At 51.6% G+C, this 224422-nt stretch overlaps 9 protein-coding genes and 49 non-coding genes across 70 annotated transcripts; 30 read left to right on the top strand and 28 right to left on the bottom strand.

The window, feature by feature from the left end:
• The first annotated feature begins 4805 nt into the window (after positions 1-4805).
• PCBP3 (poly(rC) binding protein 3) lies at positions 4806-45367 on the top strand. 12 transcript variants are annotated; one of them, XM_035570275.1, is made up of 15 exons: positions 4806-4902; positions 8979-9067; positions 20703-20849; positions 20950-20973; positions 21728-21760; positions 22466-22582; positions 22931-23062; positions 23373-23501; positions 26128-26202; positions 28672-28713; positions 31350-31428; positions 32112-32171; positions 35032-35084; positions 37579-37748; positions 45290-45367. In XM_035570275.1, exons 3-15 carry the CDS (start codon positions 20781-20783, stop codon positions 45333-45335), a joined length of 1029 nt encoding a protein of 342 aa, XP_035426168.1. In that variant the 5' UTR covers positions 4806-4902; positions 8979-9067; positions 20703-20780; the 3' UTR covers positions 45336-45367. The 12 variants fall into 12 exon arrangements, with proteins under 12 accessions (XP_035426168.1, XP_035426184.1, XP_035426190.1 ...); XM_035570291.1 differs by having other exon boundaries at positions 31353-31428; XM_035570297.2 differs by lacking the exon at positions 45290-45367 and adding an exon at positions 39223-39367.
• A 6231-nt stretch (positions 45368-51598) lies between these two features.
• COL6A1 (collagen type VI alpha 1 chain) lies at positions 51599-74094 on the top strand. Its single transcript, XM_035570367.2, has 34 exons — positions 51599-51832; positions 52539-52668; positions 53581-53781; positions 54058-54217; positions 54415-54537; positions 54629-54649; positions 54805-54825; positions 54918-54962; positions 55223-55276; positions 56281-56325; positions 56423-56449; positions 56793-56819; positions 56923-56967; positions 57169-57222; positions 57822-57884; positions 58430-58492; positions 58608-58697; positions 58818-58880; positions 60086-60148; positions 63292-63354; positions 63887-63949; positions 64744-64794; positions 64879-64914; positions 65382-65444; positions 65946-66011; positions 66667-66702; positions 67330-67366; positions 67849-67857; positions 68721-68854; positions 69755-69864; positions 70147-70330; positions 70535-70709; positions 71231-71260; positions 72037-74094. Exons 1-34 carry the CDS (start codon positions 51727-51729, stop codon positions 72645-72647), a joined length of 3069 nt encoding a protein of 1022 aa, XP_035426260.1. The 5' UTR covers positions 51599-51726; the 3' UTR covers positions 72648-74094.
• A 21918-nt stretch (positions 74095-96012) lies between these two features.
• On the top strand, positions 96013-125381 carry COL6A2 (collagen type VI alpha 2 chain). Of its 2 annotated transcripts, none has more exons than XM_035570383.2 (28): positions 96013-96466; positions 101333-101455; positions 102378-102976; positions 103560-103580; positions 104282-104347; positions 104895-104948; positions 105059-105103; positions 105593-105619; positions 106158-106184; positions 106283-106327; positions 107303-107356; positions 107712-107774; positions 108045-108107; positions 108388-108477; positions 109209-109271; positions 109697-109759; positions 110025-110087; positions 110482-110544; positions 110967-111017; positions 111474-111509; positions 111865-111927; positions 112242-112304; positions 112569-112604; positions 112891-112936; positions 113361-113513; positions 113777-114229; positions 114505-114543; positions 123799-125381. In XM_035570383.2, the coding sequence occupies exons 2-28, from the start codon at positions 101362-101364 to the stop codon at positions 124404-124406; spliced, it is 3048 nt and encodes a 1015-aa protein (XP_035426276.1). In that variant the 5' UTR covers positions 96013-96466; positions 101333-101361; the 3' UTR covers positions 124407-125381. The 2 variants fall into 2 exon arrangements, with proteins under 2 accessions (XP_035426276.1, XP_035426283.1); XM_035570390.2 differs by lacking the exon at positions 123799-125381 and adding an exon at positions 118075-119946 and having other exon boundaries at positions 96238-96466.
• Positions 125382-130563: 5182 nt separating this feature from the next.
• FTCD (formimidoyltransferase cyclodeaminase) lies at positions 130564-137047 on the bottom strand. The gene is made up of 14 exons (XM_035570402.1): positions 136994-137047; positions 135852-136035; positions 135391-135519; positions 135143-135231; positions 134321-134500; positions 134101-134238; positions 133638-133769; positions 132891-132952; positions 132318-132447; positions 131994-132155; positions 131713-131756; positions 131445-131583; positions 130891-130986; positions 130564-130650 (listed from the first exon to the last, which is right to left on the bottom strand). The coding sequence occupies exons 1-14, from the start codon at positions 137045-137047 to the stop codon at positions 130564-130566; spliced, it is 1626 nt and encodes a 541-aa protein (XP_035426295.1).
• Positions 137048-137968: 921 nt separating this feature from the next.
• On the top strand, positions 137969-138040 carry TRNAP-UGG (transfer RNA proline (anticodon UGG)). The gene has a single exon. It is a non-coding gene; the product is annotated as a tRNA-Pro (tRNA).
• Positions 138041-138374: 334 nt separating this feature from the next.
• On the top strand, positions 138375-138446 carry TRNAA-UGC (transfer RNA alanine (anticodon UGC)). Its single transcript has one exon. It is a non-coding gene; the product is annotated as a tRNA-Ala (tRNA).
• A 217-nt stretch (positions 138447-138663) lies between these two features.
• On the top strand, positions 138664-138735 carry TRNAP-CGG (transfer RNA proline (anticodon CGG)). The gene has a single exon. It is a non-coding gene; the product is annotated as a tRNA-Pro (tRNA).
• Positions 138736-139003: 268 nt separating this feature from the next.
• Positions 139004-139075, top strand: TRNAA-CGC (transfer RNA alanine (anticodon CGC)). Its single transcript has one exon. It is a non-coding gene; the product is annotated as a tRNA-Ala (tRNA).
• Positions 139076-139507: 432 nt separating this feature from the next.
• On the bottom strand, positions 139508-139579 carry TRNAP-AGG (transfer RNA proline (anticodon AGG)). Its single transcript has one exon. It is a non-coding gene; the product is annotated as a tRNA-Pro (tRNA).
• Positions 139580-139855: 276 nt separating this feature from the next.
• On the top strand, positions 139856-139937 carry TRNAS-CGA (transfer RNA serine (anticodon CGA)). Its single transcript has one exon. It is a non-coding gene; the product is annotated as a tRNA-Ser (tRNA).
• A 404-nt stretch (positions 139938-140341) lies between these two features.
• On the bottom strand, positions 140342-140413 carry TRNAA-UGC (transfer RNA alanine (anticodon UGC)). Its single transcript has one exon. It is a non-coding gene; the product is annotated as a tRNA-Ala (tRNA).
• Positions 140414-141795: 1382 nt separating this feature from the next.
• Positions 141796-141867, top strand: TRNAP-UGG (transfer RNA proline (anticodon UGG)). The gene has a single exon. It is a non-coding gene; the product is annotated as a tRNA-Pro (tRNA).
• A 327-nt stretch (positions 141868-142194) lies between these two features.
• On the top strand, positions 142195-142266 carry TRNAA-UGC (transfer RNA alanine (anticodon UGC)). Its single transcript has one exon. It is a non-coding gene; the product is annotated as a tRNA-Ala (tRNA).
• Positions 142267-142833: 567 nt separating this feature from the next.
• TRNAA-CGC (transfer RNA alanine (anticodon CGC)) lies at positions 142834-142905 on the top strand. Its single transcript has one exon. It is a non-coding gene; the product is annotated as a tRNA-Ala (tRNA).
• A 432-nt stretch (positions 142906-143337) lies between these two features.
• Positions 143338-143409, bottom strand: TRNAP-AGG (transfer RNA proline (anticodon AGG)). The gene has a single exon. It is a non-coding gene; the product is annotated as a tRNA-Pro (tRNA).
• Positions 143410-143685: 276 nt separating this feature from the next.
• On the top strand, positions 143686-143767 carry TRNAS-CGA (transfer RNA serine (anticodon CGA)). The gene has a single exon. It is a non-coding gene; the product is annotated as a tRNA-Ser (tRNA).
• Positions 143768-144171: 404 nt separating this feature from the next.
• On the bottom strand, positions 144172-144243 carry TRNAA-UGC (transfer RNA alanine (anticodon UGC)). The gene has a single exon. It is a non-coding gene; the product is annotated as a tRNA-Ala (tRNA).
• Positions 144244-145625: 1382 nt separating this feature from the next.
• Positions 145626-145697, top strand: TRNAP-UGG (transfer RNA proline (anticodon UGG)). The gene has a single exon. It is a non-coding gene; the product is annotated as a tRNA-Pro (tRNA).
• Positions 145698-146024: 327 nt separating this feature from the next.
• On the top strand, positions 146025-146096 carry TRNAA-UGC (transfer RNA alanine (anticodon UGC)). Its single transcript has one exon. It is a non-coding gene; the product is annotated as a tRNA-Ala (tRNA).
• A 217-nt stretch (positions 146097-146313) lies between these two features.
• Positions 146314-146385, top strand: TRNAP-CGG (transfer RNA proline (anticodon CGG)). Its single transcript has one exon. It is a non-coding gene; the product is annotated as a tRNA-Pro (tRNA).
• Positions 146386-146653: 268 nt separating this feature from the next.
• Positions 146654-146725, top strand: TRNAA-CGC (transfer RNA alanine (anticodon CGC)). Its single transcript has one exon. It is a non-coding gene; the product is annotated as a tRNA-Ala (tRNA).
• Positions 146726-147157: 432 nt separating this feature from the next.
• TRNAP-AGG (transfer RNA proline (anticodon AGG)) lies at positions 147158-147229 on the bottom strand. The gene has a single exon. It is a non-coding gene; the product is annotated as a tRNA-Pro (tRNA).
• A 276-nt stretch (positions 147230-147505) lies between these two features.
• On the top strand, positions 147506-147587 carry TRNAS-CGA (transfer RNA serine (anticodon CGA)). Its single transcript has one exon. It is a non-coding gene; the product is annotated as a tRNA-Ser (tRNA).
• Positions 147588-147991: 404 nt separating this feature from the next.
• On the bottom strand, positions 147992-148063 carry TRNAA-UGC (transfer RNA alanine (anticodon UGC)). Its single transcript has one exon. It is a non-coding gene; the product is annotated as a tRNA-Ala (tRNA).
• Positions 148064-148735: 672 nt separating this feature from the next.
• On the bottom strand, positions 148736-148807 carry TRNAA-CGC (transfer RNA alanine (anticodon CGC)). Its single transcript has one exon. It is a non-coding gene; the product is annotated as a tRNA-Ala (tRNA).
• A 1528-nt stretch (positions 148808-150335) lies between these two features.
• TRNAA-UGC (transfer RNA alanine (anticodon UGC)) lies at positions 150336-150407 on the top strand. Its single transcript has one exon. It is a non-coding gene; the product is annotated as a tRNA-Ala (tRNA).
• A 404-nt stretch (positions 150408-150811) lies between these two features.
• Positions 150812-150893, bottom strand: TRNAS-CGA (transfer RNA serine (anticodon CGA)). The gene has a single exon. It is a non-coding gene; the product is annotated as a tRNA-Ser (tRNA).
• Positions 150894-151169: 276 nt separating this feature from the next.
• On the top strand, positions 151170-151241 carry TRNAP-AGG (transfer RNA proline (anticodon AGG)). The gene has a single exon. It is a non-coding gene; the product is annotated as a tRNA-Pro (tRNA).
• A 432-nt stretch (positions 151242-151673) lies between these two features.
• On the bottom strand, positions 151674-151745 carry TRNAA-CGC (transfer RNA alanine (anticodon CGC)). Its single transcript has one exon. It is a non-coding gene; the product is annotated as a tRNA-Ala (tRNA).
• Positions 151746-152013: 268 nt separating this feature from the next.
• On the bottom strand, positions 152014-152085 carry TRNAP-CGG (transfer RNA proline (anticodon CGG)). The gene has a single exon. It is a non-coding gene; the product is annotated as a tRNA-Pro (tRNA).
• Positions 152086-152307: 222 nt separating this feature from the next.
• TRNAA-UGC (transfer RNA alanine (anticodon UGC)) lies at positions 152308-152379 on the bottom strand. The gene has a single exon. It is a non-coding gene; the product is annotated as a tRNA-Ala (tRNA).
• A 328-nt stretch (positions 152380-152707) lies between these two features.
• Positions 152708-152779, bottom strand: TRNAP-UGG (transfer RNA proline (anticodon UGG)). The gene has a single exon. It is a non-coding gene; the product is annotated as a tRNA-Pro (tRNA).
• Positions 152780-157159: 4380 nt separating this feature from the next.
• On the bottom strand, positions 157160-157456 carry LOC118260271 (beta-keratin-related protein-like). The gene has a single exon (XM_035570413.1). The coding sequence runs from the start codon at positions 157454-157456 to the stop codon at positions 157160-157162; it is 297 nt and encodes a 98-aa protein (XP_035426306.1).
• A 5947-nt stretch (positions 157457-163403) lies between these two features.
• TRNAS-GCU (transfer RNA serine (anticodon GCU)) lies at positions 163404-163485 on the bottom strand. The gene has a single exon. It is a non-coding gene; the product is annotated as a tRNA-Ser (tRNA).
• Positions 163486-164131: 646 nt separating this feature from the next.
• Positions 164132-164205, bottom strand: TRNAT-AGU (transfer RNA threonine (anticodon AGU)). The gene has a single exon. It is a non-coding gene; the product is annotated as a tRNA-Thr (tRNA).
• Positions 164206-164746: 541 nt separating this feature from the next.
• On the top strand, positions 164747-164818 carry TRNAP-AGG (transfer RNA proline (anticodon AGG)). Its single transcript has one exon. It is a non-coding gene; the product is annotated as a tRNA-Pro (tRNA).
• Positions 164819-165245: 427 nt separating this feature from the next.
• TRNAA-CGC (transfer RNA alanine (anticodon CGC)) lies at positions 165246-165317 on the bottom strand. Its single transcript has one exon. It is a non-coding gene; the product is annotated as a tRNA-Ala (tRNA).
• A 269-nt stretch (positions 165318-165586) lies between these two features.
• Positions 165587-165658, bottom strand: TRNAP-CGG (transfer RNA proline (anticodon CGG)). The gene has a single exon. It is a non-coding gene; the product is annotated as a tRNA-Pro (tRNA).
• A 219-nt stretch (positions 165659-165877) lies between these two features.
• Positions 165878-165949, bottom strand: TRNAA-UGC (transfer RNA alanine (anticodon UGC)). Its single transcript has one exon. It is a non-coding gene; the product is annotated as a tRNA-Ala (tRNA).
• A 330-nt stretch (positions 165950-166279) lies between these two features.
• Positions 166280-166351, bottom strand: TRNAP-UGG (transfer RNA proline (anticodon UGG)). Its single transcript has one exon. It is a non-coding gene; the product is annotated as a tRNA-Pro (tRNA).
• A 681-nt stretch (positions 166352-167032) lies between these two features.
• TRNAP-UGG (transfer RNA proline (anticodon UGG)) lies at positions 167033-167104 on the top strand. Its single transcript has one exon. It is a non-coding gene; the product is annotated as a tRNA-Pro (tRNA).
• Positions 167105-167432: 328 nt separating this feature from the next.
• TRNAA-UGC (transfer RNA alanine (anticodon UGC)) lies at positions 167433-167504 on the top strand. Its single transcript has one exon. It is a non-coding gene; the product is annotated as a tRNA-Ala (tRNA).
• A 233-nt stretch (positions 167505-167737) lies between these two features.
• On the top strand, positions 167738-167809 carry TRNAP-CGG (transfer RNA proline (anticodon CGG)). The gene has a single exon. It is a non-coding gene; the product is annotated as a tRNA-Pro (tRNA).
• A 270-nt stretch (positions 167810-168079) lies between these two features.
• Positions 168080-168151, top strand: TRNAA-CGC (transfer RNA alanine (anticodon CGC)). The gene has a single exon. It is a non-coding gene; the product is annotated as a tRNA-Ala (tRNA).
• Positions 168152-168818: 667 nt separating this feature from the next.
• Positions 168819-168890, top strand: TRNAA-UGC (transfer RNA alanine (anticodon UGC)). Its single transcript has one exon. It is a non-coding gene; the product is annotated as a tRNA-Ala (tRNA).
• A 404-nt stretch (positions 168891-169294) lies between these two features.
• On the bottom strand, positions 169295-169376 carry TRNAS-CGA (transfer RNA serine (anticodon CGA)). Its single transcript has one exon. It is a non-coding gene; the product is annotated as a tRNA-Ser (tRNA).
• An 869-nt stretch (positions 169377-170245) lies between these two features.
• TRNAP-CGG (transfer RNA proline (anticodon CGG)) lies at positions 170246-170317 on the bottom strand. Its single transcript has one exon. It is a non-coding gene; the product is annotated as a tRNA-Pro (tRNA).
• Positions 170318-171094: 777 nt separating this feature from the next.
• On the bottom strand, positions 171095-171176 carry TRNAS-UGA (transfer RNA serine (anticodon UGA)). Its single transcript has one exon. It is a non-coding gene; the product is annotated as a tRNA-Ser (tRNA).
• Positions 171177-172203: 1027 nt separating this feature from the next.
• TRNAP-AGG (transfer RNA proline (anticodon AGG)) lies at positions 172204-172275 on the bottom strand. Its single transcript has one exon. It is a non-coding gene; the product is annotated as a tRNA-Pro (tRNA).
• A 437-nt stretch (positions 172276-172712) lies between these two features.
• Positions 172713-172786, top strand: TRNAT-AGU (transfer RNA threonine (anticodon AGU)). The gene has a single exon. It is a non-coding gene; the product is annotated as a tRNA-Thr (tRNA).
• A 419-nt stretch (positions 172787-173205) lies between these two features.
• On the bottom strand, positions 173206-173973 carry VMO1 (vitelline membrane outer layer 1 homolog). Its single transcript, XM_035568611.1, has 3 exons — positions 173848-173973; positions 173644-173759; positions 173206-173506 (listed from the first exon to the last, which is right to left on the bottom strand). The coding sequence occupies exons 1-3, from the start codon at positions 173971-173973 to the stop codon at positions 173206-173208; spliced, it is 543 nt and encodes a 180-aa protein (XP_035424504.1).
• A 934-nt stretch (positions 173974-174907) lies between these two features.
• TRNAS-GCU (transfer RNA serine (anticodon GCU)) lies at positions 174908-174989 on the bottom strand. Its single transcript has one exon. It is a non-coding gene; the product is annotated as a tRNA-Ser (tRNA).
• A 129-nt stretch (positions 174990-175118) lies between these two features.
• Positions 175119-175191, top strand: TRNAM-CAU (transfer RNA methionine (anticodon CAU)). Its single transcript has one exon. It is a non-coding gene; the product is annotated as a tRNA-Met (tRNA).
• Positions 175192-175365: 174 nt separating this feature from the next.
• Positions 175366-175438, bottom strand: TRNAM-CAU (transfer RNA methionine (anticodon CAU)). The gene has a single exon. It is a non-coding gene; the product is annotated as a tRNA-Met (tRNA).
• Positions 175439-175567: 129 nt separating this feature from the next.
• Positions 175568-175649, top strand: TRNAS-GCU (transfer RNA serine (anticodon GCU)). Its single transcript has one exon. It is a non-coding gene; the product is annotated as a tRNA-Ser (tRNA).
• A 137-nt stretch (positions 175650-175786) lies between these two features.
• On the bottom strand, positions 175787-202762 carry MCM3AP (minichromosome maintenance complex component 3 associated protein). The gene is made up of 27 exons (XM_035570426.1): positions 201611-202762; positions 200994-201072; positions 198962-199109; positions 198019-198215; positions 196744-196883; positions 196037-196234; positions 195580-195848; positions 194780-194942; positions 194069-194229; positions 192520-192764; positions 191511-191701; positions 190648-190748; positions 188360-188491; positions 187681-187794; positions 187039-187191; positions 186329-186526; positions 185969-186037; positions 185120-185251; positions 184572-184725; positions 183850-184108; positions 183370-183467; positions 181756-182146; positions 181341-181592; positions 180445-180574; positions 179280-179486; positions 178122-178272; positions 175787-177610 (listed from the first exon to the last, which is right to left on the bottom strand). Exons 1-27 carry the CDS (start codon positions 202760-202762, stop codon positions 177452-177454), a joined length of 5643 nt encoding a protein of 1880 aa, XP_035426319.1. The 3' UTR covers positions 175787-177451.
• An 86-nt stretch (positions 202763-202848) lies between these two features.
• YBEY (ybeY metalloendoribonuclease) lies at positions 202849-204249 on the top strand. The gene is made up of 3 exons (XM_050711426.1): positions 202849-203218; positions 203749-203817; positions 204100-204249. The coding sequence occupies exons 1-3, from the start codon at positions 202880-202882 to the stop codon at positions 204184-204186; spliced, it is 495 nt and encodes a 164-aa protein (XP_050567383.1). The 5' UTR covers positions 202849-202879; the 3' UTR covers positions 204187-204249.
• POFUT2 (protein O-fucosyltransferase 2) lies at positions 204100-214535 on the top strand. Its single transcript, XM_035570532.2, has 9 exons — positions 204100-204423; positions 205229-205479; positions 205735-205879; positions 206225-206335; positions 209051-209117; positions 210646-210771; positions 211299-211479; positions 212341-212464; positions 212654-214535. Exons 1-9 carry the CDS (start codon positions 204266-204268, stop codon positions 212805-212807), a joined length of 1317 nt encoding a protein of 438 aa, XP_035426425.1. The 5' UTR covers positions 204100-204265; the 3' UTR covers positions 212808-214535.
• The last annotated feature ends 9887 nt before the right edge of the window (positions 214536-224422 follow it).

Raw genomic sequence — 224422 nt, forward strand, 5'->3', positions numbered from 1 at the left:
GGCATAAGTCCCACCTGGAGGAGGGAGGCAGAGCTGAGGGTCCTCTCCCAGCTACCTGCAGAGACACCTTTTGCTCTGCTGCTTCCTTACCCCGCCAGGTAAAACAAGACTGATAATGGTGGCTGATGTCTGCGGGTGTCAGGGATGCAGCACGTCCCCGGGCAAGGTGCTGACAGCGACCGCAAGGCTTTGGGGACTGCACAGTGCAAATGTCCCAGCTGGGCATTGCCGGCACTGTTTTGGTTCGCCTTGCTCTGAAAACACCGCTGGCTTTGGCCTGAGGAGGGAGGGAAAGGCAAAAAGCTGAGCATCCCCCTCGCCAACCCATTTGTCCTCTAAAAGATTAGTCCCCTGCCCTGGCTTATGGGGATTTGCAGCCGCTCCATCTGCTCAGCCCGGCGGGGCCGCGGGTGCCGGGGAGGAGCCTGGTGGCTGTCCCCATGCTGGGGTTTGCTCCTGGGGTTTTGCAGCGCCACTGCCAACGCACGGGCTGCAAGCAGCAGCCCTACAAGTGGGGCGGGATGTGGGGCAAATGTCCGGGCGCCAGGTCACGCCAGGGACAGCAGGCTGCTGGGATGTGGCTGCCAGCCTGACCTCCGCACAGCCCTCTGCGATGGTTTCCTGCAGTTTGCGGGTGCCCCGCGGTTTTTTTTTGCTGGTTAGCAGAGAGCAATGAGAGGCAAAGCCTGGGAGTGAGCCCCCGGAGCTGTTCTGGTGTGGCTTGGCCAGTGAAAACTGGAGCGGCAGCAGGGATGGCTCTGTATTTTAAGCTTTTGTGAGCATGTAGAAGGCCATGGGGGTGCTCAAGGGGTGGGAGGCAGTTTCAGGGAGGTGGGTGCCCGTTAAAACCCCCTTTGCCAAGGAGGAAGCAGGTAGGTGGGGGGCAGGCTGCAGGGGAGAAAGCATCGTCTGCAGAGGGAGAGAAATGGGCTTTGCAGGCAGACCTGCAGTGCCTGACGGGGCTTTGGGGATAAACTGGGGGGGTTCTGGCTCACGAGTATCTTAGAGACGTGTTTTCTGGAGGTGAAGAGCGAGAGGAGCGACGACGGGCTCTCCTCTCTCCCGCTCCATCACTCCCATCTCGTCACCAGGCACCGTGGAAGGTGGCGGGTAGCAAAGAGGCTGGAGGTAAGCTAGAGGAGAGCTCGTGACAGGTGGGCTCGCTGGATTTATAGGGACTGACTGAACTGGGTTTGTGGAAGCGCCGGGGGGCTGGCGGGTGATGCTGGGGCTTCGCCAAGTGCTGTCCCGCACCCGTGCTGCTGCGGCACCGATGCAGTGTGGAGAGCACGGGGGGATGCAGGACACTGGAGCCTTTGCCCATGCCCAGACCCTGGCTGGGAGCAGGGTGGCACAGCACCGCCCTGGGCACCTCTTCTCCCCACACCAATGCATTTTCAGCAGGTGTGGGGCCGCATCCACCCCCCATGAAGATGCTCCTGGTTGGGCCGTGCTCAGAAAGTGCTTGTTTCTCTTTCCACTCAGTAACGAGGCAGAAAATTGCAAAGAGGGGAGCTCCGGGCAGGGGACGTGGTGATGAGATGCTGAGACAGCAGTGCCATCCCCATCCCACTTGCCGGGTGCTGGCCCCCACCTCCGCTCCCCTTCCACGGCCCTCTCACCAGCAGCACTGATGGAGACTGCGAGGTGTCAGCCGGGAAGTCTTTTACCTTCACCTCGCCTCCCCAAATGGACAATGTCTCCGCTCATTAGGCACCCACCCAGGGGGCAGATGTCAGCTCAGCTCATGTAGCTCACGGCTTTTCTCAGCTCATCGCTGCCGCAGCTCTTACGGCTTCAGAGCACTCAGCTCCCATCACGTCAGGTGGCGGCTGCATCCTGCATCCCGTGCCCGCCCTGCCTGCCCCTGGCGGCTCCTCCGCAGGAGGTGGTCACCTTCCTTCCCTCCCGAGGAACGTGGCTTCTGAGGATGCTTCATTAAAAGGCTGGGAAATAATGGGCACCGGTGGCACGCATGCGTGCGTGGCGCTCGCTTCGTTTTTCCTTGCTGGGCAGTGCCTGGGAGGAGAAGCCATCACTGCAGCCTGCCTGCTGAGGCTGATGCGTCCCGACAGCTTGTTCACTGGGACATTAAAATCATTGCCTCTGTCTGTGTAAAACACACAGCGAGCCGGGTGATGGGAACACAGGTCAGGGGAGGATTGTTCTCTCCCCTTCGCGCTCAGCAGTGCCACTGGGAGCCCAAGCAGCAGGACCAAGCAGGTCCTTGCTGTGTCCCTCCCGGACAGGAACATGGCACTAGTCCCCTCCGACACAAAGTGGGATGTTCCCTTTCTGGAGTGTGTTACAGCTCAGGTGCTAGGGAGAGCACCCCAACCCCACCAGTGCATCCCCCCAGTCTTTTACCCAGGGGCTTTGGTTTCCCTGGGGGGCTTCAGCACAGCAAGGGGAAGCCTGCAAGCCCCTCTCTGAGCCCATGCTCCCAAAGGCAGGCCAAGCAAGTGGCACTACAGGCGCAGAGTGCTCACAGGTGAGGACATCAGGCTTGGCTGGCTGATTTTATTCGAGACATCTGTGCAGACAGCTTGCACTAGTCATTAAATAGTGGTGCACTGCCTGCTCTTGGGGGTTTGCAGTCTGCAGAAGAGGCAGGCTGGGTGTTGGAGCAGGCATCGTGGTCACAGTCATAGCACAAAAATGTGCCCTGGGCTGGGCAAGGCAGGTGTCAGCACACACTAGTGCTTCCCCTCTGTCTTCTTTGCATGCCACAAGGTCAAACCATCTTTAGAGAACGTTTGGCCACGTCTCTGTGATTCCACCGTTCAAGCCCAAGTCTTGCAGAATTCTTGAGCACAGGAGTGTGATGGCCAAGGCCTTCAGCACAGACAGGTAGTGTCAAGCAAGGAAACAGTGCTGCCAAGCTGGTATTGATGATATCCTGAGGTACTTTTTTTTTTTTTTTTTTCTGGGAGCAATATGTGTGATTTTGCTGGGATCTGGACAGCTCTGCTGCTTACAAATATGCTTCAGCATCCTGGGTGACCCCCCTTGAGCACTGCTGACCTGTAGCTGGGCAGCAGAGGCCAAATTTGCTAATGGTACCTGGTCCATGAGAGCTGGTAGGTAAGAAAACATTTGGCATTGCAGGCTTGCTGGTGTCTTTCTCGTGGCACCACTGAGTGTTTCAGTGGAGAGGAACGATCAGGAAAAAAAATGATTCCTTTGCTTGTATTGCCAGACTTGGTACAAGGTGCAGGGGTTTTAGCTATGCTGGAGAGAGGCTTTGGGAGATGATGGCGAGGATGGTAGTCAGCAAGCAGAACAAAATGTCACTTGTCTGTAAGCTTGTGGTGCTGCCTCTTAATACAACCACTGACTTGCATTGGTCACATCCTGCCATGGTTAGGGGCTTGCGTTGCCTGGCAGTTTGTGAGTGTTTGGGCAGAAGGGCTGTGATGCACGTAACAAGAAGCAGAGCTGCTGGAAGATGGACTGATATTTGATTAAGAAAACTGCTGACAAGCTCCTTAATGAAGCGTTTCCTGGATGCTTAGACTTATCTTGGGCTAAACTGGAAACCGGGGCCTGCAAGACGAATAAACCATTCTTTCCTCATGAATTCTCAATAGCCTTTCTCCCCGAAATACCTGAAAGAGATTTCAAGCTTAGGCCGTAAACTCTCACTGGGGAAACACCCAACTAAAACCCAAGCAGCAATGTTTTTGGAAACAGGCCCCTTTCCATACACCTGAGCACATGGTGCTATGGCTGTGGTGTGGGGCTGATAAAAGGGTACGGACTTGTAACCTAGAGCGACTGTATGAGAGCTGGGGATTTGACCTACATGGCAATTCAACCTACAGCAGCAGCTGCGCTTCATTTTTTTCTTCCTTTTCTCAACAGAGGAGCTGGTGACCAGCAAAAAAAAAAAAAAAAAAATTGCTGAGGATTCCCCTTCTCGGGGTTGTTTTCCTTCCCCGTGTCGGTGGGGTGCCCTCAGGGGTGCGCGGGGTCCTGAGGTGTCGCGCTCTCTTCCAGGTGTTCCCCTGCTGCCCACGCTGCTGACCCCCAGCCCTCTGCCCCACGCCCCCCCCGCCAGCTGCTGCTGCTCCTCCAACGGTGAGTCGCACCCCGACACTGCTGCTGGGAGGGCTTTGCTGGTGGCTTCCATCCGCTGGGAACGGTCAGGCACTGGGGCAGTTTCCATCTGCAAAGCTGTCGGTGCCCTGGTGCGTTCAGAGCAGCCCCAAGCTCCAGAAACAAATCGGGGCTGCAGCTCGCCTGTCCCGCTGCTCAAAGAGCATTTTGGGCAGTGGAGAGGTTTTTCTGCCCTCTGGCATTCAGCTTATTAACTGCTCAGGCTGCTCGATTAATTGTATTGACGGGTAATGCATGCCCCAGTTAACTTATTGGGAGCAGCAGCGAAAATGAAGCAATAAAAATAACCCTGTGCCCTCATTGCTGAAACATGTGGGACTGCTTCCCTTGCCTTTGTGGTTTGATTTCTGGATGAAGCAGAGCCCCGACCCCCATGGGGGCACCTGTTGGGGTCCTGCTCCTCCACCCAGCTCTTCTGATGCCTTCAGGTTGGTGGCTGCTGGGGCAGGACCTGCCCAAGCGGGCTCTGAGTACATGTAGGCCGGGCTTTGCTGCCTGCCCCACAAACAACCTGAAGGTGGTGCTCCCAGTCTGGGTGGCGAGAGAAGCCTCCAGCTCACCCCATGGGGCCGGGTGCTGTGTTTTAGCCCGATCCCCATCCCCCTGCTCGTTGGGCTGGGGCTGCATACCCCCCTTGCACCATGCCTGACCTCTCCCATGCCTGGCCCTACAGGCTCCCGCCGCGGCCCCTGGCTCCTGCTCCACGCTCAGCATGCCCCTGTCTGGCGGACCCGGACCTGCTGAGGAATCGCTCTGGAGCTCGAGGTCAGCCTGCAGGGTAAGGTAAGGCACGCTTGGCCCCTTTCCAAGTCTTCACATCTGTACCGTCAGCACATGGAGCCCCTGACCGGTCCTGTGGCCACAGAGGTCTCCCATCCTGCTGCCTCTACCCCTGTTGCACTTGGCTGCTCACTTTCTGACATGTTGGTCATACAGCTAAAGGGCTAAGCTGGGAAGAGCAGAGATGGAGTCATGTTCATCAGCCACTCTGCTTTTGTTACTAAAATAGATCTGCTTTGGCCTGAGGCTGTCATGTTGTCCCAGGCATTGACTATTGCAAATGGATGGCAGGGCAACATTTTCCATTAGTAAAGAGGAGGTCGTGCATCTTTTGGTGAGAAGACAGCCCCATAAAGCAGAAATGCTGTAGCATCTGACGAACCCACCTCTCTCCTCTCCTTTTCCTGGTAAAAGTGCCCAGGTCACTAACAGGGATTAGCACACACGCTGTTTTCTGCACACAAAACCCCAGGAGACATCTGCCAGAGCAGTGCTTCGTACCTGCAAAAAGATGTCAAGTTTGGAATAAGTGGACAAAATGTTAGGAGGATTTCTCAGGGGAGCTGTAAGCGACCCACTAAGATGCAGCTGGGGCAGAATTTGCCCGAAAAGGGCTCTGTCTCTTCCCCACTTGGGGGCATCCCCCGAGCACAGGGAAGGGCTGCCCACAGCCAACTCCAAGGAAAAACAGGGCACGTCCTCGCTGGACTGTGTGTCCAGCCTGGGACCAAGCCCCCAGACTGTCCTCCCACAAGCTTTCCTGGCCCCAGTCTGTCTGGCATGTGCAGTTTATCCTCTGGCCTTAGTGAAGACATTTTTCTGCAATAAGTGTCTGTTAAGGCATCATTTGGATGAACATCATGGCATCCCGCAGCTCCCACCTCCTCCAGGAAGGTCTCCAGCCTTGCTTTTCTGCCTTCCCACCCTCCCTGCCAGAAATCCCATCCCCTCTGCTAGGACTGTGCCACAGCCCCAGCCTGGCATCCACGAGTGGGAGAGGAGCCTGGTGCAAGACAGAAACCGTGGCTTTTTTTTTTTTTAAAGAATGTAGCTGCTGAAAAGCAAGAAAAGGTGGAACAGTGTTTCATCCTTTAAATTTGGAGGTGCTACCTCTTTTTTGACAACACTGTAGGTACCGGGGAAACCTGAAAGAGGGCTCCTTCCTAGGGGGACCAGTTAGCACTGAGAATTGGCTGCTGTTCCACCTTGCATTTGGGCAGTGATGGTGCCAGGGCAGAGCTGCCCAGGGGATGGCAAGGTGCTCCCATAGAGGTGTCCGTGCTGGCAAAGGGAAGAGCTGGCCACGGTGTGGCATGAGGCTGGCTGATGGCAAACGATTTCCCAGTTTGACCCTTCTGCTTAATCTAAACTTGAAGGTGAACCAGCAGAGCTGATGGCATTGATCTGGGCTGCAGGCGACCAGTGCTGTGCCCCGCAGAGGGCTCGGCCGCCGTCGCATGGTCCCTCTCGCACTGCTTTTTCCCTGCCCTCCCCTTCACGCCTTTCCAAAGCCATCTGTCAGAGCTCAGCACCACGCCGCTGACCTTGCTGGGAGCCAGGAGCACGGTGTCCGCCAGCCGCTCCGGCCGTGGCAGGAAAGGCTTCAGTGGGGGCCATGCCCATGTCCTGCCTAGCTGCCGCGGATGCAGGAGCCGAGTGGCCACTCTGGGTGCCAGGGAGCAGGTTTCTTGTAGGTGGGGGAATTTTCTGTTGGGCTGGTGGCCGTGTGACACCTGAGGGTCTGGGTGTCGTAACAGGCAAGCAAGGAATTCGTGGTGTTTGGTTTGGTTGCGGAGCAAAACGTGGCTGGAAGCATCTTCACGCTGCTCTTGGAGGAGCCTTCAGATAAAATGCCATACAAACCAGAAAAGTGCGTGCGTTTGACATGCTGGGAAATAAAACGTGAGCATAGCTTGGAAACCTAGAGCTTGCCTTAGCTAATACATAGAAAGCGCTTTTCTGGGGGAAAGAAAGATGATGCATCTTCCTTCAGCATCTTCCTTGCTTTAGCCGTGGATTTCCTGCAGCTGAAAACAACAAACCATTTTAATCTAAGTATTGCTTGTTCTGATCTTTTAATCCAGCTTGCTTTCTATCAGCAGAGCAGCCTAAAATCATTTCTCTGCCTGCCTGCCTATTATATAATTATTCAGCAGATTACTCGGGGCCAGATGTGGCTGGGCACTGCTGAGGAGGGTGAGGGGGCCGTGAAGGAGCACTGCGGGGCTAGGTGGGAGGCAAGCTCGCTGCTTTGGGCCGAGTAGTCTGCATCTGAGTACACAATAGCAAGGAAGGTTATCCCTCGGCTCATGTTGGAGTAAGAGGTCCTGTTGTCTGGCTGGAGAAGTGTGACCCTCCGAGCCAGGCAGGATTTCAGTCAAAACCCTACTGAACTGATGCCTCTGTCCTCGTGCACAGCATCATTCTGGGGAACAGCCACGGCCAAGAACCAGTGGCTGGGTGGGACGTGGTGGTGACACCAGGATGGGTTGGAGGTGGTCAGAGCTGTGCTTCCTCACCAGAGTCTGATCTCAGATGGCTCCTCGAGGAGCCTTAGGTCTTATCTACAGACAATAAGGTCTCGAGCCCTTGGGCAAGAGGGTGGTTGGGGTCAGCTACTTCACAGAAGCAACATCGCTAAAATTCAAGTGTTGATGCCAGAGGTGGGTTCACTCGGGGCCTTCCATTTGCAGTGGTGGTGGACAGTTGTATCATTGGCATAAGACAGTATAGTTGAAGGATTTGTCAGGTGGGACTCAGATTGCCATCAAATGCAGCTTCTGACTGGCCCAAACTATGGGCTTGAGCCAATAGGAGAAACAACAGTATGTCTTGGGCTCCAGAAATTCCTTTTCTCCTCCTCAAAATGAGTGTCCTTACTCCAGTGGGCTGGTGCAGAAGAACAGCACCTAATTTACATGTGTGAACCCAAAAACCTAGAAGCAAAAGGAACTCAACATTTCATTTTCTCCAGTCAGGCAGAAGAAAGAAGCTCCAGTGCTGCTCAGTCAGCTCCCGGACCTCAGGGCATGCCCAGGGCTCACGTTCCCTTGGAGCCTGGCTGCATGAGGCCAGGGGGACCAGTGGTCACAGAGGGAAGGCCAGGAGATCCTTAGCCCGTGAACCACAGCTGTCTTGTCCAGGATGGCTCAGAGCTGCTTTCCCCAGGGAAGCACTTAGCTGGGGCAAGGCAGCGTGTCTTGTGTTGCTCTGTGGGGCCTCGGGGATCCCTCTGGGGTACCTGAGGATTGGGATGGTTTTCAGGTTCGGAGCCATTTGTGGGGGAGACTTTGAAGTGTTCTTTGAGCCTGGTATGGCCATGTGGTGGTGGGAGCAGATGGAGCCCCACCTGGAGTGTGCAGTACTCCATCTACCAGGCACTGAGCCTCTTGGTCCTTCTTCCAACGCAGCTGTCAGAGCTGACCCTCTGCCTCCAAGGCAGGAGGTGCGCTGGGTCTCGGCCTAGGAGGGGTCCGGAGCAGTGCAGGGGCACGAGGTGGTCTTTTTTTTGGCTATGAAACAGTTATCACACATCCCTTTCCTCGGAGGCTCAGGGAGTGGATGTGCCAGCTGAGATCCGGGGTCCGCAGTCAGGGTTTCAACCTGGTCTTTCCATCACTGCTGCCTGCCCCGAGCTGGCTGTTTTAATTGCCAGCCGCCAAACGTGTGCTGCTGAACATGCTCCTCCCTCCCACAGGCACCATCCCTGGCCCATACCCTGCCCAAATGGCTCCAAATTTCCCCATGTACACAGGCAGAGCCCCAGCACCCATCTCGTACCGGAGCTCCTTTCCCCTTCATGTTGAAAGCACTGTCTGGCTTGTTCTCATCGCCTCGAGGCAACCTGATTTGCTCAGTGGCCTTTAAAAAAATAAAAAAAAAAAAAAATCAAAGCCCACTGAAATGACAAAAGCATCGGTGGTGGGTGCATCCCCCCTCTCCAGCAATCCAAGGGATTTGGGAGAAAATAGGTCATGTGCTCCCCATCCCGTGCCACGTGGTTGCCATCCCAGGGCCAATGAGGTTTGGAGCCCTCTGCGCTGTACAGCAAAAGATCACTGGGATTTTTTTCCCCGTAGCATTTTTCATCCTTTCCAAACGTGAAAAGAGTGGCCATCTGTGCGGACCCGTCACGCAAAATCAGCGCTAAAGCGGCTCTTTGGAGAAGGTAAGAAGATTTAAGAGATTGTGTTGGTGGAAGTCCACTTGCCGTGTGCAACTTTTCCCACAGATGAAAATTAGTGAAGAATCATGAAATGAGTCAGGTACGGAGCTCCAGTATGGCTTAAAAGAGCCTTGAACCCTTAAGAAGGCTCTTAAGCGAATCTTGTAAACAAATCTCTTGAGTAGAGAAAATTAAACTCCGTGTTGGACGGAGGTGAGACCATGAGAGAAAGAGGTGTGCGAGCAAGGTAGTTAGCTTAAGTTAATGGCTGCTCCTCAAGTCTCCTATAAAATATTTGGTTTTGCAGAATTGTCATTCTTTGTAATAGAGTGCTCTTTATTTTTGTGAAATTCAATTTCACCTTCATCTTGCGGCTAATGCTAAATGATCGTATCGCAGGGTAGGGAAGAGCCTATCTCTGCATTAACTGGAATATCCAGCCATTCCTCATCTGTGTGATTAAGTGCGTGCTTTGGACAGCGTTGTTTATGTATGTGCGCGGGGTGGGAAAAGCAGAAATCAAATTGGCTTAAAGAAATTGATGCTAGAGTAACATAGATGTTGATCACGTCTTGGTTTGGCAATGTAATAACACCTCCAAATCTATTTGATTAAAATTTTATATTTTGGTTCTATTTCCATGATTTTTTTTCTCCTGAACTGAGGAAATGCACTGAAATTTGATTTGGGAATAGGAACGCCTTTTATCGAGAGGCTCGCTCTTTTCCTTTAAATTTTTGTCTTCAGATAACCATTTTACTTATGGTAGCTACATTTTTGATACCATTGCATTTTTCCTGTTACGTTTTATTTGGTTAAAACATTTCTTTATAAGTATTAAAGTGAGCTATTAGTTTCAAAGGTTATGGAGGACTTAAATGCTGTTGAAATCAATCCCAAAATATCATATCCTTATTATAAAGGGAAAATGTTCTCAAGATGTATTTGTCTTGTAATCTGAGTTTTCTGGGATAATGTGGTTTTAATGTGAACCATATTAGAAAATCTCATTTTATTACTCGGAAGTCACGTCCAGCTTAAAAATAAACCAGAAACAGTGGATGAAGGACATTGTGCTTAAGTTTCCATACAATGATTGACCTTTGTTTTGACAGATGCAAAGGCAGATGCTAGCCTGAATTTTGATACAGAAACCCAACCCTGGAAAACTGCAGTTTTACATAATATTTGGGGTTTCATTTTTAAGTCCAAAATAATTCAGTAACATTTTTGGAGCTCTTAATCTCAGACTTTTTCCCCTCTCTTATGGATTAATTTGTATAAACATTTTTATTATTCCCAGATATAAAGACAAATTTTAAGGTCTTCCTGAGTAACAAATCTCAGAGATGTTCCTTTAATCCAGCTGAATTAAAGGACATTTCTTTCTGAAGAAAACAGATCACTTTGGGGGAAAAAACTGCTGATCAAGAACAAGGGATTTTTTTTTAAGTTGATTTAAGATTATTTTAATGTCTGTATCTGCCTTCAATACGCCTTAAAGAGTCCATGGGATTTTGGTGAGGATGACCAGAAAATGTCAACACTGCCGCAATCAGCGGTGTGCTTTGTGTGGATCAGACCTAGCAGACCCTGTCTTCTGCTGCGTGCAGAGATTTGGGGTGGAAGCGGAGGGCTCCTGGGCGCCTGCACGGACAGACGGCGCTGACACCTTGCAGGAAGTTCCACCAGGTGGTCACCACTGACGCTTCATGTCCTGGTGGTCCTCATCTGTCCCGTGGTGGAGATGCGGGACCACTTTTTTGAGGCAATGAGATAATTACTTGTTTCCTCCCTGCCTGGCACCTGCTTGGGGAGCAGCGTTTGCTGCGTGGGAAGGGGAGCAGGCATGGTGCCCTTGGGGCTCATGGTGCACGGGTTTGAGCCCCAGCCCAGTCCCACCACTGGTGGGGCATTCGTATCCCCACTCCCCTGGTGGCTCAAACGCTTCCCCATGGGGCGAGAGCTGTCCCCATCCCCGCAGCATGCTTTTCTGCCTCTCGCTGAATGCACCCGTCCTAGTGCTTGTGATCATGCATGCGCTCACATCTGTCTTAATTTGTGTTATTCAGGCTTTGCTAAATGAGTAAATGGTAAGGCGCAGGGCACCAGACCGGCCATGCCAGGGCCAGGGAGGGACACTTTGGGGACAGGGTGGTCATGGCCCCCTCCCCAGCAGCCCTGCTCCCCAGCCCAGCCAATGTACTGGTTTCCTCAATGTTTGGACCCGAGGTTACAGAGGACCTAGCACGGGGAGAAGGAGAGAGGAAAACACGGCTCTCCTTGATCGTAATCGAGGCTGAGGTTTAGCTGAAGTGAAAACAGATCGGGAGTGACAGTTTTGGAGCCTGCTGTCAGGGTCTGAGCATGGCGCGGCAGCGATCCACCCCCGGCTGCCCAGGGCCACCTTCCTCCCTTTCCTCCTCCTCCTCCTCAATGGCGAGCGCAGGACGGAGCTGTGCAGCCGGGCTGCATCCACCGCAGGCACGGCATATCTCATGCCCGGGGCTGGTGGCACGGCTGCCGGCTTTGTCACATGCCAGAGCAGTGCTGGGTGGGCCACAGCTCTGTCATGCACTGAGCATGGCCACATTCTCCAGCCCCATGCAAATCGGTGCGGGAGAAGAAAGGATGGGTTCAGTGCTGCATCCCAACAGGTCGGCTCTGTCCTGGCTGAACGGTGCTGGGCTGCTTCACCAAGGACAGGGAGAGACTCTAAGGGCTCTTTCCTCTCTGCCCACTCCCAAAGAGCATCTCCTTCGGCCACACGTCCATTTCCTTGCCCAGAAGCCAGAGCATCTCTGGCCACAGTGGAGGACATGGGTTTGGGTTTGCTGAGAGCCAGCACCATGGAGGTATTGAAGCTCTGGATCCAGCCCTGAACCTGGTCAGTGTGGTCAACATAGCAAGCTCCCTGCCTGTGTTGACCTGCTGCCTCCTGCCACCCTGTGTGTTCCAGGTCAGTCTGACTGTCCGTCCGTCAGCGCCTGGACAGACAGACCCCTCCAGGGCAGCCCTCGCGGTGCAAGCCTTGTCCCTATTTCCAGGGATTAGAGAGAGAAATGGAGCTGGGATGAGATGAGGCAGTAGATTGCTGTGCTAGCAGGATGAAGAGATTTGTGGGCTGCCCCCAGATCAGTAGATTGAAAACGGAGAGAAATTATTGGGATGATGCTGCCTGTGGGATTAAAGCCAGCACGGCCAGCAGGCTCTGGCAGAGGGGAGTGAGGGGGGGCACGGATCAGGGGTGCAGGATGCCTGCTGCTCTGCATGCAGCTGGGAGCTGCGGGGAGATGCTGCATCATCATCTGTCTCAGAGGATGCACTGGAAGCAGATGCACCCCATCCCCAATTTTCTGGGATTTTCAGCCCAGCATGGTGGGCCGAGATGGAGAGGGGGACGGGGACGGGAGGTCACCTTCTTGGTGGCTAGATCCAGTGAAATGCATGATGGGCTTTACTGCGGCTCTGCAGCAGCAGTGTAGAAAAGGTTTTGTGCTGGTTGAGTCCGTTCATCCCTTCCAGCTTTGGACTCAGCTATCCCCTCAAGGCTACATGCAGTCCCTGGCACAGCAGTGGGATGAATGTGCCTCTTGCTTTCTGCCGGTGGCTCCGGAGGTGATCTCCTCTCAGCTGCCCCTCTGTTTTCCTGGCTGCTGGAGGACAAGCTGTGTGTCCTCGAGCTCTGCACAGCACCACGTGGCCTCTCCTCCTTTGCAATCACACATCATGGGCCTACGGCCATGAGTGTCCTCCTTTGAGTGTCCTTTGGCCTTCTCCTGAAAAAAAGGCATGTAAAAGATGGCACACAAGGGACTGCAATTTGATAACCTCACCATGCAGTCTCTGGACAGGTGTGTTTCCAATGTTGGCTGCTGTGGCATCCTTTGTTGAGGAAGGGGCCCTCCAGAGCTGGTGCACGTCCCCAGCAGAGCACCGCTGTGGTGCCTGCACTGGGCAGCTCTTTTGCATGGCAGGACTGCAGGAGGAGGAGTGTGCTGGACCAAAGCGAAGTGTGTGCAAAAGCATTGCCATGAATGCCTGCTTCCTAGCATTGCACTGAATATAACCATTAAAAAAAATGCTGTTCTGGGCTGATTTCTGCTTGACGGAGCATAGGCATGAGACAAGTCATTCTCCTTGATCATGAACGTTGACTATATCATCTGTGGGGCAGTGGGGCCTGGTGCCAGGCCCAAGGCATGCAAGGCCCCTGTGGGATGTGTGTGTTGGAGGGACCCTCCAGGATGGGTCAGGTGGATCAAATCGCATGGCTGCTCTCTGCAGACCACTACATAGCCTGGTCGTAGCATCTCCCAGCGTGAGGTGGCATCTCCTCGCTCCCTTTCCTTACCTGGGGCAAAAAAAAGGCTAAATAAGATGCATCCCTGCAGCATGACTGCCCTTGGGCACAGCACGTGGCTGTCCTGTCTGTAAGGAAGCTCTTTTCTAGCACTTGGCCTGAATCTCCCTGGCTGCACGTAATCCCCTCAGTCATGACCATTGCCCTGCCTCCCCCAACTTCTTCCCCTGTTTCCTGGCCCGAGGGGGCTGGAGTTGCTCTCTGTGGCTGGATCTCCCATGAAGGCCCACTTCATCATTCCTGGTTTTCTTCTGATGATCCTGAACTTGCCTCCAGCTGGGGCTTTGCCCCTCTGCACAGGCTCACCTCGGGGCTGCGTGTGGCAGATGCCTGCAGAGTTGCAGGTGACCACCCTGGCTCCTGCCATGCCATGTGAGTTTCTCCCTTCCCTGGTGGCTCCGGCCAGGCACCAGTGCAGACGGTCACCTTCCTTATCACAGGAGATGTTATTTTCTCAGCACGTGGGGTCTCAAGTCCACCCAGCACCCAGAAGTCTCATGGGACGCTCTTGGTCACTGGGCAGAAATAAAGCCAACTGGGTAGTGCAAAGAGCACTGGCTTATCTCCTCACGGGCTGAAATCTCTGGTGTACTTAACAGTTTAACCTTCACCAAAAGTACTTTTTTTTTCCTGGCAAATCATTCCAAAAGCAACTAACAGGGGGAATTAGAAGTGACAGAACTAAAGTGCGTTGTTCCCACCTACCCACTCCCCCCAGCCTGACAGAAGGCTTTCATTCGGTACAAATGAAACAAATTCATCAAAGACCCATTATCATACCATCTCTCAGCTTGTTGAGATGGTGGTTTCACAGGTTCAAGTCTATCATTTTGCTCAGGGCCCCACTATCAATGAGCTCTGAAACCAGCCAGAGGGCTGGGGGCTTCTGTGCTGCACAGGGACCTCTGATAGTCTGCTCCCACTACATTGAATTTCCCTCACTGGTGTGTGTCTAGCCTCTGCTTGCAACACAGGAGCAGCTCACATGAGTGAATGGAACTTCTTTATCTAACAGATGTCTCTGGATAGATGTAAGTGGCAGTACCTGAGATATTTCCCCTAAAACTGGTAATTTACTTAAACCTGTAAGTTTTATGTCTTCTGTGGTTGCATCCAGGCAAAAGACAGGTGCTGCAGTCCTTCTGGCCTGTTGCATGGGATGAAATTATTGTTGTCTCCTCATTTCATGCAAGATTTTCATCCTGGGGTGACCGGTAGGAAAAAGCTGATGCTTCCTTCGCTGTCCTTCACACCAAAGGTTACTGTAATGGCATAGGCGTTGCAATCAAACCAGTACTTCTCTTTGGATCAGGCTTGCATCAGAGACCATGGATATTAACTCTGACTAGTGTGAGGGGGTCCAATTCTGATTTTGTGTGTGACTTCACATCCATGCACCACCCGTGCCAGGGTTACACTTCTGTGGGAAGCTGCTGCTGGTGTGCGTTAACTGCTGAGGTTTGGTGGGGTAGGATGAAGCAGATGGTGCCCAGCAGATAAGCAAGGAGTCCTCCCGGATGTCCCTGCCCAGGTTTCCAGTGCCCACTGGCAGGAGCCAGGGTTCAGTGCTGCTCTTAGTGGTAGAGACTCACCAGCTTTCCTCACCTGGGACAAGTCTCTGCTGGGGGTATGTGATGCTTCATTTCTCTTCCTCTTGGTTTACCAATTAGGTCAGAAATCACTCTGAAATGCATGAAATTTAGAGTAAGAATCATTTCAAAAGAGAGGTGATGTGAAAATCACTAGGGAAGGTTTGCATGTTGTGCAGACCGTCTCTTCTATTTCCTTCTCAAAAAATGGAAGAGGTGGTGTTCAAGAGTCCAGCTCTGCCACGGGAGCTGGCTCAGCAACACCACCGAAAACATACAGTTTAACGTGGGTTCAGCAGAAGGGAACAGTCACGCAGGATAAACAGCCTTTGGGCTGGTCTGAGAGCAGGGAAGTGTATTTGGTTGGGATGCAGCTGAGCCCACAGCGTGATGGCGGGGCTGGGGCCATGGCCATCACCCAGGGGTGTCTGCACCAGATGGTCCTGGGCTTTGGCTAACACCAATGTCTAGAGGCAATATCTATCCCTGGAGGGTCACCCGGTTTGAACAGCCAGCCCCGCTCTCTGGAGGGTGAAGGATGTGGGGAGCAAGTTGTGCTGGCTTGAAGGGAGGTAAGAAGTGGTTAGGAAATGGAGAGGAGCTCCCCGGAGTTACAGCTAGCAAAGAATTTGGCGGCAGGAGCAGGAGTTAGAAAACAACCAGAGGCACTGAGGCTGCAGGAGAAGCTGTTTGCAGTGATGGCGCTGACACCGAATTCACGGGCAGAGGAGCCAGAAGAGGGGAGGGAGGGAGCAGTGGGTCCAGATGAAGCAACATTTGCATCCCTGCAGTAGCAATTGAGGTAACTGACGTAGAGGTGAGTAAGGCTGGAAGAACCCCATGATGCTCATGTGCAGGGAGGGGAAGGCAGGTTGTAATTGCTCATCAGCAGCCAACAAGTAACATCGTGGGCCACGAGCAGACACACATCGCCTGGAGCAGAGCAAGGGAATGGGAGCAGGTGACCAAGAATGCAGTGTCCAGAAATGCCTGTTGTGAGGGCAAGAGCAGGGAGATTCATCTCCTGAAATGCTTGGTAAGACCAAGGGCAGGTGAGAAGCTGGGAAACTATGGCTGATGTACCAAGCCACAGTGGCAGCATCTATTTTTTTTTTCTTTTTTTTTGGTTAGAGTTTTCTAACATATTTTCACTGGAGCTGGTGAGTGGAGGAAACATTAATCAAAATGACTCCTGTTTGTGGAAACTGTTAGCAGCTGTGAATGCAGCTTTATTCCAAAACAATGCCAGTAGCTGATGCATTTCCATTTGGAGCCTGGGTTCAACTGAGTACTAGACTTTGGTTTTCTCCCACATCAATTTTTATCCTTGCTCCTTCCATCCCCAGTCTGATCCGGCCAGACTGTATTGTCGTCATAATCCCAAATTCGCTGCATTGCGCTGCCCCCAGCTGCTAAAACGCAATGCTGAAAATCACCGGATTAGGTCTTAATGGGAGGATCAAGCTGCAGGGAGATGAGTGGGGAGAAAGCTCCTGCTTAAGCAAGTGGACGAAGTAGACAAGCAGATCTCGGGAAAGCAAGCTAGAAAGCATAAAAAAGTCAGAAAAAGAGTGTCTTTCTTGAGCTCCCTTCTGCCTGCTTTTCTCTACATGTAGGGCTTGGCTTTCAGTTCCCAAGTGTCAGAAAATGCTGGTCTGAGTTTTAGGAAACAGGTATTGAGAGGTCAGAGGTTTTTAAACATTTCCTCCCTCATGCTGGAAAATGTATTCAAGTTATGGACTTTCTGGCCAAGATGTTAATTCCCAACACGAAACTTGGCCCATGCATTAGAAATATGGGCCTTGATGTAGATTACTGTGGTGTGCTGAAGGGCCCTGGGTCTTTAATGCTTGGTGTCCTGCTGGTGGGACTCTTGAAGCACCAAGAGACCATGAAACACATTGTATGTTCTTCAGGTTGGCATTGCCTTTGAGCAACCACCAAGATGCTCCAGAGCAGGATCTCCATGTGGTCCCTGGGCAGGTGGCATCTCCTCCACCTTCAGATCAGTGCCATGGCCACCCTGTGCTTCGCCTGCATGCATCTGCAAAGGCTCTTGGTCAGTGGGGCTCCAAGGCTTTGGAGTTTGGGTGGCAGCCTGGACTGAACAAACCCGTCAGGAAGGGGTGGTTTTCTGGAAGCCATGCAATGGGTGACGGGGATGATAGAGATTTTTTGAGTTTTACTTGGCAGTGCCTGTGAACTTTCCATCTAGACCTTTCATGGAAGGGGTGGGTTGTGCCTGTGGGATGTTTTTGCACCGAATTGTCCTCTCTGTTTGTTTTCAGACAGCTTGAGCAAAACATTGCTGTCCCCCAGAATAAATACCTAGATAAAGCTGTGAAATTTGATCTCCATAACACTAATGATAATATTCCATGATGGAATCTGGAAAAGAAACTTTACCTTATGCATCTGACTTCTGGCAGGACCTAGTCCCAGAGGCACGAAAGTGACTTCAGTGCAGATTACTCAAGTGTATTTTCTGTTTGTTCTGTAGTTTTCTCGTCTAGCTTGGAAGATGGGTTTGAGAACAAACTTGAAAAAAAGGTGTCCGCTTAGGGCAAGGGTAGTTTTACTCACCTGTGGCCTTCATAGATCCCTGGAAGTAAACGAGAAACGCTGTACCATTGCAAAGAAGGAGCACGGGAAGGGAAACACCTGCAAACCCCCTGACGCAAAGAGAAGAAGAGTTAGTGCTGAGGAGTATGGGCCCTAGCCAGAGCAGGGACCCCTTGACCTGAAAGGCTGGGAGAAGAGCCTCCCACCCCAGCTCTGGCCCTGGGGTCTGCAGGCAGCAGCAGTGCCAGTGGCAGGCCTCTGCGATGGGCCCCGTTTGTGAGAGCCAAAGCCACCCTCTCCGACAGGCCGGCTGCTGCTCCTGCGCCTCGGGGACAGGGGGCTGCCAGGGGGAGCTGCCCCAGCGCCGGCAGCAGGGGCAAGCTCCCACTTGGAAGCAGGCTGGAGAATAAACCAGCCCAGGGCTCAGCCGCCCCCCGTCTTCTGCTTCACGTGCTGTGTCTGTCCTGCAAGGGGGCTGGGATGTGAAGCAACCATGAAAAAGGTCGTGGTCTTTAATTAATTCAATTAAAATAAATAATTACATTAATACACAGTGTTCAGACTTTTCATAATAATTAGATTTTACTCGATCTTGAAGAACATCTCAATATTTGTGAGGTGTATCAGCAAGCATAAAGGCAAGAGCACTAAATTAGGCAATTGATCTGACCTCCAAAAAAACTAGCACGGAGAGAAGTCAGATTGTGTCGGGGGGGGTGGGCAGGAGGCCTCCTGCTGCTCTAGGTTTCCATTTTACTCCTTTTCTTGCTTGGTCACTGGTGCATGAGCTGTTTTTGAGCCAATGAGAATTCCTGATAGGTTAAGAAAAATGCCTGGAATTTAATAGATTTATTTTAAAAACCAAAGGAGGGGGGAAGAACGAGGTTGTTCTGAGTGTTGATGATGCCTTCTCTAAGCACTCTTCCAAAACGCAGATGGATTTAAAAACCCTTATTTCATTCTGCAGTGGGGTCATCCTTCAGAAGAATGTTCAGGGACAGATCAGCGTTGGGTGTGTCTTCCATTTTGGGGCCAAACCCAGCTCTTCCGTCTCATGGTGCCACATCCTTGACCTCTGCAGGACTGCACCTACTCTGAGCAGGGCTGGGGCTGGGCTCTTTGTCTGCTTTATCCGTCAGACTGCACATAATGGTGTCCTCAGGGCTTTCGGGTGGAAGGACAAAGAAGCAATTTTGAAGATGCCATGAACTAGGCAGAGCTTGTTGGCCCTGTGAAGAGGAAGGATCCTAGGAGATGAGTCTCTTTGGGCTGAGAATACTCTGAAATGCTCAAAATGGCATTAGGGGGAGATTTTTTCTCAGCACTTTGTCCATGAAGAATGAACAATGTTGCAGGGGAGGGAAGGGGGGACACACGTACAGAATAAATGCCTCTGCTCTATTGTTCCCATCATTTCTACTGCGTTTATGAACTCACATATAAAAGACTTACCTTTCACTAGTATGATTAAGAAAAGGCCAATGTAGCTTTCCTGCTCACTGGAGCATGAAGCGTGTTTAATTTAATAATGCTGATAAATCTTAAAGCCAGGAGCATTTGGCTAACACATGACCCACTTTTTCAATCAATTGGAAACATTTACATAACAGCCAGCTTTCGGGGTCCCTCATGTGAGGGATGGGGAACAAGGTGTGGCAGACGCAGCAGTAGTAAGTGGCTACGCTACAGGGCATTTGGTGAAGGCAAAGCGGCAAATTTGGTGCGCCCTTGGTGGAAAGTTGTCACCCACCTTTCCTGGGACTGCCAGCCCCTGCGCTGAGCAGCAGGGCCAGCACGGCGGTTCTCCCGGTCCCAACGGGTTTGTAACAAACCCATTTCCAGCGAGCTGCTGTCTTGTGGGACAGCATTGTCTCCCTGATCACCACAATGTCTTTTTATCCATTTTGGGTTTTATAAGAACCTCTTAGAAGAGAGCACTTGCTGTCAAACCCATCTCCCGGCCATTTATGCACTGCTGCATATTTATACATCCCTACTGCCTCTTTGCATTAAAGTAATACTTGAGCACTGGTTTACCTCCCATTTTTTGGCCACATAAGTCCCCGTATGAGCAAAGGAAAATGCCAGATGCTTGTGACAGGGATGAAAAATCTCCCATCTGACATGTACTAAGGGATTAAATAACATGGAGGAGAATTGCTACAAATCTCGCAGCATTGCATGTAGGAGGATGCTGGCACTTTCCTCTGAGACAGAACCAGTCTCCCCATGCGGTAGGCTGTGGAGACATTTCATGTGCCTGGTCCTTGCACAGAGATGCCACTAAGGAGCTGTCAGGAAAGGAGAGGGAGGATTTGTTGCCATGCTCTGATTTATTGTCCCCTGCCTCCAAAATTCCAGTGGCATTTTTCCCTCTAGAGGGCAGAGAAGGAAAAGGAGAGAATGTAAAGGGAAAGGAACATGTCAGCGTCTGGAAAACTGGCAGAGGTTTTGTTAGATAAATGCAAGGCATGTATGGCTGGAAATGACACGTATTCCTCAAAAAACACAGTGCCACCTCACAGACCTGGATGTTAAAAAAGACGTTTGGTAATCAAGACACCATCTTGGTCCTTCCCTCTCCGTGCTCTTGGGATCTGATGGGTATTTCCCAGTAACTGAAGAGCTGGCTTTTACAAAACCCACTGGTCCAGATTTTCTGAGTGTCCATTCATGCTTGGAATGGTGAATTTTGTTTTGCTGGGTTGGTGTCCTGGGTCTTTTAAAGTCCCAATTCTGCAGTCGGTCTTTGGCCAGGCTACCCCATCATGGGCTGGGCTGTAGGAGCTCCCTGCTCTTGCATCCACAGGCTCAGCTGGGCACAGCTTTATTTTAGGCATCTGGCAATGCCACTTCAGGCACTTGAGTCTTTGATCCTGCCATGGCTTTTGTGTGAAGGCGGTGGCCGAGCTGAAGCAGAGCTGCAGGTTGGTGCAGTGAGCACCGAGCCCACCTGCAGCCGTGCCCCTGCCCATCAGGGCCTGTCCCATGCCACAGAAACATCGTGAGAAAACCTCTGCTGATGGTTTCACTGCAGTCTGGGTCGGTGGAGAACGGGGTGGCGAAGCTGTGAGGAAGGACAGGCCTGTCCGAGCCATACCCATCCTTCCCCCTCTGCCCCCAGGTGATACGGCTGTGCTGCTGCCTCCTCCTGTGCTGGGGCTCCCCTCCCGCTAACGCCGTCTCCTGTCCCCGGTAGGAAATGGAGTCAAAGGTCTCCGAAGGCGGCCTGAACGTCACCCTCACCATCCGGCTGCTGATGCATGGCAAGGTAACAGCTCCCAGGAGGGGTGGCATCCTGGCTTCCTCTCCTGCCCGGGTTATCTTCACATCTTGCAGCGTCATTTATGCTGTGTTTGTTTTTTTTGTAGGAAGTCGGAAGCATCATTGGAAAGGTAAGGACATGTTTTAAATGTGTATTTAGACACTGCCTGAATTGCCTGCAGCATTTACTGCCTCTGACGGGGTGTGTGCCAGTTACCTCATCCTCTAATGTCCCTTAAACGTTGGGTCATTATGAACTGCATTTGTGTGACAGCAGTGGCGAGATACCCACAGAGAGGTCAAAGACTGTTCCCCTAAAAAAGCAGCTTGTCTAGTACAACTTCTGGCTGCTTCACTGTGGTGATGAATAGGTGCTTGTCGTCATGTTGCTTGGAAATGTGAAATAGATTCATTAAGGAAAGTTAAGAAATGTGATGCAATATGGTTTATTTTTTTCCTCTGAGGCTTCAAGGCACAATTTAGCTTGTGCAGAAAGCTTCATGAGGTACTCTGCGTCGTGGTGCTTGACATGGTGGTTTGTAAAGTCCTGGCTATGTGGGATGGCTTTCTGGCCAGTTCCTGAGCTTTTCCACGCAGTTTTCCTACTAAAAGGAAATTCAGAAAGGAAGGTGGAAGTTGCAGTTGTGCTATTTTGTCTGATTCGTGCCTTACAGACATGGAAGCAGGGCTACGAAGGGGCGGATATGCCTGGAGCATCAGCTCTTCAGCCCACCCATCACATGGGGATGGAGGGCCCGGCACCATAGAGCTGCCCAAATATTTGGCTATGTGCTGCTGTGTATTATATGCATGTTTGAAAAGGTTGTTTTGAAGGTGAAAGTCTTGAGTTGCTAAGATGGCCTGTGTCTCTGCTTCTTGTTTCAGAAAGGAGAGACCGTGAAGAAGATGCGTGAGGAGGTGAGCAGCACAGATCCATAAAATAATTTGTAATAGAGGGGTGAGGAGTGGGAAGGGCACGCAGAACAATGGCCAGAGCTGTCCCGAAGGCTCGTTGCCCTGTGAGAGACGTGTGGCTGTGACACCACATTCAGCCTTCCTGCAAGAACACCCAAGTTAGCTGTCCCCTGAGCTCTTTTGTCCAGCTTTATCCTTCCTCAAACTCCCATCACATTTAATGGGAATTTTCCAGAGCCTAGAGCTTGCTGTCAATGAAACAGTGAAATATAGTCTCTTGTGAGATGCAGTTTGTCCAAGGTCTTTGTGCCTTTAGCTGCCAAAGAGTTACCAGATCTCTAAGCAGCACTCCTCTTTTTACAAGCAGCGATGCCACGAGCCAGGCTTGCCTTGATGGTATGGGTCTGCATTGCAGTAAAAGACCCAAGGTGGGCGCTCGGAAGCCCTTTCTGAGGGTCAGGGTGAGGCAGGGCTGGAAGCACTGTGGCAGGGCAGGGGGAGACTTCCTAAGGTTAGACGGGACGTCTTCAGGTGGTGACCAGGGACCAAGTGAGTAATGTGCTCCTGGGGATCTCTGAGTTTCTACAGTTGCCTGCTGAGCCTTCCCAGGGCAGGCAGGATACAACCCAAAGAAAGGGCTGTGCCTCTAGCGCATCCCCCCCCAGTTTCCTGGCTGTGGCTACTCCAGGGCTGCCCTTCTTTTTCCAGAGCGGGGCGAGAATCAACATCTCGGAGGGAAACTGCCCTGAGCGAATTGTGACCATCACTGGCCCCACCGACGCCATCTTCAAGGCTTTCGCCATGATCGCCTACAAATTTGAGGAGGTGAGAAATGTGAGCCCTTTGCCCCGGGAGGACAGAGTACAAGGTTCTGCATCCAGCTGTGGTGACCCACCGGGCAAGCAGAGCTCAGGCATGCCCACTGCTGGGGCCAGCAGTGCAGCTAGGTACCTCCAACACACGCATGCCTGGTTGGACTTGCTCAGCTGATGCACAGCCTGGTCCCAAAGCCCTTGGGCTGGTACAGGCATCTCTAAATGGGCAAGAACTGAGACCAGCCTGGGTCTGGAGGACGTGACCCCTCTTTACTGGCTCAGAGCATTTGGGTTGGGCTGGATGGCAGACATCTGGTTGGGGAACAAGGGCTGATGCGTTGTGCTCTTCCTTCCCAAGGACATAACCAACTCAATGAGCAACAGCACTGCTACCAGTAAACCTCCAGTGACACTGCGACTGGTCGTGCCAGCTAGTCAGTGCGGCTCGCTGATTGGCAAAGGAGGCTCCAAGATCAAGGAAATCAGGGAGGTAAATCAGACCTGCCTTAGTTACTGCATGTAACCGCAGCTCCTCGGCGCTGATCTGCAGCCAAGGGGGAATGGGAGCAGCCTTGGAAAGAGGGATCCTCATATGCTGGCATCATGTGCCAGGCACTTCCCAGGATGGTCCAGCTGACACAGGAGCAGCAGCATGGCTTTTGTCCCTCGGGACTTGCTGCATCCCCACTTGCACAGGGCAGCTGCAGCTCTCTGGGGGTGCATGGCATTGGAGCTGGAGCTGGCTGCAGGGAGAGGGGTTCAGCATCGGGATTGCTCCTTCTCTCTCTTTCTGTCTCCAGTCCACAGGTGCTCAGGTTCAAGTGGCGGGGGACATGCTGCCCAACTCCACGGAGCGGGCAGTGACAATCTCGGGGACACCCGACGCAATTATCCAGTGTGTCAAACAGATCTGTGTGGTGATGCTGGAGGTACAGTCTGTAACAAAGGGGGTAAAGTATATAGGATAAAACCCGACCAGCACCACAACAGCGCTGCGAGCTGTGGAGCGTGTCCTTGTCACTGTTCACCACGCACTAGCAGACCACTCTCATTTCCTGGTACCTTCGTTTGAAACCCACCCAGTGTGTTTTCCCCACTGTGTTCACATGTTATTTCTAGAGTGCCAAACTGGAAAACAGTTGGGTGCCCGAAGGAGATGGTTTGTGTCACAGCACCAGCTGGTTTCAGGAGAGAGGGCTGCTGGAGGATACCAGGCAGGCTGGGAGGAGGTGGCCAGTGCATCTCCCACATTGGGCAACTGAGAGGGTGCAGAGGGAAGGGAGCTGTGGGCATGCCTGCAAGCTTGAGCTCCAGCGAGGCAGAGGGGAGGAGGTAGTGAGGAAGGCTGGTGGAGAGCAGGGACCACAGAGCGTGTGGACATGTGGTCAGGGTGCAGTTTTCTGGGAGAAATTCTCCCCAGATACTTTCTGCTGTGGAGCTATGCTGCCGTACAGATGGCTTACTGGTGGGGCTGACTGCAGCCATGTGCCCCACATCCACGCCTGCAGCCTTGGAGAAGCTCCAGGAGGAGCCCACCGCAGCCACGGCACAGTGACAGCCCTGCTCCTGGTGCCTCCCAGCAGCAGACAGGCATGGGCCCTCAGCTTTTCTGGGCAGCTCACACACCACTGCCCTGTTGTGGCAAGGAGGAGCCTGCTTCACAGAATGACAGACTGGTTGAGATGAGGAGGGACCCCCGGGGCCCGCTCCAGCGGGGACACCCCGAGCAGGGTGCCCAGCCCCACGTCCCGGCGCCTCCTGAAGCTCCCCAAGGAGGAGACCCCACAGGCTCTGGGCAGCCTGTGCCAGGGCTGCGGCACCCGCCCAGCACAGAAGTGCTGCCTGGTGCTCAGAGGGAGCCTCCTGGGCTCCAGGCTGTGCCCAGGGCCTCTCGGCCTGGCGCTGGGTCGTGTTTGCTGCTGCAAGAGTTTCACACGAGGACACCAAGGTCTGGTGGAGACAAGGCAACGCCAAACACAGGCAACTTCAGTTCAAGAGCAGCAATGTCCATGAACACGTTACCAACCGCTGCTGGTACTGATGCTCTCATGGACACGCTGTGCTGTTAGGGGAGTGTGGATTTAGCCATGCAGTGGCTACAGGTTATTGTGGCAGAGATGGGCTTGAGGTGATGCTCGCAGTGTGTGTTGTATGGTCTTGGGTGGTTGCTGTTTCCACCAACGAAAACAAGGGTTGCAGCTCCTCTATCTGGCTCAGCAATGTGAAAGAGAAAAAAAGCATTATTTTTTCTTGCAGTCCTAAGTCTAGCAAGTCCCCCAGCTTTAACAGTTTGCAGATATGCTCCTTGTAATGTTTATGTCTTAAGTTATCTTACCACAAGAAATTCGTGCTCATCCCCTCCAAGATTTGTAATGCAGTAAAACAAGAAGCAGGTTTGTGATTATACACGCTGTGCTTTGATCATGCAGCTTTCCTGCAGACTAGGACTAAGCATGAAGATTTAAATATGACGCTTGGCTACAGATAGACATATAGAAGAACATAGAAGAAAATGATGAATTTTCTACAAGATAGTGTAATTTATATTGCCTATCCTTACATATTAGTAGCAACTGAGCCATTTCACATGTGGTAGAATCAGAAGGCTTTTATCTGAAATCTCTCATGATCCCCAGAAATCTCCCAAGATCTCCTCTGTGGACTGTTAGTTGTGTTTAAGAGTAAACCAACGTTGAGAGAGCCATGGTTAGGAGATTCCATGTGCCATGCCGAGGTCAGCGTGCAGGCTCCAGCTGCTGCCCATACCGATGGAGTACAGGAGGTCTCGATCGCAATGACAGCGCTTTGCAGCGCCTGCTGCGCGGCCAGCCCGGGCAGTGAGGAACTAAAGCAAGCCCCAGAGGTGCCACCGTGCCCACAGCAAGGAACACAAGAGGGGTCGGACAGCATCATCTGGGTGGGACGCTCGGTCCTGGCGTGTGCATGAGCCATGCTCACGATGCCATGCAGCAGCTCCAGGTGTTTGGTGGGGCTGGGACAGGCTGCTGATACACGAGTGGAGTTGGACTCAACGGCCCTTGTGGGTCCCTTCAACCTGAGATATTCTCACCTGTTCAGACTCAAAGAAAGCCCTTGCATGGAGGAGGCTCGTGGCATCCGGAGACAGAAAGCCCAGCGCTTGTGCGCCTGGCATTGCAGTGACACACCATGTCCCTCCCCATCTCCCTGCATCTTGAGGTGGGGGGATCTGAGGAGGATGTCACAGACTGGCGTCAACCTAGACCAGAAGGCATGGTCTGTGGAGAGCAGAGCAAAGGCGGGGGACGCAGCAGAGGTCCAGGAAGTGTTTGAGAGTACTGTGCATTGGCAGGGAACTCCCCAGGGTGTCCTCCTTCTCCCATTTAAATGCCCATTTCCCCCATGTCTTCCTGTACAGAAATGCTGTTTGCCTGGTGCGGGTGTTGCTGGCCACGGCCCCGGAGGCACGGGGTGGAGGCCCGTGCTCCGTCGGGTGCTTTCTAACTCTCTTTTTGCCGCTGTTTCGGGAAAAGCTGTTCTAATGTTCTCTCTCCCTCTCCTTGTCCCTTTTCCTAGTCCCCACCAAAAGGTGCCACCATTCCCTACCGCCCAAAGCCCGCCTCCACCCCTGTCATTTTTGCAGGTGGTCAGGTAAGAGCCGACCCGCTTGCAGCCTCCACTGCCAACCTCAGCCTTTTACTGCAGCACCAGCCGCTGCCCGTTAGTGCACTCAGGTTTCTTGCCTTCTGACTTGCATGGTGTCATCCCATCCGTGTCATGCCACGGCAGCTGGACCAAAAGCTTTTTGCAGAACTGCAGGCATGCTGGGGATGGGGATGGGCCAGTGTGTCCTGTTTTCTGGCCTCTCCAGTCAAATTAAAGTGACTTTGCACGTTGCAAATCGCTCCCAGGTGGGCTGGGCTCTTCCCAGCCTCTGCAGGGCAGCCTCCAGGGGAGGGTTGTCCCCATTGCTGCCACATGGCTGATCCGGTGCCACCAGCAGGGAACCCCCGCTGCAAGGACAGGGTTCATCTGTGTCCACTGGAGAGCCTGTATCACGTTGCCTTTGGAGATGTCATGCCACGGTAAACCTGGCTAAATCAAGGCTTGTGGTGAAGATATGATATTTCTAGCAACCCCTGGAGGTGACAGCAAGTTTCAGTTTGCTCAATAGCCATCAGCTCCCATGGCACATGCGTGCAATATGTGCCATAAGTCTACATGCAGCATGTGTTCCCGGTTGCTGATGCGTTTCTCAGTTAAGATAATGAGCATTTAATTTCCTTAAAATGTGTCAGAAATGAGCTTAAATCCTGAAGAGCACTCTCAGGCTAGTCCATTATCTGACCTGTGTCACCTGGTGCCAGCCATGGTCATCTCCTCCACCTGGACAGCCACCCTTAGTCCAGGAGAGGACTCAAGATGTGCTCGGTGCCCCCAGCCCGCACCCCCCAGCAAGAGAAGCGTGCAAACCGTGTGTGCGTGACACACGTCGGTTTCCCAGAGGAAGCAGCGCCAGCACGTTGTTCATTGATCTCCGTATCTCCTGGCACATCTGACTCCAGCTCTTTCTGCCTGGATTGGGACCCCCTAAATTTGCTCCCTCTCCCCCACGCCCAAGTGCTCTGAGTGCAGACATTGCAGCATTTTTCTCTGCGTGAGCTACAGCTCGTGTGTTCTGAGCAGTGCCGTGCAAGCTATTTCATGTCCTCCCAGTCTGTAATAAGTAGCAGAAGGGCAAGCCCAAAGCGCAGGCTATTTCAAGCAGCGTGCTGAATTAGCATCTCATAGTCAGTGGGACGAGTGTCTTGTGTGGCCTGAGCAGCCACCCTGGGAAAGAGCTTTGGGTCCAGCTGTCTGTGAGTGGTATCCTCTGAAAAGGGAGAGTAAGGGGGCAGCGCCTCTCCTACTGCTGGGGCTTGGTGTCTCACACAGAGGCAATGCCGCAGGAGGCGGCGAGTGCCTCGGGAAGCAGAGCTCTTCCCTGCCCACCCTGGGCGAGCCCCACGCATCCTCTGAGCCCTGGCAGCTCCTCACGGTTGGGGCTGGAGTGAGAGGCTTGAGATGCATCTACCCAAGATACCTCCCTGCCTTTTAATTCACTGCTTCTAATCAAGTTTTCTAATCAAAACGCAAAGGCCTAATCAAACTGCCAGGAAACGCTGAGCTTCCCAGAGCCCCTCTGCCCATCGCCATGGGAGCGCCGGTGCTGTCCCACTGGGGTGCTGGCTCTGCGCACAGGGCTCTGCCTCCCTCCTCCTGTGGGCTTTTGGGGCTGTTCCTGGCACTAAGCACTTCATTGTTTGCAAATGATGCAGAAAATTTTCATGAGGTGCAGGGATTTTTTTTTTTCTTTTTGACTTTTTCCTGGCTGTCTTTACTCTCCCTTTATAAAGTTCTGTCCATCCATTTCTTTCAGAATTATATGAATAATGGGTTGACTAGTGGGATGCGGCTTGCTAGCTGGTTAAGTCCCAAACATTGGGCACTCTCGTGGCTCTTACCCACAGCGGTGCTTACTTTCAGGTTACTTACAAAAGAGGAGGGATTGCTACAAGCAGTGGTAAAACCAGTAAGCTATCAGCCTAGCCAGCACCCACGTGGATCTGTGCATCACCTTCAGCAGAGTGCTGGAGGAGGTGTGGAGATGGAGAACCCACTAGGAGCAGTGCACCTTGAAATAGGGCGAGGCTCCCTTCACCGGCTTGCTTTTTAGGATGCCAAAGTCATGTTTAGTTGCAAAGGGCAGTGGTGATGCTATTGTGCACCCCTTGCACAGACAGCTCCGACTGATGAGCAGCTTTTGCACAGCGAAGCACGCCACAGCCTTGGCTTCCTCCTTGATGCAGACCTGGGACCTTTGAAGAGTTGTTTTCTTCTTTTGGAAGAGCCAGATCTCTTCCTCCGGGCTGGCCAGGGGCAGGGGGAACGCTCTTCCCTCCTCCCCTCCAGCCCCAGATCCAGCCTGCGTCGCTGGTGGCTGCTGACAGCAGCATGTGCTCTGCGTGCAGAGCGCTAGCAGCATTTGCCCCCCATCAGACAAGGAGCAAAGCCCAGGGCTGGCAGGGCTTCGCCACCACCTCCTTCCACCTCTAATAATGTCTTGTTTTTCTTTTGCAGGCCTACACAATTCAGGGACAATATGCTATTCCACACCCGGATGTGAGTTTTACCCTAATTTTTCTTACACCCTTTTATGTCACCTGCATGCTACTGTTAATTCACATAATATTAATATTAGACAATAATATTAATAGCATATTCTCAAAGTAACTGGCAGTGTGTAGTATCTGTAATACCTTCAGGAGCCTTTTAACCTGTTAGCGCTAAACTTTATTAATTCTGAGGACTTGGCCTGATGCTAAATTGTTTGCAATGTTCAGTGCTATCCCTTTGTTATGAGACAAAAACCACTCTATGCATTTTGTGCCTCAAAATGATCAAAACAAGGAAAGAAAGGAAAAAAAAAACATTAAGAGCTTCCCTTTCATTCCCTCCTTGTCCTTAAAACATTGGTCATGCAATGGCTTACGGAGGTGTCTCGGTGGGATGGGGAAAAAGTGAGAGCTCCGTCAGCGCACGGTGGGCAGGGACCTGTGCTTTTTGGGGGGGGTCTTCACTCGGGTGACTCAGTGCCAGGGTTGGGTTTCACTCATGCCGAAACCCCCTGCTTATGGCCTGCTCTGGTGCCCTGTGTTTGCTGGGGCACACGTAGGGAAGGGACGCTGGCACCTCCGCGCGTACAAGTAAAAGGTGTAGATCGGCTGGGCTGGGTCTGACGTGGCTCGGTGTTCCTCCGGCCGGCGGGCGAGTTGGGTCTCGAGTCGCTGCGTTACTTCTGGCACAGCTGAGCAGCAGGCGAGGCAGGCAGGCTCTGTGCACGCGCGCTCCCCTTGGTGTCAGGGGAGTGACTTGGCGCTGCTTTTGCTCTGCAGGCTGGGTTTTGTTCACAGGACCGAGGGCTGCACCTGCTTCTAGTGGAGGAGCGTGGATCTTGCCTGGTTTTGATGGAGGACAGTTTGGCTTTCCACGTGATGCCAGAATACGTATACTTTGAATAGCCCGCTGTAATTGTTGCTCAGAAATACTCTTAATTGTGTGCATTTCACTTTAGCTTCCCAACGCAGAAGATAAATACGGATGCATATTGCAAGGGTAGATCACTATATTCTTTGTCCCAGTTTTCCTTTGCAAACAGCAAGCATTTTCCTTGTTATTATACTCCTCTGTTTGGCAAGATTAGAACACGTATTAGTGCACATAGTGCTTTGAAAATATTTAGGCTTTAATCAGCACTGGAAAAACAGTGTCTGTGCCTTGCTGACTGTTCTCTGCCCTGCTCCCGGCGGATTTGCTGAGACTTGGAAAAAGTCATGCGTGCAAGGGCCGTGCTCTCCATCCTTCCTCTTGTAGCCCTCTCGTGAGGATCTGTCATTTTAAATACTTGCTCTGCAAGGAAACTCGTCTTGACCATGGTTCCAGGGCATTGCCTTTGCTCTCACAGGTCTCTGTGTTTAGTGGCCCCCTTTTGCAGACCCATGACAGCATTCCAAATGCCAAAGCTAAAATGTGAGCTCCTGCCTCAATCTTCTCCCTCTGGCAAAACCCACCTGGGTCAGTGGGAGTTTTGCCTCCTGAAGGGCTTCAGCACTGCCCGGGGTACTCACTTGCTAAGCACCACTATCAGCACTATTTCTTAGAAACGTGCTGCTTCAATGATAGGAAGGATTTGGGTGTCTCTGTCCCAGTAAGGGGAGACGTGACGGGCTCTCCCAGAGCTCCCCAGCACACTCCTCCTCGGGGAGCTGCAGGGCAGCAGTGCCCAGCCAGTTTCAGGAGGGTGGCAAAGATGCAGGAGGTTCCCTGTGGTGTCCTGTCAGTTGGACTCGTTGCAATGAGGAGCTCCATCTGGGTTTAATTTTGCAGAGAACATGATATTTCTTTAATTAAACAGCAACGAGTGTGGAAGTGAAACCAGCAAGCGGGAGGTGAAGAAGGCTGCTCCCCGCTAAAACTGACCTGTTCGCCTCCACCCCCTTAGTTTTATTTTGTTTTATGTTTGGAGCAGTGAAGCAGAGCACAAAATGTATTCCAGACAAAATCCTCTATGCAGCCGCTTCCTGATGGGGCTCAAAAAAGATACCCAGCACAACAAGGGATGCAAGGATCTGAAATACCTACTGGCCATGGCTGAAGCCCGCATTTCCCCGTGCTGCTAAGGGCTCGTGCTTGCAGTGCACGTCTCCAAGCCAGCATGGAGCCAGATGGTTCATCCGTCTCCCACAGATGTTCCCCATCAGTAGGGCAGCACCAGAGCAGTGGCTGCTGGGGAGGTGTTCACAGCGCGGCACTGCCAGCAGGGCTCCATGCCGCCGGCACACAGGCAGTGCCTCCAAGGTGCCTCCTCTGCTCCAAAACCACATAGCAGTGAGCAGCAGCTTGCAAAAGCCAGCACGGGAAGGTGGAGGCTGGAAATGCTGTGCACAAAAGCCCCGCTGCTGCTTTAGCAGCTCATCGTGTGGCAAAGGAACCAAAACGTCTGATGAGCTAAGAACGGGCTTCTTGCTGGTATTGTACTTCAGACCCTGACCAAGCACTTCTGCTAAAGATTTGGGCTCTATTGCATTTTACCCAGGCCAAGTCCTTCTGTTAGTGTTGTTTTTGCCATGTCTCAACATGGCTTCCTGGTTTCTTTTTTTTTTTTTTTTCCGTTATAATTTTGTTCTTGATTTTTGGTGTGACTTGTTGTACTCTATGACAATAACCTTTTTAGCTCTAATGTCCCTCCTACCCCTCAGCAGTTGACCAAGCTCCACCAGTTGGCTATGCAGCAAACCCCTTTTACTCCCCTTGGACAGACCACCCCCGCTTTCCCTGGTACGTACCCACACGCCCTTTCTAGATATCCTTCTCTTCTTACCTGTAGAGTTTCTCTCTCTTTCTGAACTCATTGTATCTAATGGAAACAAATAGGACCAGTAAAACTGAAGTTGCAATGTCCACAGGGATAGGTTAGCAGGGAGACTAGGTGGAAGTGCAGGGGTTGCGGTCCTCATGGGCACGCTCAGCGTGTAACTGTGCATGCCTGCTCTGCTTCCAGCCTTGCTGGCTTTCTGAGCAGCAGGATGAGTGCCAGCACCACCCTTCCCCACCCGGAGGAGGCAGCATCCCTCGCCGTGTGCCCATCCGGACCTCTGGGACATCCCCGCAGCGCCGGCGGGGGATGCTGCCCTCATGCCCGCGGGATGGAGCAGGGCAGGACGGCACTGGGGAGAGCAGTGGGAAGGTGACGCGGTGACAGGAGGACAGCCGGAGCTGGCGTGGCTCACCAGCCTGGCCTGCAAATCCTGCACTGTGTTTCATGGTCAGCTAGGAAGCAGATAGAGCGCAGGGGATGGCAATGCTGAAAGCACCTTTGTTTGCTCAGTGGTCAAGATGCCGAATGGAAATGCCTTTTCTGACAGTATATGTTCATCATATTTTGAGCTTCCTAGATGAAGTGACATTGCTTATCTCCTCGAAGGCAAAAGCATTAAATCTGTTTCTTCTTTGCTCTTCAGGAGAAAAGCTGCCCTTACATTCCTCCGAAGAAGCTCAAAATCTGATGGGCCAATCATCAGGTAAAACACAAAGCTACAGGGAAATCAGTAGGCGGCTGTTGAAAAATACTTCTGAAGTAGGACTGTGCCATTGTTGTGCTCCTGGATAAATCGTCTTGTTTGTGGAGAAGTGAGCATGTTTTCTGGCGGGCAGGTAGAGACCAGGCAGCACCATGCCTGCCATCTCCCTCTGCGCAGCATGTCCGAAGAAAAACACCTCTAGTTCATTACCTGGTTTTTGATGTTTGTCTGTAGCTGCCATCTCCGTAATGGAAAGACATCAGGGTCACCGCCCTTATTCTTCCACTTAATTTTGCATAAACCTCACCCGGAAACAGTAGAAAAAATGCTTGTGGGAATGGAAATAACATGCAATTTTAGCTGTCTCTCAGCCATTCAAGGAGAGCTGCATTTTTAGTGGAACAGGACCCCAAGGAGACGAAGCATGGCTGTAATCTTGGAAAAATTTCCATTTCAAATGTCCCTGGCAGCTGCACATTCATCCCTATGTGCTGAACATGCTTTTATACCCCGCTGGTGCTCAGGGGGATGATCCAGAGACCTGCAGGCTCGTGAGCGAGGGGAGCCAGACCTCCCGAACATGCCGGGGTGCGCTTCCTGCCTGCCTCGAAAGCATCTGGGGGCATCGCCCAACCGTGAAAGCAAGCATAGACCATGGAAATAGACCCCACCAGGTGGTAGCAAAAATAGATTTCTTGTTGTCTCTGCGCAGCCTTGTTCTCTGTGTGCCCTACTTTACCCCTTGCAATCACCCATGGCATTAATCCTGACCTGGCCGAACACAGTGATTCCCCGTGTTGCATCCAGAGGGATTACATGTGCATGTCAGAGGGGAGGACCCAGTATCCCAAAATGAGCAATCCCCCAGTAATGGAGAAGGATGTTATGGCTGTGGTGATGCAGGGGGTGATGCAATGCCCCAAAATGCAGCTGGGAGAGGCAATATGGGGCTGGGGTGGGAAATAGGTGTGGAGGTGACAGCACATGCGTGGAGGACACTGAACATCCGTGGAGGGCACCAGGGAGCAGGGGGAAGGAGTTTTTCCAGGCTGTAGATTGGGAACTGGTTCTGCAGGAGCACGTGGAAAGGCTTAGCCCTTTTTGCTCGCTCTGTGCATGAGCACTGCAGAGGGAGGATGAGGCACTGGTGAAATGCCCCTTCCTGTGCCCTGTGCTCTACAGCCAGCACTGAGCACTGCCTGCTGCACCAAATGCAGGCAGGAGCTATTTTGTGCCGGCTTTGGCACCAGTACAGCAGGTAGGGCTGGGCTTGTGTCCCCATCCCCTGCTTTTCCTTGTGCTCCCAACAAGAAATGGGTCCAAGAGACCTCCCGCAAGGGGTCCGGCATGCTGCCTGCATGGGGCGGCCGAGGCACAGTGCTCGGGAACGCGCAGGGACTGTGAGTTGGTGGCTCAGAGACCGGGCATCCTCCCTTCCAGGGGTGGTGCTGAGCGAGGATTTCAGCGTACAGCCTCCTTTTCTTGTTGGAGCTTGCCCACCTCAGCCAAGGCAGGGATGTGGACTGGGGGAACTCCTGACCGTGGGTTTTTTTTTAGGGCCCGTCCACCCCCCTCCTGCTCCCAGGGGGTCCGAGGGACGTGGCCGCGGCTGCCAGCAGACACCTTACTGGGGCAGTTCCAGTACCCAGACAGGAGTCTGTTCGCACCCGTTGGGTTTTAAACCCAAGGCTGTTTGCTCTCAGAACTGATTGGAGCCCCTCTTCCGTAGTGCAGAGGGAAGCACAGACCGCGAAACCCAGCACTGGCTTGCAGTAGGTGCTCGGTGCTCTCAAGGGATCACACATGGCCACGCAGCACAAGGATGCCCCTTGGGCTTTTGTGACCAGGGCCTCAGTGCTGCTGCTGTGTTGTTCCACAGCGGCACAGCAGTTCCAGTCTCCTGCTGCTTTTTTTTTTTTCCTGTGCACCCCCTTTATTCCTCTCTTTGCTCGGACACACACATTGCAGTCTTTTGGACTCTAGCGCACACTGCTCTTAAAAGTTTGTGTTATACAGATAAGGTTTTCCTTGGTAGTTTATGTTATACAGATAAGGTTTTTCTGCTGATGCTGCAAATTCCTTATAAGCTACCAGACAGTTTCTGTCCTACAGATTTGGAATAGGATGTCCCTACTCCAGCAATGAGGTGATTGAATATGGAAACCAGTGGGAAAAGCAGGCTTAAACCCGGCTAGGAGTGCTGTGCCAGGCTCTCACGTGGAGCTGTATGTGCGTGGTGGTCTGCTGGCTCCAGCCTTTCCCACCATGAAGGAGAGTGTCCTCCCTGTCCCGGGAGAAGCTGGGAAGAAACACACTGCTGCATTCACTCCTTGCTGCTGGCAGTGTGCTTCCACGTGGTTTTGTAGGGAAGCAGGCTCTCCACCGGCATGTTGTTTGCCTTGCCCTAAGAGGGACCATTGGTCCCAAGTCCAGCCAGCATGCGTGTCTTAGCAAGCTCTGGCTTAAGGTCAGCATTTCAGCTGCTGAGCTGCTTTCCTAAGGGCGACGTGCCCAGGGAGGGCTGGAGGGCGCGTGGAAACCCTGCCTCCAGGGTTTCTTCCTTCTCCCACCCCTGACAGCCCTCCGGGGGAGGCTGCAGCCTTGTGCTGCGCAAACCTTCCCAGAGCCAGTCTCACCTGGGGACCGAGGGTCGAGGGGCACAGTGGAAGGTGGCACCCCACTCCAGATGAGGCAGGTAGCAACCGTCTTCCTCCTCCTTGTACCAGAGTGTGTGATCCCCTTCCCCTCCCAGCCCCGGAGCAGGATGCAGCCTTTGCAATGTCGACTGCTGGGGGGAAGTGCCAGCAACCCGCTGCGCTGCTGCTGCAGGCTGTAACCATTTTCCCTTGCATATGCCCAGGTCTGGATGCCAGTCCCCCGGCCAGTACTCATGAACTCACCATTCCCAATGATGTAAGTACAGTGGCGATGCCTCTGCCTGTGTGTGTATGTGTATACACATATATATATGTATATATATGTACTCTGCAAATGTATGAGCTCGTTAAATACATTTAGAGATACCCCTTCACCGGGTTCACTCATGCCTTTTGTGCAGCTCCTCAGTCTGGTTGTCTGGGGTCATGAAGCACCTGCTGGTCTCTACCCTGTTGGTAGCTTGCCTAGGGAGAATCCTCCTCAGTGCTCCGTTTTCCTTCCCAAGTGAACTTAGTGCTCACGAAAGATGCCCACTTGACAGCGTTCAGCAGCGGAGGGAGCTCCCAAGCCAGCCCCAGTATAATTGCCTAATATACCACTGGCAGGTCTGAGATGTTTCAGATCTGTCCTTTTGAAAGGCAGTGCATCGCATTTTGGTACTGGTGGCAGTCACCAGTTGGGTCTTATAAGTGGAGGCATTGTGGTGAGGTGGATATTGGACTCAGACTTTTGTCAGAAGGAGGCTGGAATTGTCATGGTCACAGAGAGGGGCAAGGAGGCTGCTCGGGGTGCTTAGATAGGAGGAGGTGGGATGCAGAGCCCTGGCAGACAGCACCTGGACCCAAGGTCTCACTTCTGGAGTGGCCTTGTAGTTTCCGTGGGTTAATAACCAGCCCGTGCCCAAACCAGGAGCATGGCGAGTGCAGAAATGGCTCCCAGGCACCATCCCCACTACTGGCACCCTCAGCCCACCCTTCTCGGGGGGGATTGGGTCTGGTGCCTGTTTCCTCTTCTTCCTCCTGTTTACCCAGCTTTTGTTGGCCCAGTGAGGAAGCCCCCATGGGAGACCACCAGGAGTCCTACAGGTGCTTCTCAGCTTGCAATGGCCACGGCTGGCCAGCCTGGGGGACCGCGGCCCTGGCAGCAATGAGGGCGTCTTTGGGAGCGTTGGGGGACCCCTCGCAACGGGGTCTCGCCTGCCTTTTAGTGTGTTGAATGACCTGCCACAGGACACAGAAGTACTGGGAGCATTCACTCGCCAAAAGCCTGGCTCACATCAGACCTGCACTGTATTAAACGTCACTGCCTGTGTCTTTTTTCTGCCTGCTGAAAATACCTCCTGTTGTTTTGAAGGCTCTGAAATTCCCACTGTCACCTTCCCTGGAAAGAGAGCACAGACTTGGGTGTCTTAAAGCGAATCACCTACAGGAGGTTTTAGCAGTGCAGATCAGACCGTGGTTGCACTGCAGAGAAAGGAGAGTTCAAGGAAATCCGGTGATGAAATCCAGCTTGTCACTTCTGTGACTGTCAGGAGAAACTTGAATGCTGTGCAGAGATACTCAGAAGCCTCTGAATAGGTTTGGCTCCTCTTCTCCCCCGAGCAGGCTCCCAATGTACATTTGCTGAAGCACCTCCAGCCTCTTCGAGCTATTTCTGCTCTGCGAGAACCAGGACGGGTGGCTGTTGGGCTGAACGTCATGCTGTAGCCCCAGAGATAGTTGATACCTTTCCAGTGCTGCAGTGGATGCACATTCGGGTCCTTCAGCCTGCACTCCAGGCAGGTGAAGGATAAGGTGAAGAGATGGACATGGCTGGGACTGGCTCTGGCTTTGTGGAACTAAGAAACCTTCACCAGGGGCTGTCAGTGAAGCTTTCCTTAAGGCTTACAGAGGCACAGCATTGTGCACAACAGCACCGTTAGGACAGCAGCAGTCAGGACAACTGCAGGTCATTTCTCTGCTCTTCCTAACCCTCTGCTTTGTTGGGAGCTCTGGTGGCCTAGCAGAGAGAGTTGCAATGAAGAAGTCTACCCAGAAACACGTTGCCGTCTGACGTTAAGATCTAAGCACTACATGGGACAAACCACTAAGGCAGCTGTGATCTGACAGCAGGACCAGTGGACATTGGGAGCAGTCTCCACCTCTATGGGTAGCGGCAGAAGCCCAGCAGCTGATGAGAGGGATGAAGGCGCTCAAATGCTGATGGCCAAGCAGGACATGCAGAAAGACCTCGTACCTGTGCTGTAAATGTTGCTCACCTTCCTGTGCCTTACCCAGCTGTAGTGGTGCGTAAGGGAACTCTAGTCTGATGTACGAATGAGTGAGAGCAAAGATCAAGACTCCCTCAGGGACCACTGAGGAAATTCATGCCTCTATGTGCCTCTAAGGAAAACTAATTATTTTTTCAAGAGGGCAAAAGGCATTTTTCAATAAAATTCTCCTTTCCTGCCACAGCCTGGACCCTCCTCCCAGGGCAGTGAGGGAGACGCTGGGGGGCAGAAGGGCAGGATGGGGTGAGCAGTGTGAAGCTGTTAACGGCGAGTGTCTGCAGCTGCTGGGGGGCACCTGGGGCCAGGCTGACCCCGGGGAGCCCTGTGCCGTGTTCAGGCGGGATCTCCCGGTTTCGTGAGCACTGAGGTCACGGTCACTCCAGGGCAGGGTGAGGAAGGCTCCGGCCTCGCGGTCGTGCTCATGTCCCTGAGCCGCGCTTTACGCCGTCCCCCGTCCCCCCTCCCGCGCTTTCTTTCTAGCTAATAGGCTGCATAATCGGACGCCAAGGGACCAAAATCAATGAAATTCGGCAGATGTCTGGAGCACAGATCAAAATCGCCAACGCCACGGAAGGGTCATCAGAGCGCCAAATCACCATCACGGGAACCCCTGCCAACATCAGCCTCGCTCAGTACCTCATCAACGCCAGGTGAGACCTGGCGGCGGGGCCGCCTGCCGCCCTCACTTCAGGAGGGTTTTGCTTGTAGCCAGGCAAAATCGCTGTCTTCCCCCGCCGAGGAGGTTGCACTGGGGCAGGGCACGGAGATGGATCTGGTCTGGTGGCAGGAAGGCGTAATTTGGGACCTCGCTGCGAAACCGGCCCTCTCTCGCTGCCTCCTCAGAGCCTCTCCCACGCGCTTCCAGGCCTCCAAAAATCCTTCCCTCCACCGAATGAAGTCAATCAAGCAGTCCAATAAACAGCAGACATGGGAACGGCCTGATCGCGTCCTTTTCATCTCCTGGCAGCGCGACGCAGCAGGGCTCTGCCGGCACGTGCCGGGGTCGGGGACGCTGCAGGCTGGGCCACGCAGGGCCGGCGCCACCGGCAGCAGGGCCGGGGCCATCGGTGCGGGCGGGTGGGCAAGCGGGCAGACAGCCCAGGAGGAGGGGAGTCGTCTCACTGGCTTCACGCTGCAAGGCCGTCCGTCTGTCCATCCATCCGTCCGTCCGTCTGTCCATCCGTGCCGGCGCTGGCAAGAGGAAGGGGTGAGGGAGCAGCAGCAAGGTGTGCGCGGTCTCTCCTCCCCCCCTTGCACCCGACCCCCTTCTGCCCCAACCTGCAGCCGTCTCTGCCACCCTGCCCTCCCCACTGCCTGGCCCCGCGGCACCTCCCCACCACCTCCCGAGGAAGGAGAGAAAAGAAAACTGAGCGGCTCTGTTACCGGGAAGGGCTGGCCGAGCCACAGCTCATGCCGTAGCGAAGGCAGAGATGGAGGGCGGCCTGGCAGGGGGGTGGATGGGTCACGGCTCAGCCTCTCCCTTGCTTTGGAAAGGCAGAGCAAAACAGGGGAGCTGGGGCAGCTTGCAGGTGACAGGACAACGGGGCTGGTGGCAAGGATGCTGGGAATGCTGCTTGCCCCCCGTAGGAGGGATGCTGGTAGAGGTGAGGCCGTGTGCTGGGACATCTCCTGCCAGCACCCCTTGTGCGTGGCACCTCTGCCAGGAGCGGGCACTAGCTGGCATCAGCGAGGGTCTTCAGGTCCACACTTGAGCCCCCTGCACCCTCTATGGGGACCCCCAAGCCCCATGTGCTCAGGCCACCAGGCATCGGGCAGGTGACCCTCTGCCATAAGCTGTGACATTGCCCCCAGCCCTACCCGAACCTCCTGAGCACCCCTAGTGGGCGAAACACAGGTGCTGGAGGAACCCGGTGAGACATCGAGATCTGGAAAAAAATGAGCACATTCCCCCAGTTCAGGATAGGTCAGGATAGGGACAGGACACTGGGAGAGAGGGGATCCATCTGCACAATGCCAAGCCCACGGGTGCCTCGCCAGGCATCCCATGGGACGTAGGCATGAGGAGCAGTGCTGCCATGGAGGATCTGCGTTTTCTTTTCTACTCCATTTATTAAGCGCTTGTTTTTGTCTTCCCCACCCTCTCTCTGCCCCTGTCTATTCTAGGCTGACGTCTGAGGTCACTGGAATGGGCGCACTCTAATTTCCACCCACCATCCTCCACTCCGCACCACCCGACCCTCTCCAGCCAAGGGCACTCCACCCAGCCTGTACAACCTGTACATTTACCGTCTTCCCCTTACCTCCACAGATACTCTTTTCTTTACTAACAGATATATATATATATATAAATACACACACATATGCACCCACCAGAACGTTTCTTTATGACCTCCTTACTGTGCTCCTGAGACCGCTCCCGAACTCTTTGGTTATGGTCCTTGTTTTCAGCGTACGGTGTTATTACTTCTTCTGCTTTCGGGGGGGGGGGGGGGGGGAGGGGGGGACTTTCCACTTGTGAGACTCGAGAAGATGACGATGGGTCTCTAGTGTCAGCCTAGCGTAGCTACCTAAAGGTTTGCATTGAGCCTGGCGGCTCTCGCTGTAACCTATGGCATGGTAACGCCACCCAGAGCTGTGCTCACTTTCCTCCCCCCAGTCCCCCCGGTGCTCCCACTCTGCTCGCTTCGCCCCTCCTGGCTCCCCTCTGCCACCTCTTACCCCTGCCCTGAGGATAAGGCATAGTTCTTTACCCCTGTGTTATTTTGGAAGCAGAAAGTGCAGGAGCCAAGCCTACATGCATGCATGGGTTCACGCACAGACGTCTCTCTTTGCAGCATGGCAGGGTCCAGACAAGCCATTTTTAATACTCAAGGAAGGGAATCTCCCTCTCTCTCTCAAACACACACACACTTAAACACACAATGCCCCTTTTTTAACTATCAAGCAACTGGAAGCGGGAAGAATTCAGCTGTATGGGATTCACACCCCCAGGGGCCCATGAAAGCACTCTGACAATCCCCACGAGCAACCTTTGGACAATAGCTCAGGAAGCTCTGCGAGCCGGCTGTGTTCGTCAGTGTTTGTGTTCAATAAATGTCTGTGCAGCTCTGCTACCATTGGGCTCCGACTGTTCTTCTTCTGGTCCACCCCACTGTCTCCTCCACATCCTTCTCCATCCTAGCAGCTCGGAGGGAAGGTGGGGTGTGTGTACCAAACCTTTCCTTTATTATAATTTTATTTTAGGAAAGGTACCAGTTGGCGACAATGCACTTCCTGAGTGATTCTAAGCTTTCTTTTTTACCAGGGAGTGTACTTGGCTTGCACAATGTTTGGTTTTCCCAAAGATTAGTATACAACTTATGGTAGGACGACAAATAGCTCTCGCAATCCCCTTGTCTGGACAGATCTTCTATGTCTGTGCCCCAAGCCCTTCCCCTGCCTTCTGCTTCCAGGCTTTGCATCTCTCTCCTGCCTCTCAAGAGAGGAAACAAATATATTTTCCATCAGCTAATCTATACCGTACAAAATGTCTGGCACACATTTTCCCCGTACTGCAACCATTGCAAGACATTTCTGCACCATAAAACATGGGAAATATATTGCTTTTCCCAGCGAGCCCCAGGACTGGATGCCCTTTCCCTCTGTCCTTCCTGCAGAGCTTCCCCCAGCGCAGGGGCTCAGCGCTGGCAGGGGCGGTCGTGGCGGGGGGCTCTTGCTGGAGCCAGGCTCAAGTTCCTGCTGCTTGGCCCGGCGTCCAGGTGTGCTGTGGAGCACCCCGTATTCCCAGCCGGGGGTGCGCAGGTGCTTCAGGCAGGGCTCAGAGGGAGCCGTGTCTCCCCGCTGCCTCGGTGCTGCTGCCAGAGGTGCGGGCAGCGAGTCGAGCGTGGCACCTGAGCACCGAAGGGCCTCGCAGCGGGGTCTCCGTCGCCCTTTTTCCCAGCTGTAGGGGTGTGGGTGTGTGTCCCAGTCCCAGCGGCGGCCTTGGGGTAGAGGCAGAAGGAGATGTCCTTGGAGAGGGATGCTTTCCCCTGCCCAGACCTTCCCCGTCAGGAGCCCTGATCCACCAAACCGATCAGAAGTCTGCTTTTTGCTCTGCTACAGGCTGCTTTTTTGTTTTAGCTTTTGAGAGAGCACTTACAATGGAAAAAGCCACCTGAGCAACTCCAGCTGGGAAATGCCAGCCATCCTGCAAATGAAGCCAGGGGGGTGTTCTCAAGCCAGGCGTGCAGAAACTGATAAACCCAGGCTGGGTCTCTGCAAAGCAAAGGTTTGTCTGCCAGCCACTGCCAGGGACCCGTCTGCCGGAGAGGGGTGCAGCCACATCCACTGCCCCCTGCACACACAGGCAAGAGAGAGAGTGGGAAGGGGGCTGAGCCCTTCCAAGGTTAGTGTGCAAAGAAAAACAAACAAAAAAAATCAAAAAAAAAAAAAAACCAAAACCACCACCACAACAGCAAAAACATCAACAAAAAAATCAAACCAAAAATCCAGTGGTATGTGGGAATCTATCAACTTATCCATCACTGTCTGGGATTGAACGAGGCCTGGAGAGAGAGTTGATTAAGCAACCACTGCAGTACCTGCTGGGGACATGCTGATGACAGCAACGATAGCAACAAAATCACAAGGGATGTGTCAAATTCAGCTTTGAATTCCTTGGTACAACTCAGAAGGAGATGGCATGAAGAATGGCTGCTTTCTTTGGAAGAAGCCACAATGTTTTGTTTTTATTTGTGGTATGTCTTGGTTTTGCACTTAATGTGAGCTAAAAATGCTACAGCAATGCATCCACAGCCATGTCCGTGGGAGAAATATATGCACAACTTTAACACTGCGGAGAATATCCAAGACAACATGGATGTCACAGTTAATCAACAGAAGAGCTTTAATACATTGCTTTTCTCTATCAAAGCAATGCATTTTATCCAGACAGAGTGATTCAACATTTTTGGAAGTCGCTGACTGAGTTACTTAAACTCTTTGGGAATGGGTTATTTTGTGGGAAAATGGGATTTTGGCAGGAATTAATTGGTGCAAAGCCTCAGTCTGCCCCTGTTTGTGGAGTGTGGTGGGGCTGAGGACCACTCTTTGCCCCTTGGGCCTCCACTGAAGGTCTCCACTCCCCCTCATATCTGTCCCAGGTCACGCTCCCGAAAGTGCGAAAGTGAGTGTTGGGCTTATCGGTACGTGCATTTTTTCCTAGGCTGTATAGGCTGTATTTGGAAGGGGGAAAAAAAAAAAAAGATTGTTTCCCCTACGGGAAAGTGGCTTTCACCTGAGAGATTTTAAATTTAAATGCTCTCATTTAGTTGTAATTCAGGGTGGGTTTTTTTGTTGTTGCTGTTTTTGCTTTTTTTGTTTGTTTGTTTGTTTTAAATATATAATGTATTCATGCTAGTCGCTTTTAATTATGCTAATTTCAGGCTCACGGCCCATCAGAAAGGGTAATTCCCCGCTCGGTGCCGCAGAGGCAGGGTCCCCGGGGGCAGGGCGAGCCCCCGGCCCCCTGTCGCTCCCGCCGCGGTCACTAGATGTCCCCATCGCCCTGCGCACCCCGCTCCCGTCCCCAGCTCCCTCCAAACCCAGTGTCCCGTCCCGTCCCGCCCTGTGCTGGCCCCGTCCGTCCGTCCGTCCGTCCTTCCATCCGTGCATTCGATGGGCTGTGCTCTGGGAGTTTTGGGGTACCCTAAATCGGCAAGGAGAGGGTACCCCAAAACTCGAGGCACGGGCAATATTTGGGTGTTTCGAGGGGTAATGGTTTTAGACTAAAAAGGGTAGATTTGGGTTACAAATAAGGAAGAAATCATACATTATGTGGGCGGTGAGGCCCTGTCCCAGGCTGCCCCGAGGAGCTGCGGGTGCCCCATCCGTGGCAGTGCCCAAGGCCAGGCTGGTTGGGGCCTGCTCTGCCTGAGGGGACCCTGCCCACGGCAGGGGTGGCACTGGGTGGGCTTTGAGGTCCCTGTCAACCCAAACCTTCCTGTGATTCTGTGACTCCGTCTGCCCCGGTGCCAATCCATGCGGATGCCTAGCAGGAGCCCAACGCCACGTCCCACTGCGGGGTTGTCCCACCGGCATCAGGACCTTCTTGAAGACACCCTGGCCCATTTGGGCACTCGTGCATGGCCAGGCTGGCTACTAGCCCTCTGGACCCCTGCCCTCGGTCCCACCACACGCTCTGGTTATGCTGCTTGCACCCGGGGAGGAGGGCCCCAGCACAGCCGAGGCTCAGGCTACAGCTGGCCTGACCCAGCACATTTGATCTTGCTGGGCTGGTGTTTCGCAACAGGAGGATGTTTTCCAGGGAAATTCCCTGCGGCCCCAGACCTCTCCAGTGGCAGCTGGCACCGGTGCAGAGCTTGGGGTGGAAGGCTTTGCAGGAAGGTCAGGGTCTGGGTGCAATTCCCCTGCTCCCTTGTTCAACAGCAGAGCTCTGCTGAGAGGGTTATTTTTGCTTCCACTTCAAAAAAAAAAAAAAAAAAGGAAAGGAAAAAAAAAAAAGCAGCTGTGGATCTTAATTCACTGTGCTATGCATCAAGCCTGAGGCCTCCATCTGAAGGGTAACGTGGCAGTGACTTTTAGGAAGTACTGAATGTACCAGATGTGCAACTCCTCCAGATCCAGATGTGCGCCCTCCCCCCCACCTCAGCCCCGCGAAGAGGAACAAGCGGCACCGAATCACTCCGAAAGCATCCCGCAGACTAAACCTAGCCAAGTGCGAAACCCGGACGGCTCAGGATTCCCACACCAGTGTTTACGCAGCACAGCCACAGGGATGTCTCTTCCCAGAAAAAGCCCTGGCGTCGGCTCCCCATGCGGGGACCGGACCCAGCTGGGTGAAGCAGACGGGCCTGGTGCTGGCTCCATGGCTGCACCGAGAGCTGAGCCCCATGCCGAACCTCGGCCTGTTGCTGATTTAAAACCCACATGCTGTTTCTATAAGGAGCTGCTTTGATCCCGAAAGGGAAAGCCAGGCTGCGCACGAGGGCTGGAGCACTTGAAACTCTCCCCGCGTGCTGTGCTCTGTCTCCCTGCAGGCAGCGTCTCAGTGGCGTTGTTTGTTCCTGGAGGAAAGCCTGTGTCTGAGAGCATTTGTGTCTGCACCAACAAGCGAGCTAGCTGGGGCGGGGAGGGATTCGTGCCCCTCAGCTCTGAAGCCACTGTGGGTTTTGGCCATCCGGATGAGACCTGGGGTGCAGGATGCGCCAGGGGAGTGCAGACAAAGGAGCGGGCTGGAGGGCTGGAGCAGCCGTTCCTTGCAGGGGTGCCCAAATTCAGGGCTGCGCCAACTGCTGAGGGTCAAAGTGAGATGGAAATCCAACAGGATTTCCAGGGCGAAGGGGAGCAGGGCAGCTTTCATGAGGTGGTCACCCGAAATTTTTCATTCAGTGGGCTGTTGTTTTTTTTGGGGGTGTGGGGTGGGGGGGGTCCTTCTTGGAAGAGCTCGCAGCCAGATGCTGCTGTGCTCTTGGAGGCTGCCCTGAGCTGGCAGTGCCCTGACACAACCCAGGGCTGCTGCAGCAGGAGTTGCTGTGTCTGCCTGGGGGTATCTGTGTGTGCTACTCAGCACGCAGCCATGCTCCTGAGTCCCCCATGGGAGTGCTGCAGGGGAGCACTGCGCTGTCAAAAGCCAGTTAAAAATGCAAACCTTACACTGCTGAGAAACTGCAATCTCTGTTTAAAAAAAAGATTTAGTTGCATGCAAATGCTGCTACTTCTCTTGTCTTAAATAGCTTTATATTTCAGTCTGGAATGCTTTCAAGACACACAGGACAGCACAGAGCATCTTTAAATGCAGCAATGCACCAGGGCAGCTGGAGACCATGTGAACGTGGCTCCTTGCGGTGGGGCGTGCGACACTGAGCACAAAACTGATTCCCCTGTGCCCCTGCTCGAGCTCACCATTTGGCAACCCCAGCAACGAGCATCAAACGATGCAAAAGATGCAATTGCTGCCTCTTGGGCCGTGGAGAGAGGGGAGATGCTCTGCACGGCGCGTGGCCAGGGAGTGGGGATTTGTGGCAGCGGGGAGAGGTGCGTGTTGGTGGTGCAGCCCCTTGGTGCTGAGCACAGCCCTTGGGGTGTGGGTCTTTTGGTACGGAGCTGGAGCTGCTCAGGGCATTGTGTGGAGCTGTGTGTCCATGTAGTGTGGCTGGGGGGGTCCAGGGGGAGGAAATGCCAGCTTGGGACCTTAGCTGAGCTCTGACCATCTCCCTTGGTTGACCCCCAGCTCTCCAGACCCAGAGACCCACGGGAGGAGCACCTTCCCTGCATGACCGGACACAGCAGCTCGCAGCCAGCGCCTACGGCACCCCAGCTGTACCTGCTTCTGCAGACCAGCCTTCCTTCTCCACCCTTCAGGCACCCGCTGCTTTACAATGCATTTCGTGGCTTTTCTGTGTAAACGCAATAAAGCTCTTGCTGTCAGACCACAGCGAGCGGGTCCCTCCTGGCTGCCTGGCATGGCCGTGGCTTTGGCAGGGGGATGCCGTGGGGTGGCGGGGTGCTGCTGAGGACCTGTGACCCCCGGAAGGGTTAAGGTGGAAAGTCGTCCCACGCAGCCCGCCAGTCAGCCTCAGCCTGCTGGAAAAAGCGGCTCAGCGCCCTGGCTGCGCTCAGCATCAGGAAACAATCACGCGCAGGAGCCGGGCTGCCAGGAGGGGAAGGGGAGCGGGATGGGGGGAGTGCCGCGAAGAAAATCCAGAGCCCTCCCAAAAGGCAGCAAAGGCCTGGATTCATTACCCGCTGGGAGATGTGTTTATAGCAAATGTGAGTCACTGCCCGGGGACGGGTGATTCGGACGGGTGCGTGCTGCCCATCCGGCCCCGCACAATGGCAGCTCTCAAACCGGCTGCCCCGTGCCACGCGCCAGCCCCGGACCTTGGAGCAGACCCAGCGCTATTTCGGGGAATGCCTTTTCTCCAGGGCGTTTCATTTCTCGATGGAGGGGCGATGCCAGAGTGCTGCCGTTGGCTGCTGGCCCCAGTGGCCAACTGTGCCCCTTTGAGAAGAGGACACTGCCCATGGGGAGCAGAAATGGGGCTGCTGGCCCGGTCCCCCATGCATTACCCCAATGCAGTTGGGGTCTCAGCCCCAGCAGGTCCTTGAAACGTGGCCAGCAGAGCCAGCACTGGGGATGAGAAAATGAGGACAAAATGCCTATTTTGACCTTTTCTTGTGCTTGCGGATGGAAAGCATTCCCCCATTGTCTATGCCAGCCCAGGCTGCATTCACCCCTTTTGCTGGGGTCCAGCCCCACAGCACATCCCACCAGCCCCAGAGATTGCTGCCAGCCTGCAGGTCAGCACAGAGGTCTCAGTCACTTGTAGCCAGCACCATGGGGTGCCCGTTCCCAACCCTCCTGGCATCTGAACCCCACAGCATCCCCCTGCCCAGGCCACCCACCACCAGTGCGGCACCATGCACCTCCCCAGCCCCCCAGCCCAAAATGGGTGATCCAGCTGTGGCAAAGCTCCTGGCCCCTGGCCACCCTGGGAGGAAAGGCCACCCGTGCCAGCCTGCAGAAAACCAGGGAACTTCCGTGGTAAAGAGTCAGCTGGTGCCATCCTTAAAAACACATTTATCTGGCCCAAGGTGGGAATTTGCCTAGAAAAACATCACTCTGCACCTGCTCTCCTCCACAGCCCTCTTTATTTTGGATGAGGTGAGATGGGAAAGCCAACACTCGCCAGGGGCTGGTGATGCACGCCGCTTGCTGTGCCCAGGGCATCTCTGTGCTTCCTGCCTGCAAGCCAGGTTTTGGTGCTCCTGTGTATGTGTGTGTGTCGGGGGGGGGGGGGGGGGCCAGCAGGAGGGCAGCAGCTGAAGCAAGAGGCCCCCATAAGCACCCCCAGCCTCGTGCTGAGGGCTTGCCCCCTCCAGAGCAGGCTGACAGGAGGGTGAGTGTTTGGGGATTGGAAACAGCCTGCTTAACTTTTGCTGTTCCTCTTAATAATAAAAAAAAAAAAAGGCAGTGAAGATGCTTATCTTTATGACCCGCTGGGATTTCCCTGGCTGCAGTGTGTGCTGGTGGCCTCTGGTCTGCTGTCTGCTCTGTAACCCCCTCCGCTCTGGGCTGGAGCTGCTCAGCCTCCCCGCCTGCGTCCCAGCCCTGGGCAGCTGGGTGGCATTTTGGAGCCTGCCACAGCCATCCCCGTGCAGCAGGGCTGTGCTCAGCGATCCCCGTGTGGGGAGCGGATGCTCTTTTCCCCCAGGACTGAGGGCTGGTCCCTGGGCACGTGGCTGCTGCCCCATGCCGGAGGCTGCTGCCTTCTTGCCTCCCATTCAGCATTATTGCAACCACGGCTGAACAGGGAGCAGGGGAAACAGGTGTGAGGACAGCAAAATGGTTGGATGTTGTACATTCGCTCTTCGTTGTCCACATGAGAGCCAAGGACGACGCTTGGCACCTCTCTGGGAAGCATTCCCTGCCAGGAAGGGGAGCTGGCTTGTTTCGCACTTCTAGGAAAAGGCTGCAGGCTGGATCTGGCTCAGTGGTAAGGAAAGCTCAGCTGCAAACCCTGCTGCAAGTAAGGCTCGCTCCCAAAGGGCCCAGCCACCCAGTGGGCTGGGATGGCTGCTGGGGTGAATAAAAATAGTGAGTTTAAACGGTGCGTGCTGAAAAAAAAATGGGAGCAGGAACAGCCTGGGAATGGGCGTGCAGGGACCTCTGGAGTCGGACAAAGATCCCTGCAGCAGCACGGCACGGGTCAGGCCGGCTCCAAGCGGCGCTGCAATGCGAACCCGGCCCAGGGAGATCACCAGGGGGTCTGGGTGTGCAAGCAAGAGAGAGCTCCGTGCCTCTCAGGGCTGGCTGCCCACGCAGAGGGAAAATGAAACTGTGCTTGGGAGAGTGGGGGCACTCAGCAGCAGGCAGCAAGGAAAGCAGGCTTGAGCTTCTGGCTCCCTGGGAGAGGTGAGACGTCAGGCAGGGGGCTCACACAGCCTTGGTGAGGGCAGGCTCGGCAGCTCTGTGCCGCAGAAAATGGATCCAGCCCTGCAGAAGTGCCCTTCAGGCAAAGCAGTCCTTGGGATGGCCCCTGCGGGGACCGCGTGCGGCTGTGCCCGGGACACGTGGGTGGCTGAGGGGTCCGGAGGCGCGATCCCCTCTCCTCCAGCTCCCACGCCGCGTCCAACGCTTCCCCTCTTGCTCTTCTCTCTTAAGAAACCCAGCCAAGCTTTCCCGCAGGCTCAGACAGCTATGAGAGAAATATGATTACCAGATGGTTTGTTTTTCCATAGGACCAGAGGCCAGCGTGAGGTAACAGAGAAAAAATTAACCCGCCCCAAGCCAGCTCGGATGCGGGGCCGTGGCTTTGCTGATGGGGCCGTGCCGTGCCGGCACACGAGGGGTCTGCACAGCGTGGCGATGGGGGGCACTCACACCCCATGCTGAAAGTCCCCCCACTGCCAGCCCCCAGCCCCATGGGATGGCTTGGAAAGCCTGTGGTGGGGATGCTCGCCAACAGGCGTGGGCAGCTGAGGACCCCAGAGAACTCGGGGAAGGGGGAAGGATTCTCAGAGCTGTGCGCCCAAAAGTTGCTGTGCGTGCTGGGTGCCACTGTCCGTGCTGGAAGGGGAGGTCCCAGTCCCTGCCAGTGCTGGAGAGGAGGGCATGGTCCCCCAGGCTGGCTCCAGCCCATGCTTCCAGGAGCAAAGCCCAGCTGGCAAATGGCTCATGGAGGAGTTCGCCTAGGGTCAGGGGAGGCAGTGGCTCAGGCGGAGAGGGAGCGCTGTGCTCAGGCTGTCCTGTCCCGTGCAGCAAGAAGTTGTAAGGGATGCTCAAGAGATGCCACACGGCAAGGGCTGGCTCTTCCCCTGACCCTTTCTGCACGGCAGGTGAAGGAGTGAGAGACCCTTCCCGGTGTCTCCGCATGTCTCTGTGCCTGCCGGGAGATGTTGGCAGGGTGGCTTTGCCCTCTAAGGGCTCTGTCACTGCTGGAGCCACCATTGCCACCCTGCTCCCAGGGCTTCTCCTCCTGCAGAGATCCTCTGTGGGAAGTTAAATCACCACGTGTGGAAACACCACAGACCACACGCTTTTCGTCGGGGTTTGTGGTTGGCACCGTGCTCAGCTTGGACCGCAGCTGAGCATAGAGGTGGGAAGTCAAAACGGGCACAGCTGACCCCCAGGCACACTGGCTCCTGCAGTCGTGCACCTCCAGGGGCTGGGGTCTTCCAGCCACCCTGAGGAGCTGCAGCCTGCGACCACCCAGTGGTGACCAGAGCAGAGGAAAGCCTCTCCCAGCAAACACCATCACCCAAACCCTTAGCACGTCCTTTGGGTGTTTATGTCCCCAGGAGCCGGGGAAGGCGACGCAGCCAGCTGGGAGCTGGGTATCAGCGTGCTTCGTGTGGTTGCAGGGGGGGCAATTTCAGTTAATTCTGGCCTCTCCCAGGACTGTGCAAACGGGCAAAGCAACCCCAGCTGAGGGACATGGAGCTGGTACTCAGCTGTTCCCCACTTTCCAAATGAACCCTTTGGCTGAGAGTGCTGGCAGGTTTGCTGCTAGCTTTTCCCAGGGGAATTCAAGTCAGCTCATTTTCATATCTCCTTTGGGCATTTTCCCAAAAGGCCCTCCAAAGGGCATTTTCCATTTGTTAGTGGGCTTGATTAACGGGAAGAAAAGGTTGCATGAAAGAAGTAATAACAGAAAAAAATGGAGCAACCTGATTCTTTTCTCAAAAGAAAAAAAAAGTCCCAATTACATTCATTTTTTGCACCCTATTTTGGCCTGGAATTGGACCAAAAGTTTGACTTGCTCGCTGTGCTCTCACTGGGCTGTGGCAGCCCAAAACCCAGTCGGATGACTTGTTCTATGGACAGGAGCGCAGCTCCATGTTGAGGGGGCATTTTGGATGGGGGGCTGCACCACAGGGGTGAGTGAGAAGGGTCCCTTTCCTGGGTGGAGAGAGCTGGAGGGCACAGCTCCCTGGCCTCATCTGGAGTAGGGAGCAAAGAGAAACTGGATGTCTTTTGCTGGCACGTGTCTGTAGTTTTGGGACGTGACAGCATACTCTTAGGCTCAATGATTGCAACACGCCTTGGGTCAGCTTGCAAGCTGCTGCCCAGCCATCAGCTGGATTCCTGAAAAATTAGCCCGAAGTTTTCCAAGGAAACAGCCGCTTGATGCCCTGGGGACCCCCCTGGCCACTATCCCTGCTTTAGCACTGCGGACCTAGAAAAGGAAAGGGGTTAAAATGCTTCTGAAGTCGGATGCAGATCCAAGCCCATGGCCGAGTCAGGCAGCAGAGGGGATGCATTTGGGATGTTGGGCAGGGCCCCCCCATGTCCCCCAGCGGGGGCCAGGGTGTGATGGGCTGCAGCTGCACGGAGCCTTGCGCAGTCAGCCTGTGGGGGGAGAGGGAAGGGGCTGTGTGACGCTTGAGGAGGACGGATGAGGTGATGCTCAGGGGAAGGCCAGGGTCCCAGGGTGGATCTCCACGTGGTGGAGCAGAAGGAAGAGGGCCGTCCTGAACACACTGGCAGGAGATCCTGGGGAGTTACCTCCAGCACGCGCAGGAGCTCCTCTGGAAAGGCTGCACGGGGGGAGAAGCACAACCCAGACGTGTAAGCAGGAGCGCAAACAGTGCCTTCTGAAAGTCCTTTGTGCACAGATCAGTGGTGCAGGCTGGGTTTGTGCTGACGACCCTTTGGTGGAGCCTTCCTGTTCCTGAGCACTTCCACAAGGTGCTCTGGCCCAAATTATGCCCCTCTCTCTGGGTTTCTGTCCACCTTTCAAAGGCAAGGAGCCCCCTTAGCCTGGATAACCTCTTAATTTGCTATTTAATGACAGCCCTTGGTCCCCTGCCGTACCATGGAGGGGTGCAAGTGCCCTGTGGGAGCAGGTTACAGCCATAGCAAGATAAGCCCCACAGCGTTTCACCTGTCTCTCTCCCCTGTGGCAATTAACGCCTCTGTGATGAGGGTTTGGCAGCAGCAGCTCCTGCAGCAGTGGTGAGAGCACCGAGGCAGGGCTGGGCTGAGCAGCGTGGGGCTCAACCTCATGCCAGCCATGGAGAGAGGGTGGTCTGTGAGGGCCAGGGGTCCTACTGCTGCTGCGGGTCCCCAGGCCCCCGCACCAAGCACCCAAATCCGTCATCCAGGGGAGCAGTGTGCCCAGAGGATGCCCACCAACAGGCACCCCTAAGGGCTTCAGCCCACATCAGCAGAGTACGCCGGGGGGGGGGGGTCATTCCCAGTCCATGCACAGGGGTCTCATCTCGCCCCTTGGGGTCCTGACCGGGATGACCTGAAAGCCCTGACAGCCACAGAAGAAAGTGTTTTTCCAAAACCAAGCCTGGTGCCCCTGCTGTGCCCACCTCCCCAGGCATGCCCCACAGTGGGTTCCCTCATTAGCAGGGGGATGCTGGTGGGCACCGAGGACCCCTGGGTTTGGCAGCTGTGGAGCGCTCTGAGGTGCAGCAAGCCCAAAGAGGGGCAAGGAGAAATGTCTGCTCGCTTCTGAGTCACTGCTGGCAGCCGCTGGTCCCTCCTCCGACTGCCGGAGTCTCCTCCTCGCACTTGCCCTCCCTCCTGCTCTTCCTTCGCCGGGACCCAAGCGCTGAAACCACCTCTGGAGCCCGGCCTCTCCTGGCTGCTGTCGGCTCCTTCCCTTTCTTTGCCTCCCCCTCGCCCCAGCTCGATGGGAATCTGAACCCAGCAAGATGAGGCTGCACGACTTCGTCCTTGCGCTGCTGCTGCTGCATGCCTGCCTCCTCCGGGGGGGCTCCTGGGCTCAAGACATCTCCTCCCGGCTCCACAGGGCTCAAGGTAAGCGGGGGCCAAAGTCCCGGGTGCTCCCCCTGGGGCAGCGGAGATGTGTGGGGGCCACCAGCTTCCCCACGGCCGGCAGTTTTCGGGAAGAGTCACACTCACAGCGCAGGGCAGCATGTGCCAGGAGAGCATCCGCCAGGCGTGCCCGCTTGTAGCCTTCATTTTAGGCTGGTTCTCCTTGGCCAGGTGCTGTCGGGGAGGAGGGCTCGGGGCAGCCGGAGGCGGTTCAGCTTTGTGCAGGACGTGGGGCCGGGCACCAGCTGCTGAGGCTCGTTTTTAGCTTTGCTCTCCTCTGCAATGATATTTGTGCCGGGACATGTTGGAAAAGCATTAATTTCTCGTTGTGGTAGTTGCTGTGAGGTCTTGTTTGTTTGCTTGTTTGTTTGTTTATAAATACTTGTTGCAGCCGCTTGTTATTTTATAACTAATCCTGGTATCGCAAGTTTGAATGCAAATGGGGGAAAAGAATGCACAAACTGACGTTTTCCGGATACGTGCTCAGATGCAATCCAGCTCACCATTAATGCCAAAGCAGAAATGCTGAGAAAGAATGATCTTACCCATACATGCATGCTCATGTGTCTCGCATGGGGTTAGCACAGCTACGCTGTCCTCCCAGAGCATGTCCTGCGGGTGTGCCGGGGGGCAGCTGGGGCGCAGGGGGGGGGGCAATGCCAAGCCACACCGCTCTGCCTGCCCCCAGACTGCCCTGTGGACCTGTTCTTCGTCCTGGACACCTCTGAGAGCGTTGCCCTAAGGGTGAAGCCCTTCGGGGACCTCGTGGCACAAGTGAAAGACTTCACCAACCGGTTCATCGACAAGCTGACAGAGAGGTACCCGGCAGCTCCCGTCGCTGCTTCCGAGTGGGCTCTCAGGGCTGTGCCAAGCGGAGGGGGATGGGGATGCTGCAAGTGCTGCAGAGGGAGCAGGAAGAGAGCAGGGCTGCGGGAGGAAGGGGACACCCCAGGGCAGCGGGCTCGGCTCCAGCCCCAGCCCCACCATCAGGTTATTTTGCAGGGCCAGAGCAATGCTCAGAGCCAGGACAATGTGGGTGCTTGTGTGGTCATAGGGCACCCACCGTGCTAAACCTGGCACCCGCAGAGCAAGCCCCCTTGCAACCTCTTTGCATCCCCTAGGCGCTGAACACAGTTTTGGGCGCTCCCTGTGGGGTTCCCTATCTCCACCCCTCTGCCCAGCCCTTTCTCTGACTCCTCACCCACCAGGCTGCTCCCAGCCCACACCCTCGCAGCCACCAACCCTCAATCTAACCCTGGTTTCCCCAGGGTGAGGGCACCTGGGGGTGCACCAACCCCAGAGCAGCAGGGTGCCAGGATGGGCCACCCCATGTCAGCACCACGTGAACAGGAGCCTCATGCTTGTGGACATCCCGCCAGGCCCCCATCGATGCAGCCTGGCTCCTAAACAAGGAGCTTGGCTTTGTCCTGAACCCCCTTGTGAGCACACAGACTGATGGATGGGGCTTCCCACGACCCCCAGCATCTCTGTGCCCACCTCGCTGCTCCCCGCTCACTGCAGGGGCATCTCCCTGTGAGCCACCAACCTGCCCACGGTGCCACCAGGAATCCACCACCTGCATGGCGTGGTGGGCTTGGGGTGCGGTGTGGTGGGCTGGGATGGAGGGGACAGCGATGCTCAGGAGGTTTGAGGACAGGTCCTCATGGGCAGAGAGAAGATGGCTGAAGACATGTGTCCCGGTGTCCCCATGTCCCCATGTCCCCATGCAGGTACTTTCGCTGCGACCGCTTCCTGGTGTGGAACGCCGGGGCGCTGCACTACAGCGACTCCGTGGTGCTCATCAAGGACCTCACGGCCATGCCCAGCGGCAGGGCCGAGCTGAAGGACAGCGTGTCAGCCATCAGCTACATCGGGAAGGGCACCCACACTGACTGCGCCATAAAGCAGGGCATCGAGCGGCTGCTCATCGGGTACGGTGGTGGGGCCGGGGCCAAGGGTGGGGTGGTCCCAGCAGAGGCACCATGGTGGGTGGTGGCTGGGACATCCCCGTGCATCGTGTGGAGCTGTCCCCAGCACGGGGAGGAGGTTACCTGGGCACAAATCAGGTGCTGGGGTGGCAGGTTGCTATCGACCTGGCTGCGCTGGGATGAGGCATGCCTGACCTCAAGCTGGGGCACTGGCCAGGGCGCTCCAGCCAAATCTGTTAAACCTTTGCAGCACTGAACCCAGTGTTTAAACCTTTGCAGTGGCTCCCATCTCAAGGAGAATAAATACCTGATCGTGGTGACGGATGGACACCCCTTGGAGGGGTACAAGGAGCCCTGTGGTGGCCTGGATGATGCTGCCAATGAAGCCAAACATTTGGGGATCAAAGTGTTCTCTGTCGCCATCTCTCCCAATCACCTGGTAGGGACCACATAGCAGGGATGCTCCCCACAGCTGGCCTGGGGATGGGGCCTGGAGCTGCCCAGGCTGGGGACAGACAGAGGGCTGGAGGGCTGATGCAGGTCCCCAGGGTGGCCAGTGGACGCCTGTCCCCAGCATGTCCCCTGGGCACACCCTACAGGAGTGCCCACAGGTCTTGCTCTGCCCCCCGCCCCTAGGACCAGCGGCTCAACATCATCGCCACGGACCATTCCTACCGCCGCAACTTCACCGCCACCAGCCTGAAGCCGACCCGGGATCTCGACGTCGAGGAGACCATCAACAACATCATCGACATGATTGTGAGCACCCCCTGTCCCCCCGCCCAGCCTGCCCCCACCTTGGGCCCTCTCCTCCTTCACAACCCCCCTCTCTTCACTTTTTGCCTTGCAGAAAGCCAACATGGAGCAGTCGGTGAGTGTTCCCCAATGTCCTGTGCCCATCCCCTGCAGCCACCCCCAGGCACACGGGGGCTTGGTGGCACCGCTCTGCCCAGCCTCGGGGCTTCCCCCGTGCCAAGCATGGCGCTGCCACTGCCACTGACTCTGTTTTCTCCTTCCCTTGGGCAGTGCTGCTCCTTCGAGTGCCAGGTGAGTCAGGCTTTTGAGGCCTCCATCCCTTCCCCCCGTGCCCCCACCCTGTGCCTCAGTGGCTTGGTCTAACCCGTGAATCTCTCCTGCAGCCTCCCCGAGGGCCCCCCGGACTTCCCGGCGATCCAGGCTATGAGGTGAGGGATCAGCCCCCAGCTGCAGAGGGACGGGCTCCGTGGGGATGCTCGGGGACCAGCGGGACATGCACCAGCCCTGCCCTCAGCCCCGCTGGGCAAGGTGGTGGAAACCGCTGTCCCACGTGGCCTCGGTCCTCCGCTCCCTGCATCCACGGGGAATTGCTGCTACCGCCCCCCTGCTCTCCTTGCAGTCCTGTTTCATTCCTGGGGATGGTCAGCTCTCTTTGATCAGCCAACTTTATTTCTGTCCTGTATTTCAGGGAGAAAGAGGCAAGCCAGGTCTTCCCGGTCCGAAAGGAGAGGCTGGAGAGCCCGTAAGTAAAGGACCGGACTTGGTGGCTCTGCTCAGGGGCTTTTTATTGACTTTCAGACAGAGCCGTCAGGCACATCCTCACTGGCGGGGTAATGGGGACCTGCACCCGATGCCAGCCCCCAGCTTTGCACTCCCCATCCCCACACCATCCCCACAGGTCACTGGCCCATACTCCGGCACCACCCCCTTGCCACAGTGGGGTCCCAGCCAGCTGTCCCCAGGGAGATGGTGACACAGAGCCATCCCCTTGCATCGGCCAGGGCTCCCAGTGGGCAGTGTCGTGGACAGCACGGGGCAGCCTCTTCTCCTCTGGTACTACAAGGCTTCCTTGTTCCTCACCCAAAGCAGCCGCCCCTCCTGCAGGAGACCTCTCTGACTCACGGGGTGTACCCCGGGCTCCCTCCTGTGTCCTCTGACAACACAAGCACCGCAGTGTTATGGGGAAACCTCCAGTAAATAAGAAGCTAATAGCATAAGGAAACTATTTTCCTCCTCCTCCCTTTTTTACTAGGTACGTTTATTTTGGGAAATGTGTTTCTCCCACACACATGAGTGTGCAGTTACTCAGCATGTGCATGCCTGGTTTGGAAACCTCATGGCTTGCACACATTTTTTCCTTTCCCAAGGATTTTCTGCCCTTCACCTTCATCCAAAATGACATGGCCCCAAGCACCCCGTTTTCACCCCGGGAAGGGCTGGGGATGCTGGAGGTGCCAGCAGGTCCCCTTCACCCCTGTAGGCATCCCATGCCACCAGACCAGACAAAGGAGGAGGAGTTCAAGGGAGAGGGCTGGAGGAGGGGGCAGCATGGCCTCTGGGGCCGAGAAACACGTCCCATAAGGGGGGTCTTGCCAAGAGGTGTTACAAAATCTTGTTTTAAATGTTGGCAAGTGTGTGTGGGACAAGGTGGATCTGGCAGTGAATGGAGAGCCCGGGGGGACCGGACCCCTTGCTGATGGCTCACGCCAGCCTCTGCCTCCGTAACGCCGTGCTTCTGTCCTCCAGGGCAGGCCAGGGGACATGGGACCTGTTGGCTACCAAGGAATGAAGGTACGTGGGGCTGCAGGGTGGCAGGCATGGCTTCTGGATGGGCCACGTGCTGCCAGTGTCTTCATCCTCTGTTTTTCCTCCCTTCTTTCATCACTAGGGTGACAAAGGAAGTCGAGGAGAAAAGGTGAGTGCAGCAAGGACATGGGGGGGGGGCTTGGTGCCCCCCTCCTTGTCTGGCTGCACACTGGGGCTGCCTGGCATCGGGGCTGGGTACGCGCCCAGGTCTGTGCATCCATCCTCCCTGGAAGCACCAGCATACAGCCAAGACAACCAGTTTGAGGCTGATGTGACTGCGGGGAGCAGGCAAGCACCATGCCTTGTGCACTGTCGTGCACAACGGGGGCACCGGTGGTGTGCAGGGGTGTAGGAACACCCACACCTGGGGCTGAGCCGGCATGGGGATGGCAGCATGGTGAGGGGACGGGTCTGCTCCACGTGGGGCCTGACCTCTCTCCTTCCTTTTGCAGGGATCAAGAGGAGCCAAAGGAGCCAAGGTCAGATTTTGCACCGCTTATTCTTCCCCCATTAATGCTTGGGGTTGGGGGGGGGAAGGGTCTTTGCAAATTGCTTCTTCATGGTTTCCTGTCTGCATTTTAGGGTGAGAAGGGCAAGCGTGGGATCGACGGCATCGACGGCATGAAGGTAAACCTCCCCTCAGGGCCCTTTGCTCATCCTGAGGACCCTGGATTTTGCCCAGACACCTCCCAAAACCACTGTGGGGGCCAGGAATGAGGGCAGTTCCCCATTTGGGGCTCATCCCCTGCAGGGATGTCCCTGCCCGGAATGCTCAGGGGCATTCTGCAGGCACCACTCACAGCAGCACTTGCTTTGTCTGTCCCACAGGGAGAAGCTGGATACCCCGGGCTACCTGGCTGCAAAGGCTCGCCCGGATTTGACGTATGTACCCCGTGGGTGCCCCTTGCTTGGAAATACTTGGAAATGCACCTCCGCATGTGCAGCCATCCCCGTGCTCTGCTGGACACTGCCCTCGTTCCCTGTGCTGCCCAGGGAGCTGCGCACCGCACGCTGGAGGCTGCCGGGCGTGAAGAGCTGGGTGCCAAAGCAGCAAGCAACTTTAGGCTGCTGTGCCCAGACAAGCAGAAAATCGCGGATGTTTTGGAGGGTGCTGGACACCATTGCTCTGCAGTTGTGTTCTTTCACATCTGCCTGCTCATTTCCATGCTCTCTCTGCTCCCAGGATGGCACTTCCACAGTGGCATCAGTATCGCTGTGGTCCGGCAACTACCTTTTCTGCCATTTCCTCAGAAACGCCCTCAGTTCCGCAGCATTTCACCAAAGCAGCCACCGTCTGATGCATGCAGCACCGCAGTGCCAGAGTGCTGTGCCACCCCCATGGGATAGGCAAGCACTCGTCCCTCCCACCCTCCCCACCGAGGGGCTGGGGGTCAAGCAGCCAGGATGCTCTCTCCATGCCATTTCCTGCAGGTAGTGCTGCTGGATTAGTTTTCAGTGACGCTGCTCTTTGCTTTCAACAGGGAACTCAAGGCCCATCCGGACCAAAGGGTGATCCCGGTGCTTACGGACCCAAGGGAGGAAAGGTGAGCCCGTGGTACCCAGCCAGGAGGGCCATGGGGCTGCCCTTGGTGTGCCCAGCCAGGCGCGGGAGGAGCGGTGCTTGGCAGACTCCCACCTTCAAGAAGAAGAAGTCCCTCTCCCTTTCTGGAGACGGGGAAAAACCCAAGGGGCTGTCCAGGAGAGGCAGATGCCCAGGTTTAGCCAAGAGAGGTGGTGACGGACCCATCGCTGGCCTCCTCATACTGCTTGGGGGTGAGGCCCTGCTGGAGGATGCTGCCCCTCGCCCTCGGTGAGGCCAGGCTGGCAAGACATGAGCTGTGCATGGCACACTCCGGGCTGCTCCTGCAGGTGCCTGCGAGCCTTCCACAAGCAGCCTGAAAATGCTGGGGGGCTGCTCTGAAATGGTGGCTCACACCTGGAGGGGGGGCACGGAGGGACCTGATGGGGTTGGGGCCCTCCATGAGCTGTGGAGGAAAGGGGGGCTCAAGCCTCCTCAGCATGGGGCCGAAACCCACCCGCTGGTACTGATGTGTCCTGGTCCACCCTGTCTTGTTGTGTCCTTGTGAAGGGGGAGCCCGGGGAAGATGGAAAGCCTGGCCGGCAGGGGATCCCCGGCAGCCCTGGAGAGAAGGTCGGTGCGAGGTCCCCACTCCACAATCAGCCCCAGAGCTGAGCTTGCCCAAGGCTCCGCTGGCACGCAGGGCTTTGCTCCAAAACATGCTGATTTGTCTTGCTTGCTCGTGCAGGGTGCTCCTGGCAACAGGGGTGAGCCTGGACCCACAGGGGAGACAGGGGACGAGGGCTCCCCGGGCGTGGATGGTCCTCCTGGAGAGCGGGTAAGCACGGGCAGGGGCTGGGACCCACAGAGGAGGAGGAGGTCTGGGGCGGGCGATGAAGGTGGGGTTTGCAGGACCAGGAGTGGGTCCTGAACCTGTGTTCCCACCATCTCCTTGCAGGGCAGCAATGGAGAAAGAGGCCCCCCAGGCTCGCCAGGAGACCGCGGTCCACGAGGAGAGCCGGTAACTGCTCCCGGGGGATAGCTGTGGGCATCTGCGTGCAGACGGGGACACGTTGGGCAGCCAGGGCTGAAATAGGTGGCCAGTGGCTGCCTTGGCCAGCCTGTGGGCCAGTGGACAAGCTTGGTGCATGCACCTGCCAGCCTGGTGGGGACCTGATGCCATCCCCAGCAATTGTCCCTTCATGCTCGTGGCTGAGCAGCAAGCAGCCAAAACCCAGAGCGTGCCCAGAGAGCCAAGAGCAGGCATGGAGCAGCTGGTGGAGAGCAAAGCAGCAAGATGTCCTCCTCGGGGTGTGGTGGGGCTGTGCAGGCACCGGGGACTCAGCAAGGGGGGTACAGTGGCAGGCAGGGTACCTGGGTGAGGACAGGACACCCCTGCCAGAGGTGAGTGCTGTGCCAGCCGGGGGGGAGTCACTAGGAAAGTACTTGTTGTGCCTGCCAGGGCTGAGTCACCCAACGTGAGTGTGGGAAGGATGAGCAGGAGCCCTCAGTGGGACAGGACAGATGAAAAAACACATGGCAAATGTCGGAGGTGCCAGCATGCCACCACTGCATGGGGCAGCAGGGCCAGGGCATCCAGGAGCAGCATCTGGGCAGGCGGCCAGCCCTGCCCCAGCACTGCTGGGGAGAAAGCGGCTGGGGCTGTGTGGGGTGGGGCTGCGTGAAGCCAAAGAAACCAGGAGCTGGAAGCCTCCCCTTCCCTACTTCTGCTCGGGGAACCACAGCAGCATCACCGTGCGGGGCAGATGTGCGTGGGAGATGAAGGCATGCCACTGTCCTGGAGTTAAATGGTTCAGCAGACGGTGGGCTGCTTCATTCCAAGTCTTAGTTCAAGCACGAGGTTCAGGAACCTTGCCAGAAACTTCACCAGCATCCAGGGCCCTTTGGAAGTTATTTCGTATTTACTGTTTGGCTTAGGCATACGGGAGCTTCTAGCTTGCAAACGAGAGCTTTGGGTTGCCAAGCGTCCAGCCACTTTCCTCAATGTTTTAAGTCAGGTGCGACCTTCACGGGAAGTTTCTGAACACCTCCCTTCCCAGCAGAGCTGCAGGCAGAGCAGTGCCTTGCACAAAGATGCTTGTCTTGCAGCGCACGCTGCAAAAGCACCCACGGTCAGGTTTTCCACTGCTGCCCACTGTGTGCAGGACCCGTCACATCCTACGCATGCCCCTCTCCATTTCTCATGCCCTCTGTGTGTGTTTTCAGGGAGAGTCTGGGCCACCCGGTGACCAAGGTCGGGAAGGACCCCTCGGACCACCCGGTGACCAGGTAAGGCTCTGGTTTAGCCTTCTGGTTCCCCCGTGGGAGTGCATGGGGGAGCAAGGAGGCTGCAGACTGGGCTTAACTGGTGCCACAGCATCTTGGGGCAAGGTCTCGGCACCTTCCAGGCCAGGCAGCAAAGCCAGTGCAGAGGGGCCAGAATCTCTTAAGAGAACCCAGGACATGAACAGAGCTAGAAAATGGAGACTTGGCTGCAAGGCTGGGGACAGAGAAACCTCTAGGTCATTTCCCAGTTCTGTGGAAACAGATGTCAACACATCTGACAGACAGATTTGGAAACCGGCAAGTGTGAGCTGCAGCAGCGCACCAAATATTCAGGCCTGGGGCCAGACACTGTTTGCCTTGGTCATGCGAGTTGATAAGGCATCGCATGTGAGCAAGGACAGCCTAGCGGGGCCTTCGCAGTGTCACTGGCACCCTTCACATCTGCAGACGGTCTGTTCCAAAGCCAGTTGCTCCTCAAGTCTGCTCACTGTGAGGTCCAACCCTCCTGCTCTGGGGTCCACTTGTCCTTGTACACCCCAAGAACCCACTGGCTTTCTGCAGAGCAGAGCTGGCTACCTCCAGCCTAAAAAGGGCTTCTGCCCATTGCACAGTTAAAGGCTCCTTCCTCCCAGAGTCGTACTCAGCTCCCAGTCAACTCCTTTGGCTAACTCTCCTTGGAGATAGCACCGTTTGCAATAACCAGAATGGTCCTCCCACCTGAGCAAGCATGCTTTGATAAAAGCCTTGGATTGGGCTTCGTGGGACAACTCCCCTCCTACATCATTACAGTTTCAATGGAGCTCAAGAGATAGGGAAGTATTGAGATAAATGTTCCCACTCTGTTGGAGCCCCAAGCGAAGCACGAAGACCAGCATGTGGACAAAGGTGGTTGACCAACTGTTGAAGAGCCCTGAAGGAGATCTGTAGCATGGGACTGCTGCCAAGGGGCTGCTGTTGGGTTCATGCTGTCCCCAGCATGGGCCACCCCATGGCAGAGCTGCCCTCAAGCCTGCCTTGTGCTCACGAAGAGCACTGAACTCGCCCAGATCCTTCTGTCCTTAGCTGAGCTAAGTTCTTCCACAACCAAGGAGTGTCTGGCAGCACCCAGCTCGCTGGATGCTGAGGTGGGAGGTGCTGCTGGCTGGAAGGCAGCTGCTGGGTGTGTGCGTGCAATGGGCTGGTGCTGCAGGTTGGCACCAGCGGAGGAGGAAGGGCCAGAGCCGCTCGCCTTGAGCAGGGAGGCTCATTCCTGGTTTGAGGCAGAAGAAAACAGAGTTCAGGCGGAGATGTGATACAAGCCCGGGGGTCAAAGCGATGTGAGCATGCTGGGGCACCAGGCTGGGCAAGATCCTGCCTCCAGCCCACCGTCACTGGCAGGGAAGAGAGGAAGGAGGCTGTCACCCGGCCTCCTCTCCCCAGAGCACCGAACTCCGGCCGCACACCTCTCAGAGCCACAGCAGCAGATCGGGTGCCTTCCCCAGAACTGCGGCCGCCCCAGCACCCCTCTCACTCCAGGGAGATTTCAAGATTTCAAAAGCAGTTGCAAAGCAAAGATGTTTTTTTCCATAAACCAGGGAAAAAATGTTTTTGCTTGGCCAAATTAAAAATGAATGCGTAATTGGGCTTGGGCAAGGGAAGGACTTTGGCAAACGCGAGTGTTTTTCAAGCCATGTTATCTGCAAGCTCTGGCTCTCTCTAAGGAGAGCATTTCGCTTGGCAAGGAGAAAGGGTTCCCACTAACCTGCGGCCCTGTTTCACCCCCCTTCTGTCTGAGAGATGCTAAAGGTCTGTGCTCTCGTCCCTGACCTTCTGGGCAGGTTTGGTGGTCCACCTCCTCCTGGTTGTGGTGCCCATTCCTCCTGCAGTTCTTGTTGCACCCACAAGGAAAGCGATCAGGGAGCTGTTAAAGACTTCCCAACTCCAAATCCTATGTCTTCACAAACCCCTACAGGGCTGCAAGGGGTTTGGACTTGTTTGCTACACAGGCCACCTACAGCCAATGTGAGCCAAGTTTGTCCGGGATCCAGCTTTGGCTGATGTGAATGGTCATGAGCTCCCACCCCTCCCTCCCAGCTTTCCCTTTTTGGGGCTTTTGTGCAGATAAAAGGTTCACATGCCTTTAGGCTGCCTTGTGCTCTGCACTGCACTACGTAATTTTGAAGTCCTCTGTGTGCTGTTCCTTGGAAGAACGGTGTGTGAAGAGGAGCAGGAGGGGTGGCTGGACAGGACTTGTGCTTCTTCAGCTTCTGGGTGGTGAGAGACAGCGGCTGCAAAGCTGGGCTGCACTGAGCAACACGCAAAGACAACGTCCTGCTCCCCAAAAACCTCAGCAATACAGAACATCTCTTCTGCCTCCACCAGCTGTGGACTGGCCACACACCAGCTCCACATGGGGCTGCCTTGCTTGGGCACTCGGAGCTGCATTGTTACCCAGCCGTGACCTGCCACCCTTGCCAATCTCCTGGCAAGTAAACCATGCAAAGTGCTGATGGCACTGAGCAGAAAGTGAGGGGCCTCCCCTGGACATCTTCTGGAGATCTTAAAGGCAAAAAAAAAAAAAAATTTCTCTCCCTACCTTCTTTCCTCATGCCTCTTGTCTCTGGATGTCTCTGGCCAGCCCTGCAGCTGGTGGACAGAGGGGCCAGCGCCTGTATGGGTGTGGCAGAGTGACAGCTTTGCTCTGTTCCAGCAGATGCTGCCACAGCTCTGCAGCCTCCTGAGGACAGAAGCTCCCCACAGCCATGAAAGGGCCTCCGTCAGCCTGGCTGCCGCCAAGCAAGTCCAAGGCATAGGCAGGGCCCCCACAGAGGAATTTCTGTGACACCTTCAGGGTGATGTGACCCACCAAGGGCCGTTCTCTGCCCAAGGGACACCAATGCGATGCCACCGTGCAGCCCACTGCTGGAAAGTACCAGCCTGCCTCCCCCAGCCTCCTCCCCGCCAGGCCTCCCTCCTGCAGTACCTCCGCACCATGCTGACCCCCACCAACAGAGCCTTTCTCCTCCGCGGAGGTGACCCCCAACGAGTGCGAGGCAGGGGGTGGCAGCTCTCACCCACCACACTTTGAAATGAGAAGACCAGCCCTTCCCAGCATGGGCAATGCCAAGGGCAAAGCCCTGTGGTGAGAGCTCTTTGTGTTCTCCTAGGGTGAACCTGGACCACCAGGACCCAAGGGCTACAGGGGAGACGACGGCCCCCGCGGCAATGAGGTCAGTGTTGCTTCATTATGGCATCTTCTCGGGAGGAGGGAATTAAGGGAAAAGCAGGAGATGCTGCCCGTTAGGGCTGTCCCCAGCTCCCACAGGTCTTAGGAACCCTTTGTTGGTAAAAAAAAAAAAAAAAACTAGGTGCTAGCTTCCTGTCAGACACCTCAAGGCATTTTTTGGTGGGTCTATAAGGCTGTGACCACTTTTTTCCTCACCTCCCAGAGGACATTCCAGGGGGATGGTATGGCTGCAATACAAGTGACGTGGCTTCACCTTACAGTTTGCCCTTCCTCTGGCAGAAGCTAGGGGTGCAAAACATCTCCTGTGATGAGCTTGGGCAGCTCATGCCTGCTGTGCTTGAATGATGAGGTCTCCTTCCCACCTCCCAGTTGTGTTCCCAGAGCTGGTCTCAGGTGGGAAGCAAGGGACCATAGCACCACAGGAAGACAGTGGTAGCAGGTTGCCTCAGAAAGCATCATCTTCCCAGCCCAAGGGATGCTGAACAGCGCTTGACTGCTACTTTTGCTCCTTCCAGGGCCCAAAGGGATTGCCTGGAGCACCTGGGTTGCCTGGAGATCCTGGCCTGATGGGAGAAAGGGTGAGTGGTGTTTGTGGTGACTGCATGCAACATGGAAAAGGTCTACAACTGGCTGGTTGCACACAGCATGGTCCCGGTGTGAGAGGAAAGAAATAGCACTCATACACAGCTAAGATGTGTTGGGAAAAGTTGCAAGCAACTTCCTTTGAACACGTGATGCACATCTACAAGCTCAAAGAGCTGTGACTTGGGATGTACTTTCCAGCAGCGGCCCTCGTACTGCCCAGTGTTCCCAGCCTGTGATCATATCCCTGATCTCTGAGAGGCACAGTGTCACACCCACAGCTTCTGGGGCTTCCCTTTCTCCCTGCCCCAGCTCGCTCTTCTCCTTTTTCCTTTAAATTAAAGAACTAGATTTATTCTTCAAGAGATGTACTGGCAGTTCGTGTCCCAGTTCCTCCTACCCCTGCTGAAGTGCTCTCTGGGTGTGTAGATAGGTAGTGGAACCGCAGCAAAACTGGTTTCTGCCCCAGGGAAAAAGAGGTAGGAAGAACAGTATTGGGCTGGATTTAACATGAAACAATTTGGTATTTCTAGATACAACTCTGCAAGAAGAGCAAAGAGGGACACTGCTTCCCCTCAGTGGCTTGCAGGTCACACAGGCAGGATGTCCTGTCTACCTGCCTGCACCAGCGTCCAACCCACCCATTACATATTTTTTGCACGAACACTTCGCAGTGGTGACTGGCTGCCCAAAGAGGGCAGGATCCTTCTGCTGTGCTATCCAAGGGGTCTGCTTGTGTGGTGGTTTTACCATTTTACATTGTCTCATCTATTTCTCTCTTCCTTCGCAGGGGGAGGATGGCCCTCCCGGTAACGGCACGATTGGATTCCCAGGCGCCCCTGTGAGTTTTATGTGCTGCTTTGAAACCACAATACCATTATTTCTGTTTGCCTGACCTAACATACTTCCTTTTCTTCATTCCCAGGGGCAGCAAGGAGACAGAGGGGACCCTGGCATTAATGTAAGTGTGTTGCTTCCTCCTGCACCTAACAGACCCTGGCCAGTGTCTTCTGGTGGTAGTTTGGCTTGTAGAGCCTCTTCGCCTGCTGCATGGTGAAATGGGCCCCTCGAAGCAGCCTGCTCACCCAGAACCCTGTTTATCTTATGCCCATCTATCCCTACAGTGGATGCTTCCTGTGGAAGTGTCCTGCCTTGGTGCACTGGTCATAACACCCAAGGACAGCAGCCGGGGTAGAGTGCTCTCGGACGTAGCCCCAAAGCCAGCATCTGGGGGTGGAAGTAGCTATGACAGTAGCTATGACAGTGAAAGCCACCTAAGGAGGTCTCTTATTTAATAACACTGAAATTTGATGCTAGGGAGCCTACAGATAGCTCTCTGCCTCCTCCCCAAGCCAACTCTCACAAGGTCCCTGCACCAATCTCACTAACTGCTTTCCATACAGGAGCTTCTTCTCTGTTATTTTTCAGGGAACAAAAGGCTATGTCGGTCCTAAAGGTGATGAAGGGGAAGCTGGAGACCCTGGCAATGATGTGAGTAATCTCTATAAAGCTGTATGATTTTTCTATGTGAGCACGGTGTAGGAGTTTGGGGCTGGGTCTAGAGCTACCTTGCCTGTAGGCAAGAGCCCATCAGGTTTTGTAAGACTGCAAGCACCCTTTGCTGCTGCGCAGTATCTGATGGCAAGTGGAGCTCTCTCTAGATGTTCACTTTGCATCCTACAGCCTATTGCTACCAAACCTCCAGGTCTGTTAGGCTGAGGCGGCTGTCAGCTGCACTTGGTGTTGTATGCTTCCAGATAGCACTGATGTTTGCTTTCTGCTGCACCGTTGTCCCATGGAGAGAGATTTTCCTAGTGCCTGTCCCAGCCCTCTCAAGTCCTAACTTGCTTGCTTGGTTGGGCATAGCATTCTCAGTTAACCTTTTCATGGTAATATTACTAAGTAGGGTTCAGCAGGCATCTGGAAGGGGAAGGTGCTGGACCTTACTCTGATATGTGGATTTGTGATTTTTTTTTTCTGTTTTAAATCCAGAACCCAACCCCTGGCCCCAGGGGCAGCAAAGGAGCAAAAGGCCACAGGGGTCCTGAAGGCCCCCCGGTAAGTAAGGATCCTGGAAGGGCTTGCACTGACCAGCACAGCATATATATGTGACTGTAGGAGACTTGCTGTGCCTGGCCCTGCTCACAACAGGGCAAAGCATCTGGAAAACCTGTGCGTGGGTCTCTGAAATCAGTAGAAGGTGATTGCTCCACTGAATGGAGCAGAGTCCCTTCTGCAGGCTTTCATGCTTATCCCAAACTGGAGCAAAAAGCAAAGCTGTTTGTGCTTATCGTGAACAAAGCATTCTCAGGCAGCCAAGATCGGTGAGGGCGAGGCACCAGACTGCAAAGTTTCAGAGTGGCCACCCTGAACGTGAGAGCATTTCAGGCCGTGTTAAGTTGCTGCTTGCTTGTGTTGGCCTGAAGGCTACAGGAGAGGCAGCTCCAAAGCAAAAGGCACCCACCAGCTGGGTGCTGTGGGGGCAATGCAGAGCTCAGCAGACACACAGTGTGTGTGCCAACTGCCTGCAGCACACTTGGAGGCAGGTCGCCTTCTCTGTGAGCAGGCAGATGTACCTGCTCAAAGTCCAGGATCTGGGAAGCCAAGCAACTTTTCCAGCCCCTGCATTGCTTGGCAAGATATTGTGAGCTCTCGCTGAAGATAGGACTGCCTGCTCTTGTAAATGCTCTAACTCAGCGCTTCTGTTTGACAGGGACCGCCCGGACCTGTGGGACCTCCAGGACCAGATGTAAGTGGGACAGGATCAGAGCGCTGCTTGCTTGCTGGGTCTGTGCTTCTGGAGACCGCTGCTGGGGAGCCTTGTGCTCCCAGGCGAGGTGGTGGCTGCCCCTGGCACTGTCCTAGTGAGGCTCACTGGCCAGATTTCCTCCTTTCCATCACCAGTGAGTCCCCTCTGCAGTGTGAAAACTTCAGCTCTCACGGAAGTGGGAAGACTGGTATTATTCCCAGTTTGGCCGTTCCTCTTTGCTTTGATGAGTGCCATGACATTTGCCCACTGAGCAAGGACATGCTCTGACCGTGGTGTCACCAGGACTCAGGTCTCCCCACCTTGTGGTAAGCTCATAACAAGAGCAACCACCACGGATGGAGGAAAGGTCCAGCAAGCTGTGTTGTGAGCTGGGACTTTCCATGCAACTTCTTCTGCAAGGGCAGTGTAATGGGTGCACTTCACTGCTGGCAAAGCCTAGCCCTTATCTGCTCCAAGGGGAGCAGCCCCACTTGCACATCACTAGTTCCCAGATCAGGATCTGCTTTGAAGGCACACAGCAACAGCAGGGGCAGTGGGCAGCAGCACTTGGGGGCCATGTAGCTGCCTCTGCCGATACACAAAGAGTTTCTTCATCTCTGTTTTCAGGAATGCGAAATCTTGGACATCATCATGAAGATGTGCTGTGAGTATCCCTGTGCCGCTCCCCCTGCCCTGCTTGGCTCCTCGCTGGGTGAGGGGTGGCACCCAAGCACCCCAAGGCCCCCGTGTCCTGCCATGGGGGAGCTGTAGCAGGGACTTGCCGCAGGGGGGTCCCAGCCCTCGGCCAGTAATGAAGTGCTGGAAGAGCACAGGGTGCTTAGGGGACTGAATGTGAGCTCTACACTCTAACAATTTACTCAGTCCCTCCAGGATTTGTTTATTTAAGTAAGAATACAGTTGTATGGGCAGAAACAGCTCTGCCTTGTGCAGTGTTTTGGGTCAGGCATCATGACCTGGAACAGGAGACAGATCTGGGCATGCCAAACAGGAGGGAAACCTCTGTGAACAAGCAGGAGCCTGGATAATCTGTGTTGCAGAAACACAGACCTGCATTCTGCATTAGTCTATGAAAAATCTTCATCTGCAACATTTTAATGGTCTCTCTTTCTCTCCCTTCTCCTCTAGCTTGCTGTGGTGAGTGTTACTTGGCAAAGTTGTTCCGCAAATGTTTGCTAGCGCTTCTCCTTGCTTCCTCCTCTCCCTTTCCCTTGCCTTTTCCCCTTTCCTTGCCTTGTGCTGTGGAGGGATGGTGGGAGCCCATGAGGACTGAGCAGGAGGGAGGCAGGGGAAGGCAGTAAGCCCCCCTCCAAAAGCTGCTGTGGCTGGTCCTACAGCCATGGAAAACGGTTGTGGAGGTGCCCTGTGCCAGCAAGGCTGTAGGCAGATGTTCTCCACCCTTTCTGCAGTGGGGAGGGAAGTCAGTTCAGGGCATGGTGTGGATCCAGCTCTGTTGCTTTCTCCCAAATCCCACGCTGGTCTGCAGAGAAATGTGCCTTTTTTTTTTTTTTTTTTTTTTTTCCATGATACTGTCTGGATGGGTAGGGTTTGCAAGCCAAAAGCTTGAAGCAAGGTTCCAGGGTGCGTGATGTCCTTCAGCCACAGGCAAGAGGGGAGAGCAAGCTGAGTCAGCCTCCTCCAGCCCACCACTGTCACCTCTGTCCGCCTGGGCTGGGCAAGTGGAAGGAGTGAGGAGGCTTCTGAGGAAACGGGTTTTGGAAATAGTTACTGGGCCTTTTAAGGGTACTCACAGCTTGGCAATGTTACGTGTCTTACAACCGGTGCTGAGAAAAAGTAGATGGAAAAACTAGGGAACTGACTCTCAAAGCTCCTATGCAGCTATTTTGCCACTTAATTTTGCACTGGGCTTTGGTGGGTCCACTCAGGACTAACAGCAGACATCAGCTTCTTGCTTGGGCATGCCCCCTTGCAAAGCATGCTGCTCTGAGAGCAGCTCAGAGAGGAACCACAAGCCTTTCCATGCCTGTGCTTTGCTGCAGAGTGCACGTGCGGTCCCGTCGACCTCCTCTTTGTGTTGGATAGCTCAGAGAGCATTGGCCTGCAGAATTTCCAGATTGCCAAGGATTTCATCATCAAAGTCATTGACCGCCTAAGCAAGGATGAGCGCGTGAAGGTGAGATTTCCTCCGAGTGCTAGGATGCATTTATTTTTCACTGTACTTGGAAAAACAGGGAGATGCCTCCACTCCACAAGAGCCTCCACAAGGCTCAGCTTCAAGCACATAACCAGGGTGGGTCTCGATTCCTCCCAGATTTGTAGGAAGAGTTCGCAGAATTTGTTGTCCCAAAATACAAGTGTTTCACCTTCTCTGGGCAGCAAGACTCTGTGGTAACTATGAATTATTCCTCTGTGCCCTGGAACAGACAGCTCACTGTTTGCCCAATCAGTTTCTTGGTCTCTTCCTTGTTCTGATGAGCATTTCAGGTGGCTGGAGTAGATCACACACGAGGTGTTGTAGCCCCAGGCAGCCTTGCCTGCCCCCAGGTTTCAATTAAGGTTGCCAGTTAAGTACATTAGTAAAAGGTATCTTTGCAGCCCAAAAGAGTGATCCATAGCACCTGGGCTGTAAATACATGATGACCTGCTCTCGGACATGTCTTTGGGTGCACATGGGTCTCTGGCTCGTAAAGAACCAGTAAAAAGCCTGAAACATTAGCACTGGGCAGAAAAAACTACTATTGAAGACGAAAAGCATGTTTGCTTGTTTTTGTTTGTTTGTTGTTTTTTGTTTTTGTTTAAAAAAAAAAAAAAGTTCTATTCCTAGCCAGCCAGCATAGCCAATGGCTTGTGTTGAGACCACTGAGATGGGAAACCTGGTTTTGGGTCTTGTTTCACTGGGCCCCACCTGCATCTGCTTCTGTAGGGGCTCCTGTCTGGAATAAGTAGTGCCCCCAAGTTGCAGCAGCAGTGCCCACCGTGAGGACATTGAGCATGAAACTATCAGCAGGTTTCTGAGCCCTCCAGGGCCCCTGGAGGTACCTGGCCCTAAGTGGCTTCTGTTTCTCTCCAACAGTTTGAGCCTGGGGAGTCCCGAGTGGGCGTTGTGCAGTACAGCCACAACAACACACAGGAGCTGGTGGCCATGGGGGATGCCAACATAGACAACATCGGGGCACTCAAACAGTGAGTCTGTAGGGTCTTGGCACACTGTGCTCATGTCCCATCCTCCATCTCCAGGCCTGCACCACCTGCAAATGCAAGGATGCTGAATGTTGTAGTGGATGGTGGCTTTGTAGGTTGTGCTGAGGCCAAGGAGCTTGCCAGTTACCTGCCCAAAGCCCCATGCAGGCAGGATTTTGCCCTGCCTTGCAAGCATGTCGGCGTGTCAGCGATACGCATGTTCCCAGCTGTCCCTGTGATATCCATGGGGCGCGACGGCAGGCTCACCGGTGTCTGTGCTTGCAGGGCAGTTAAGAACCTGAAATGGATAGCTGGGGGCACCCACACAGGAGAAGCCCTGCAGTTCAGCAAGGAGAACCTGCTGCGGAGGTTCACCTCCAACAACAACGTGGCCATCGTCATCACGGACGGACGCTCGGACACGCTGCGGGACCGTACCCCACTGACCTCTCTGTGCGAGGTCACCCCGGTAAGGGCACGGTGGGGCTGGCGGGGAACACCCACGCAGTGGCCGTGCATCAGAGTAGTGGAGGCTCCCTGGGGGTCTCCACGCCTTTGCTACCCAAGACAGGGCAGGGAGGACACGTGTCACTACAAGCTGTCTCATGCAGTGATGGGCATTCAGGATTATGGATGCATTAGGCGCCAGTGATAGACTCTAACTTTCCCGCAGGTGGTTTCCCTTGGGATAGGCGACATTTTCCGGAACAACCCGAACCCAGATCAACTGAACGACATCGCTTGTTTAGGCATGCCTAGAAGACAAGGACTGTCCATTCAGAGGGACAACTACGCCGAGCTCCTGGATGACTCTTTCTTGCAGAACATCACCTCGTATGTCTGTCGAGGTGGGTGAAAACCCCGTGCGGGGGCAGCTGGGTGTGCGGGATGCCATGGCCCCAGGCTGTTGTCTTGCTCCTCAGCTCCTAGAAAGCTGCAGAAGCAGTAGGCCTCTGGCTGGAGACAATAAGGACCATAGTGAGGGTTGTGGAAGCCAAAAAGTGAGGGATGAAAGCTGACCTCCCTGCTTTCCCCTGGTCATGCTCTCAAGTTGTGCTCAGGCATTGAGGGAAGAGAATGATATTCAAGGTTTAGTTAATGAGCAGCAAGGATGTCTCATGTCTCAGAACACTTCGCAGCCATATCCAAGTCCTCACCCGCTGCAGGACATCTCTGTCCACAGCATTTTTCAAGCACACACCTCTGCACTCTCCGGTGCACACATAAGCTTTGCACAACTCCTTGCACAATGTGGCCGCAACTGAGGTGAGCATTTTTCCCTACTCTTGCTCTGTGGGAAGCTGAGCTACAGAAGAAGCAATTTTCCTAGGTGAGCTGCTAACATTACTCTTTTTAATTTTCTTAACAGAGAAGAAATGTCCAGACTACACCTGCCCAAGTGAGTACCTGCTCTTCATGCCATAAAGCACACAAAGGGCTCGTGGGTGCTGTGGTGTGGGAATTGGCAGCTGGTGTGCGTAGGAACGCAGAGTCTGGGCTCTGCTGCAGGAGCAAACATTGCCAGGCACGCAGAGGGTCCCTCGTGGATACCCCAGCCCAAACACCTGGGGCACTGGGGTGCGAAAAGCCTGGACAATGGTTTCTCTGGTGCCTCAGGCCTGGACAGGAGCCCGTGCCAGATTTAGACTTTGCAAGCTTTAGATGAGGGAAGTAATGAGATCTATTGTGATACGGCAGGAGGAGCACACAGGAAAATCAGCACTGTGGCAGGATATTTGGGAAAGGTGGTTGAAAAGGGAGGAATGTAGACAGATACATCTCAAAGTCAGAAGCATATACAATCATTAGACTCATCATGGAAACGGGCCAGCCTCAGTAGATGACATGGTTCTCCAAGAAGGGACAGTGTAAGTCAAGGAAAACATCCGCTGAATTAAATAACAAGAGTCACTAGATTATCTAAGCCAGATAAGTACCTGGGAATGCAGCCTGCCATAAACCAAATAAAAGAAAGAATGAAGGGGTAAAAGGACAAGTGTAGGACAGCATTGGGGTAGGGGAAACCAAGGCAGCAAATCCCCACAGGCTGGGGATTTCCTAAGTCTAGCAAAGCAGGAAGCGTGTGAGACAGCTGGTGACTACACCAGCTTCCCACGGGAAGAGGTGGGAGGAGAAGAGCAGCGTAACAAACCCTGGGTCTGTGACCCCACGCAGTCACCTTCACCAACCTGGCGGACATCATGCTGCTGGTGGACAGCTCCACCAGCGTGGGGAGCAAGAACTTTGAGACCACCAAGAATTTCGTGAAGCGGCTGGCGGAGCGGTTCCTGGAGGCCAGCAAGCCAGCCGAAGACTCTGTGCGCGTTGCGGTGGTCCAGTACAGCGGGAAAACCCAGCAGAAGGTCGAAGTCCCGTTTCAGCGTAACTACACGGTCATCGCCAAAGCCATCGACAACATGGAGTTCATGAACGATGCCACAGACGTCAACGCTGCTCTGGAGTACATCATGAGGCTGTACCAGCGCTCCTCCCGTCCTGGGGCAAAGAAGAAGGTGCTGGTGTTTTCTGACGGCAACTCTCAGGGGATCACCGCGAGGGCCATCGAGAGGACTGTGCAGGAGGTTCAGCAGGCTGGTATCGAGATCTACGTGCTGGCTGTGGGCAGCCAAGTCAACGAGCCCAACATCCGTGTCCTGGTCACAGGGAAGAGCGCAGACTATGACGTTGCCTACGGGGAGCGCCACCTGTTCCGCGTGCCCGACTACACCTCCCTGCTGCGTGGCGTCTTCTACCAAACTGTCTCCAGGAAGATAGCTGTTAACTGAGCAGCCGCGTGGGTTTCTACCAGGGCCGTGCCTGCTTCTCTCTCACCTAAACATGAAAAACAACAAAAGCAAAAAAATTAACAGTATTCTTGACCGACCTGAGGAACTCGTGTCTATACAGATAGCTGTCGTGCCACAGCCTGTCTGTGCACAGTCCCCTTCCTTCTCCACCTGCTTCTTCATCTGCACTTCTTCCTCTTAGCCTCAAGCTGCCTCCCTGCCCTGTGACTGCCCATGCCTTGCTCCCTGCAGCCGGCAAACACCAGTACACCTAGCAATAAGCCCCACCAAAAGCAACCTCATCCCACTGTTTTTTGCGAAAAAAGAACCAGGATGAGGAATGTTGCACCACTAAGGACTTGCTTGGTCTTGCAAGGTTGATTATGCCCTTTTTAGGTACAGGGTTTTTTCTTCATTTGCCTCTTTCATTCATATGTCAGCTGAGTGCTTGCCCAGCTCACAATGGTCCTAACCCAAGGCCGTGCTTCAGCACTTCAGCAGGCTTTGAGAGGGGATCGTTGTCCCAGCTGGCAAGCGTGATTCACATCTCCCCTGTGAGTGGGAAGGGCTGGACTTCATTACCTGAGCCACCCGCGCACTAGGTGGTGTTGGAAGCATCTCCAAGCACCTCCTGTGCCTCGGGATGGGACACAGACCCCTCAGTGATGGGCTGGAGATGAGTGGTGGAGCCCACCTCAGTGCTGACAGTCCCATCCAGAGCAGGGGCCTGGGCACCGGCTGAGAGAAAGGTGCACAGCAGCCACTGGGGAGGGGGAACCCACGAAGAAGCTACAGAACCGCGCTCCTTCACTAACCAGTTTCATGGTCCTACAGCGAAACCAGGAACCTCATAAGTAACCTGATGACTTGCGTTATGGTCCAAACTCCATGCTGGAAAATCTCTCTGAGCCCAGTTAGTGGGATTTTTATTTTTATTTTTCAAAAGTGCCAAGCTGTCTAATTCCCAGCGAGCTCCCTGTGGGCATACCGTTTCTGTAGGACCATCTAGGAGTTAGACACTTAGGCCCTAGGGAAACCCACTAGCTGTACTATATATTGAATTAGGGCCTACTCCACAGCCCAGCCAAGTCAAGGGAAAGGCTGCCGTTATCTGCCAGGGGCTTTGAATCACACCCTACAGATATACTGACAAAGGTGCTATCACTACATGGGTGATGTGGGCCCTTGGTGTTTACACAGTTGTTTCCACGACCGCACTGAAGATGTGGTTTGGCTGGGTGAGATTTTGTTCAGTGCTTCTGTTGGTGCTCTTGCTATGAATTCATGCGCTTCTGAGAAAGCAACAGTGATTGCCAGGTATTGACATCCCAAACTCTTTATTTTGTATCCAGAAATCCATTGTACAAGTTACTTTTATTTTATGCCTGTGTTTTACTAAAATTGTCCACTTCAGAAATTTGTCAAATAAATTGTTTTCCACAGTCTTGTTGGAAGCTTGTCTGTCTTGAATTTCAGAAGCTCCTGAATGGTTTTAAAGCCACTCAGTGAAATAGGGGCTGCTGCGATCTGGGAGGACTTCAGCAGAACTTCTCACATGAAATTATACAAGACAAAAGAGAAAATTGCTTTTACTTCACAAATCTGGATATTATTGAACGCTATGGATTTGGGAAATCCTGTGGATTATTTTAATCTATGAATTAGTACATTTGAAAATGGTATAGAAAAGTACTGAGCTCTGAAAAGAAGGGAAGTGCTTATTTTTCTTCCGGTTGCAATTTGTTCTGTGACGTCCCACAGTCTGTTCCTAAACTGCACAGCTTGGTGCCGTTTTCCAGCAGACCATTCCTCGCTGGTGCAGAGATGGAGACCATCAGGTGAAAAAGTAATCCGTGTTTGCTTTCTCCTTATGTTTGGGGTCTATCCTTAGTGCCTCATTTTCCGGGCAGGTGGGGACTCTGCTCGACAGACAGGGCTTGTGGTGAAGGTATTGAACATCTCATCCAGCTTTACCAGCCTTGGTGCTGCCTAGACATCTGTTTTACAGCCAAAAACAGCTCTAAAATGTGCCTGTCCTGGGAACAGCTGTATGTCCTGGGGGCTCATTGTGACCTTTCTTTTCACATGCACCCAAAGCCACTCACTCCCCAGGCACTGGGCTGCATTCATGTCATGTTTTTGCAGCAGAGAGGCTCTGCCTTGCTCCCTCCCTTGTCTCACGTTCTCCTCTCAGCCATGCCCTCTTTTGGCCAAGCACCTCGGCTGATGTGTGCAGGGTCCCTGGCAGCACTGGGGACACCTTGGTCACAGCTGGAAACTCTGAGGAGCACCTCTGGGGAGCCTCCAAGTGTGGCTGCGTTTCGCGTGGTGCCCTCTCTCCAGAGGCGTTTGTATCAGATGTCCTGCCGTCCTCTCCCCAGAACACTAGGAAAAAAACCTTCACGTCTGCACTAATAAAGGCTGCTATTGTAGCAGAAGTATTCCTTGAGGCCTGCTATCATCCTCTGCATGATTCACTGGCGAAGGAGGGGAGCAGGGTACAAAGACTGCACCACCTACCCACTGCTGCCCGTGGAGCTTGCTGAGGGGGCGGTCAGAGCAGAGGGTGGGCAGGAGCCAGCACCAGGGATGGCAAGGAGCAGGAGCAGAGCTGGGGGCTGGAAAGGCCTGAAACCCCCCCCACCTCGGGCTCCCTCCCTGCACTAATAGGAACCACATGCTCAGCCGCAGCCACAGCAGCAGGCTGCGGGCAGTGGGGAAGGGGACGAGGCTGCCCCTTATCCCGAGGGATGCTCAGCCTCTCTCCAGGGGCTCGAAGAGACTTTGTGCCACCCCTGTCCGCCAGGCCACATGAAATGCAGGAATGTAAGAGACACCTAGGAAAAGCTGGGGAAAACTCGCTGTTCTCTTGGGCTGGTTGCAACACTTTGTCTGCTTTAAGCTGAAAATATAAAGGGTGGCAGGAGGGATTTTTCCTGCTTCCATGAGCTTCTTTTCACCCTTAACCATGCCATTGCTTCTTCACTTTTATGAAACGTGGAAGAAAATCCCAAACCAGCAAAAACTGTCGGTTTCCAAGTCTCGGTTTTGAAGTGTTTGTCAATTTTCCCATGAGAAAATCTGAGCATTTCCTTTAAGCTGCCATTTGCCCAGAAGAAGCTCCATTTTAAACAGGACCTGGTGGGAAGCTGGCTTCCCCAGAAAACAGGGACCAGCAAGGATTTTCCAGCAGCACCCAACGTGTGGCATTTATGTCCGTTGCCTTCTCTCTCCCCATGCTTGTGTGCAGTCCAGGCAGGATCGCAGGAGCCCTTGTCAAGTGTTTGAGCCAGAGTTGGCCCCTATATTGTGGGCCCATTTTGTCTTCCATTTCTGGTTATATTTACTCCCATTCTTTCATTCTCATTTTTTATGCTTCCATTACAAGGAAAGCCAAAAATGCCTCTGCCTGCAGGCCTGCTTTGTTAAACTTCAGATGTTCTCCAGATGTTCAGCAAGGGGGTTTATGTAACAACGACAGAATTTGGGCCGTATTTCTGTGTTTTCCTCTGACTAAACATTCCTCATTTGAGGCAATGCTGATTCACAGCCCTTCGTGGGAAGGTGATGGCTTGAGGAGGAGGGCATCTCCAAGGCTGCTGTATCAGTCTGATGGGACTCCTGAAACACATACCCTGAAAAAACACATGAAAAAAATCCCAGCAGCACAGCAGGCTGGGACAGCACAGGGCTGCAATCCTAAAGGACAAAGCAGAAAGTTGGGGGGGGGGGAGAGATTGCAAACAGGCCTTGAGGTTGGTGCAGCCAGCTGCAGAAGAGTTCTATCACTCCTGAGAACAGTCCTTGCAAAGGAGTCCTCTTCTCCGTGGGCTTGTCTGCTCCTTCCTTGCTGCTGGTAGTTTGAGACCATTTCACAAGCGTGTCAGGGCAACTCTTCCCACAGCCTGCAGCCCTGTAGCTCAGCCAAATTGCTGTTAATGATGCTGGTGCAAGACCTCAAGCTGTATGACAATAAATATCTGCTCTAGGATGATTTTGAACTGCTTATTCAAAATTATTTAATAGCTATTTCAGTGCCTACAATTTGTCTAGGGAGCAGAGGACCATTGTCTAGCCTCTAGCAAAATAACTGAATGTTCAAATGTTCAAATGCCTCTTGCTTATCCTATGTTTGGGGCTTGTTTTAACTATATTATTCTCAAATGCGTTTTAGTTTGAGTTTTGTTTTGTGTTTGTCCAATTGCATGGCTCTCCACCATGTAAGCTTGTGGGCAAAGAGCAGAGGAAAGGCTGTAACCCATTAAGAAATATAGGATTGACACACAAAAGAGATTCTGAGTGAACTCAAGACCATGGAGGAAGACGTGCCCCCAGCACACAGTACCATCACTGTCCTTCTCCAGGTAAAGGACTTGAGAAGCTGATGGCCTCCCCTAGCAATGCACGGGACGCAGGACCATCACGTGGCATGGCTCTGGGAGACTTGCCTATCGCAGTTTCAGCTACTGCTAATTCCCATCGAGAATTAAGTCATTTGGATTATAAGTATCTGTAACTGGACTAAATTAGCTGCTTGTAGTGTTCTGGTTAGGCTGAGAAGATGTTCATTAGGTAAACAATGAATCTTGGATTGGCTCTTCACAGTGTCTTCCTTGCTTGCCTGTAGCCAAGCTTACAGGCAAGAAGCAAGCAATAAGCATGCTCTGCCAGGGTCTTTCCCCTCAAATTACATCCTCAGTGTCTGTCAGGAGACCAGGCTGGGTACACAGTCTATGCTTTCCCTACTTTTTGCAGAAATAATATGTCGCATCGGCCTAATACCTGCATCACCCACAGCAAGCTGGAGAAGAGCTCTTGAGACTTGTGGCAATGAAAAGCTCTGGAGGGCATATGGCAGGAGGGAAGCCACAGCCAGCTGGCCCAGCAGCTGCCACTCCAAGAAGCAAAGAGAGAGGACTCCAGAGGACTGTAGATATACCTCTGAAATGAGCAATTTTTGCTGTTTAATTTTTTTTTTTGTCTTTCTGTTTCATTTAGTTTCTCACACTTGTGGATCTTTGGGGGTGAGGAAAACCAGTTCACAAACAGAAGCTTGGCAAAAGGAGCTATTAAAACAGCTAATTCTGCAGAAGCTTGAGCTGCTGATAGCAAACTTCTCATTCTGCTTAGTAACTGCATGCAACTTGGTATGCAAGTGCTCATTTTCAGCTACCTGCTAACCCTGCCGTAAGGCAAACCCACTCAAAGTGCTCCACTCTGCTGAGAGATGCTGTGGACCCAGGGCGTTGCAGGCACACGGGAGCAGCTAAGAGAAGTCCTGGAGACCTGAGGGCCTTCAAACCTCCTGTGAAGCACACTGAGACAGCTACACGGCCTTTCCAGCGGGGAACAAAATGCACGGCACAACTTATCCCATGAGACATGGCTGCAGCTACTCCATTGGCCTGTCTCAGCAGAGCATCAGTCCCCATCCCACCCATTGCTTCAGGCACCCACAGGAAACACTGCTTGTCTTTGTCATTTATCCCACTGGAAATGTTGGTGTTTAACATGCAAGCTGCTGAACCAAGCAAAAAACACAGCTGGGGAATCTCTTCTTGATAGTTATATATATATTAAAAGGGAAAAAGAATGAAATAACAGAAGCTGGAGGCAATGCAGACACATCCTACCCCTGCTATGCTTCTGGAGAGATTTCTTATTCTTTTCTGGCCAAGGACAATTTTGGGTTATAGTACTCTTTTCTGGGTGAAAAAAAAAAAAAAAAAAAAAAAAGGAGATTAATTATTTCTTGAAATAAGATGAGTTAGTGTTTCGTGTTACAGTCCTTCTTCGCCTGTAACACAGGCACAGACTGTGCTGCCCTCTGACTGTGTCCTGGGGCCAAGAAACCTGCTTTGGACACTCCTTTGGATTAGTGTCAAAATGGCAACGAAGCTGAGCCTCTGTTTGCTATAGCAGAAATGGCGCCTGGCTGCTGTACTGTTTTACAGCTCCTTTGCCCTCATGGAGCACAACTTCTTGGTCACCTCTGTGCACCCCACTGATCTCTTTTCTGGATTTCTTGAAAATCGCGACACCTGTAAGCTTGCAATTTCTCCATCTCTCTGAAACATGACATTAGCACTCGCATGAGGCTGTCTCCTCATGTCAGACACCAGCCGCAGAGATTCCTTCCTGCTCAGCCAAGTTGCACAGCGTGTTTTCTGTCTGTCTTGCTGCTGGGATGCTGCACAGTGACAGTCAGGTTGGTGAGGTGATGCCAAGAAGAGCTGAAGGAGAAAAAAAATCAGAATTTCCAACCCACGGGAAATTCCAATGTGTTGACGAGTATTTTTTGTCTTGGGCTGGCACAAAGAGTCAAAGTCCTAAACTGATCCTCTACAACAAAATGGTCAAAAAAAAATAAGGTACAAAGATACTGATGCATTTTACATCAAGTCCTTTCATTATTAGGAGGCACCTCCTGCCAGGTGTTTTCACATCCCCCAACAACAGATCTGCTGAGAGTGTGAACAACACAAATGTTAGCTCCTGTGAGAAGAGGTGGGACTGGCTGCGATGACTGTTTGAATGGAGTATTTGGAACAAGCAGAAAATGAAAGCCCTTCAGCTCTCCAGACACACCGGGGGCACACAATGAAGAAGCCTCCCAGCAATTGCAAGAAACCAGAGTAAGTTTTCCATTGGAAAAAAAAAAGAAAAAAGAAAAAAAAGAAACTTGGGAAGCCATCTTCCTGACACCATCCCCTGAACTGGCTTCATAAAGCACACATTTTAGCAGTCTTGGAATAGCCACAGGCTTAAGACCTTGTCTAAAATCTTTATCCTGTTTTTCACAGTCTGCAAGCCAAATAGCAGCTAGTGCCTCACCAAACTTAGATTTCTTTAGTCACAGAAGCACCTAGAAATAAACCATGAAGAGACTTCAGGAGGTCATTTAGCTCATTTTCTAACTTAAAGGTATGTTTTGCCACACAGACTGCATATTTGTTCCCCTGTCAGATGGGTGGTTTGACCAATCTTAAAGAGCTCCAAACACGGAGATTTTACTGCATTTGTAGGCAATCTCTTCTGGAGCAAATCACTGCTGCTGTTTACAGCACTGCAAGTAGTGCAGCCATTCCTACTTTTGGCAAACATGTCCTAGTGTCCAACCTAAATACCTCTTGCTGCCGTTTTGTCTGTTACTTCTTGTCCTCTCCACTGAAGGAATGGGGATCACCTTCCCCTTTCTATTTCAGAGTCATTTGCCAGCCGAATTCTCGTTTGTGTTTTCATTTTTCTCTCACAACCTAGGCACCCAGTTCTTGTTCGCAGAGCCAAAGCCTTTTTCACCTTCCTCCCTGCTCCTGGGTCTGTCCGGGGCAGTTTTCATATGTTGTTGAGCAGTCTGCATGGCCAGCCTTTCTTATGTGGCCAGCCCATGTGTTAGTTACATGGTGATTGTTTAATTTTGAGACCTCTACCCAAAAAGGTGAGCCCATGGTTGTATGTCAGTCAGTTCCCCCATGTCCCTGGCTGCCTCCATGGTCTTGCAGCGACAGGACAAAGCTTTTCCAAGCCCCTGTGTAATGACTTAATAACCCAAACTCGACTTCTGGCAAGGAAAAGTGAGATCCTCGAGACGTTTGTTTTGCACGGTTGTCCTAGAGACTGGAAAGGCATTAAGGCACAAGTTGTCTGTACACAGGCAGCTTTGAAACAATGAATTGGCCCAAGCAAGCTGTGGAAGGCAACCTCTGGTGTGGATCAATAGGCTATGCTCAGTTAGCCATCTTCAATAACAAGCTTTTCACAGCCAGCGACAAATCATTTTCTAAGCTGAAGGTTGAAATCTGAGCTGGTATCCCAGAAAGTACATGCCTAATACTGCTCGCAGTCACAGAGGCAAGGCCAGGAGGTGCTTGACAAGAGCAAATAAATTGCATCCTTCCACAGAAAGGAGCTGAAGAGAGCTGGAGCTGCCAGACCACGCAGCTGCACGCACAGGAATGCACCCGCACCCCGCAGATATGCACGGCAAGGCGCAGCTGTGAAATGAAATACAGCGAGCAGGGAGCCCCAAAGCAGGCACGCACCTGGGACAGGCACCAGCAGCCACTGCCTGCGTGGGCCTCCCCCTGCAGGATGGCAAAGCCCCTGTCCTGCTGAAGCTCCCTCCCTGGGAGAGCCTGTCCTTTCTCTGGGTGATCTCAGCACCTTCCCTGCTGCCCGGCAGCTTTTCCTTTCCGTGAGGCTGCTCCCTGTTGGCTGGGAACTGCTGGAAGTCTTCTTATTAATCCCTCCTCGCTTTACATGTGGGGGTAAAGGCTCCTCCGTGTCCTCCCAGCTTTTCAGAAGCAAGCTTTTCCTGTGGCAGGGCAGGGGGATTGACTCCTCCTGGCACCTCAAACCCCATGCACTGCAGTAAACCACGAAGGGCTTTCTGCAACAGCACAAATGCATCTCTTGCAGTCAGATTGAGACCATTTTTCATGGCATAGGACAAAGCAAACAGTGCAGGAATAAGCGTGCCAGGTTAACACCTAGAACCCAGCTCCTCACTGCTCCATAAGCCTGGAGAAAAGGCATCTCTGTCAGGTCCTGGCTGGGGTTTCTCTCCTGGCTCTGTTCTAGACAGCAGTTCAGACCTTCATACACAGGGATATTAGCTCAAAGTGCTTGTCAACAGCTTCTGAAATCCCCACAAATCCCTCTCTTGCCCTAAAGAATCCAGGCCCTCAGAAGCCTCAAAGAATTTGCTGCTTCATCCGAGTCACGTGTATTTCTGCATAAATGGGAAATTAAGCCCAGAGTGCTCCTGGGGATTCTGGGTTTCTGATAGTACCTCTGGCAATAAAATTATCCCTGCATATAATATTATGTCTTGTTTAATGTGAGAGCGAAACACGGCTACATATGGTGTTTTCCACGGGACCTGAGGTACATGAGATTTTTCGAAGGCAGCTTGTAAAAACAGCATGTTGCTTTTCTGATTTTTCTAGGGCAAGCCAGTCCTGGATAAAGATCAGGCCGTCAGCTTTTCTGGCCGGCGTGGAAGCGCCGGGCACGCACGTAGCCGCGGGCGGCTGGACGCCTCCCATCTGGATCCCCGCAGCTCCTTTGAAAAGTGTGTCAAAAGGGGTCTGGGAGGGGGAACACGAGCACGTGGCGGGTTGCTGAGCCGAAACCCGCCGTAGCAGCGTGGTGAGCCAGCCCAGCACTGCCCCTGGGTCCCTCTGAATGTGTCATTTATGGTGCACAGCTGGCAAACCCCTCCATGTTCTTGACCGAACACTTTGTACCCAATGCGTGGCACATGTCCGAGGCCCCTTTTCCTTCCCCCTGCCCTGTGAATACAGCGTTGAATGTTACTTCCCGTAATGAAACAGCCAGCTCCTCCCTCAAGCCACCCAGCTGAGATTTAACACCGGGCTGGTTTGCGCAGGAAATTGATGTTGGTTTTACTGGCCGTGGCAACAAGGAGGGAGACGACCATGTGGAGCAAGGTGGGAGCAGGCTAAGCTGGCGTAATTTCCCTGTGCAACGCTCCTGGGTCTCACAGGCCCCTTCCTGCAGCTCCTCGCAGTGCAGGAGGAGGGCTGAATGCAGCGATAGCAATGCTGCTCTGAGGCCAAGTGTGCTCTGAGCTTGTGAGATCCGTGCAACCTGGCCTAGAGTCTCTGTGTCCCATAGGTTTCCAGTTTCAGTTGGTGTCTCACAATTCAGCCCACACTGTCCCTTTGCTGTGCAAGCTGGCAGTCTGTCCAACTCATTTGCAAGCAGGCAGGCCCTGGGAATGTGGTGCTGTCCAACCCAAATGGAGCTGCTCCTTTTGCATAGTCTCAAGGGATTTGGGATTTCCTGCACATTCGGATTCCCTGGGGCCCAAAACATTATGTATGTAGGGTCTGGGAAGCCCCTCATACACATGGCAAGACATAGACAAAAAGAGCACTGTGATGGTAAACGCTGCACAAGCAAGCAGTGAGTCAGTTATGGCATTGCCACATCTCTAGAGCTGTGTCACCCAGCTGACGACAGCTGCTGTCTGGGTGCTCTGGCAGACACCGTCTGGCTGACAAACAGGTACCACTCAAGCACTGAAGGCAAAAAGTGTGCTGGCTAGGCAGCCTTTCTGTACCCTCTTTAGTGCAGGGAGGGGAATTCACACGAGGAGACAATGTGCCACTATAATACAGAAGTGCCTGGCCTGCATAGTAAGGACAGAAATGACCGTGTCAGGATCCTCAAAATTCTTGGGGTGCTTGTTGCCCAGGAGGTATTGCACGATTCAAACTCTTCTGTTTTGAAATCAGAGCAGTTTCTGATTGTCTTGTGCCTGGTCTCCAGGTAATGGCAGAAGATACCAAAACCAACTTAGTTAATAAATGTGTTTGTATAATATTTGTTGACTGTGATGTCTGATGACTTTATTAGGTAAAGAAAAGAGAGATAAACACTTTATAGGAGCTATTTTGCTGGTGAGGAATTGCAAAACACAGACATTACAAGTTTTCCCAAGACCATGACTTAAGGCTGTAGGAGAATTAGGGACTGAATGCCTCCCCCTTGATCCCCACATTTAAGAGACTGGGGAAAACAACCTGGGTGCATGGGGGACACAAGCCAAAGGCAGTGATGCGTCATGAAGTCAAGCTTCTGTTCAGACACACTTCTGGCTTAATGTTGTCTGTTCTTCCTTCATTGTGCAGGAGGAAAGGAGCACTCTGCTGGGTCACCTATACAGGCTGAATGCTGTGCATCACTGCCAGGATAGGTGCCTTTATTTATAAGTCATTTGGAAATTATTTCCTCTAGCTTGAGCTATCTTCATTGAAGTCTCCTTCATCTAATCTAATCAGCCTGGATCTTGCTGTAAAACGGACAATAAGCATGTCTGGAGTAAAATCAACTGGAACCCTAACAGACATGCCAGAAGGTCACAAACTGGCCCATACAAGCTCCATTTCATGCCACTGGCTACGAAGGATATCACGGTGTCTGTTTCAGAAGTGCATGGATACTTGTGATCGTAAGAGCAGATACTACCATTCAGCTTTGGTAAACTGTTATCATATATTTCTGTGAGCTCGGATAGCTCAATCAAGCCTACATTGATCAGTTTTTTACACTCGATTGATTTTGAGAGCCAGATTTGAAGCACATGTTCACTGTGCAGTTGTGAAATTGGAACTGAAGTGCTCACAGCTGAAGTTGACCCACACTGTTTTCTTATTGCTCTTTAACTAGTGATTGCTTGTTATCCACAGGAAAGGACATGTGTGTTGCATTAGTAAAAATAGATGTATTACTTTGGACATCTTTTCCAGAAAATTTGCATTAGAAGTGACAAAAAAGTCTTTATTCTGTTAAAACATTTGAAATGTAAGTCCTATATGTAAAAAATTGTTTCAGTGAATAAAGGCCTGATAGTTTTCACTGCTGTGTTAGAAGAAATTTAGTAAGCAAGTGATTTTAGTACAATGTTGCAAGGAACTCTTTGCTGAATTAAAAAATAATTTTCTTATCTGAATATTTTTGTCCATTTTCTTTCCAAACCTGAATGGTCTCTGCCAGAGCTAGGCCTATGCCTATCACCACGCTCTGTCCGGGGGTGGAGAGAGGAGCAGGGGCGAGATGCATGTTTCTTGTCTGTGTGAAAGAGCAGCAGCTTACAGAAAGTGCAGTATCTTGTGCTGATTTTGCTGCTTAGTCATACTGCAGTAACTAACTTGGCAGCTGATCTTACCCCGTTCCTTGCAAATGTTTCCATTTAAGGCAGGGGATTTTTATTTCCCTTTGCCTCCCGTCTCCGCACAAATGGAAAGTCTCCAAAGAGGGAGGCCATAGATTTACGTTAGAAGAAACCAGATCTGTGTGCTCATACTGCATGTTTCAAGCATCTCTTATGGGAGCACACCACCCAGGAGGCTCAAGGGACTGATTAGGGATCATTTTGGCCAGAAGTGGGTGCTGTGCCCGCCTGGTGACAGGAGCACGGATGTCATTGCTGTTATCAATATTTTCCCTGCCTGGGGCTCGGAGATGCTGTGAAGGAGAAAGCTGCAGCCATTTGCCCTGCTGGTCCCCGCTAGCCACCAGGAGCAGCCGGGTGCTGTGCCCAGCCCTGCAGGCAGAGCTGGTGACCTCTGAGGCTGTTCACACCAGCAGCCGAGAGGGGAACGGGAGGAAAGCCTGCGTGCTCCTTGCTGGCCTCTGGGAAGAGAGGCTGTGGTTGCTCATGTAGCAATGGGCTGAGAACAACTGAGAAAAAAATATATATATCTTTTCCTAACCCAGAGCACTGGGTTGGAAAAATCACTGATCTTTTGCTTAAGCAAAACTTCAGCTAGGCACTGAAATCCCCGTGCTTTTTGCTCCCGCTCCATGGACTTTTGTGGAAACGAAGTAAGTGAAACCTGGGCTGAGATGCCAGACATGGCTTGGTGCAGAGTGGGACTCACTTCCCAACCCTGGCAAGGTAGAAAGGGTGCAAGGACTGGAACACTAGACTGGCAGCTGCCTCCTCCCACTCTTCAGCAGGTTATGGATAACTTCTCCACATCTGAAATGTTTCCTTTCAAATGTTTGGCTCAGTTCTAGGTATTCTGTAGAAATATGTGATTTCTGGAGAAATCTTTTGAAAACAGAGCATTGATTTTTCCAGCCAAAGAGCCTAATCTTTGCCAGAGCCAATTCCTCTACAATCAAAGCATTCAGCTCCTCTGTCCAGAAGAGGCCTGGTTGTGATTAGAGCCACTGTGGGAAGAACAAATGTGTTATTACTGCCTGGACCTGTTGATGAACTCCTGTCATATATATATATATAGCTCTTGGCTTTCTGGCCTGTGTTATGACAACGCTTGAAGAGAAGATGGGAGTCATTTAAAATCGTCACGCTGTAATGTAGCATCCTTCACCCCAAGTCTTGGGATGCAAAGACTGTGTGCATTATTCCTTTCTCAGGAGCTTGAGTGAAGGAAAAGAAAAGAAGAATGCCTACAGCTGCTGCCCCAAGGAGATGCGAGGAATGCCTACAGCTGCTGCCCCAAGGAGATGCCCCAACAGCAGCGCTGGAACACCAGAGCTGGAACCATGCAGCAGGGTCCTAGGGCCCACGCTGTCCTGCACAGGGGAGAAAGGCTTGGGGAGGGACCAGTGGAGGGATATGTGGAGCAGTGGGCTGACACTGCTGCTCCAGCTAATGGGGTGTGTTCCCATGGAGGGACAACACGGTGAGCGTGCAGTAGGTGTACGTTCAGATGGCTGTCATGTTCTGGGATGCTGTTCTGCACAGGCAAGGGGTGGAGTTTATTACACCGTAAGCTCTGTATCCTGCTCCAGGGGGACAAGGGATGGAGATTGACATGTGTCTGTGTTCAGACTTGTAACCCTCTTAGTTCCAGTGTTTGCTAGGGTGAGGGTTGTTGTTTTACAGAGTGTGTGCACATGTTGTTATCCTGTCCGGCCAAACTGTCTGGAAGGAAGCATAGAGCATAGCAGGTATAAGTTAAAGCTGTGATGATGTTGGAGGAGTTTATAATGACTGTATGTTCAAATGATGGCTCTTAAATATGTGTTCCCATGGAACATGGACTTCAGGCTGTGTGAAAGCAGGTGCTGGTTCTGGAAACAAGTTCTCCCCAAGAGCAAGACTCTTAATTTGGGGTGACGCTACTGGAGCAGGGGCCGGTGCTGCTCACTGACCTCAGCAGCTCAGACGTAGCAAATCCAAGCTCCAACCATGATTGGCATTTTTGGTTTGTTTCCTCTCTGGTGTACTCCATAACCTCCGTTGCTCATCCCTGCTCTCACTGCCAGTGGGCAAGGAGTGCACAGGGGTTCCTGCGATGGCTGCAGCACCTACACCAAGGCTGCAGAGCAGCAAACACAGACCTGCTGCTGCTCATATCTCTTATCAAGGGTTTCAACAGCAAAACCCCAGACCAGAGGTGAGCTTGATATTTGCTCATAGAGATGAAACATGGCAGAGGCTTTGTAAAAACCAACTGCTCCCTGCTGTCTCCTGCTATCAGACGCTGGCAGGCCCCAGTCCTCCCCCCGAGGAGACTTCTGCTCACCGCTGGCCAAAGCAGCGGTCTCTTGATGGGATCCATGTGTTGTTGATGAGAGGTCTGGAGAACTTAATCACCCCTGGTCTGGGGTTTTCTGTAAAGCATTCCCACAGCCTTCAATTATCTGGATTCTCCAGAAGGAACGTGGGAGGCTGATTTCCCCACAGGGTTTCCAGTGACTTCCACAAATCCTTCCTTCCCCATTTCCCTTTTCTAGACCCTTTCTACCTTTCATCCTTCTCATTGTGCTTGTCCTTGTGCCTCTATGCTTGTGGACTATGCTATATCTTGATCACAGAAGTGCCTTTTAGTTTTATGTATCCTACAGAAAGGACATCGATTCTGCCTTCATGAGGCAGGGAAGAGTGCAAGTATGAGCCGGCTGCTTTGAAGGATGTTTGTGTTTGCCTGACCTAATGCACTGTTCAACTGCTAAACCTTTAAACTCTTCCTGAATGCAGACTGTTGAGCCTGACATGATCACTGCCACGTTTTTAGGATAGGTACAACCTATTTATGTTGTGACTTCCTTAGGCCTTGGACCAGGGCTAGAGAAAGGCACGTTTTTAATGCAGTTATGCTAGTTTGCTGCTGCACACCAAGGCACTCAGGGAGGTAAGGCCAACCTTTTCAGGACCCTTTAGACTGCCAGAGCAATGCAGAGGAAAGCAATATAAAACGAAAATCTGTTTTCTGCGTCCAAGAAGATTATTTTTAAAGAAACAAATGTTGAAAGATTACTTATTCATTTCTGCTCCTTTCTTTATATTTTCCTTGTAGGTGAAGGCTGTAAGAGTCTGGAGGGATGAGGGATAGACGGGAGGATGAGGAGCTGTACGTCAAAGAAAGTGAGTGAGTGCATGCCTGCACTTTCACCTCCCCAGTGTTAATTTTGTTTATCACACACTAAAGCTGGAAAATCTCAAGCCTGTTTGGACTGGAGGTAAGCATTTATGTTCCGCTGGCAGTCTTAAGGAGAAGTAGTTTAAACACAAGATGCTATTTATCGTTAGCAGGTGATCAAAATTACTTTGTTTGATGTTGAAAGTTGGGTTCAAATTAATGCTCAAATGAAGGACATGGGCATTCAATTAAACAGGTAACAGGATATGTCAAATCCCCGGCACAAATCTTTTAACTTTCTTGTGACCATGATCTCTTGGGCTGGTTTAAGGTATTGTCAAAAAAGAATCAAGGGAACAGTGGCAATACTGCTCTCCTTCTGTACCTCTCTATTGCTGACTTGCTCTGCAGGGTATTTGCTTGTTTTGTCTCAGTAACATATTAATAATGCGACCTATTAGGTTTGCTTTGTAGGAGGACCTTGAAACCAGGTCACAGAAGAGGTTTGTTTTTTTTTTTTTTTTTTTTTTTTTTTTTTAACACTGATGTATCTAATGGTATTATATTTCTTGTGTGCATAGAACTCCTGTTTGAATTTTTACGACACTTGGTGGAAATGTCATTTCCTTGTCAGTCGTAGCAGGTTCACTCATGATAGAGAGTCTTATTGCAGTGTTGTCTTTGGCTGAGAGGACTCTTCATTATAGAGTTATGCATTTCTTGATCATCAGTCCATAGCTACAAATGAGATGAGGTCCTCTGATGTTTTATGTTAGAGCAAAAATTGGAGTATTGTAGGGGAAGAGGAGGTGTTACATGTTGTGCCAAGAGCACACGCACCCTGCTCTGCTGTACGTGACCTGAGGAGCTGGGCTGGGAAGTTGGGAGCTCTGGAGGGTTCCCTGGAATCACATCAAATACGTGGAAAGCAGCAGCCGTTGAACAGTGGAAAAGCTTCACAGCTGAGGAACAGTTCGTTCCCTGTGCTCCAGCTGGAGGCACATCTCCTGACATACGCTGTTAGCAAGACACAAATTAGCTGCAAATTGTCTTTATTAGTAGTTTTTCCTGCGGCAAATTTGGCCTTGCATTCAGGTCATGAATGAGGTCTTGATGGAAACCCTTGCTCCAGGACTTCACTCACTCTTCCAGAGGGTTTGGGGGGCAATGTTGTCAGTAAGTAGCTAGAAATAGTTCCTCACCACTGCAGAAACACCAGAGAGATTACTGTTCAGTCTTACTTGTTGTTGTAGTTCACCTGTGCAGTGTTTTCTGTCCCTCTAGTGACATAGCTACAAACAGTGGGTTATCTCAGAGCTTGTTGTCAGGCTTTGGCAAGACAACAGATCCATGGATTTCTGGTTCACTCCCTGTTTTCTAACTGCTTTAAAGTGTCAGTTTCTGTCAATGCAAGAGAAGCAGCAATAGCAGTCCTCAACAGAAGACATGCAAATCTTCACACCTACTTTACCTGCTAGAGAGGACAAGTGCCTCTCACTGGCTACACTTCTTGCTTCCATTGTGATAGCAGTAGTGAATCCCAGTGAAAGTCAGCTTTTTTTTTTTTTTGCTTTTTTTTTTCTGTTAATTTTAAGAGAATACAATATAAAGTGTAAAAAAGAGGAATCCAGTAAATTCTATGATCCTATGACTCTAAATTCATTTAGTTTCAGTCAGTACATCTGGTTCCAGCTGGGATCCATCAGCTAATGTGTGCATCAGTCAGCTCCTCTTCTCAACCCTTGTTGGCCTCCTTTCTGCCTGCATCCAAAAGCTCCTGTGTTTTTGGAAGGGTGGGGATTATATTTTCCTTTAATCTCTTTAAGATAAAAATTAGAATATTAATGTATAGGTGGGGAGAGAATCAAGGGAAGGGTTTTCAGAGGCTTTGTGCTCCTGGGAGGCAAGGCTCTCTCGGGAGGAGCTGACAAACCTTACCTTCTGCCTTCAGTACTGAGCTGGGCTCAGTCTGACATCTGCGCTAGTGCACTGTGTGCTGAAGCATCCCAAACAAGGACAGCCACGCTCAGTTCTCTGGAGGGTTGTTAGGATTTGAGATTCTCAAGAAGCCAAACTTAATACCTTCTTTTGGTGAGTGTCTTTAATTACAAGTTGCATCCTTGAAGTCCAGATTTTCTCTTAGGACCAGACTCAGTTTCCTAAAGCCAGTAAATATATAAATAAATAAATAAATAAATAAATAAATAAATCCCCTTTGTGGCTTCGAGGATTTTTGCATATTTCCTTTCTAATTCCTTTTTACTGGTCTCCTTGAAATGGGAATTACACATAATCTGTCCCAAGGATTCAGCTGTATAGAAGTGTTGATACTGGAAACATTCGCTGCAGACCCGAGGGCAGCAGAACAGTGTGGTTACAGAGAAACAAAGCTGGGATTAAAGACAAGATTAGCATTTCAAATAAATCAGCTCAATTGTTGAGCCCTAATGTGTCCTTGCCAGGCCACCAGACTCCTGAGGGAAGTCACTCCAACCAGGGCCAGCCTACTCCCAGCCCTGTTGTACCCCCACATTAAGAGGAAAGCCTTTTTATTTTATTATTTTTTCCTATCTGAACCCTTTCAGCCCCCTCTTTTCCCAGGCAAAGGCACTAATTAATTCCTTTCCTTTCTATTTATACCTATTACTCACTGCAGAACAGTGTCCCCCAGTAGATTTATGGTTCAATATAATGAGTATGTCTTGAGGGAATATTATTCATACGGTTAGCTGAAATCTAACAGAGAAAGTCTATATTTTATTTGTAACCTTAGCCAGAGTAGTCATTTCATAGGGAGGCAGTACCTCCAGGCTCCAGCAGTGAAAAAAAGCAAATGTTTAAATAGAAGTTCATCGGCAGAAAAAGGAAACTGAAATCTCTTTCTTGTGTCTGTACATGGAGCTAAGGACCTTGGGTGGGGCGGGATGTGACTAAGTTCAAAAATGTACATTTTTTGAACCATCACTGGTAAGAGGCTGGGGAGGGGAATGAGGTTTCCTCTATAAACTATGTGGCTTCTTTTCTCCTAATTTCATGGAAACGCCACTGTAAGTTTTTCCTTCTTGTTTCTCCGGTGACAAGAAAATAAAACAAATGCAGCTGGGTCATTCTGCTCTTGCCGTATTTCATCACGAAGCCCCAAAGACCCAAACTGTGCGTTTTAACTCTTTCGCTACCATGGGTATGAAACTAAAGCTCGTCTGAAAGCTACATAACGATAGTTCAGGATTACCCAGCGTGTACTGCAGGTCGCAGTGGCATTAGCTGCTTCTTGGGGTCCTGCCTCGCCAGGAAGCTGGAATGCAATTGCCTCACTGTGCAGAGGTTCTTCCCACTGATTTGGCAAGCCTTGGGACTCAAAGGTCTTGACTGGCTTAATGGAAAAATGCTCTGCAAGAGATGTCAAAAAGCATGGGTTGTGAAAGTGGTAAAAGGGAAAATGTTCTGGGAGAAAGGGCTTCGGTCTTGCTCTCTGCAGCCTCTGCTCTCTGCCCACACACCCCTTGGACAGCTGGACTCACCTATCACTGTGTGTTGCTGCTGTGTGACATCTCTGGGAGAGCTGTGGCCACCTGCACTTAAGCTGGTACTGAAATGGCTGAGCTCAACGACACACAACAGAGGAAGGTTGAATGGGAATATTTCCATAGTCCCTAGGTGCCTTTGCACAGGGGTATTCCCAAACTGCCTGACTTTTCCACCTATTGCACAGTTGCGAGGAGAGACAGTTTTTCAGAAATATATAGTTGGAAGCTCTGTCTAATGGTTAGAGTCTCTGTGAAGACTGCCCAGCTTGTGAAATTTGAGGTGTCATCCTAGGTGGTACTTGCCTGTGTCAGTGAGCTATCACTGCAAACCTGCTTGGCCGTTTGGTGGAGATAGACGTGACTATTAGTGACATTGGTGTTAGGGTGTTGAGGTTAAGGGTTAGGGTTGGCGTTAGAGTTGTTAGGAGACAGAAGTGGTGAGCCATTAAGACACTGTAGAAAGGGCGACTGTAGAAAATGTGCCTGACATCTGACTCTGAAGGTAAAGTAGTAACAAGTTCATAAGCATGGTCTCCATTTCAAAATGGTCAAAAATTCAACGAATTTTGCTGCACATGCAGCACATGCAGCAAGAACAACTTGCCACAGGAGCTCTGGAGAAGCCCTGCAATTTCTTCGAGCCAGACTTCTTAAACTGATCACAGGAAATGAGATCTTGAGCAGCAGGGAAATAAAACTTGGAGCAAGGGTCTCTGCACAAGTGAAGCATAAACAAGCACTTCAGGAAGTCGATTAGACGTGGTCTGGAAACCCACACTGCCCGAGCACAGCTAGACACAAGGCCTGCAGTCCTGCTGGCAGTCCGCGTCAATGTTATCCTGATGCAGGAGATGATAACAAAAACTGGAACACATCAATGCCCTGCTGGTGGCATTAAAGGTGGCTCCTGTAAGGTCCTCTGGAACTTGTGCAGTACAGGACCAGATGAGGAACCAACACCTCCCATTCTGGCTGCTCCTCTTTGCACTGCCTTGTCCAAACAATGCAGAGTCTCTGGGACATCATCCTATGGGGACCTTGAGCTCTAATGGAAAAATACACAGTCATAGACCTGGGTCTGCACCTGGCAAGGCTTCAATAATGCTGTAGGTTGGGAAATCCTCAAAGCTGTTTAAAACAAGTTTCTAGAAACTCCAAACAGTACTTCTTTATGTGCTAGTAAACAAAAATTTATGGGCACACAAATACTGTGTATAAAAACTGGGTGTTAAGTAAATAAGAATTGCAATAGCATAGGGGACTTAAAAGATAACACCAGAATATTAAAATAGGAAAAAGTATGCAAAGCCTCAGATTGCACTTGTGTGTTCATGATGACTTTCTAAACATCCTGGAGCAGTTGGTTTAATGGCTTAAATCCCAGGAAATGCTGATAGAATACAGAGTCAAATGAACGTTTGCTTTTCCTTTGAAAAGATTGTCCTTTGTGTCTCATTTTACCACAATTCAAGACCAGCAAGAACAGTGGGGGCTGTTGCTCAGGTTTGTACCCTTTTTACTGATGCATGAGTGTGTTAGGTCTTTGCTGACTGGGCCATGAAGCAGGCACAGCAGTGCCTGTAAATGCACAGGTGATGTTGTAAAAGGTGTCTGCTGCAGAAGAAGAAGAGGAGGATGAAGCTTTCTTTAGGAACCTGGAAGAATCCTTACAGACACAGGCCCAGGTACTCAAGACTGAATTTAACCACCTCATTATCTGCTGGGAGGGCAACATGGCTGGGTATAACTATTACAAGAGGTTTCTTCAATTGTTCAAAGGCAATTTGGGGACGGAGGTTGTCAACAAACTGACTAGGGAAGATGCTCTTTTGGACCTGCTACTCAAACACAGGGAAGAACTGGATGAGGATGTGAAGGCTGGAGGCAGCCTTGTCTACAGGGTCTACAAGACTGTGGAACTTAAGATCATGAAGGAAGAGAGCAAGGCTAACATCAGAATTACAACCCCAAAGCTCAGAAGAGCAAGGTTTTACCTGTTTGGGCAAGGCATACAAACACATTACCTGTGCATGTACAAATTGAATTAGGAAACAAAAATTTTCAGAAAATGGAAGCTATAAAAGGGCATAAATTCCATTGTCTGGTTTGTAGTCAGTGAAAATGCTGAGATTATCGACTGCATAATTACAAATATTTGAAAACTAGTGTTCATTTTTTCACTAAGAACTTAAAAATCTTGGACTCATCTTTGGTCTTCTTAACGTACGTAGAAAACAAGACTCTTGGTGACCAATATATAACCTCAGAAACACATGAAGGGTAGATGGGGTTGCAAACAGTCAGGGCACAAAGGAACTACAGTAGCTATTTTTCCAGAGAACCACACCAGTCACATAAAGTTGTTTCAGATGTATGTGGTTTAAAACTAAAAGTTTTCATTTTACTGGGGGCTACAACTCAGATGTAAAAAAAATAAGCAGCTACACAGTTTAGAAAATAACAACTATACACATGTATCATATTTAAGTGTGGGAGTGTGGCCATGGGGGTCGACAAGCCCCATGGTTGGTGATAAAAGGGGATGTAAATGAAAAAATAGCCATCTGTGTCTGACTGACTCCTTTACTTCAAACTCTGTGCAGTCACAGAGGAGAGCAGAAAATCAATCATTTTTTTTCTTCTCTTTCTGGTCTTCATTTTCTCACATTTCCTGTCCCTCCATTTTAAATATGTTTGAATACTAAATGTCTGTTCAGTATACAGCATTCACTGTGAGCAACAATAATAGTATCTGTCAGATATATAGGGGATGAGCAACCAATCCACATCCATGCATATTCTGTGAAAAGAAAATATATATATATACATATATATATATATATATATCCGCGAGATTTGCAATTCCACTGTAAGGAGAAAAAAAATATAAAAATAAAAAATAAAAAATCCTGAGACACTATCTTTGAGGATTAGGAAGAGGAGCCACAGAAAAGTTAGAGATGGTGGATGAGGTTCTCCTGAGTGAAGGGGAGTGTTTCTTCACCTGGACAGACCTCCATACAGAAGCAAGCACTATGTACAAAAGAGGATCACTGAGTACAGAAAGAAAAGTCTTTGCCCTTCTTGATTTCCCCTTCAAAAAAGGAAAATTAAAGAAAAACAATGTCAATACTGTCTCAAAAAGTTACTGCTCCATGTCCTTTTTCATCTAGTGCTTCCTACATTCTAATCCCATTCAGATGAACAAAAACTCAATGACAGAGAACTAGCTTGGGAGCTTGGGCATTTAATGCAGCTAGTTGTAAAAGAAGATTGTAAAAAGCCCAACAAATCCAGAAAAAAAAAAAAGTGTTCTGTTTTGAGGTTAGTTTTTCTCAGTTTCTGTGTAAACAAGACATACTAAACCTTCATTGTTCTTGTATGTTAGAACACCGTATCATAAATACATGTACTGACCAGATATGGCCAGCCATGCCATAGGTGTGAAGATAATATTCCTACAAAAAAAATAATCAAAATGGATATCTAGGTAGATGAGAAAGACCCAAATTAGCCTTTTTGTTGAAAAGGATGCAATAGGAGGCGGTTTTGTAAGATATACAAGAATACTCATGGGAACAAGGCAGTGTATCACGTCAAGCTGCAGAAAAAGGTTTTGGCTTGACATTAAAAAGTTCAAGAAGTGTACAAAGAAAGTCAAAAATCAATAGGTCCTTTGGTCAAGGAACTACACGCAAAAGTCAATGTCCACAAGTCAGTGAGGAAGAAGAGGGAGCTATGGAGGTCTGGGCCTGAGCCCTCCTCCTATTTACACTTTGGGCATTTTTGCTGAAGAAAGAGCTTCTGCAGGGACAGATACACCTAGAAATAGACATATTTCTAGGATTTGAAGGATTAACTGTAATTCTTAGGATTATTTCGTGGATAAGAAGTAACTTGATTGGTACTTGCAGACACAACAGAGCTTGGACACAGCAGCAAAATGAGGAAAAGAAATGGCCTGATACACAGTGTGTGTTGGATTACTGCAAGGTGAATGCTTTGCTTGGACACCTCCTGTGCTATTCAGTTAACCACTGTTAACAGAAGCTGGAACCCTGCTCTTCACTAAAGATGCGCAAGGGGGAAATTGGCCCTCCAATCTGGAGCTGCAGCAGGCTCCCTGGAATGGGATGGCCCCATGAAATCCTTCTTTGGTGTTCCAAGGAATCTGTAAGAAATGTCTTTTTTCTCAGGTAAGCTTATTCTTCAGTGTCCCTTTGTTCCAGAATGATTCCTGCTTTTGTCAAGGTACTTGGAGACAAATAGGGAAAGTAGAATGCAAAATTCTCGCTTATGGCTGTGGTTCCTATAGGCATTGCTTGAGTCTTCCTGATAAAGATGCTGACACAGAAGATACTCCAGAAATGTACCTTTATAAGCACAAGCAGCTACACTGAATCAGGTTTATTATTTTCAATTGACTGTTCAGATATTTTTCACAAACACAATCAAGTTGCCTTGCTCCTGTGGATCAGGACTAGTGGATTAGCAGCTTACTCTGAGATCTCCTGAGACAAGTCTTTCACTTCTGTCACTACATGGGAGAAGAGTTAAATGAGAGTTAGCTTTGGTTTCCCCATTGTGGGTTCATGTTGCTTGAAGTTTGAAGACAGAAAGTCATAGTTCAGAGGATAATGTGCCATGTTCCTTGAAGTCCTTACTGTTCTCCCTGTTTTCTTTGGATATTTCCCCCATCTTTCATTTAGAAGAGCTAAAAAAATTACTTGTGAAATTAAAAAAAAAAAAAAAGAATGAATAGAAAGAAGCAATACGCAGACTTGGAGACTTGGATGTCTCTAAGTAAGTCTTGGCTATTTGCAAAGGGTAAGATGCAAGTTACTCTTTTTTGAAATGTTCTTGTTTTATTTTTTCCACTCAGGACACATTACTAGGATGGGAATAGGAGGAGGAAGGGGAAAAAAAGAGGAACACTATTTGATGGTATAAGTATGTGGGGCAGCAATGCCAGCCACGAAAAGGGGACTCTCATCATGGAAAAATGAGACTCTTCCAGCTTGTTTTAAAAAATTCCTTCAGCTCCAAACATAAACGGCCTCACCCCACCCCAGCAGCAGATTGGTGGAGGAGACCGTCCTGGGGTGTTGGTAGACCCACAGTGACTCTCTGTGGATATCTGAAGCTACTGCAAACGAGGGGCTGCCTGACACAGTTTAGAAGGCGGAGGAATATAGAGGGCAGTTTCCTGCCTGAGAGGGAATAGAGGAACTCGGCTGGAGGAGGCTCAGCTGCTCCCAGCTGCTCCTCTCTGCTCCCCTCACCATACACACCCTGGGCACCCAAAACCAGGGAGCAAACCCTCCCCACCAGGGATGCAGAAGCCTTCTTGATACAAGCAGTTCCACGGAGTCTTTTTCCTGTCACTTCTGAGGCTTTTTGGAGAAATTTTGATGAACCCGTTTTCCAGGTAGGCAGGATTTTCCTCTCCTTTTATAGCGTTTGCATGGCTACTGACGGTTTTCCAGCTGCAAACTGGAGCTTCTGAAATCCCACCCCATGCCCTTTTGGGTTGCACAGCAATTGCTGCTGCCCAGGGACTCTCCAACAAGCTACTAATTTTTCAGGCACATTGTGTTCAGACAGTACCTGCTGTAAAACAATACTTATTTCCATGTGGCTTTCAACTTTTGGATATCTCGGGCACTCTTCCAAGTTCAGGAGTTTATTCGAGGTACAGGTCTTGTAAGCCACAGACTCTCAGCTGCCAGGGCCAGAGGTCTAGAAAATCCCTCTATGGGAACCTGTAGAACTGTTTTTTTTTTCCCTGGGACAATTTAATTGAAATCACCAACTACAACTGAGTGAAGTGACTGCAGTGGTAGTGGCATGGTATTTTTCTGCAGCTGTGAAGCAGAGCAACTGATCTGGGATATGACTCCTCCTTGATTTTTGGATATTCGGAAACAAAGATACAGATTGCAGATTAGACTAACCTGTGATCTGTGTCTCCCGGTTATGGTGGTTTTCATCAGCACAAGCTCCTCTCTGTTCTGAAGGAGAACATTAGTTACTCCCAAGCTAGTTGGTGTGTGCGAGGTTGTTGTGCTTGCTTCCTGGGTCTGCTACGTAAGGGGCTGTTTGTGGTGTCGGGGGTCTGCACAAGCACTGTAAATTGAGGTGTGTGCTCAGTTCTGGTCGCAAGAGCTGGAGCTCCAGCGGTTCAGTCGTGGCTGCGGGTGCGGCTGCAATCACCAAGACGGTCCTGCAGAGGAGCCTGCTCTTACACCCGGGTGGAGGCTGCCTCCTCCCAGCCTTCCTATGGCGATGGCCTTCTCTCTGCTTGCTTTCTCTTGTATATGTCCCGCTGTAATTGCAGTAAGAGAGCTGTAAAAGAGCTTAGACTACCTGCAGCTGTGGGGAGATCTTCCTAGTGGATGGCAGACCAGACACTGAAACTGTGGGACTCATTTGAGTGGATACTGTGACAAATGCGTTTATTCCAAATGAGACGCATTTCTTCTGGTTTTATTTTACTTAGCAAACATCCAAGAGGAGCAAAACGCTGCCTGCACATTGCACATATGGATAACACCACGGGCACTGCCCACTGGTCATGGCCATGAAAGAAATTGGGACTGAAGCAGAAGTTCAGTTTCAAACTTAATTCTGCATATGACATAATTAATACAATTCTTCCTTTCTTGAGAGAAAAACACTTTTTGTGTCCATAAACCATCTCCTTGCAGACAGACAGAGTTAGCTTAGAGAGTGGAGCAATAAAATTCATGTAAATATGGGTAAAATTTGCTCAGCTATAATAGGTGTTGTGGTTTTGAAGGAGAAATACACCATGCACCAAGAGGAAATTCAGAAATTTTAATGTGTAGAAGACAGACAGTGGATCTGCCAGACACATGAGATGGCCTTTATAGAGCATTAAAATCTGATCTGTCTGATAATCTGCTGTGGGCATGCAACTAAGCGAAAAGTAATTTGCACACTCAAAAGTCATTACAAGTCATTTGTTTGCCATAATGTTGCGTTTGATTCAGTTATTCAGGGTCAGAAGAGGAATCCACAAGTAGAGAACTCAGGACCTCATGCAAAACCACAATTCTTGCAGGGCTTTATCTAAATAACTCCATATATTTTTGCAATAATCTGGTATCAGGCACATCTCCTGGGGTCTGAATGTGGGAGCAGCAAAGGCCTTGTTTGTTTCTGCTGAGCACCTGAGGTAACAGGTAGGAGCACAGCCCCTAATGCAGGGAGGATGGTGCAGCACAGCCTAATGCCCTCAAAATCTGTTCAGATGACCCCAAACCATTGCTTAAGATTCCCAGTGTTTTTCTTTCTCTTGGGGAAAGTGGTGCATCACTTAACAATACAAATACTGTCAGAATAAGATTTCAAGAGAAATCCTTGTAAGGACGTGCTCCTACAATGTCGTGGTCCTACTCTGACAGAGAGAGAAAAGAAGTCAAGGAGGAAGAGCATGCCCAGAACCAAGTATTCAGACATATGGAGCTCCCAATTTGCATAACATTTTTTTTCTCAATGTTCAAAAATTTTCTTCAACATCCAGAAAATGTGAAATCTGAGATTCCCATCTGAGCATTTCACAACAGGAGGTGGGGCTTTGAGGAAAATGTCAAATGTTACGAGATTTGCAGTAGAACCATCCTGATAGCACTCAGGAGGACAGAATAAGCAGCATTGCCTACCCCAGTTCTGGAGACCCCTCAGATGGGGAGAGAGGCTGTAGCAGCCTTGCCCCCCATGCTCCCAGTCACCATTAATGGCATCACTGGGTGGGGAAGGACGGAGCATGCCGCAGCCCCTGTCCCCTGCTCATGTACAGCAGCTGGCACTGCTGGGGGAGCTGCGCTTAGCTGTGCCTGGCCCTCATATGGGCAAGGCAAGAAGGGGAGCCACAGGGGTGGCTGGAGGCACCGAGTGTTGGGCAGGGCAGTGCGTGCCGTGGGTGAAGGGCTGTGATCTCTAAGAATGAGCCTGCGTGCAATGGAGCGGAATAAAGGAGACTGTGTGCTACAGGACGACAAAGGAGTGAAGTGTGCCTGGTGTTTTGAGCTACAGTTTTTCTGCCTCACATCTCTGTGTAGAGGCAAAGGCTACAGTGCTTCATTGATGAAGTCCAGAGTCCCAAGGGCTGTGGGCATAGGCAGCCCTGTGCCAGAGTTAGGCCTGGTTGTCCCCACAATTTAGCTGCACCCTCCAGCTACATGGTCCTGCCTGGAGAGCAGCTCTTCTGCACGGAGCCTTTCTCACCCACGCACACATGGCAGGAGGAGGGGAGGTGGTTAAACCCAGGATGCTGTGATCCATGAGTCAGACACTTGGCCAAAGCCTCCAGTACTCACAGCCTCTCCAAAAGCTGTCGTCTCCAGCTTCCTGGGCAGTCACTAAAGACTGGCTCTAAAATGGTGCTGTCTGAAGGCATGTCATGTCTTCCAAGAGATCAGGACCTCCTGAAGCTCTGCTTTGTGGGGAACGAGATGGGGAAGGCCTGTAGTAAAGTTAGAGAGAGAAAGCTTGATCTTAATTAAAATACCCACTTAGCATTAAAGTATTTTATCCTTACAATACTTCTTCTGTGAGAAATGAAAATCAAGCTACGCTGACCTAAACATGGACTTTATGAGGCCACAGTTGGGTCTCTTTGGAAACAGCTTTGTAACCTCTCTTGAGGGAAAAGAGGACACGTGGCCAAAATTATTGACAGAGACATTTAGATGCTGAGCTGGAGGCACATGAGAGGTCCCTTACCATCAGAGGGTTTTTCTTATCTAAGTCTGTGAAGCACCTCAAGTTGGTACTCCTTGAAGCTTTTGTATCTCTGTACCTCTTGTCCCCTCTCCAGGACCTCTCCAAAGAGCATGGCAGTGTCTTCTTCCCTGATCTAAAATCCATCCTCAGCAATGGCTCTTGCAGGCTTGTTAGCATAAGCCTTAGCACAAGCCTTAGCAAGGAGGAAGGCTGTCTGTGTTGTAAGGATACTGGTGGCACTGATAGTAACTAGTCTTTCCAGCATAAACGAGTTTGCAGAATCCTATGATGTGCTGCAGCTTTCAGTGTAAACTAGGATGGAGTGTGTCCAACCAGAGAATAACTGCTGACTAGCCTCATGGAGAGAGCTAAGGAAATGCTAGGGGAGCTGAGCTAACTGTAGTCATCAGGTAATGCTGTTTTCCATGCAACTAAGCAGCGAAGCTGCATTGCTAACTTGCCCTCCGTAACCTTGGCTGAACTGTCAGCACAGCTCCACTCAGGGAGGATGAATGCACTGGGGGGCTATTCAAGCCTTGGACTTTTCCAAAGAGCTACACCCAGAAAAAAAAAAAAAAAAAAAACTTGTAAGGAAGAAGATTTCTTTCTGGACTGGACTGAGGCCTTCTTTTCATAATGGAGGTCACACGTAGACCTTTTTGTCTGGTGTTGGGTTGACCACCAAGCAGAAAAGTAAGTATTGCAGTTCCTGGTCTGTGTACTGTGAAGCTGACATGCTAATTAGTACAATTGTCCTCTAAACATAAAACCGAGCATTGACTGTTCCTCCGTGTTCCTTACTGTCGGTAACTTTCACTTGGATTTTCTCTGTGAATATTGTTTCAAACCCTTGGCTCCTCTGAACACCTGTATACATTCCCAAGAACTTTTCAGACTAGATCTCCAACTTTTCTGCTGCTTAGGTTATTGTAACCCTACAAAAAAACCTTTTCCCATGTGCAGTTGGACATCAGAGGCCCAGTGATGTGTTGAATGCTGAAGCTGTGTTTTCCTTCTAATGTTTGCTTATTCACTCCCTTGTCCTCCGTGGGTTCAAAGCAAGGGATTTTGTACCCTTTTGGTATATGCAGGCATCACCACACTCACATGACAAGTTGGAAGTGGAAAGGACCTGCTGCATGCCTTCACTTGTGGTCTGGCTGAACAGGTGAAGAAAGTGTGGATGCTTACACCCTAGGGGCCTAGGGTGACAGGATCTGCGTGATCCCAGGCAGCTGATAGGAACTGTGAAATCAGAAGATCCCAACACACTATCTGCAGTTTCACCACCTGATCTTTTCCCTTAGACAGAGAAAGTCAAGCATTTCTAAATCATTTGCACTGTTTGCACCAGGAAATATTTGAGTTGCTTAGCTTTCAAGTCTAAAAAAAATCTACAGTAAGGGACCCAGTGATGCATCATGGTGATAGAGAGGTCATATTTTTCACACAGAATTAACAAGAAGCATTGTCTGGCTTTACGTTTTACTGTCAGAGCTAGGAGTTGGTATATTGTCTTTAACATGTAACTTGTGTTTTCCTGCAGGCATCTAAACACCCAGAGGAACTGCTGAGATGTTCCGACAAGCCTTTTTTTCCACTCTTCTTTGTTTGACTCTAGTTTCTCTCCATGCTCAGTTGGATGAGGAGCCTGTTGCCTCCTGTACAGGTATTAACTGAATAATTTGGGTGTCTATCTCCTTTGTAGGCAGCAATCTTAAAGCAACGGCCATGCTCAGCTGTAGAGCCTGCTCACAAGGAATTGACATTGGCACATTATACTTCTCCTGCCCCTTTTGCACTCCTGGGCAGCACCCTGGAGCAGTCATCTGTCTTTCTGTAGGGAACACTGTCCTGCACTGAAACTCCCATTTCTGATCTTGAGTGCAGTGCAGAGAAGTAGAAGAGCTGAGCTCTGCCAGTGGTGGCTTCTCCCAGCTGATGCAGTGCTAAATACCGATGAGTCTTCAGAACTCAGATACATTTCTAATGTCAGAAAGCAGCCCATTTTGAATTTTACAATTTCAGCACTTCCTAGCTGCAATGTGGAAGAGATGATTTAGGCATCCAGACAGACATTTACCAAAAAAAAAAAAAAAAAAGACAGTGTTTTCAAGATTGATTCAGTAATGAGCAGATCTGAAGTCCTTCACATTGGAGTCTTCTGACCTGAACACAGATACTGGTAGTGGTAGATGGGACTTGTGCTTTTTCCCGTATCTCACTTATATGTCTCACTATAATCCTTTTGAAAATGTTTTTAAACCAGAGAGTGCAACCAGCAACTTAGCGGGCAGGGCTAAGTTCATCTATAGTCCAGGAGAGCAAAAGTCGTGTCTCTGCTCTTCTTAGTTCAAAACTGGCATTTAGTCCTCAGTGTCCTCATTTCCTCCAGTCTAGGTAGAAATAACTCCTGATTAGAGTTGCAACACCCTTGGAGGAAGCTGAACCTCATGCCTTGTGCTGTTGTTTGCTCTCTTCACAACTCTGTTTGCTCTAATCTCCTCTGTCCAGCTTTCTGGGGAATAATGAAGGGGGTGCAGCATTGCATAAACTGCTGTGACAAATTCTGAAAAATTGTCTCCATGCAGAAAAGACGGACTGCCCCATCAGTGTGTACTTCATCATTGACACCTCAGAGAGTATTGCTCTGCAGACTGTGCCAATCCAGAGCCTTGTGGATCAAATAAAGCAGTTCATCCCTCAGTTCATTGAAAAACTGGAGAATGAGGTCTACCAGAACCAAGTCTCCATCACTTGGATGTTTGGAGGACTTCATTACTCAGATGTGGTGGAAATTTACAGCCCTTTAACAAGAAGCAAAGACATATACCTCACCAAGCTGCGTGCTATTCAGTACCTTGGCCGGGGCACCTTCACGGACTGTGCTATCTCCAACATGACACAGCAGTTCCAGAGCCAGACGGCCCGTGATGTGAAGTTTGCGGTAGTCATCACTGATGGCCACGTCACTGGCAGTCCCTGTGGGGGAATGAAGATGCAAGCTGAGAGGGCGCGAGACATGGGGATCAAGCTCTTCGTCGTGGCCCCCAGTGAGAATGTCTATGAGCAGGGACTTCGGGAGATTGCCAGCCCGCCGCACGACCTGTACCGCAGCAACTACAGCATCACACAGAAAAACGCCCTGAACATCGACGAGAACACTATTGAGAGGATAATCAAAGCGATGGTGAGGGACACTGACTTGTGCTACCCCAGGAGTAGAATGTAATGGGGGATCCACCAGAGAGGGGTGACAAGAATGGAGGCATCGGTGGGGTGGGTCAACTCATGGTGAGGCTCTAGAGAGCTCCTCCACCAAGGAAAATCATTTTGCTTCTCTTCCTTTTTTTTATGTCCTTTCAACACCAAGGGGTCAAATGGGGTCTTGAGCATATATGTTTTCTCTGGCTAGGTGCCTAACCAGGGCCACTTGTTTTGTCTCTGTTCCCCTAGGCAGGATCCATCCAAGTCCTGGCTGCTGCTCAAGCCAGACCCGTGCCCCACCTGGGGGCACATGGAGGAAGGGGCAGCACTGGGACCTGTGAGGCTCCCTGAGCCTCCTGCCCACTGCTGGAGTGGTCCCTGGGGCACATTTGTGAGGCACTATCAATGGGGGACTCTGCTCAGGATATGTTTAAAGCTATAGGACTGTAATCACCTCCTTTCCCCTACCATCAACCATCACATGCATTGCCAAGGGTTTGATGCAGTTGTTCTCTCAGAGCTGACTGCCTTAACTGACTCTGTTCATCCTGTTTTCTCCTTTACAGAAACATGAAGCCTATGCTGAGGTGAGTGAGCAGCATCTGCATTCCATTTCATAGTTTTAGTTGCCTTGCTTGCTAACAAAGATCAGCTTGTACCCCAAATGAGTGGGCCCGGTTTTGCACTGAGCTGCATGGAATGGGGCTCTGCCCACTTGGGGACTGGTGTGGAGCATGGGCACCCAGCCCTTTACCCAGTAGTTGAAACAGCATGCTGGACTGTTCACTTTCTACCTTTCCCTCACCTGTGATTTCCCTCATGGCAATGAATACAAGTCTATTGAAGAGACTCATTTCATTATGTTGTATTTGAAGGCATGTTTTATAGGTGTTCTGCAAACTAGAGTTCCTGCCCAGCCATGTGGACAGGAGAGGAGTGTGCAGAGTGGTGCTCCCAAGGGCATGCATGTGCCCTGGTAGCCCCAGAAGAGCAAGCCCCCGATCCCATGGCTGACACTTAGCAAGTCCTGTTCTTTGAGTTTGAACCCAGAGCCAAATCTGTAATGAATGTGCTTGTGGCAACTTCTAACATGTGGGTAGAATTTTTCAGTGTGCTTTTTGCTGCCTCAGCTCTGACCCAGCTGGAGCCCGTGGTAGCTTTTACTGCTGCAGTCAGGGGGAGAGGCGTGGAGAGTGCACGCTCTGAGTGGAGGCTGGCTGAGAACGTGCAGCAGAAGGCATGTTGCAGCACGGTGGCTACACTTCGTGTTTAATTTGGTGTATTTCAGTGCTACAAGATGAGCTGCCTGGAGATCGCAGGTCCTCCTGGTCCCAAGGGACTCCGAGGGCAGAAGGTAGGTTACTCTAACCCGTTGGAAGAATAATACCAGTGACCATTGCAGACACTGCAGAGCCCCTTAGATCTCACCTCTAGTGAGCACAGACAGGTCTCAGGCCTCAGATATAGCTCCCACATGGGAAATAGTGGCCCAGCATCTGACTTGGCCCTGGGAGACTGCAGGGCCGTGCTGAAAGGAGCACACACCCAGTACCATTGTCTCCTCATGTCCATGCCAAGGCCAAGGGACCGATGTGTGCAAAGAGACATCTGAGCATCAGCTGTCAGGCAAGGACCTTCAGCACCTGAGAAGCTGTGCAGGGACAAGAAGAGCAAGGCAGAAGTTGTTTCCAGTTCTCCCACTGCCCACAGCAGAGCCCTCTTGTATGCAGGGTCTCACTCTACCCACAACCCAACAGAGCTCCAAGCTCTGTGGAGCCAGGCTGTGTGTTCCCATCCCCATACAGCTGCCCCAAGTTCTGTAGGAGCCTGATGCTACCAGAAATTGACTTTTTCTCCCAGTCATCACCAAGTCCTAACCTGTGGTTTGTTTTTTCCCTTAGGGTGCAAAGGGGAGCATGGGTGAACCAGGCTCCCCTGGTATGAAGGGACAGCAGGTGAGTTGTAAAACTACCCCTCTGTCGCAGTAAGGAGCGCAGTCCTGGTGCCAGCTGGGGTTGCATTTGTGCCTTGCTTGAGGTAACACTTGGTGTCTTCTTTCCTTAAGGGTGACCCAGGTATTGAAGGTCCAATTGGATACCCTGGTCCCAAGGTAAGAATCATATAGCCAGAAGCCGAGAGGTTTGCCTTCATTGTATTCTTGGTAAAGCAGGGGGTGAGTCAGGCTAATTTCCCACTGCTCAGCATTGTTTCCCTTTATGTCACTCCCCAGCATTCCCCTGTACTGGGGAAAGCAGAAAACACCCACCAACCAGTCCCTGAGTTGTGCACTTGAATGCCACTGTAGCCTTCTTTAAGGGGTTCTGTAAATCTGTCTGCTTTACTTCTGGCATTTGATGTGACTTTAGGAATTATTGCTAGACTTTCCCCCCGGAGAGCATCAACAGCATTGGGATCCTTCTGCTGCCTGTCAGTAGGCACCTGTCAGTCTGCGCTGGCGCAGAGAGCTCTGCTCCTCTCTTCCACCTGCCCGTTCCCACCCGAGATGCCCAGCATGCCTACCGGCCCTGCTGCCTTTGCTCCTGCTCATCGCAGGCACTAAACAAAGCATCTTCCCTCTTCCCTTTTTGTCTTGCTCCAGGGTGTTCCAGGGCTGAAAGGAGAAAAGGTGAGAAAGAAGAGCCTGCATGGTATGTCTGGGCACTGGGGGGCACCATTTTTCTGTAAAGAGGGAGGGTTTAGCTGTGATGGGGGGAGCAACTACCTCCATTGTATGTAACTGAAGAAACAGGGAGGGATTTCAGGCACCGCTCAGAGTCCTGTGACATGCTGATGCTAAACCATCTGCTTGGGAAGTGGGGTAGCCTGCTTCCAGCGTGGAAGGAGCAACTGCACCCAGTGATTCCTCGCTCAGGCACAGGTTGATCCTGAGCTGGTGCAGACCTCTCTTCTCCTTGTGAAGTCAGGGAAGTACAGCACTTGGCACAAGAAGAGGGTCTGGAGACTGAGGGGAGGAGCTCCCTGGAGAAAGGGGTCCTGGCTTCCACTTCTGGGAGGCCAGGAAGAGACAAGGAGGTTGCAGAGTCATTTGCAGAAAATGCTGCCTGAGAATCTTTGTGCACCTGAAGGAGGGAAGGAAGGCTTGTCTGAGCACAGGCTGGTGTGGTGAGCGAGCGTGGCTGACTCCTGTCCTCTTCTGTCCCTAGGGTGAGATTGGATCTGATGGACGGAGGGTAAGAGAACACCTTTTCTAACTTGCATGTTGTTCCAACTACAAACCCTTGAGTGTGTCAACAGATCACTGATCCCTCTTTTCTCCCCCTGACCCTAGGGAGCAGCTGGTTTGGCAGGCAGGAACGGCACCGATGGACAGAAGGTAACAGCATGGAGTGCACCCTGTAACATCACTGCTGTTGTTTTATTTGTTTACGTTCCTTTGTCCCTACAGGTTGTTCCCTTTCTCTCACCCCCCCCAACTTGGTTTTTGGCTCCTTCCATCCCAGTCTGACTGAGGTTTCTAAAAACTTATTTGCACGTTATTCTGCATGTCCTGTAGAAATATTTGAGCTAGCTGGAGGTGCATTCATTCAGGTCACAGAAGTGCTATCCCTTAGAAAGCTCTTTGCAGGAACTCGATACATAACCCAGGATGCCCTCCAGCTGCAGGATGATCTGGGTGTAGATAGCTCATCTTGAGTGTTAGTGACCCCTACAGGACATTTGCACAGAAATGTTTGCAGAAATTTGGTTTTCAAGGCAGTTCCTCAAAGAATCTGAAATTTTCTCTCTGAGCTAATGTTTGTTCTTAATATTAAAGCCGCATTCAAGTACCTCATAACAAAATCCCCAAAATCCTCTGTCCCCTCTCAGGTGAGTGCAGAGGGATATGACCTACCCCCTATTTGCATGCTCTGCAAATGTACCAGAACAGGATAGCCTAAATTTATACAGTTTCAGCTGGCTTTGCTCACAGGCCAGCACACATTGGTTTTGTTCTGTACTTTGTCTTACATCCTCAACAAGTACATCTGTGAGATCATACCAGTTCTTCCCACTTCTAACATGCCTGTTGAAGCTGTAAGACAGAAGCTTAACCCGTCTGCAGGGGGAGCCCAGGAGAACACTCAGGACTTTCTAAAGCCCCCACACTTTTTTCCTTCTCCACTTATTTCTGCACACCACAGACAGCAACAATCCTGCTTAAGGAATACTCTAATTATTTATTCTGTAACTGATCACAGGTATGGCCAGCTAGTGATGTTAAAAATTAGTAACTGTTAACAGGAAAAAGCTGTGTTTTCCCTGCAGACACTTAGAGCTTTTCTTTTTCTTTTGAATGCTATTTCTCCAGGGCAAGCTGGGTCGAATTGGACCACCAGGCTGCAAGGGAGACCGTGGTGACAAGGTAGGGATGCTTTGCTCTTTCATTCAGCACATCAAGCGTGCAGCCCCAGCTTTAGTTGCACAGGCAGAAAGATATGACTAACAAGAGGTTACTGCCTCATTTTCCTACCCATTGCATGATGTGATCCCAGGTCTGGGATCCCCAGGCCTGCATTTTTTGTGCCATGGGCAGGAAAGCTGGAATCTTCCCTCTCCATATACAGAGGAGCAACTGCTCCCCTCATCAGCACTAGCAGCAAGCAAAAACTGAGTTTCAGTCTCTAGAGAATGACTTTACGAGTGAGTTGGTTTGTTCTGCAGAGAAAATGCACATTGTTGCCACTGTATGTATGGTTCTTTGTCCCTTCTCTCCCTAGGGCCCTGATGGCTACCCAGGAGATGCAGGAGACCAAGGTGAAAGAGGAGATGAAGGCATAAAGGTACAAGTACTCCGAATGGCCAGCAGAGAGTATGGACAAAGACCACCAGTGGCAACAGCTACACACCACTGCCTGTATTTACTCTTAAGTCCTTCAGTGTTCATGGAGTAGATGGGTTCTGTCTGCTTGGCTTTTGGATCCCATCACCAGATGCAGGAGCCAAGGGAAGACCCTTGCTGGTCCTGCACCTTAGGCTCCAAATGGTGCATGTCAGCAGTGCACAGCAATGTGCTAACAATGTAGACAATGACCACTGCTCTCTTGTTTCAGGGAGATCCTGGTCGGCCTGGTCGCAGCGGACCCCCCGGACCTCCAGGAGAAAAAGGGAGCCCGGTAGGTTCACACAGCACTCATGTCTCCTCTGTCCTCCTAGGGACTGCTCCGTGTGGCATGGAGCAACAGCAGCAGCAGCAGCTGCTGGTCATGGTACATCTGTGGCCCCTGATGATTCTGCAAACTAGCTACCAGCACTGGGAAAGCGCAAGGAGTTAAAAGGATTTACCTTTCTAGCTCTGCATCTGTGCTCCTCTTCCCATCTTGTCCCAGGTAGAAAGGCTATGGTGTGCACCTTGACCTCTCTTCTGACAAATCCTATTTCTTTTTCTTCTTCCAGGGAATTCCAGGCAACCCTGGAGCTCAAGGACCTGCTGGAATCAAAGGAAGAAAAGGTGAAACGGGACCCCCTGGACCCAAAGGAGAGCCTGTAAGTGTCTGAATAGCTCCCTGGAAAGTGGGTATGCCGTGAAACCTGGTCCAGGTTCATGAATGAGTGCTGGACAGGTCATCGGGAAAGGAAACAGAAACCTATTTCTGTGATGTCTGAGCCATGAGGCTGAAAAACTACCTCATTTAGCCTGCCTGTCTTGCTTTCTGCATCCCAAAAGTCATGCAGATGCTGATGGCCTTGTCTGCCACTCCTAATAAACCCCAGTGTGAGGAGCTCATCCCAGTCTGCACACGGGGAAATAACCTCTGAGTTTGTCCTGGCAGTTGGCACCATGTGGTCTCTATCTGGCAAGGAGCTTAAACAGCATAACAGCACAGCTCCACCGGCACCACATGGCAGAGCCCGGAGGGTGTAGATCAGCTTGAGTCCTTGTGCAACATCCAGAGGGGGAAGCAAAGCCAGATGAGCTGGAAGTAAAGCAGAGTATTTAATCTAGAGGGAATGAACCATGAGCGTTTGTGGTCACTGTGACGACCACTCTTCTGAAAGAATAGTCTGGATGTGGCTTCCCAAAATTCAAAGGCAAGACTCCCCCAAGCAGTGCCATCATGGGCATCCCTGCTGCCCTGCTGCCAGGCACAGACTCTTTAAGGGGGCAAGGAGATGTCTCTTGGGCCAGGAGGGAGAAGGCAGGGCAGCCAAGTGTCACTTCAGCTGGAATCCATGTTGGCATCCTGTTTATGTGACCACTTTCTGTGTTTTCCAAGGGTCGACGTGGAGATCCAGGGACGAAGGGCAGCAAAGGCGGTCCAGGGACCAAGGGAGAAAGAGTGAGTAAAGCAACTGCCCAGACCATTGCAAGTGAGCCCAATATGCACAGGACTGACACACATGATGCTCTACTGCCCAGACATGAATGCCCAAAGCCAGAGCTGGGAATTGAAGGTACCAGTGGGATCTGCTCCTTCTATGCTTGCTGCCTGTTCTGCCTTTAAGGAGCTGTGACAATCACCCCCAAAACCAGCATATATGGCCTCCACTTCCAGGACTTGATCCAGAGATGAGTGGGGATGAAGGGCAGTAAAGCTGCCTAAGAGTCATGTTCAGAGAGCGCACTGCCCTGACACTGCTTCTTGAGCCAAGAAGCACCAGATCTGAGAACAGTGTTATGCCTCCTCACTCCAGAGAGGACTGCCACACACATAGACAGAGCTGGAGACATGCCTGACAAGGTATATTTTTATCTTCCTCACAGGGAGATCCTGGTCCAGAGGGTCCTCGGGGCTTGCCCGGTGAGGTTGGAAGCAAAGGAGCAAGGGTAAGCACAGAGCAAGGGTTCATGATAGCCAGGAGGGAGGGGGGGAGAGCGCTGCTGCCAGCCAAGGCAGCTTGCCAGGCTTTGCTCCTCACACACATCCCTGGCAAGAGGAGCAAGATGGGCTATCTGTGCAGTGAGAGCTGCAGATAGGAGGCCAGGACACTGCTGTCTCCAGAGGTGCCAAAGCCTGGTGCATTGCTCAGAGGGATCTGCCTGTACCTGCTCCTACATATTCTCACCCCTTGCTTCTTGCTTTGCTTTGTAGGGAGACCAAGGACTGGCAGGACCCCGAGGCCCTTCAGGTGTTGCAGGAGAGCCAGGCAAGACGGTAAGTCACTCTGGGGCATCCATGTGACCGTGCCCTCCCTCTGCAGTGACAGCTGGCGCTGCCAACATAAGCTGGCTGCATTATCCCCACTGAGGGATGCCTGTGTGACCTGTCCTCAGGGAGGCTCTAAAACTGGCCCAGGGGCCCCCAGCTTGTCCTTAATGGGGGCAAGGAGAAATTGCAGGACCCAGGAGCCACTGCTTTCTGAGCTGAGCTGAGAAACGCTTCAGGATCTCCCTATAATAACTGCACCAGAGAGGATCCTACAGCTGGGGAAGATGGGGGGAGGTCGCCTCACATCGCCTTAGCAGCCCATTTACCCAGCGTGGTCCCTGGTGCAGGCAGGGAGCTGCAGGAAATGCCCTCACCCACTCCCACCAACTCTGCCCTGCAGGGATCACGTGGGGACCCTGGAGACTTGGGCCCAAGAGGAGACGCTGGACCACCAGGACCAAAGGTAAAGTCCCTGAATGCAACTCAGCATTTGAAGGAGAACATCTTTGTGTGGATTTTTTTTTTAAAGACAGTTTCTGCTGCAGAAGTTTGCTGACCTACGTATGTGTCTCAGAAACAGGAAGGCTTGATCCTGAGCCTCCCTGTGGACAGTGACTTAGGTCTTGCTCCAACCAAGGCAGCTCTGATTGCATCCCTCACTCTGCACAGGTTCAGGGTTGCCCCAGGCATGTCATGGCCCCAGGACCCCATGCCCTCACTCTGGACAGCCATTCCCGTTGTTTCAGGAGCAAGCAAAGAAGTGATGGCTCCTGGGGGTGTTTCTCCCCAGGGAGGGGATGAAAATGGCTCTGGTCTCACCAGCATTGCTGGGGTTTGTAACTCAAGTTTGAATTCTGACAGATCTTTCTCTTTATTTAACCAAAGGGTGACAGAGGCAGGCCTGGCTTTAGCTACCCTGGACCCAGAGGACCACAGGTATGTATGCTTCGTCCAATGAAGACAGGCATACTGCCGCAGCATGGGAGGAAGCCGGTTTCAATGGAGGATAACATCAGAGTTGAGCAGCCTGGGCGAAGGGGGAAGGAGGAAGAAAAATGAGGGCCACAGGAAAGTGAAGTGAAGAGGGGTGAGGAAGCAGCTTTTCAATGTCAGTTCCAGCATCCCATTCTTGTCCCCAGTCCTGACCCCTGTGTTAGGGAGATCCTTCCTTTGCTCCACAGGGATTGAACCTGGCCACAGATCCCTCAGCCTCGCTTCAGGGGCACTGGGGACCCCAATGTGACCACAGTGACATGGAGGTGGCTGTGCCCACCACCCCAACCACCACTCCTATGTTATGCCTGCTGTTTAGCTTTGTGCCCCTCATCACAGACTTCAGGTGTAAGTGTGAAGCACATTCTTTCTGACCCATCCATTCCTCTTCCCTCACAGGGTGACAAGGGTGAGAAGGGTCAGCCAGGGCCCAAGGTGAGTGCATTTGATTTCTTTTGTCCTGACCCAAATGCTGAGTAGTTGCCTCCCAGCCCTTGGGGTGAGTGGCTGAGGAGACCGTGTTCTTGCAGGACCTGTAGCTGCAGGGCCTTGGTGTATCGTCTAAGCTTGTCTCCTGTGGAAACAATGTGAAATATGTTTTGCAAAACTTCCTTTTTCTTCAGTCAATGCCTGTGTAAACACCATTTATTTGCTCTGTACAGAGCTGCTGGTTCAAAGGGTGCTCCTCTGGGCCAGGCAGGCCTGTGTTTATGATGGGTTCACAGCAGTTGTTCTGTCTGAGTGCATCCATATGCACTCTGATGGATCTGTTTTTCCCTTCTCCAAACAGGGAGGAAGGGGTGAGCTTGGACCAAAAGGAGCTCAAGGGACAAAAGGAGAGAAGGGGGAACCGGTAAGCAGACCTCTGTGTCACCAGCGCACACCTGCTCATGCATGCCCTGGGTGTGTGAGGTCAATGGCTGCCTGAGACGCGTGGCAAGGAGCCATGTCCTGTGTCAGTGCTGTGTGCTGCCAGCATGCACACTTTGCTCTCTCCTGCTTGACTAATGTAGCCACATGCTGGAGATGTTCCCATGTCTCCAAGTTCAGCAGTGGCAGGCTGGTGACCATAGCTAGCAGGGCTGTGCCCTGACGAGTGGCTCAGGAGGAGCCCCGATCACCAGCCTTGCCAGGAAAACACTCAACCCTTCTCTGTTTCTCTCCCAGGGTGATCCTGGCCCAGCAGGTGAGCCTGGATCTCGAGGACCAACCGGTGAGGCAGGCCCAGAGGTAGAGTACTGTGCCGTCATGCCTGAGCATCTGCTCCAGCACCCTCCTCCCTTCCCCTCTCCTCTCACTCCCATACAGCTCTAAAGCCCAGAGGGCCCCAGCAGCTCTCCCCACAGCAGGACTTGCTGGAGGGGATGTCTTCTGGCTCCAAAAGAGGCTTTCCTACCCTTCCTATGGCTGACCTCTGCACAAAGCCAAGTTTTTGATGGTGCTGATGTCTAGTTCCCAAAAACTGTGCCTGAAATCCTTGTGCTCTTCCTACAGGGGACCCCCGGCCCACCAGGAGATCCTGGCCTGACTGTAAGTAGGGCATCTCTGCACCCCTGGGTGCTCTTCCACCCTAGGCAGCCTCAGTTTTGCCACGTGCAGCCTGAGAACAAAGCAGGGCACCAAGTCCTGCTGCTGCTTGGTGCGGGAGCCACAGGGCAGGCCTGAAGCCACCTTGCCACGAGCAGAGACAGGGTGGCCTGTGGCTTCCCACTGGAGCCAAGGAGAGAGGGGAGAGGGTGGCCAGGTGGGAAGGGAACGGGGAACCTTTCCCTTTGGGAGGGAGCGAGGCACTCACCCTGCACCCCTTTACTGGCAGGACTGTGACGTGATGACCTATGTGCGAGAGACATGCGGGTGCTGTGGTGAGTGGACTATTCCCTTTCTTCAGAGCTGAGAGCCGTTGTTGGGCAGGGGGACAACAACTCGATAGATGGTGAAAGGGGCCAGCTAGAAACACTCTGCCTTTTTGCCCTCAGAGGCACGCAGGGGAAGCTGGACTTATGTCCCAAAATTTCTCTCTGCCACTGCAGATATAAAGTTTCACAGTGTAGATGACAGGATAGTGTATTACACAGTTAGGTTAAAAAGGTTTCTTTTGCTATGTCTTGACAGAAAGATGCATGTAAAATCCCTGTGCTGTCAGCTGCAGGCAGCACTACAGACCCTGTTGATGGCTGGTTTGATATTAAATGTCTCCATCTTCCCATAGATGGTCTCTCCTGCCATAGTGGCTCATTTGCACCATTGCTGACCTTCGTGATTTTCTCCTTCTTTCCCTCTCCCCAGACTGTGAGAAGCGCTGCGGTGCCCTGGATATCATGTTCGTCATAGACAGCTCAGAGAGTATTGGTTACACCAACTTCACCCTGGAGAAAAATTTTGTTGTCAACGTGGTCAGCCGGTTGGGCTCCCTTGCCAAGGACCCTAAGTCGGAGACAGGTCTGGAGTGCGTGTGTGTGTGGTGGGGAGTGGCAGAAGGGGGCACCAGGAACAGGGTCTTGGATCACTCCAGCTTCCATATTTCCGTATTTGTCTGTAGCTGCCCTAGTCTGCATCCATATGCTCACCATTTTCACAACAGTTTCTGTTCTTCTCTTTTCAGCTTTGTAGGCCAATTGAGCAGTTATTTGCTAATATGAAAGTTTGCTGACTTTCTCCACTTTTCATTTCAAAGCCAAGTAATGTTGATGCTTCATTGGCAGGCGCCCGTGTTGGAGTGGTGCAGTACAGTCACGAGGGGACCTTTGAAGCCATCAAGCTTGATGATGAGCGCATCAATTCACTGTCAAGCTTCAAGGAAGCAGTGAAGCGTCTGGAGTGGATTGCTGGAGGCACCTGGACACCTTCTGCCCTGCAGTTTGCCTACAACAAGCTCATCAAAGAAAGCCGTCGAGAGAAAGCCCAAGTGTTTGCTGTGGTGATCACAGATGGGCGCTATGACCCTCGTGATGATGACAAGAACCTAGGAGCTCTTTGTGGCAGGGATGTGCTCGTCAATACCATTGGCATTGGAGACATATTTGATCAGCCGGAACAGAGCGAGACCCTGGTCTCCATTGCCTGCAATGAACCCCAGCGAGTCCAGAAGATGAGGCTCTTCTCAGACCTGGTGGCAGAGGAATTTATTGACAAGATGGAGGACATGCTTTGCCCAGGTCAGTACCTGTCCTAGCACTTACAGGAACTGGAGTTTTCTGGCAGTGGGTTTTGCAGACACTGTGTCCCAGCAGGTCCCAACTCACAAGTTGAGTCATTTATGGTGGGTGGACTGACCTTTATGTAGCCCTGAATAAACAGTCCTTCCTCAGATAAGTTGGCCTTTTGGGCTGTTGTCCTTTGCCCTTATGAGAAACCTGCCACTCTGATTGTGCAAGCAGTGAAGGGGGATGGTTGCACATCATTCAGTTTTCCTTGTTTCTTTTCCTTCCAGATCCCCAGATCGTCTGCCCTGAGCTGCCCTGTCAGACAGGTAAACATTACAAACAGCTTTGTGCCATCTGCACATAGTTGTAGGTCCAGGGGAGAGTGAACAAGACTCAAGAGTGGGAGGGGATGTGCAAGGCTGTTCATTACCTTTGCACATCAGGGAGTTCGGGAAATAGCATTATTTCACATCAGGAGAGGCTCTGGGTTTTCATCCCCTGCTCTTTCCTGTCCCTCTGAGTTCTCTTCACAGGTAGGTACTACTGCATTGTGTTAGTGTGTGAGCATTGCTCAGCTCTGGTATTTCTCCCGGACATGGAGAAATTTGTGGGACCCACCAGGTTTTGGCCTCCAAGCTGACCAATGAATTTCTCACTTGCTCCATGTCTCTATTACATACTACCCCTTTCTAAACTCTGCCATCCACGCAACCTTTGAAATCCAGAGTACAACTTGCAGCACTGGGCAGGATGCTCCTTGTGAATGATGAAGGCAGAACAGAGGGTAGGGAGAGTTTGGAAAACAACACTATAGTGGACTGAAAGCTTTGGCTTCTCTAACACTGGCTGTGTTTTAATTAACAATTAACTCAGGGTGTTGGATCAAAGGAAAAAGGCTGTAAGGATTGATCCTCTGGTATAAGAGATGGCTGCTGCTTGCTGCAGGTGGTTTTACTTGATCACAATTTGCTTATTAAAGGGCAGATCTGCGACTCCTAGAGATACTGTCTGAGTCTCCGCACCTGTTTAAATACAACAGATGCACTCTTTGCTGATATACACAAAGCTTATAGGGGACAAAGTTTTGCCAGTTCTTGCAATTTTTTTTAACTCTACTCTTGCCATGAGCATGTTTTTCTGAAAGCCCACACTTCAACTCAGTATTATACAGAATTTCAACTTTAATTTTCAAAGAAGTCCCTTCATTTCCATACAAAGCAAATGGAAAATGGTCCCAGAATGATGAGAAATCTGAAGACAGAAAAGCTGTATTATTCCTGTCTAAAATCTCTGACTGCTATGCTAATATTCTCAATATTTGCACCTGGCTATGCAGAGAAAGCAGTGCTAAACCATGGTGCTGAGCCATCCACACACACTCCTCTACAGTGTCTTCTAAGGAGCTTTGTCCTGTGGATCTCTGCAATGAAGGTGACTCCTCCATGCCACACTGGTGACTGCTCAGGTGTCTTTGAAGGTTTTGGTCTTTGTAGCCTGCCTATTTCTGAGGAAAACTGTAGGAGAGACTGACCTGAGCAGTTGAGTTCATGTTCTCCTAGGCTTTGGCCATCAAAACCCTCCAAAGCAAAGCAAATTTGGCTGTCCTTTCTTTGTAGTGCGCTTGGGTGTCTCTGTTCCTGATGCAAAGTGAGAACACTTCGCTGTACCTGCTACCACTGAGGACCAGAACAGAAACGGTAGCTGGGGCTCAAGGAGGCACCTGAAGGTGTTCTCTCCTGGGGTAATGCTTCAAACCATGCCACAGGCAGGCCAGGACAAGTGCAGGCACTTACACCTGGGCCCCAGAGGACATGGGAGGTGGAATGATATGCCTGGGTAGGTGTGGACCTCCTCTGAAAGTGCCACCACACCCTTCTCCACAAAGCAGAAGTTACTCTGATGTGCAAGGATCTGTGCTAGGCCTGGTAGGCCAAGTTTTAAGTGATACACAGAGATTCTGCCTTTGGGCAAAGTGCCATCCAGCTGCTGCACTGGATGGTCCATAATACATTATTGTCATGAGCCCTTCTAGATGAAGGGTTTGCGATGATCTCATTTGCACAGTGGTAAGGAAAGGTGTTGGATGAGTTGTGACATAAGGAGTGCAACAGAGCCTGGGGGTTCTCTGGCTCTGTGTTCAGCTTCCTCTTGTTTCCTGAGAACATTTTCAACAGTTGGTGCCAATTTAAATGCAAATGTTTGGAATGGAGATGGTGCCTTTTGCAGGATGCATGTGTGAGCTTCATGCATATCTGGTGGATGTGTCCAGCTGCAGATGCATCAGACAGGTTCAGGTTGCAGGGGATTGGGGAGCTATGCTCAGCCCTGGTCTTGGGCTTTAGGCCTTAGGTTGTCAGAATTGCAGTCCTGGCACTTCAAAGAGCAAATCAATTGCTCCTGCCGTGTACCCTAGCTCCAGCCTGTGTTTTGTCAGCAGCATATGGCAAGGATGAGCTATTACATGCACCCAGCTTCTTCTCCGCTGCCTTGCAGAGCTGGGCATGTCATCAGTCTGAGTTCTCATCTGCAGATGAAGGCATGCTGCCTCTCAGTGCTTTGACTAAGGAAATTCCCTATTTTCAAGGCAGATCCTTGTCTTCCTTTAACCTTCCATCAACTACTGTGGTGCTTACTGGGTGCTGGAGCGTTTCTTGATTTGGGCTCGGTTAGGGTTTAGCATTTATGCTGAGCAAATATGAACTGACCACTTGCTTTGATGGAAACCGCATGATGCTCTGTGAGGCTCTTTCTAACCCATGCAAAAGGGCTTTGAGCTTTGGGATTTTATTCAAATTTAAGGTGAGCACAGCCAGGTGGAGACTGAGGTTCTCAGGGTCCTGAAGAGCTTGGAAACCACACGGGAGCACTATACACCACAGGACAGTAACTCCAGCCAAAGCGTGGTGGGCTGAGTGCCAAGCAAGTTCACATAATGCTCTCTCTTGGAAGTCTTTCTGGCTCCCTGGCATGCATACAATTTGCATGTGACAGAGTTCAAAGACACATGGTGGCTGGTATCAATGAATCCCACGTGCAGAAAGAAGTTGGACTTTGTGGCCTTCTTTGTAATTACTGTTTTGTCCATTGTGAATATGCTGGACTAGTAGGTAGGAATTGGGTGGTTAAGTTTTCATGTCATTTTCTGAGCCCTCTTCATTGATGTGCAGTTTAAGTCAGTATGAATCCCATGGTTCCTTGATCATAAATGTGGCAGAAAGTTAGTTGCCCTGACACCAAATTGTCAAATGCTGTTCATTCTATCACACTTGTAAGATACAATCATTTGGTCATAAGCATAGTGAGTTCACTTCTCAGAAATAGGCAACTGATCATCTTTTCTTACTTATTCTGTGCTCCCTGTGCTCTTCAGGATTTAGTAATTCCTGATTCCCCAAGTCAGATGCCCCAGGCAGAACACCTGTCTATACAAATATCTAGTTTGTCCCCAGCCTGTGGAAGCACAGGTGCATTAGGGTCTGTACTCCCCTTGTCTGGCCTCTCTGGGGTAGATCCTTTCCTATCGATGCTCTATCCCAGGTCCCTGTAAGGGCTGTTTTGCAGTGCACTGACAGCCTTCCCTTCTTCACCAGTGATCTTTGGCTCCAGCCCTTCCTGTGAGAGCTGCAGGAAGGGTTTGGTTGCAGTGAGGGAGCCACGTCCTCCTCTGGGACCTATATTCCAGCACCGCTGCTGACACTTAGAGCTTGAGATTTAAAATCTGGCTCTGATTTTTACTTCTTTGTCCCTCATTAGCTCTGTTCTCCTGTGGTGCAGTGTGCATAGGAAGCCAGGTAGCATTCAGAGACACGGCCATTACTAGAAAGCCCTGAAAATATTCTTTTGACGCTCACTTGCAGATGACAGGAACCCTGGGAACGTAAACCCACTTATTTTCCGCCCCATGGAAGAGGGAGTCAACATAAATTTCCCCAGCACCATACATTCGATCGCCCAGTTCCTAAACGCCACGCGGGAAACCCAGGACCCCAGAATGTACACCCAGCTGGTGGCCACTTTGGCCTTTACCGCCGAAAAAGCCAAGTTTGCCACTGGAAATGAGCGGCAAGAGTGGATGGACCTGTTCATTGACACCTTCAAAATGGTGCACAGCGAGATTGTTGGGGACCCAGAAACCGTGCTAGGGCTTTGCTGATATCTCTGTTCTAGATCACGTAAAGTGGGTGGAAGCAGAGGTTGAGCGGGTTGGAGAATTGTTTGGCGCTGCAATCGTCTTTCCTTGAGTGCCTGTTTGGCAGAGGGGCCAGGTACATTGGCAGAAGCTTTTAGTTTAGGAGAAACACAGGCAGTGAAACAGCTTGGCTGGGCGCAGCCGGGGATGTGACAAAAGGGGCAGACCTCTCCGGCTTGGCTGGGTGGCGAGCATGGCAGCTTTCTCCAGAGATGCTCTTGCTTTGCCTGCTGCTTTTCTGCAGGGAAGCTGCCAGGCCCTGGCAGGATGGCAGCACTGCCTTGGTCTCTGAGCCAGCCATGCTGCTGTCCTTTATCTTCCTGCTCCTGCCGTGCTCTGGCAGCCTGGTGCATCCCAGTCTTCAGCTGCACGTGAGTGGGAGGCTCCACCACAGAGACTGTGGCACATGTGGCTGCCGGCCAGAGCCAGCCCCTTGTTGGCAGTGAACCCAGTGATGCACTTTTCCTACTCTTTCCTACATTTGTCTTTGCTGACTGCTTCTGAAGCATCTTCTGTGTCCTCTTGCTGGCCTACTGTGAGGGCTCTCTTCAGGTCCTGCAAACCAGTTGTGTGGCAAGACTGGCAAAGCAAAGCACATCTCTTCTCGCTGCAGTCAGTGTTCCTGTACAAGCACTCAGTAGGCAGTTAGGGTTACTGAAGGGGAAGAGCAAGGAGTACAAAAGGGGAGCATCCCTGGCTTTGCATCAAGAAGCAAAACCTGAGGAGTGCTTCTGTCAGAAGCTGTATAAGCTGTGTGTGCCTTTTACTCTGCTTGTACACTTGTGTTTCCTTTGTCTTAATTAGCTATGTGTATGTATTCATATCTAGGAGACAGAGATTATATAGGACCAGGAAGTCCTAAGCAAAAATCCATGACTGCACAAACCTCTGTGACACATTGCATAAGCTATTTAAAAGCAAGTATTTAAACTTGATGTAGTCCATGAAATCCATACCCAGTGCTAGTTTGGTTCAGAGAGAGTACAGACCCACCACTAGTGCTGGGGATAGATTCACTTTGATGAGGAGTGATATTTCCATGAGCTTGGCTACCACTGGTTTTCACAAAAAGTCAGGTAGATGACTGCCATTTGTGTCTCCGGAATATTTACTGACCTCTAAACCTGTAAGGAGAAAACAGAGCATTTTGCATGCCCATGCAAACACAGAAGTGTTTACTGCCAGCAAGTGGATCTTGCAGTCTCTCTAACTGACATGGTATTATTGCAATAAAGTATACTGAGCAAACGTCATATTTAATGGGCAGAATGGAGATGTACAGTCTTTAAAAATGTGGTTGGGCTATAATGAACTCTGCTGCAAGGTGTGTAAAGGGGAGCCAGTTGCCGTACTGTAGCCAAGCTCAGAAACAAGCACTGGAACAAGGAACTTGCCCACTTTGAACATTTTACAGTGTTTTATTTCAGCTCCATTTCAACATCTGGGGCTTGCCAATGCACGTTAGAAGTTTTCCAGTGACAGACACACAGGAGAGATGTTTATGTTGTTCAGCACATGAACAAGCCTGGCACGCTGCACCAAAAAGAAAAAAAAAAAAAAAAGCTTCCAGCATTTCAGCACTTCTTGCTCCCAGTCTGTGCAATGCCAGGGAGTTCAGAGATCTCCACTGCTGGGATATAATAGAGGGAAAAGGATTCAGAGAGCTTTAACTGGTGTGCTAGGAGTTTTAGGTGAAAGTCTAGTATCCACCTGTGCTTGAGTCCATATGCTAATTTGTGGTCGTAATCCACGTATTCCAGATAGTCTGTGCAAAGCCACACTCCCTACTGTTTTGATTTTTACCCTAAAATTAGGATGTGACAGCCTGCTGAGTCTGAATGACTGAATTCAGGGTAGTTAATTAAACTGCTCCAGCCATCATGCTAGAGGGAAAACCCCAAGGAAACACTGATTTGAAAAGAACATCTCAAGGCTGGGACATCTTGCGGAGCAAGACTGGGATTCAGCAGGATTTCAGAAAAGCAGATTTAGACCTCACCACAGTGGTTGTTTCATTTCCTCGGAAATATTTCCTAGCAAAGTAGGACAAAAAATCTGAGAGAATGTCTTTGCCTCAGCAGTGTTTTGAGACAGAGGCATGTGGGTGCAGTGGTGGTTTGCTAACATAATCCTGGCTAATCCTCTGACAAAACCAGTTAGATGTCATCGCAGCTGCAGTTCCTTCAGTGAGGGGGCAAAGCTGTTGCACAGAGAGGACAGGTCAGAGACTGGGGAGAGCTCAGGGGAAGGCCAATCCCCACCTCTCTGGGGACACAGAGGGACTGTGAAAGGGGGAAGCCCTGCGGGAGGCTGGGAGACCATTTGCCTCCTCACTGCCTCCCACTTCAGCTGTGAACACTGTGAAGTGCTAGAGGAAGTAAAAGCTCCCCAGGTCTTAGGTGAAGCAGGAACATTATGTGAACAGGTGCGGTTACTTTGCACATGCACGTAATTACTGATGTCAGGAAAATTGACATTATTTCTGCAGTTCTGCTTTTTGTGCCACTTCTGTTAGGCAGCCTCAGCTGTTTCCTCGCACTCGGTATACAGTACGGTGAGCTGCAGGCATCCGTGCCTTGCTGTGAGATGCATTAGAAGGACCAGTGCTCCAATTAAAAGCACAATGTGAAGATTTTAGTTGGGCTAATCTGCGGTGGTGCTTCCAAGAGCTTATCTCACAGGACCATATACAGCTAAGGACAAGAATCTTGTTCCTTGCTGCAGGAAAGGGAACTCTGGTCCATGCTGCCCAGACGTGGGAACCGAAGCGTGGTACTGAACAGGGCAAACCCAAGGTTTTGCTGTCACTGTACTGCCCTGCTCATCTATGTTACATCCTCCTGGGATAACTCATATGTGAAGGCATGTGATCACACAGTCCAAAGGCAGGCCTTTCCAGCTGTGAGGAGCATGGGGAGTTTTTCTGGGGAACACTCCTGCAGTAGACACTGGCAGAGGGCTGCCTGGAGAGCCAGCCGCGTGTTAGGGGGCTGTGGGCAGCCTCGTCTAGTGGGGGGTGTCCCTGCCCATGGCAGGGGGCTGGAACCAGGTGGTGCTGTGATTCTGTTGGCCTCACCGAAGCTCCACAGAGGGACTCTTATGTCTGCTTAACTAGGAGCTACTAATGATTACCTTAGGTCATTTTGGAGTGTGAGGGGGCAGTTTGTGCTTGTAATCACAACATGACTATGTGTAGACAAACACCAGGGGAGACAGACTGGTAGCACTTCTCTGACTCAATATGCAGCCCTTTCTTCCACCTACTCACTTCCACCAGCTTTTCAGACCCCTGCCCAGATTTCAGACTGTGGTTGAAGGGGGCATGCCTTTCCACCTTTCCCTTTTGTGACTGCACAGAGCAGGGGAGCACTTGGAGTTCACTGGTGCAGGCGCTGCCAAGGCAGAATTTCCTTGTGGCAGCAGCACCTGCATGCTGGGAACTGCAGCACCTATGTACCTATAGACAACATTTCTCAAAGAAGGTTGGCCAGAGGTGAGTACAGAACTTTATTGCTTTAAAGGAATGAAGTATTGCAGTTGAATTTGGAAATGTGCTATTAAAAAAGCTCACGGGGAAAAACAGAATCACGAAGAGGTTGCTTTCTCCTTCAGTCAGAATTGACATTGCAGAGGCCTGTCGTTTGCAGTAAGTCAGTGTACAGCAAGCACCATTCAAGACACACCATTATTATAGGTATATTTTACAGTGTGGGCTAAGAAATACAAGTCTGCAAGGTCAGAGAAAATGAAACAAAAGCAACCATGGACTTTAGCAATGTCCAGCGAGTTTGATTAAACTACAAGTACCTGTATCTGGTGTTGATGTTTTATTATGGAAAGAAGTGGTGTCAAATAGTCTGCGAGTTCAACAATATGCACAGAGTGTCAGCTACGCTGGGAGCACAGTCCCCTGTTGCTGAATTCATTGCACACTGTCTAGTCCCAAGAGCACATGTATCTATTTTGCTTAAAGTACAGTTTTGCTGTTTGCCAAGTGTTGACTACACATGTATATATATACACACGTCATACTTTCATACTAAACAGTGATTCATCTGTTGTTCACCTCATACAAGGAGTTACAAAACACTTTGGTTCAGCATTCCACCGTGCTGAATGCAGCCCCAGGTATAACAGCACTCAGCACTGAGGAAGCGCTTTGTCAATTTGGATTTGTTCACTATATGGAAATTCAACCTAACGTGATGTTCCTATTGTGGAAGTTGCCCCTCGATACCAGAAATGGATGTTCAGGCTGGAGTTGCTCCAGAATCACCTGGTCCTTGCCAGTCATGCAACACAACATGACATCTGCTCCAGTACCTTTTTGAGAGTCAGTCTCAGTCTGCGCCGCAGAATTGCTCTACAGTGCAATATGGCTTTTGCCCTGCTGCCACCATGGAGGAATACCTCAGGAGGTGGACAGCCACAGCACATACATCTCAAACCAGTATTGATGTTACAATTGTATTCCTGACTAGGGTTTTCAGTAGAGAAGGAACTCAGAAGAATTATTACACCAGAATGGAAGAAAATCCACCAAAGCAAAAGTGGAGGTCTTTCTCGAAGAAGCAGTGCATGCAGATGAACGTCAAATGCGTTACACATAACCACTGCAAAGTGACAAAAGAATGGCTCATAACTAGCACCTGACTCCACATATTACAGTTTTCTTCCACTTTTTTTTCTGAGTTCACTCACTGCATATATTCATATGCCTACATGCCTTGCTTTGTGGACAGGTGCTGTTCTGAGTGGCTGAAGGACAATGTTGCACTGTGTTTCATTTAAATATTGGTCTTTGTTATTTATTACAAAAGCTGCTTTACAATGTGCAAGTGCACCAGCAGGGATAGAGCCCTGTTTTCCAACCATATGACCCAACCTTTATGTAAACTCTTCAGGAATTGGTAATTACTGACTAAACTAATTTGGGTGAAAGGTATGAAATCAGCTTTATCCCTACAAATTTTTGTGTGAAAACTAACTCTGAAAGTAAGCCGCTCTCTAGAAATTACTGAGATGTAAGACAAGCACTGTGTGCTGTTGATCTGCATATAGACCCCTTATATATAAAAGCTGGGCACTTTTTAAGAAGGTGGCTGTAATTCTAGAGCTGAAATGCACAAAATGCTCAAACCTGTCTAATGCTTGGATGCTTCTGGAGGTCTATCCTAGGTGCTAGAATTAATATTCATTCCTCATGCCCAGGAACTGAGGGAATCAAAAGCAAAGGCCCAACATTACCAGCCACAAAGATGGGCTTTGGCATCATCGTGGGGCTTGTCCTTCTTTGGAAAAGACTGGAGCCCAAGCTGCATGAGGCAAGCCCTAGCCTTATTCTGTAGGCTTTCTCATGCTCCCAACTTTTGTTTTTTTCTTTCTCCTGCAGAGCTTGCAGTGGCCCAGTGTACACAGCGCCCCGTTGACATTGTCTTCTTGCTTGATGGCTCTGAAAGAATCGGGGAGCAGAATTTCCACAGGGCCCACAACTTTGTGGAGGAGGTTGCCCGACAGCTCACACTGGCCAGGAGCAACAACGACAACATGAATGCCCGGATTGCACTGCTGCAGTACGGCAGTGAGGGAGAGCAGAACGTGGTCTTCCCGCTGACCTACAACCTGACAGAAATCTCCAATGCCCTGGCACAGATCAAGTATCTGGACTCATCCTCCAACATTGGGTCAGCCATCATACACGCCATCAACAACATTGTGCTCAGCCCAGGAAACGGGCAGCGAGTTGCCCGGCGCAATGCTGAGCTCTCCTTTGTCTTCATCACTGATGGCATCACAGGAAGCAAGAACCTCGAGGAGGCCATCAACTCCATGAAGAAGCAAGATGTCATGCCCACGGTAGTGGCTCTTGGGAGTGACGTAGACATGGATGTCCTGCTGAAGCTTGGCCTTGGGGACCGGGCAGCCATCTTCCGGGAGAAGGACTATGACAGCCTCTCCCAACCCAGCTTCTTTGACAGGTTCATTAGGTGGATATGTTAATTGAATAGAGTGCACATGTCCTCCTCTCACCAGTATACACACCCCAGATATTACCTGTTTTATTTTCTTCTCTCTGTATGGTTGCTAGCAACTCTGAGCTGGCCTAGAACAGTGTGTATGCAGCTGCCCTCTGGGTCCTCCTTTCTGGCCAAAATTCAGACCTCTCTTTTGATTTTCATGATGAAGTCACATATCTTACATTTATGGTGCTAATTAAAACCAAGATCTAAGCAGAATACAGAGCCATATGATGTATGTCTGTAAAGCTTTACACACACCAAGCTATGCCTTGTGTATGAACTGTTATCCTTGGAGGGCTTATCAGAGAAGCAAGAAACCTTTCCAGTTTAGTAGGACAAATGATCATCTCTAGTGTCCAAAAACTCCCAATCTCCCTGAGCGTCCTTTGAGGAGCTTTATGATTGTGCCATCACCCATTCTTTAGCAAGCCCTTTTCCCAATTATATCATCCTCTTTGTTCTCTTGGGATTTCTGCCCCTGAGAGGACTGAGCAAGTTTCTGACACATCCCGTGCTGCTTGAAGTGGTCAGTGACTTGTTTTCCTTTTGCATGTCCCTTGGTTGGTTGCTCCGTTTTCCCCGGCAGCAGTGGGCTGTTTAAAGGTTTTGCTGCCTTCAACAGCTGTCTGCAGGTGCTCCTTTTGGTGCTCTATCAATCCTAAATTTCACACGTCAGCTTAAAGACCTTCATTCTCCTTCACTTCTTTCAGCCATTCCAACTTTCACCAGAACCTGTTCATTTATTACAGCACCCAATATACTGGCTGAGAGGGGCAGCATGCCTCCCAGCAAGTCACAAAATACTGTGCAGCGCATGGAGCTGCCTTCATGTCATCCCAGAGTGCTCAAAGCAACTATGGTGCCTTCTTCCCACCAGTATCTCCTGAACAATACCCAGATTTGAACTTGAATTGTGCTGCCTGCAAAAATAAACAAATAAACTCTTTTCACCCTATTCTGAAAAAGCCTCTTTATTCTGTAGTTTATCTCGTCTCTTTTTTGTTGTTGTTGTTGTTGTTATTGCTGTTTGTTTCTAATGAGCAGCTGAGTCTCCTCTCGGTGTTAAGCTGGTAAGTCAGGATAAGTTTGTCTTCATTTCCTTGAAAATGCTGGAGCACAAGGCCAGGGGCCCATGCAGCACAGGGCACTGCTGAGGTTCCGAAGGACCACAGGAGGCTTATGGACCCCTCCAGTCCTCCTCACTGCCCAGCACCTCCAGTTCCCTCACAGACCTGTTCCGCTGCCCCAACCCCAGACATCCACAGTGCCCATTGAGACCCCGATCTCCCAGCAATGCCTTCACCCCTCCCCTGGTTCATGTTCCCTTGGCGCAGGGCTGCTGGTCAGGCGTGTTAAGGGAGGTGAAGAGCAACAAGAGCACAGCCACCTCCTCCAGCTGCTCTGGCCCAGGGATGGCACGACGGGCCGGGGTGCCCTTTCACAGCCTGGCTCTGGGAGCTGGAACGGGGGTTCACTCACCACATACAGGTCTCACCAGCAGCAGGCATTTAATCATCACAGCTCACATAAACACAGTACAGAGAGTGCAAATACATAGACAGAGTTAGAAAAATGATTTAATGAGCAAAAGATACAAGAAGAAAGGACAAACTGTGGTGATCAGGCAAAGGGCTTAGCCGGACAAGCATGCTGACCGGCCCCATTTTACACACAACCAACCCTTTTATACCCTTTTCTACCTGTCCCCCCTCTTTGATGCTCCTGTTCCCCAGGCCCCCTGCACACCTCCATGGGCTTGCAGAGCTCTGCATTTTCTGCACCCTCCCAGTCTGGGGCCACTCGGTTCACAATCTTACCAGCTGCAAGGTTCAGCCTTCCTGCAAGTGGCCCCCGTAGTTCATTAGCTCACCAATTAGTGGGACTGGGAGGTTTGCTTATTGTGTTTGCCTCCCACTTTAGCAGTCCTCCATCAGATTATTCTGCTGGAATAAACATTCCTAAATTTCCATATGTTCTCATAAATTAGTGTAACTGACCAGAGTTGGTTCCTATCACTTCCTCTCTTTCTTACTACCCCATGTTGCCTTGGAATGGGGCCCTTGACCAGATACGCTTTAAAGAGCATATACTCTCCTTCTACTCCCTTCTCCCTTACGAGGAGAGCAGGACCACAGTGAGAGAGGAGCCGTTCTGGGAAGGACACGCAGCTGCAGCAGTGAAACCTGACCTCCCCAGCGCACACGCACACACTAGCATGAAGGTACAACCCATGCTGCTCAGCAAGGGAGAAGTTACGGTATTCTCCAGCTAGCCCTTCTGCTACAGCTGGAGAAGCTCACGCAAAAATTCAAGGAGTTCTGTAAGCAGTGGGATCCACTTAAGCAGCTGGCATCATGTCAGAGGGATAAACAACCACGGACTGCCAACCAGCACGTGAAATTCCTTGTGCTGTTACCCACAGTCTTGGGGATGGCTCTCAGTGTGGGATGACAGCCCCTTCTCACTAAAGACAGGCCAGAGCTGCTGCTTGTCCTCTTACAGTGATTCCAGGTCAAACAATTTACAAACTAAAAGCGAGAAAATCACTCGACAGGCAAAATGCAGACCACAGAGATGGCAGAAAGGGGCAGAACAACAAGCAGGTGGATCCTGTGGGACATTTGTCTTCATATGCTGTCTCCTCCAGGGCTTCACCACCATGCAGTTGGAACATGTCGTCTTCAGTCAGAATCAGAACTGCTCGAGCTGCTCGAGCTGCTTGAGTGCTGGAGAAGGAACAGATGAAACCGGTTCAGGATAGCACAGAAACAACCCTCTTCCACACCACTTCCGACAGCTGCAGGCATGAGGCCTGGGGACTTGTCCAGGGACATTTTGGCTCCACGAATCCCTCCCAGCGCAGTGTGCCCACCACCTACAGCTGCTGCTGGGAAAGAGATGAGTGCCTGTTCCCAGGGCCCAGCTGGGTCATGGTTGAGCTGGAAGCAGCCACAATGCACACCCATGGTGGCTGCAGACTCACCTCACCCCAGGTGAGGGCCTTTGCACGCCACCAAAAGGTGTGCCCTCAGGTGTGCACACAGGCTGAGCTGAAAGCCAGTAATTACCAGCATCAATGCCAGGGGCTGTGGCCATGCAGAGGGTGGTGACCTGCAGCATCATGGCCTCAGACAGCAAACATCTGCCAAGCTACCTTGGCATCAAGATGAAATGGCTACTAATAAAATGATGACGAGGTTTATTGCAGTGTTGTTACGTGACACATTTTTGAGCTAGGCACTGTTATATTTCTGCCATGGTGCTTGGCAAATGTAATTATGGGCACATTGTGGGAGGGCTGTTTTTTTTATTATTATTTCTCAAGGCTGTTCAGGCCAATTAAACAAACTCCGGAAGGGTTCTGGTCTCTGCCAGCAAGGGCAAATGTCCAGGCAAATCACCTTGCAAGCAATCAAATAACAAAAGGAGCTGAGGGTTTGCATTGTTTGGGAATTGCATCTACTTTGGATGGTGGAACTGGGGTTTTGTTCTGCAGCCTGTTCACTCAGGCCTGTCTGGATAGCACCCATCCCTAGGAGATCATTTACTGCAGCATCTCCACCCAGCACAGACACAGAGCTTCTTACTACCCTAAGAATTTCTTTCCCTTTTTTTTTTTTTTTTTTTTTCTTTTCTTCTGGCTGGGGAGGATTTTTGAAAGGGAGCTGTGCTGGTCCTCTGATGTGGGACACTGAGCAGACATGGTTCACGTGGTTTGGGCAAGCAGAAGGAAGATGCGAGATTTAACACACTGCATGGTGCACCCTGAGCTGTGGCAATCCACTGTTTTGAGTGGCTTTAAGGAACTTCACAGATAAGGTTTCTAAAGACCCATTTGAAATGACTCATGCTTGCCTATTTATAAAACAAAAGGGAGTCTACAATTAAAAAACAAAACCAAAACAAAACAAAAAGCCATTGGCAGCCCATGAGCTCATTCCAGCTGCAGTGAGGCAGAGGGGAACATGCAAGGGGTGCAGGGGACCACGAGAGAGAGCTGGGGCAGCTGCAGCCACCACACCCTTACCTTGCCACCGTGGTGCTTGTGGGACTTGGAGTGCTTCTTCTTGTGCTTCTTATGGTGTTTCTGATGGCAGCCAGGGTGGACTGGTGGGCACCCGGGCATCCCTGGTGGGGGATGCCCGTGGTGGTGGTGGCCCGGTGGGTGGTGGCCTGGCGGGTGGTGGCCTGGCGGGTGGTGGCCAGGTGGTGGGGGGCCACAGGGACCTGGGTGTCCTGGTTGACAGGCCCCAGGGGCGCTGGGTGGCACTACCGGGTAGCCAGGGCAGGGCCCAGCTGGATTGCAGGGCCCTGGGTACGGGTATGTCGGAGGGGCAGGCGGGCAGGTTTGCACCTGTGGAGGTGGTGGTCCTACGAGGAAGAGGGGGACTATGAGTGAGCAGAGCCAGGCCCTCCATGGAAAGGCAACGTAGGGAGCTGGTGTACCTGTGCACCCTAAGGACCCCACCTTGTCTACCCCCTCTTCTCAAATGATGCCCCACTCCCCTTTGATGCACAGGTAGTCCTTTAGGGTGCCCGTGGTGGCTGCACTGAGCCCCTCCCCAAGCCCCAGTGACTGTACAGCACCTAGGGGCAGCCAGCCCCAGCCCCATGGCCACTCACCTTGGTTGGGGTTCCACATCCTTCACTGGCTCTGAGCTGCAAGGGAAGGACAGGCACCGTCAGCACTCCCCAGCAGTACGCGGCCACGGTACGGGGCTTCCCCTGGGGCCACCCTGCATGGGCCATCAGCCGGTGTGCAACTCATGTGCCCTGGGCAGAGAGACAACACCTGTCCCACTTTAGGACCCCAGACATCCTGTCCTCTCCAGGGATCCTGAGGGCGGCTGCCACCACCACCACCACCACCCCCAGCATATGATTTCCAGCATTAGTAGAAAAAATGTACCAACTCCAGCCCAACACAAACCCCACCGTGTGTCCTGGAGCAAGCCAAGCCCATGCACTCAGCAGGAGCATAAGGGGTTGGGGACACCGTGTCCTGGCCCAGCACCAGCTCTGGTGCCCCCCAGTGCATCCCAGCCCCGCCAGTGGGGACTGCCTCTGCTCACCCGCCGTGCAGAACAGACCCTCTGTAAGTACCACAGCCCCGACAGCTGTCCTCAACGTGGCTCTCCCGAGGTAGCAGGGCCAGCCCTCGGGCACCCCTTAAATACGGGGCCCTGCCCAGCGGGGGAGGGTGCGGCAGGCAGGGGCGACACTGGAGAGCAGCGAAACCCGCAGTCACCATGGGCACGGGGAGACGTCAGCGCGCCGCTCCCACCCAGCACAAAGGTCCTGCGGGGCTGGAGAAAACACGGGACGGAGGGTGGTGGCGTCAGGTGATGGGGTGAGTCAGGTGTCCCTGCCTTGAACCCTGGCGCAGTGCCCCCCCAGCACAGGTGATGTGCCCAGGGGCCAGTGTGGGGCTCACGTCCCCACAGGAGCTGCTGCAGGGCAGGGGGCTCGGGGCCCTGCTGATGACCCCCTGTGTCACAGCTGGGAAAAGGGGGCTGGGGGTGGCAGGGCCCTGCAAACAGGTTGAGCTCAGGGTGCTGTGACAGTGTGAGGGCAGAAGTGACATCTGCCACTAGACCCAGCGACAGAAACATGCATGGGGCTGACAGAGACTGGGCACCCCCATGCTCAGCCCTTCCTCTCCGGGGAGCTATGCAGAGGGGGCAGAGCTCCCCAGTGCCACCCAGTGCCATGCCCCCGTCTCCTTGCCGCCTCCCAGTGCTGCCCCGTGCTTGGCAGCGCTCCCCTCCCTGCAAGTGAGCAATGCAACAGGCTTGTCACGCACCGCCAAGGCGCTGCACTGCAAGGAACACAGCCCCGGTGCCCAGCCCTGCCCCAGCCCCACGGCAGGAGGGTGCCTCAGGGTTATTCTGGGCACAGAGACACGCAGGCAGGTGAGGGCCCACCCACACACAGGCATCGCCACCCCTGCAGCACCACAGGGTCCCACCTTCGGTCAAAGAAGGTCCAGCACAGGCAGGGGACATAACACTGGGACCTGTCTGAGCGGAGCATCTCCCCTGGGGCGGGTGCCGAAGGAGCCCAGTCAGGAATGAGTGTGTTTCCCAGCTGTATTTGTGTATCCCCCATGCACCTCCCGGCCCAGCCCTGAGTGCCTCTCAGGCCACCCGCTTCTCCAGCAGCGCCAGCACAAGTGCCAAGCCTTGCTTTGCCTCCTCCAGCAGCCCGGAGACCTTCTGTGACATCTGCAGGGGAGGGAGAAGATGGATCATTTCCAGACAGAAGGACCGACAAAGCCTCCACCATCCACCCTATGCATCTTCTCCAAGCTCTGGAATGTCTCAGTCCCTACCCTGCCACAGAGGTGTCCTTGTGCCCACAGCCTCCACAGCCCCTCCACAAGGGGTCCCGGGGGCCACATCTCCCACTCTGTCCAACCTCATCCCCACCTCCAGGGCAGGTGCACACTTTCAGCCCATGCTTACCGCAAGCTTGAACTTCTCATCTGTTATGTCTTTGAGATTGATCATGACATTGAAATAGGCTCCAAACACAGCAGCTTCCAACATTTTGGCTCCCACCTATGAAAAGAGGCTTCTGGAAAGCTCTCCTGCTGAACCAGCAGCACTTCATGGTCTGGCAGCAGGGCAGACCCTCACGTTACAGTTTGTCTCCGGATCTCTGCTCCCATGACAGCTGCCCTGGCCTGCCATGGGAAGCAGCACCTTCCCACCTGGCATGTTCAGGACTTGGCTTTGATGTGGGAAACATTTCACGACCTTGCCACAGATGTGAAAACTCAGGCAAGGGCTGGTGGAGATCAGCTTTCCTGAAAGGCTCAGAAGCTGCCAGAAAGTGAATAGGTAAAAAGCAGTGGCCACTTTGGGAAGCAATGCTGGCTAGATGTGTCCCCTGCACAGGTCAGACTGTGGTGGAAAATCTGGTGTGGACAAGCAGTGAGCTAGGCAGCTTCTGAAGCCCCAGCCAGGATAGCGGGCAAACCCTGCAGCCACAGAAGGTCCTAAGCATGGGACTGTACCTGGATGTCGGATTTGCAGGCCAGGTTGCAATGGTGTGCCAGCTCCTTCAGTGGGGGCCAGAGCATGTTCACCTTCTCTGCCAGGGTGCAGGGCACTTTCACAGCTGTCTTCAGGCCCTGCTGCATGGCAGCCCCACGCCTGGGATAGGGGATAGCCCTAGGTGAGCACTGGGACAAACCCAGGCTAGCCCTGCTCATGCAAAAGCTGGTGTGCAAGCTTGTGTGCAAGCTCCCACCACCACCGCAAGCCCTCATTAGTCTGACTCACCTTTCCCTCTCTTCAGGGGTGTTTTTTGGCAGCTTCATAGCTTCCTGCACGCAAGGAAAAGAATGTTTGGTGGACTGGGGTGCTCTGAGATCCTGTGTGTCTTCCACCAGGGGCCACAGCGGAACCATTAGCTCCCTTACTTGTGCTCAGGCTCCCTTCCCAGGTGATGCCCCTTCCCCCAGTCCTGCTCCAAAGGGCACCAGGGTGCAGTGCTGCTGGCCCCTTCCCAGAGGGTAAGCCCCCTCTTGCCCAAGGCAGGGCTGCTGTTGGTGAGACCTCACCATGTAGCTGCTGAAGGCTTGGGAGTCGGCGTCCACCATCGCCACTAGCTCATCCATGGCCTGGTGGAAGGGAGGGATCAGCCTCCTCATGATGGGATCCAGCTCCTCAAACTGCCGCTTCCCGTAGCTCATCAGCCCCACCATGCAGCCCAGGGCTGCTCCCTGTGAGGGCACAGTGCTGAGTTCTCCAGCAGGGTGCAGCCCCTGCCACTACCACTGCACCAGCTCTCCTCACCAAGGAGCCCCCCAGGTGCCTGGAGAAGCGCCCAGGAGGGCAGGGAGGGACCCCCTCGGGGAGGGACCCCCTGTGGGCAGGGCATGTACCAGAGCGGCCGCAGCTGCGGCCACCGAGCCTCCTCCTGGCGCTGCCGACCTCCCGCCGACTGCTCGCACGAAGGCTCCCAGCGGCTTTGCCACCAGCCCCTTGTCGTCCTCTCCTGCCTGCACCAGGTACCTGTGGCACACCATGGGTCAGACCACCCCTGTGCTGGCAGCCACCACCACCCAATCCCTCCTCATCCCTCTCCACTGGGTTTTCATCTACCCCTTGGCCCACGGGTGATTGGGAAGGGGGACAGCACTTTGCTGGGAGTCCCAGAAAATCAGCAGGAGGGGAAGAAGAGAAGGAGCCAGGTAGCCTCCTGGTGATGCCAGGGGTTGCTCTGCATGAGAGGAGCATCTCACTGCAAACAGCATTTGATGGGATAGAAATGTGCCCAGATGCTGGCTTGGGCTCTGAAGCCATATCCCAGGGCAAGGGGACAAGGACTTATAAGTGCATGCCCTGATTTCCAGGTGGATTTCACTTTCCCAAATTTTAGTGCAAGAGGCAGGCAGCAGGATCCCCCTGCCTGGGCAGAGATGAGGACAGTGAGGAGCAGCAGGAAGGGCCCCTACTCGATGATGCGCTCCCGGGGGTTGAATGGAGACAGGGAGTCCAGGCCCAGCCGGCTGACCACCTGCAAGGAGCAGCACCCCCGCGTCAGCCCCAACTGGCTCCGTGCGCCCCGCCAGCACAACCTGCTGCATCCTCACACCCTGCTTTTAATTAACCTTGGGTGGTCTGGCCCTGGGAAAGGGCTGCAGGGGCAACCACCCGAGGTGAGGGAAGCTGGTGTCACCAGCACCTCCTATCCCAAAGGTGGGGGTGGTGTGCGGCTGCCCACGGGTGACTGGAAACTGCACTGATAAATAATTAGCTCACTCTTATCTAGCACATTCCTGATAGGGTGGCAAAGTCCCTCCCCACTCCCTTCCCTCCTGGAGCTGAAAAGCAGAGCCTGCCTCCTTGTTTCCAGCTTACACTGGTGCTGGGACAGTGCCCTTGAGCTGTGGGGGGGTGTCCTTTCCCGCACAGCCTCTGTGCAGGCAGGCTGGGCAGCTGCTGCCTGTAATTTGTCCTCATCGGATGGGGTCTCTGTTCCCCTGAGCATCTCAGCATCCTCAGGACTGTAAACCAGTTTGTTCCAGTTGCTGTCCCCTCACAGCTTTCTAGGCACCATCCCTCAAGCCAAGTGTTACAGGTCATCCAACATGCCTGTGGCTTGTCTTGGTCCCAAGTCCCTGCTCAGTGGCATTTTTGGAATCTGGGGGGTCTTACTTGTGATCCCACCCTTGTCGCAGGATTGGGAAGACCCACTTTACCAGCTTGATCTTGTGTTCCTCCTCCAGGATGAAGAGTTTTTCCTTCTTGATGTAAAACTCAGCTGTGTCTAGCATGGCCTTCTTTGGGACAAGCCCTACCAGCTGGGACCCCACCACAGGGAGATTCAATGCCTGCAAAGGACATCAGAAACATGAGTGCCCCCAGAGCCACCTTTCCTGCCTCCACTGCCACCCCAGCCTGGTGGTTCCTATCCCTCCCCAGGACCCGGGGGGCTCATGGAAAGCCTTCAATGTTGATCCTGCCTTGTGGAGATAAGCCAGAAGCTGAAGTTAGCAACAAGTTGCTGAGCTTTTGGAGTTTACATGTGATTCAGGTCTCTGCCCAGCTTGGATGAGCTGAGTATAAGAGAAAGCAGAGTCCAGCTGTGGGCTGGGGCTGAGCACTTGGAGGGAGATGAGCTCTGCAGGTTTCCCGTTGAATCAAGCATCGTGCACTACCCACCTCTGCGTCACGGCAGACCTCCTCGTAGACGGTGTGGAGTGGCGTAGTCTCAAAGTCCAGCAGGTTTGTGGAAACCTGGGCTATGTTCTCCTCCTCCAAATACCAGCCGATGCCCTGCACCTTCTTCAAGCGTCCAGCCTGTGGAGAACCGCTGTGGTCAAAGCACAGCGATGGCAGCCCAGCCCAGGAGAAGCGGGATAAGCGAGCAGCACAAGGGTACCTGGCTGGAGCCGCGACCCTGCTCGCGGATGTTGAGGGCGATGCGGTGCGCCAGCTCCTTGGTGCACAGCAGGTTTATGTTGTACGCAATGAGGAAGGTCCGGGCTCCTGTCACTGTGGCCCCCCACCGGGGGACAAAGGTTGGGGGCCCAAAATCAGGAGCCCACTCGGGTTTTGTGAGCTGGGGAGGGAGGAGAGCACGTGGGTGCTGGTGGGCAGCATGAGCTGCCCTCCTGGAGGTGGCTCCTCTCTTCCTGCCTGGTGTCTGCCATCAGCACCCCAGTGCCCATCAGCACCCAACGCAGTTCATCAGCTCCTCTCATCTGGCCAAAATGCTCATGTGAAGGGAGGAAAATCCAAATATAAAAAGGCAACATTTATCTTTCTTTTTGCAACTGTTTCACTTCAAATCTTTCTCCTATTTCTTTTCTCAGAAAAGCTTCCAAAGGCATAAAGCAGAATTGTCTCACCTGTTGCCAGAGGAGATACTTCATTAAGGTCCTCCAGCATGTTCTGGCTCCTCGTGTCACAGAGAGGACAAAGTGAATTCCTAAAGTGAATTCCCTCACCTCCCATGCTTCAGCCCCAGCTGTCTCACTGGGGTCTCTCTAGCCCATGGACTTTTCTGTCACGCTGGGGTGCACCTCATACCCAGGTGTGTGAACAAAGCAGAGGCGGTGCCCGTGCCCTGCTGCCTGTGCTCTAGACTCACACACCTCAGCTGGTGCAAGCAATCGCCCGAGAAAGGAGGTTCCCAACCCCCCGGCACCAAGGTTTGGCTGGAGCACGGCCCCCTTCTCCCTTCCCACAAAGCCAGGCTCACCTTCTCAGGGAGTGCCTCGTACTCCCCAGCACGGATGGCAGGTAGGGTTCTCCTGCTCTCCTCTCGGGCTGCCTCTCCATACAGGTACACTGCAAGGCAGGGTGGTGGTGAACAAGTTGTCTAAAAGGGTCTGTCTTTGCCTACTGGGGGGCGTGCCCCCTTCTGCCCGTGGTGAAGCTTTTGTAAAAGAAGTGCTGGGAGTATGCAGGGGGACAGGGGCCCAGCTGGGCTGCCCAGCTCTCACTCACCAGGCACCCCCAGCTCTTCCGACAAGCGCTGCCCGAAGACGTGAGCACAAGCAACGCACTCCTCCATGCTGACATTCATCACTGGCACAAAGGGGCAGACGTCCAGGGCCCCCATGCGAGGATGTTCACCTGGGGCCGGGGCAGAAATCAGGACTGGAGCCCAGAAGAGCAAGCAGACAAGGAAGGATGAGGGCCCTTTCCCTGCTGCTTCTGCAGACTGAGCACTGTCACGGCAAGGAAAGTGGAGTTTGCAGCAGTAATGCCTACTCCAGCCTAGGGACAGGACAGATGCAGCCCCTCTGGATCGGGAGGATGAGGAAGAGCTCTGTGTGGTCTCACCAGCATCCACCCTACAGTGCTGGAAACACACTGTGCTTGCCCTCTGGCAGCATTCTGGTGCCTGCTCTTATTTCCAGCTGAGGCAAGGGCTTTGCCCAGGCTGTGTGCAGAGGGTTGCTCACCCGTGTGCTGACTCATGTCAATGAGCTGCCCGGCCACGCGGGCTGCGCTCAGCGCCCCTTCAACGACAGCTTCGGGGGTCCCCACGAAGGTGTAGACGGTACGGTTGGTGGAGGCGCCAGCGTCCACATCCAGCAGCACGCAGCCAGGTGTCCGGGAGATGGCCTGTCCCAGTGCCTCAATCACCTGCCAAAGGGGACAAAGTGGCTGGGCTGGCGAGACTCCCACTGCAGCCCCAGCAGCTGTAAAAGGTGAGGGAGGATGCCTTTTCTCAGGTGTCTCCACCCTGCTCCCACCGGTGCAGGGGATGCACCTATCATCAGGCTCATCAGGAAGGAGGTGAGGATACAGGACCTAGGGGCATGAGCATCCAGATCCGAGCCAGAGGATCTGGGACTCTGAGACAGCCCCCAGGTAGCCCCAAACCCTGGGAGAGCTGCCCAGCTGCTGCATCGCAAGTTGCTGTTCCTGAGGACACTGTTCCCTGCAAGCCTCAAAACAGATTTGGCTCCACAAAGCCTGTTCCCCAGGGGAAGCAGCAGTTTTTCAGCAATTTTAGGTTTGCTGACCTGCACCCCCAGCAGGGGCAAAGTGCAGCCTGAAGCAGGTGCCCAGCACAGGCAACAGTGACCTGGCCGGCGTTTTTGGAAAAACAGCTGGAAGCAAGGTTTCTCAGTGAGGCTCTGCCAGACCACCCAGACCTGCAGGCAACAGCAGGGAGGGCACCAAGCCCCCACTTCTTGACAAGGTGCAAAATGGGAGCAGGCACTGTGTGGGGGCATTTTCAGCATTAGCCATCAGAGAAAGGTGCACAGCACTGACTGCACAGGCCCTCTGATGGTCCTAGTCAGGCCCAAGTAAGCACCTTTTGGTGCTTTCAATCCTCTGAAATGCTGCAGATTGTCCCTTGTGATCTCTGTTTCACACAGGTTTGTTCTAGCTCCCAGGGAAGAAGGTGAACTTTCTCACTGAGCTGAATTTAGTATGATTTCAGCTGGCCCAGAAATAATGGAAAAGTACTGGAGAAGTACAGGAGTACTGGAAAACTATAAGCCAGGCTGCAAATCACAGGGCAAAACCCACTGCAGGACGTATGGGAGCCCAGCTGCCCACCACCCACCACTGCCCACCCCTCAACCCTCACCTCCTTATTGCACCCCTCCGAGAAGTTGGGGACGCACTCCACCATCTTGGCCATGGTCCTTGAGTCTGCCTGAACCCCGTGGCCCCAGGCTCGGCTCCTCAAGTTGCGTGGGTTTTTCTGGCTGTTCCAGTCCTGCTGGGAAGCAGCAGCGTTCCCAGCACCCAGCCGGTTGCCTCTGCCCAGCACCAGGGTTTCTCATTAACTGCATTGATCTGCAGCCAGCAGACAGAAAGGGTATTGGATCAACAGCACGGGGGGGCTTGGACTGAAGTGCCCTTGTGGGGCTTGAGCAGCACTTCCTCAGCAACCTCCAACAGAAATTACTCATCAGTGCCCACTAATGACTAATGACAAGGTGGCACAACATGAAGAAATGCAGAAGTTCCCTGCTCCACCCATCCCCAGTACGCTCCTGTGGCTGCCCCACAGGACTGCCTGGGGTACAGCCAGACCAGCAGCAGGCCAGTAGCACCTGCAGGCCTGAGACCAGAAGGGATGGGGACATGGAGAACAGGAGCACAAGGGCACAAACTGGACAAACAGAACCCAGCACTGGTGGGGAGCTGCTGCTCCCATGGTGAACCAGTGTGGACCCCCAGCCACAAGCTGATGGTAATATCTGTCACTGTGAGCAGGATACAAACCTGCACAGGGAAACCCTGTTGGATTTCGAGCCCACCTCTTCACCCGTCAGCCCTGATCTGTGCTGCAGCCACCCTCAGCCCACTGTGTATTAGAAAGAACATCATTGCTGTGCGGCTGATGGAGCACTGGGGCAGATGCCTTCAGGGGTTGTGGAATCTCCCTCTTTGGAAATCCTCAAAAGGAGTTGGGACATGGGCCTGGGCAACCAAATGCAGGTGTCCCTGCTGTGTGTGGTCTGTGGCAGGGGCAAAAGGCAGCACAAGGTGCTCCCAGCAGTGCGGAGGAGGTGTGGGGCAGCGAGAGTGGGGGTGCAAAGAGGTGCTGCACCCCGGCTCGTTGGTCTAGGGGTATGATTCTCGCTTTGGGTGCGAGAGGTCCCGGGTTCAACTCCCGGACGAGCCCCATCTTTTTGGGCTCCCTGTCCTGGAGAGTGTGTGTGGGAGCTCAGATTGCGTTGGGGAGCAGGGCCAGGACAGTGGCCGTTGTGAGGGGGAGAGCGTTTGATTTTGGGGTGGGTGTGTGTCCACGTGGAGGAGGGCTGTGGAGAGCACGGTGAGCAGGAACGGGGAAGTGTGTTGTGCGCAAGGTGTGATTTGTGAGGAAGGTGTGTTGTGGAAGAGCAGGGGGAGGTGTGTTGAGCTGTTGGTGAACTGTGTGGGCTGAGGAGGAGGCGGCTGGAGGAAGGTTTTGTTAAAAGCAGAGCCCCCCTGGCAAGGCCCCCCCCCCCCATGGCAGTGGGGATGTAGCTCAGCGGTAGAGCGCTTGCTTTGCATGCAGGAGGCCCTGGGTTCAAGCCCCAGCATCTCCATGCTTTTCCTCCCCAGGGCAGGGCAGGGCAGCCGTTGGGGGGTGCAGGGCTGGCACAGGAGGTCCCTCCGAGGCCCTGGGAAGCTGCGGGAAGGAAGTTCCTGGCCCAGCCTGTGCGTGGCAGCAGCAGTGGGGCAAAGTGAGCAAAGTGAGGTGCCCCAGCAGCCTCGGGAGCTGTGGGGCACGAGGGCAGAGGGTGCAGAGGGCTCCAACACCATGGCTCGTTGGTCTAGGGGTATGATTCTCGCTTCGGGTGCGAGAGGTCCCGGGTTCAACTCCCGGACGAGCCCCCCTTTTGGGCAGCGCATCCAACGTGCTCCCTGCAGGGGGCAGACGCAGGGGGGCTGGCTCTGGGCCCTTGTCCCCCCGGGCACCGCTGCAGGAGCAGGGGCGGCCCTGGCAGCCCCCAGCAGCCTGCAAGCGGCACCCCATGCTGGGGCCAGAGGCTTTGTCGGGCAGCACAGCCAGCTTTGGGCAGGCTCAGACGCTGCCACCGGAGCGGGCAGCGCCCGTGTGCTGCTGCTGCCAGGGCCACGGCCCCCTCAGGGCTGCTGGCCAGGGGATGTAGCTCAGTGGGAGAGCGCTTGCTTCGCATGTAAGAGGCCCTGGGTTCAAGCCCCAGCATCTCCAGCCTTTTCCTCCCTCCCAGCCCACACATGGCAAAATGCCTGGAGAGTGGAGGCCCACAAGGAACTCCTCTTCCTTCTGCCCTCTGCAGGGCATCCCCAGAGCCCCTCTCCCCCTGCTTGCGGTTTCTGCTCCTTGCTCCCCAATGGCTGCGGCGCTCGCCTTGCCCAGCTCCTGGCTCTGCCGCAGGTAGAGCTGCCCCACGGGGACGTGGTGTCCGTGGGGCCCCGCTCTGCTGTCCCTGTCCCAGCGGAGCCCTGGCTGCGCCCTGTCCCTTTTGTCCCCGTGGCACAGGGCAGCACGGGTCTGCGGTGCGGGGTGTGGAGGGAAGCAGCAGGGGGCTGTGCGCGAGGTGTCGGGGCTGTGGGGCAGCAGGGCCCCATCTGTGCTGTGTCCCACCAGGATCTGTTTGCGGGCCAGCAGTGCCCAAAAGGGGGGCTCGTCCGGGAGTTGAACCCGGGACCTCTCGCACCCTAAGCGAGAATCATACCCCTAGACCAACGAGCCGGGGTGTGCAGCTGCCCACACCCCCCCACCCTGTGCCGACCCTTGCAGTGCTGGGGCAGCGCCGCCACTGGCCCCTGCTGGCCTCAGGCCCTGCCACCACCATCCCGGTGCAGAGCGGGCCCAGGGCTGGCGCTGCCGGTGCCCCAGCCTCTGCACGGACCTTGACCCACGACGAATGGGGGCCGTGGGGGCACCAGGGGCTGCCTGGGGATGCCCCTCAGGGACCAAGGTGGCACGGGCACGGGGCACACGTAGCCCCAGCTGGCCCAGCCGGGGGCTGTGATGGCCGAGGGGTGAAGGCGTTGGACTCGAAATCCAATAGGGTTTCCCTGCGCAGGTTCGAATCCTGCTCACAGCGACAGCTTTTAGCCCTGCTCTGGGGCTGCAGGGGGCATGCTGAGGCCACACAGGGCTCTTGGCTTCCCAGGGCAGCCCCCTCCCTGTGCTGGGCCTGGCAGGCTGTGTGCTCTTTGGGGCCGAGGGGTGCCAGGGGTTATGCTGGGGGCCAGCTGCACGCCTCGGCTCGTTGGTCCAGGGGGTATAGTTCTTCTTAGGGTGCGACAGCTTCTGGGTTCAACTGCCAGATGAGTCCCTCTTTTGGGCACCGTTGGCCTGCAAACAGCCCTTGTCCACGGCACGGATGGGGCCCTGCTGTCCCACAGCCCCTGACACCTGCCCTCCACACCTCGCTGCCTCCTGCCAGCAGCCACCTTCCCACTTCAGCGCTCTATTCTGGGCTGTGGCTTGGCCATAAAAAAAGCATGGAGATGCTGGGGCTTGAACCCAGGGCCTCCTGCATGCAAAGCAAGCGCTCTCCCGCTGAGCTACATCCCCCACATGGAGGGGCTTTGCCTGGGGGGTCCCTGCTGGCACCCGCAGACCAGCTGCCCCCATGGATGCTGCACATGGGGCACTTTGTGGCTGTGCCCACTTCTGTGCATTGGCCACACAGCCCAGGCACACCAAAGGGCCCCCGTGCGCCAGGCTCTGATGGGGACAAAAGGGACCACCACACACCCCACTATGTCTGCAGCACAGCCTGGCGACGCAAGGCAGGCAACAACCTGACTCATTTGTCTAGGGGCACGAGTCTGCCTCCACATGTGCCAGCTTCCACTTCCCCTACCTGACAAATGCCCACATTTGGCACAACCACCCACTCCCAGACTCTGCCTGGGACGGGGGCACAGCCATGCAGCGGGAAGGACACGGTGCTGGGCACCACGTGCTGGGGGCCGCAGCCTGCCTGGGCCCAGCACCATGGCCACGGGGAGCCCCCGAGCACAGCCTGGTGCTGCCCGCTGCAGGGCCTGGGGCTGGCCTGGGGCCGCGTGCCAGGGCTGTAGGTGGCCACATCTGGGTGAAAGAGCTGCTGGGGGCAACAGCGGGCCTGCAGATGGGAGCTACCCATGTGTGCCCCAAGCCCCAGGGACTGTGCTGGGGAAGAAACAGCCCTTGGGTAGGGCAGCGGGAGCTTTGGCAGGAGCCAGCAGGGGGGCAAGAAGTGGGCTAGGAGACTTTCCCAAACCACAGGCACCCCACCACCACCGGCATGCAGGGCTTGCAGCTCATCGGGAGAGCACTTGCTGTGCATGCGGGAGGCCCAAGGTTCCACCTCCATCATTCCCCGGCTGGAGAACCGCGCTGACAGGAACCTCATAAAGCTCAACACGGAGAAGTACAGAGTCCTGCAGCTGGGGAGGAACAACCCTAGGCACTAGGATATGCTGGTGGCCACACAGCTGAAAGGCAGCCTTGCAGAAATGGACCTGGAGGCCTGGGGGACACCAAACTGAACATAAGTCAGCATTGTGCCTTTTGCTGCCAACAAGGCTAACAGCACAAGAGAGATGTGGACCTGTTGGAGCAAGTGGAGTGGAGGGCTACAAAGATGAGGCTGGTGCACCTCTCCTACGAAGAAAGGCTGAGAGAGCTGGGGATGTTCAGCCTGAAGAAGAGAAGCCTCAGGGAGACTTTGTTGCAGCCTTTCAATACTTAAAGGGGTCTTATAAAAAGGATGGAGAAGGACTCTTTTCTTGCGTAGACAATGATAGGACAAGGGGCAATGGTCTAAAACTAAAACAGGATAGATTTAGACTAGAGATTAGGAGGAAATTCTTCACTGTTAGGGTAGATTCTTCACTTCAGAGCTCTGGAACAGGTTGCCCACAGATTTGGGGCAGTGAGAGTGAGGGTGTAAAGGAGTGCTGCACCTCGGCTTGTTGGTCTAGGGGCATGATTCTTGCTTTGGGTGCGAGAGGTCCCGGGTTCAACTCCCGGACAAGCCCCATCTTTTCGGGCTCCCTGTCCCAGAGAGTGTGTGTGGGAGCTCAGATTGCGTTGGGGAGCAGGGCCAGGACAGTGGCCGTTGTGAGGGGGAGAGCGTTTGATTTTGGGGTGGGTGCGTGTCCACGTGGAGGAGGGCTGTGGAGAGCACGGTGAGCAGGAACGGGGAAGTGTGTTGTGCGCAAGGTGTGATTTGTGAGGAAGGTGTGTTGTGGAAGAGCAGGGGGAGGTGTGTTGAGCTGTTGGTGAACTGTGTGGGCTGAGGAGAAGGAGGCTGGAGGAAGGTTTTGTTAAAAGCAGAGCCCCCCGGCAAGACCTCCCATGGCAGTGGGGATGTAGCTCAGCGGTAGAGCGCTTGCTTTGCATGCAGGAGGCCCTGGGTTCAAGCCCCAGCATCTCCATGCTTTTCCTCCCCAGGGCAGGGCAGGGCAGCCGTTGGGGGGTGCAGGGCTGGCACAGGAGGTCCCTCCGAGGGCCTGGGGAGCTGCGGGAAGGAAGTTCCTGGCCCAGCCTGTGCGTGGCAGCAGCAGTGGGGCAAATGCGAGAGCTTGAGGTGCCCCAGCAGCCTCGGGAGCTGTGGGGCACGAGGGCAGAGGGTGCAGAGAGGAGAGCCCCCCAGCACCACCATAGCTCGTTGGTCTAGGGGTATGATTCTCACTTCAGGTGTGAGAGGTCCTGGGTTCAACTCCCGGACGAGCCCCCCTTTTGGGCAGCGCAGCCCACGTGCTCCCTGCAGGGGGCAGACGCAGGGGGGCTGGCTCTGGGCCCTTGTCCCCCCGGGCACCGCTGCAGGAGCAGGGGCGGCCCTGGCAGCCCCCAGCAGCCTGCAAGCGGCACCCCATGCTGGGGCCAGAGGCTTTGTCGGGCAGCACAGCCAGCTTTGGGCAGGCTCAGACGCTGCCACCGGAGCAGGCAGTGCCCGTGTGCTGCTGCTGCCAGGGCCACGGCCCCCTCAGGGCTGCTGGCCAGGGGATGTAGCTCAGTGGGAGAGCGCTTGCTTCGCATGTAAGAGGCCCTGGGTTCAAGCCCCAGCATCTCCAGCCTTTTCCTCCCTCCCAGCCCGCACATGGCAAAATGCCTGGAGAGTGGAGGCCCACAAGGAACTCCTCTTCCTTCTGCCCTCTGCAGGGCATCCCCAGAGCCCCTCTCCCCCTGCTTGCGGTTTCTGCTCCTTGCTCCCCAATGGCTGCGGCGCTCGCCTTGCCCAGCTCCTGGCTCTGCCGCAGGTAGAGCTGCCCCACGGGGACGTGGTGTCCGCAGGGCCCCGCTCTGCTGTCCCTGTCCCAGCGGAGCCCTGGCTGCGCCCTGTCCCTTTTGTCCCCGTGGCACAGGGCAGCACGGGTCTGCGGTGCGGGGTGTGGAGGGAAGCAGCAGGGGGCTGTGCGCGAGGTGTCGGGGCTGTGGGGCAGCAGGGCCCCATCTGTGCTGTGTCCCACCAGGATCTGTTTGCGGGCCAGCAGTGCCCAAAAGGGGGGCTCGTCCGGGAGTTGAACCCGGGACCTCTCGCACCCTAAGCGAGAATCATACCCCTAGACCAACGAGCCGGGGTGTGCAGCTGCCCACACCCCCCCACCCTGTGCCGACCCTTGCAGTGCTGGGGCAGCGCCGCCACTGGCCCCTGCTGGCCTCAGGCCCTGCCACCACCATCCCGGTGCAGAGCGGGCCCAGGGCTGGCGCTGCCGGTGCCCCAGCCTCTGCACGGACCTTGACCCACGACGAATGGGGGCCGTGGGGGCACCAGGGGCTGCCTGGGGATGCCCCTCAGGGACCAAGGTGGCACGGGCACGGGGCACACGTAGCCCCAGCTGGCCCAGCCGGGGGCTGTGATGGCCGAGGGGTGAAGGCGTTGGACTCGAAATCCAATAGGGTTTCCCTGCGCAGGTTCGAATCCTGCTCACAGCGACAGCTTTTAGCCCTGCTCTGGGGCTGCAGGGGGCATGCTGAGGCCACACAGGGCTCTTGGCTTCCCAGGGCAGCCCCCTCCCTGTGCTGGGCCTGGCAGGCTGTGTGCTCTTTGGGGCCGAGGGGTGCCAGGGGTTATGCTGGGGGCCAGCTGCACGCCTCGGCTCGTTGGTCCAGGGGGTATAGTTCTTCTTAGGGTGCGACAGCTTCTGGGTTCAACTGCCAGATGAGTCCCTCTTTTGGGCACCGTTGGCCTGCAAACAGCCCTTGTCCACGGCACGGATGGGGCCCTGCTGTCCCACAGCCCCTGACACCTGCCCTCCACACCTCGCTGCCTCCTGCCAGCAGCCACCTTCCCACTTCAGCGCTCTATTCTGGGCTGTGGCTTGGCCATAAAAAAAGCATGGAGATGCTGGGGCTTGAACCCAGGGCCTCCTGCATGCAAAGCAAGCGCTCTCCCGCTGAGCTACATCCCCCACATGGAGGGGCTTTGCCTGGGGGGTCCCTGCTGGCACCCGCAGACCAGCTGCCCCCATGGATGCTGCACATGGGGCACTTTGTGGCTGTGCCCACTTCTGTGCATTGGCCACACAGCCCAGGCACACCAAAGGGCCCCCGTGCGCCAGGCTCTGATGGGGACAAAAGGGACCACCACACACCCCACTATGTCTGCAGCACAGCCTGGCGACGCAAGGCAGGCAACAACCTGACTCATTTGTCTAGGGGCACGAGTCTGCCTCCACATGTGCCAGCTTCCACTTCCCCTACCTGACAAATGCCCACATTTGGCACAACCACCCACTCCCAGACTCTGCCTGGGACGGGGGCACAGCCATGCAGCGGGAAGGACACGGTGCTGGGCACCACGTGCTGGGGGCCGCAGCCTGCCTGGGCCCAGCACCATGGCCACGGGGAGCCCCCGAGCACAGCCTGGTGCTGCCCGCTGCAGGGCCTGGGGCTGGCCTGGGGCCGCGTGCCAGGGCTGTAGGTGGCCACATCTGGGTGAAAGAGCTGCTGGGGGCAACAGCGGGCCTGCAGATGGGAGCTACCCATGTGTGCCCCAAGCCCCAGGGACTGTGCTGGGGAAGAAACAGCCCTTGGGTAGGGCAGCGGGAGCTTTGGCAGGAGCCAGCAGGGGGGCAAGAAGTGGGCTAGGAGACTTTCCCAAACCACAGGCACCCCACCACCACCGGCATGCAGGGCTTGCAGCTCATCGGGAGAGCACTTGCTGTGCATGCGGGAGGCCCAAGGTTCCACCTCCATCATTCCCCGGCTGGAGAACCGCGCTGACAGGAACCTCATAAAGCTCAACACGGAGAAGTACAGAGTCCTGCAGCTGGGGAGGAACAACCCTAGGCACTAGGATATGCTGGTGGCCACACAGCTGAAAGGCAGCCTTGCAGAAATGGACCTGGAGGCCTGGGGGACACCAAACTGAACATAAGTCAGCATTGTGCCTTTTGCTGCCAACAAGGCTAACAGCACAAGAGAGATGTGGACCTGTTGGAGCAAGTGGAGTGGAGGGCTACAAAGATGAGGCTGGTGCACCTCTCCTACGAAGAAAGGCTGAGAGAGCTGGGGATGTTCAGCCTGAAGAAGAGAAGCCTCAGGGAGACTTTGTTGCAGCCTTTCAATACTTAAAGGGGTCTTATAAAAAGGATGGAGAAGGACTCTTTTCTTGCGTAGACAATGATAGGACAAGGGGCAATGGTCTAAAACTAAAACAGGATAGATTTAGACTAGAGATTAGGAGGAAATTCTTCACTGTTAGGGTAGATTCTTCACTTCAGAGCTCTGGAACAGGTTGCCCACAGATTTGGGGCAGTGAGAGTGAGGGTGTAAAGGAGTGCTGCACCTCGGCTTGTTGGTCTAGGGGCATGATTCTTGCTTTGGGTGCGAGAGGTCCCGGGTTCAACTCCCGGACAAGCCCCATCTTTTCGGGCTCCCTGTCCCAGAGAGTGTGTGTGGGAGCTCAGATTGCGTTGGGGAGCAGGGCCAGGACAGTGGCCGTTGTGAGGGGGAGAGCGTTTGATTTTGGGGTGGGTGCGTGTCCACGTGGAGGAGGGCTGTGGAGAGCACGGTGAGCAGGAACGGGGAAGTGTGTTGTGCGCAAGGTGTGATTTGTGAGGAAGGTGTGTTGTGGAAGAGCAGGGGGAGGTGTGTTGAGCTGTTGGTGAACTGTGTGGGCTGAGGAGAAGGAGGCTGGAGGAAGGTTTTGTTAAAAGCAGAGCCCCCCGGCAAGACCTCCCATGGCAGTGGGGATGTAGCTCAGCGGTAGAGCGCTTGCTTTGCATGCAGGAGGCCCTGGGTTCAAGCCCCAGCATCTCCATGCTTTTCCTCCCCAGGGCAGGGCAGGGCAGCCGTTGGGGGGTGCAGGGCTGGCACAGGAGGTCCCTCCGAGGGCCTGGGGAGCTGCGGGAAGGAAGTTCCTGGCCCAGCCTGTGCGTGGCAGCAGCAGTGGGGCAAATGCGAGAGCTTGAGGTGCCCCAGCAGCCTCGGGAGCTGTGGGGCACGAGGGCAGAGGGTGCAGAGGGCTCCAACACCATGGCTCGTTGGTCTAGGGGTATGATTCTCGCTTCGGGTGCGAGAGGTCCTGGGTTCAACTCCCGGACGAGCCCCCCTTTTGGGCAGCGCAGCCCACGTGCTCCCTGCAGGGGGCAGACGCAGGGGGGCTGGCTCTGGGCCCTTGTCCCCCCGGGCACCGCTGCAGGAGCAGGGGCGGCCCTGGCAGCCCCCAGCAGCCTGCAAGCGGCACCCCATGCTGGGGCCAGAGGCTTTGTCGGGCAGCACAGCCAGCTTTGGGCAGGCTCAGACGCTGCCACCGGAGCAGGCAGTGCCCGTGTGCTGCTGCTGCCAGGGCCACGGCCCCCTCAGGGCTGCTGGCCAGGGGATGTAGCTCAGCGGGAGAGCGCTTGCTTCGCATGTAAGAGGCCCTGGGTTCAAGCCCCAGCATCTCCAGCCTTTTCCTCCCTCCCAGCCCGCACATGGCAAAATGCCTGGAGAGTGGAGGCCCACAAGGAACTCCTCTTCCTTCTGCCCTCTGCAGGGCATCCCCAGAGCCCCTCTCCCCCTGCTTGCGGTTTCTGCTCCTTGCTCCCCAATGGCTGCGGCGCTCGCCTTGCCCAGCTCCTGGCTCTGCCGCAGGTAGAGCTGCCCCACGGGGATGTGGTGTCCGCGGGGCCCCGCTCTGCTGTCCCTGTCCCAGCGGAGCCCTGGCTGCGCCCTGTCCCTTTTGTCCCCGTGGCACAGGGCAGCACGGGTCTGCGGTGCGGGGTGTGGAGGGAAGCAGCAGGGGGCTGTGCGCGAGGTGTCGGGGCTGTGGGGCAGCAGGGCCCCATCTGTGCTGTGTCCCACCAGGATCTGTTTGCAGGCCAGCAGTGCCCAAAAGGGGGGCTCGTCCGGGAGTTGAACCCGGGACCTCTCGCACCCTAAGCGAGAATCATACCCCTAGACCAACGAGCCGGGGTGTGCAGCTGCCCACACCCCCCCACCCTGTGCCGACCCTTGCAGTGCTGGGGCAGCGCCGCCACTGGCCCCTGCTGGCCTCAGGCCCTGCCACCACCATCCCGGTGCAGAGCGGGCCCAGGGCTGGCGCTGCCGGTGCCCCAGCCTCTGCACGGACCTTGACCCACGACGAATGGGGGCCGTGGGGGCACCAGGGGCTGCCTGGGGATGCCCCTCAGGGACCAAGGTGGCACGGGCACGGGGCACACGTAGCCCCAGCTGGCCCAGCCGGGGGCTGTGATGGCCGAGGGGTGAAGGCGTTGGACTCGAAATCCAATAGGGTTTCCCTGCGCAGGTTCGAATCCTGCTCACAGCGACAGCTTTTAGCCCTGCTCTGGGGCTGCAGGGGGCATGCTGAGGCCACACAGGGCTCTTGGCTTCCCAGGGCAGCCCCCTCCCTGTGCTGGGCCTGGCAGGCTGTGTGCTCTTTGGGGCCGAGGGGTGCCAGGGGTTATGCTGGGGGCCAGCTGCACGCCTCGGCTCGTTGGTCCAGGGGGTATAGTTCTTCTTAGGGTGCGACAGCTTCTGGGTTCAACTGCCAGATGAGTCCCTCTTTTGGGCACCGCTGGCCTGCAAACAGCCCTTGTCCACGGCACGGATGGGGCCCTGCTGTCCCACAGCCCCTGACACCTGCCCTCCACACCTCGCTGCCTCCTGCCAGCAGCCACCTTCCCACTTCAGCGCTCTATTCTGGGCTGTGGCTTGGCCATAAAAAAAGCATGGAGATGCTGGGGCTTGAACCCAGGGCCTCCTGCATGCAAAGCAAGCGCTCTCCCGCTGAGCTACATCCCCCACATGGAGGGGCTTTGCCTGGGGGGTCCCTGCTGGCACCCGCAGACCAGCTGCCCCCATGGATGCTGCACATGGGGCACTTTGTGGCTGTGCCCACTTCTGTGCATTGGCCACACAGCCCAGGCACACCAAAGGGCCCCCGTGCGCCAGGCTCTGATGGGGACAAAAGGGACCGCCACACAGGGATATGACTGTTGCTTAGGGTGCGAGAGGTCCCGGGTTCAACTCCCGGACGAGCCCCCCTTTTGGGCACTGCTGGCCTGCAAACAGATCCTGGTGGGACACAGCACAGATGGGGCCCTGCTGCCCCACAGCCCCGACACCTCGTGCACAGCCCCCTGCTGCTTCCCTCCACACCCCGCACCGCAGACCCGTGCTGCCCTGTGCCACGGGGACAAAAGGGACAGGGCGCAGCCAGGGCTCCGCTGGGACAGGGACAGCAGAGCGGGGCCCCGCGGACACCACGTCCCCGTGGGGCAGCTCTACCTGCGGCAGAGCCAGGAGCTGGGCAAGGCGAGCGCCGCAGCCATTGGGGAGCAAGGAGCAGAAACCGCAAGCAGGGGGAGAGGGGCTCTGGGGATGCCCTGCAGAGGGCAGAAGGAAGAGGAGTTCCTTGTGGGCCTCCACTCTCCAGGCATTTTGCCATGTGCGGGCTGGGAGGGAGGAAAAGGCTGGAGATGCTGGGGCTTGAACCCAGGGCCTCTTACATGCGAAGCAAGCGCTCTCCCGCTGAGCTACATCCCCCACATGGAGGGGCTTTGCCTGGGGGGTCCCTGCTGGCACCCGCAGACCAGCTGCCCCCATGGATGCTGCACATGGGGCACTTTGTGGCTGTGCCCACTTCTGTGCATTGGCCACACAGCCCAGGCACACCAAAGGGCCCCCGTGCGCCAGGCTCTGATGGGGACAAAAGGGACCACCACACACCCCACTATGTCTGCAGCAAGGCCTGGCGACGCAAGGCAGGCAACAACCTGACTCATTTGTCTAGGGGCACGAGTCTGCCTCCACATGTGCCAGCTTCCACTTCCCCTACCTGACAAATGCCCACATTTGGCACAACCACCCACTCCCAGACTCTGCTTGGGACGGGGGCACAGCCACGCAGCAGGAAGGACACGGTGCTGGGCACCACGTGCTGGGGGCCGCAGCCTGCCTGGGCCCAGCACCACGTGCTGGGGCCAGCTGCACGCCTCGGCTCATTGGTCTAGGGGTATGGTTCTTCTTAGGGTGCTGAGAGGTCCTGGGTTCAACTCCCGGACGAGCCCCCCTTTTGGGCACTGCTGGCCTGCAAACAGATCCTGGTGCAATACAGCACAGCCCTGCTGCCCCACAGCCCCAACACCTCGGGCACAGCCCCCTGCTGCCTCCCTCCCCACCCCGCACTGCAGATCCATGCAGCCCTGTGCCACGGGGACACCTCAAGCCCTGGTGCACAGCCCCAGGCCAGCTCCAGGCCCCGCAGCGGGCAGCACCTGTCTGCGCTCAGGGGCTCCCCCGGCCATGGTGCTGGCCCCCAGCAAGTGCTCTCCCGATGAGCTGCAAGCCCTGCATGCCGGTGGTGGTGGGGTGCCTGTGGTTTGGGAAAGTCTCCTAGCCCACTTCTTGCCCCCCTGCTGGCTCCTGCCAAAGCTCCCGCTGCCCTACCCAAGGGCTGTTTCTTCCCCAGCACAGTCCCTGGGGCTTGGGGCACACATGGGTAGCTCCCATCTGCAGGCCCGCTGTTGCCCCCAGCAGCTCTTTCACCCAGATGTGGCCACCTACAGCCCTGGCACGCGGCCCCAGGCCAGCCCCAGGCCCTGCAGCGGGCAGCACCAGGCTGTGCTCGGGGGCTCCCCGTGGCCATGGTGCTGGGCCCAGGCAGGCTGCGGCCCCCAGCACGTGGTGCCCAGCACCGTGTCCTTCCCGCTGCATGGCTGTGCCCCCGTCCCAGGCAGAGTCTGGGAGTGGGTGGTTGTGCCAAATGTGGGCATTTGTCAGGTAGGGGAAGTGGAAGCTGGCACATGTGGAGGCAGACTCGTGCCCCTAGACAAATGAGTCAGGTTGTTGCCTGCCTTGCGTCGCCAGGCTGTGCTGCAGACATAGTGGGGTGTGTGGTGGTCCCTTTTGTCCCCATCAGAGCCTGGCGCACGGGGGCCCTTTGGTGTGCCTGGGCTGTGTGGCCAATGCACAGAAGTGGGCACAGCCACAAAGTGCCCCATGTGCAGCATCCATGGGGGCAGCTGGTCTGCGGGTGCCAGCAGGGACCCCCCAGGCAAAGCCCCTCCATGTGGGGGATGTAGCTCAGCGGGAGAGCGCTTGCTTTGCATGCAGGAGGCCCTGGGTTCAAGCCCCAGCATCTCCATGCTTTTTTTATGGCCAAGCCACAGCCCAGAATAGAGCGCTGAAGTGGGAAGGTGGCTGCTGGCAGGAGGCAGCGAGGTGTGGAGGGCAGGTGTCAGGGGCTGTGGGACAGCAGGGCCCCATCCGTGCCGTGGACAAGGGCTGTTTGCAGGCCAGCGGTGCCCAAAAGAGGGACTCATCTGGCAGTTGAACCCAGAAGCTGTCGCACCCTAAGAAGAACTATACCCCCTGGACCAACGAGCCGAGGCGTGCAGCTGGCCCCCAGCATAACCCCTGGCACCCCTCGGCCCCAAAGAGCACACAGCCTGCCAGGCCCAGCACAGGGAGGGGGCTGCCCTGGGAAGCCAAGAGCCCTGTGTGGCCTCAGCATGCCCCCTGCAGCCCCAGAGCAGGGCTAAAAGCTGTCGCTGTGAGCAGGATTCGAACCTGCGCAGGGAAACCCTATTGGATTTCGAGTCCAACGCCTTCACCCCTCGGCCATCACAGCCCCCGGCTGGGCCAGCTGGGGCTACGTGTGCCCCGTGCCCGTGCCACCTTGGTCCCTGAGGGGCATCCCCAGGCAGCCCCTGGTGCCCCCACGGCCCCCATTCGTCGTGGGTCAAGGTCCGTGCAGAGGCTGGGGCACCGGCAGCGCCAGCCCTGGGCCCGCTCTGCACCGGGATGGTGGTGGCAGGGCCTGAGGCCAGCAGGGGCCAGTGGCGGCGCTGCCCCAGCACTGCAAGGGTCGGCACAGGGTGGGGGGGTGTGGGCAGCTGCACACCCCGGCTCGTTGGTCTAGGGGTATGATTCTCGCTTAGGGTGCGAGAGGTCCCGGGTTCAACTCCCGGACGAGCCCCCCTTTTGGGCACTGCTGGCCTGCAAACAGATCCTGGTGGGACACAGCACAGATGGGGCCCTGCTGCCCCACAGCCCCGACACCTCGCGCACAGCCCCCTGCTGCTTCCCTCCACACCCCGCACCGCAGACCCGTGCTGCCCTGTGCCACGGGGACAAAAGGGACAGGGCGCAGCCAGGGCTCCGCTGGGACAGGGACAGCAGAGCGGGGCCCTGCGGACACCACGTCCCCGTGGGGCAGCTCTACCTGCGGCAGAGCCAGGAGCTGGGCAAGGCGAGCGCCGCAGCCATTGGGGAGCAAGGAGCAGAAACCGCAAGCAGGGGGAGAGGGGCTCTGGGGATGCCCTGCAGAGGGCAGAAGGAAGAGGAGTTCCTTGTGGGCCTCCACTCTCCAGGCATTTTGCCATGTGCGGGCTGGGAGGGAGGAAAAGGCTGGAGATGCTGGGGCTTGAACCCAGGGCCTCTTACATGCGAAGCAAGCGCTCTCCCACTGAGCTACATCCCCTGGCCAGCAGCCCTGAGGGGGCCGTGGCCCTGGCAGCAGCAGCACACGGGCGCTGCCTGCTCCGGTGGCAGCGTCTGAGCCTGCCCAAAGCTGGCTGTGCTGCCCGACAAAGCCTCTGGCCCCAGCGTGGGGTGCCGCTTGCAGGCTGCTGGGGGCTGCCAGGGCCGCCCCTGCTCCTGCAGCGGTGCCCGGGGGGACAAGGGCCCAGAGCCAGCCCCCCTGCATCTGCCCCCTGCAGGGAGCACGTGGGCTGCGCTGCCCAAAAGGGGGGCTCGTCCGGGAGTTGAACCCGGGACCTCTCGCACCCGAAGCGAGAATCATACCCCTAGACCAACGAGCCATGGTGTTGGAGCCCTCTGCACCCTCTGCCCTCGTGCCCCACAGCTCCCGAGGCTGCTGGGGCACCTCAAGCTCTCGCATTTGCCCCACTGCTGCTGCCACGCACAGGCTGGGCCAGGAACTTCCTTCCCGCAGCTCCCCAGGCCCTCGGGGGGACCTCCTGTGCCAGCCCTGCACCCCCCAACGGCTGCCCTGCCCTGCCCTGCCCTGGGGAGGAAAAGCATGGAGATGCTGGGGCTTGAACCCAGGGCCTCCTGCATGCAAAGCAAGCGCTCTACCGCTGAGCTACATCCCCACTGCCATGGGGGGGTCTTGCCGGGGGGCTCTGCTTTTAACAAAACCTTCCTCCAGCCTCCTTCTCCTCAGCCCACACAGTTCACCAACAGCTCAACACACCTCCCCCTGCTCTTCCACAACACACCTTCCTCACAAATCACACCTTGCGCACCACACACTCCCCCCTTCCTGCTCACCGTGTTCTCCACAGCCCTCCTCCACGTGGACACGCACCCACCCCAAAATCAAACGCTCTCCCCCTCACAACGGCCACTGTCCTGGCCCTGCTCCCCAACGCAATCTGAGCTCCCCCACACACTCTCCGGGACAGGGAGCCCGAAAAGATGGGGCTCGTCCGGGAGTTGAACCCGGGACCTCTCGCACCCAAAGCGAGAATCATACCCCTAGACCAACGAGCCAGGGTGCAGCACCTCTTTGCACCCCCACTCTCACTGCCCCTCACCTCCTCGGCACTGCTGGTAGCACCTTGTGCTGTCTTTTGCCCTTGCAGAAGTACCAAATTCTCTATAGTGCGTGGGACCTCTGCACATCAGCTGGACAAACCCTCCTGCTCAGGCAAGGACTCCCACATGAGGTTGCCCAGGACCATGTCCGTTGCCCACTACCCAATTCTGCAGTGCCTCTGGGGCAAAATAATGATATGTGTGATAGTCCACTCCTGGGGTTCATTTTAACCCCTGCGAGCTGAAGTTAGGTCAAGAGGAAGGAACAGCCCCAGATGTCCAATAGATTATAGGGCTGTGGGCAGGAGCAGGCAGGGTGTTCTTCTCACCCATGATTTCCAGGTCTATGAAACATCCCCACGGCAGCCTGGCTCCATCAACACCACAGAAGGAGTGCAAGCAAGAGCAACCTTACCCTCAATAAACAGATCAATGTCCTCTTCTCTGGGAACTGCACAGACACCTAATTCTCAGTAAACATGAATTAACAGTCTTGGAATATTTAACTTAATAATTACTGAGTTTGAAACAGTCATCCCTAGCTATTTCACTCCAGGATGCTCTAAACACTTTGGAGCTGGGCTGTGCTTTCACTGCACAACACATTGTATCCCTGTCTCCCCACTCCTGGGGGGATAAACTCAAGAGGAGGGTCTGTGGGGCAGCTGGGTGCGGTGTCTGGTGCTGTTTTGGGCTTGGGATGCAACACGGTGCTGGCAGGGGGAGCAGAGCTGCTGGCTCACCAGGGTGCAAGCCATGAGAGCTCCGTTCCCACGGGTGGCACCAGAAGGACCAGACCGGGATGCCAGTGCCTTTTGATTTGTGTGCTTCTTCCCCTGTGACTCAGGCGTGTGGTGGCCTGTGATTACCTTGCTCTATGGGATTTTCAGCCCTGAGGAAGAACCACAGCCCTCACTGAGGAGTCCCCCGGGGCTGGAGTCATCGCCCGTCTGGCTCCCCAGGCCAGCGCAGGGCCCCTGCCCCGCGGTTGGTCTGTGGGTGCAGCGGTCAGTGCCTGGGGCAGGGTGTGACCTCAGCAGTGCCCTCTCCTGCCTCTTACCCCTACCATGCGACCTCTCTCTGTGTCCTTCCTAAACCCTAACAGTAGGCACCCGCTCTGCCATGGTGGGAAATCACAATGCGAGGCGCAGTGTGAGACCTGGCGGGTGAGGAAGGAGATTTTATTGACAAATAAATCACACCATCAGCTGCCACACCTGCATGCTCCCAGCTCCAGGGTCCCTGTCTCTACCCAGCTGACTCCAGGCGTGTGTCCCCAAGCACTCTGTTCAGAAGTCCTTGCCCCAGCGAGGAGGATGGGGGAAGCTGCCTGTTGAGACCACCTTGCACCCTATCACTGGCCCCAAGCCACCTGGGACTTCCACTCCTGACAGTCCCATTCACTCACCATTTGCACCAGTCTCCCCTTTTCCATGACAACTGTCTATGTTTCTCCACTTGTTGCAGCCCAAGATATGACTTCATCCATCCTCTCTCTCTTCTTCCCCAGGTTACAGGCACCCACCACTGCACTTGCAAAGAGCTGCAGGCTTTCCTTGTGTAGGAGATGCTTGCCGGCTGCTTCTGTCAGCTTCCCCAAGCAGAGAAACGCAGAAAAAAAAATATGAGGGAGCCCATTTGCCAAGTGCAGTGGTGTAGGCTGGGGTGTCCCTGTGAATTTAACCACCTCCAAAGAGGAGATCAGTACTCCCATGGATGTGCTCTCATAAAAAGGAGTTGCCACCATCACTATCCCAGGCCAGGGTGCTTTGGCTGCTCACTGACGAGGTGATTCATACACTGTAATTTTTACTGATGCACTCTGGGTTTGCCAAAGCAAGGGACAGAAGGAAGAAAATGAAGGAAAATGGGAGTCTCCAGGAAGCAATGACTGTTGCATGAGGATGATCCTGTGTGATGGCAGTGAGCAGGTTTCTAGCTAGGACACGAGCAGGTGAGGGAAGATGGTGGGAGAGCAGAAGTCATGAAACTCAACAGGTTTGGGTCTGGGCTCTGCTCCAGGCTTCTCTTAGAATCGCTGCTGTTGCTACTATTGAAAACCATGAGTGAGCAATGCTGGGACTAAAACCCAGAAGCCAGCTATTTCCCTCGCTGTGCGTCCTTCCACCCGCTAAGCTTTATTTTTCATCCCAGTCTTGGCATGTAGTTCCCAGTTTCTCACCAGGGCCTTTGGCTGTGCCGCCTTTGCAGGAACCTTTATTTTAGGGCCTGATTAGCAGGTCTGCGGGGTCCTGCCTGGGGCAAGCACTGGCTGTGGAGTGATACATGGCAGAGTGAATTCAGGACAGTTCAAGTCAGGAGTCACAGCACCCAGAGAGACAGGGTGCCATGTCCCTTGGGATGGGGATCCCTGCAGTGCCTCAGGTCCTCCCTTCCCTGGATCTGTCTGCACTAAGGGCATCGTAGTTTTCAAGTCAAATTAAGGACCTGTGTGGATTTCAGTCTCCTTCGAGTCACTGCCTCTTCAGAACAAAATAAAAAAATCTGTATGATCTCACCAGAGGAGTCATTGTGAAAAGCTGTATCAAAATGTCATTATTCTTTTCCCCTGCTGCCTTCTGGACTGTTCTATGCATCAGACTGGTAGAAGAAAGTTGCACAAGCCCCAGATGCCTACAACTTTCTAATGAGGTTTTTTCTAGAAATCCAATGCTTTTCATTGTTGCAGCAATCAGGAGAATTTTACATCCCCTGACAATGGAACAATTTCTGCAGTTGGGATAAAAGTATCTGAACAGTCCTTGGAGCAGGGATGTGAACCCACACCCCTCTTCTTCTGGTGCTCTGACTGCTGAGCAAGTGCCATGCAAATTATTTCCAAATTAAGAGCACTTCTGTGAAGATCTGAGCAATAAAACCAGTTGAGCTTGGTAAAAGAGTTTTGAGGACCAACATGCTTCCAAGCTCAGCATAATCCCTCATTGCCAAAACGCTCATAAACTCTATGCAAATTTTCACACTAACAAAATGTTTAAGGAATGAAAGAAGATTTAGACAATGCCCTTGGAGGACTTAGTCGCACTCTTATTCCTCCTTTCATTAGCTAAAAATGTTCTGCCTGATGTTATATGACACATTGAAAAGAGGCTTACTCAGTGCCTGGCATATTTTTCTAGAGGTGCCTCCATCTGCACACAGTTTGCATCACAGACACCCTTCTTCCTCTTATGGAGAGATGCTAACATGGATTTGGGCTGCTGGGCAAAGTTCCTGCCCCATCCGGGGTTGGTATGGCATTCTCTAAGCCATCATGTGGAGCTAGCACCAGAACCCCAGGATATTTCCTGTGGCTCTCCAGAGGCAAATGCTGCAGTCAACACCTGTACAAGTGCATGTCTATGTATACATGTAGCAGCCCAGAACAAAATGTTTTCTGCTACTACATTCTGCAAACGCATCAGCCACATTCAGACATATATAATAGCTCGCTAGCACCTGTGCTGTCTAGGTTTAAGTCATTGCATACTCATTTATATAAGGCCCCATCCATCCTCCGTAAACCAAAAAATAATAAAAAAAACCCTGCTGCAAAAACAGGGAAAATGCCATTTTGAAACATCCAATCTCCGTGTTGCCACCTCCTTGAGGTAACAGGCAACGAGACCGTTGCATGTCTCCCTAAGCAGACACTTGCTTTGGGGCAGCAATAAAAGTCTTCAGGCTGAGAAGTCTGCCTTTGGGCTGGACACAGCAAGCCACATGCCTACATGAGCAGTGTGGTGCTGAACGGCAGAAATTCCCATTTCAGACACACAAAAAAAAAAGAACCTCCACACAGCAACAAGTTGCCTCCAGAGCAGGTCACCACTTCAGACCAGAGGCAAAAGGAACACCAGAAGACTCAGGCTGTGATGTAGCATGTCTTTAATGAGAAAAAGAAATAGAATAAACAAGTTGAGAGTACAAGAAGCGCATTTCCAGTGCTCACTAAAGGAATGGACAAACCCACTTAAGGACAAACCAACAAGGTGTTGCCCCTGCTGCCCCTGCAGCCCGTGGCAATCACCTTCTGTCTGCAGCCAGCTAAAAGCGTTTTCCCCCAGCTAATAGCAAATGCTGTGTAGCACCACAGGTTGTGACACCTACATGGAAACATACAGTAAGGCATAGCAAGAGAAAGGTGTACAGAGGCACGATCTTGAGTGACACGTGCTCGCGGCTCCCTTCCTGCTGCGGGAGCTGCGGATGCCCTCCACAGCTTGGAAATACACGGGCATTTCCTTAGTCCTCTTCCCCAGCCTTGTTCCTGTGCTTCGCTTTTCCTTCCCTATGCCCTGCTGGCATCGGTGGGACAAGGTGACAGGCAAGGACACCCTACAGCCCACCACCGAGGCACAGCAGTCCCGCCTTCCCCAGCCCCCGGGCGCCGCTGGAGGCCACTGGCACCCCGCAGCACCGGAGGTAGCTCCCAACCGCTGCCGACGCCGTGGATCCCACCACCGTGTTCTGCGGGTAGGAGCTGAGGATGGGCCCGGGCAGGGTCACTACCACGGTGGGAGGCTGGATGACGGTGGTGGAGTCCCCGCAGCGCCGGTAGCAGGGCTCGTTGCAACTGGTGGCCAGTGGCCTGGGACCGCAGGAGGAGGGCAGGCACAGGTCGTAGCAGGACATCGCCGGGTGAGGACGGACACCTGGAAGACAGAGCAGGGCATAAGCATGAGGCAGAGACTATAGCCGTCCCTCTGGAGCCCTAATTCTATGGCTCTGGTAGCAAGAAGAAAAGAGGAGTAGCCAGAGGGTACACACTGGGATAATTTAGTTTAGTTTAGATGGCCTGCCCTGGAAGGCAGTGCTGGAGAGCTGAGAGAAAGCCTTTACCAAGCAAAGTCCTCACTGAAATGCATCTGACTGTGGTAAAAAATAAAATAAAATAAAATAAAATAAAATAAAATAAAATCTCTTTTTTTTTTTCTTTTTTTTTTTTTTTAAGAAATCCATGCAGGATGCACCTGGCTGTATGATTACAGACTCTTGAGGTAGGTACCCAGTACCACCTGCATCCGACACCCCCTTGCCCCTGGAACCCTGACTCCTCATTTTGCGACAGAAATAAACCCTTCTGAGGGCCTCTGCAGGCAGAAGACAGGTAACAAGCCTCGACCCCTTGTGGAGGAGCAGGCAGAAGACATCAGTGAAAGCAACAGCTCGGGCAGAAGGAGCCAGAGCCCGTCTCGACTTACCTGGGTGGCAGAGGCGGCAGCAGCTGGAAAGAGGGTGGCAGGGCCAGGCTCCGTGTGGGGTTTTATAGGGTGCCCTGTCCCTCTGGGGAGCCAGCGCATTCCTTCTGTGTGAAACTCTCCGGCAACCAGCAGTTTTCTCCTGGAAAGCTCCCCCAGCTGATTAAACAGTTTCCTCTTTCATCTGTCATGTTTTGCTTCCATTTAGTACTGAGTAAGATTGAAATGATTCGAGCTACAGGCAGTAATTATCTTACCTCCTAAGGCCAAAGTACATTTTAGGTCTTATGCTACAAGGCAGGAGAGCATTTCAGCAGAATTTAGGGCAGGCACATCCCCGGCTCATCTCCCCTCCCTTCCCACCTTCCTCTCAGCACAACCATAAATCACTGGGAAAGCCAGCTCCCAAGTGCACCTGAGGTGAGCTGGTGAGTAAGGGGGTTTAGGCTGAGCAAGAGAACCATGTATCTGTGCATAAACCCAGCGAAAGCAGCCAGGCTCCTGCACTGCCTCAGCCTCACATGGTCCCATTAGGAAAATCAGGGATGCTGCAAGTGTGAGGGGCAGCGAGGGACCTTGCACAGCTTGGAGAAAAATGCACAAAATACTGTGTGGTGCTGCAGAAGGCACCAGGCAGCCCTCCTCCTTCCCCAGCTGCCCAGGTAGTACAAACAGAGACGTGACTAAGGGCAAGCCCAGGTAGCTGAGCTAGGGTGGCATGGCCAAATTTTTATGCTTTTGGATTCGCTTAGAGGATTTTGTATGTTGTTATCCCCATGCATGGGGTACAAATTCTGCTTGGAAAGTACAGCAGATTATAAAAGCAAACTAATCAAAGACACAGAAAGATGTTAAAAAAGACTCTGGAGTTCATCCCTGAAGGTGACACACACCATAAGTAGCTAATTTTGCTCACCGAGCTGAATTTGGAGGCCCAGAGCCTTTCCAGCCAGGTTTTTTGATATGCTAAGAGCAGTGAGCCAGAAGTTCACGGCTATTCTTTCTTGTGATGGAGCAACATCATCAAGACATTCTAATTACAGGTGTGACACCGGATTGCTCTGCTGGAATCCTGCTAGCTGCTAAAGAGCTGAGGAGTCGCAAAAGTCCCAACCTGCATTTAGACGTGAATCACCAACATGTTGGTGAGAGGGAGCCGCTGACGTGGTACCAAGCAGGGGAATGAGCTATCAGGCTCCAAGGGCAAGGAAAGTTTGAAGGTTTTTCATTTCATGCCAGCAGAGCCTAAATGAAGGTATAAACTATAGCAGTACTGGGGCACATGTACAATGCATGTGTGGAGCCAGGGATTTTCAGTAAGGCTGTTAAAGACATGCCTTGTAGGGGTTTTCAGGGTCACTTTAGTTACTAGGATGACTTGGCCCTGTGTGGAGCCATCCTTTATAGCACTGAGTTATCCCTAGTGACTCCTTCCTGCCCTGCCTGCCAGGGCAAAAAATGCTTTTCAGAGGTGATGGAGTCAAGCCCAGCTCATTTTAACCTCACTCTGGAAGGAAAAACAGAAAATTGGCCTTTCTGAGGTTCAGAGGAGGACACATACTTCAGTCAGCAGCAGCCCTGCAGCCTGCTGGAGTAAGAGAGGGGGCTGGAGGCTCGTCACAACTTCCTAAAGGGCCATCTGGGGAGCAGAAAAGGATGACACTTTATTTTAAGCTTTTCCTTTTTGCCTTTTGCAATAACAAAACGATGCCACAGGTGCACCTTGGGCCCACAGGCTAAGACTTGAACCCTTCTTTTGCCAGGCAGGGTTTCTTCTTCACTAACCATTTTCTACCCCTTTCTTCCATGCCTCTGTGCACTCCCGTGATCCTCCAGAGAATGACCTTCCCGCAGGACTCCCTGGCTTCCAAACAGAGGCTGGGAGCTTCTGATTTGCAGCCTCACCACATGTTTCAGTTTTGCAATGCAGTTTAAGTACGTGAGGTTCAGCTGCTCACATTGGATCACTGTGTCCCAGTACAACATCAGCGCGTGCAGCAATGCTTGAAGTACTTGCAGAGGAGCAATAAAAAAGGGCATGTTTCTGAATGTGAGTAGATCTCTGCACTTTAAAAAAAAAAAAAAGTCCTTTGCCTGCAGATGGGAACAGGGAAAACAAAAGGCACATGTCAGGAAGCTAAAATAATCAGATTTGTGTAATGAGAGAGATTAAAACAAAGGAAAACCACAGGGGAAAGAGCTCTTCCTGAAAATGCAGGTATCTGGGAGAAAGACAGGACTGGTTTTACTAACCCCTATTCATTTCAGGAAATGAGCAATTTCTGCCTGAGCCATGACTTTCTCTGGGGAAACCACAAAACCAAGAAAATATCACCAGATCAAACATGTCAGGCCCATTTTTTTAACTTTTGCAAGGGATCCAGGATGCAAGCGCATTTCAGCCCTGTTTCTTCCTGCAGGTAAGAACACGAGGAGAAAAACGGACCAGGACCAGTATTCACCATGATTCCCCTTTCCATCACCAACTTTGCAACTCTGATTTGCTGCTCTGCATCTTGGTTTCCAGTAACCTTGTCTCTCTCTAGATGTCCGTGATGCTAGAGGAAGCATCCCCTGCCCCAGGATCTCCTGAGAGCCAAGGTGGAAATTCTAGTGGTGGTTGTATTCCTCCAAGCCCCTCCTGTGGAGGCTGCTGGACTTTGCACAAGTTCCCTACAGAGCTGCTGGACAGGGACAACCAGCACCCACAGCCCCACCACAGGACAAGCCCAGGGCGGTGTGGGGAGCGCTGCGGGGCCGTGGGGACGCAGACATTAGGAGCCTTGCCGGTGCCACCAGGCACAGCAGGGCCCTGGGGCTGGGGGAGGTCTGGTTTCACAGATCCTGTAATTGCCAGGTCCCCAGTGGGCTGAGGCTCCACATCACTGTGGCTGGCATGTCCCCCCAGGAGGCCTTGTCACCAGGTGCCTGGGCAGAGACAGGCCTGCTTCTCTGGGGCTGTAGCACACGTCCACTCCTTGTCCCCAGGAAGCTACTCCTGTGGCAGCCTGCCTGTCCCTGGCAGAGCTGGCCAAGCACCATGGTGCCTGGCAGCAGTGGGCGAGGACAGGGTGGGCACCCATCCCCATTTGTGGCTGTGGACAGGCTGGCTGGGGCAAGCAGCTCCCTGCTGGCCACCAGGGCATCCCTGCAGGCCCTGGAAGGAAAAGTGGCCCTGGAGAAGGCCAAAAACCCACAAGGGCCTGCAGCATGGGTGTCCCTCCCTCGCCCCCAAGGTGTCCCTGTGTGGCTTTTCCACATCCTTGTCAACAGAAAAAAGGGGTCAGGTCAGGGAAGAGACCTGCAAGGCTGGCAAAACATGTTTCCCTGGCTGCGGCAAAGCACAGACATGCCTTGAGAAATGCAGTGCTTCCCTTTCTGCAAGACCTCTGGGATTTCTGAAGAAAAGGAAAGGGAAAGGGAAAGGGAAAGGGAAAGGGAAAGGGAAAGGGAAAGGGAAAGGGAAAGGGAAAGGGAAAGGGAAAGGGAAAGGGAAAGGGAAAGGGAAAGGGAAAGGGAAAGGGAAAGGGAAAGGGAAAGGGAAAGGGAAAGGGAAAGGGAAAGGGAAAGGGAAAGGGAAAGGGAAAGGGAAAGGGAAAGGGAAGGGAAAGGGAAGGGGAAAGGGAAGGGGAAAGGGAAAGGGAAAGGGAAAGGGAAAGGGAAAGGGAAGGGAAGGGAAGGGAAGGGAAGGGAAGGGAAGGGAAGGGAAGGGAAGGGAAGGGAAGGGAAGGGAAGGGAAGGGAAGGGAAGGGAAGGGAAGGGAAGGGAAGGGAAGGGAAGGGAAGGGAAGGGAAGGGAAGGGAAGGGAAGGGAAAAAAGGAAAAAGAAAAAAGGAAAAAGAAAAAAGAAAAAAGGAAAAAGAAAAAAGAAAAAAAGAAAAAAAAAAGAAAAAAAAAGAAAAAAGAAAAGAAAAGGAAAAAAGGAAAGGAAAGGAAAAAGGAAAGGGAAAGGGAAAGGGAAAGGGAAAGGGAAAGGGAAAGGGAAAGGGAAAGGGAAAGGGAAAGGGAAAGGGAAAGGGAAAGGGAAAGGGAAAGGGAAAGGGAAAGGGAAAGGGAAAGGGAAAGGGAAAGGGAAAGGGAAAGGGAAAGGGAAAGGGAAAGGGAAAGGGAAAGGGAAAGGGAAAGGGAAGGGAAGGGAAGGGAAGGGAAGGGAAGGGAAGGGAAGGGAAGGGAAGGGAAGGGAAGGGAAGGGAAGGGAAGGGAAGGGAAGGGAAGGGAAGGGAAGGGAAGGGAAGGGAAGGGAAGGGAAGGGAAGGGAAGGGAAGGAAAGGAAAGGAAAGGAAAGGAAAGGAAAGGAAAGGAAAGGAAAGGAAAGGAAAGGAAAGGAAAGGAAAGGAAAGGAAAGGAAAGGAAAGGAAAGGAAAGGAAAGGAAAGGAAAGGAAAGGAAAGGAAAGGAAAGGAAAGGAAAGGAAAGGAAAGGAAAGGAAAGGAAAGGAAAGGAAAGAAGAGCTCTCCTAGCAGCCACTTCTGTCTTTTTCCCATCCTCTTGATCTTTCAGTATCTCACCCTTGCTCTTCCCTAACCTCCCCAGTGAACACAATTTCAAACACAGGAGGGAGCTACCACCACACAGCACCCATGCCCTCCTCAGAAAAGCACCTCGGGGAGGTGGCGATGGCTCATGAAGGCACAGCTTTAGTCAGGGCGCCATGGGGATGCCCAGGGTTTCTGTGTGAGGTGTGGAAAGACCCAGGGTGTGCCCACGTCCCTCCCCAGCCAGTGCCGCCAGCTCCTTTCCATCCCCAGAGGGACTGCCCATGGCCAGGTGCTTCACCGCCACGGGGAGAAGGGGCACAGGGGGCACACAGTGGGTGGGCTCGGGAACCGAGGCTCTGCCTGCAGGGGGGACAGCTCCCCACTCCTGTACGGCAGCGTGGAGCCCAACACATTGCCCTGACATGGGAGGGCAATGCAGCTCCCTGAGCAACCAGGAGCAGGTTCAGCAAGTGAGAACACTAATCCAGATGCAGACATATATTTATCATGTAAGAGCAAAAGAGACGGAAGAGATGAAGCCAGCCAGGTGTCGATTTGCCACCAGTGCAGCCAAGTGATGCCTGATCTCTGTTCCAGGGCCCCCTCGCTCCCTCGAGGGCTGGGCTGCACTGTCACCGAGCTCTTTCCTGCAGCAGCATCCCCTGCCTCTCCCTAGGCAGCCTACGGTGGCTCTGGCAGGGGGATGCTGGGGGCAGGAGGTGATGACATTCACACAGTCCAGGGCTGGATGGCACAGCTACCTGCAGCTGCACTGAGGAAGGCTGCCAAAAGAGGGGGTGGCCAGAAGGGACTTTCTGGGTGTCAGGGTCTTGTCCCTGCTGCCAGAGGCTGCCCTCAAAAGCCTCGCTCTCCACAGAGGATCCCCCACACAGCAGTCAGAGAGCCGACGAGGGTGGGATTCGAACCCACGCGTGCAGAGCACAATGGATTAGCAGTCCATCGCCTTCACCACTCGGCCACCTCGTCCCCTGCTCCAGCCCACATTTGGGGATTTTTTTTTCACTTTTGAGGACAGGTTGCAAACCCACAGATGCTTTGTCAGGGTGTCCCCTGTACAGCTGCACTGTAGGAGTGAGCTATGTGCCTGCCTGTCACATGGTTGGTGGCAAGCTTTGTGGTTCATTTGTCCCCCTCCATTTCACCCTCTGTCCCTGTGTTCAGAGGACGACAAAACGTAGACTGGGCAGGAGACAGGCTTTATTTATTTTTGCTAAACAAGTGAGTGGTCCAGGCTTTTTTTTTTTTTTTTTATTGTAGGTCTACATCACTTCTCCCCTCTCTCCCACTCCTGACCTATGTCCAGAGGATTTTTCTGCATGATTCAGCACCAGTCAAGCTTGTAAATGAAAGGGGAAGATGGATAGGGCAGCCCAGCCAGCAGCATAGTAGGTACCTCTTTATTTCCCAAATATTACGGGTTTGGAGATAGTTTGGATCATCTCACAACCGTGAGCTTCCCAGAGATGTGGGTCAGAAGGAAACTTGTTCTTCCCAAGAGCGCCAGGGCCACCAGCGAAACGAGGGACTCTGTCATTGCCTTCTCTACTGGGTGTTCAGTGCTCTCACAGCCCCTAGCTCGGGGGGTCCTGTGAAGAAAAACAACCTCCAGGCCAGGCACCACTGGGAGTTGAACCCAGGATCTCCTGTTTACTAGACAGGCGCTTTAACCAGCTGAGCCATGGTGCCCACCTGGCCACAAGGCTGGTCCCCCTGCTCATGGCCCTCGGGGTAGCCCCAGGAGAACCATGTGCCCATGGCAGGAGACATGCTGAGGGGGAGACAGCATCTGGTGAGCAGCTCCTTGGTGCTCCCTCAGCTCTGTTCATGTCCTCTAGGCTTAGCGCAAGCCAGGTGCAACAAAGGCAGCCAAGCACTGCTGTGGTATTGGAAACCAGGAGGAAAGCTGAAATGCTCAGGGTGAAGAATGGCCCAATGTCAGTCAGGTGGGGGAAGCCCTGGCAGATAGGAATGCCCCCAAGGACGGCATCTCCTGGCCAAACATACACTGGACACCTCTTCTAAATGCACTGGAGACTGACAGAAAATGGGAATTGGCTACCACCATCCCCAGGGGGCTTCCTTCAAGGTAAAAGAAGAGAAAAGCGCAAATGAGAAGTAGCACCTGCCATAGGCTGCCTTGTGCTGCTACCAGAAGCACAGGTAGGGATGGGGAAGAAATGCAATGTACAGTGGGGACAGGGGCTGCTAAGTGCCAGCTGCACACCCTGGCTCGTTGGTCTAGGGGTATGATTCTCGCTTAGGGTGCGAGAGGTCCCGGGTTCAACTCCCGGACGAGCCCCCCTCTTGGACTCCTCTGGCCTGCAAACAGATCCTGGAGGAATACAGCATGGCCATGCTGCCCCACAGCCCCGACACCTCGCGCACAGCCCCCTGCTGCTTCCCTCCACACCCCTGCACCGCAGACCCGTGCTGCCCTGTGCCACGGGGACAAAAGGGACAGGGCGCAGCCAGGGCTCCGCTGGGACAGGGACAGCAGAGCGGGGCCCCGCGGACACCACGTCCCCGTGGGGCAGCTCTACCTGCGGCAGAGCCAGGAGCTGGGCAAGGCGAGCGCCGCAGCCATTGGGGAGCAAGGAGCAGAAACCGCAAGCAGGGGGAGAGGGGCTCTGGGGATGCCCTGCAGAGGGCAGAAGGAAGAGGAGTTCCTTGTGGGCCTCCACTCTCCAGGCATTTTGCCATGTGCGGGCTGGGAGGGAGGAAAAGGCTGGAGATGCTGGGGCTTGAACCCAGGGCCTCTTACATGCGAAGCAAGCGCTCTCCCACTGAGCTACATCCCCTGGCCAGCAGCCCTGAGGGGGCCGTGGCCCTGGCAGCAGCAGCACACGGGCGCTGCCCTGCTCTGGCGGCAGTGTCTGAGCCTGCCCAAAGCTGGCTGTGCTGCCCGACAGAGCCTCTGGCCCCAGCATGGGGTGCCGCTTGCAGGCTGCTGGGGGCTGCCAGGGCCGCCCCTGCTCCTGCAGCGGTGCCCGGGGGGACAAGGGCCCAGAGCCAGCCCCCCTGCATCTGCCCCCTGCAGGGAGCACGTGGGCTGCGCTGCCCAAAAGGGGGGCTCGTCCGGGAGTTGAACCCGGGACCTCTCGCACCCGAAGCGAGAATCATACCCCTAGACCAACGAGCCATGGTGTTGGAGCCCTCTGCACCCTCTGCCCTCGTGCCCCACAGCTCCCGAGGCTGCTGGGGCACCTCAAGCTCTCGCATTTGCCCCACTGCTGCTGCCACGCACAGGCTGGGCCAGGAACTTCCTTCCCGCAGCTTCCCCAGGGCCCTCGGAGGGACCTCCTGTGCCAGCCCTGCACCCCCCAACGGCTGCCCTGCCCTGCCCTGGGGAGGAAAAGGCTGGAGATGCTGGGGCTTGAACCCAGGGCCTCCTGCATGCAAAGCAAGCGCTCTACCGCTGAGCTACATCCCCACTGCCATGGGGGGGGCCTTGCCAGGGGGGCTCTGCTTTTAACAAAACCTTCCTCCAGCCTCCTTCTCCTCAGCCCACACAGTTCACCAACAGCTCAACACACCTCCCCCTGCTCTTCCACAACACACCTTCCTCACAAATCACACCTTGCGCACAACACACTCCCCCGTTCCTGCTCACCGTGCTCTCCACAGCCCTCCTCCACGTGGACACGCACCCACCCCAAAATCAAACGCTCTCCCCCTCACAACGGCCACTGCCCTGGCCCTGCTCCCCAACGCAATCTGAGCTCCCACACACACTCTCTGGGACAGGGAGCCCAAAAAGATGGGGCTCGTCCGGGAGTTGAACCCGGGACCTCTCGCACCCAAAGCGAGAATCATACCCCTAGACCAACGAGCCGGGGTGCAGCACCTCTTTGCACCCCCACTCTCGCTGCCCCACACCTCCTCGGCACTGCTGGGGGTGCCTTGTGCTGCCTTTTGCCCCCGCCACAGACCGCAGCATGGAGGCTCCTCCTGATGACACCACGGACTCCAGATCCCTGCTGGACATGCCCTGTGGCACAGCACCGAACACCATGCGCACACCTCAGCCTCTCTGCACCTTTCCTCCTCTCCAGTGTCCCCCAGCACGTGGTAGTGCTCACCACAGATGACACTCAGCAGCAGCCCCCTCCTTCATCCATGGGGCAGCCCCCAAGGACACCACAATTTCCCCTCTCACCTGGCCTTCTCCCAGAAAGTCACAGAAGCACCAAGTTCACTATAGTGCAAGGGACCTCTGCACATCACCTGGACAAACCCTCCTGCTCAGGCAAGGACTCCCGCATGAGGTTGCCCAGGCCCATGTCCCAATGCCTTTTGAACATTTCCAAAGAGGAAGATTCCACAACCCCTGAAGGCATCTGTCCCAGCGCTGCATCAGCCGCACAGCAATGATGTTCTTTCTAATACACAGTGGGCTGAGGGTGGCTGCAGCACAGGTCACGGGTACTGCCAGCTGGGGGCACTGGGACGGTGATGGCTGAGAGGTGAAGGTGTGGGGCAGCAAGAGTGGGGGTGCAAAGAGGTGCTGCACCCCGGCTCGTTGGTCTAGGGGTATGATTCTCGCTTTGGGTGCGAGAGGTCCCGGGTTCAACTCCCGGACGAGCCCCATCTTTTCGGGCTCCCTGTCCTGGAGAGTGTGTGTGGGAGCTCAGATTGCGTTGGGGAGCAGGGCCAGGGCAGTGGCCGTTGTGAGGGGGAGAGCGTTTGATTTTGGGGTGGGTGCGTGTCCACGTGGAGGAGGGCTGTGGAGAGCACAGTGAGCAGGAACGGGGGAGTGTGTGGTGCGCAAGGTGTGATTTGTGAGGAAGGTGTGTTGTGGAAGAGCAGGGGGAGGTGTGTTGAGCTGTTGGTGAACTGTGTGGGCTGAGGAGAAGGAGGCTGGAGGAAGGTTTTGTTAAAAGCAGAGCCCCCCCGGCAAGACCTCCCATGGCAGTGGGGATGTAGCTCAGCGGTAGAGCGCTTGCTTTGCATGCAGGAGGCCCTGGGTTCAAGCCCCAGCATCTCCATGCCTTTTCCTCCCCAGGGCAGGGCAGGGCAGGGCAGGGCAGGGCAGCCGTTGGGGGCTGCAGGGCTGGCACAGGAGGTCCCTCCGAGGGCCTGGGGAGCTGCGGGAAGGAAGTTCCTGGCCCAGCCTGTGCGTGGCAGCAGCAGTGGGGCAAATGCAAGAGCTTGAGGTGCCCCAGCAGCCTCGGGAGCTGTGGGGCACGAGGGCAGAGGGTGCAGAGGGCTCCAACACCATGGCTCGTTGGTCTAGGGGTATGATTCTCGCTTCGGGTGCGAGAGGTCCCGGGTTCAACTCCCGGACGAGCCCCCCTTTTGGGCAGCGCAGCCCACGTGCTCCCTGCAGGGGGCAGATGCAGGGGGGCTGGCTCTGGGCCCTTGTCCCCCCGGGCACCGCTGCAGGAGCAGGGGCGGCCCTGGCAGCCCCCAGCAGCCTGCAAGCGGCACCCCATGCTGGGGCCAGAGGCTTCTGTCGGGCAGCACAGCCAGCTTTGGGCAGGCTCAGACGCTGCCGCCAGAGCAGGCAGCGCCCTGTGTGCTGCTGCTGCCAGGGCCACGGCCCCCTCAGGGCTGCTGGCCAGGGGATGTAGCTCAGTGGGAGAGCGCTTGCTTCGCATGTAAGAGGCCCTGGGTTCAAGCCCCAGCATCTCCAGCCTTTTCCTCCCTCCCAGCCCGCACATGGCAAAATGCCTGGAGAGTGGAGGCCCACAAGGAACTCCTCTTCCTTCTGCCCTCTGCAGGGCATCCCCAGAGCCCCTCTCCCCCTGCCTGCGGTTTCTGCTCCTTGCTCCCCAATGGCTGCGGCGCTCGCCTTGCCCAGCTCCTGGCTCTGCCGCAGGTAGAGCTGCCCCACGGGGACGTGGTGTCCGCGGGGCCCCGCTCTGCTGTCCCTGTCCCAGCGGAGCCCTGGCTGCGCTCTGTCCCTTTTGTCCCCGTGGCACAGGGCAGCACGGGTCTGCGGTGCGGGGTGTGGAGGGAAGCAGCAGGGGGCTGTGTGCGAGGTGTCGGGGCTGTGGGGCAGCATGGCCATGCTGTATTCCTCCAGGATCTGTTTGCAGGCCAGAGGAGTCCAAAAGGGTGGGCTCGTCCGGGAGTTGAACCCGGGACCTCTCGCACCCTAAGCAACAGTCATATCCCTGTGTGGCGGTCCCTTTTGTCCCCATCAGAGCCTGGCGCACGGGGGCCCTTTGGTGTGCCTGGGCTGTGTGGCCAATGCACAGAAGTGGGCACAGCCACAAAGTGCCCCATGTGCAGCATCCATGGGGGCAGCTGGTCTGCGGGTGCCAGCAGGGACCCCCCGGGCAGAGCCCCTCCATGTGGGGGATGTAGCTCAGCGGGAGAGCGCTTGCTTTGCATGCAGGAGGCCCTGGGTTCAAGCCCCAGCATCTCCATGCTTTTTTTATGGCCAAGCCACAGCCCAGAATAGAGCGCTGAAGTGGGAAGGTGGCTGCTGGCAGGAGGCAGCGAGGTGTGGAGGGCAGGTGTCAGGGGCTGTGGGACAGCAGGGCCCCATCCGTGCCGTGGACAAGGGCTGTTTGCAGGCCAACGGTGCCCAAAAGAGGGACTCATCTGGCAGTTGAACCCAGAAGCTGTCGCACCCTAAGAAGAACTATACCCCCTGGACCAACGAGCCGAGGCGTGCAGCTGGCCCCCAGCATAACCCCTGGCACCCCTCGGCCCCAAAGAGCACACAGCCTGCCAGGCCCAGCACAGGGAGGGGGCTGCCCTGGGAAGCCAAGAGCCCTGTGTGGCCTCAGCATGCCCCCTGCAGCCCCAGAGCAGGGCTAAAAGCTGTCGCTGTGAGCAGGATTCGAACCTGCGCAGGGAAACCCTATTGGATTTCGAGTCCAACGCCTTCACCCCTCGGCCATCACAGCCCCCGGCTGGGCCAGCTGGGGCTACGTGTGCCCCGTGCCCGTGCCACCTTGGTCCCTGAGGGGCATCCCCAGGCAGCCCCTGGTGCCCCCACGGCCCCCATTCGTCGTGGGTCAAGGTCCGTGCAGAGGCTGGGGCACCGGCAGCGCCAGCCCTGGGCCCGCTCTGCACCGGGATGGTGGTGGCAGGGCCTGAGGCCAGCAGGGGCCAGTGGCGGCGCTGCCCCAGCACTGCAAGGGTCGGCACAGGGTGGGGGGGTGTGGGCAGCTGCACACCCCGGCTCGTTGGTCTAGGGGTATGATTCTCGCTTCGGGTGTGAGAGGTCCTGGGCTCAACTCCCAGATGAGTTCCCCCCTCCCCATCCCAGCCCTTTGGTGCCAGTGCCCCACTCCAGCCCCTTGCAGTGCCCATTCGGCCCCTGCAGGGACAAGGTAGTGGTCAGGCTCTGCTGCCTCAGACCACCTGGACACCTTGCCTCCACAGCTTGCTGCCTCCCGCCGGCACTGAGCTTTGGCCCCAGAGGCATGCTCACTGAGCCCACGGGGATGGGTGACTACATGCCCAAAGAAAGAGCTCTTCTACTGAGCCACATCCCCTGCGTAGTGTGTGGGTCTTTGGGAAAATCTCTCACACCCTCACACTGCTGCCCCACACTGCCTTGTCCCAAAGGCCCTTTCACCCAGACAGGCCCTCTGAGGCCCCATTTTGCTGTCAGTTTTTGCTGCTAACGGGCTTCTCTCCAGGCTCTATGGACATGCCCACTCCAAAGTGGCCAGGTCTCCTCCTGTGACAAGCCACTCTCCTGACCCTGCTCCCCACCACGAGCTGGGGCTCCTCATGTCTGCCACAGCTGGTGGATGTCCAAAATAGAGGGCTCGTCCGGGAGTTGAACCCGGGACCTCTCGCACCCGAAGCGAGAATCATACCCCTAGACCAACGAGCCAGACTAGTCTGAAGATGCGGAAGTCCCATTATTCAGTGTTAGATAATCACAGAACTGTGATGGTGCAGCAGGAACTGGGGAAGTTCCTTAGAATCCTGTGATTGTCTGTAGCTGGGCCATCCCTCTTTTTCTTCCCAGGTTGTCATGCTGGCACCTGGACATGACCACAGGCTGCGACAGCCACATCTCCAAGGGCCATAGGGACAACAGAACCATGGGGTTTGCAGCATGGCCAGGTATATCAGGCATGGGATATAGTTCAGGGGGAGAGTGCTTGCTTTGCATATAAGGCCCTGGATTCAAGCCCTAGCATCTCCAGACTTTTTCTCCCCTATTAACCATCTCCTCACTGTGGCTGTGGTGGTAAACCACACTTCTGCATTCCCCAGAGGGGTTATGCACTGTATTCTCGGTGCATCATGGCCTTAGACAGACCTGCCTGATGGGGACATGGTGCTGGTATCACCCAGTTCTGCCATCCCCCACCACTTCCACCAGCCCCTTCCCCACAGAGGAGCAGTCTGCTCATACTGTCGTTGCTCCTTTTTGTCTCATTTACCCCCACAGCACATCATTCCTACCAGTGGTGTGGACTGTCCCAGCAGCCTGGATATCCCCAAACCTGGAGAGGCCACCTGTCCCCACGGTGCCAGACAGCAGAGCCCCATCCCTACCCTGCCCAGACAAGCCAGGTTGTGGATGCCCAAAAGAAGAGTTTATCCAGGAGTTGAACCCCAGGCCCTGGTCCCTAGTCCCCTGCCAGCAGGCAAAATCCACCGCTGTGAGCAGGATTCGAACCTGCGCAGGGAAACCCTATTGGATTTCAAGTCCAACGCCTTCACCCCTCGGCCATCACAGCTCCTTGCTTAGTCCCATGGGTACCTCCTCCCCCCTTGCTAAGGGTCTGGCTTCAGGGAGGGAATCCCCATAAGCCAGCATGGAGCCATCCATGCACCAGGCAGCCCCAGTGCCTACAACTGCCTCCCCAGGCCATCAGCACATCCCAGGGCTGGGAAAAAAGAATGGTGGGGGATATTTTCTGATGGCTGGGCAAAAAAAAGTCAGGCCAGGCAGGGAGCCTCACCTCAGGGCAAGTAAGGGAAACAGCCTCCAGCAATGCATCCTGTGAAGGCAAAGGGCTTCAAGGGGAAAAGGACGTGTAGGTGCTGGGGGTTTAACCCAGGGTGCAAGCACTCTCCTGCTGAGCTACATCCCTTACACAGTAGGGGGGGGTGTCTGCTTTAGGAAAGTCTCCTCCCCACAGAACCACATAATGACAGAATGGCTGGGGTTGGAAGGTACCTCTGGGCCCATCTGGTCCAAACCCCCAGCTCAGGCAGGGACACCCACATTAGGTTGCCCAGGACTACGTCTAAGTGCCTTTTGAAGGTCTCAAAGCAAGGAGTCCACAACCTCATTAGGCAACCTGTTTCAGTGCTCCATCACCTGCACAGGTAAGACATTCTTCCTGGCATTCAGAGGGAGCCTCCCGTGTTCCAGGTTGGGCCCAGTGCCTCTTGTCCTGCCGCTGGGCAATAACTGACAATAGCACTGCATCTCCAAGCCACCCCCAGGAAGGCACAGAACTGGCAGAGCCTCCAAGGAGCCCAGGGCGGCCCACAGTCAAGGCTGTCCCTAGGCTGCTCCTGGCCCCACCAGCTGCAGGGAAATGACCATGGTTGTCTCTCCTCTCCCCTGCCCGGCCACTGCAGGTAGCAGGGCACGTTCTCTCCTATTATGGTGAGTTCAGGCTGTGTGGGCAAAACCTGGTGCTGATGGGAGGCAGCGAGGTGTGAAGGATGGGTGTTGGGGGCGTGGGGCAGTGGGCCCCTGTCCCTGCCCCATCCCCACAGGGTCTGTTTGCAGGCCAGTGGTGCCCAAAAGGGGGGCTCGTCCGGGAGTTGAACCCGGGACCTCTCGCACCCTAAGCGAGAATCATACCCCTAGACCAACGAGCCACTGTGTGTAGGTATAGGCCCCTGCCCTGTGCCGACTGTTGGGGTGCTGAGGCAGTACCTGGGGCCTTTCATCCCCAGTGCTAGTTTCCAGAAGGACCCTGGTGATGGCCTGAGGAACGGAACAACACCATGTCCTGGGCATGGGGAGGACTTTCACCCTTCTTGTTTAGAGTGAAAGATATTCCAGGCTCAAATCCTGGAGTAGCCCCCTCCTTTTGGGAACCACTGTCCTGCTATGGTCCAGCCAGCGCAGAGCTCCCTGGGGGCCTAACTCCAGCTTTTAACCCGATCCCATGGTCCCAGCCCCCTGCCCTGGCTCCCAGTCCTTCTGGTGACTCCATTAGCAGGAGTACAAGGACAGGGGCTGGGCAGGGGTATGACTTCCCTTGGGAAGATCCCAGGAGACACATAGCACCCCTTTTGGGTAGGGGTAGGTGGGCACCATGGCTCAGCTGGTTAAAGCACCTGTCTAGTAAACAGGAGATCCTGGGTTCGACTCCCAGTGGTGCCTGCCCTTGGGGCTGTTTTTCCTCCTTAGCCCCTGGCTGGGGACACCGCAGAGGTCTGCACCTCAACAAAGGGCACCCACCCAGGTGCCCGTGCTCCTCTGCCTCACCACACCCCCATTTGCCCCCTCCCAATGAGCAAGATGTCTTGGCAAATTCAGGGTGCATGTTTTTACTCCAAAGCTCATTTCAAGGAAGGACAAGAGACAGAGACCGTCATGGAGATACCAGGCAATATCTGGAAGTCTGGGTGGGGGCAGGAAGGACTTGGGAGCTGGGGTTCGTCTCTGGGGAGGGGGGTAGGTGTTGGGGCACCAGCAGTGTGTGAGCAAGGAAGGACTCCATGAGGATGAAGGAGAGGGTATCAGGGCAAAGGCATCACCTGCTGGACTCAGGGCCCCACAGAGGTTTCCAGCACCCTTCACTAGCAGCAGAAGAGGCGCAGATCATTCAGGGCCGTGTCATCCCTCTTCAGCCCCCACACAGGCTCCTGCCGTGTCTGGACGCCGCACACTGCCTTAGGGCACTGATGGCTCCAGCCACCCCACTGGCCCCAGACAGACCCCGGCCCCTGCAGCACCTGCCCGTCAGAGCAGGCAAAGCGTGCGTTAGTGGCAGCCACTTCATCGTGCAGGAACCCATGCTGGGGCACCTGGACCCGCAGCGCAAAGCCCACCAGGTGCCCTTGGTGGGGGCACCAGAGGACCTCCGTCCAGCTGCCCCACCTAGAAGGGGAGAAACAGCAGTCGGTGCCAGGCCAGGGCTGCAGGCAGAGGAGGACGGTGCGAGCCCTTTTGTGCTGGGGTGCCGTGGAAATAGCGCTCCAGACACAGAGAGGGTATGAGGGCCATTGGGAGCTCACCTGCCGCTCTGGGACTCGGCTGTGTAGCTGCTGTCGGCGTTCCCCCCACGGGAGCAGTGCAGCCGAACCCCGTTCAGCGCCGTGTCGTCCTCCATCACTCCCTGCGGCGGCTCTACCTGTGAGGGAAGGGAGGTGGGAGGTCAGGTGCCAAGGGGGTCCCCGCACACAGCATCCCCAGACCAGCCTCCAGCACAGAGGCTGCACCTTGAAGCTGACACCGCTGGCGTAGGACCCCTTGGGACACATCTCCGGCCAGGCCCAGTCACCCCAGGGTCCCCCATTGGACACTGAGATGACTGAGGCATTCTGCCCAGGTCCTGGCCCTGCCATCTCCCTGTGGTCCCTGCAAGCCCCACCAGCAGCAGCAGGACCCACGCTCCCGGCATGGCTGTCCTGCCTGCGGCCGTCCCACTGGGCTCTTACACCTGCCCCCGTGGCGGGGCGTGCAGCAGGAACCTGCGCATCTCAGTTACCTTCTTGGGGTGCCCAGGCCTGTCGGACAGCCGGGATTAGCCACAGGAAAGGGCTAATCCCCTGCCGGGTGGGGGGCAGGGACCTGATCTATGAGCACCCTGCCAGGCAGCTCGCCCAGAGCCACCGGGAGTCCTGGTGCCAAGAGCTCTGCAAGGGGCTGCTCGGATGGCACAGGGCCTAGTGCCATCCTTTCCCACTCTCGGCTCCCACCATTTGCGATGGGAGCCGCGCTCTGCCTGTTCTCTTTCTTCAGCCCCCCCCCCAGGCGACCGTGCCTCTTCTGCAGGGGGCAGCTGAGTAAGGCTGGTGTCATGGCATTCAGTGCAACTGAGGCAAAAAGGCAGGTGCCTGGGATCCAGCCTACATCACCGATGCAAATCGCGTACCCTCTTCCCTGCCCCCACATCCCGCGGTGCCTGTTGCATTCAGGTTTCACACTTCACTGCTCCCAGTTTGCTTGCTGGGTGGCACCTTCCTCTTTCTGCAGGGGATCGTTTTACTCCTTAGTAGCCACTTTCTGCAGTAACAGCTCTTTTAAACATTTCCGGGCTTTTTTAAACATTTCCAAGCTTTTTTAAACATTGCTGGGCACGGGGCTCCTTGAAAAGCCGCCCAGAAAGGAAGGAGAAAGCTGGGGTGAGAGGGGAGCCGGCGGTGTATGGGAACCAGGTGCTCCTCTCGGGGACGGGGAGGAAAAACTCCCTAGGGCTCACGAGTGCGGGCTCTCCTCTTTGCTAGGCGGGAGCTGCGACCAGCGCAGCCGCCAGCCCCGCGCCCCCGGCAAAAGCTCCGACGAGGGTGGGATTCGAACCCACGCGCGCAGAGCGCAATGGATTAGCAGTCCATCGCCTTCACCACTCGGCCACCTCGTCCTGCCCCGCGCCCGCCCCGCCGCCCGCCCGTCACGGGGCCCCGCCCCGCCCCTCGGCCGCCGCCTCACGGCCGCGGGCCCGGCCCGCCCCGCCCCGCTGCAGGCCGCGCGCGGGCAGCGCTTCAGCAGCGCCCTCTTAGCGCAGCCGGCAGCGCGTCAGTCTCATAATCTGAAGGTCCTGAGTTCGAGCCTCAGAGAGGGCACCGGCCTTTTTTTTTTTACTATTATTATTTTTGTTTTGTTTTGTTTTGTTGTTTTTGCTGCGATGCGGGGCTGCGGGCGGCTTTTTGCAACACTCCGCGGTGCGGGGGCAGGAGTGGGCGGCAGTCCCAGGGCGCAGCCAAAAAAAAAATATTAAAAAAAAAAAAACCAGCCCCTGCCCTCTCTGAGGCTCGAACTCAGGACCTTCAGATTATGAGACTGACGCGCTGCCGGCTGCGCTAAGAGGGCGCTGCTGAAGCGCTGCCCGCGCGCGGCCTGCAGCGGGGCGGGGCGGGCCGGGCCCGCGGCCGTGAGGCGGCGGCCGAGGGGCGGGGCGGGGCCCCGTGACGGGCGGGCGGCGGGGCGGGCGCGGGGCAGGACGAGGTGGCCGAGTGGTGAAGGCGATGGACTGCTAATCCATTGCGCTCTGCGCGCGTGGGTTCGAATCCCACCCTCGTCGGAGCTTTTGCCGCCGCCGGCCCTCTGCCCGCACCAGGCTTCCGCGGCCGGTCCTGTGGCCCTGCGGGGGGCTCCCTGCTGCCCTGACCCCCCGCCGGACTGCTAGCTGTAGGTTCTGCGTAATAAGAAGGCAAGAGCTAAGTTCAAGCCACAAAACGCATTTTATTAGATACGAAGGAACATTTAGATGAAACAAGGCAGGTGGTGTGAAACAGGTTCCGCCCCGCTTCCAGCTTTTTACAGGTGAATTCTGGTTAAACGGGGAACAGACACGGAGAACAGCAGGGCAACTTCGTCTCACAAGCCCCTGCTGCGTGAAGAAGTCAGTAAAACTCAGCCCAACAAACGCCTCAAAGCATGCCCGCTCCAGCTCTAACTTTCTGATTTCAACTTCGAGTAACAAGAGTGCCTTAACACTACATTTAAGAGAAATAGCAAATACTATTTAAAAATATAACAGTTTTGGAAGGTAGCTGACAGAGTTGGACTGAATTTTCAAATGAAATTAGAAGCAAGTCAGACAAATGATCTTGCCTGTCCAGTTATAAATCAGTGCTTACAGTGATAGCAGCAGGGATTTGTATTTCACCATGTGGAAATGAGAAAAATCTGCTGCTGTTGTAATTAAAAAAAAAAAGATTACTGTACTAGGGTACTGCAACCATGAAGTACATCTTCACACTGTTTACTGGAAATCAATATTAAACTAAAACCAAAAGGTCTTCAATTTTCAAAGCCACAGCTATATAAAAACTAGACAATGAAGGTATTCTGAGCTCTTCTAGATAGGAAAATCATTCTTCCATAGCTGTTTAATGAAGAAAATGTGTTGCATTCCAGCATGACAATTAGTCTGTAGAATAAGCAATTGATTTGGTTTTAATGCCATACGTATTCAACATAATAAAACTGGGGCCCAGCAGCACAAATATCCTTCTGGATTTGCATAGAGCAGTTAAGTAAAAAACAAAACAAAACAAAAGTGTTGTAACTACTTCAGAATGATCACTGATATTCCTAAGCAGCTAAAAAAAAACCTTCAAACCAAGGTGCTGCTGCTGCAAGGTAGCTTATGCATCAAGTAAACACAGAGCTGGGACAGTATCCTGGGGACTGTGTCTGTGGAGACTGATTGCTCTGATGCTCTCAGGGGTCCTTGCTACCTTATTGTTTTCTCCTGGTGAGGTTAAATATAACTACATGCTTCCCACAGAACTATTTTCTACTAACTCCTCACAACAGTATTCTCATATCCGCATTTCTACAGAAATTGAGATCTGATCACAAACAAAAAATCCTGGTCCTACAGCAGCATTGCTCAGCTTCTTACTGTGTTATGAAGGCAAGGGAGAGAACAAAAGCTAGGTACAAGGAGAGCATCACAACTCTGCACAAACTGATACAAAACTAATATGGACAACCAACTCATCGTCTCTTTCCTGGCTGATCAACAATTGATGAGAGTTGGTAGAAAGGAAAAAAACACTGCTGTGTCAGTTTATGGCTTTCCATGAGTAGCATTTGACTTGTCTCCACAGCTGTGGAATGAGTCAGCTTAAAAGGAAGAGATCCCAGACCAGCCAAACCTCCGTAGTGAGCCAAAGGGACACAGTGAATGCCCCTCTACATCCTTTCTGTGCAAGGCAGCCATGCAGGAGCAGCCCAGGCCCCGCACCTGCCGTGTTCTTCTCCCAGGACACTTGTTTTTTTCCTCTAATGTTAGGCAGGAGTTCCTCTGTTGAATCACTCAGCCCTGGATTTCTTTACCAAGTCTCTTGGTCTGCACACGTATCTCATTTCTGCTCAGATATCCACCATGTCCATCAGAGTAGACAGGTGGAGCTCAGAAGCAACCTCACCCTCCCTGTTAGCTCTGAGGAGCCTTTGCAAGTGTTTCAGTCTGTCCGACAGTATGGGGCTTAGGTTGTCCTCCAACAGCTCACATCCTGCTTGACTTCCAGCCTGGACAGAAAGAAGAGAGAGATGAGGCTGAGGAAGTTGCATTATCTAGAACCAACGAGGGACTTCTCAGCTTACTAACTGTTCTGCCACTTGAGAACAATCACAGAGGTCAGCCCCCCCCAATTCCCAAAAGATGTATGATAAAAATAGCACGTTTTGCTACTTCTAGACCCAGCTTTCCTTTAACTGAGTGAAGCTGACTCGCAACAGTGATTCTCTAAGTTAAGTATCACTTGTGGCACTATACTGTTACAGCTGCCAGCAGCAGACAGGAGTTCATCACACATGTTAACAGTATTTCAGGTCTACAGAAAATATTCCCCTCCCTGGAATTACCAAAGTTATCCCTCCTTATTTTCAAGGTACAATTTCTCAATTCTTCATTTCCCAAGTGTATCCAGCACCGCACAGTAAGGTTATTCCCACTAATGGTTTGCAATTACAGCAGGTTTGATGCCTGCACAGTACTCTTTGCAGCTACAGTTAAGTTTTCAGCACCATTCTTTCTTACCCCTTGAACAGGTGGCATGGAACTCTTGATCAACGGACCAGTGATAGCTGGGGTGGAGACCAGGGACTGGGGAAGGTAGAGTGGAAGACCCACGAAGTCTCCAAGGGGCTCTGTGTCCTCAGTTAGACATTGGTGTAACTGTTCTTCAAACCTGGAGAGAAAGATCAAGAGCACCAGTCACAATGCCACCTGGCTTTGCTCTTGTAACCAGTAGGTAAAATAAGTGTTGGGGGTTCAGAGGTGTCTGCAAGAAGGATCTGATGTTAGCAGTCATTTCCAACACTGACTGACATCCCCCACTGCTATTAAAAAAAAAAAACAAAAAAACACTGTTGAAGGTGGTGGTACAGAAAGCTGGCTGGTGGTACAGAAAGGTGGCCAAGAAAACTGAGGGCACCCAACTGACGGAGTGCAAAGAAAATAAATCCTTGGGCCAACCTCAAGAACTTAAGTTCTTTAGGTTTGTGACCTGCAATGCTACTGGTGCAAAACTGACATTCCTAAAGTGGACTTCATAGACATTGGTGACATTGCAGGACACGGACTATTGAACACTATACATCACTACGCTGCCCTACCATTAGTGGCTTGACTGATGAGTTTCCAGTCATTCCTCAAATCTTCCATTATCTCTGCCTAACGTGGGACAGCTGATAGACTCTTCTCACAAAGGCCACCCCTGCAGCCTCCCACTACCAAATTCTTGGCACGTAAACCCAATACAGTCACCAGAGAGCAGAGCTCAGCGCCTGCCCCTCCGCTCCCCTTGTGAGGGAGCTGCAGGCCACCATGAGGCCTCCCCTCAGCCTGCTCTGCTCTGGGCTCAACAGGCCAAGTGACCTCAGCCGCTCCTCATGCATCTTGCCCTCTAGAACCTTCACCATCTTTGTAGCCCTCCCTTGGACACTCTAATAGTTTTATATCCCACGGTGCCCAAAACTGCACACAGTACTCAGAGGAGGTCATGCCAGCATAGAGTAGAGATGGACAGTCACCTCAACTGGCTAGCAATGCTGTCCTTGGTGCACCCCAGGGTATGGTTGACCCTTTTGGCTGCCAGGCTGCATTGTTAACTCATATTCACCTTGCTGTCAACCAAAACTCCCAGATCCCTTTCTGCAGGGCTACAAGGAAAAGGTTGTTGCTCTGATAACTCACCTTCTGCTTTCCATTTTTTCCTGTTGCAACTGGCTTAACAGACGCTCTGGGAGAAGATCCTTGGCCAAGGTTGTGTCTGTGAGTGCATCTGCACTGGGAATGCTCCTTCCTTGACTCAAGAGCATGCTCATGCCAGCGTCATTTTGTTCTGGCATCATGGAGACACTACGGGGTTTCTTAAAAGAGACAGTAGATTTTATCCTTGACCTGAGATAGGGAGGGGAACAAAAACAAAACCACAGAAATTGGTAAGAGTTTTTTTTTCCCCTACTAGCATAGAAATATCTGGGAGTAAAAAGCAGAGACATAGACCCTCGTATCATAGTCTAACAAACTACCACCACCAAGTGGGACTTGAGAAGAGCAAATCTGACTGGGATTTACTTCAAAGAAACATATCCATCCAAAATTTGCTACACAAAAGAGCAACAGATGAGCTTCTGAGACAGAAGAGAGACTGGCTTTACTCTGAACAGTGCTAGAGAATTGAGCTAGACTCCTGAGAGCTCTCAAATCCATTAATACCACACAGACATATAGCTCTAAGGAAGCCTCCCCCTTCAACCCTGCATTTTCCATTAGCAGTGAGACTTTCCTAATGTCATCCTTGGAGTCGAGCACAAAGCCTTCTTTTGAACTTAAAATGCTGCAAAATTAATATGCAATTGCCAAAGAGTAAGTCTGCGAATCATCTCACAGGTAATTCATCTAACAGCTCCAAGGTGCAACAATGTAAAGAAGTGGGCACTATTAAGCAAATGGTATGCTAATGATTTACCCCCAAGGTCTTCACCCACCTCACACTGTTTTTACTCCGTGCTTTGTCTACCTAGTGGACAAATCTAATTCAAGGTAGTATTTACTTTGGCAAAACTTCTCCATTTATAGCACTTTGAGCACTCCTCCCAGCAACCCATTTCCTTGAGAGCTGAGAAACCCTAAAGAAACGAAACCTACTTACAACCCAGTTTCTGCACAAATACCCTTCAAGGAGATGTACAAAAGCACGTTCTAAGAGAATGTCACATACTGGTTCATGACATCACGATAGCAGTATATGACTGTGACAAGAGGCCCTGAGCAACCTCCTCAGAATTCACCGAGCAGCTCTGGTGGCTTAGTGGACAGCTGAATGCTATTCGGGCAGAGTCAGCAGCCATCTTACCTCTCATGGCCCTGCCGGACCTCCTCCTGCGTGCGCAGTCTGGCTTGTTCCCACACGTAAGGGATAGTGAAGTTCTGTAAATGCTCCTTGAAGAAGTACACCCGAATCTGTCCATCTTCACTTACTGCTTCTGTGAATAAACACAAACCCAGCATTTATTATCAGTACAGATTTTCTCCTCAAAAGAAAAGCTTCAGTATTAAAAAGCCATTATGAGGGAAAATAGTGTGTTCCCTTTCAAGTAGTTTTTTGTTGTACTCAGCATATAAAAAAAAAAGGGTTGTCCTGAGCTATTTTACTGCTCAATATACCACATACTGAGGAAGAGCATAAAATGTTCTTTTACCTTCATTTTAAACATTCTAGTGCATCTAAGCACAGTGTTCAGCAAGTTCAGTAACCATTCCAAAGGAGACTCGCTATAATTAAGCCTAACAAAGCATGGAAAAAAGTCCACACACTTTTAAATTGAAAGTAAACAGAATTAGAGACAAACTTCATTAATCCATGGAAGTGTTCATTAAGAGTGGCAGTCTGCCATCTCAGATGACCTGAGCTGATGTGGCTTGTCAAGTACCAATTCTTGGTCTGTGGTTGAATCTAAATACCCTCTGCTCCCCCTGGGAGAAGACTGAAAGACTGACTGTATTTCTCCACACAGAGAGAAGCGTGCTAAACACAAGCTCAAGTCATCATCAACAATAAGTATACACTAAATTGCAGAAAGACATGCAGTAAGCACATTGTCATTCTGCAACACGAAAAAAAGATCAAGACCAGAGCTCCATCCCTGCTACGTTGATGCTCACTCACTCCTATGCATGAATGCACCAGTGCCAAGTTATTAAACACTTATGCAAGAAGTGTCATCCTTGCTCTAGAAGGACATATGATACCTGGTGCAACAGGCAGTTTTGGGGGTTTCCAGTCTCTCAGCTTATGATCAATGCAGACTGCCAGGATAGCATCCCAAGGGATCTCATGAACAGAAGGCCCATCAGAGCTCCCCAATGTCCTGTTTTTCCACTTCTGATACGTTTTGCTCAGCAGATTCTCCACTTGAGACTGGATCAGTGGTTGAGTATGTGAAGAATTAGCGATCTGAGATACATACTGAAAAATCATGTGGCAAACAGGACGCCAAGGAGCTACAGGAAACGAACAAACAAAAAACAAGTGGATTGTGAGAATTTGTGACATAGCCAGACCGCGCATATAAGAAGTTGATAGCTCAACACAGTGCAGACACATCTAAGAGAAATGATGCATGCATGTTGTAGCAAAGAGGATGCCGCAACATGAAGTACGTACCACCTAATGGAGGCAGATCTAGGTAGGGGATCTGGAAGGACAGCACAGCCTTTTTCAGCCAAGCTAGGTGATCAGGCATGTTCCACTGCAGGTGGGGTAACAGCTTGTTACCCCCACGCTCTGAAAACTCAGTAACAGGCCAAGACAAGTCACAAAGATGCTCTGAGGATGCTGCATCTGAAAGAAACTGCAGCACACTGTTGTACAGCTCTATGATGGCCCCGGGTTCCTGAGATGGCAGGCCAGCTAAACGTCTCTCCTTCCAGTCAAGATAGAAGCGCTTGCCAAATTCACCATCAATCCCATCCTCAATGTACTCCTGAAGGGTCTGACTGCAGATCTTAAGGGAGTTAGGGCACTGGGAAACCAACCAGCCCACAGCTGCAGCAATCTACGACACACAAAACACGAGTGGTTGGAAACCCCACTTCACAGTGATCAAGACACTAAAGGATTCAATCCCACAACCTTGTGTTTGATGTAACAGAATTTAAGATTCTATGCAGCAAAATACAAATATATTATCTATCGACATTCTCATATTTGCAGTAATTGTTCCCCAACTAGGTGGTCTCAAATTAAATTCACATGCAGCGGCCTCAGAAGCAGACAGGAAGAGGCAGTTCACATAAGGTGCCGTTTTGCCATGAAATTCTCTGCTCCAGAACACTGGGGATGTCAAAAATTTATCTGGGGTCAAGAAAAGATTTGGCAGATTAACAAAAATTATCTCACAGGGACTAAACCCAGAGAAGCCATGCGTGATCCTAGCAGTCCATAAACCACAGAGGTGCCAGCTGCAAGGGTTTGCGGGGGAGCAGCACTCTGTGCTTGCCTTGTTCCTTGCATTTTCTTTCCCTACGGACCTTCCTCAGCCACTGTGATCAAGGAATACAGTGGCTGGAGCTGCTGTCATGTCAGTCTGACGCAGCTCAGCTGTTCTCGAACATTAACCTCACTCACCTCTCCAACCCACCCTGCTATGTCTCTCACGCACGATACTTAGAAGTGTAAAATATTTTCATTTTGCATCATGGATTTTTGATTTGTCGCCAGGCCACTATTCACAAGCACACAGCAAACTGAAGGACAAGAAAAGGTTGACGGCTGTCAGAGAGAGCAATGTACAATCCTTCCTCACGAGGCATCCCTCATTCCCATCCACTGAAAATAGGGTAATACTGGGTGACTTCACAGCAGCCAAAATTGCTACACGGCATCCTTTGTATTTTAGGAGTAGGAGCTTCAAGATAAAAAAAGGCTTGCCCGCCACTAGCACTCTTCTGTTATGCAGCAGCTGTAACCCTACTTTATAGTCAAAGACAGGGCAGACAAGAATGGATTTATGTAAACTACGTATTTTGGACTCAGTACAGTTTCAGTATTAGACACAAGAAACATCTTCTGTCAATGCCAATCTTCAGCAAATACCAATCTCTAGCCAGTTAAAGGAGCAGTCCTTAACTTTAACAGAAAAAAAAATAACACAGTACATGAGACTGTTGCAATTTAAGCTACTGAGAATGTAACAATCATTCCTTCCAAGGAATTAGTAATTAAGGTTAACGATAAACCAATTGAGTATGTTTTCATGTTCCAATCCACTGTTCTTACCCTTTTCGTGCCTTGTAAGTCATTGATAGAACCTGATAACTCAACAATGATGTAGTCTGAAATAAGCTGGGCTGAAATCAAGTCCTGCAGCATTAAACCTTAAAAATAAAGAAACAAAAAAGAACAAAAAAATCACACATACACAGAGAAAGAACAAAATATTTATCTTCTACTCTGACCCAGTTGCACACACTGTATACATTCCCAGCATGTTTTCCTTCTCCATCCTTCCCCTAGACCCTCAAGATCAAATACTGTGTGCAAAGAACAACTGGAAGCCAAAGAAGAGTTCATCACTTTCCGTAATGATCAACTGTTAAAGTCTTTGGATTTCTACCAAAGCTTTGAAAATGCCTTGTACTTCACCATCTCTCTGTTTGCTAGGCTCTGTATTTGAGACTGCACTAGGCACAAAAGTTCTACTTTGGGCATGCATAAACATTCACATTATTTCTATGTCTTAAAAAAACAATAATGTACCTTCTTCAACTTCTTTCTCTATGGCCTCCTCTTCCTCAGTGGGGACTACAACCACCAAAGGAACTACTGGGTGGAAAGGTTTGACCTGAAGCAACTGTTTCAACTGCAGCAAAGCTGAAAGCCAATAAACATCTTCTTCTGCAACATCTTCACTCCTTACTCTAGGGGGCAGGAGAAGAATGAGTCCACTGGTTCCAAGTAAGTCTTTTTGCACGTTTGCTGCATCAAGCTCAGAGTCAGAGAGCACACCATGTACCACCTATACAAGTAACAAAGATGACAACAGTAAAGTAGCTAAACAAAGCAGTTTTCTGAAATTTACCGAAAACTGCAGTTCACTATTATTAGCATTCAACTTTGATATTCATTACCAGTAGTTCTACAAATCTTCAGACAATGAATTGTAAGAAAGAGATGTCTTCAATAGATGCATGTGAACACAGAAGTGTACTTCAGCACCTTATGTACCTGATTTGGCATCGGAAATTGAGAGGATTGAGGTTCTACTACTAAACTGTATTTAGGCAGGTATTACTTGATTGATTGGAAACAAGGAAAAATACACACTTTTCTCCAGACCTTTTCAACAACCCTACCCCTCCCAGTATTCTCTCTCTCTATCTGACAGGACACAGTGTGAGAAGCCCCCACACAACATCCACTGGAAAAGAGCACACCCCCTTTTACAGCCTGTCAGGTATCACAAAATTCCTCTCACTTACCTTAACACACACACTGACTTTAACGCTTCTGCTCCCTTGCATGCCAGGAGAATTAAATAATGTCAGTGTTTGAATTCTACCTTCTGCACATGAAGCGTTTTTCTTCCAGCTTTTGTCTCCAATAAATTTGGTCTTAAACCAATCCACCAATACTCTAGTAAACAAGAAAGTGGTTTTGTTTGTTTTTTAAATGGCATTTTAAAGTATTTAGCAACAACACATCTCAGGTACCAGAATCCATTACAACCCTCATAATGCCTGGATTTTGCTAAACGTCTATCAGCTGTCCTTAAATTCTCCATAATATTACGTAGCTAAAGGTTTTCTGTTTTCAATATGAGCAAATGCTATTCAATGAACAACAGCAGAAGACAATACAGACCACTGCCAAAATTCTAGCTGTATCTTTCAAGTGCTCTGGAGAAAAAAAGAATACAGAGGTTTGATATGGTAGAGTAAAAGCATACACCAAGGGCTGCATACTACTATTCTTCCATTCCACTGCCACGCTTGAGAAAGGGACTCAGAAAATAACCTCTTCTGCTTACCTGTTGAGATCATCCTCTGCATATTCATCATTTGGCAAAACCAATAGCACTTTCCAAAATATCTGTTCTTGTTGAAATGGTATATGCTCAATGATTAATGAAGTGAGATCCAGGGGAGTCCAAGCTAAATTACTTAAAGAGAGACAGAAGCTGGTTAAAAAAAAAAAAAAAAGAAGAAAAAAAGACTCCCTAGAGCTGCATCCCCCTCCTGGAGAATGTCCTTCTTGCCTCAAACAACTTACAATACTGCAACTGGTTACTGTCTAATTCAAAAAGGTCTGAAGCTGGGTTTCATCCTTTAGCTTTGTTGCCCATATATTTCACCACACCCCAGATTCCTTCCTTCCCCAGCTCTCCTTCAGGAATTGCAGCTGCCAAGTCTGTTAACTGAGCCTTACTTTGGGGACTGTGGGACAATACACATATCACTTCACCTCCACACTGCTTAAATACCCACCTCCAATGAACACACAGGGCACGAGAGTGCATGACAAGCCATGAAAACCAAGTCTCCTGCTGCACATTTAAAACCTAGATCAATCCCTTTGTGCCACAACCCAGACTGATAACCGCTTATATAATCATCTCTCCCTATACCCCTCCCATCCCACCTGGGGGCAAAATAAAATACATCAGATCCTCCAAGTTACACCCATGGCATTAGGATCAGACAGCCAACACTTCCAGGGACTGACCATCCAGTTCCCTTACCTAGAAAATACTTACAGAAGCAAGGCTGCAAGTGGCCATTTGAGTATGATCTGCCACTCTGAGATGACACCTTCAAGATCTCTGGCATTTCTCTTACAGTTTTCTTAAAAAGAAAACAAGGACCAAACACTAACATACCTTAACAATTGCTGGTAGAAGTGACGAACTCTAATTTCATGCACTGTCTTGTTTCTCAGCCAATTCAGCCTGGAAACAAAAGATCCGTTGTTGTGATTTTTTGGGTAACTATAGCTAAAGATAATGCTTTATACAGAACACTAAGACCTGAGAATTACTGCAGATGCCTTAGAAAGTTGCAGTTAATAGAAGAATGATTTCTTTGGGTTTTCAGTCTTTCATGGCATTTGTGCAGAAAGGGTCTTTTGGGGAAGGTATTTAAAAACAAGTTGTATTGCAAAAACATTAGCTTGCACAATGGAAGAAGAGAACTTACTTTCCGAAAATCAGACTGTCACCTGCTCTCATAAGTATCCTTACCTCGTGCAAGAGATTCCCAGCTTTCCTCCATTCCCGAGGTTTACAAGTCTCCTGCACAAGTTCTCCATGGCTATAGGCCACTCAGCACTGGGGGACAGAGCTTTCAGTTTATTTTTTGGATCTGTGCAACAGGGAGCAGCTGGAAATGCCCTCATTTGACGTTTCAGCTTTGTTCGAGCTGCCACTGCCTCCCTCCACCTTCAGAAAAGAATAAATAAGGTCCCATTAATGAACTGCAGTCCATCACGGTTTTCATCTTTGCTCTTCAAACTGGATCAGGCTCTCAGAAACACCTCACAAGTCACGGTCTGCCAAGGGGAGAAGGTGAGGTGGTGCTTGTGGGTTGTACAGCAGGCTCAGGCTGTTGCACACACAGCTGCAAACTCACAGCTCAGGCACTGGATGAGACCTGTTCACCATACATGTTCAGCATCCAAAAGGGTCAGCCTTATTTCTAGCTAGAACGAAGCTGAAATCTCCTATGAAGCTTATTACCTGGCTCTGATGAGACATGTTCCACTCCCTACGTAAGGCTGAGCAACATTAGAGGCTGGTAACAAAAACCTAAGCCTACCCTTCTACCGAAGCCAACCACACATCAAAAACTATCTCAAAAAGAACATAGCCAGACAGGTGCAGTTTAAACCCTATTAACCACTCCCTGCCAGGACTCCTGAATAAAACAGTTGTATCAGAGGATGGCCACTCACCGTTGCAAATATTTGCAGAAACACTGGAGCTCCTGCAGGGTTTCCTTTGCAATCTGGAAAATCTCATCCTCCAGGAAGTGGTCCATGACATGACCACAGACTTCTTCTGAACACCGGGCAATACGGGCTTGCCGGTCTCTTTCTAAGGCACATCTAATTCAAAATGAAACAAAATCAAGACCTCTAGTGAGGTGAATGCCAGAGCAAGTACTAAAACAACTAGCTGTGGCACAAACAAGGGAAACCACCAGCACAACTAGCAAAGAGGAGGGATTTTGCTTGTACTCTATGGCCCTTCTAAATAAGGCCTGTAACCAAACCAGAAGTCATTCAAGATTTCACACTGATCACAGACTTCCAAAGAAAGCTCTGCAGCTGAGCTGTAAGGGAGGCAGAATAAGAGTAAGCATACAGGGCAGCCTTGTCCAAGAGAAAGCCTCTATCACCTCCACCTGGAAGGACTGCTACTGAAATGGCAAACTGGCAATACGCTGCATGGTCAAGTACACTTCCCCTCTCTTTAAAGCAGTTTATGGAAGATGAGCTCGGAGAAGGCCAAGCAAGGAGCTCAGCACTCCCTTTTATTCTTACCCTTTAGAAAGCACCTACAGCAAAGTATAGCGTATGGGATGTCGTACTTACTTTAACTCATTGGCTGAAGCTTCTTGAACAGTCTCGTTTATTACTTCTTCCATTAACTCCATACCCACCAACTGACTCAACTGCTTTATTAACTGTTCTCTTTCCTGCCTTTGCCTAGAAGGACAGAGAAGAGATTTACACAGGTAGCAACTGGCAAGCCTGCCCCTTTGCTACAGGGGCACTACATGCAGACCCACAGTTAACTCACCTAAAATTGAGCTCCCCCTAGCTGGTTTCTCTCTCTAAAAATTAAAAACTGGCTTGCGTGGAGCCAAGTCTCATTAATACAGGTGAGATTTGGGTTCTTTCTTTCTTACCTAATAAGCCACAGACAAGTAGCAATCTCAGTAGCATACTCACCGTGCACAGCAGGGCCAGAATGCATCTCCCTCTCTGGAAGCTCAGGGTGAATAAAAATTCCTAAACATTCCAACCCATGATTTTAACAGTGGCTCTGTGAGGCTAACAAACGCTAACTAGCAGATTACCTCAGAACAGAGAAGGGACAGCCTAAGTGATCCCAGGGCAGTTCAACATGAGACAAACTGAGCGGTATTGACAGCTGATAAAGACACAGCCTGGGCACATGGCACGAGGCCTCAGGTTGGCACCTGCTGTCCTCACGGAGCCTAAGAATGGATACAGCCCACCCTGCCCCACAGCAAAAGCAGCAGCTCACCTCTCTTCCTCCACTCTGCGCCTTTCCTCCTTAACACGCTCCCTTTCTGCGCTGAGAGTGCTTCCAACCACTTGTCGGAGAACTTCCTCCATCACTTCAGCCACCAGTTCCTCCACAGTGGCCTCCGAGGTACTGTGTGGAAACAGCAATTCTCTTTTCAATGCCAGGAAGTCACAAGTGGGAGCCTTATGGAGAAGGTACCACACACCTGTGCTTTTCTTAAGCACACCCTTGCTCTGCTGTGCTGGGCAGACCTCAGCCTACGGCCAAGTGCCTGCCTCACCATTGCTCGTTCCCCTCCCCACAGCAGGACACAGGAGAAAAAGAACACCACCAAGAAAACTGGTGGATAAAGACAGCTTAATGAGGAAGGGGAAAAAAGAAAAGAAAAGAAAACACACTCAAGCATACTCATCGCCTCCCACAGGCTCAGTACCCAGCTACCCTCCAAACAACTACTACCTTGGAAGAAAAAAAATAAAACAACCCACCTTCTTCTTCCTCTACCCCAGTTTTATTGCTGAGCATGATGCTAGGCAGTAGGGACTAACCCTCTGGTCACCTCCAGTTGGCTGTCCTGGCTCTGTCCCCTCCGAGGCTCCTGCCCACCCCCAGCCCAGCCTGATCCTTGGATCAGTAGCACACAGACAGCCTCGGTGCTGCGCAAGCACTGCTCAGCAGCAGCCAAAACTCTGGTGCTTTATCAATGCTGTTTTCGTCACAAACCCAAAACACAGCACTATATGGGCTGCTGTGAAAAGAATTAGTTCCATCCCAGCCAGACAAGAACATCTGTAAATTCAGTATCTACCCTTGGCTAGCAAAAACACTTGCCATGTGCAGACCTCACGTTCCGTTAAGATCTAGATTTCTCACTTTAGGAGAAGATCTAAAATCCACACAAGGACGCTGATTTTAATTTAACATTACTAAGAATAATCAACAGAAAAAAGATTAAATCTTATTCATTTTCATATTTCTTTTCCCTAAATAAATAACCTAAAATCCAAAGAAAATAAGCCATACCAGAGTCTAGCAGCCAGTTTATTCCTTGCTCACAGCCTCTACCATGCTTAGCTCACCCCATTTCAGATATTTTTATTTTTTATTATTATTATTTCTAGCCAAGAACAGAAGTACACAAGTTTACTTAGATGGGTAAAAGCAGTGAACTTGTGCTAGTCCTTGCCAAGAAACCTCCAGCAAATCGTTCTTTTTAAGCCAAATTCCATTTTGGCAACTCAGTTCTGGATTAACAAAGCTAATTCTCACATCAGCCTAGTGAATCAGGGGTCATAGGGAGCTAACCACCCCTGCTGGGACTGAGCAGCACAGACAGAATAGCATGTGTACACGTGTAAGCGATCAGGCATTTCCCCTTCCTGCAATTTTATTTAGAGGGAGACAAACACCCAAATGTCTTTCGGACAGACTGCAGCTACACATCCCACCATAGTGAAGGGCAGGTGCACGAGTGCAGCTTTCTGGGGACAGCGATGGCCAACAGCACAAAGTTCTCAGAGCAGCAGCTCCACCTGTGACAATTCAGGGCACTAACACCCACACCCACACCCCTTGTGCTGCCTTTCCTTGGACATAAGGAGAGACTGAAGTCAGTTTTTTGTAGGATTCGTCACTGTACATCAGTGCATCTGGGTTCTTGCAGAGTAGACAACTAAATAGGAAATTCCAGTTGCAGCTCTTGGATTTAAAGTCGCAGTGCCTCTCTAAGGACTGAAACAGTTCGCCCATCTATTATCAGGAAACATCACCCTACATCTTATTGTCTAAATGCTGGTACTTATTGCTAAAATTGTGAGTAACTTTGCTAAAGCCTAATCTAGTGTGGGCAACCAACCACCAGGAGCAGGAGGCTGCACCACAGACATACAGGTGCTCCCTCCCACCAGCATATCCAGGAGTCTAACAACTGCCTGGAGAAGAAGCATTATTTTAAGCAGAGAAGCAGCCAGCTCTGGACTTACTGCTCTTATTCTCATTCAGGCACCTCCCCTCCCACAACACATTTGCTGCTGCAGTGATGTTAGAGTCATGAAAGAGGTTTACAGAGAGGTTTACAGTTAGCCTTTCATTAGGCTAAACTAGTGTGTAGGAGGGAGGTGGCAGACATCTGAAGAAAGGTCTGCTTTTCCCTTAAGTGTACCAAAAAGACTGTCTCCACTATAGACCTGGCCTTGCTCAGTTTTATGATCTTCACACATGGTGCTAAGGTAAACTGTAAACTTTGACGACAAGCTCCAGGAGTACCAGCAATAAATGATCTTTACCAGATCGCTGCAGTCACGTAATCGGCTCCTGCTCTGCCAACTTCTCTGCACTCTCCTTTGAGGACATCATGCACAAGCCCGTCCACCACCTCGGCGATGTCCTACAACACAGCAGAGGAAACAATTGAAGCAAGTTGGAGCCGTGCTCAGGACAGCTGGTGTGCATGCATGAATTGGGAGTAAGGTCTTCCAGCCTTGTTTAAGTGACTATAACTGGCAACTGCACGACTTGTATTTCTATTTACAGACTAAACTAAGTTAATCAAGTACAACAGCCTGGAAATTCAAGGTTGAGTTTAAGAACCAGTTTAAGAACCATACAGTAACACCCCAGAGACAGAAGCAACTTTCTGTATTATATATAGACAAAGCAATTTACGAAGTAGCTAGGATAAGTGAATTTCGAGAATAATTCTTATTTTTGTACTTCAGTTTCTTTTAGAGTTGCCACTGCTCTACAAGTACTAGCTGACAATTTCAGATGACCATTTCTAGTCTTTACTGAAAGGTAGCCACATCTAGGTGGAATACAGCAGCTCTACTCCACAAAGCAGTGCAACACTCCAGAACAGGTTCAGAATTAGTACATATCCTAACCTGTATGAGGGAGAAAAAAGGGGAACACCAAAAATACATGCGGTACAGTTTCAAGCTTGCATCTGAAATCACACAATACTTCTTTTCAGAATAGTTCAAGGAAAGATCTTAAAGTACCCACCACACTGAACCAGGCAGAGTCCCTTTTTGCATCTACATGATGTGAAGATTCTGGACAACTAAAATAACCTATCAATCTCAGCTGCTTTTCATTATATTTTACAGATTTTTCTCAAATACTCCATTATGATTTTTGATTTCCTTACTGTGTCTGTGTATACAGGCTGAGGCTTTGAAGAAAGAGGCTCAGGTTGTCCAGCAGACTGGGAAATTGCCTGCACAGGAGGTAGCATTGGCACAAGAGGACGAGGTAACAGTGAGGGCAGAAGATGAACTTGAGGCTGGGCTCTTACTGCTGTAACATCTAAATCCACACCTTTGCTTTCCACTCTTCCTTCTTTAGCAGGTGAGTCAGCAGAGAAAAATAAAAATGGAAACCCATTCAGATACAAACAGAAGCTCAACTATTCTTTGCTGCTTGTTGTATTTCAAGCTAGGTTGTCTGACAAATCTCATCAGGTCATAAAACAAGCCCACAACGGAAGCCTGCTGCCTTGAAGATTCATTATTATATTGTAGATTATATTATACAATAATTATACAATTATACAATTATACAATAATTATATTGTAGAAACCAATTTCTAGGTATGAATATTTTATAAAAATATTTTATAAAAATATTCATAAATACTACACATTACCTCCAATATCAAGCATATACATTTCCAATAACAAAACAACTTGTTTTAAGACAAGTATGCCTAGCACCTATGCACATACTTCTTGAATAAACAAAAAATATCTGTATTTTCAGCACAGACAAAGCATAAATCCAGACACCTTGAAAGGGAAGACAATTGCACGCACAGGAGGAACAAACAGCATATAAAATCTGGAAGCTGAAAGGGGAAGTCGGCTATCTGAAATAGCCAAATATGTAGTCATTTCACCTACACTGGTAAAATTAAGCTTATTTCCATCGGAGCATTTTCTGTATTTATTAATCTTTTTTTTTTTTTTTTTTTTTTTTTAATTTTTACACACATGTAAGTACATTTAAATCAAAACACGCTTTCATTACACCCAAATTCCCATGCAATTTCAACCCAGATGAGCAAAGAACAACTTCGGCTTTGAACAACAAAACTACTCACAAAACAGACACAGCAGCGTGTTCTTGAGCAGTACCTAAAAATGCACGTTTGGTCTTACCTGTTGCTTCTACACTGGACTTTTGGCTACTACTAGCTTGATCCACAGAGGTGCTTCCACCAGTATATTTGCTCTGTCCGTTAAAGCTAGACACAGGCACGTGGTGAGGCACTGATGGTAATGGTCCGCCATTTACAACTTCCCCAACCGAGACAGTTAGCTTCCGGCTGACAAACAGTGATTTACGGGGCTTGGGTAATCCATCAGGCTCCAAAAAAGCTGAGCGATTCAGCTCTACATAAGCACTGGGGAAAAATAAGAAGCAGGAGTACATATTCAAAGTTCCAATAACCGAAGTATTTTCAACCATACAGCTTCGTATGTCAAAGTGAGACAGGTACAAGGCATTCAGGATTGTCCTGTGTAGCATGGACCTCAATTTTTGTCTGGAGACACAGCAAGGAAGGCAAGAGCACTGTTCTTATGGCTATTTGGCCAGGAGAGAGGACAAGTAGGGCTGATGTTCCTGGGCGCTCTTGTCAGCTGTTTGGGTTATTATCCTTTTAATGTACATAGTGGATACAAGTTATTTGCATACATTTTTCATCAGCTACATCCCAGGCGACAGATGTCAGGTCTAGCTACAGAAGTAATTATAAAAGACACAGTCCTCTTCCAACCTTGGTACCTCTAGTTTTACCAATTCATTATTTCCAAACTGAGTATTAACAGGAAATAGAGTACTAACTGTCATGCAATTTGTTTTCACCTTCTCAAGCCTCCTGAGATTGCAATGCAAGACTGTGTAAGCGCACCTTACAATGCACGTATTTCCACAGCACATTCTTGCTTGCTAACTGCCAGCCTCCGGCATCCTCCTGAACTTTCACTGTTTTTTTTTTTCCTACGCTCTGTCACTCACCCTTCACTTATTCTTCTTTCACACTCTTTTTGTTTCTAAAAACTGGTTTGCACCATTCAGCTTCACCTTACCCTATATGAATCACCATAATACCAGTTTCTTGAGAAGCTGAACTGTATTCTCACTTCCTACAAAGCTGCAACTTACTACAATTCTATTGCAAGATAAGAACCTAAATAACTAAATTTCCTTCAGCTGGGTTATCCCTTTTCTAGGGAAGAAGTCTCTGGAGCTCAATGGAGAGCAAGATCATTATGCCTTTTTCCTTTATTTTCCTTTGTAAGAAATGTCTCTTTTTTCCATCACCTTCAAGAAGCCTGAAGGAATTGTGTCCTTGAAACCCCTCATCACCTTATAAAAAAAGATGCACAGGCCTGAAAAAGAAAAAGCTATGGTAGTAAAACCATAGTACTTACAGGGATACGAATCCCATTTCTTGAGGGAGAAAAAATTAAAGAACTTTTCATAGTTATATCAATACATATAGAAGAGATTACTGAAGTTTGTGCTGATCACTATTCCAGTGCTTTACTTAAGTAGAGCTCAGCCTCTAACCTTTGCCTGTTGTTTTCTCCCTCTTTTTCTCATTGCAAACTTCAGGGGTAGCCCATTCACTTAACGCTTTGCTTGACATTGGTCTAACCCCAGTAGGCATCTTCAGACTGATGCTCTTTTCTTTATACTTACCCATCAGATACACTCAGGCCATAGTAACTTATAAAATGAGTTGCTTCTTCACAGTCTTTGAAGAGCAGCATGCGAACCAGGTGATCCAATGGAAACAGAGTACATCTTTGGGTGCTTACAGTGTAGGCAATATTGAGAGATTTGAGAGCATCTTTACGAATCTGCGGGGGGTGAGGGGGATAAAAGCAAGAGTCACATAAACTGCTAAGTGCACTCTAAAAACGGAAATAATTTTTACAAGAAAGCAGCACTTTGTCATCAGACAGACATGTAAGTAACTGTTTAGATTTAGCTTTAAGTGCTGTGCACTTTCTTTCCAGTTTCCACCCCTCTTCAGCACTGCTCATTTTGAGCATATCCCTTTGCAACTCCTGTGCAAGAGAAAAAGCTTGCAAGGGCTTCTGAAAGCACAGGTTGATATTTTGTTTAAAAAAGTCTCAGGCCCACTTCTTTGCTCCCAAAATTATTTTCAGGAAAATATATATTTATACACAGTCATGGAAAAAAAAAAACTAAGAGCACTTGTCTTTAGTATTTGCCTTTTATAACCTAGAAGAAAACTTGATTTTTTAGAAACACTTAAGATTCAAGAGTAAGACTATTTTTAATGTTAAATATTTACTGAGTTATTTGCTCTCTAAAATGATTTCCTCCTGAAAAACTGTTTTATAGGATAAAGCTTTTTTAAAATATCCATCTGCTTTTTCTTACCTGGTTGAAATAACAATGTAAGAGACAGGCATTCAGATAAGAAGCTGCCTGCACTAACTTGAAAAACCTCACAAAGTTGTTGCTGTTTAATGCAGCAAAAGCTTGAACTGCAAATCTAACTTCAGGAGAGTTTCTAACCTCTGGATGAAACTGCTGCACTTCCCTGTGGAGACAGAGACAGAGAAAAACCTTTTGAATCAATACAAACAACTGGATAGCAACCTATAACAAAATGGAATTACAATCAGGAACTTCAAGTGAGACGTGCAACTTTCAAGTGACAAGACCAAAATCAATGTCTGTGAGTAAATGCTGCAGCAAATTTAGCTCATCATATATCTTCTAAAGACACCTGCATAATCATCATGCTATGATTTAGGTACATCATTCCAGCTTCTAGGGAAGAAGGCAATTAGGAGGCTGACCAGAAAAGCAAAGTACAACACTGTCCACAAGATTTTTTTTACTTGATTCTACTAGAGATAAAGCAGTGAAGACTGTATAACCCTCTAGTAAGAAAGAAGGATCTCCTTGACTGAGAAAAATATTTAATTTTTTACACTTGCTGTGCAGAAATTCTGGTGAGGTATTTAAAAAAACAGAAGTTTCTTCTTAAGAAAAGACACATTTTAATGACATATTACAAATTAAAGCAACATTACTACAGTACATCATAGCCTTTCTTTGGCAAAAGCAATTGCAACTAAGGTCTTTACTTCCATCACATTGTTGGGACTTAATTCTAATCTAATTTCTTCCCAGAGACAAGAGAGAAATTAAGTGATATCCATCATTCCCACCTGAGAATATCACCCTTGTTGAGATTCAGCAAAACATTATAACCTCTGAATTCCGCTTCACTCTTGCAGTAAATTCCCTTGTTAGCCAGGTCCTGATACATCTCCTTCAAGCTTTGCAGGCATTTTGTCATATTCTCGTTGTTGATTTTGGCATCAAAGGAAGACATAGGCTCTTCACACAAGTGGTGAGCACAATGGATGTGAAAACGAGCACATTTCTCAATCAGAGATACCATCAGTGGGTTACAGAGATGCTGCTGGGTTATATCCTAATCAGAACAATAAACAAAGCATTTATGTGCACTTCAAGCTAAAGCTACAAAGCATAGTCATCCTGTCCTACCTTTGGAAAACTCTGTGCTTTGAGTCAATTACTATTGGTTTTTGCTTCACTTTTTACAGTATCATGTGATCATTCACTTTCTATCATCAAACATCTCCATCTACTAGTGCTTACCTTTCTTATTCCTCGAGTTCTGTTCCAAACAAAGTCATACCATTCTCGGTAATTTCCTTCCCCTTGGTCCATAATGTTTGTCACTAAATAGTCCATGGTCATGCTCAACACTTCAGAGGGTCTCAATTCATGAGGCAAAGGCTCCTCCTGGTCTGCTGAAGACCTGCTATATTCCTTGATTGCTGCTGCATGATCTACCTGCAAGACGCAGAGAAAAGAAATGAAAACCAAGAAGCCTTTTTTAAACAAAAAATAAAAAATTAAAAAAAATCAGGAGTGTAAAATTTCATCACATTCATGCCTTTACTTTAGCAAGGAGCAGACTATTAAAGCAGTTTTTCCATTGTTCACACTAACAACCCACGTAGGTTCTGCTATGATAGCAAATAAATTTTATTTTATGACAGAAGCTGACTTGGCAGTCCCTAACTCATCACCTTCAGAACTTGTACGCTGCTAACCACAACTACAGATCTAAATGCTTTTCTGGAATGAAATAGAAAAGGTTATTGCAGTACTTAAACAGCAAACATCCACCATCCCTTTTTTACAATGGGCAATTAGAAGACACCTTAGTGAGAGAGTCTACAAAATTCCCCACCAGAATTAACCCTGTAATCAACTAAATAACACTGACAGCTTTATATAAGGAGCAAATGAACAGATGTGCTGAGAAAAGCAAACTCTTGCTTACAGAGGATTCATACCTTGTCAGATCCCAAAAGCAACTCAAAGGTACTGAGCTGGTTTCTCGTCTCCCTCATGTAACGCTCCTTTTCAGGACACATGTCGGGACAAGTGCCAATGACAGTTTTTGCTTTGCCAAGATCAGTCCTTTTTATTCGAGCTAAAAAAAAAGTCACAAACTCAAGTTGTAACGTTAAGCATCTCTCTTTTAGATTTCATGACAAGCTATTTTCTTAATGTGCTAACACACCCCAAAGTACAGCATCTGCCTAAGCTGAGGTCCATACACTGTCGTCGATGGATGGACATCAAGAAGCAGGCTGCCAAGGCAAGGGTTCACTGAAAAGCTGGTATGAAGGGATCTCTGGAGGCTCCCAACCAGACTCCCCTGGGAGCAGGAACCTGGCATGGCTGGAAATACACGAGGATGGTCTTCCCCCATTCTGGGTCTGGTCCCAGGGCTGCACTGTTCATCTGGTAAAGCTTCTTATAGTGTCCCATCCAGGTATGGAGAGTTTTTGTTGAAAACATCAGACTCTAAACCTGATAACCGACGTTTTGTATCCCAAGAGCCCAACTTGTTTGTATCCTAAACTAACACCATCAATTTCACAATTCCATGTCAAGTGACAGAGCAATGTGTTTGTTGATGTTAAAAATAACACCGTAAATAAAAAAACTAGGATCAGCTTTGAAACAGCAAGAATAGGATGAAAGGGTTTACAACCCAGAACTATGAAGCAAGAAGAGATTTCTTGAATTTCAGTTTTTTAATAGTTTGCTTTCAGAGAAACACTGTTAGACTTTGGTTAGCTTTCTCTGAAGAACCTGCAGTGGTGCACATCGCCCTACACGGCCTCCCCTAGGGCCAAGGAAACCAAGGCCTGCATTTAGCAAGCCAGTCTCACACAATGATGCAGTTACATGGGGTGGCTTAGCTGATCTTGTCCCTGTTGATTTTCCTCCCATTATTAATAGGGATCATTTTGCCAGGACTCAAAATAGACCCCAAAGTACTCAAAAATTCCTTCAGAGATGAACAGTCTGCTATTCGCTATCCACAGGAAATACATGTGTGCAATAAGAAACAGATTTCTGTTGTATACATAAATTTCTTGTAGAACAACAACCCATTAAAATAGAAGACTATCTTTACAGACTGTTCCATGTTACCTAGCCTCATTTCAAAGCTATTACCATACCATTACAACAGCTTTGCAGACATCAAGCACTCATTTCTTCCCAGCAGAGAAGCTGATGTTAAACTCATGAACTCTTGTAATTAATAACAATACCTTGTCGCATTATTTTGTCCCTTTGGTCCAGAAGACGGTATCTTTCTTCAGATGTCTCAGCCACTAACCCAATCAGGTTACTGAGAGATGATAATGAAGTTCCCATGGCCTCTGAGTTCTGCCCTTCAGAACTAGAATCAAACAGATCTGCTTCAAACTGCAGTGCCTTTCGAAGACCAGGCTTCTTAGCTGGAGAGCTAAAAATAAGATTTTTTAAATCAATATTACACTATACATGCTCTGACCTTACCAGTACACTCTTCAAGGCACTGACATCTCTGTTTAGAATAGTATTTTAGTATTTACACAGGACAATGTATCAAGTAAACAGAGTATGCATCTATACCCATCACTCTAAAGGCCCAGCAGTTGGCATTTCAAGCTAGGAATTAGCCTGCTGTTTGCTGTGAAAAAAAAGGGAACGCCTTCTATAGCAACAGGGATCATTAAAAGATTTTACAGGGCCTAGATATAAACATATTTCTATTCAAGGAACAGTCTTTCTTTTACAGCACATTATTAATTTTATAATTGTATGACAATGCATACCAAATGACCACTGTCCAACTAGACACACCATTGAAGTACCACAGAAAAATCACAGAACTGCAGAATCAGCACCTCACACAAAGCAAAGACCTCCTGTAAAAAGCCTGTTCTTTAGAACTGCAAAAAGATAATGACCTAAACTCACCAGCTATTACAAAAAGGCAACTCATTACACAGAAACATTTGTCCACAAACAAAACTGTTCACCTCAGAAACCAATTTAATCGAGACCACTCAACACGGTCATCGACGCTTGGTCCTACTTGGGCTCTGCACTGTTTCTCTATTTCCTTATGCCTTGCTATTGCAGCTGTTACTCATGTTGTAACAAAGTACTCAAACGAAATACTCAGACAGAAGAAGTAAAAGGCCCGAAGAAGCAGAAGAGACATACCTTTTACCAGGCATGACAGCACTGGCAGAGGATCTTATTAAAGGCTTCCTAAGTGGGGAATGCTGGTAGTTTTGCTCTTCACTGCTTTGCCTTCCTTCATCTTCACCTGCTTTCTTCTCCTTGGACGAAAATTCTCTTTTTGCAGGGCCTGAAGTAACATGTAAACATGAAGGCAGGTACTTGGCAAATAATTGTAGCAACAGCTTTTTTTCCCCTCCTTGGTTGAGGTCAATAGTTAGTTCTGTTTTCTGATAATATTTTTAGTCACAGCTTCATGCAGGCACACAATGCTTACAAGAAACTTGCACTAGAAGCTGTACCAAGTCTACCGCTTGCTAGTCAGCTTCAGTGTTCTATAAAGAAAAAGCATTCTTAAATAAAACACTGCTCAGCAGTAACTGTAGTTACTCAGTAGATCATCAGTAAATGAAGTCTGGTCATAGTCTGAATTTGAATTCTTTTAGATTTGGGATATAATCCACAAGTCACAGCTCTTTACTAGGTATTCAATCCATTTCACCAACATAAACCACAGTTGTCAGAGTGCTTTCAGTGCTCCTGAAGCATTTTAATAATTATTTTCACATATCCAAGCTAAGACTAGGGTTGGCACGGCTTCCCAAGCATTTAGTCTACACGTTGCAGAAACAGAGAACATCCTCTCCCACGAAGAAATTTTCAGCCATTTGGATTTCTTAAACTTTCTCAGACTAGTTATTTCAGAATATTTCCATTTACATTTCTATAGACTTTCTAATCCCAGAATAACATGACAAAGGCATCCTTATAGATGCTGGTTCCAGACATTTATTCTCAGACAGCTCTACAGCTGTTCATTTTCTACAAAGGCAAGTTTCTGGGTTGGTCAAAGCTGTGGCAAACCATTCACTTGCTGACAGCTGAAACGTATCCCCAGGGCACAATCTCAGAACTACACACACAGCGTTCATAAAATTAAAGAAAGGGAAGCGTCTAGCAATTCAAACATTCACCTAGGGGGGCAAATAACCAGCATTCACATGTCATTTTGCCCTATTCACAAGCAGGGACTGGAATTCACATTTCCCATTTACAACTCAGTTCTCTGTAAGCCAGCCATGCACACTGTTCATTCTGTGTGGTTTAAGCAATATACAGTTGTTTATATGCAGAAAAGCAGTCCCAGCAAGACAGACACTCAATCCTGAGTACTTGGTAACTCAGTTCTCAGGACACTTTTCTGAAAGCTGGAAGCCCACATCTCAGTCCACGCTCTGGGCAGAGAGGCACTAGAAACTGCGCTTTCTTAAATCCCTGAAAAACACCCTACTTCTACATAGGAGCACAAGGACAATGTTAACATCACTGTACTCCTCCTGTGTGGTTACATGAAAGATTTCTAAATTTGTTTTGCAAAATCACACACAAGCGCCTTCAACTCTTTCACACGGTTTCAAGCATCCAGATCCAGCATTTTGTCTAAAATATTTTGCTTGACCTGAGCCAACAGGAATTCAGGAAAGAAACAGTGCAATTTCCAACTATGACTTGCAGTTGCTTACTTAAAGCTTCCTCAGTACTAGAGGACAGTACTACAGATGCTGGAAATTCGTGCAGCTCATAAAGCAACTCAGTAACTTCATACGAGAAAAACTCTGGGGGCTAAGATTGGCTCCCAGAAACGGTGGGAGACAGGAGAGGGCTATCTCAGCTGTCCAAAGGTCGAGAAGTTATTCTGGAAGCAATTACATGCTTTAAACCATTCTCACTCTCTCCCCTACGTATGCGCTAATTGCCATTGCCAGAAACGGGCCAGGATGTCAAATAAAACACAGGACAACTATTTTTATGCTTCTCTAACAACTTGCAACACTCACAGAAGCTCTGGGCACCCAACAGTTTGCTAGGAGCCAGAGAAAACTGTAATACTTTTGGACCTCCAGCATTCCAACTCTGGAGACCATCTTGGTCGAGTCCTCAGTACATTAGAAAAGAACAGAGCAGATGCCACTATTTATCATCCAATTATCATATCTAGAAACAAGAGACTTACTTGTTTTCTTCTTTTGCCAGAATGTTACTATGTCTTTGTGCAACTCTTTTGCCTTTTTTTTGGCAAGGGCAGCAGAGGCCTGGAAGAAGACAGAGTATGAAAGCCTATTAGCAAGACACCACCAAAATCTGCAGTGCAACTTCTGCCAGAAAAAAAGCATTTATGAACTCCCACAAAAGTCTGGGTGCCACATTTTAACCTGTTGCCCAAGACCTACGAGCAACTAGCAGGACCAGTCAGGCTTCCACAGAAAGAGTTGAGTGCTTTAGTAAGAGAAAGCATAGAGCACGTGAGACTGAGGATGCCAACACAAGGGCAGCATTTCCAAAGAGCGGGTCACTCCGCAAAGACCACTGTGCCCTTGGTGCTGCCAAGACCAAGCAAGGACCCAGCAGCGTAACTTTAGGCTTGTGCGGCACGGGAATACAACTTGTAAACAGGGAAGATCCACTCGGTGTGTGTTTTAGCCCTGTGCGTGATACCCGTGGTACAACGCATCCTCGGTGTTAACTTCCAAATGAAGGGTGTGTAGCCTTATAAAACAGGGGTGCCCTTTACACCAGACCCCAGCACTTCATTTTCCACCCGTTCTTGCACTGGCAGCTCCCAGTACTCACATGATCAAAGAAGTGCAGAATGGCCATTTTCTTATTCCGCCTGGTCATGACCCGGCGGACCTTCACAAACTGGCCGAAGTGCTTCTCCAGCACCGTCCTGTCGTTGAGGTAGTCGGGGACGTTTTTGCACTGGATGGCCGTGAGCTCGCCCGGCGACAGGCCTCCCAGGCTGTCCGTGCTCTCGCTGCCCCGCACCCTGCGCCCGGCGGTGACAGGAGGGGCGTCTGGAAAGACAGCGGGCGCCACACGTCGGGCAGGCAGCCCTCGGGAAGGCGGCGGCGGCCACCGGCCACCCGTGCCCTTACCTGCCCGAGGCGGCTCCCGGCCCTCCGCCACCGCAACCGGAGGCGGCGGCGGCTCCTCGGCGGGGCCCCGCTCGGCCTCGGCGGGGTCTCCGCGGTCGCGGTGGCCGCGGCCCTGGCTGCGCAGCACCTCCTGCAGCGTGCGGCCGAACAGGGCCCCGCCGCGGGGGCGGCTCAGCAGCACCGCTCGCTTCTCCGGCGGCGCCGCCGCCGCCCGCCCGCCGCCCCCCGCCGCCGCCGCCACCGCCGCCCGGCGCGGGGAGCGCTCCCGCTCCTCCTTCCGCTTCAGCCCCTTGGGCGCCGCGTCGCCCGCCTCCTCCGCCGCGCCGAAGAGCGGCCGCGGGCCCTTCTCCTCGGGGCGGCCGAGAGCGGCGGCGGCGGCGGCGGGGCGAGAGAAGGAGAAGCCGCCGCCCGCCGCCGGCTCGGGGCCCGCCGCCTCGGGGGCGAAGCCGAAGGGCTGCGAGAAGGTGAAGGCGGCGGGGGCGGCCGGGCCCTTCTCGGCCTCGGCGCCCGCCAGCGGCTTGAAGGCGGCGGCGCTGTCGGGAGCCTTAAAGCGGAACTCGGGCGCCGCGAAGGCTCCGCCGCCGCCGCCCGCCGCCGCCGCCTCGCCCGGCGCCGGGAAGCTGCTCAGGTTGGTGGGCGGCTTGAAGCTGAAGCCCGCGTTGCTCCCCGCCGCCGGGAAGGCCGCCGGCTGGCCCAGCCCGAAGGGCGGCCCGAAGGCGGCGGGCGCGGGGCCGAAGGGGAGGCCGGCGGCGCCGCCGCCCCCCGGCCCGAACACGGCGGCCTGCCCGAAGCGCAGCGGCGGCGGTTGGAAGGCGGGCGGGCCGCGGAACGGCGGCCCCGCGCTCATGGCGGCCGCTGCCGGGCTTCCGCGCGGCGAGGCGGGGCCGCGCAGGCGCCGCCGGGCCGGGGAGGGCCGGGGCGAGGCTCGGGGGGGCCGGCGGGGCTCGGCGGGGGCCCGGGCGCCATGAGCGTGGTGATCCGCAACGCGCAGCGCGCCGTGGCCGTGCGCCGGGCCCCGCTGCGCCGCGCCGTGTGCGCCCTGCGGGCCGCGCTGGGCGCCTCCCGCTTCGACGTGGCGCTGGTGTGCGCCGGCAACGGGCTGATGCGGCGGCTGAACGGCGCCTACCGGCAGCGCCCGGAGCCCACCGACGTGCTCTCCTTCCCCGTCCACCGGGTGGCGGCGGGCGAGCTGCCGCGGCCGCGCCGCCGCCACGAGTACGACCTGGGGGACATCTTCCTGGGGGTGGAGTACATCGAGCAGCAGTGCCGCCGCGACGGGGGCGACTTCGAGAGCGTGCTGACGGTGAGCCCCGGCCGTGGCCGTGCGGGCAGCCGCCTCCTCCTGCCGCCCCTCGGGGGGGGTGCTCGCCGGGAGCCCTTCGCGTTGACCTTCTGGAGCGCCGTGCTTCGGCGGCAGCTCGCGGTGGTTTTTTTGCTGAGGTGGAGGAGGACAGCATTTTGCTCGGAGGGGGGGTGATTTAAAGCAAAACTACGTGCAAGTGCTTCCAGGTGCCTGCTGCTCCATTAGAAGGACAGAAGACTGCCTGTACCCATCGCTTCCCTCAGGGTTTCAGTTCAGTGTTCACAGGATCACAGGGTTGTAGGGGTTGGAAGGGACCTCGAGAGATCACCGGGTCCAACCCCCCTGCCAAAGCAGGTTCCCTAAAGCAGGCTGCCCAGGTAGGCGTCCAGACGGGCCTTGAATATCTCCAGAGAAGGAGACTCCACAAGCTCCCTGGGCAGCCTGTACCAGTGCTCCGTCACCCTCACCGTGAAGAAGTTCTTTAGGTTTGGGAGTTAGATTTGTAACATCTACCCTTTGTTCTTGCACAGGTGACCGCAGCCCACGGATTGTGTCACTTGCTCGGCTACCAGCACAACACAAAGTCGGAGTGGCAACAGGTACCTTTGCACGGGGAGGATGCATGGTGCCCAAACGCTGTCAGGTCTTGCACCATAACAAAACTGAAAGGATTTCCCTTTCTCATATCTCCTGTGAGGGAGTGACCCCCCAAGCCCTGCCCGTCATGGACGGCTCCACAGAGCTTTGGTCTACATTGGTGCAGTTGTGCTGGTTGTCACACAGGTGTTGAGGCACTGTGAGTAGAGCTGTAGAGCCACCACTCTGCTGTTCAGCCCTGGTTACTCAGCAGCCAATTTCTCCCCTGTGCTCTCCTCCCGCAGATGTACCAGAAGGAGGAGGAGATCCTGGAGAAGTTGAACCAGCTCACAGGCGCCAGCCTCCGGCCCCTGACCGCAGGCCTCTTCTGAGGGGCTGGGGCTGTCGCTCCTCTGCCCGCACCCTAAGGGGCCGGGCTGCTGCAGGGGCCGCCCCGGACGTGGCGCAGTGATGGCAGTGCACGACCACGGCCTCCTGCTGCTGCTGCTGCTTGGCCTGGCTGCACTGGCCCACCCGCCTCCCGTTGCTGCCCAGCCGCCGCCTGCTGCCCTCCGTGCCGGCCACACTGTCACCTCGCTGCCCGCCGCTGCTGCTGCGCCACGCACCCGGTGAGGAGCAGTCTGTCGTCCCTGGTCCACCCTCTGATGCAGTGCTTGCCACCCTGGCCCAGCCAGAGCTGTCCCTTGGGTGGGGGCCCCCTCCCTCACTGTCTCTGCTCATCCTGTGAAGCTATCAGAGGTGTGATAGTGCCCAGGGGGTACCCTGGGTCCCCCTCTGCAGTAGCTGGCAGCACCTCTGGGAGATGGGCTCCCGGGCACATAAAAGGCCTTCTTCACCCTATGGTTTTGTTTGGGTCGTGTCTGGAAGATCGTGCTGTCATAGCTGTCCTGCTCTGGATGCTGCCTGGGGTGTCAGCCCTTCTGGCTGCCAGCCCCAAGAGCTGTCTGTCTGTCTTTCCTGTGACAAGTGACAGCCTTTCTCCCTCGTCCCATCTGAACAGGTCCTCCTGTGTCAGCATTCGAGTCACAGGAATTAGCCTGAGTGATGTGTCAGTTGTTTCATTGCCCTCGTCACACACAACATCGCTCTCAGGGTGTGCAAGACACTCAGGGCGTTCACTTCACGTCCCCTCTGAATCCTCCCTTGCCACAGGAGAGGCCTGTGACACAAGCTGCCGTGCTAACTGTCAGGAGGACCTCAACAAGAGGAGAGCCAGACAGGGGCATCGTGCCTGCTCTGCTGGGGCATCTCATGGGGCCCTCTGCCCATGCAGCACATGCTGCTCGGCCTTCTCCTTCTTCCACTCCCTTCCATCGCCTGAATACCACAAACTCATGAAAGAGGAAGAATTTCCCACCCATTAGTCGTGCCACATGATTGCCTGAAGTTATGATGTTGTTTTGTTCTTTCCAGATACCTTTTGTATGACGTAAATCCTCCTGAAGGGTTCAACCTTCGCAGAGATGTCTATATTCGTATCGCTTCACTTCTAAAGACTTTGCTGAAAAGTGAAAATTGGGTGTTAGTTCTGCCTCCTTGGGGACGTCTTTATCACTGGCAGAGCCCAGACATTCTTCAGGTTCGAATCCCTTGGTCCGAGTTTTTTGATATCCCAAGCCTCAATAGGAACATCCCTGTCATTGAATATGAGCAATTCCTTGCAGGTAAAGTATGGAATAATACAATCTACAATTTACTAAACATTTGGTGATTCATTTCTATTGGCGCAATAAGTCACACATAGCTAGGTACCAGTAACAGGTTGCCACATCTCTTTTCCTTTTTTATAGGGAAACGTGAGGGAGAGACTAGTGTCATGTTAGCATTTCCAGTATATTTTTAATGATGAGTAATGCTACTTTGTACCTTTTATCGTGTTTTTCCATGCTTGTAAATACTTTGTTTTGCTTCCTGCTTAGAGTCAGGTGGGCCCTTTATTGAACAGATTTATGTCCTGCAAAGCTACGCAGAAGGATGGAAAGAAGGAACATGGGAGGAAAAAATAGATGAGAGGCCTTGCATTGATCAGCTTATGTATTCCAAAGACAAGTATGAGTACTACAGGTAACATCTAGCAGCCTTTTCAGGTTTTTTTTCTTGTATTTATGAAAAAATTGCCCACTTTAATGGAATAAACTTGTGTGGTTATTGTAGTATTGTCTGTGAATCTCTGGGTGCTTGGAGTTAATTTTGTTTTTAAAACCCCATTAGTATCAAAATGTCATAGTGTTACTAGGAAATCTAATTTTAGGAAGTCATAATTTCATACAAAAACACTATAAAGGAGCTGTGGGGTTTATTTACCTTATATATCACCTTTCTAGGGTGTACTGCTGATTTGTTTCATTTTATGTATGGCATTAATTTAAAGTACAAGCCTGTGAAACAAAGCCTTTTTTTCTGTTTCAGGGGATGGTTCTGGGGTTATGAAGAAACACGGGGCCTAAATGTGTCTTGCTTGTCTGTCCAAGGATCTGCCTCTATTGTGGCTCCCATCCTTTTGAAAAATACCTCAGCACAGTGAGTTGCTTTCTGTTACTATATATTGTTGTATCACATGCCCACAAGCCTATTGCCAGGTGGGAAGAACAAGAACTTACGGACTGCGTCCACTGTTGTGGCATTTCATCACTGAGTTGCGGTGGTCCATTAAAATCATTACAAAAGGAATTTGCACTCTAAAAGACACATAACTGTATGTTATGTTAAATGTTGCAGTTCTAACAACTAAGAAGAAATACCCTTGAGCTCTTCTTAATTCTTCTTTGTTCAGGTAGCTAAATGTACTTGTTACCCTGTGTTTAGCTCTTCTTCCTTTATGCTTCGATGCTGTGTCAAGAGGCAGTGAACAGAGCAGAATCAGTGTTTCCCAAGTCCTCATCTCAGATCATGAGGTGGTGCAGTGCCTGGTCTCATGTGATATCCATTCTCTGTAGTATAAGCTGGATTTATAGAAAGCAAGCAGCACGTTTTGTGTTTCTCCTCTGAGGTGCAGAGATGCCTCTAGAATGATCACAGGAAAGGGAAGCTCCTACATGGAGCATGCTTATGTTGTCCCAGTAGCAGAGCATTTTCAGTCAGTTGTGATCCTATAAGAAATTACAGCAAATAAAAACTACTGGGATTCAGGGGAGAACAGGAAAAGGAAATCATCGCTGTCTATGAATATATCAGGGGAATAAATCCATAGGAGAAACACAAACTGTAAACTGAAGTGTAGTTTTGTCATGAGGTCAAGTACAGCCAAAAATATAACATCAATACAGATTAATTGGAAATGTTACGAAGGTTCTCAGCAGAGCAGAGGTTGCCCTGTCCCAGGTGCGTGTTCTCTAATTCAGAGGTCCGTATTCTCCAATTTATTTTACGTAAGCATTCATTAATTCTGTTTTTTGTAATAACTTGCTACTAAGTTGTCCAGTACTGACATCAATTTTACTGCTGTGTTGCATCCCAGAACTCACCAAAATGTGTTTTTAGAAGATTGACGTCAGATTGGCCACGTTGCAGTCCTCTGATACTGAGGCAGTTGAAGCAAGAAGTTGGATACTAGAGTTAGTGGCACTGTTGCTTCGAGTTATTTTACAACTGTTGGGTGAATGCTTCCTGGTTTGGCCATTTGTTAGTTCACCTTGTCTCGCTGTCTTGTAGGCACAGGACCTATGGGCACATCCTTTAATGAGTTTTCTGTGAAAAGTAGTTTTGGCATGCGAATTTTTCCAGTTACTCCACCTACCAGATGGCTCCAAAAAAATTACATTTTCTGTTTCTGTCAAGACATTGTCACCTCTAAATGCTTGTTAAGCTTTTCATTTCCTTTTTCTTTGTATGGGAAGGAAGACTTGACATTAGACTGAAGTTCTTCATGGAATTTGTAAGCCTTTCAGTTTTCTTCACTTGGACACAACTTCCTTATTTTTGCATAGGCCCCCTTTTTGAAGTCGAATGCAGCTGTGGTAGCTTTACTTCGGCCATTGTCGACCCTGTAGGATGTTGAAGATGAGTACATTATGGTCACTGTCACAGACCTTCCACTGTGAGGTTTTGGTCCATGTCCATGTCTTATTGCTGCTCGAGACTATGTCAGGAGCCCTGCACAGTTGGTTCATGGTACTGCCTTTGGCAACATGTGAAACTGTAGTCTCTGCCCTGTATGACACTTGCCCAGACTATCTGAGGGTAGTTGGAGTCTACTGTGGCTATGCACTATAGTCTCTCTGATCTCCCATACTGCTCTTTTGGCCAGACAATCAATTGTATGGGTCTAACACTGTATTATCATGCTTCAGGTCTAGTCACTTAGAGGAATCCTGCTGATAAATTTAGATTATTAATCTGATTCACCTCCAAGTTTCCTGTTAAATGCAGTGCTTCTTCTCCACCAGCACAGTCCAGTCTATTTTCCAGATTTTTTTGTAGCCTTATGTGCAAGTGCCTAGCTGATTTGCAACAGTGTTAATCTAAAGTCAATGAGTTATTTGCTTTCATTTTAGTAGAAGAAAATCCAGATAATGACATTGTGACCCCCTTCTGCAGAATCATTTCTGTGTTTGCTCATATTCAGTGTGCTCAGAGCACAAACCAAGCCTACATCCCATATATTTGAGCATCCAAGCTCAAAGCTCTCAAAATTATCTTTGCTTCTTAGAACATGGACAGTGCAGTTAAGTTTCCAGTACACAAAGTGATTGCGAAAAACATAGGCTGTTTTCATTTCAGTGAAAAATTTTCGTTTAAAATTTCTGCTTGCTTGTTAACATGTTTTTCTGTTGTCTATATGTTCTTTGATCCATTGTATTACTGTAGGGTATTTTATTCCACGCATAGAAACACCTCTTTTGTGAGCGGGTGGGAACACCTCAGGTGCTTTTGGGCTAAACATCATCTTACAAGTCACACTCCCTGTTGGCATTCTTACTTCCCCAATAGCTGCTACTCTGAGGACTACGTGTGGGATTGTTATTGCTTGTTTGTGTTTAATCATCCCATTGAACAGTAACATTTGTAAAGGAAGAGAGCAGCAATACACAGTGGCATTATTGCATTCTCTCCTCAGCAGGCTCTGGGTCACAATTTGCATTATACGCTGTAGATTGGCACCCTGTCACTCATTCCCATTGCACTGTTTCCAAATAGATCATGGTCTGTGCTTTATCCTAGCAGCTGTATAAAGAAACATCATAACGTGAATTCTGTTCTTCAGGGAACTACATTCAGTTTTACAATTTTTAATAGGTCAGTGATGTTAGACAGAGCTGAAAACCTTCTTCATGACCACTACGGAGGGAAAGATTATTGGAACGTGAGTATTCTCCAGTTAGCTTCTCTAAATTTTCTATTCAGTTTTGATAAAAATTCAATAACCAGTATGTGCTTCTGTTTTGCCTTGGTTTTATTCTCTTGAAAGTAACTTGTGTCTTATGTTTCAGCAGTGTAGCTGCTGTGGATTAATGTAACTGATAGTGCTCAATACTGTTATAGCTCTGTCTCTCTCTCTTTGATGGCAATATTTCTACAGGTGTAGAATTTTATGACTATGTTAAAGGTTAGAGCCATAGGAAAATAGAACATGATATGGGGTGCTTGAAATGGTTAAAATTTCTAAGAGGAAGTGACTCTCACGATATTAAGAAACAAATTACATAGACCTCAGTCCTGTAAGATATAAATATCTGTCTGTTTGCTTGATATATGGCATATTTTTCAGAAACGGACCAAACAGTAGTTTAATAATTACAAATTTTCCATAGATAATGACTTTCCAAACAGAGAAATGTGACTCATGTATCATTTCTGAGCATGACACGTACTCCTGTAAAAGCAGAAATGAAATCCATATTGGTCCATAATACACATTTCTTAACAGTGGCACTTTAAACATTGCCTCAACAATTAAAATTTGTCTCAAAAATATTTATAACATTCTGGAAAATATTCTTTTTTCTTGTATTTTAACTTCAACTCCCTGCGTGATTCTGTTTCTTTTTTGTAGATACTGACAGTGATTTTTTTTTTTTCCAAAACTTAGAATCACAAAAAAATTTAGTCTGGGAGGTACCCAGTTGGCCCTGCCTTGAAGGCTGCACTCCAGCACTAGATTCAGAGAGCAGAAGCAAAATGTGTAGGTAGTTGGAAAGAACAACAATATCACACGTGCAAATTTGAAACAAATACTTTAAATAACGAACTAGCCAGATACAGAAAGCATCCACTTTAGAAAGTGTGTTAGTGGAGGCTCACACATTCATCTGTGTTCTCTTTTACATACACTGTTGCAAAATGAGTATTCATCCAGAACAGCTGCTATCAGAGGAGAGTTTTCTGCCCAAGAACAACCTGGCTTGGCATACTGCATGGGTGCCAAACATGACATGGCAATTATACAGTCCATGAAGATGAAGTTTAGAGTTGTCTGACATGGGTATAGAGTTAAAGATGTTTGTTCTCCCCAGCGAACTGCACTACCATGGGTTGCTTACACACATTTCTGCTGCCTCAGGGTATAGTGTCTTCATCACACCTTGGATAAAGCACCTGATGTCTTTACTCAGCAGGTTCATATTGTGTTGGCATATTACTTTTTGTAGTAACGGAGGGAAAAAGTCGGTCCCTGAACTGCAGCATGAGTATTCTGCAGCAGACAGCATGTACATCCTCCCTTAATATGAACGTTTTGCTAGAGGATTTAGGATGAGATTAGAAAGCCAGTGCTGATCTCTTTAAAGATGCTAGAAGAGTATCTTGAACACTCTGTGTATGTGAAGCTATCTCCATTTATTCATTTTTAGCTCTTCCTTTTTCTGACTCAGCATCTGCTCTTATTCCAACAGACCCGTCGAAGTATGGTGTTTGCTAAACACCTGCGTGTAGTGGGAGATGAGTTTAGAAACAAGTATCTTCAATCCACAGATAAGGCAGACAGGACTCATTACAATGAGGACTGGACACAGATGAAGGTAAAATCCTAACAGTTTCCCATAACAAATGTAATAAGTCGTTTTTATTTGCCATGCACTGCAGGGATTATTGACAGATATGCACAAACCTAGCTCTCCCTGCTCAGAGCATGGTGGACATGCATGTTCCTACTCTCTTTTCTTCTCCGTGTGTGACATGAGTTACTGGAATCTGTTGAGAATTGGCTGACTGGCCTGGGTGCCATATTTCTGTTACCCTCTTTTCACTATCCTTAGATTTCTTCTTGTGTTCAGCATCATCTGTGGGTGTAAAGTTCGGCTGCAAACTGCCAGTTGCGGATTTGGTCAAGGAGAGCAATTTTTCCCTTCAAACATTTTGCACCATAATTTTGTCTTGTGTGATGCAGGCCACCCAAGGTCAAAATGCAGCAATAAGTGTCCCAAAATACTGCTGAATACTGAATTACTTATAGTAATTCAGACATTATAGATTCATATTCCCAGGCCTTTTCAGTGTGAATGAGTAGTGGCACTCTTAAGTATTAAAGGGTATTGATCTTTCTTAGGTCAAGATGGGCACAGCTCTAGGTGGTCCATACCTTGGGGTTCATCTCAGAAGGAAAGACTTCATCTGGGGTCACAGAGAAGATGTGCCTTCGCTGCAAGGAGCAGTAAAGAAAATCCGCAGCCTCTTGGAAGCGTATAAACTTGAAAAAGTTTTCATAGCCACTGATGCTGTTGAGGAAGGTAGGCAAATTATAGTCTGTTTGGGATTGTTAACTTTTTGAGAATGAGTGTAGTAATTACCAATTTGTTTTTGTAAATGATTAGAAGTTCACGTCTCCATTATTGAACAGGATTGGGCAACTAGCTGTTTCCTTCCAACATGAGTAGTTGGCATCAAACCGTTTGTTCGGCATTTCCCATAGGAGCTTTGGCAGTCTCTGCAATGGGAGATTGGGAATTGAATAAAGCAACGTCATCTTTGCCTGTTCCTCCTCTTCTTTCTTCCATCCCACCTTTTTTTCTTTGCATTTCAGAGAGTTGTGCATACAGCTGGGAAGGGGCTTCTGAAACTTCACACCCAGCTTCCCACTTGGCTGTCCTCAACATCAGACTGGGGCAGCCCTGGCTGTGTGTGGCCAAGGCTTAGAACCCCCCCGAGGGTGGGCCTGCCCCTGGGCCTTATCCTGTGCTTGCACCTCCTTTACAGTAGTATCTAGGGATCTGTTTCAATACACAGTGTGAGAATACCCCTGCGGGGGATTGTATCTGTGAACTAATCTTAAGTTTGGTGTTATTACAGGCCTCTTGATACAGCTGCCCTGTAGGAGCAGACAGTGAGACTAGTAGCTGTGTCCATTCTACCTCATGCAGGTTTCCTCATCCTGTGAGATTTGCCCCCCTCAGCAGCATGTTTCTGCCCCACTGACTCCAGCCCCTGCCTACAGTACTGTGATGCTTGGCAAACATATTGTACAGTGTGTAGGTAGATTTTCGTTTTGCTTGCTTTGTAACTGTTCACCCAGGGTTTCTTTAAAGACTAAAATTTTATGACAGCAGCAAGTTGCGCTTTCTGATACAAATTTTTGGTTTTTGCTTTTTCAGAGATTGAATTGCTCAAGAAACTGCTGCCTGAGATGGTGAGGTTTGAACCTAGCTGGAAGGAGCTAGAACTCTACAAAGATGGGGGGATGGCTGTGATTGACCAGTGGATCTGTGCACATGCAAGGTAGTGAATTTGCCTTTTCTTTGAGGAGCCAAATTTTACTGTCATAAACCTGAATATTATTTTTGACACAGATATAGTTGTCTACAAATCTCTTATTTAAATTTTATTTAAATTAATTGGACTGAAATCAATTACTTGTATTTTAAAAACTAGGCACCTTCAAAAAACCCTTTCTCATTTTTTTCACAGGTATTTTATAGGCACCTCAGTTTCAACATTTTCCTTCCGGATCCATGAAGAAAGGGAGATCTTGGGATTTGATCCAAAAACAACTTACAACCGATTTTGCGGTGAAAAAGAGAAAAACTGTGAGCAGCCAACTCACTGGAAAATTGTGTACTAATATATAGAGAAATTCAAGGACTTTAATACTCTGGTGAGCTCAAGAGAATGAGGAAAGACTACATGCCTTTTACCAAACTACAACTCAGTCCTCTCCCCTCTTCTCTGTGTTTACTTGACATCTGCGTTTTGAAGCACAAGCAATATTCATCCTTTTATCCAGACACTGATGTGAGCAAGGAAAATGAAGTCAGCCTGGGATTCAGTTCTCAGCGTAACTATGATTACAGATGATACCATGCACTACAATTAAGATTTGAAAGGCAGAACTTTGTGCTGAAGCTGAGTAATGAATCAAGTCAAAGTTCTCTTCGGAGTTCTTAGGGAAGGAGAGGATCAAAGCTTAACTTCTATACATGTAACACAGCTGTGGTCCGTACTCCATTTCTGTCTTTACCTGATTGGTTTTTGTTCAGTGTTTGCCTCTCTGCAAGAAGTATAGCTCATTTTTGTAAGCTGCACTGTGTGAGTTGCAGATTGTGCATAAACTCTGCAGTTCCTTAGCAAAATCTTCCCTTTTCAACTAGTAAGTTGTGAATATTCAAATTGTCTGATGCAGTCAATGCTCAGTAAAAAGAAGAGGGTGTGATAACTTCTGTGTGAGCGCTATGCTGCGAGAAGCATAGCTTCACATAGCAGTCTCAGTGGGTCTGTGCTGAGAGAGGCACAAAGACTGGTTTTGGAGGGTGGTAAAATAAGTGTTGTTTCTTATGCTTTTTCTTCACGGAGGAAGCTTTTCCGTATTGTCCTCTGAAGGGTGTATTCAGTTGGACTGATGCAAATGTCAGTACCTTTTGGGCATCACTCAGCTAAGTGACCATGATACTTTGCCAGGGAACATGCTAAAAGACCTTTCAAGTTTCCGTATCAGTTAAATAGATCATCCCAGTAGTTCATCAAATGAATGTTCTGAGTTTCTGCTTTCAGTTTTCAGAAGGGAGCAAATTGAAGAAAATTAAAAACAACAAAGGCCACTGGGCCACAAAATAATGTGTATAAGCTGAGCAGTTAGGTACCTTGCAGGTGATAGTGCACTCCAATGGAGACAGCTGGCTGGTAGTACATGGGAAGAGCACTGTGCTACACCACTAGCCAGAGGGAAAGTGCAGCTCCTCTTTGAGAAATGCTTTTTAAGTAGAAATTCTAGTTTTTGCAGTCTCCTGCCATTCAGATTTGACTGCTAGGAAGTATTCTCCATTTTGTGCTTCAGATGGGTCTTTTGCCCTGCAGATGCACATGGCTCTGTAAAGCAGGAGAAGCTTTTTTTCAAAAATGGACCTGGAGAGAGGTTTCAAGAGGTGAGTCAGATGTTTTTCCTAAATTCAGTTTTACTAGGTTACCTCCCCGTTAGTAGACCCTTCACTTTCTTTTTCCCTTGGCTTGAGCAGGAGCACAGATATAACCCTCCTGCACTGTGCTTTGGATGTTTCATAGATGCTTCCAGACAATGAGGTTGTTTCCTTCTGTGCAACTGCAGTGAAAACTGTGAAGACTTCTCAGACAGTAGTAGCAACAGATACCCTGTTCTTACCAGCTGTTTATTTATCTCCTTGTTGCAGCTGAGTCTCTCTGGTGACAAAGTGGGGAACCCAACTAAAAGCAGTGCCTTTGCCCACCAAGTCAAATGTTCTCGTTTAGCCTGTTTGCCATATAAAGCAATGGTAACATCTTACATGTAAGGAGTACCTCCGTTCATTGAGGAAAAAATAAAAAGCTTTCTAGCATTTTATGTATCTTGTCCGTGCTTCATACTACTTTCTAACTGTGCATTTTACTGTCTCATGATCTGGCTACTTAGCATTGGACTCTGTAATATAGGAGAAACTTGGATAAATCTTGCAAAAGTGTGGCCAGCGTTGGCCTTCTCAGTACTGGGAGACTGCATCTAGTAAATCTCAGTGCTTCCCACAAGACAGTTATTGACAAAAAGGAGGGAGTCCAGAGGAAAGGTGCTAAAATGGTTGGTGGCTGGAGTACTTGGCATATGGGGAGAGGAGGAGGGAGCTGGGCTTTTTCAGCGTGGAGAAGGTGAAAGAGGGAACTGTTGGCTTTCACTGGATAATGACAGATTGCAGACGATACCAAGTTGGGGGGAAGTGTCGATCTGCTGGAGGGTAGGGGAGGCCCTGCAGAGGGACCTGGACAGGATGGGTCGATGGGCAGAGGCCAGTGGGGTGAGGTTCAACATGGCTAAGTGCTGGGTCCTGCACTTTGGCCACAACAACCCCATGCAGCACTACAGGCTTGGGGCAGAGCGGCTCAAAAGCTGTGCAGAGGTAAAGGACCTGGGAGTGTTGATCGATGCTCGCCTGAATATGACCCGGCAGTGTGCCCAGGTGGCCAAGAAGGCCAACAACATCCTGGCTTTTATCGGGAATAGTGCAGACAGCAGGACCAGAGAGGTGATCATCCCCTTGTACTCAGCTCTGGTGAGGCCGCACCTCGAGTGCTGTGTTCAGTTTTGGGCCCCTCACTACAAGAAGGACATCGAGGCCCTGGAACGTGTCCAGAGAAGGGCTACAAAGCTGGTGAAGGGCCTGGGACACAAGTCCTGTGAGGAGAGGCTGAGGGCACTGGGGTTGTTTAGTCTGGAGAAGAGGAGGCTCAGGGGAGACCTCATCGCTCTCTGCAACTACCTGAAAGGAAGGTGTGGGGAGCTGGGGGTCGGCCTCTTCTCATGGTTGGCCTCATCATCTTTTCCTGAATTTTCAACATTTCAACTGCCAAGTATGGTATCACCCAGATAGTAATTTGCAGGGCTTCCCCACGTTGGTTATTGTCAGTGGTGATCTTAGTCTTAATTAGCAGCCTCATCACCACTTCCTCATTTTCAGGGTAAAATAATTCTCAGCTAATTTCTGATTCCTTAGTGGGGTACAAGGGTCTTAAGCTTTGTTTCTCGTCTGACTGTGCCAAGCTTGTAAATTTTGGTTCACTATCTGGAACAGAATCACAATCTGTCCAATCAGGAGATCCTTGTCTCCCCTCCTTTAATTTGGATCTCAAATTTTTTTTTGGTCTAACACATCTGACAGAGCTGCATGAAGTCACTGAGTGGTATGTTCAACAGTTAGTTATCTCTGCAAATAAATACCCTTATTTGTCCTTACAAGGATTCAATTGTTCATCATTTGCTTAATCAGCTGCCTATCAGTGCAACACTAACACACTGGAATAACAATTTTCTTGAGTGACAGCAAAAAGGGGGGTTGCACCCCTCACAAATCATAGAATCATAGAATCATGAAGGCTGGAAAAGACCTCCAAGATCTGGTCCAACCATCACCCTACCGGCAGTATCACCCACAAAACCATGTCCTTAACCACTACATCCAACCTTTCCTTAAACACCCCCAGGGACACGGGTCCCTCCAGTTAAAAGAGAGGAAAAAAAAAAAAAAAAAAAAAAAAAAAAAAAAAAGGATGTGCAAGGGGGGAAAGGAGAATTTAAAGTTTGGTTGGCTAAAATTGTACATACATGGTATAGTGACAAGTGTCAAGTAGGTTGTGAACTTGTAGTACTCAGCCAGCAAGGAAAGAGGGTGACACAGTGAAAACTCAATAACCAAAGTTATTAAGCAGGTATTCTTTATTATGACGCCGGGTGTGTGGGGGTATCTCACACCCCGAGAGTTACTGGCAGTGTGCTTATATTACTAGGATATATACATATTCATTTCATTTCCCAGAAGTTTCTTGCGTATTCATCAGGTTTCTGAAGAATCATTAACGTAGGTTCCCGCCCCTCTTCACATGCGTACTGGAGTCCTTGGGTGGTCATCCAGTTTACTCTGGTGGTCTTTTGATGAAGGCCAGAAGTCTTCCTCACTGCTAAACTTCTGACCCTTCCTTTCTTTGACAGACTTTAGCAGTCAAGCCAGTTCTTGATGGTTCTATCATCTGCGTGCATGAAGTCTTTTCTTCCCTTATCTTTTAGTCGTCCTGTCCTCATACTCCCTGCCTCAGTCCTGTCCTTGTGGTTGATATACACCATACTCCCTGTGTTAGCTAAAACCTGCAAAATCGACATGCTTTTCCTTGTTCCCTGTCTCAGTCTGAATATGAGCGGGTACTTCTTTACTGTGAGGATGACAGAGCACTGGAACAGGCTGCCCAGAGAGATTGTGGAGTCTCCTTCTCCGGAGATATTCAAATCTTTGGCCTCAGATGCCGAAGTTGCAGAAAGCAACTTGTCTCTTGACCACCTTTTCTCCAAACTAGAAAACCCAAGTGTCCTTAGCCTCTCCTCACAGGACATGCCTTCCAGCCCTTTAGCCAGCTTTGTTCGCCTCCTCTGGATGCTTTCAACTATCTTAATATCCTTTTTATATTGTGGATCCCACAACTGCATAGCAATATTCAAGTTGGAGCTGCACCAATGCTAAATAAAGCAGGAGAATCACCTCTTTTGACCAGTTGGCTATGGTATGTTTAATGCACCCCAATATGCAGAATTGCCCGTAGACTACGGGAATATATCTGTGCACATGACAAAGGATGGGGAAGTGGCTGATGGTGGTTGATGGAAATGTCTTGAATACTGTAGGACCTGAGTATGATACAAATGGTATGGAGTAAGGGGTGGAGATTGTACTGGGTTTGGCTGGGATGGAGTAAATTCTCTTCACAGCAATCCATATGGTATTGTTTTAGATTTGTGACCGAAACAATATTGAAAACACACCCATGTTTTAGCTGTTGCTGAGCAGTGCTTGTACAACTTCAAGGCCTCTGTTTCTCACTCTGCCCCTCCTCAGGTAGGCTGGGGGTGCACAAGAAGCTGGGAGGGGAAAAAGCCAGGGCTGCTGACCCAAACCGACCAATGGTATATTCCACACTATCCAATGTCATCCTCAGCAAAAAAACAGGAGTGAGAGGTGGACTTTCCAAAGTAGCCATTGCCTGGGGTCTGTCTGGGCTGCTGTTAGCAGTTGGCTGGATTTGGGGACTGGCAGGCAGCTGCTGGTGAGTGATTGCTTTTGCATCACCTGTTTTTTTATTTTTAATTTTTTCTCCTTCACTTTTTAAACTATCTGTATCTTGACCCATGAGGTTTATCACTTCTGCCCTTCCAGTTCTCTCCCCCATGCTGCTGTTGGGAGGGTAAGTGGGCTAATCAAGTTGCCTAAATAGTCATCAAGAAGTGTTTCCCAATCCCCCAGCCATCTGACAAGTACCACAGAGTCTGTGTCATGGCAAAGGGAATGGCCCTGCAGGGCATCTATGAGATCATAAAGTTTGAGGTGCACGTGTGCTTTGGATAACCACACTATGAAAATGTTAGTGCTGTGCTCCAGGATCACATGCCCTTTGACATGCTTCGAGACATTGGCCACATCCTCATCAATAAAATCACAAGAGGACACAGAGTAAGTCACAGAACAGAGGTAACCACATACATAACTTCTTACAACAGACATACCAGGAGACTGGAAATCTGTCCAGATCTTCTCCACAGAGAATTTACCTGAGTGGGATTTCCTTTCCCTCCTCTCTCAGCATGCTGTGACCAGCAGTGACACCTCACTGAGCTCAGGCAGTGAGTCAGTGTCCCATGGGCTGGGAGGGCAGCTCCCGCATCCAGAGCTTTCCATTTCCATCACATATATGAGGTGGTAGACGAACCCTGGGCACTCCTGCATCCTCTATAAGGCGTTTCAGAAAATACCCAAATACGAAATTCATGCTTACCTCCCTTTCTCTTTGCAAAAGCTGCAATTTTCAGAGGTCAAACCGGCAGCTTCAAAACATACCCCCACTTCGTTTCCTTGACAGCTTCTCAGGATGTAATCAAAACAACCATTTTAAGGATTTGCACAGCATTTTGTGACATTTTACCTATTTGTTGCTGCCACTGCTGAGATCAATATACAAAAATGATGAAACTTTGCAACTATGTAGCTCTTTGTATTTTCAAATCTCTGTACAAACGTTAAACAAAGGTAGTATGTGGAACCGTCATTGTTTGGAATAATCAGCTGATAGATTGTGCTTCAGCTGTAACAGAAGGATATGAGTAAGTGTGCTGCACAGAAAGCAAGAAAGATGTAAAATGAGGTTTCATCTTCAAAGTTGGGATTATGATTGGAGACAAGTGTTAAGGACTGTATCTGACAGGGTTATTTAATATTCTTACACCAGTTACGTAAAGCCTAATGGCTTCTTTCTATCACACAGGAAGATGAGGGAAGAATAACTGCTTAATGCAAATAGTGTACACCAATATATATATATAGGCACAAATATATATTCAGACACACATTTGAACTTCAGTTTGTTAAAGACATTTCAGCCAAACTGCAACAAAAATGGTATTTGTATGGTAACAATGAAGATATTAAAAACTTTTAAAAAACCCTATGTTGACTGACTATCAATCCTTCTCTCTGAAGAACAGAATTCTTCAAAATGTTGTACCTGACGAGGCCAGCTGCTTTCTGTACTGACCAAAACCACAGCTCTTAATTCCTCTTCTCTGGAATAACTAAAGAAAATATAAAGTAGCTATAATTAATTTCTGCACTTTGTGCAGAATTTTGTGCTGTTGGCACATTTAACAGCCTGTATATTAATAGGCAACAGTACAGAGCTTTGACAGCAAAGGTTCTGGAAATCACTGTAATGTTGACATGACACAGTGAGAAACTCAGACCCTATTTGCTCTCCATCAGCTTTGACAGATTCAGGATTTCAAACACTGCTATTTATTTATTTATTTATTACAGCCCCTATAGGTTTGCAATGTTCCTACAGTATCTATGCAACAGTAAAAACAAGAGTTTTATCTGAACCGTAACAGACCAGGCATATGATGCTAACGGATATACTTCGGAAAACCAGGCCTTCATTTTTATCTAGTTGGGTATTCTGAGGATAAGAACACCTGTCTAGTGATAAAATACCACACATCCTGCAGTCGTTGTGCTCAACCTATCCGCCCCAGAGACTCAAGCAACCTTCTTCCCTGGTGGTCAACTCAAAATTGCTTGCAAATACTCTGGACTGTTTGTTTCTGTAAAGTAACAGCAGCAAACCCAATGCATTATAAAATCATCAGATCTATGGGGGCCCAACTGTGCTGGGATGTCTCCAGGAAAGTTGGTGGCTGGGAAACACCTGTTACTGAACAGATAATTCATTTTGGCCCATGCTCCCTCTGTGTTTCATCCAGAGGGCTATACAGCAGAGAGCAGCAGGAAGCAGAAGGGAAACTCTGTGTGCACTGCTCACCCCCTCATCATGGTGTCATCATAGGCTCATTTCCACTTTAGGAAGCAAACACACCAATTTCTCCTCTTTTGGCTTCACTGACATACTGATTCTGCAGCAACTGCAGCACATCAGACCAAGCCAGCTGCTACAGTGACTTCTACTCCACACAAACGGTCCCACTAGCCCAGCAGACCACAGTTCTACATACAGAGTGAGATCAGAAGAAATGCTTTGCTCAACAAGCAACATGTTAAAAAGCACATGGAGGAACAATGGCAGTCACATGCCATCTTCCCAGGGTGCCTGTTGAGACAGACACTATACTGTGAAGATGCTCTTGCATGAAAGACTTGATGACAGAAAACAGCTCACCACCCGATCCCGAGCACAGGATTGCAGAAATCAGCCGTAGAGGTCTCGGTGCTGTCAGAGGCTCTGAGCCCTCAGCAGGACAGGGGCCTAGCACAGGCTACTGCTCTGGGGTGCAGAAGGGACCTGCCCTGCACCAGACCCCTCTTGGCTCCACAGCAGCAAGTCTGATGTCCCTTCCAAAAGCCATTTAATTTCTTTCAAAAGCTGTGTCCATGTTACCTCTGGGTAAACCTCAGATAAATGCCAACTCCTCTCAAAGCATGAGTGAAGATGCAATCATTTAAACCCATCTGAAATCACTGGATATAGTAGCCTTTAAAAATAAAAATAGACACACGGTGATTCTGAGACAGGATAATTGTATTTTATACATTTTATTTCTGTGGGTTCTTAGCTTTTAAATAACATTAGACATTTTTGTACTGACTATATACCTGAATTGCAGCTTTTCTTCCTTTTCAGTAAACTTTAAGATAGTTTTCACAGTGGACATTGACTGTAAAAATGCAAAGAATTCAAAGCACAGCTTCTGTGCAAGTGTAAGCCCACCAAACATTAAAGCTTAATTTAATGAATGTCAATAATAATTTTCACTATTTAGAAAACCATTGAAATTTAATTAATTAATTTTTAATTACATGGTGACCATGACTAGACAAGTCTTAGAATTGATTCTCTGTTCCTGGTAATAAAAAGTGGTTGGTTATATTTTGAAAAGACAGCTTGGTTTCAAAAGGCAGTGCTACTCATCTACAAGATGTGTGCTCTTCTTTGTGCTGCTACAAGCACTCTGAACTAACAGCTTTATTTTATACACATTTGCACTAAACACGAGAATTTATTTATTTATTTATTTGCTTATTTTATTTGGGTAGACAGCATTCTTAGAAATCACAGGCTTGGACTGATGAAATAAAAATACCAGTGAGCCAGCTCCAAGTTCCTTGGATTTTCAGCTGTAAGGTATTTTAGATTTAAAGGACATACAGAGTAATAACAGACAAAAATCTTCTGCTCCTGAGTTTTCTATGCAGTAACCATTCATTAAATGATTTCTCTAATATAAGGGAATATCAAAATTGTCAGCTGTACAGAAACCTTGTTGCTGTACATTCCTAAGTGCCACAAACACAGTACAGTTATCATCACTACCTACATCACACAGGCAAATGTTTTGAGCATGAGAGCTATGGGACATCCACACGGTTAGAGAAGAACAGGTGCTAACAAAGTCCTACACACACCAGCAGTAGGAAATAGTCTACAGTTATTATCATGTCCTGAGTACCACCATAACCATTATTTCAAGTGTTACCTTTAGGCCCAAATTTTCTTAAATGATCCAGCAGAATATATATATTTTAAACATCTATACTTAAAATGTCCTATTCTACTAACCTACAAACTTTATTATAGCTAGACTGTCATCTGGAGAAAAACACCTTAAATTAAATTTCAAGTATTCTTCAACATTAAAGTTGTTACTGTTTATTTAAGTCCTCTGAAGATCCTGAGACAAAAACTTATATTCACTCAAAAGTGAGAAAAGAAAAAAAAAAAAAAAAAAGCAGCTCCCAGAGTGACACTGCAGACCTCTGCTTAGGCCAGCTCCCACCCACCCAGCCCACCCAGCACAACGAAGCTTTTCAGAAAGACAGCTCAGCCTTCCAAAACATACAGGAAACCAACAACTCTGAACAGAAAGGTCAGCCACAAAATTTGGCAGCTGCTGGAAGCTGAATTGTCTTATCTTTTGTGATTGCTCGAAACTATATACATCACTATTCTTTCATGCTCACTGATGGTGACTTATGAAGAATACAGGAGCATCAGCAATCACAACTCCACCTGGCACACGCCATAAGGGCACTGGGTGAAATGGGGACAGGACAGAGGCTGGGGCAGCGTGACAAGTCACATCCTTGAGGGGACTGAGGTCTTCCCTCACAACTTTTCACATATTAACTGCACAAAAAGGAACAAACAAATGAAGGAAGCCAAGCAGTATTTTATTGACTCCCACACGACAGATATGGATTGCATACAACCCTGAAAAACTTCTTTCTTTTTAAAATCCTGGAATTATAAACAAGAGAACTCATTCCTTATAAATAACCTGACACCATTCCTTCATCAAAAGATTTTGGCATGGAACAGATTTCCTTTACAGTTTCATTTTAATCACTCATTTGAACAGCTTAAAAAACTATGTCTATAATAATACTTAAATATATTGCTTATATTCATGACTTCATAAAAAAAATAGTTTGAGCTAATACTTTCCTAGTCTTCAAAAAAAACAGAGACATCAACTTTTCAATGAGTACTTCAGAAAGATGAGTAAAAATAATTTGCTTGAAATTATCAACAAACATTATTTGTCAATAGACCAGGTCCCTTAAAAGTGTGTATTTCACTTAATAACATTAATAATCCCAAGAAAACGTACATGGTGCAACTAGCTTTCCCTTGATACTGTATGGATGTATGCACATATTTACCTACAGCCGCAAAGGAATTTCTGCAACATTAATGAGACAGGACTGATCTCAAAGGTAAATGCCCAAGTGCTTGCAAAATCTGACCAAATACAAATAAATTACTTTTAGAATAAGTTGGTCTGAGCCTTATTGGAATCATGTCTGCAAAAACCTAGTTTGTATTCAGAAACTGCTGCCCTTCTGCTCTGTGGGACTAGCACAGGTGTGACAACACTCCTGGTTTTAATGCAGAAACAGACAGGACAGCTTAGAGTTGCCAACAAGGCTGAATTTATGCAGTCTGTCTAATATGGTTCATAACATTTGTTCCACTGGCATCTGGAAAAGGCAGTAACCTCTGGAAGCATCAGTCTTTTCTGAAGGGATCACTAGACCACTGTGACTTGCTTGCCTTCCTGCAGCAGTGCTCACTATTATCCATAATACCATCAAAAATTCACTGATAGTTTCTCAACACATTACTTCCAGCCACTAGCCAAGGGGCTTAAATTAATGCACAAGTGATTATCAGGCCTGACCATTTTTTGAAGTTAAAAACAGGCTCCTACTCAAGCAATAACAAAGCAGCACATCTCCTCAGCATTCGTGATAGGCCAGAACTGGTTTTATACCAAAGTCTCCAATGGGCAAAGTAGCTGCTAACCCCCAGGAGATACTTGGTCTGAGGTACTGTAACTTAAGTTATGACTGCATGAGACACAGGCTTTAGTCATGAAGCTGGCTGCAGGGATTCCTGCGCTCCACTTCACTTCTTCCGCAGATGTGCCAACATGACTCAGAGCTGGATCTCTGACCCAATGTGGGCCTAAAAATAAGTCTTAACTTGACTTCAAAGCATGGACCAGCCCACTGATCTGATGTCCAATGCAGCACAGGAAGGGGTGGTGATGTAGAGCTGAGGGACAAGACCTATCAGCTGGAGCAACGTTGCTGAAACACACTTGGCTTGGGTATTGCGTCACAAAGTCCTGTGTCACAAAACATGACCTTCATTGTTTGCAAAAGGATGACAGAGAATCACCAAGGGGCCTTCCAGAAAGCACATAGGATTCTTGAATAGGTACAAGCCACAGGTTGTGTTTGGACACAGACTGTGGGAGCAGAGAAATGACAGCAGGCATTCTCTAATCCACTCCTAAACATCATGTACTAAAAAGTGTTTTTAAAAGTGCCTTCTATACACCAGTTAATTAAACAGATCTCAAAATATTTCCCTTCTATCTTACATTTTTACATAAAGCTGAAGTGTCTACATCTTTACAAAAAACATGTAATAGTCAAAGCAAACAAAAGCACATTTAAGAGTAACTTACCTAATTAGTTTCATGAGGACCATCACACACATAAAGGCAAAAGGCAATGAAATCTCAAAGGGACACAACTTGAATGAAAGGAAATGTAACTCACAGGAAAGAAGTTTTAACAACTTTTTGTCCATACATGAGCTTTTCATTTCTTCTAGAAGAGAGCAATTAATACTTAGTGAGTGATTGTTTTTGGCAATTCAGGCTTAGTACCCTTAAAATGGAAC

The sequence above is a fragment of the Cygnus atratus genome, chromosome 6, assembly GCF_013377495.2.
Source record: "Cygnus atratus isolate AKBS03 ecotype Queensland, Australia chromosome 6, CAtr_DNAZoo_HiC_assembly, whole genome shotgun sequence".
NCBI lineage: Eukaryota > Metazoa > Chordata > Aves > Anseriformes > Anatidae > Cygnus > Cygnus atratus.

Excerpts from the sequence above, each read along its gene's own strand:
- YBEY (XM_050711426.1), top strand. The coding sequence starts at position 202,880 with ATGAGCGTGGTGATCCGCAACGCGCAGCGCGCCGTGGCCGTGCGCCGG. Across the intron at positions 203,219-203,748 it reads ACTTCGAGAGCGTGCTGACG|GTGACCGCAGCCCACGGATT; the intron begins GTGAGCCCCGGC and ends GTTCTTGCACAG. Across the intron at positions 203,818-204,099 it reads CAAAGTCGGAGTGGCAACAG|ATGTACCAGAAGGAGGAGGA; the intron begins GTACCTTTGCAC and ends CTCCTCCCGCAG.
- VMO1 (XM_035568611.1), bottom strand. The coding sequence starts at position 173,973 with ATGGCAGGGCCAGGACCTGGGCAGAATGCCTCAGTCATCTCAGTGTCC. Across the intron at positions 173,760-173,847 it reads CCAGCGGTGTCAGCTTCAAG|GTAGAGCCGCCGCAGGGAGT; the intron begins GTGCAGCCTCTG and ends CTTCCCTCACAG. Across the intron at positions 173,507-173,643 it reads GCCGAGTCCCAGAGCGGCAG|GTGGGGCAGCTGGACGGAGG; the intron begins GTGAGCTCCCAA and ends CTCCCCTTCTAG.
- FTCD (XM_035570402.1), bottom strand. The coding sequence starts at position 137,047 with ATGGCCAAGATGGTGGAGTGCGTCCCCAACTTCTCGGAGGGGTGCAAT. Across the intron at positions 134,501-135,142 it reads ACGAGGCACTCCCTGAGAAG|CTCACAAAACCCGAGTGGGC; the intron begins GTGAGCCTGGCT and ends CTCCCTCCCCAG. Across the intron at positions 130,987-131,444 it reads CCTGCAAATCCGACATCCAG|GTGGGAGCCAAAATGTTGGA; the intron begins GTACAGTCCCAT and ends CTCTTTTCATAG.
- COL6A1 (XM_035570367.2), top strand. The coding sequence starts at position 51,727 with ATGAGGCTGCACGACTTCGTCCTTGCGCTGCTGCTGCTGCATGCCTGC. Across the intron at positions 69,865-70,146 it reads AACATCGGGGCACTCAAACA|GGCAGTTAAGAACCTGAAAT; the intron begins GTGAGTCTGTAG and ends CTGTGCTTGCAG. Across the intron at positions 70,710-71,230 it reads CACCTCGTATGTCTGTCGAG|AGAAGAAATGTCCAGACTAC; the intron begins GTGGGTGAAAAC and ends TTTTCTTAACAG.
- LOC118260271 (XM_035570413.1), bottom strand. The coding sequence starts at position 157,456 with ATGTCCTGCTACGACCTGTGCCTGCCCTCCTCCTGCGGTCCCAGGCCA.
- MCM3AP (XM_035570426.1), bottom strand. The coding sequence starts at position 202,762 with ATGAGCGCGGGGCCGCCGTTCCGCGGCCCGCCCGCCTTCCAACCGCCG. Across the intron at positions 187,795-188,359 it reads CGCAGAGTGGAGGAAGAGAG|GCAAAGGCAGGAAAGAGAAC; the intron begins GTGAGCTGCTGC and ends CTGTCCTTCTAG. Across the intron at positions 182,147-183,369 it reads ACTTACAAGGCACGAAAAGG|ATTGCTGCAGCTGTGGGCTG; the intron begins GTAAGAACAGTG and ends TGTGTGTCGTAG.
- COL6A2 (XM_035570383.2), top strand. The coding sequence starts at position 101,362 with ATGTTCCGACAAGCCTTTTTTTCCACTCTTCTTTGTTTGACTCTAGTT. Across the intron at positions 103,581-104,281 it reads AACATGAAGCCTATGCTGAG|TGCTACAAGATGAGCTGCCT; the intron begins GTGAGTGAGCAG and ends GGTGTATTTCAG. Across the intron at positions 105,620-106,157 it reads CAGGGCTGAAAGGAGAAAAG|GGTGAGATTGGATCTGATGG; the intron begins GTGAGAAAGAAG and ends TTCTGTCCCTAG.
- POFUT2 (XM_035570532.2), top strand. The coding sequence starts at position 204,266 with ATGGCAGTGCACGACCACGGCCTCCTGCTGCTGCTGCTGCTTGGCCTG. Across the intron at positions 205,480-205,734 it reads ATATGAGCAATTCCTTGCAG|AGTCAGGTGGGCCCTTTATT; the intron begins GTAAAGTATGGA and ends CTTCCTGCTTAG. Across the intron at positions 211,480-212,340 it reads CACTGATGCTGTTGAGGAAG|AGATTGAATTGCTCAAGAAA; the intron begins GTAGGCAAATTA and ends TTGCTTTTTCAG.
- PCBP3 (XM_035570275.1), top strand. The coding sequence starts at position 20,781 with ATGGAGTCAAAGGTCTCCGAAGGCGGCCTGAACGTCACCCTCACCATC. Across the intron at positions 20,974-21,727 it reads TCGGAAGCATCATTGGAAAG|AAAGGAGAGACCGTGAAGAA; the intron begins GTAAGGACATGT and ends TTCTTGTTTCAG. Across the intron at positions 35,085-37,578 it reads AACTCACCATTCCCAATGAT|CTAATAGGCTGCATAATCGG; the intron begins GTAAGTACAGTG and ends CTTTCTTTCTAG.